This window comes from Raphanus sativus, chromosome 6 (assembly GCF_000801105.2).
Source record: "Raphanus sativus cultivar WK10039 chromosome 6, ASM80110v3, whole genome shotgun sequence".
Taxonomy (NCBI): Eukaryota; Viridiplantae; Streptophyta; class Magnoliopsida; order Brassicales; family Brassicaceae; genus Raphanus; species Raphanus sativus.
This window is the reverse complement of record NC_079516.1, coordinates 20,809,098-21,097,455: the sequence shown is the minus strand read 5'-3', so window position 1 is coordinate 21,097,455 and position 288,358 is coordinate 20,809,098. Positions and strand designations below refer to the sequence as shown.

The window sequence follows — 288,358 nt, the reverse complement described above, 5'->3', positions numbered from 1 at the left end:
CTATTCACACGGTGTGTCTTTGGGAAAGATGTTATAGATGAAGAACTTCGGAAGCTTTCGGTAAGTGAGATTGAACGTTGTGAGGGAAACCCGTCTACTATTCGCTCACATGCCGAGAAAATGAAGAGAAAAAGGATGAAAACAATAGACATAGAGTCGGCTTTGAGCAAACATAATGTCTCTATGACTCTGAAGCAGTCGTTTTCAACCGGGGCACACAAGTACCAAGCTGATCTTGAGAAGTTCTTGGGGTTCGATCTAGCCAACACCTTGGAGATTAGGCTGAGTCATGACCTAAGGGCTCACTACTTGTATCATGATTCTACGCAAAGGTTTTTCTTTTGTACCATATCATCCAAGTATCTATCTGACTTTAAGGATCGCTCGCTACTCAACCTTCGTAGCCATGCCGTTGAGTCGATGCCTATAGACCTAAAGATTCTCCATTTAGGTCAAAAATACAAACCTTGGGAAGAATATAAGGTCAGAAAGCTCTAGAAACTCATCATGTTCTTTACTTTTTCCCACCAAATTTCATCAGTAGAAGTGGAAGAGATATACTTTTAATTTTGCATTTTTTTTAAATCCCCTAAGAAAGCATTAAAACATTTTTTTTTTTTTTTTTTGATAAAAGATTTTCTATTAAGAACAACATATTTTTTGAGAACAACATTAAAACATATCCTTCTTCAAAATAGCACACAAGAGGAATAAAATCTCAAAATAATAGTATCAACAGTTAAAATAGATTTTTATTTATACATTTGAGTTTAGGATTTAGTAATTAGGATTTAGTACTTAGTATTTAGTATTTATGAAATATGAGTGGGATTATAGTTTAAAATTTAGAGTTTAGGTGTTTTTTCCCCCAAAATTTAGAGTTTAGGTCAAATGAGTTCTTTTTTGAGAATTTTTATCATTGAATACTATTTTAGAATACTTTAAAAAGTGTCATTTTAGATATTTACCCTAACAAAACTGAAAGAGAAGTATTAGGAAAATACTTAAAAAGATGACCTAATCAAAATAGTCACTTTCAAGAAGCTTAACAAATCTAATTTTTCTGGTTATCTTTTCCACTTTGCTTTCTCAGAGCTTCTCGATATTTAAAATAACCAAGCTTAGCCACTCCGAGAAGCTAGTTGAACTTGAAGAAATTTGGGAAGCACGGGACATTGAGCGAATCGATCTTCAAGATCGCACAAGCATGGAGAGCATAACAGTAGTAACTGATCAGCTAGAGCCTCTCCAACTTCTACATATCTCTAGTTGCCTTGAAAGCCAGATTCTTCAATGGGGCCTCCAAACAGATCCCCTATGCCTTCTCTACAACTCAGCAAACGAAACAAAATCTCATTTCTACTTTGATTGCACCTTCTGTAGGTCGATTTGGATCGCAATAAGCAGTAGGATACATCTTTCCCCTCTACAGATATGCGAGGATGTATTCTCTGCCATGGTAAACCTCAAAGAATCGAAAGCTAAGGAACTCCTATCCCGAATGGCTTGGCACTCAACTATCTACGCTCTCTTGTTTGAGAGAAGCAGTCGTCTTTACAGACGAAGTTACAGATCAAGGGATGCAATACTGGCGCAAATCGACAGAGAGTTCAGAAACCAAGTTTCACGTTTGAGAAAGAGGCACCCTAAAGTAGCTTCTAAAATCCTTGGAATCTGGCTTGGAACTTCTTCATCTCACTGAAGTCTTCCACCCTGCCTTGCATTCGACTACAAGAAGCGATAGACTCATTTCTTCCTTGTCTGCCACGTCTTCCTCGTTTAATTATCCCTGAACTGTTTGGTTTAGGTTAATTCAAAACCATCCCATATGTCTTCGACTTAACACATATCAAGACCTTCTGGGTACCCAAGAATTAACCCCTGCATCTCCTATAGACAATAATTAATCCAAAAAATCAAAACCTAAATAAAGTGAAATCTGATTTTTAGAATTCTTTTGTTGAAAGCTTCTACATATCAGACTGTGTGAAAAAAAAAAAAAACAAATTATGTTTTACAGATCGAACGCTTGATATGGACATGTGAATGTATTGTTGTGCCTCAGTGTTTATATATGAACTTGTTATTACTTTCTTTTTATCAAAAGAATATGCACACTTTAATTTTTTTTTTGTTCAAATGCACACTTTAATTATTACATCAAATGAAATTCAAAATGTTAACGTGTAATAACTAGACAGTCTTACCGAGTGGTCTAAGGTCCCAGATTTAGGCTCTAGCTTGGAGTTCTGACAAAGAGGTGAAAAACACTCTTTTTTTTAGCACTCAGATAGAGTTACAGACATTGTAAATTTAACGTTACTTAGCTATTTAACTAAATTTTAAAATACTGAAGATCTCAGTAAAAATGTTCGAGCATGCATATTTGTGACTGATTTTTGAAAGTTACATATTTTGGTTCTGTTTTTCTATTTTTGAAGTAAGATTTATATTTTCACGGAAGTTTCGGTGAACCGGAAATATTTTAGAAAAAAAAAAGTGTTTACTCAAAGGCCTCTAAAAGAATAATTGTGAATGGAAAAAGTGGTTCCAGTTGTTACTTAGCATACATGTCATGGGTGAAACCTTCACCTCTCGGCTTTGTGGAAGGCCGAAAGTTTCTAATTTCTAGTGGAGCCCTTATCTTAGGAGACAAGTAACAAAGAGTCAAGTGAGAAACGCTTAGTGGTCTTCGCGTATTCTTTCCTATGTTCTCTTAAGAGTCTAGTCCTGGAGGATATGTACCATCATGGCCCCCTTGATTCTCACAAAGAGACTGGTGAGATCTAAAAACCAATCAACTCGAGTTTGCTCTTGAAGAAGTTAACCTGTTGTTTATGTAGGGCTCATGCCTGAAGAAGCCTGATAAGAACGATGTCACTCTCTTATCAAGAACAGAGGAATTACAAGGAAAGTACAGAGAAAGTTATCTTGCTCTTCAAGAGAAGCAAGCCCAAGCCACAAGGCTCCGGCTAACCAACTGACTCTCAATTGCAATCCTCTCTTCTATTTATACTCTACACTTGAATGTAACTGCTTTCACTTCTTCTTATTGTGCAGGTGACAATCTGATTGTAGAATCGTAAGTAAAAAAACTCCTTTCGGTTCTGCAGAAAACCTTCTTTTTTTTTTTTTTTTTGTTAAACAAACCAGAGAAAGCTCGAGCAGCACCCTGGAGAATGTTTCAGCAGCTTGCGCCATGGAATGGATCATCAAGCTCGAGAAATCCCTTCGTTCAGGTGCTTAATTAAGTACAAATGTTTAGTATAAAGGAGGTTGCTTTTAACTTCGTTAAAGTTTTGTTCTTTTTGGGTTACTATTTCAGGTAGGGGGGCTGTTGAAGCCATCTTGGAGACTGGTGAGAAGCTTCAACAGTGGAGCAAAGAACCAGAGCCTGGAACTGCGGTTTACAGTTTGTTTGGTTTGGTTCCTGAAGAAGATACCCTCTTTTCCAATATTATCCTACTCAGGCTAGTTGATGCGTTTTGCTATGGGGATAGGCTTGTTAAGGTTGCTGTTGTTCGGGTGTTTATGTCTATGTTCAAGCTTAGACGAGGGAAGAAATGTGAAACTTGGTTTTTGTCAAAGGCTAACCACTTGGAAATACTTAAACGAGTGAAGAGTGTTTATGATAAGGGTGATTCTGAGGCTAAATCTTTGGCTTTGATTCTGTTTGGTTGTTGGAGAGATTTCGCTACCGACTTTGCTCCAGTACGGTACTTGGTTTTCACCACTATGGTTTCTTCACATGATCTGGAGGTAAAAATACATCAGTTTAGTTCTATTTGGTTATTATAATAATAAAAGAAATATCTTAGTTATAGGGACCTCCTATGCATTTGTGTGATCCATATCTAATTTATTCTCCCAGGCATGATAAGATTCTTTAAGTTTATTAGCTTTGCTTTGTTTAAGTCTCACAAAAAAAAAGGAAATTTTCAAATGGATTACCTATCTTGATGCCTTTCCACCTTGGTAGTTACTAGAATGGATTATCCCTTTTAGGTGAAAACGTAACTGGTCTAACCTGTGAATGTGCCTTTGCAGGTAAGATCATCTCTGTTTGCTGCAGGGTGCTTTTGTGAAGTAGCAGATGACTTTGCTGTAACAACCCGATTTCGGCCACAGAGTTCGTTAGCATGCTAACGCCCATGCATTCACCCAAAGGTCTAATATTTGCCTATAAATATCAGCTCATCTACTTTGTTTTCTCCACCAAGTTATCAAGAAAAGTTTGAGAGAGAGAGATAGTGAGTGGAGTTGTGATCCTTTTGCAAAGAGAGAGTCGCCTGAGGTCGTCGCCGGAGCCACCGTGTCCAGTGATCTCGTCCAGCCAGTCACCACCGTTAATCACCCTAGGTAACCACCGGAAACCCCTTGCATTTTAGGTTTAGTTTCGGCCGTTTTAGTAAATCAACCATAACTCCCTAACCGTTGCGAATTTCTTGCATGCAAGACCACCATCGCGTTCCTCTCGTCGAGACGAATCCGTAGACACCAGAATCGCCGCAATCGGAGCTCAGACGAAGCCGTACGCGCCTCCGGAAGTTGGGTCGTCGTCACGCGTGTCGTCCACGCGCCGCCGCCGGAAATCGCCTCCGCCGCCGGCCACCGCCGTTCTCCGCCGCCGGCCACCGTCGTCCTCCGCCGCCGCTCCGCCGTCCTCCGCCGGTAAGCCACCGCCGCCCTCCGCCGTCGCCGCCGTTTACCGCCACCGGTGACTCGCCGGCGACTCGGCCAACTCGGCTGAGTCGACCCGGTGAGTCAACTCGGTGACTCGGTTAACCGGTCGGTTTGATCGGTTTAATTGATTGCGATTTGGTTAGAGTAAACCGGGCGGTTAAAATCAATTGAAATTCGGTTAGGGTAAACCGTTGGTTAAAATCAATTTGAAATCGGTTAAGGAAAACCAATTGGTTAAATCAAATTGATTTCTGGTCAAAGGTTGACCGGGTTGACTTTTGACCAGCGGGTTGACTTTTCCTTAGGCGCCCGTTTTGAGTCGTTCGAAAGGCGTTTTGACTCGAATTTTCGTCCTGGTTTCAGATTTGGAGTCTATTTGAGCAGTTGGAGTTCATAGATACCACTTCTCTTCATTTGCTAAGGTGAGGGTCTATTCCGTAAATCCCGTACCAGTATAAAATTCTTCCTATCGTAGTGTAGTCTCGAAACATGATCTGTCTGTGTGAATTGAGTCTGTTTGATTGTCTTGTTTGTTTATTATTATTGATTGTTAAACCGGAAATAGGATAATAGAGGATTCAACGATTGAGTGAATTGATTGATGCTAAGAATTGTTATACATATGTAAATATATATATAAGCGAGTCCATGTGTGGAGATTGGCGGGGGTACAGAGACGTTTGTACTTACGACGCCTATGATTGAGGAGATTGGCGGGGGCACATGACGTCTGTGCTTACGACGCCTATGATTGTGGAGAGTTGCGGGGGTACAGAGACGTTTGTACTTACGACGCCATCAGGTTAGCGGGGTACAGCTTGGACCACTGTATTACGACGCAAATGGAGTGTATATATCTATATCCTTATGAGGAAATGCGGGGTGCAGAGAGTATATCTATGTGCTATCATCGCATTGTCTGTAGCATGTCTAAGTGCACTAGACATATATTGTTGTTCTATGTGGTGTAATAGGCGCCGTGTTTGTTTCATGTTAGAACTAGACTTCCATAGTGGGAGTTCTATTTACTCAAGTCTGTGCTTTGCGGTTTAGTTTCCCATACCTCACTGAGCGACTCCCCTGTTGCTCACCCCTCTTTCTTTCCTCTTTCAGGTGAGACCGATGAGCAGGAGTGATCATATCGGACTAGTGCTACTATTTGGGCTCGTGGGCTTTATCGTTTTATCTTTTATCGTTATTGGGCCTTTAGGCCTTCGGACTTCTATCGTTTACGCTACTTTCTATTTTCAGACCTTCGGGCTTTTGTTGTTATTTATATTTCGAATGTTTATTTTCGGATTTGACTTTATGGTATTGTATTTGACTTTATGATATGACGTGGATTTTATTATCCGTATTATTATTATTATTCCCGCTGCGCTATTATTTATTTTATTGTTATTTTATCTCGAATTATTTTATTATCATATTCGAAAGACGCGGTCGCGTCAGTTTTTGGTATCAGAGCCGTGTTCCGTCCCGGCTCCGACCCGGGATGGCGATCTTTGGAGACTCGGTTTTTATTCGGTTTTAATCGGTTTTCAAATGTTTATGGGGATATGGGGATTTTAAAAATAAAATAAAATAGCACCTTTCCGTTAGATATCACTCCTTTAATTGTTGGATTTAGTCAGAAGTTAACTCAATTGCCTTCATTTCAGATGCCGCCGAGGAGAGCTACCCGTGCTCAGATCGCTAGAGATGCTAGAGAGGCTCAGGACGAGCATGTTCAGCCCGCAGTTCCGCAGCCCGTTGCTCCGCAGATTGATCAGGATGCCATGAGACAGATGATTCAGGAGTCAGTTCAGCAGATTGCCCAAGAGGCAGCCAGGCAAGCCGCTCAGGAGGCTGCCCGGGTAGCTGCTCAAGAAGTTACTCGACAGATGGCTGCAGCTCAGCAGGTTCCGCAGGGTCCTCAGATTCATGTGCAGCAGGGTCCGCAGATTCATATGCAGCAGGTTCCGCCAGTTCAGGTTCAGCATGATCATCAGGTTCCAGCTCAGCAAGCCCCAGCGCCACAATATCCGCAGGTTCCTATTCAGCCAGTTCCAGGGGTCTTCCAGGTTCCACCGCCGCCGCCTGCTTTTCCAGTGCATGTACCTGAGGTTGATGAGACATTTATCAGGGTGTTGTCACAGATGAAGTATGTGAACTTGGAGCATTTCAGTGGTACCACGGACCCTACACTTGCTCACGATTGGAGGCACAGTTTGGATAAGTGTTTGAACACTATCTCATGCCCACCAAGGCACAAGCTTAGGATTGCTGAGTTGTATTTGCGCGGAGATGCAGCAGTATGGTGGGATGGAGTGCGAGTGATGCACCGTGGCGAGATGACTTATGATGATTTATTGTATGCATTCAACAAGAAGTATTTTCCAAGAGAAGCTTTGGATGAGAAGAAGAATGATTTTGAGAGTTTGAGGCAGGGTGGAAAGTCTGTGAGAGAGTATGAGCACGAGTTTCGCCAGCTTCACCGATTTGCGGGTAATGGTATGGATGAGGAGGATCTGATCAGGAGGTTCTTAAAGGGGATGCGAGTGGAACTTCGCGGTAGGTGCAGTATGGCCACCTATACCAGTTTGGAGGATCTGGTAGAGAAAACAGTTGTGCAGGAGAAATGTATGGCAGAGGAGCAGAAGTATTCCAGGGCAGTTCAGCCTAAGTCCGGAGGATCTTCTTCCTCTCAGAAGAGGACTTGGGAGCAGACCGGGACACCTCGTTGTGGGCGTTGTCGTCGCCATCATTTTGGAGAATGTTTCCAGTGTTCTAACTGTGGTCTGTTGGGACATCTTTTGAGGGATTGTAGGAGACCTCCGCGCGCTCAGGTTGGAGCGCCAACAGCACCAGTAGCCGCTAACAGGAACTGTTACGGGTGTAACCAGCCAGGTCACATATTCAGAGATTGTCCGAGGAGGGGCAATGCAGCACTTCCGCCGCCACCAAAGCGTTTAGCCATCGCTCCACGTGTGTTTACGGTTGGAGAAGCAGAGGGAGCCGAGCCGATAGCGGGTATGCATCCTTATCATACTTGTTATGTTTGTGTACTATTGGATTCATGAATATCATTTGTAGTTAGTAAAAAAATCTCGTGTAGGATTGGTTTCGGTTGGAGGTGAGCCCGCTCACACCTTATTTGACACGGGAGCTTCTCACAGTTTTGTGACTCCGCGCTTTGCTAAGTGTTGGTCTTTTCGAGGAGTCTTTGTGCAGAAGGCTAAACATATTCAGACTGCCGGTTCAGAGAAGTTGGGAGCAATCGGTATTCATCACGACGTACCAGTTACACTTGGAGGAGTTGAGTTTCTCGGAGACTTGACAGAGATGGAGCTGAGTTTCTACGATGTCATACTTGGGATGGATTGGCTATCACGACATAGAGTTGTATTGGATTGCCCGGATGCAAGAGTTAATATCCCTAGAGCTGAAGGGAAGATCGTTTTCCAAGGGACTCGGGCACACCGGGGAATTTCTATTGTCTCCATGTTGCGTGCAGAGGAATTATTGGAGAATGGAGCAGAGGGATTTTTGGCGACCATTTCGATGGACAAGGATGATGATCAGCTCGAGCTACAAGATATTCCAGTGGTTGCCGAGTATGCAGATGTTTTTGAGGCTTTAAAGGGGCCACCACCAGCTAGAAGTGACGTTCTTGCAATTGAGGTAGAACCAGGGGCAGCACCAGTTTCACGAGCTCCTTACCGTTTAGCTCCCGCAGAGATGGCTGAGTTGAAGAAGCAGTTGGAGGAGCTATCAGATAAGGGGTTTATCAGGCCGAGTACTTCACCGTGGGGAGCACCAGTTTTGTTTGTGAAGAAGAAAGATGGAAGTTTCAGACTTTGTATCGACTACCGAGGTTTGAACAAAGTCACCATCAAGAATAGGTATCCGCTTCCGCGTATCGACGAGTTGTTGGACCAGTTGCAAGGAGCTTCATGGTTTTCTAAGATTGATCTAGCATCAGGATACCATCAGATTGCCATAGCAGAGGGAGATGTACGGAAGACGGCCTTTCGTACACGCTACGGACATTATGAGTTCGTAGTGATGCCATTTGGGTTGACGAACGCACCAGCAGCATTCATGAAGCTAATGAATGACGTATTCCGCGAGCATTTGGATAAGTGTGTGATCGTTTTCATCGACGATATCTTGGTTTATTCTCGGAGTAGAGAAGAGCACGCTGAGCATTTACGGATTGTGTTGGAGAAGCTTAGAGAGCATCAGTTGTTTGCTAAGTTGAGTAAGTGCAGCTTCTGGCAGAGGAAGATTGGATTTCTTGGTCATGTAGTTTCAGAAGAAGGAGTTGCGGTAGATCCAGAAAAGATTAAAGCTATTTCAGAGTGGCCGACACCTAAGAGTGCGACGGAGATCCGCAGTTTTCTCGGTTTGGCAGGATACTACAGGAATTTCGTCAAGAGTTTTGCTAGCATTGCAAAGCCAATGACAAAGTTAACGGGCAAAGACGTCAAGTTCGATTGGACAGATGGGTGCTCGGAGAGCTTTGCTGAGTTGAAGCGACAACTGACTCAGACACCAGTTTTGGTACTTCCGAGGCCAGGGATACCATATGAGGTTTACACTGATGCATCATGCACTGGATTGGGATGTGTATTGATGCAGGAGGGCAAGGTCATCGCATATGCATCACGTCAGTTGAGGCCTCACGAGGCTAATTATCCTACGCACGATTTAGAGTTAGCGGCAGTTGTCTTTGCGTTGAAGATTTGGAGGTCGTATTTGTATGGAGAGAAGGTGAAGATCTTCACAGACCACAAGAGCCTGAAGTACATTTTTACTCAGACGGATTTGAATTTAAGGCAGCGTAGATGGGTGGAGTTGTTAGCAGATTACAACTTGGAGATCGCTTATCATCCGGGAAAAGCTAATCAGGTAGCAGATGCCTTGAGTAGGCGCAGGAGCGATGTTTCAGGAACCAAGGAAGTTCATGAGTGTATGGGAACACTTGCTAGTTTGAGATTATGCGCCACTACCGTAGATGGAGAATCAGTTGGCCTCGAGTCTGTAGAGCAGGCAGATTTGCTATGGAGGATACGCAAAGCTCAGGATGTCGATAAGGCTTTGTGTAAGCAGATTGAGATCGAGAGTATTGGATATCACACAGCGTCGAGCGGGATGTTCATGTACCGGAACCGAGTTTGTGTACCCAGTGATGAGCTGTTAAGAAAGGAAATCTTACAGCAAGCACATCACTCGCGTTTTTCTATTCATCCGGGGAACACCAAGATGTACCGGGATCTGAAGCGTTACTACCATTGGCCTGGTATGAAGAGGGATGTTGCTACATTTGTATCGCAGTGTCAGACCTGTCAGATGGTTAAGGCTGAGCACCAGGTTCCTAGTGGGTTATTGCAAAACCTGCCATTGCCGGAGTGGAAATGGGATATGGTGACTATGGATTTTGTATTGGGGTTACCGACTACTTCAGGAGGGAAGAATGCCATATGGGTAATTGTGGACAGACTTACCAAGTCAGCCCATTTCTTAGCGATTAAGACGACCGACGGAGCAAGTCAGTTGGCGCAGATTTACATCGATGAGATTGTGAGATTGCATGGAGTTCCCGTGAGCATTGTATCGGATCGAGACGTAAAGTTTTCATCTATATTTTGGAGAGCCTTTCAGAAGGCACTTGGGACAAAGGTCCATATGAGCACAGCTTATCATCCGCAGACCGACGGTCAGTCAGAGAGGACTATTCAGACCTTAGAGGATATGTTGAGAGCTTGCGTTTTGGATTGGAAAGGAAGTTGGGCAAAGTATTTGCCTTTAGCGGAGTTTGCCTACAACAACAGTTATCACTCGAGCATTAAGATGGCACCGTATGAGGCTCTTTACGGTAGGCCTTGCCGCACACCACTTTGTTGGACAGAAGTCGGGGAGCGACGTGAGATGGGACCAGCAATGGTTCAAGAGACAGTAGAGCAGGTAGAGATGCTCAAGAGTCGGCTTAAGGAAGCACACGACCGTCAGAAGAGTTACGCAGATAAGCGGCGTAAAGATTTGGAGTTCCAGGTTGGCGACCTGGTATACCTGAAAATGAGAACATTTCAGGGAGGATCTAAGACTCGGAAGCTGAAGAAGCTTAAACCGAGATACATGGGACCATATCCTATTTTGGAGCGGATTGGAGCAGTTGCTTACAAATTGGATTTATCGGCAGAGTTATCTGACTTCCACGATGTGTTTCATGTTTCCGTTTTGAGAAAAGTCGTTAGAGAGCCAGAGCTCATTTTGCAGCAGCCACCAAGTGATCTTGGCAAGAATTTGTGTGCGCCTTGTCAGCCAGTGGAGATTTTGGATCGCCAAGTGAAAGCAGTTAAGGGAATGATGACCATGTTGGTCAAGGTTCGTTGGGAGAGAGATGGGATTCGAGAAGAGACATGGGAGTCTGAGCCTCAGATGAGGATTGATTATCCAGAGTTGTTTCGGGATGGTGTTGGACAGTCAGCGGACGACTCGAATTCGAGGACGAATTCTTTATTAGTGGGGGAGAATTGTAACGACCCGATTTCGGCCACAGAGTTCGTTAGCATGCTAACGCCCATGCACTCACCCAAAGGTCTAATATTTGCCTATAAATACCAGCTCATCTACTTTGTTTTCTCCACCAAGTTATCAAGAAAAGTTTGAGAGAGAGAGATAGTGAGTGGAGTTGTGATCCTTTTGCAGAGAGAGAGTCGCCTGAGGTCGTCGCCGGAGCCACCGTGTCCAGTGATCTCGTCCAGCCAGTCACCACCGTTAATCCCCTAGGTAACCACCGGAAACCCCTTGCATTTTAGGTTTAGTTTCGGCCGTTTTAGTAAATCAACCATAACTCCCTAACCGTTGCGAATTTCTTGCATGCAAGACCACCATCGCGTTCCTCTCGTCGAGACGAATCCGTAGACACCAGAATCGCCGCAATCGGAGCTCAGACGAAGCCGTACGCGCCTCCGGAAGTTGGGTCGTCGTCACGCGTGTCGTCCACGCGCCGCCGCCGGAAATCGCCTCCGCCGCCGGCCACCGCCGTTCTCCGCCGCCGGCCACCGTCGTCCTCCGCCGCCGCTCCGCCGTCCTCCGCCGGTAAGCCACCGCCGCCCTCCGCCGTCGCCGCCGTTGACCGCCACGGTGACTCGCCGGCGACTCGGCCAACTCGGCTGAGTCGACCCGGTGAGTCAACTCGGTGACTCGGTTAACCGGTCGGTTTGATCGGTTTAATTGATTGCGATTTGGTTAGAGTAAACCGGGCGGTTAAAATCAATTGAAATTCGGTTAGGGTAAACCGTTGGTTAAAATCAATTTGAAATCGGTTAAGGAAAACCAATTGGTTAAATCAAATTGATTTCTGGTCAAAGGTTGACCGGGTTGACTTTTGACCAGCGGGTTGACTTTTCCTTAGGCGCCCGTTTTGAGTCGTTCGAAAGGCGTTTTGACTCGAATTTTCGTCCGTGGTTTCAGATTTGGAGTCTATTTGAGCAGTTGGAGTTCATAGATACCACTTCTCTTCATTTGCTAAGGTGAGGGTCTATTCCGTAAATCTCGTACCAGTATAGAATTCTTCCTATCGTAGTGTAGTCTCGAAACATGATCTGTCTGTGTGAATTGAGTCTGTTTGATTGTCTTGTTTGTTTATTATTATTGATTGTTAAACCGGAAATAGGATAATAGAGGATTCAACGATTGAGTGAATTGATTGATGCTAAGAATTGTTATACATATGTAAATATATATATAAGCGAGTCCATGTGTGGAGATTGGCGGGGGTACAGAGACGTTTGTACTTACGACGCCTATGATTGAGGAGATTGGCGGGGGCACATGACGTCTGTGCTTACGACGCCTATGATTGTGGAGAGTTGCGGGGGTACAGAGACGTTTGTACTTACGACGCCATCAGGTTAGCGGGGTACAGCTTGGACCACTGTATTACGACGCAAATGGAGTGTATATATCTATATCCTTATGAGGAAATGCGGGGTGCAGAGAGTATATCTATGTGCTATCATCGCATTGTTGTAGCATGTCTAAGTGCACTAGACATATATTGTTGTTCTATGTGGTGTAATAGGCGCCGTGTTTGTTTCATGTTAGAACTAGACTTCCATAGTGGGAGTTCTATTTACTCAAGTCTGTGCTTTGCGGTTTAGTTTCCCATACCTCACTGAGCGACTCCCCTGTTGCTCACCCCTCTTTCTTTCCTCTTTCAGGTGAGACCGATGAGCAGGAGTGATCATATCGGACTAGTGCTACTATTTGGGCTCGTGGGCTTTATCGTTTTATCGTTTTATCTTTTATCGTTATTGGGCCTTTAGGCCTTCGGACTTCTATCGTTTACGCTACTTTCTATTTTCAGACCTTCGGGCTTTTGTTGTTATTTATATTTCGAATGTTTATTTTCGGATTTGACTTTATGGTATTGTATTTGACTTTATGATATGACGTGGATTTTATTATCCGTATTATTATTATTATTCCCGCTGCGCTATTATTTATTTTATTGTTATTTTATCTCGAATTATTTTATTATCATATTCGAAAGACGCGGTCGCGTCATTTGCATTGGTTGTTTTGGAGATGATAAATGACATGGTGAAGTTTCCGGGATTAATGCCTCAGAAGAAGACAATTTGGTTCCATTCCTGGTTTCTTTGACTAAGCTTGCTTCAAAATCTACTCATCTTGCTTCTGAACCCGTCACTCTTTTTCCGAGAGTTTGAGTTCACTGGATAGTTGATGGAAAGTGAAACTAGTAAAGGAACCTGACCCTTTTGATTTTTTTTTTAGAGAAGTCTAACATTATCGAATGTGGATACAGGCAGAGGTTATCATGCCATTTCTGGGTGAAGATAAGAGCTCTCGTGTTCGAGCTGCTGTACTAAGATGTCTCCACTTTCTCATCTTAAGAGGGATGTGCTTCTCTCTTGTCCATGAAAAAACAACTGCAACTTTTTCCAGCTTACTAAAACAAGCAGAGTGCTCTCACCAGATATTCAGCTTAAATCTCTTCAAATTTTTCGAAAGGTGATTAATAAGCGAGATTATTTCATTTCTTTGGTCTTAAGTTGGAGATGCTCATTATCTTTGATGCGAATGCAGATACTTGTCTACAAACTATGTTCGAACTGATGCGTCTGAATTGCATCAGCTCATATCTATTGCTGAGAATGCATCTCAATCTCAGATCTTCTCAAGCAGCTTATTAGAGCTAGCTGGAGTTTACGCAGCAAGTTCGGGTGCATGGGTCACATCTGCCTTGATATTTGACAAGCTCAAGACCAACGTCCAGTCTGATGTTAACTCTTTTTGTTTAAAGTCATTAACCTATTTATCTCATGCTGAAGGGAAATTGCAACTGCTTCTCATGCCAAGTGATGGTTTCAAGTTAGTCAATTGGTTGAGAAGTAACAGTCATTTACCAGAACTCTCCAAAGATGCGTCTGGAGATTTTGCCCACTGCGTAGCTCTTCATGAAGCGTATATGAATTTTCAATCGTCTCTGGGAATGTTGGGGAATATTAAAGCAACGAGTGAAGTGTTCTGTTTCCAAACGTGGTTCTTGGTTCTAAAGACACGGCTATTGGAAATTGTGATTGATCTCGTTGAATGCCTGGGGCTGCTTAACCAAGATGTCTGCAACAAGAAGCAGGTGGAGGAGAATATCTTGAATTCTCTGCAACAGCTTCCTCGTATCTGTAATCAGCTTATCACACCTTGACTCAACACGGTGAAGCCAAAAGAAACCAGAAGTCTTATTCTCCTTGGAGAGATGAAGATCTGATAGAAATGAGTAACAAGCTGTTTCAAAGGCTGAAGGCTGAAGGTTGAAGGTAAGAAGGCTGGTAAGAAGGCTGAAGGTTCAGGTCGATTTGATTGGAGCAATGGGGTTTCTGCGGTTGTGCAGTTCGAACCAAATGAAGGAGGACAAGGGTTTTCAAGCTGCTTGCTAGATGTTTCACGTTTCCCAGTTGCTTCGTATCAAATAAAATGGTTAAGCAGTTGCATTGATCAGCACGGTTCTTACTGGAATCTTTTGCCTCTCAGTGGCAAACTTGTGTTTACCGTTAAGAAAGCTTCATGACTAGAATCTAAAACCAAGTGTTGTTTCAGAGATCCTAGTTTTGATATGGCGAAAGATAAAAGATCCAAGGAGGATATGGTTTGGGAGGAAGCAGGAAAAGAGATAGACATTGGTTTGGTGTAGATGCTCAAGACTAATCTCGAGATTTGCAGGTGCAGTATGGGTTTTGAGTAACCAATTGGCATCGATCTCAGGTCTGGTAAATGTACATCCCAAGGATTTTGGACATGGACCATGTTGTTAATAGTTTTGCTTCTGAGATATCATATATATTTAAAATAAAAAGAGATATCATTTATTATTTTTAAAATATACATAAATTAGAAGAAATATAAAAAATATTATTCTTATATTGTAAACTAAATCTGGGATATACTATAGTAAAAATTAACTTAATTATAGCAATACATTTGACATTTTCATACGCTTGGTTCGAAATGGTAATACATAATATATCTTCTAAATAAATTATATATTTTAAAACTAAAATAAGACGTCTTGATAAAAAAAATAAGAAATCATGGTAAATTTGTAAAATAAATAAAAATAGTCAAATGTGTAATTAAAACCAATGTAAAAAATCATATTCCTAAAGTAATCAAATAAAAATAAATAAAATCACCTATTATACTTTTAAAAAATCCTAATCAGTTTTGATGATGTAGTTTATTTGATAAATATTTTTAATGAGTATGGATATTTTAAATAGTAATCATCAATATTAAATTATTCTACAATCTAGCTAATTAAAAAAAAACAAAATTTACATCAGTTTACTTTTTCCGTTATCTAAATCAATATATTTAGAAAAAATGTATACAAAAATATAAAACTATCAATGGATTAGAAAACATGTATAAGAGAGAAAAATAATTCATTATATTTGTATTAACTTCAACTATTCTCTTAACATATTGCTTTAAAATATGTAGAAATCGGAATCTACAGCTAAAACATGTAGATCTCGAAATCTATATATTACTATAAATCTAAATATGTAAAAATCGAGTTCTACATATTTACTGTATTCTACGGATAAAAATAATCAGTTCCAAAAATTATGGGAAGAAAATATTTGGAAATATTCAGTTTTCATATATGAAAAATCAAATTTTAAGAAAAAAACTGTTACTAATTGTAGTTATAAATTTTAAATTGTTATTAACTGTAGTTACAAATTTAATATCGATTTTTCTGTTTTATTTTATTAGTTATTTTAATATAATAGTATAATTATATATAATATTGAATATTTCTAAATGCATTATAATGATTTATTAATTGTAGTTAAGAATTTGGCATATAGAATACTAAGGCTAATAGCTTAGCACGTTATGCTAGGAAACAAGCGTCTTTCGTTGTGCACATGGATGCAGAGTTACCAGTTTGGTTTACAGAATCTATATGAATCTGTACTAGTCGATGATAAAAAAAAAAAGTTAGGAGTTTAGTATTAAAATTTTGATTTATTATTTGTAGTTTTTAAATTAAACTTTAAAGATTTTATTGCCATTTGAAAATAATTAATCTAATGAAACATAAAGTATACGAGATTAGTCTAAATTGACAGAAATAGTTATCATTTTTGACCTAAAAGTAATTTTCCTCTTTTTCTTTTGCTGTCTAAATATTTTTTTGTCGGTACCCACTGTATTAGGCCTACAATTCTTAGTGTTTACTCTTTCAGCATATATTGTGATCATATACAAATAAAAACATCATGTGATGTCAAATTATTTAACGAGTCGTGACTCAAAAAGTCAAAAGTCAAAACTCCAAACCCATATGCTGTCTCTGTATTATCAAACGCGGTTTCGGGGTTTTCTAAAAAGAGAGAACAAAATTCTTTTTTCAAAATATTTGACTTTATAGAACTAAAAACTATTGGCAAATTGTGACCGCGATCTTCCGGGCCGCTTCCTTATTTTCAGTCATTAATCAGAGACCCTACTTGCTGACAAAAAGAAAAAAAAAATCAGAGACCCTACTTCTCTTCTTTTAGCAATTTTCCCAAAATTATTTAAGTTCTTTTTTTTTCAAAATTATTTAATTTCTCGTTAGACATTCTACATCAAAATTCATTTCTTTTTTTTGTAACTATCAAAATTCATTTCTTGAAAAATCTTTAATCTATTACTAGTTTATTAATAGACATCAGCTAATTTTATTCATTTCTTTCAGAACAGAACTTTTACATAAATAAATATATGATAAATGCGAATATATCCAAATATCTTTTTGGCGGCAGAATATATCTAAATATCCAATGACACATATCTATAAAATCAAGGAAAATTGCCAAAAATATTGTATATATAGTATCACTTTTCATACATATATACTAATCACTTTTATCATCATTTTTAATGAAAACTAAAAAACATTTATATTTTTAAGATTAACTTTGACAAAAAAATCTAAACTTAGCTAATATAAACTTAAAGCTTCAGCTATAAACCCTAAACCATCAATTCTAAACCATAAACCCTAAAACATCAATTATAAACCCTAAACTCTAAACTTCAATTCTAAACCTTAAACCCTCAAATCTAAACCCTAAATTCTAAATCCTATATTTTCAAAATTCAAACCTAGAACTCTAAACTTCAGGATTTAAAGTTGAGAGGTGGGATAAAATTTAGATTTAAGATTTAGAGTTGAACTATTTAGAGTCTGAGTGGTTTATCTTCTACCACCCGTAAATGCTATTTTTGTGGTTGCGCGGTTGACATCGTTTCGAAATAATCATATAAACTGTTACAAATTGTTTCAAACCGCTCCAAATCTCTTAAATTTAAAAATTGATTCAAACTATCGTTTTGCGGTTGTAAGCACTTGCGGATGCTTACGGATGTATAAATAAATATAAAATTAATTTTAAAAAATGTATACACATTTTATATATTAATCTATATTCACAAACAATATCATAATTTGTTTTATAAAAATTTTGAACTAACTATTCATTAAAATATTTAAAAATTAATATACACATATATAAAAATATACATATAGACGAAACAAAATATTCTTTTAAAAGTTTTAGTATAAATCTTCAAAAACAATTATTAAAATTAACTTTCACATAATTTAAAAATTAAATAAATAAAGACTATAATATTATTATATTAATAACTATTATTATTTTATGACAATAATATATTTTTATATTTTTATTATGTTATAATATGTTAATATTGATAATTTATTATGAAATCAATGTAATAAACACAATATTTTTCAAACAAACATTATGCAAGTCATACAAAACGCTTAATAATGTTTGAAACCGCAACCACTGTATCTGCAAACTTTCGCATCCGTAACCGCATCTGCTGCTTTTGAATCAGTTGGGTTTTTAGTTGTAATTACAACCAACTATTTAACGAGTTGACTTTTTTACTGGAATATTCAACATGCAAAATAAAATCAATTTTTATGTAATTATAAATCCATTTAGTCCCAGTTTACACTAAGTTATAAGGTAATTGACGTTGTGTATCCGGCTTTGACCTCGGTGTTTTCACGCTCCCTTAGGTGATTCATCCGACTTTAGTTTTCTAGACAATAGAGGTTCGGCGGCTTTACGTCGATCGCTTTGGTTTCGATGTGGATGGTGGGAAGCGAATGAGTTTAGCCCTGTCTTCAATTGGTTGATTCGGTTTGCTTGAAAGAGATCTCGACAGGCGATGATGCTCTCCAAGTTGATGCTTTGAAAAGAAGACGGAGGTGGTTGTGTTGGGATTTAATCTCGAGTGGGTGATTCGGTGAAACGGATGAGAGATCTCGACTCGCGCGATCGTTTGCTCTCCGTAGGAAATTCTCTGATAGTGGTGATGGTGGTGATGTGCCTGACTCCGGTGTGACGCCGTCTGCTTTCCGGTGCTTCGATCAGATCGGCGAAGTTGAAAGCGGTGGGACGGTTGACGCGTGTTCTTTCGCCTCTTGGTTGTGGGATCAACACGTGTCGTTCACATTTACCTTTCACTTGACGCGTGGTTAGTCGAGTGTCGGAGTCGGTTTCACGTGGGCTTTAGGCCCAATTTGCTTTGGGTTTGTGGTTTGTTGTTTTATTTTCGGTTGGGCTTTGGGCCTTAGTTTGTAAGATTTCTCGGGCTTTGCCTTTAATAATAACACTAGACGGAAAAAAAAAGTTATAAGGTAATTGAAATACAAGATGAAGATGAAGGAGAGAAAGTCAGACTTAATAATATTAGATAAACTACCATAAGCCTTAATGTCTTTTCTCTGGGACAAAGTCTTTTAACATTTGGTATTTCGCATTAACTCGATTCGGTGCACTGGAATCACCGACAGGCACATGTGGCAAATTATTTGAATTTCATAAATAATTTAATGTTATTTTGTCAAGAACAATAACTTAGATGCTATTGTTTCAAATTTAAAACCTTGAAGATAAAGCTGAACTCATATGGCGTTCCTACAAATAGTTTTAGTTAGATTCCGTCCAGACATATAGGTCATTACTAGAGTATTTACCTACTACTACTACGAAGAGAAATTTGTTTTTGTTTTAACTTTTAACCGTTATTCTTTGCCTCTTTGGTTTGGTTGGTAAAATGATACTGTAGAATGATAATAATAAGTTTTAGTTTTATTTTTCTTTGCTAATTAAATCTTGGTGCATAAGTCTTAAATTTTTTAAAAAGTTTACCAATTATTCACAGTTCTATTATTGCAGCTTTAAGATTTAACAAATTAGCCGTGATAATAAAACTCATTGATAATGTATAGCTTTTCACTTAAATCGTTTTTTACTTTCTTTTCAAAAAAAAAATTCGTTTTTACTATTATAAATTTATTCCCCATATACAGTATAACCTCTTTAAATTAATAATCTATAAATAATATCTCTATAAATTAATATAATTTCATAGTTCCAAATTGATTTTTTGGTTCAATTAGTATTTCGATAAATTAATAATTTCTATAAATTAATAAAAAATTATAGTTTTGGTGTAATCCCAACATTATTAATTTATAGAGGTTTCACTGTACTTGTTTTTACGTTCTGATATTATTCTTTCTATTGTGTCAACCCTAAAATTTTAGAAATAATGTTACAGCGTCCAAGAAATTCCTCATCGAGTTATTCTTATGCATGAGTTTGAATGACTAAAGTTGCAAGAACACACAAATATATAAAAACTAGCATTTCTTATTAGATTTAGAAACTCTCTCAAAACTAAATCAATGTGTTTCTCATAATAATGGATGCAACATTTCTGCAACTCCTTATATAAGGAGAAGCTACATCTCTTTCCTAATAATAATATGGAAACATTCATAACTTCGATATGTTTTCTTTTTTCGTTAACCTACTAAACTTCTTTAGAATAAGTTAACTTTCTCTTAACTAATTTGGAATTATCCAACATTCTCCCCCTTAATTCCAACTTGAATCTTGGGCTTATTGATCTCTTCAACTCCAATGAACTTGCGCATTTCGTTGAATTTGATTCTTGCAAATGGATTTGTGCATCCTATGGTGCTTCGATACGATGTTTCATCAATTTCAGACTCCTCCTCTACCCTCGATATTTTCAAACTCGTGTGCATTAGAACATGAGTATAGTTACATGACTTCATCTTCGTCTTGACAAGTATACCTTGCTCGTATCCTTCTTGTTTGATGTGAATGCCATCAACTTCTTGCATTACTTCTATCCTAAGATAGTATGTAAGCTTCTCAAGGTATGACATCTCAAATCTTCTTGACATATCATCTTTGAATTGTTTGATAACGTTGAGCGATGTCCCGGTTACAAACAAGTCATCGACATAGATGGCTACGATGAGAAGCTCCCCCTTCTCTCTCTTTTGATATACTGCAGGTTCCTTGGTGCACTTCCTGAACTCCATCTCCTTGAGGACACAATCAAGCTTTATGTTCCAAGCTCTCGGAGCTTGACGTAGACCATATTGTGTTTTGCTGAGTTTGTACACGTGATCCTCTTTGCCTTTCTCCATAAAGCCTTCTGGTTGAGTCATGTATACATCCTCGTTTAGTCTCCGTTCAGGAACGCAGTTTTCACATCTAAGTGATGGATCTCCCATCCATAAGTTGCTGCCAGAGCCAGAAGTAGACGTATGGTTTCTATTCGGGCCACTGGTGCAAATACTTCTTCGAAGTCTATGCCTTGTTGTTGCACATAACCTTTTGCAACTAACCTTACTTTGTATTTGATCACCGTTCCATCTGCATCCCTTTTTATCTTATAAACCCACTTTAAACCTATCGGTTTCACACCTTCTGGCTTCTTTACGAGCTTCCAAGTCTTATTTTTGATGAGAGATTCGATCTCTGCCATCATTGCATCGATCCAAGCTTGTATCGCTGCAGCTTAAATGTAACTTTCTGGTTCACCATCGATGGTGAGCAATAGTCTACCACCTTCAACTTCAGCGAGTAGGATGTAATCATCAAACTTCTTTGGCTTTTTGATGTTACGACCATATCTTGATGTTACATGCTGGTCTTGGTTTGCATCGTTGTTCTCTGCTACCTGCTCTTACTGTTGGTGATCATGATGCTTATCACCATCTCCTTCATCAGTAACATCGTGATGCTCTCCTTCTATAACATTGATATAAGGAAGCTTGAAAGTTCCTGCTTCATCGTTTGATGTTATTTTTGTTGTAGACCAATCCCAACTCTTCTTCTCATCAAAGATTATGTCTCTACTAACAACAATCTTCTTCGTGACAGGATCATAGAGTCTATAAGCTTTTGATCCAGGCTCTGTGCCGATATTGATCACCATCCTTGATCGACCATCGAGCTTTCTGAGATGTGGAGTATTAATCTTTGCAAAAGCAATGCAACTGAAGATCCTTAGATGATCAATGTTCGGTTTTTTAACAATAAGCCTTCGTATGGAGTTTTATTTTCCAATGCCTTTGTAGCAATGCGGTTGATGAGATATGTTGAATGATGTACTGCTTCACCCCATAGCTCACTAGGAATCTTCATTGCTTTCATCAAGCTCCTTGTCATCTCCATCAGTGTTCTGTTTCTTCTCTCGACCACACCGTTTTGTTGCAGTGTATATGGTGCGGTGAGATGTCTAGTTACACCGTTTTCTTCACAAAAACGAATGAACTCAGAAGATATGAACTCTCCTCCTTTATCGGTGCGAAAAGTCTTGAGTTTTAGCTTCGTTTGCTTCTCTACGTACTCCTTGAACTTTTTGAACCTATCGAACGCTTCACTCTTCTCTCGTAGTAGCATCGTCCACATATATCTTGAGTAATCATCAATTAGGACAAATACATATCTATTGTTTGATGGTGTTGATGGTGATATCGGACCGCACAAGTCACCATGTATCAACTCCAATGCATGTGATGCTCGATACTTCGCTTTAGGCGGGAAAGACTTCCGAGTTTGCTTTCCAACTAGGCAAGCGCTGCAAACATCATTCTTGTGTATCATCTGAGGCATCCCTACTACCATCTCCTTGTCTACCATATTCTTCATGACTCCAATGCTCACATGTCCGAGCCGTGCATGCCACGTCAATGTAACATCAGTTTCTTGTATTTGAAGATACTTCGGATATTCAATCTCTATCGGCGTCTTGTACAACAAGTTTGGTGATCTCGAAACTTGTACTAATAGCCTTCCACGGGAGTCACTTAGCATTAGCAAGTCTCCTTTCATGTTAACCTCACAACCCTTTTCGGTTGCTTGTCCAAGACTTATGATGTTGTGTTTTAGACTAGGAATGTAGTAGATGTCTTTGAGTGCTCTTCTCTCCCATGTTTTTCCGATGAACGTGATCGATCTTTTCCCAACAATCTCGACGTTTGATCCATGACCGAATTTGACTTTGCCTTTGATGCTCTCATCTAGGTTTGAAAAGAACTCTCTCTTGCATGTCATATGGTTACTTGCACCATTGTCAAGATACCATATACTCGTGTTTCCATCGCATTCATCAAATCTCTTATGAAACAACCTCTCTTCGTTGAGGAATACTACTTCGTGCATATATAATGCATCTGCTTCTTGTGTTTCTGTTAGAGCTCCAGGTTTCGAAAATATTTACAAGAAGAGTTGTAATTCGATCAAAACATGGGAGACGATGTCACTTCTCAAGCACGTGATAAAGGTCTTGAGATGAAGAAGGACATACGATGTCTGATGCTAACATCGACCAACTACACCGTATGGTCGATGCGCATGAAAGTGATGCTTTGTTTGTACGATTGATCCCGGGAGCGATGACGCAAAAAAGAACAATATGGCGATTGCTTTACTCTTTCAGTCAGTCCCGGAGGCGCTAATACTTCAGATTGGAGAGCATGATACATCGAAGAAGATTTGGGAAGCTATCAAATCATGTAACCTAGGTGCTGATCGCGTGAGAGAAGCGAGGTTACAGACTTTGATGTCTGAGTTCGACAAACTGAAGATGACGGATGCAGACACGGTGGATGACTACGAAGGAAGACTTTCAGGCTTAGCATCGCGAGCAGCCGCGTTAGGAGAGATAATGGAAGAACCAAAGATGGTAAAGAAGTTTCTGGAGGGACTTCAAAGAATGAAGTTCATTCACATCATAGTTTTGTTAGAACAAGTGTTGGATCTAAATTCAACAAGGTTCGAAGATATTGTTGGGAGATTAAAGGCTTTCGAAGAACGCATCAAAGAAGAAACCCAAGATGAAGATCAATCGAAGCTAATGCTTGTGAAGAACGATGCTGACGGTCATGGAAGCCATAACAACTCGCGAGGAAGAGGCAGAGGTCAAAGTTATGGTGGAAGAGGAGGAGGACGAGGAAGGTCTAATGGTTCTGATGGTCACAACAAAGGAGGAGAAGCTTCGGACAAGACCAAAAAGGACTACTCTAAAGTTAAGTGTTGGAGATGCGACAAGATGGGGCACTTCGTGTCACAGTGTCCTACACGACCAAGATAAGAAGCTAACCTGGCTCTGATACCAATTAAAGTTGCAAGAACACACAAATATATAAGAACTAGCACTTCTTATTAGATTTAGAAACTCTCTCAAAACTAAATCAATGTGTTTCTCATGATAAGGGATGCAATATCTTTGCAACTCCTTATATAGGAAGAAGCTACATCTCTTTTCTAATAATAATATGGAAACATTCCTAAGCTCGATATGTTTTCTTTTTTGTTAACCTACTAAACTTCTTTTTTAATAAGTTAACTTTTTTTAAACTAAATTGGAATTATCCAAAACAAATTATAGAATGCATTAACTTTCAAAATTTGTGCTTAGAATCTGTATTGCAATTTGAATGACAACATTTTGTAGTATTATAAAAGCTCTAACTTTTTACCAAAAAAAATAAAAGCTCTAACCACTATCACCAGAACATATCAACAACCCTTTTAAAAAAAAAAAATTCTTCTATTATCTCTTTTGATTTCGGTTTTATTAAAGATATTTACTCTAATCAAATAAATATTTTTTGTAAGATAAATTAACATCAGAGAGCTAAATAAAAAAGTATTATGAATTTAAATGTGACTTATTATCATACTACAAAGGTAGTTTTCATGACACTCTTTTGACGTTGAATGTCTCGTGACCTGGCAAATACATAAAAGAAACCAAAAAACTTTATGCTTATTTTAATAAACAAAGCAAAAAAAAAGATAAATGGAAAGACAAAAAAAAAGTTTTCTTTGAACGTGTGCTATTCTGTATCCATCTATATAACAGAGAACACGGCAATGGCTTTCTATGAACTTGTAAACCTTACTCTTGAAGACTCCTCTTTTACACATTTCTCTACGTGAATAAGAATCTGAAGAGCCATTTCTCAAGGTAAAGCTTATTTTTCTTCATACAATTAAGTTTCCTTTCCCTACAAATTTATTAGGTATTTCTTATTCCATCTTTTGGATAATAATTTCTTCCATCTTGCTCAACCAACGAACGATCTTCCCTTCCATATTGATCCATAGCTTATTCAACCATAGCTTCATAGATATGATTTCAAGTTCATTTGGTGCTTATTCAGGTTATTACTTATCAATGCTGCCTTGTAGTAATCTTGGAGTTTGACCTAGCTAGTAGTTACAGTCGTATAGTTTATGATGCAGAAATCTTGATTTTTTGGTTCAATCTTATCATTTCATTCAAGAAGTGATCTGATTTTTTGAAATAGCAGACGGTCCAATAAGTTGAATTCTTTTTTTTTTTGGTTAACCAATCACTATGTGTTGATTTCAAAGTTACCTCTAGCTTGAATTCTCATTATTTTCATGATTCTCATTTTGCCCCTCCCGACGCCGTGAATTCCGGTTGGTGTAAGTTTGGCCAAGAAGGGTATTTTCGGGTACACCGTATTTTATGCATTTACTTGTCAGTTGTCACCATCTCAATCGCATTTATCACAAATGCGATCTAACAACTAATATTACAAATTACTAAATAAAATTCCAACTTATTAGTAATAGTAATAGTAATAGTAATAGTAATAGATTCCTACTCTATATGTCGTTTATTACATATTTTGAACGTATAGTAATAATGCTGATAATATAAATTTATTTAGTTCGGTGGAGTACATCCATCGAGGTAATTTACTACATTCCAACTAAAACACACACATGGACTGGTCCTCTTGTTCCCAGACTTTTGAGTACATCAATGGACCAATAGTGATACTTTCTTAAATATATTCGCACAGTTCAATAAGTTATTACACAACCAAGTTTAGCATTATTTTAACACAATTCTGGTGACCTTTAAGCTTTTGTCAGATCATCTGCAACTCTATTTCACTTTTTTTTTTAAAATAAAATAGAATTGAGTTTAGAATAAAAAAAATATTTTAAATCTATTTTATTTTTTTCCATAACAAAGATTTATCTATAAATGAAATAATCTACTTTTTTGTTTATTATTCTATTATAGAATAAGATATTAAGTAACTTAATATTCTATTTTATATTTTAAAATTCGAAGGAAAAATTACATTTTATATTGGAGCTACTTTTAGAATCCATAGCTTTGAAACTTAGAATCATATATACAGTGTTTGGGAGAGAATTAACGTTCTAATTGGATTTTCTAACCATTGTAACCACAGTAAGGTATATCTACGGGCAAGTTTCTTAAATTAATCGTGCGTTTATTTTTAAATTACAGGATGGTGAGGCTGAAGCAAGTATGGTCAAGTCTCCTGGTCTTAGCCGTAGTTGTGCTCGGGGCTGGATCTGTGCCCATCACATATCTTGAATCTGCTGTGGCTAAAGGAGCTGGTACGCAAATTTCTTTCTATTTTTTGCTTCGATACTTAAACTAAGGTGTTAGTTAAGGTAAAGTTTGAGGATTCACCACGTAAATTGGCATACAAACTACACTGTCTGAACCGAACTAAATTTTCTTAACTGTCTTAAAAAAACTATATAAATGAACAAAATGTTTAGATATGATATTTTCGATTAAAAAAAATATTTAGACATGACATTTTATTAATTTATAGAATGTATTTCTATAAAAATATTTAGACTTCACATTGTTCCCTAAATAGAATGTATCTCTACATTAATTAAATTTTAGAAATTCAATTTTCATTATAGTATTTGGTGTATATTATAGAATTTAAATGTTATTTTAGATATAATTTTACTAGATATTATCAAAATATATTGAAGTGTTAGGAAAATATATAAGATAATTTCATTGTAAATATAAAACAAACAATACAATGTTTTGTTCATACTTATATAAAATGCTTGCATTTTATAAATTACTACTTTATGATTTTAATGAGATCACATATCTACATAATATTTTATAAAAAACTATTGTCTTATTATTTCATCGAGTTGTATTATAATTTGAGCCAGCCCATTTTGAGACGAAAAAACTTATTAAATTTATAATGTTTTTAATTCATTGACTATTAATTTATAGAGTTTCTAATGTAGTATGAACTTAAGTTGACTAAAATTTTATATTTTCAGCTACATATATATCCTGGATATTATTAGATTTTGAGAAAAACTTAGCTGTTTATAAATTATTGTATATTTTCAAATAAATCTTTTGTATTTTTTAACTTGTTTCGGATCGAACTCATTCCAATTTACTAGCCGATTGTTGTATAATTTAATTTATAGATAAAAAACCATTGGTATAATTGATCACAATAATTTTTTTAGTGTGCTTGGACGGTAGTGCGCCAGCGTACCATTTCGATAAAGGATCTGGCTCAGGAGCAAACAACTGGATCGTTCATATGGAGGTCAGTTGAAAATAAGTTTTAAAATTCTATCTTTATTAAAAGTTCTGATAACTAATTATAATCCAATTACATAACTAAGTTTACTAAGTATATATGTATTAGGGAGGAGGATGGTGCACGGATATAGCTACATGCGTAAAACGTCAAACTACGATGAAGGGTTCGTCTAAGTTTATGAACAAAGACTTTGGTTTCTCTGGTATCTTGGGGGGCAAGCAAAGCACCAATCCAGGTTCTTACATGTTCTTTTTTGTTTATCAATTTCATGAGTTTCTTTTTTGTTTTCAGTGAAATGAGATTGATTTGGATTTTGTGTCTTCTCAGACTTCTATAACTGGAATAGAATCAAAGTTCGATATTGTGATGGTTCATCTTTCACCGGTGATATAGAAGCCGTTGATCCGGTAATTATTCAGAGTGTCACCGCTAAATTTTAGTACTTGAAATCGTTAAATCATTTAAAAACCATATTAGGGAATAATCTAACTTTACTTGAAATTTTTCAGACAAACAAGCTCTTCTTCCGCGGTGCTAGGGTTTGGCGTGCGGTGATCGATGATCTTATGGCCAAGGGAATGAGCAACGCTCAAAACGTATGAACGTTGGAAACTTCAAATTTTAAATTTAAATATTGTTTTATTTTGATTTTTTTTTTGAAATTGAGCATGTTTTATTATATTAATTTTCAGGCGATACTCTCTGGTTGTTCAGCCGGAGCATTGGCTTCTATTCTACATTGCGACCAGTTCAAGTCCATTCTCCCTAAAACAGCTAAGGTCAAGTGTGTTTCCGACGCCGGTTTCTTCATCCACGGGTAACATTCATAACCTATAGAACATCACGCTAAAAACATAATCTAAACAACTAAACGAAGCAAGTAACTTCTTTTTATGTTTTAAACAGTAAGGATATCAGTGGAGGATCTTACATAGAATCATACTACAGCAAAGTTGTAGCGACCCACGTACGATCTATCTATCTCTTTTCCAACCACATTTCTTTTAGACATTAGATTCTTCTTTTGCGGCTAATCTTTATCACTATGTGTAGGGATCTGCAAAGAGTCTTCCTGCTTCATGTACCTCAAGTATGAAGCCAGAACTGGTAAATCTCTATTAAAGCATCGTTGATATACACTTCTTGCCCGTTTGTTACACTGTATAAACGCTATGTTGGATTTTTTTTGCAGTGTTTCTTCCCGCAATACGTTGTAAAGACCATGCAAACACCACTTTTCGTAATCAATGCCGCCTTCGATTCTTGGCAGGTACGGATTTTATCTCATTATTATGGTTTTTTATGCATTAGTATGTAACCATTAAGATTGAGATTTAATCGTATTTGTTTTAATACAGATCAAGAATGTTTTGGCTCCAACCTCTGTTGATAAACGCAAAGAGTGGAAGGATTGTACGCTTGATCTTAAGAAGTGTACAGCCGCTCAGCTTCAAACCGTTCAAGGTATATAATGATGAAGATTAACTAAATGGGCTATTGTTTGATATGTCTACTTGCTAAACCGATTTGTTTGAATCTCTCAGGGTATAGAGACCAAATGTTGGCTGCGTTAGCACCTGTTCGAGCAACGACGACTAGCGGATTATTCCTAGATTCATGCCACGCTCATTGCCAAGGTGGAAGTGCAGCCACTTGGTCCGGTGCTCAAGGCCCACAAGTCGGCAATACGGTAATCATTCACTCGATTTATATATATATAAATATTACAAACCAAGTTTTTAGTTTTTTTTTAGATCAGCAACCAAATTTTGTTTATACTGCTGATTGTAATTATAAATTTTGGGAAATATAAAATTTATTCTTTTTTCTTTAAAATTTTAAATTCATAATTAAGTTTTCTTTTAATGAAATTATGTTTTGGGATTATTTTCTTTACAGAAAATGGCAAAAGCAGTTGGAGACTGGTTTTATGAGCGGAGTACGTTTCAGAACATAGATTGCCCATCCTTGAATTGCAACCCTACTTGTCCTGCAGTATCTACTGAAGACTAAAATGTATTGATGTTTTAAAATTCCAAAAAAAAATTATTTCTTTGAATATGTTGTTTAAATTTTTAATATGATGCATAACTGATGCAATTATTTTAAAAACATGAATAATAAATAATCATTTCCACTTTATGGCCTTTCTTTTTTTAGAATTGGCATTCTATTAAAATAAAAGAAGAGCAAATTGTATAGCCCAATGGGTAGTTACATCTCCGGGTCACCAACCCAAACTACAAAACATAAGAGCCCAGCTTAAAAACACATAAGAAGGGAATAATTTTTCCGACGGAACAAACGATGATGGAAATATGCAGGTCTGTGAAAGAGACGAAGGGAACCATAATCGCAAAGAGAAAACTAGTGGTCATTCGCTCGCCAGAAAGAGTACATGCTTGCGGCATAAGCAGGTCGCATACTACGTATTGAAGAGATTCTGTCCCGAATGATAGAATCAATTAATCTTAAAATCCGATCTGGAGAACGAAAGATGTTTCTGTGAATCCTTCCATTCCGTTCTGCCCAGAGATGATAGATAGTGCTATGTCAAGCCAGTAAGATGACCGATCGTTGATGAGGCTGCTGGTCCAAATCGATTAGGGAAGATAGAGATACGTCCCAGTCCACGAATGGAGTGATACTGCATCTGGTGGCAACAAAGCTCCAGGACAGCCCAAGAGAACGGACAGTGGAAAAACAGATGGTCCCTCGACTCTGGGAAAGCGTTACAGAGAATACATCTCGGGTCAGTGTTGAGCCCCCAGTTTAAGAGCCGGTCTCTAGTGGGGCATCTATTGAGGATAGCAGCCCAACAGAGGAAACTATGACGAGGAATGCCATTAGGGATCCAGACAATCACACTCCAAGGAACCCGAGGGGTTTCCTCAAGTAAGTTCTGATAAATATCACCTGTTTTAGTTTCATGACTCGCTTACCATTTATGATCCACTCATACCAATCATCTTCTTCCGTGAGAGAGACAGTAGATAAATGAGCGTCTGATCGAGCAGTTCTGAGAATCCAATTTCCACAGCGGTTGAGGTCTGAGAGCTTTGTAGATTGGGGAATGCATGCCAAGGCGAGACTCATAACCTGAGAAGAAGTTCCTGAGATTCCCTAATGGCGACCAATTATAGTACCAGAATAAACAGGTATTTCCATTCCTAATCTTGAGGAGACGTCCATGATCCATCTAACAAGCATATATTACCCAAGCTTATGGCTTGGTATTCAATCTCGTTCCCTTGCACCACTGGTATCACCTTGTTTGCATCAAACCATGCTTGACATTCACTTTCCGCATATTTCACTAGCTCCAGTGGATTTCTATCTATTCCCTTAAAAAGTTTGTCATTTCGAGCCTTCCAGATATACCAGATTATCCAGGGATAATGATCCCTGTCTTGTTCTGGTTCAATTATGTTGTTCTTCCGCCAGAATAGATAGTCCATATTCGTGTAAATGCTTGGTGCTGGAAATATGTCTGGATCTGTTGGAACAGATGTTAATGACCAAACTTGTAGGGCAGGGGGACACTCGAAAATAGCATGGGTTACTGATTCTTCTGGTTCACCACACTGTGGGCAATAGTTATCACATCTCATGTTATGCCTAACTAGATTCCTCGTTACTGCCACGTGACCAGTTAAAATTTTCCATATAAGATGACAAATTTTCGTTGGCGCTCTTATCTTCCAGGCAAAGGCTTAGAGCGCAGTAATACTTGGTTGTGAGACATCCTTTTTTGGTCGTCTTTTAAAAGATTCTGAGCAACCCAATAACCAGATTTTACTTTATATTTTCCATTCCTTGTGTAGTTCCAGCAATAGGTGTCTTTCCGATGATACGAAGTGTTAATAAAAGAAAGATGTTAAATTATGTAAACCAATGTAGGAAATGGTCGATTACAAAAAAATATCATAAACCGGGGCACCGAGCCTTGCTGATCAGTCAACCTCGTGAAAATCTATCTTATTAAAACAGAAACATCACAACTTCTTCTAGGTAGATTTTTAATATGGACCTCATATTTTAATTAAACACATCATCCCTTATATATTAAGCGTACCATAACCGACCTAAAAATCTATCTTATTAAACGTATCATAATTGAATATGACATCTATCTATGTTTGACCATATTCCATATATTATTCTAGGTCGATTTATATATGAATACATTATCATACATACTATATCATATATTCTTAATAATGTAAATTTGGCCATTTCCATTATCCTACATCGGTCAATAGAATAATAATATTATCCTATGCTGTTTCATTTATAGTATATTATAATTGTCTAATAATATTTTAGACAATTGCCCTATAATATATTATACACACAAACTATTCATTTTCATTGGCTATATTCATTGTATTAGTACAAATAATATTAGATAGATTAATTATAGACACATACATGAGATAGATGAACCAACTAATATCGAGTAATTATTAATAAAATACAGTGAAACCTCTATAAATTAATAATGTTGGGACTATACCAAAATTACAAATTTTATTAATTTATAAAGATTATTAACTTATCGATATGCCAATTGAACCAAAAACTCAATTTGGAACAATAAAATTATATTAATTTATAGAGATTTTTAGTTTGTATTAATTTACCGAATATTAATTTAAAGAGGTTATACTATAGATTTAACATTTGAAATTTATTTAAACAGATGCCATAATAATATTTTGTCCAAAAAGGTCCACTTTTGAACATGGGTTCATATCACAAGTTCATCTCGGTTACATCCTTATTAGTATTTTTTTTTTCATTTCAAATTGATCCAGCACAATATTTCGATTTTAAAGTTCATATATTTCTGTTATTAATTGTTATCTATATATATACTTCCGGTAATTTACAAAACAAAAACCTTAACTTTTACTTAACAATAAAATATTTTATAGAAAAAACTCTTCTCCAAGTCATATCAATTATGCCTAATATCTCGATGACCATATTGCCTGATTTGGTATTTATTATAGATTAGGCAATTGGATTAGGGAATATTTTCGTAGTATATTCGTAAAATAAACATCGGGATTTAAATCTGAAGTAAAATAAATTATATAGAAAATTTTTCTATTCTTATAGAAATTTCAATGTATATTCTTATTTACATAACAAAAACCAAAAAAAAAATTACTTTGCAATAAAATCTTTTATGGAAAAACCCTTTCTCCAAGTCATTTCAATTATCCATAATATCTCGGTGAACATCTCGCGTGATTTGATATTTATTATAGATTACTTATATGTTTATCGAAATATTTGGGTAGTAAAGTTTGTTCCTTTGCATCTATCTTATTAAAACAGAAACATTCTGTTGAACCTAACATTTATTTTGTAAGTTTTTAAATTAAATACACATTTATACTTTATAGTTATACCTACATTAAATAATATACTTATTTCTTTATACTACTATCAATATTTCCAAACAATATATTTTATATACTACTATCAATGTTTTCAAACAATACAATAACTAATCTTAGTTATTTTATATACATCATTTTCTCTTTAAAGTTTTGTAAAAATGTCATAATTTCATAAATTGCAAATTTAATGAACTTTAAAATTTGGATTATAAGATTACAAATTATGAAACTGTTACAATTTAAATCAAATAAGATTACATATCGGTCATCCATCAGTTCAATCGGTTAGTCTCGAGTTTTAGTGATTTTTTAATATGAATATTCTAAAAACCTAAATTGAATTGTTAGATCTCCGGGTTAACCGGTATAATCACAATCGGGTTGAATTTAAAAACACTGATTTAAATGCAAAATATTTTAAATACAAACTCTTTAAAAGTTACCAAAATATTTGTTAAGTTATTAGTGAAATTTTTCATCGAAAAATATTCCGCGCTTCCAAAACGCGGATCAAGATCTAGTTAAAATTAAACTGTAATTACTGGTCTTCATAATCATCTTTCACATCCACGATCAGCTCCAAAAAACAACTATAAAGAAACAAAGCATTTTTCGATTACTAAATAGTGTCAAATCATTAAAAACATTTGGCTAATTCGCGTTAAAGTACTTCATTCATGGAAACAAAAGACCAGTTTTGGGAGCAATACAAAATTAACTTCGTAATATACAAAAAATAATCAAAACACAAGTTCTATAGCAAATTTTGTATTACCATAAACAAAACATAATCCGTGCTTACAATTGAATAAAAACCCGCCGGGCCGGGCGGGTCATAATATAATGATCTAGTTTTGTTTATTACCGCTGCTTTAGGTAATTAACCACATTTATGGACGCTCGTTTGTATATTCATAAACTTCAAAAAAAAGTCTCACATGTGGAGAAACAGCAGCAGAGACAGACCAAAAAGAAAAATGCACACGCTAAACACCACCACCACCGGTTCACAAGATCCGATCGACCCGAACCGAAACCTCGACCCGGATCAATACCCCCACCACCGAAACCCCAACCACCCACAGTCTCGACGGCTCCGCGGGTTCGCCGCGACTGCTGCGGCGGCGTCGATGGGTCAAGCCGACAGCGATGTAAACAACGGAAACATAGCCGGAGAGACGAGCAGCGGAGGAGGAGGAGGAGGAGGAGGAGGAGGGAAGGGGAAGAGAGAGAGGGAGAAGGAGAAAGAGAGGACGAAGCTTAGAGAAAGGCACAGACGAGCTATCACTAGTAGAATGCTCGCTGGGTTGAGACAGTACGGTAATTTCCCTTTACCGGCGCGTGCGGATATGAACGATGTAATCGCTGCTTTGGCGCGTGAAGCTGGATGGAGTGTTGACGCCGACGGTACTACCTACCGCCAATCACATCATCAAACTAACCATGTGGTTCGAACCCCTTTTCTCTCTCAAAGTTCGAAACTTTATTAGTTTTGTAGCTTTACTCTGTTCTGTAACCAAAAGGTGTTTCCTTTAATAGCCTATTTGCTTCTTCTGTTTCAAAGTTCGAAACTTTTCATCTAAAATTCAATACCCATTACGACATTTACCAGAAGGAATCAGTAGACGATCGTAGTTCGAACATTTCTCACTGTTCTGTTTTTTTTGGTGGTGAACATCTGAAATGAAATGTTAGCAAAGTTGTTTCTTTTAATAACCTATTTTGGGCTTGTGTTTTGTATTCTTTGAGTCTGTTTCTGAAGATAAGTTATAAACCAGTAACAGAGATATATATGGTTTTATGAACCATTTAGATGAATCATGGTTGTTTCATTTGTCCATTGGATAGGTTCAGTTTCCGACGAGATCTATTGAGAGTCCTCTTTCTTCTACTACTTTGAAGAAGGCTGCACTTGATTGTCCGCAGCATCCTTCTCTTAGGATCGACGAGAACCTTTCTCCTGTCTCTCTTGATTCCGTTGTTATCGCCGAAAGTGATCATCCAGGGAATGGAAGGTATACAGGTGCTAGCCCTATCCCCTCAGTGGGATGCGTGGATGCCAATCAGGTAAAGATTGAATACTATTGAATAGTTTGAGCTGGACTTCTTTTGATTTAACAGTTTTGTTGTTCTTTCAGCTTATACAAGATGTTCATTCCACAGAGCGTCGTAATGACTTTGCAGAGAATTTTTATGTCCCAGTGTACGCCATGCTTCCTGTGAGCTTCTGATAAGAGAACTACGTGTTATATACATAGTTTTCTTGTATTGAAGTTCTCTATACGTTTCTTTTCAGGTTGGCATTATAGATAACTGTGGACAGTTGGTTGATCCTCAAGGTGTAAGGCAAGAACTAAGCTACATGAAGTCATTAAACGTCGATGGCGTTGCAATAGATTGTTGGTGGGGGATAGTTGAAGGCTGGAATCCTCAGAAGTATGTTTGGTCTGGCTATAGAGAGCTCTTTAACCTTATCAGAGACTTCAAATTCAAACTACAGGTGTCAATCTCATTCTATAAACTATTTTTCAATAAAGAACCATCTTCTTGTGTAGTATCTTAGCAATAAGCATATGGTTAAATGTGAAGGTGGTGATGGCATTTCACGAGTATGGAGGGAATGCATCTGGAAATGTTATGATCTCGTTACCACAGTGGGTTTTGGAGATTGGAAAAAACAATCCAGACATATTCTTCACTGATCGTGAAGGAAGGAGGAGTTTTGAGTGTTTGAATTGGAGCATTGACAAGGAAAGGGTATTGCATGGACGAACCGGTATAGAGGTACTTAAACAAGAACACATCCATTTCTCTTGAACTTCTTAAGTTAACATATCATTTTCTTAGTTTTAAATTTTGATTTTTCAGGTCTATTTTGATTTCATGAGAAGCTTTCGGTCAGAGTTTGATGACTTGTTTGTGGAGGGGCTAATTGCTGCAATAGAGATTGGTCTTGGAGCTTCTGGTGAACTAAAGTATCCATCTTTCCCTGAAAGGATGGGTTGGATCTATCCTGGTATTGGTGAGTTTCAGGTATTTTTTCAGATCTCTGAACTCTAGTTCCTCCTTATGACTGATAAAGTCTGAGCATGGTTGCTTCCTGTTGCAGTGTTATGACAAATATTCACAGACGAGTCTGCTAAAGGAAGCAAAATCAAGAGGGTTCGCTTTCTGGGGTAAAGGACCAGAGAATGCTGGTCAATACAATTCACAACCTCATGAAACTGGTTTCTTCCAGGAAAGAGGTGAATATGACAGCTACTACGGTCGCTTCTTCTTGAACTGGTACTCTCAATTACTGATAGGACATGCAGAGAATGTTCTGTCTCTTGCTAATCTCGCATTTGAGGAAACAAAGATTATTGTCAAGGTATAAATCCTTTTGGGCAGTTTTTCTCCAAAACCAGTAATGACCATAACAATGAGACTCATAAATAATGCAGATACCGGCGATTTACTGGTCATACAAGACAGCTAGTCATGCTGCTGAACTAACTGCAGGGTACTATAACCCATCAAACCGTGATGGGTACTCTCCTGTTTTCGAATCTCTGAAGAAATATTCAGTGACTGTTAAATTTGTCTGCCCTGGGCCACAGATGTCATCTAATGAGCATGAAGAAGCACTGGCTGATCCAGAAGGTTTGAGTTGGCAGGTAATGGCAGTTTTTATTGATGACTTTGCTTTGCTTTCTTGTTTGTTTTTCTTTAACAAAGGCTTGGTTATTTTGTGGCAGGTGGTCAATGCAGCTTGGGATAAGGGACTTCTTATTGGTGGAGAGAATGCGATTACTTGTTTTGATAGAGAAGGTTGTATGAGATTAATAGAAATGGCTAAACCAAGAAACCATCCAGATAGCAATCACTTCTCCTTCTTCACTTATCACCAACCTTCTCCTCTAGTTCAAGGGTCTACTTGCTTTGCAGATTTGGACTACTTTATAAAACGCATGCACGGTGAGGTTTACTTGCGCATACAATCAATAGCGCATGTCTATATCGCTAAGCTGTTGTTCTTACGATTCTTTGTATGTTTTTGCAGGTGATTTACAGAGATAAAACAGTGGTTGGAACTTGGAAATCAAAACCGTGCAAATAGAGGTTGCAGGGGTTTTAGGGCTTTTTTCAAAGTAAGTATTTTGTTTAGCTTTGAAACTTCAAAACCAATTTGGCTCACAAAAGTAATTGCCTCTAAAGCCGGTTTGAACATAACCTTTAGGTAAAGAGTATCCATGACTTTAATGATTGGAACTCTGAGGATGAAACTCTTAGAAATATATAAATCCTCTCTCAGCTATTATGTTTGGTTTCTCAGCTCTTTTGTTTTTTTTTCTTTTTCTTTTGCAATGATAAACTGCGTAATAGTATCAAGATTTTGTATCGAAATCGTTTCTCAAGAAGAAAAAGACTACATATTGCATCGAATATTGATATTCGTGAGGAATGTAATGCAAAAAACGTATATTTCGCAAACAAAATGTCAAGATATGGTATGTTGTATTGTGTTGGTTAGGTATTTAGGTCTAGGCATTTTACCTGTGTCTGAATCTGACTAGAAGAATCCAAACTGTATATCTGACTAGAAAGAATCCAAACTGAAATTCAGATCGAAATAGCAAAATATTGAAATAGGTATTGAATTGGGATATCTGTACCCGAACGGAAGATAACCGAACATATATTCTCAAGTTTACTACTTTCGTTTTATTCAAAATATGTTTATTGATGTTGTCATGGCTCAAGATCAGATAATATATATAATTGAGACACACTTAAAACACGTCTTAATCTTTTTATTTCTATTTTCAAAAATTTATCGCTAAATTTTTTAATCGTCAAACTTATTAAAAATTAGAAAATAGTTAAGTTAATAGTAAGATTCTAAGTACAAGAAATTTGAGCACCAAAGAACTTGATTTTTTTCTTTCAAAATCAAATATCCAAACCTAATATGAAATAACCAAATATAATATGTAAAAATATCCAAACGGGTTTTTCATTCGAATATTAAAATATTCAAAAGTTTAAAATACCTGACTCGAATCCGAATAGATATCCAACACCTAGGTCCTGTTGGTCGACAGTTCCTTTAGGAATTTTTTTTTTCTTTTAGCACTAGAGTTTTATTCCATTTCACGAAATCGTTTACCATAAAATATCCACATCTACAATAGACAAGAAACTAAACAGTACGCCTACCAAGAAAAAATATTGTTAAACTACTGTTTTCTAAATATCAAAAAAAAAAATTTAAATTATTTAATAATTTTTGGAACAAGTTAAGAGTTATAACATCTAATAAAAATTTCAAAACTCAAAACACATAAGTATTTACATGTCTAATATGAATAATAAAATTACATTTTAAATTCAAAGTAAACTAACAGTAAAGCATCAAATTGTAATAGATTATTGATAACAAAATAAACTATTACTAAATCACATCATCTATTTTTGGTTCTTTGTATTACCATTCATTTCATGTTTATGGTGGTATAGTGAAATATTCATCAAAATCTGAAAATTACAAATAAAATAGTTAAATCGGCATGTATATCAAAATTTTAAAAATTACCATCAAAATTGCTAGGGTTGTCACTTTATCATCTTTAGGATATTCTTGAGCAACAATATTATTTAATTCATTATAATCAAGTTTGGTAGATTAGAATACAAATTAGATTATAATAACATAATTTAAAATAATCTAAAAATAATAAGTAAAAGTTACATATTGTTTCAACCAATAGTATAACCTTTAGCAGTTCCGGATTTTAATGATTTGTACAGGTTTTATTGGTTTTTAAATAATTAATTTTCGTAAAATCAAAACCAAATTATATATCGGATCACCGTATTTATCGGTTTAACTGTAGATCTGGATTGGATTTCAAAACACTGATTTTAGTTTATGGCAAGATATTATTTTTGTATGCCATAGAATTTAAGTAGGGTCGTTTTTTTTTAAATTTATGGGGTTTTTAACCATTAAGAAGGGCTAAACCATCTATATATCTTTTTTAATTTATTTTTGAGTTTCATGATACATAATTTAAGTTAATCAGAAGATGCATATTCGAAACTTCTGCTTCTGGTTGCTTCCACAAGATCTTTTTCTTCTAAATAATTACATACATAAATGGTTGATAAGTAGTGATTATGTCTTCCAAAGTTCGACGATAAAACGAAAGTTTCGACAAAAGCAACTTTCTGTTTTAGAATGAAAAATAACTTCCTTCGTGACATATTCGAAGAAATTCTAGTCAAATAGAAGAGAGAAAAAATAATAGAAGAAACACTTCTGAATATCTTGATTTTCTTTCATTTTCTCATTTGATAGTATTATGAATAATATGTACTAACTGATGCAATTATTGTAGAACAATTGAAAATCAACCCAAAAATAAAAAATATAAAACTAACCAAGTTAAAGAAAGAAAAATCAAATGAGAGACAAGATTACAAGAGCCTAATGCTGATGAGCAGAAGTGCAATGAGATTGTGGGATGTAATTATGATCAGAGGGTCTAAACCTAAGCTCACAGCTAAGGTTACATTCGAACTTAACCGATCCTATTGGCCCGACTCGCCATCGAGCCTTTGACCCACCTTTGAGCTCGAAAGTAATCACATCTTGTTTAACCGCATAGTCTGTGGCTTGAATCATGGTTGGAGTCAATGGTATCGGATACGACTGAACCACGTAATGAGAGGACAATGTTTTCTCTTTATCAACTTCAAACTCTCCCTGTTTTAGATACGCAATGGTTCTGCCTTCATAGCTTAGCCTGAAATTGGTTTCATCAAATAGGGCATGAGCCTTGCCATTATGATTCTCTGCACGTATCACAATCGTTAACTGCGTCTGCATGACTCCAAGTATATCATACCTGGTCCATACAAAATCATTAATTCAAGACTCAAGATCAATAAAAGGGGAAAGAGCCATGGTGGGAAACCATACTTCAAGAGGTCGAGGTGAGCATACTCGACGCTAAGGATGGGAACTCGAGGATGAATGACCATGTAACCAGCGAAGATTACAATGCCACCAACGATCACAGCAACAGAGATGATGGCACAGATGATGGCTAAACACCAGATGAAAGGACTTGTACTATGACGAGAGGAGAACCTGGTCATTATTATGTGGCTCTCGGGCTCGGGTTTTGGTTAGAGATTGATGCGACAGCATCCGGGCTGGGACACTAGTTCTTGTCTTTTTGGTGGGTGAAGTTTGAGAGAGAGGGATAATTGAATCCAAAGGATTAGGTACTTAACCCTCATTGGAGGGCAAAATCTTAGTATCTTTCTTTCCCTTGATGTAAAGGCAAAAATGGGTGTTGGCAAGTAACATACATAAATTGTATACAGTTTTATACAACTTCATAGATCTTTAAGGAACCTTTTACACACACATATATATATATATATATATAAAAGAAATTCTTAACTTGTAAGTGTTAAATAATAAAGCATATATAGCTAGTACATATTATATATTTAATGATTTGCAAATACCGAAAGGTTCAAATAGTACTTTTTGTTTGTTTTTTCTCTACATAGGAGAATCAACAACATTCTCTCCTCAGGCTTAAGCTCATCATGACAGAAAAAAGGGAACATGAACTTGCCAATATGATATGCCTACCAATCTTGAGATATGGGTTACCATTAAAACTGTTTTTTACCCTAAAAGCTAGAAATCAAAAACAGAAGTAAGAAAAGTAAGCGCTAGCTAGAGTGTGACCAAACAAAAGCCCTTTTTAAAGAAGACAGAAATTCACCAGTTTAGAACTGTGTGTTTCTGTCTCGGCCCCTCCCAGCACCAGAGTTGTAACCATAAACCGAGTTTGAGTAGTTGTTGTTATATCCGCCATGGTAATTGGTTTGTGCAGCTAGATATGCACCCTGACCCGGTTGTGGTTGAAGTGGCCTTTGGAAATGGTTACCAAAACCCTGAAATAACGATGAAGAGAACAAAAAGGTTCATAAACTAAACACCATTCCAACTTGAGGAAGAGAAGATTCACAAAATTTGGGTTGGTGAACCTAGAAAGGATGAAACAAACCTGAGGGTCTCGTCTCATGTGCTCCGGGAACTGGATGTTTTGCTGTTGTTGTCCGCTTCTTGCCGCTTGGTCAGGTCGATTGCACGAGATTGTATCGAAAAAGTCATCTTTTTTATAAGCAGGCTGCAACAATTAAGAAAAACGTTGACTGCTTCATATATATCTAGATAATGTCACGAGCTTGAGAATCAGATCGCTATTACACTTTGATAAAGATAGAAATGAATACCTTTGCCTTCCCTTCATCGCTTGGCTCAACTGCAGTCTCTTCCCTGTGATTAACTTGATTGTTTTTTCCGAGAAAGCCCCACAGCTCACTCTTATTGAACTTGTCATTCATTGCCTCAAAATCAAATTCTTCAGTGAACTCAGTGCTAGAACTAGGGATCCAAGACTGCAACACATTTAACCAGAAAAAAAAAACTAAATTAGAAACTATAGCATGTATTGCACAAAAGATAAAAAAGTCATGGCGCTTGATATATGAGATCATGAATCTAAGAACCAATATAATCATGAAGAAACTTCATCATAACTGTGATAAATCATGCATACGTGTGCGATAATTACGATAAAAACATCAGAAACAGGATTAAAAAATACCTGACGAGTTGAAACCGGAATTGGCAGCAAAGGCGCTTGATATGTAGTAGCAAGACTTCGAGTTGGCACACCCACTGATACCGGGTTAATTGCACCAAACATCTCTTGACCCCTGTTGACCATCTGCTGCCTAGATTGCATAATCGGCTCCTTGCCAAAGAATAACTCAGGCGAGTTCAATAAAGGACCAGGAGTCAAATCAGAAGTCACATCTGGTAAACTAGAAAGTATTGATTGGTTAGGATGGTTTATCTGAGAGTCATAGACACCTTTACCAACAGCCTGGGGTGCAATGGGGTAAGTGTTCTGAATAGTCGGAGCAGAAACTTGAGCTTCAGAAAGTTGAGAATGGCTGGAGGGTGAAGAGGCAAAGCCAAGTGGAGTACGGTGTAGTGCTTGACCAAGGGGAGAAGGGTTAGAAGAGTATGCTAGAGTAGAAGCAACGTCGGGTGTATGAGTAACAACCTTCGTTGTATCATCTACTAATCCCATAATTGGTGAAGCAAACATATCTACAATCTGCGCTTGATCATTGTGCTTCGAAGAGGATGATGAAACTGTCTGGTGCCTCGTACCAAGAGGGACTCCAGTAGAAGCTAGTTTGTTTCCTTGCACAAAAGAAGGCATAGGCACGGACAGACCAGCATTACTTTGAGTTGCCTGAAACGTATTTGTAAGGCTTACTGGAGATTCTGACAAGCTTCCTCCATCACCCAAAGGAACCGGTGAATGTTGTGTGGTAAGAATCGGTTTATTAGTCAAAGCAGGTGTATGGACCCATTGTCCTCCTCCTCTCCCCAAACCATAACCACTATCGTATCCAGTAGGCGGAGAGCTCACAGCTGGTCTAGGCTGAGAGGACCGAAAACAAACAAACAAAAATCTTAACACGCAAACTCATCATCTTAACCGACAGTTATCCTTATACATGTAATTTCTTTACCTGAATGATGTCCTTTTCACTTTGAATATCCTTTCTTGATGGAGAAGGGTTAACTTGCAGATCCTGAAAACACCAAACAAGTAAGTATATCATCACAGGTCATTCTAACTAATCTTCAAAGTTTTATAATGATATCACGTAACAGAGAGATCCTAACATAGTCAAAGAACATCAAACAGACAGTGTATAAGTGGGTAAGAGAATGAACACTAACCTTGATATCACTACCCCGGAAAAGAATGTAATCGTAAACAGCATCAGACGGTGGAACTTGCGGCCCATCTTTGTTCCTCCCCTCCGTTCCACAAGATCTTACTGCAAAAAAAGTAACATAAGAGCATTTATCATTCAACTACAAGGGCAAAAGGACGCCACATTAGAATAGAAACACCAAGCTAAGTATCTGCATATACACTCTCCACTAAATGTCAACACAAACTTGAAACTGAAACTACTCATAAACGAGAATGTTCAGAGCCTTCGTTTACGTCATCTTCTTAAATCTAAACACCACATCCAGAAAGCAAATTCACTAATCACTAATTAGTGTTCTAGGTCACGAATACACAAGCGTAAACATGTAAATCTGCGTTCCGAAAACCTAAATTCGAAAAAAAAAATAGGAATAGGTTTCTTCCGAGTCCGTACCGTTCTTGAGACCTAGCGTAGAGTCGTGAACGTTGAGATGGTATAGAATGCCTTCGTAGCGGATCTCGGACTTAGAAATTAGACTGATGGAGCTCCCTATGAACGTATCGCCCGGCGACGGAGATGGCGACGGAGACGGCGACGGCGACGAAGAACGAGAACTCTCACTCGTCATTTTAGAGATTATCGGTGGGAATCAGCGCGTGCAATCGATTAGGGTTTCTTGCTCTTTCTCTTGGGTTGCTTTTTTCGAAAAAACTCTCTTCTAGCTCTTTCTCTCTAAACCGTCATGGCTCAAGTTCGTCTCCGTCGTGGTTTTTAAAGGCATCATCTGTGTGCCGTTGATCCATCTTTGAGAATATTTTGGGCTTTTTCTAGGCCCATTTTCTTTAGATTTACAATAGTTTTTCATACATCATTTAAAACCTCACTAATATTCGTTTATGCAGTAAACCAAGAGGAGTAATTCTTGGGTTCACTCCCTAGGGTGAATCTAGAGGTTCACCCACCAATAGGAATTCATCATTTTGTATTCACTATCTTTTAAAAAAGGAAACAAAATATTGTCATATTTTTAAAATTAAAAGATAAGAATAAATAAAAAATAATATTCGTTGGAAACAAAAAAAACTTTAAAAAAGATAATTTTAACGCGATCGACAAAACACTAAACCCTAAATACTAAACCCTAAACTCTAAATGCTATATCCTGAACCCTTGGGTAAATCTTAAACTCTTGGATAAATCTTAAATTCTAGGGTTTATGATTTATCTAAGGGCTTAAAATTTACCCAAGGGTTTAGGGTATAATATTTAGGGTTTACGGTTTAGGGTTTAGTGTTTTGCTGACGGTACTAAAATTACTTTAAAAATCAAGAATTAGAATTTGTCCAAGGGTTTAGGATTTACCTAATGGTTTAGGGTTTAGGGTTTAGCATTTTGCTCATGGTATTAAATTTTTTTTTAAAATATTTTATTTTCAACTACTATTATTTTTTATTTTAATTCTTGAGCTTTTATTTTTGGGGAAATTTCATGTTTACACTTTCTCTCATACCACAATTCATTTATACCACTAGTACAAAGACATTTTTATAAATACATTTTTCATTAATGATTAAATTACATTACTACCCATCATCTGTTTCTCTTTTCTCGTGTGATTCCTCTTCACCTCCTCCGTCGAGTCCGGCATTTCTCTCACACACTACCGGCGACGACGACTCCGGCGACGAGATCGACGACTCCGGCGTGGAATCTGAAATAGAAAAGGAGAGATGGTGTTTCGGCCTTCTCTGCTTCTCTCTCTCTCGAATCCTTCTCGGCCTTCTCAGGCTTGTCTCCCTCGGTTGATCTCGTCGGTGATCTAGCTCTCGTCGGCGTTCTCCCTGTCTTGATTCCTCTCGCGGCTCACCCTTTGGCCTTCTCTCTCTCGATTCCTCTCGTCGGTGGCTCTGCTCTTTTCTGCGTCGTTTCAAATCAAAAGGTAAAGCGGTTGTTTTGTTGTTTACGCATGTCTCAGATTATGATTGATGTTTGTTGTATTAGGAGTAGTTCTTATTGTTATGTTTCATGTTCGCTTCTCTTAATATAAACGTGCTTGTTCTCTGCTTGTGTTTAATTAAAATTCTGCTTATGTTCATTGTTCTTCTTCTCTTGTGTCATTGTCTCAAAAATGTTCTTGTGTTAAAAATGTTATGCTCATTGTAATTGATGTTGAAGTGGTCTCTGTTTTGATATATCTGATGCTGGTTTTGTAGTTTGGTAGGGTCATTTATATCTGATGCTGGTTTTGTAGTTTGGCTACGTTGTTCTTGCACGACCTGAGTTACTGCCTTGAAACTGCTATGGTTAGTTCTAAGAATACCAGTGAATGATCTTATGTTTCATGTTTCCTATGAAACTCGGTACAGAGGTGCTGTGAAATAGTATTTGAATTTTATCATTAGGGAAATATGGATTTGAAGTCTCATCAGTTGATTTTAACTTCATTGATGTGTTTTCTATCCAGATGATTTTAAACTTTTATCATTTGATCTTTATTCTGTCTTGTAGTATTGAGCATGGATGCTATCGACATGTCTTGTTTATTTAGTATATATATCTGATGATGTTGTTCTTTGAATTTTAGTTTTTCAAGTATTGGTATTTAAGGGAAGCTGCTAGGATGGGTGTGAAACAGGCTCTAAGGAGCATCAATGTGTTCCCAAGGCATCTGTTGTATTAGCCTTGTACTACCATTCAAGTGCATATGTTATCTTTTTTTTGTAACACCAAAAAAAAAAAAAAAGACAACAGATGCACTTGAATGGTAGTATAAGGCTAATACAAGTGCATCTGTTGTCTAACCTGATATTTTAACTAACGTTCCTGTTATACTTTTTCTCTTTCATTCAGACAATCTTGAAGATCCCGGGTTTCACTGATAACGTTGTCACTCATATTCTATCCGGACTAGGAGCCGGATTCTTCACTGTCTGCATTGGTTCCCCTGCTGACGTGGTATGATATCTATCTACACATGACGTTAAACCCATGAGTTTGTTCCTCGATGCTTCCTAATTTTCTTCTTGAATCTTGTTGTGTGTCACAGGTTAAGTCAAGAATGATGAGAGATCACATTGTTAAATTATTTATAATGGTGTACAGATAATATATAAATATTTATAAAGTCACTATAAATGATTCTTAGTCTTTATAAGGCTTTATATATTACAAATGTTATTGTAAAAGATTTATAAAAACGTTATGAAAACTTATATTCAATTTATAAGGGATATTACAAGAGTTGTATAGGTTTATAAATCAACTAAAAGAGTCTATAACCATTTAGAAACCCTTATAAAACAATTTATAATGGTTTGTATAGTAATTTATAAGGGTTTATAAGGGTATGTAAATAATTTATAGGGGTTTATAAAAATAATTTATAAAGTTTATACACCATTATAAAGGATAATAAGACAATTTATAAGGCTCTGTAAAATTATTTGTAAGAGTCTATAAACTATTTATAATGGCATATAAAACAAGTTATAAAATCTATAAATGTTTATAAGAAAGTTATGAAAGTTTATAAATAATTTATAAGGGGATACTATTAATAAGGGTTTATATAGGTGTATAAACCAATTATTAGGTCTCTATATTATTTATAAGAATATATAACCAATTTGTAAGAATAACATTCAATTTTCAGGAGAGTTTCTCCATTCTATTATTAGAGTTATATAGGTTTAGAAATCAAGTAAAAAAAGTCAATAACCATTTAAAAAGACTTATAAAACAATTTATAATGATTTGTATAATACTTTGTAAGGGTTTATAAGGGTATGTAAATAATTTATAAGATTTCATAAAAATAATTATAAAGTTTATACACCATTATGAAAAATTATAAAACAATTTATAAGGGTGTGTAAAATTATTTGTAAGAGTATATAAACCATTTATAAAGGCATATAAAACAAGTTATAAAATCTATAAACCATTTATAAATGTTTATAAGAATATAAGGGGTATGTATACTATTAATAAGGGTTTATAAAAACGTTATGGAAGCTTATATTCAATTTATAAGGGATAATATTAGAGTTGTATATGTTAATAAATCAACTAAAAGAGTTTATAACCATTTAGAAAACCTTATAAAACAATTTATAATGGTTGTATAATAATTTATAAGAGTTTATAAGGGTATGTAAATAATTTATAAGAGTTTATAAAAATAATTTATAAAGTTTATACACCATTATAAAGGATTATAAAACAATTTATAAAGGTATGTAAAATTATTTGTAAGAGTCTATAAACTATTTATAAAGGCATATAAAACAAGTTATAAAATCTATAAAACATCTATAAATGTTTATAAGAAAGTTACGAAAGTATATAAATAATTTATAAGGGGTATGTATATTATTAATAACGGTTTATTTAGGTGTATAAACTTATAAGCTACATTTATTTATAAGTGTTTATAAATTAATTTACAAGGTTTATAAATCTATTTTTAAGAGTTTATAAATTTATTTATAAGGGTTTATTCCAAAGATTATAAGAATTTTATAACCCAGTTTATAAGAGTTTATAAATCAGTTAGAAGAGTTTATAGATCATTTATAAATTCTAATATCATTGTACGTAACATTTGGGGTTTGATAATATTATTAGAAACTCTTTCTCTTAGCTTATGGTAAAGATGACATCTTCATAAAGTAGGGAAACAAGTTTTGTATGATTACAAAATAAAGAAGCAATCTTATGAAAATCTTAACATTTTTTACACTCAATATAGAAAAGACCAATCCAATCATGGGACACTGATGTGTCTGGAAAGCAACAGAAATCAAATGTTGATGTTTCACCGAGACGATGACAACAAGACACAACAATTAAACTTCTCAACTCAAAGATAAAGTAGTATTCTTGAATTGAAGGGAAACTTCAGAGCTGGGACTTGTCAAGGCTGTCAAAATAAGGGTGACCGACTGCTGTTTTTGCTGCAATTCTCTCAGCAGGATTGTGCTTGAGAATTTTCTGCATTTGTTAAAATTTATTTATAAGAGTTTATAAATCTATTTATAAGGGTTTATTCAAAAGACTATAAGAATTTAATAATCTTCATAACACAATTTATAAGAGTTTATAAATCAATTAAGAAGTGTTTATAAATCAGTTAGAAGTGGTCAAGGCCAGAACACAAGAGGTGGGAACAAGGCAAAGTGTTGTGATTGGGCTTGTACTGACTATCACGAGGATGCAAGGGCAAGAGATAGCAATAGAGATTCAAGATATGGTATGACACACACTCATACTAAAAAAAAGCAAAGTCAAAAAGGTGTGACCTTAGTGCAACCGTTGCAGGGAGCATCACACGGATGGTTGCAGGGAGCATCACACGGAACCCAAGTGAGGTCACTGCCAGTGTCAATGTCCAAGTCAAAGAGCTTAGGTGGGTTTCCTATGTTCAGCAACACATAATAGTACCTGAGATGTGATAAGAAAAAAAAAATGAGTTCTTGAAAAAAAGACTTCAATGTCATCGTCTCCTGCTGATTCATCTGAGTAAGATTCCTCTGTTTTCTTCTTGCAAGCTTCTAGCTTCTTCTTACAATTTCCATTTAAAAAAACAACAAAACAAAACAAATCGAACACTAACCTTTAATAGAATCCTCATCGCAAGCGAAATGGAGAGCTTTTGAGTGATCCAAGCTTTGTGATACGACGCTGAATCCGTTCTTGGAGTTCAGTAAGTTAATCAAATCTCAGCTCTTTGTAGGTCATCTACACTCGCCACAAGTCCTATATTTAACCCCAAAATCACACTCTGCATCCCACACAACATCATAATCACAAAAGAGATTCTTCAAATTTTAATTGAATCAGCCTCACTCACCAGTAACTTGAGTTTCAGCGATTCAATTCCTTCGCTATCTCCCGATGTCTTCGGTTCGCGAAAGGAGACCTCCCCGACGGTTGATTTCACGACGAGGCTTCTCTTTTCAGGTGTAGTGAAGATTAAACGAGACGATCTCGGAGTGGCGATGAACACCAGATCTCGTCGGACGTTAGTATCGTCGATTCTCGTCGTCGGAATTGTCAATTCTCGTCGTCGGAGTCGCAAAGAAGAATAGAGATAGATGATGAGAATATGTTTGATTTAATAAATCAGGGATAGGGGTAGGATAGTACTTTGTCTTATAAAATTTTAATGGTAAAATTGATTAGTGTACTTTTGAAAAATGGTATCATGAAAATGGTATTAGTGGCAATTTCCCTTTATTTTTTAATTTTAAAAAAAACATAATATAACTTGACAATATTTTATTTCCTTTTTTAAAAGATATTAAATATAAAATAGTGAACTCCTATTGGTGGGTGAACCTAGAGGTACACCCTAGGGAGTGAACCCAAGAATTACTCAACCAAGAGATTACCTGCTATGAGTTTGACACAAAAAAAACCTGTTATGAGTAGTAAATATTTTTTTTAAATATATTATTTTAAAAAAGTAAAATTTTAAATTTTAATATATTCTTACACTTTCGTTTTACAGTATATATTTTTTTGACTTATCAATCTTTACTTTTGATGACAAAAAAATCTTTACTTTTGATATTAGATTTCATTAAACTAAAACTATAGAAATTAAAATTATTTATTTTATATGGTATTCATAATATGGTTATTAAATGTATAAATTTTGGTTTAGCTTTAAATAATTTAAATAAATATAAAAAGTAATAAGTTAAGAGAAATTCTCTTAGATAACCCTTATTAGTTTATTTTCACAAAATAGACTCACAAAGAGTAAAATAATTAAAAGAGGTTTTATTGAAAGTTTAAATATGCATTTATATTTCTAGAGTTAATTAATCTAGATTTAGAGTTTAGAGTTAAGGGGTGGGGTTTCGGGATGGGTTCAAATTTTTTTTTTAAACAAAATTTTAAAATATTCAAAATAAAAAGACTATTTTGGTCATTTTATTTTTGTATGGCTATTTTTGTGATAAAAACTTAAAAATAGTTATTTCAGAGAATTGCTTTTAAGTTAATTTATTAATTAACTTAACAAAAAAAATTATATTTACTGGTATAAAATAATTTTTTTAATTAACTTATGAATTGACTAGAAGTCGTTCAGAAAACATATCTTATGGTTATCATATATAAATAAATTTAATAATTTAATTAGTTATTTTCATCATAATTAATGAAGGGAATTTGTAAATATGACTTAATATTTGGTTTTAACTCTAAAAGTATACTCAAACTTGAATAAAATGAAAAAGTATTCCAAAAGCTAGTGAAATTACAACCTCTTATGACCAAACAAAAAATTGGAATTCGTTTTTACGAATATAACCTCGTAAACTATTCTGAGGTTTTGAAAGTCTTTTCCAGATATAGTAGATCTAAAAGAAAATTTCTAAATTTTATTTAAAATAATATTTTGATGAGGAAACAATTAAAATCATATAACTATAATCTTAAAAATTTGATACAAATTTTTTTTTGTAGAATATTATTTTTGCATGATATAAAAGATAATTTTTTTTTAAAAAGTAGTGAATTTACATTTTTTTTTAAAAAATAAACTTATTAAATAATTATAATAACATAAAACTTAAGAAAAAAATTATAATTGTCATAAATGTTTTTTTCCTTTTATGTAATACTGTTATATAAGTAATAATGTGAATAGAATATGTCAAATCATATGTTAGAATAATAATTATATAATTTTATACATTTAAAACTTTAAATTTAATCAAGATATATATGTATTTATATATTGACGGATCGGATCAGATATTCGCTTCCCAAAATTTTAATATTTGTGATTTGCTTCGATTTTAATGGATATTAAATTTTAATATTTGCTTTGCTTCGAAAGCTTATACGGATATTCAGATCGAATAATAATAAATAACGAATCAAATCAAATTTAACGGATAAAATGTCTAGCCCTATAGGCAAGCGATAACAACCACTGAAGAAGTTCAGAGTAGTCAGATCTGGACGAAATGAATTCTAGGATTTGACAGTTAGTCTTAAGAGAGTTTTTGGGTCGGGATGCGGGAACTAGAAACTGATTACTTCTTACTTGAAAATTCCATAAATGGTATTCATAACATTTTTTTTTTTTGGTATTCATAATATTGATAACAAAAGAATTTACAACTTGAGAGACATGACAAAAACAAATCCCAAAATTTAATTATCTGCAATTACTAAACCTGAACTAAAAATTATAATAATACATTTGGGATTTTTCTAACTATATGTACACTTGAGGGGTCCCATATTATTCTCTTTTATTTCTACATTCCTGTTTCTTGGCCGATGAAATCAAAGAGAATTGTTTCTCTTAAAATTTCTCACTTTCTAATTTCAGAAAGCTAGTGGGTATTTTCGTAACTGTTCATACGTCAGCCTCTGGTTTTCGTTCCAAGGCAATAGGCAATCCATTCTGAGGAAGAGCGAACGGTCCATACTGAATTCCATCGCTTGGTCCCACGATTGACCACCTGGAAATTACCAAAACACCATTTATAAGCAAAAATATTTTCAAAAAAGTTTAATTTTCAAGTCAACGTTAAAAAGACATAATTTTCATAGGTAACAAACCTGTATTTAGTGGTGAGATGATGAATTAGAATGGAGATTTCAAGTTTAGCTAACTCATTGCCTGGACATGAATGGATCCCACTTCCAAATGGCATGAATGTATTTGGTTTCGGCGCAACTTCAAATCTTGATGGATCAAACTTTCCGGGATCCGAAAAGAAATCAGCATTGTGATGAATGTTTCTGAATAGTGGCAATACTTTCCATCCCTTTGGTATCAAGTATCCTGTAAAAAAAATGATTCAAACTTTAGCATATTTTAAAATATGTAACATCTTGTTATAAATACGATCTCATATATGTGTGTACCTTCGTATTCAACATCTTCAACAGCTTCTCTAAATGTGAAAGATAAGATTGTAGCAACTCTCATTGTCTCTTGGACGACTCTAGAAGTTAGTGTCATCTTCTTTGTATCTTCCCAAGTGAGACTCTCTCCTTCTTTCTTCCCTTTCCTTATCGCCATTTGTTCTTCCTGTATTACCCAATAAAACCCCATTAATTCACCAAACTGCCACTCCTTTTTATGAGAGATCTTAACGTGTCCTTTTGACAAATAATGTACTTACAGTGACAGCTTCTAGGACAGTTGGATTATCTGCTAAGTACTTTAGGATCCACGTCATCACACTCGCGGTCGTGTCCCTTGCCGCGAAGATAACTCCGATGATGTTGTCTGCGATTTGCTCGTCGCTTAATCCTTCTTTGTCTTCCATGAACGATCCAAGAAGATCTTTGTGCGTTGATGGGTTCTGTCTTCTCTTCGTTAAGATCTTTGCGAGGATGTGAGCTAGTTCCTTGCGAGCTTTCATGGCTTTGTGGAATAGTGTTCCCGGGAGATTGATCGGCATCGAGTTGTAACCTTTCTCAAGAATGTAGTAGCATCTTTTCAGATCTTCTCTGTAAAAGACTTCGTCTTTCCCGAGTATTGAGAGTAACGCCACATTGAAAGTGTACTGTTGATACAAAAAAACAGGGGATGCTCTGTTTTAGAAACAGGGGATGCTCTGTTTTTAAAGAGTTTTGAAAAGTGTGGTGGGGCTTACTGTTTTCATTTCTTGGTAAGTGTTGAGTTGAGTTCCATCCCAAGAGTTGAGTGATTCTTGAGCGACTGATTCGATGTGTGGGACCATGTTTCTGATTGAATCAGGAGTGAAAGCTCTTAAAACAAGCTTTCTGAGTTTAGCATGGTAGTCTCCTTGGTGGAAGAAGATGGCTTGTTTTCCAAGCATCCTCTCTTTGCTCGCCGGAAAAGTTGGTTTAAACAAGTGAGATTTCGTGACCAGTACGAACTTCGCTGCTTCAGGGCTTGAGATCATCACACATGGACATCCCAATATATGAGTCTTGAATACCGATCCGTATCTGTTTTTTACCAAAAGAAATAAGATCAATAAAAAGTCAACCTTTTTGTTTGTCTTAAAGAACAAAATTCGATTTTTTTTTGTTTTGTTTTTGGTGCAAAATTAGACCTTCTCTGTTTTGAGGCGAAGAAGACATTTGGGTCTTGCGAGTAAAGCTGGAATGTTTCGCCGACGTAAGGATAACCCATTGTTCCTGGAGGAAGTGGGAGTTTCGAGGAGGAGTTATGGCGGAATCCGACGGTGGAGGCTATAAATCGGAGTAAACAGAGAAACAGAGCCGCGGCGAAGAGAATGATAAACATGCCGGAGAAATCCATTGTATTAAATTTTGAAGAAAACCCAATTTGTGTGTTAACCGTGTATGTGATTCTCTCTCTGGTGGGAGGTGTTTGTTTTGTGTTGTGTTGAGATGGAAACTCAAGTGGGAGAGATGATTTGGTTTTATAGGCAGTGGAGGAGAGAGAGAGACATTTGAGGGAGTTTCCTAAAAGGAGCCTTTTTGTTCTTGAGCCAGCTCATTTTTGAGAGAGTGACGAGAGCACGTGTTGAAGAGCATGCAAAAAAAAAAAATGCGTGTGAGATTTTGACCAAAGATTAGCCATCGCTGAGTTGTTTTAAATTGGAATTAAGTCAAGCAAAGGGGCAATTTTGGCTCTTAAGTAGAGACAAAGGAGGGGTTTTTAATTAAATGTTTGCCATGTTCATGGATGGCTGCATTACTAAAGTACTACTAACCTCTTGTGTTTATCTATTTTTAAGATATTTGTTTTAAAGAATAGTATTACCATCGAAAAGAAGAATAAAGAATAAACATGATTCATAATGTATTTATTAAATTTTGATTTAATAGTTGAGATTTTAGGATTGTTCACAAAATTGAGAAAACGTTTTTATATAAAATCACCATTAGTTATTTACAGTAAAACTTCTATAAATTAATATTGTTGAGACTACACCAAAACTATAATTTTTTTATTAATTTATAAAGATTATTAATTTATCAATATTATAACTGAACCAAAAACTGAATTTGAAACTATAAAATTATATTAATTTATAAAGACTTTTAGTTTATATTAATTTATCGAGTATTAATTTAAAGAAGTTATATTGTACCTAATCACAATTCTAAAATAATAAAATAAACTATAAAATATAAATATGATGTAACATGAAGATATAATAAATTTTATACTGCAAATTGTTAACATCATCCAATTTGCAACATTTTTTCTCTAAAACAGCGAATATTTAAAACAGATTATCATTTTAGATTATTATTAAAAGGTGTTGGTATATTTCTATTTAATTTTTCCTATAATTAATAAGTATTGAATGTATACTATCTGCAATAAACTTATGGTTTATTAAATGTGACCATAATTTTATATTAAAAGAGCAATCCACATGAAATTTATTAAATGATATTCTTTACAAAATAGAAAAGTTCTAATAAATTTTTGATAATATAAACTTCTGAAATAAACTAAACTGTCGAATCTTGATTGTGGTTAAAATAAATTATTTTTGAATGCAAAACAAAGAAACTAGCCCCGAAGAAATAAATTTATAAAGAAAATTCAACAAATGATATATTTGTTTATAATCAAATTCAAAATAAGACCCAACCTAAATCGTATTCAGTGTCTTTCATGTTAATTCATATTATTTCCCTACAAAAACCCCCCCAAAAAAATAAAAGCTGAATTGAACATATGAACTTTAGCATTTGGTGTAAACAATTATTTCCATCAAACAATACTATAGATGGTTGAAATTATTGCTCAACTTATTCTACTAATAAGTTTTATTTTGGTACTAATAGAAGTTTGAATCAGATAATTAGACGGTAATGGAAAAACCACGTGGTTGTGAAAACAATAGACACATAATACAAGTTTGCAGGATTAATAATTATTCGTGAGTATTATATAGGTCACTAAAGGTAAGCCCACTTGTTACAAACTTAATTATTCATAGATGCTAAATTCTCTCCCATGGTCCGTGTTTACAGCCATAGACTATTAGTTTATTAATAGCTTATACGAATTAATCAAAACCTACATGGCTGACATAAAAATAATTCAAAACCTATGTGATTAGAAATCTATTTTGAAATCATTTTTGACTTTTATCGTTACAAGTGATACAAGTAGGTTTAAATTATGATCAACTTCAGTGAGTACTACTTTTGAGAAATGTGTTTAATATACATTGACTTTTGTTTATACCCTTTTAATATCAATTGACTTTGTGCTTGTAAAAGAAAGACATAACTATTTTCTTGGAGGATCTATGACCAAAGACTTGAGTATTTATAATTTGTCTACTTCCTTATTAATTTTGGATATCAGAAAAGTCTAACTATCACCAAATATCTTGCAAAATTAATACATATACTATTATAACAACACTTGTAGCAAAAATAGTTTAAACACGTACGCTATGTTCGGGAGGAAAAGGCAGCGTCAACTACCGGCAATCAGAAATAAACGCAGACGAAGGCAAAACGAATCATGGATGTGAGAGAAACTGGCGTTTAAAAGTCGATCCGGATTTTAAAACGGTGACGTAATTATATTTCGGCGACCTGGAATCTGTTATATCTAAACTTTTGTACTATCATCGCGACTAAGTTCAACTAAGCTTTATTCAGTTTCACGTTCTGATTTGGATTGCTGATGCTGGAGTCTTCACAACGAACATGGCAGTATATGCCCCACTTGATTACTTCTATAAAAGCAAAATAAATGTGAAGAAGTTTGATATGCATATATTGTGTACATTTTGAGCTCTAATTTTTGTTTGTTTATTATAAAATTATAGATGTTATTAGTGTTTTCTGAAGTATAAAATAATATGTGACTGTATTTATTATAGTTCAAACAATAAACAATTTATTTATTTTCACTTAAAAGCAGCATCAAACGAAAACTACACAACTGCACACTTTTGACTGACCCCAAATAAAATTTGAATTTGAGAGGGTCAAAATTGGTCAGAGATTGACAAACTTATGATCAACACATATTAAGTGACATTTGTATTATCAAGGTTGAGGGTGGCCTCCGTATAATCGTTTAGAAGATAAGAAGAAGTGACTTTTCTTATGACATCCACATTTCGTTTGATCATTACAAAGTTCATAAATTCTAAAAGTCGAATACGAACTATATAGTTGGGGAAATTAATCACAGACGCATTGAACTGTTTTTTAGTTTACAAAAAAAAAAACAAGAGACATAAATACGCGGTCGAATAAATATGATGCGTTGTTACGCGACCGACGATCTTTCGCTGCTCGTTGGACGTGGTCGTGGTACGACTTCTTCAATTTAGTTTCTATTTTATGATTGTCTGACGGAATTCATTTATTAAACATGAAATATGGCGAGCAAACATGCTGTTGCTATTTTTTTTTTTTTTTTGAGAAAGGATATGCTGGTGTTATTACACCGTAAAATAGGATATTCAAAGTTTTTATAAACAAAATTAATATAAGTTGTCTACTACACGTAGATACGTTAACCATGTCGAAAGAACTCGGCAAAACGACCCCATATTGAAGACCATTTATTATCGTGGGCCACTTATAAGCTTTAAGTAGTAAAAGAACTCAAATATTTACATATAATTAGTTTGAGGTTCGTTTACTTGGACATGGAACATCCGTTTGGTTTGCAAAATCTTCATAAAACTTATACCTCGTCAAGGGGTTCGTATTGCTTTAAACCAAGTGTGTTCTAGGAACAACGGTTTCCCCTCCTAGGTATAGGTAAATTATCAAAATTTAAATACTAGGTTTTCAGATTAGAAATTATCTAAATATATATAGGAAGAAGTTTCGTGAATAAATTAATACTCCAAATAATGTAAACAATATATATATATATATAGGGAAATTCTTCTTTTAGTACATTATTGGTACTATTGATCATTATATTTACTAAATGAACACTTTCAAAAATATTTTTTTATTAAAAAGACAAAATATTTTTATATTCTTGCTTTACTTTTTCTTTTAAACACCAATTGATCATATTAAACAGAGTGTCTTACAACAAGAACAAAGATCAGTCATCAAAGCCGGAGGAAATAAAGGATTTCTCCAGAAACTAGGCCGGCAGAAACAAGTTCTCCGGAAATATAGCCATCACCAAGAAAAGCACATTAAAACATACTAGATAAAACATGCATGCTAATTAAGAGGTTTAAAGTAAAAACATGGAAAAAAACAAGCTAAAAAGAAGAGGAAGAAAACTCAAAATCAATAAACACCAAAATCCAATCGTATCTTTGAAGAAGAACAAGAAACCTCCAATAGTGAATAAGCATAATAAGTGAACCATATAACCTAAGATTCAACCGGAAAACAGAACACATCGTTCTTACTTTTATCCGGTAACGGCTGAGTCGAACTCACTAAAGGTGTGACAAGGAAATGCCTTTGAAAAAGCATGTGAGAGACGAGGACTCGATCGGACCTCTGAGGTGAAGACAGCGAGTGAATCACCAAAAACCATTCAAACATCAGATTGAGAAGCAAACGGATGAAGGATCGAAACGGAAAGCAGCCAAAGACATCAGCAAAGGAGATAAGGTGTATGCAACTTGAAGACAAACCACCACCGTTGAACTTGCAGATCCATGACCTTGAAGCATACTAACTTAAAACAGATCAAGAACAAATCAGAAAGTGGAGCCTATCACCATAAAAATCAAAATGCAAACCATCCGATGAAAACTAAAACATCCGATGAAAACTAAAAGCAAGACTGAACATAGAACAAAAAACGAAACCTGACTCCGGCTCTGTGGAAGCAGTTGGAGCCGGTGAACAAAGATGAAAGCTTTGAAGAACTTCTAGAGAGAATGCATAATGATTGAGAAGAGAGAGAATTGATAAGTGATGATACTCTTGCTTTATAAATACATAAATATAAATTATTATTTATAAATTATAGTATTCAAATTATAATTTTTCAAATTCAAACTTTTTCAAATTATAGCTTTTCAAATTCAAACATTTTAAGGTTTTTTAATTTTTTTTAAATGGTGTTTATTTATATATTTATTAAAATACTAAATCCCATATTCCAAAATCTCACTACTTAACTCTAAACCCTAAATACAGATTAGTTAATCATAAAGTTATAAGTGTATATTTGTCTCTTTAAAAATAATGATAAATATGCTTAAACGTAAAAATGGTATTTTTTGACAATTTCTCTTAAGTAATTTAAAATTTCTGCAGATGTTTGAGCAAAAACAATATGTTGGGCACGGACATAATGAAAGGAGTGGGCATTATATTTTGATGTCCCGTTACGTTTCAATGTTCTGTTCTACTCAAATGGGACCAACTTTAAATACACATAGTTTTTTGTTAATTTATAGGTCAGAATAGTTATATGAAACTCTTTCTAAAATTATCAAAATGTTTATGCAATGTTTAATAACCCTTACATCCGTTAAAATTTTTCTTATGGTCGTCTATCATCATTTGATATTTTACACGAATCATCAATACTTATACACTTACAAAATTTGTTTAGTACTACTTATACACGAACGAAACATTCATTATAATATTATGAAAATATTCACATCAGGAAGGTCACAAGCTAGATGATTGTTGTACTTAATCAAGTGACAATTTTTTGAAGTTTGGTACGTACTTATATCAGTTATGGATTTGGTTCCTCGTGTGAAGTATATTTTTACTATTTGGTTAGTTTCGATCTGAGTTTTGGCTCAAGTGGTTTACATAGTGGATCGTAACAGAAAATCGGTCACTTTCTAATATTAGTCAAAAGATATTCCAAATTCAGGTCAGACAGTGTGATAATCAATTCACTCTTTAACACTAAATGTGTTTTTTTTTTCATAACCGACGGATTAGCCAATATGGTTTATTAGAAAAGAAATAAAAATGATTGTTGTACGTTTGAGTTTTGACTGACGATCATCTTCGTAATGTGCAAACATGCCTCAATTTGCTTACGTAGACAGTGGACTACTTCCCAATGAGGAAATCTCAGTTTATCCTTTCACCTTTCTAAAAAGTTCCTTGCGAATATAATTATAAATTTAACTTATTTCTGTTAATTTATTTAAAATTAAAATAATAATAATAATGTATTTAAAATTTGTATGCCAAATTTCTCAGTTTATTTGTTTGTTTCTGCGCTGTGGAAATCTTCTCTTACCTTAATCTAGCTCAAGTTAATTATTTGGTATATATACTGAGTTTGTGGTGTATATAACTAAAACTCTTCTAACAAATAGCATGACATAACTAAGCAAATTAGTATTACATATAATTTATAACCACAGTGCTATAAATACAGTACTAGACTAGAGCCACTAGACTATAGCTTCTTTCAAAATTATGATTGTAATATTCAAGTGGCTTACATGAAATAACTTTATTTGGTAAATAAGTATTTGTACCTGCTTACATACACGTATATACATCATATATTGTACTTCTACATAAGTTAGAACAATTTTTTTTATGAAATGTTAAATTTATTAATCATCATGAAAATATTTATGTACCTAAGAGATCAAGAATAAACTATGACTACGTGTGTGTACGAAACCAGAGTTGCATCAAACCGCGAAGGCACGGCTTTGTCGAGTATTTCATTGACATGATATGGTTCCTGACTGTTTTCCCAATCACTTTCGCCAACTGATTGACTTGTCTAATTTTTTTGAGATGTCTTCTATCATTCCTCTCTCGCCATATCATGTAGACAGTAGTCTAAAACATTAATCTCAGCAATATGTAAATTAGACGATCAAAATTATGAGTGATAAGATGATCTATTGTGTCATCAAAATTATGAGTGATAAGATGATCTATTGTCCCAGAAGCTTTCCCAATACTTCCAGCCATAATGTGTAATTGTAGGGGCAGGCGAAGAACAGATGGTTTCTCGTTTCATTAATGACTATGTTAAAACAATTTCCGTCATGTATTATGTATATATTGTGTGTGTATAACTGAAGAAAATTTGCAATAAATTGAAAGATTAGAGGCTAACGCCTAAGAGCATCTCCAACCATTATACCAAATTTGGTGTTGAAAATTACACTAAATTTGGTGCTTTGGTGTCAATTTTTTTGTCATTTTCAACCATGACACCAAATATTACGTCAAAAGTAATACTATATATTATTTGATGTTTTCTGTTTTGATAATTTTTATATTTTTATTATTTGAAAATGATAAATAATTATTTTATCACACTTTTGATATTATGTTTATTAACTTTTCGTAATTATATGTTTATAAAATTTATTTACATTTATATTTATTGGTCTAAAAACATTATACATGTATTTATTTTATATAAAATACAATTTTAAAATTTTAAAAACTATAATTATGAAAATCACATAACAAAAAATATATTTAATTTAACTAAATTTGTATTAGTTAGTAATACATGTTTAACTATATTACAAAATAAAAAATATTTTAAATTTTTGGTGAATTTAATAGTATTAAATAGAACATAAATAAAAGTAATAATCAATATTTTAAAATAAAATAAAATATAAAAGTTTTATGATATTTTATGTTTTATAACATAAAAATGATGATAATAACTTATTGATTTCTTACTTGAAAAAAAAATATTTTAGTTATTTAAAATAATTTCAAAATATAAATAATACAATATATTTATGTTTATTTACTAATTTGAACTGATTAATAACAATAATTGAAACAAATTTGAACTGATTAATAATAATAATTGATTATAATATTCAATAAAACATAATAAAATATGTATATAAAATATTTCGTGTGATGAATAGTGTTAGACCAAATTTTGTGTAATACTATTCATTATACACCAAATTTAGTGGAATAATATTAAATTTAATATTTTATTAGATATAAAATTACATCAAATTTGGTATTTTAGTGTCTTGGTAGAATTGGCCTTGCTAACCGTAGCAGGCGCACATTTCAGCGTCGTGACATTATATTTGTAATAAGTGTCTGTTATCTTACACGTGCTAAACCCTTCCATTAGATACGTCTTTTAGACTTTAGAGCAGTTCCATTGAAAGGTTTTTTTTTTTTTTGTTTTTTTTCCATTGAAAGGTTTTAAAGCACTATCTCATCATTACTTTAATAGAGTAAATGGAAAACTTATGAGTGAGAAGGAGAACCGAATCACCTGCGAGATATTCTAACCAAGGTTTTAGATACCATTATCGACAGTTGTTCTTTATTAATTGGCTCAGTTTATCACATTTTCTTAAATAAATAAATTAAATAAAAAATAACTAGACCAATAATGATAAAATACCGAGAGAAGATATCTACCAATAAAAGCATGTTTATTGGAAATTCTTAGGATTGGATTCTTAGTGAAATATAAAAACCTGTTTTTTATATTTTAACTAGAAAACTAAAAACTGGGTTTAAATATATTATTTAAAAACTAATTTTTAATTTTCTAGGTAAAAGTTAAGTGACGGATTCTTATATTCCATTAAAATTTTACCATAAGAACCTCCAATAAACATGCTCTTGGATTTTAATAAACATGCTCCTGGATTTTACGTATAACCGAGTCTTATACATTTTTGGAGTAGCCAAATCGTGTGAATCTCTTTGTAACATCTATATAGGTCTGGACTTTACAATACAGAAAAGGATAAATTCCCATATATAAATAAATCTTATATGTTTCAGTGATATTTCATGTCATCGACTATACTGTGTTTTCGAGCACTCTTACTAGAATATTGCTGACAGTAAATCATAATTTTCAAAATCTCCAAATATTTTTCTGAGTTAAGCTTAATATCAAAAATAAAAAATTGACTTAAGCATAATTTCAAAATATTTGCGAACGATATTTGATTGGATCACACTTCTACGCTACATAATTGATTTATTTCAATTATTAACCTGTTATAGCAATTGAATACGTAGTGTATTTATTCAAAAAGTGTCTAGTTTATTATCCAATACAAATTTAAATACATCAATTATTAATAAAATTTGCCTGAACATCTCTTAGGAGTTAGGACCATTTATCAAAGAAGGAAAAACACATCTCTTTAGACCGTCAAAACATGTTTTTGACAGTAAAAAAAGTTAGTCTCTTCTAAAACGGAGATATTTCATACTCAGGCTAATCATTGTCATATTGTGTTTATTTCAGTTACTTAAAAACCCAACCGTGTAGGGTTCGTTTTTCTCGAGTTAATTTTAATTGACACCTCATACATATAGTTCAATTACGGTATATAATATCAAAATTTGAAGATGTACTTTCGCCACCAAAATTCAATTCACAGTGAAAAAGATAAATTTAAAATGTTTAGATTTTCGGTAAAAAGCTAAAATCACTTTTTATTTTACCAAAAAACTACAATTTACTATTCTAACACATGCAATTTACAATATTTGAGTCTTAGACAAAGAGACGAAACTATCAAAGAAACTACAATATACTATTCTGACACAAATATAAATTACATTTGTGTTGTGTACTTGTTGTGTGTACCAGCCATAATATTCTTATTGAGATCAACATTTGAGAGTAGTTACTTACTCTTTTACCCTAAAATGTTACTTGGTTTTAGTATCTTTTGTTTTTTGAACACAACTTGGTTTTAGTATGGGAATATAACTATATAACTACATCTTAACATTTTACCAAAAAAAAAAACTATATAACTACTGTTTTCAGTTAAATACACGACAAAACAGGCCAGTATCTACGTCATCATCATCGATGTAGATTTTCCCATGCTACCATGCTTTGGAATTGGACATTTTTCCAACAAATATCCTAACAATTTATTATATATATTAGCAGGACCGGCTTGACATTGTTTGGGGTCCTAGGGTAAATTTTTTTTTTACCCTTTAAAATTTATGTTTATTTAGTGTTTTCAATATTTTTTTTTGGTCTTATAATTTAGTCAGTAATATTTTTTTTTATTTTATGAAGAAAACAAACAATATATACACACATAAAATATTTTTGGACCCCTTTTCAATTTTGTTTATAACTGTTTTTGAAAATTTTATGTAAAAACATGTATTTATAAAAAACATTGAACCCCTTATTAGTATTTATGGGAGACTCAGATTTGGACCCGGGGCGATAGCACCGTTTGTCATCGCTAATTAGCCGGCACTGTATATTAGCTAGCTAGATCATATTTTTGAGTCAAGAACTGGGTCGACCCGATGCGTCGTATACATATCAAATATACATAAACCTATATCCAATTAACCCCAAATTTAATTTTAGTGAAATTTGCATGTAAAATGAGTTTAGTTATACTTCATTCATTGAAAATAAACTGTTCAAGCAGTATATGCTTTTATTTTATGTTTTTAGTCAATTTGAAAGCTAACTCATGACATTAACCATATATAAATAGATACGTATAACATATATGTATGTATATTTATTTATGTTGTTAGTCAGTTAAATTTAAAATATGATTAACATAAATTTTGATTTTTTTTCTTTATAGTTTATAGGTATTTTGAATCAGTTCATGTTCATATTTGAAACCAATTTTTTTATGTTTCACACAGGTAAAAAGTTGCTTGGGACCGCTACTGTGGGTAGCATTGCTACTTTGCTTAAGAAGACCATTAACAAATGTATCAGAAGTGGCTTAGCCGGATACGTTTTTTAACACTGAAAGATGATTATATTAAACAAACAACACTACATCGAGAGATACAAATCTGAAAACCAAAGCCGGACGAAACCGGAATTGAAACCGGCAGAAATAAATTCTCCGGAAACAGAGCCCAAACAAGGGAGTCATTAACATAACCTTAAACTAGTTTGCATGATGAAAAGAGGGAAAAACCAAAAAAACAAGATCAAAGTAAAGAGGGAGAGAAACTCCTAAACGACACAACACCAATACTCCATGCGGGTCTTTTAAGAAGAGACATACGGACCAGGAACCTCCCATAGTGAATAAGTGCAAGCAATTAGAACCCGAGCTTCAACACCGGAGAACAGAACACTTCGTTCTATAATATTCAACCGAAATGGAGAAGTCGAGACTACAGCAAGAACGACCAGGAAACACCAACTGAGAAGCCGTGAAAGATGAGGACTTGATCAAACCTTTGGAGAGAAGACAGAGAGCGAACCGCACCACTCCGACCAAAATCAAACTTGATAAACAAGCGTGACTACGGATCGAGACAAAGCAGAGCCAGAGACACCAGCAATAGAGAAAAGGAGCATGCAACCTAGAAGACACACCACCAAACCGTTAATCTTGCGGACTGGAAACTCCAATCACGAAACAAGCCAAATCAGAACAGATCTAAGATAGATCAAGATCTTCAGCTTTTCACTTCTAAAATCAAACATGCAAATGGTCGGATGAAACACTGGAGATGGAATAATCAAAAACTATCCGACTCCAGCCCTATGGAAGCGGCCAGAGTCGGTGAACGGAGGCCAATAGATGAAAAAGCTTTTTAAGAGAGAAGATGGAGAGTTTAGAAAGAGAGAAGGTCATAGCCGGATACGTTATTTCTCTTTTTTTGAGAAATTATTTCTCTAATTTGTTGATTATTATTTTAGGTATCTTGTTTGTTTTCTCTATCACATAAGGTTTTTTTTTTTTCAACCGATAGAATATAAATTGTAGTTTGATAAAAAAAATTTATAACCCAGGATTTAATCCTTCGGAGCTGGGGGTCCTATGTGAATACCTCAGTGACCACGCGCTGCAGTAATCTAAATGTAGATATATTCGAATTCAGGTCCTGTAGAATTCCTGGAACGCTATGTTGCACCCGACCACCAGTCAGCTCATGAGGGAAGATGGTCAGTGCGACCGCCCCGAAGCCCGTTCCAAATTCATTTATGTTGAGGACCTTGATTCTTTTCATTAGCATGTTTGGTTTAGATTTGGACAGTATTAAACGCATAATATTACATAATTTGTAGCTAAAACTCAAATAGAAATATTTCTCTGACGGGTGAGTTAAAAAGAACTAAAAAACATAATATTAACGAAAGTAACTAGTTATGGGGTTAAGAATTTTTATTTGTCGCCCTAGGGTCTCCGGTAGTGTTAAGCCGGCTATGCCGATCACTAACGTGTTTTTTTTTAACTTTTTTGTTCAAAGGTTATATGCATTAACACTAAAACTAAAAAGCCATTAGTGAATCAATATTACTATGATTATGCGTGTGATAACGTATTTAAAAATAACGTATTAAGATTTTAAGAAAAAGTAGATTAGGTGGTGCGATGGTATAACTGTTCATACAAGACATGAAAACTGATGATAGTTATTGTTAATATACGGTGATGATTGTTTTGTTGGTTTTTAAAAGGGGGGTCAAAAGTAAAGTCTAAGTGCATTAAAGATTGGGTACTGGTTAATGTAGATCGTGTTCGGCAGGAAGAAAATGAATCAACCAAGCCCAACCAAAAACTAAAAATCGGAAACCAAAATCTAAAAACCAACGAAACAATCGGAATCATTGTTAGAAATTTGTAAAAATTTAAAAAAACACAGATTTTGGTTTTTGTGTAGAATTAGGTAGTTATTTTAAAAACTAGTCTTACTAATTTTTAGGGAATCATCTTTAGCAAAATCTTGATTGACAAATAAAGTAGTTTTTCAAAAATAAAAACCAAAAACCATTTTAAAAACTACAAACAATCAAACTCTATTCCAGATAAGAACAACTTTTTAAAATCAGCGGTTTGCCAAAATTGCAATCGTGGCCGTGGTTTTCCGTCCAGTCAACATCACTCTCTTCGAATTCTTTATAAAAGTTTTCATTGATTAAACTGAAAGAATGCTTTACTACAATAAAAAATATCAAGTTAATACTATTAAAATGTTACGAGAACAAGTGGGCGGGAAATTACATATTAGTTTCCTTTGTCTTGCTTGTTTTCTGTATCTGCCCCCACACGGTATCAAATTACAGTCATTCTAAGTGGAAAATAGTATATGATGTGACAATGATCAGTTAGATTGTATGAACCCAGTGTTCAACTTGTAACTGTAAATATTTTTTAATATTCTTTTTTTCAACAAACATTGTTTATATATATATATATCAAAGGAATAGTAAAGTACATATAGTAATTAAAATTATACTCTCTTTAAGTAGGAACATTATATGCTTCACATTTATATCCAAATTTAGATATATTTTGTATTAAACATTTTTATAACTGGCTAATTATCGCTAAAAATTGTTTGATTTTATTAATTTTGCACTTTTACTCTTAAAAAGGAAGAATAATATTTTAGTTTACAATCTGTATACAACTAGGAATTAGATAAAATTTATTTATCTACTTATTAGCTGTGTTATTCAACTACTTTTTAATTTTTTTTTCTAAAACATATTCAAAGAAAAGTAAGTCCTAATTATTTATTTTTGAAATAATAAAGAGATATTGTGATATCCTCTAGAATTATTTTTTTGTCAACATATCCTCTAGAAATTTAATTGTTAATTTTTATACTTTTTATTTTACCATAAAAATATCTCAAATTTATGATGTTTTCCGTTGTTGTACTTAGGACTGAACTTTTATCTGTTAAATTTGTTTTGACTCATTATTCATTTCGTTTTGATATTAAAAATCAGGATATTCGTAAATATTTGAAGCAAAATAAATATTAAAATTATATTCATTACAAACATCGCAAATAACAAATTCTAAAAAATTGTAGGCAGATATCTACCCCACTTCAATTTTTATTAAAATAGATGGCTATCTACAATTAAACATATAGATTTTAGATGTATAATTATATATATATTATTTTAACATATAGATTTATTTACAATTACTCATAAAGGTATATAATTAAGAAATGAATATAAAATGTTAACTACAAATTTTCTAACCTTTTTTGTTTTATAAAACAATTATTGATTTAAAATTTATAAAATATAGTTTCACTAATTTTTAATTTTTATTTAAAATATTTTAAAATATATTTTTGAAAACTAACTTGCATAGGTTTTTCTAGATTTACTTGTACTGAACAAGTGCATGAGATATCTGTAAATATTTACAAATATCTGTAAAAAAAATTAATATCTAAAAATGAATACCCATATTTTTGAATTAGAAATTTAGATATCTATTAGATACAAAATAAATCATAAATACTAAAAATTATAGTATGTTTCCCTCCTTGCCCACCCCTGTAGCTGCAAGAATCTGATTATTAATGAGTGAGGATTGAGAAATTAAAGTAATTCACACATTTAAATGAAATCAATATTATTAATTTAGAATCACTCTTATTATTTTTTTCTATCACTACTTGGCATATTACTTCTTTTGCCATTTGATCCACTTTAAAATTTATAAACTGCCGAATAATGTATAACTACCACTTATTAATATATTTTGTAACTTCCTTTTTTATTCCAAAATTATATTTTGTAACTTCCCTTTCATTCCAAAATTTCCGGACCATTCCCCCATATGCATATAAATATTTGACAGTACATAATGTGTGTGAGAGTGTACTAAATATAAATGAAAAAATATTTTCTTTTTTTGACAGAATATAAATGACTAATATTTGTCTATTTAGTCGACTAATATATTTTTAGCAACTAACGCTAGGTAATCCTATTCCTGAATATCGATGTAAGAATATGATTGACAATTGGTTTCTTTATCATATTTTGTACAGTTCAAAATGTTTTAAAATGACTTAAACAATATTTTGAAATTTCTATTAAAATAGGTCGAAATGGATATGTAAAATGGATCAATAAAATACAAAATTAATGTGTGAAATTGTTATAGTACAAGTGTATAATTATGGAACATCGCAAATTCAATATAATTATTAAATTATTAAATTAATAATTTTTTAAAAATAGTTTACACAAAAAATACAAATATAATTACAAAAACATAAAAATATAAAATAATTTTCTAAAAAAATATAATAACAAAAAATATAGCCGCTTTTCAAAAGACGGATCAGTATCTAATTTACTTTAAATAGGTCAGGTACAAGAAGGTAGTGCGTGAAGAAGTACGGACGTGGTGCATATTGAAATCGAATATTGCTTCAAAAGGATAAGATAATACCCCAATCATATCTACTTCTCTGTACATGCATTCTCTCATCGGTTACACCCATGCATATTTTTTTGTTAATGATATTTTTTAGATAAACACAAGTTACACACAACCCACGTAGTTTCTCTGTTAATGATATTTTTTAGATAAACACAAGTTACACAACCCACGTAGTTTCTCTATGCATGTATACTATATGATTACAGAAAATTAATGGATATATATATATATTATAAACTTTTTTTTTTAATTAACCAGGGGGTGATTCAAAGGCTTTCTAAACCCAAGACTAATTCCTCTAAGGCCGACGGCAACCCACGTATTCTTTCGATTTAACGCTAGTCCCGGTGGTCAAGCGGAATCGAACCCAGGACGGAAGCTCCAGCCGGAGTACCTTTACCACTAGGCCAAGACAACTTGTGTGGTTTATATTATAAACTTTCTGTATACCAATTTCAGTCAACTATTATTTGAACCCCCAACCCTCGTTCTTGGGCTTGCTAAAAAGTCTACACTTGGATTGTTTTATTAAACGCTATTATTAAAATTAAATGTTGTACATAGGTTTCGAAGCATTATTTTAGGTTACGATAACGATTAATATATTTTCGGATATTTATGATGAAATGTTTATCACCAGGATTTTAACGAATGAAAATGAATTAAAAAGTAACCTTTGCTTGAAGTCATTCGAATATTGGCAAAGTACTAACGGATTGCTATTTTGCTAGTAAACAAGCCAACTAACTAGATAACAAGTCCACACTCTCGACTTTTCTTCTTTAATATTAACTTTAAAATTAATTATATTTATAAATACAAATAAGTTAATAAAATTAAGTTATAGTTTTATAAAAATTATCAAAATTAACATAATCAATTTACAAATTGAGGAAATTTTGTAACATAAGAAAATACTGAAGCTTATAATTACAAAAATTAAAAATTTAATTAAAATATGTATCAAAATATTGCAATAATTTGGAATTGTCGGCCCAGCTGATCTAACGATTGAAAAACTGGTATTTTATTTGTCAAATTATGTTTAAAATATTTGTCCAACTATATTAAAAATTAACATAACAATGGTAAAAAAAAAATGGTGTACAATTCAGTGTTTGCGGTCATGAAAAATAATTTGTAAACTTTTTTGAAAAATAACTAATAAATTTGCGTCTTACCATTACGAAAAATATAAATATTTCATAAAACATGTATTGTGTGTTAGTAAATATTTTTGGAACATAATTATGAAATTATGTGTAATAAATAAAAATCATGATAAATAGTTTTTCATATGAGAACCAGTAACTGATTTGCAAAAATAAAAAAAAATTAAACATATATATATATATATGACAGTAAATAAACAAAAGGTTGCTCTCTGTGAAAGGTGCTTAGCCGTAAACGGTGGTGGTGGGTACTTGGCGACTCCCAGCGATACGCCGATTCACTTTTCCGGCGTCGGGCATGGTTGGTTTAGAATGACGACACGTGTGTCTCGGTGTTGAGGTTTGTAACACGTGTTTAGACGCGTTGTCTGTTGGGGCGGTGCTCCCTTTCGGGCTCTGTTGGGTTTTGTTGTTTTTCGTTTTTAATTTCGATGTTGGACCTGTTTGGCCATAGTTGTATCGGTTTTTGGTTTTGGTCTCGTTTGGGCCTAGCCCTGTAATATAATAATACGATAGACGGAAAAAAAAAATAATAAGCAAAAGGTCAAATAAGCGGATATAGTGGCGTTAGACCTAACCAACAAAAAAAAAATCTTGCAAAAGGTTAAAATATGAGAAATTCTTGGGTTCACTCCTACAATGAACCTTTAGGTTCAACCAACCAATAGGATTTCGCTATTTCATATTCAGTATCTTTTAAAAAAGAAAACAAAATATTGTCAAATTATATTAATATTTTTAAACTAAAAAATATAAAAATTAATATTGATTGCAAACAAAAATACGTTTTAGAAAAATATATTTTTCATACCGTCAGCCGAACACTAAACCCTAAACCCCTGGGTAAATCCTAAACCCTTGGTAAATCCAAAATGCTTGGATAAATTCTAAATTCTACGGCTTAGGATTTATCCAAGGGTTTATGATTTACCCAAGGGTTTAGGGTTTAGTATTTAGGGTTTAGAGTTTAGTGTTTTGCTGATTGTGTTAAAAATATTTTTTTTAAATCCAAAGATTTAGGATTTATCCAAGAGTTTACTATGGATTTAAGGTTTATGATTTACGGTTTATAGTTTAGGGTTTAGTGTTTTGTTGACGGTATTTTAAATATAAAATCTTTTTTATGCGACTACTATTATTTTCTATTTATTTTTATTTTTAAAACATAATAAAACTTGACAATATTTTATTTCCTTTTTTAAAAGATACTGAATATGAAATAACGTAATCCTATTGGTTGCGTGAACCTAAAAGGTTCACTCTAGAGTGAACCCAAGTATTTCTCTTAAAATATACAATACAAAATCCTTAAACGAGTAATATCAATACACAACAATCAACAAATATGTTATTAATCTATATTATTAAAAGAGAAGTACCCATATAAAATACCTCTTAGTTTTCACTTTTAATTACAATGGTATGCCACTGACATTAAATAATACTTCCTATTTTAATGATGTTTTTTCCACTTAGATTAATGTGTTTTTCAAAATTATATTTAAATTAAATACACAATTGAATGATACTTCCTATTTTATTGTTTTGTCTTTTCCACTTAGATTAATGTGATTTCCAAAATTAAATTTGAATTTAATACACTTCATTAACTTCTCCATTAAATCAATGTCAAATTCAAAAAAAAAATATGTTTTTATTAGACAAACAATTCTGGAAATTATAATATCAATTTTTCATTTAAAAAATCTGAACGAAAAAAGTATTAGCAAATTTGAACCGAAACTAGATAATATCCAAACTTGGTATCTAGAGAACCATAACCAAACTTTATCCGAACGAAATATTTTGGATATTCGAATATATTTAAATCATATTTATATACTTCAATATGTTAGCTATTTTTCAAATTAATCTCTAAGATATAAGCTATTTTAAGTTGTTTAAAATATTTGAAATATAAAAAATAATCAAAAGTTAACATTTAAAGTAGATAGACAATAATCAAAACATCAAAAATACTTAAAATATATATTTATTCTTCATCCAAATATTCAAGTTAAACCTATTTTTTAATTTTTAACTTAGGTACTTTGGCTTTAGATTTAGAGAAATTTAAAGATATATAAATTTTGAAAATTTTAAAATATTTTAAACGGGTTATCAAATCCGCAAAGATCTGAATCAAACCGGAACCAAAGGTTATAAATACTCGAATAGAGTTAGAATCTTTAAACTAAAAAAAACTCAAATCCGAATAAATTTTAACCGAATTCGAATGGATACCCAAATATCTACCCCTACTTTAGTCAATATAAAACGATCAAATATTACAAATATACTATTTAATATAAATAAATAAAAACTAAAAATCAATATCCGTACGGTCGCACGGATCAAGATCTAGTTAATATATAAGAGAGATAGCCAGACGACAAAGAAACAAACGTTATAAAAAAAAAGAAGACAAAGAAACAAACAGAAATAACCACATCAATTGATTTACTATTTTAAGAGAAATTCTTGGGTTCACCCCTAGAATGAACATTTAAGTTCACCTAACCAATATAATTTCGTTATTTTAAATTCAGTATCTTTTAAAAAAGAAAACAAAATATTGTCAAATTATATTAATATTTTTAAACTAAAAAATAAAAATTAATATTAATTGCAAACAAAAATACGTTTTAGAAAAATATATTTTTAATACCGTCAGCCAAATACTAAAACCTAAACCCTAAACCCTAAACCCTTGGATAAATCCTAAACTCTTGGGTAAATCCTAAACCCTTGGGTAAACCCTAAACCCTCGGTAAGTCCAAATGTTGGATAAATTCTAAATCCTACGGTTTAGGATTTATCCAAGGGTTTATGATTTATCCAAGGGTTTAGGGTTTAGTATTTAGGGTTTAGGGTTTAGTGTTTGCTGATTGTGTTAAAAATATTTTTTTAAAAAAAATCCAAAGATTTAGGATTTATCCAAGGGTTTATCATGGATTTAAGGTTTATGATTTAGGGTTTAGAGTTTAGGGTTTAGTGTTTTGCTGACGGTATTTTAAATATAAAATCTTTTTTTGCAACTACTATTATTTTATATTTATTTTTTATTTTAAAAACATAATAAAACTTTACAATATTTTGTTTCCTTTTTTAAAAGATATTAAATATAAAATAACGAAAGCCTATTGGTTGAGTGAACCTAAATGTTCACTCTAGAGGTGAACCTAAAAGTTCACTCTAGAGGTGAACCTAAGTATTTCTCCTATTTAATAAGTCTATTAAATTGAAGTAAACGTAAAGGATTACTTTTTTGCATCAAACGTAGAGAATCGATGAGGGGAAATATAATGAATAAAGAAAACAGAACAGTGGGCTTTGTATAAGCGGTTTTTATCGAAACCAGGGACTTCCTCCGTAATCGTGGCTGGTAAGATGCCAGTTGTCGCACCAAATTATATATTTCAGGAAAGCAGTATATTATTTAAATATATCGCGTAGTAACATTCGTATGCTATTTTTAGGCTATGTCTGGTAGTTGTCGAGTTTTTATTTAATTTACAAATTACAAATTGCATTAGGACGCATACTTGAGATAAGATAAAGAATAAAAAATGTAAATAGCCTACGTTTTTGCTATATATAAGAGCGCCATTTCTATTTATTTTTAGTCGTCATGCATGCACACTATTGGTGTTCACGTATAACTTAAATAATTGATATTTAAATAATTAATTTTTTGATAAATAAAAATTAATAATTAATATTTCCACAAAACAACTAACAAAAATAATAATAATACACTCATGAGAACGGATTATAACTCAGTGGTTTTCAACTTATAGTAGAATATGAATAATTTTAGATTAATACTTTTTTTTTTAACCTAGAGGGACTTCCACCCCCAGGGGCCAACCCCTCGGTACGAGGTGGACCATTTGGTACTATGGGAAATTAGATACCCCAATTGCCTGGTCAGCGGTTCGAACCCGGGTGCGTATTGGGGCCAAAGTTCCCTCAACACCACCAGATCAATCCCGCTGGTTATTTTAGATTAATACTTGGAATCAATATAAATGGCTTAACCATAATACTTCTATTTGGATAAATAATAAATCCGACTCCCATCACTGAACCCTACTTGGGATTAACCTTAATACTTTGATATACAAATGTTTAGTTGAACTTAAACCTAAGCTGCATGGAGACTTGATGAAGGTTTGTTTCCTGTTTCGGAGAAGTTTTAGAATTTGAATCTCTTAGAAAGCGTGGAAACATGTTTTATAGTTTAATCTCATTTTAGAAATAGCAATGGAAACTTTTGTTTTTGTTTTGATTAATTGGGAGGTATTTCAGTTCATGAAAAAATCCAGACTAATTCTCAAAGAGATATAATCCACATATAGAATTTTTTTAGAGTATGTAAATAGTTTTTAAAACATGGATTCATATTCTTGTGATGTCCAGAAATATCATGAATTAATTTTTTCAGCAGAATTCGAATTCGTAACTTGGGTGCAAGAAAGGCCATGTCCTTACCATAGAGTCATGATACTCAGGACAATAGAAACTTTTGCTTTCACTGTAAAGGAATTATTATTTGTCATTTTAATATTTAATAATAGTATTTTAATATAATGTTTTCATATTTGTTGTAAATTCCATAAAACAGATACGACATAGAATAAATTTTCTTCAATGTTTTATCAAAGAATAATGTAATGTGTTTTCTGTTTCACAATAAAAAAACCATAATGTGTTTTCTATATTTTGATAAAAATATAGCTTTTTTTTTGATAAAAATATTATATAATCCACAAAGAGAAAAAATTTCTCATAACTCAGTTTCTCTCTTAAATAATCTAAACAAAAGAGAACAATTAAAATTACAGTTCATCAATCGTATATGTATATATATAGATTCTAAAATATTTCTTTCTCCAAATTATGTTTAAAATAACATTTTCCTGTTTCAAAAGTTATGTTTCACGTAATAGTTTCTGACTAACCTACGCAAATTTTTTTTTTTCTTTTTTGAAATTTTTTTTTTTTTCTAGATGAACCTAAAGATTCATTCCTGCGCTTAAATTCTCAATTTGAAAATCCAGGATTTGATTTGATCTCCAATTAGTTGATTACTACTATATTGCATTGATTTATGCTAAACATTTCATTTCAATTGGACTTTTTCAAAAAAAAGAACTACACTTTAATTTTACAAAAAAAAAAAACTAGGCTTGAACAAGTACTTAAATCACCATATCGTGGAAATTCCTTTGTGTGTGAGGTCCATGTTTTAGATACATGAAAGGATTAAAAAAGTAAAAAAAAAATTTAAATAGTAAAGAAAAGATGAAGTTCATGTTTAAAATTACGATTCGAAGATATTAGTTATAATGAGCTTTATTAGAAAATAAATGTGAAGTCCATGTTTAAACTAATTAAGATTTGAAGATGTCATATAAAATAATTTTCATGGTCATCACTATCTAACTTATTATTATTTTTTTTTATCAAACTTATTATTTCTATATACTCGACACATTTGTCTTAATCTAATCGATGTTACTTCAGTTTTGATATTATTCTTCCGTAGTCAATTTAAGTATATTGTCGATTACCCAAAAGAGAGAGTATATGAATTGTAAGTGCTGACGCAGCCAATCGTTTTATAAGTAGATATCCAGCTTAGCCATAGCATGTGATTGGCTGACTCATTCTAAAACCACATGTATTTTATCATTGATAGATTGAACTATTTTAGTTTAAATGAACTTCTAACTCTTTTATCTTCTTAAATAAATGGTGTTTTCCGCCACCACTCTATTTTATTTTGTCCAATCCAATTGCATTCTATTGGATATGAAAACGATCAGATATTTATATGCGAGACATAAAATAGATTTACAACATACAGTAGAAACTCTATAAATTAATATTTGATAAATTAATTAAATAAATTAGTTTAATTTAGATCAGTATAAAATATAACATAATTCGATAAGATAATAGAACAATAATAACTCCAATAAATCATAAATTAATAATTAACATATATTTAATTTTATAGAAACATACACAAAACTTTTTACTGTTATTATTTCTTCAAATAAATTTCATCTCTGATTTATTTATTATTTTATGGAACTACATATAAAAGTGAATTTGTATTTTATGATATGTAATCATCATACATAAAATACATCAATAATCTAATCAAAATAGTTAACTTTATCTTTTATAAAATTTAAGCAATATATAATATTCTAAATGAAGTATTCTTTTTAGATTTCTACACTAAAATATTTCTAAGAAATATAAATCATAAAACAAATTTCCTTTAAAATAAATTAATAAATTCCTAAAGTTTCAATATTATTAGTTTATAGAGATTTTACTGTATAAGATCTCTAAACCTTAAAACTAAAGCCTTTGATAGCCATTCAATGTTTAAATTTAAATTTTTGTTTGATCATTGTATATCCAAAATCAGTGGCGGAACCAGCTTACATTGAGGAGGGTTAATTGATCCATGTAATTTTTGGAAATTTTTGTTTTATGCTTATGTAATTGCAATTTATAGATAATCTAGCATTACATAAACAAAAGTGACCCTGATGATCCAAGTTTAGAGTTTCTTTCTGCATCTGTTCCATAAACTTTTTAAGTTTAGTCATCTGAATATATTTATATTGACCCTTGTGAAATAGAATTCTGCCTCCGCCACTACCCAAAATCCTAGAAAGTTGGAAAATTCCAAAAAGAAAAATCGAACTTATATACATTTTTTTCCTCCTATTATAATATTATTAAAGATCAAGACCCAAAAGAATGAGTCCAGCCCAAACTAAAAAACACAAGAGCCAAACCGGCCCGATTACAACAAGCGAATACCCGACAAGAAGGGCAACTAAACAACTTGGGCCTAGCCCAAAAACGAGAACTGAAACGGTGACTCAGCCACGCGTTGGAAGGCTTTACGTGATCACCCACGTGTTCACTCCACCCACCGCTCGAGACACGCATCCTCTTCTCAACAGATCGGGATTCAAACGCCGAAGAAAGCTTCCGGCCGCCGACCCCTGTATCGAACCACCTCCAAATCGGAGAACTAACATCTCCGCCATTTTTGCCGACGAAACCCACCTCCAACAACTGTATTGGAGGTATAGGGTCGCATCGGTGCTTGAACACGGAATGAAAAAACGCCGCAAGAGAAAACGACGCTTCATTGATCCCCTTCCCCGGCATGCGTCTGCAACGCATCCGTCTTCATCGTTACCACCCCTTCCATCGGAGAGCATCACTCGATAGGAATCGAGACAGACAGCCTCCATAGAGCAACACCTATCGCCGATCGTCATCACCAGAAGAGAAGCGACGACGCCAGAGTCAAAGCCGGACAGCTTCATCGGATAAGAACGCCGCCGGAGTCAAAACGGGTAAAAACCTCCAAGCCGATAATTAACAAAACAGAAACCGAAAGCGAAAAGATTTTAAAACGTAAGCCGGACCGACGGTGGCTGAAGAAGCCCACCCGTCGGCCGGAATCTTGATTCACGGTGAACTGGTTTTGATGAGAGAGGTCGGGGAGAAATTTTAGAGAGAGAAACCCTTTGCTATAACCCACGGAAAAGACTATTTTTTTTTAAATCGAACTTATATACATATATATATATAAAGATAATTATATTATCATACTTTTTGTGTCGAGCTCACCAAAATAATTACAACTGAAAAGATAAAGATATTCTTTTGTCAACGGATTAGTTTATATAGGACGCTACATATTGATATCTTTTGTGATGTGATTCATGTTTTGACTTTAGAACGAAAACATAATTAAATACAAAACAACGTGGAAGACACCTGGTTTATAGGTTTAAGAATATGATACTGCAAAGTACGTCATACGTACAACGAAAGGACGAATCAAAAATAACAAAGCCAACTCATTTGACGAAGGCAGATACATTGATCATATTTGTAATCAATAATTAATTAAGCAGTTAATTAAAACAAGCACTCCAAGTTCAAAGATTTTAAACACCAAATAAAAGTAGGTACACGTCAATATTCTTGCTATAAACCAGTGGGGTTAGCCTAGTGGTACTTGAGAGAGCTTCGGCCTCAATACGGTCCCGGGTTCGATTCCCACTGGCCACACGGATATGGGTCCATTGCTTTCGACTCATTTGAATGCCCAGGAGAGGGTCTATCCGTGGGCTGTACCTCCACCCGGGGGTTAAGCTTGTGTCATCATTGACCCGGGTTTAACCCTTTTTTTTTGTCAAAAAAAAAAATATTCTTGCTATACCGCTTAGCTTTCCCGAGAGCCATTTTTGGGGTAATTTTGTTTCATTCAATTTTTTTTTAATAAAGCAGAAATAATCGTATGCATTTCTCTGCTTCTTTCTTATAACAAAAGTAAGGGTTAATGATTATTTTAATTATGTCTTTAAAGAATACTAGATTTTTTGTCCGCGCTACGCGCGAAAAATGCTTTTACATATTATTTTTGTTAAATTAATAGACCAAAAATAGCTCTTCTATATTATTTATAAATCTTGTGTATTTTTAAAACAATTTAAGGGATTTAGAATTCATCAATCAGAAAATGTGTAAAACAGTAAAACTAATGTATATAGGTTGAGTTTTTTTCTAAGGTACATATTGTTGCTTTTTGAATATGACATTAGTTGTTGTCCCAAAAAAAGGAGAGAATAAGACATTAGTTTTCTATATAATAAATATATTTATTAGCTTTTTGACCAAAAAATAATGTCTTTATTAGCTTTTGAACGGATCAATGTGACTCATATAAAGTAAGAACCGATATTGAGGTAAATAATAATTTTTTGTACATTTTAAGAAGTCAATTATCAAAAATTATAAATAAATTTATTTTCCATTAACATTTATATATGTTGGATTAGTGATTGTTATCAAGATAATTTATTTTTAATCTTATATGCTTTGAAAATTTCTAAAATTATTGTTCGGGTACTTCTTATGAAGAAATGTACAAAAGTTATGTGTAAAATATCTATATTATTAAAATAGAAATACACTTATAAACTACCCCTTAGAATTTCAATTTATTTACATCTCAATGCCACTGACGTAATAAATGATCCTTACCTTAAGCATCAATTGTCTTTTCTTAATTTAGTACATAACTATCTAAACTCAATTCACAACAAATTCATATAAATCTTAAATTTAACTAATCTCACAATTCAAATTCCATATATTTAGGATCTCGTAATTGGTAAGTCTCAAGAATAAAAAATATTACAAAAAACTTTTAACATGTATAGTAATAAATCTGTTTTATAATCACATACTTTCCCAAAATTTTACTTTGTAACAAATTTTCGTAAAAATAAATTTCACTATATAATAAAAAATATGAATTGTTATAAACCATTATAATATATACTTCGATGACATAATAAAATAAATAAAATATGATATATATATAGAATATTTTAAACATAAAAGAATAATTTATTTAGATAAACGTATAATAACATGTAAAGGTCACCCAAATCAATTTAGCTATCCGTACGAAATTTTAAATATGATATTATTTTAAACTATATAACTATATTTTTTTTATTATTTATTAGTAATAACTATTGGAAATCTCCTACATGATGAGATTATGTAGTGTACATTTAAATATTGATCTAGATGTATAGAGGGCCTTTGAGCTACGTATAAGTTTTAGTTAAATTAAAAAAATACATAATATTTGAATATGTTTTGTTTATATATATTTTAATCAATTTTAAACTATTAAATTAGTAATAAATTTAAATTGTTTGTATTTTTATTCATTGGGTTGTGTCTAAATTTTTTCACATAACTTAACTCACAATTTGTTGTTTGTTATTAAAAGAAATCGAATGATGAGTAAGATTAGTAAAAGTTAATTAAACCTACCTATAGTTTAAAATGCATTTTGTCTTATTTATGTTGGTTTGGTATAAAACAATTGTAAATTTAAAGCCGATTTAAACTTTGTTTAAACATTATAATTATTGAGTTCTAATACCAAATTGAACAGTTCTATAATAGAAATTAAATTGAATAAAACTTGATCCGAACTAAAATAATATTATTCTCCAAACATGTTCATTCCAAATACATTATAAATTAAAAAAATAAATAACAGAGCAAACCGGTTTAGAGAACAATTTTTTAAAAAAACTATCCCGAAACTCTATATTTAAATCATATAAATCAAGAATGACTCTAAATTGAGAATTCCAGCCTCATCCCGAAGAGATTAGTCTTCACTTTTGTGTAGGTTTGTAGCTTTGATGACTTTTTTAAAGTTATAATCTGGTGTTTTAAAAAAGATTTATATGGTGAAGATTTAGTTTATTATTCACAAATTTTAAATTACATACGTAGATTGCTGCTGAATGAATATAATTTGAAGTAGTGGTCTAAGTCTAAGTCTTTAAACAAACTCCCATGGTGTGTCTGAGTCTCCATTTTCCACTCTTTTCACCGTAACTGTTACCAATGAAAAGTGTTTCAATCATCGTAGTTCTACCAATGTTCGTGTTTACATTTTAGACTAACTATGTATGTTGTTTTGACTCCAGAGATTGTTTCTTATCTGCTGGCTTTTGTCTCTGGGGGTTTGGTAAAGCTCGCTGGCTTGGTGTCTGTATTATGTAATCAATCTGTGCTCTGTACTTCAATGGTTCTATATAATCTTTCAGCGGAAAAGAAAAGAAGTAACTTTTGATAGAGAAACATTTAGTTGTTCTTAAGTGAACAATGGCTTTGGGAAGTACAGAAGAACAACTTTTAACTTTTTGATGGCTTTTGCTCATAGCATAAAATCTTATAATTTTTTCATCTCTAGCGTGTTCAGACTTAAGAGTACATACAAAAAATAAGATGAGAACTATATAACCTGCCAGATCTCTCAATATCAAGTACGGCAGGTTATCTTATTGAACTTCCCAACTTCAAAGCAGTTGATCAGTGGCTGCATCAATTTTCAGAAACCATATACAAAGGTATAGAGCAATCAATCAACCTTATAAAGGCAATGTAAAATGCCTCTGATCGTGGAAGCTTAAGCTCAGCTACTAATAGAGCAAGTATAGCTTCAATTGGAGGCATGTCATCATCTTTTTCTGCAGCATGGATCCTTCTTAAGGTGGATCCCGCAGCAAACTGAGCAACCACTGATGCTCCCCTCATTTATTTTCTTGATTTGTAGATTCCGCAACACAGTTATTATGTATAACCAAAAGGTACCGTCTACAAAGCTCTCAGAAATTAAAACATATAAGTGAAGAACACATGATGTAATAATTGATCCAGAAACTAAGTGGCAGTAAAATTCTTCAATCGATGGTTTGCCATTTCCAAATACATGTGTAACGGTCCCATTAGAAAACATCGGGAATTTGCACAATTTTGCTCGAGTACTTGACGTTTAAGTTATTAAAAGGGTCTACATGACCAAGGCAGGAAACAAATGGTAATCTTTCAGCCATGTCTCCCAGCTGCTTAATTTCGTTGATGTTTATAATCCAGTCATAAGAAATAACTCGTAATCGCATAAACCATATTACTATTTTTAGCTATGAAATTACCTGAGTAGTAAGTGATTGGATCACTTCTTTTTGCAATTGTACATCTTGTCGTTTGTTGGCTAGCGATTGGAAACACCTATTTGAGCTGCCTGGCTGTTCTTTCCAGCTCAACTTCTTGGAACTGGACCTTGCTTGTAAGAATAGTGTCCATAAGCTAACACCAGAGGAATATTTAACGACTTCTTCGCCAAGGGAGTCTTCTCACTCCACTGGACTCTGTAAATGTTAAGTCCCTTAGAGAGCATGAAAAAACTAAATGGGAGTGTGAATGGAGAATGCCAGAATTTTCATTACCTGTCTGTCAAGAAGGCTAACACACCAGTAGAATTTTTATGCAACCTTATTCACTTCCAAAAAAAACATAGACTTTACACCCTTCACCTACTTCATCCACGGTACATACTGATGAAAAAGCCGCCTGCCGAGTGTGCTGCGCTAGGATCTTCATAAGCCAGGCAGGCGTCACCTTTGTTCTTTCCCTTCTCGTCAGTGTAAATCTATATATTATAGGGCCACTGATCTTTGTAACCCTGCTTCTGCTTGATTTTTCAAACCTATTATAGATTGAAAAGGAAATGCACTCTCAATCAGCACAAACAAATAAACAATAATCTATACGGCAAGGTAAAAGCTTATTCTGAGATGTAAAGATATAACAGAAGTAAACAGACCAGAGTTATTACTTGGCCAATGCCACCAAGAGATCCTTGAGTTCATCGGTTGTCACATCTGGAGGTAAATTATTGATATATATGCTGGTATTATCACGAGTTTCATCGCAATTCTCGTCGCACTGCTTGACTTTTTCAGCAGGTGCATCTCCATAGCTAGGTTCCTGGCGTCGAGGAGCACTACCACCATCATAGCCACCACCTCTACCACCCCGACCACCAGTGCTCGGTGCATCACCGCCATAACCCCTTGTTGGACCACCATATGAAGGGGGACCACCAGCATAGCTTGAAGGCGGAGGAACAGCTTCCATTCCATACCCCATAGGTGGAGGGTAACTGCCAGAACCATCGTAGGATGGAATAGCCGCCAGAGGAGGTGGAGCACCCTGAGTCCCTGACCATAAGAACCATTACCCCTATGTTGACTATCACTACCATAAGAGCCACCACCACCCTGCTCCTACTACCACCATCATATCTACTACTCTCATTGCTCCTACCACTATCTAAAACAGCCAAGTGTAATTTTATTTTTTGAAACACTCGCAAATTCCATACCCTAAACAGCCAATAGAAATATATAAAGAAAGAAATGAAGCAATCAGTGATACTACAACTATGAAACGCTTTTTAGCTGGTCAATGAAATCTGCATTCGTAACTTTTCAAACTTTCTTTATATATGCTTTATGAACATCTTCAAATGAATTGCAATAGTCATGATCTTCCTGCAGTGAAGAAAAACATAGATCACATGAAAGCAAGATTAAAGATTTAAACCACACCATGACACCAAGCATCGACTATTCTGAAACGATAGGTTTATGTTAGATCAATCATCCTCTACGCCAACAACGACAATCGATAGACAACAAAATAAAGTCCCCGAATCAGCGACAAACAGATATATATATATATATTAACTGAAAACTAAATGAAGAGATCAGACAATACTCATACCTCGCTTGGATGATATTTGCTCTGCCTTGTAAAATTCGTCGCCATTAGGTTTTTTTGGTGGCTGAAAGAGGTGTTTTTCTTAAGAGAACTCGATGATTAGAAATATGAAACGAAATTTATGGAGATGGAGGACACACAAAACAAAAGTAGGAAAAGAGATGAAGAAACATTAGTTTTAAAGCCTGTAATCGTCTGTTTTGGAAGAGGAAGAGCAAAAGCTTGCCGAGTAATTGATAATTATTAATTGACTACAATGGAAAAGAAACTGCTCTATGTTCTAAGAAGTCCAACCATGAAACGCTATTGAAGTCCATCTGTTTTAAATGATGAATCTGACGTGGAGCAAAGCTCTTTTCCTATTGGTCGATTTAATTTGTCGACGTGGACAGGTTAAGAGTTGAAATTATTCTCCTTTTAGTATTGTATTGATTTAATCCTATTTTTTCTAAAATAAAATAACCCTATTATATAAGTAAGGTTAATGATTATTTTAATTGATGTCTTTAGAGAATTTCTTTGACCTAAGATCATTTTTAAAGGAAAGATAAAAAAAAGTTAGATTAGAGATGACCTTAGGTCAAAGAAATTTAGTGAGATGAGTTTAGAAATAAGTTTATATGGACACAACAACACGAGGCCAATTGTCATCTAAACTCAAATATCTTTTTGATTTCATGGTAATCTTAAAAAAAAAAAATTACAAAAAAAAAAATCTATACTATTAAAACATAATACTTTTTTCGAAGTGCTCTTCTGTTTTGAAAATATTTATAATATATTGCTACTGTTTTATTTAAAACATATGCTTTTCATTAATTATAATTTTCCATGATATCCTTTTTATTCCAATAATATATATATTGCCTTATTTATCTCTCAACCTTTCAGCTTACTTATCTGAGCCTAATTCTATAATTCTATCGTTCCAACTATCTATATATTACTAGGATAAAACATATGCCTTGTGTATGGTGAATATATATGAAAATTATTTAAAAAATATTGTATGAAAAAATAAATTTATATTCTTGATCGAATTAATATTTTTGGCGCTTAAACAATTTCTAAAAACTTTTTTTTGTTAATTACATAATTTGTTTACTGAAAAGCTCATCCTATTTTTATAATATTTTAGGTCAAAAAAATCACTTATCGCATAAGAACCTAACATTTAAGCCGAAGAATCTCATGTTTACTATTTGGTTACAATGAAACTATGTCAGCTCGGTTCTATATCATGATTTAGCAATTTAAAAGTTAATTTTGGTTATAAGAATTTTACGTTCACGTGCCAATCCTATCTATTTTCAATATTTTTTTCTTTTTATGTCATTTTTTCATGTTGGTTATTGCTCGATATAAATATTGATTTTGGAGTTTATTCTAGTTTTGTTCTTTTGTTTTGGTCTGAAATTTAGAAATGTTTAAGATTTAAAATTATTAAAGAGATACATACTTAGGTTAAGATATACGTCTTGTGTAGAATAAATATTTGTATTTATTACTTATTTTTTGCATATAATGAAATAATAAGATGATAATTATATATTAAATAACTAAGAAATCAGTTACTATTATGTAATAAATTGGCATGTGCATATAAATTAAACGATTACTCTTGTTTGTTCAAAAATCATTTTGGGGTAAATATATCAAAAAAATCAATCTTATCTATGTATATGATTTATAATTAAATTTTAATGATATTAACATAGATATATAGTACTTTCAATATGTATATTTATTAAATGAGGTTTCTACTCATATGATTTTATGATTATTTGCTTATTGTGTAACAAAATTTTACACCTAAACATTGTTTTTAATGTGGGATGTTTAGTTGTTTAAATAATTTATAATCATTTAAAAAACAATGATGATTTAAAAAACTAAAATATTAATTTTTCAATATATGTTCAATGCAAATATCAAAATATAAGTATGTATTTTTATATGATGTATAGTTTAATTTAAACGATATGAAATATATATATTTTAACATAAACACTTATTAAATAAAATTATTTAATTTTGGACCAACAAAATTCCCAGTTAATTCTCAAGCCACCACGTAGACAAAATTAACATTCCAATTACGTGACAACTCATCATGACATTTTTTTTAATTAATACAAATTACTTGTTATAACCTTTTATATGTTTCTCCTTTAATATATAAGAGATTTATACTAATGATACTACCATCAGACTTCAATAACTGAACCCACAAAACGTAAACATAAACTATCATGTAAAAAATATTTAACGAAAAGACTATAAATATTTATTCAAAAGAACAACAACAAACATAGTTCTATAATCAATCCATATCAATATAATTAAACTGTAAATCTTAAAAAATATATTATCAATACATATATCAACAAAGATGTTATATGTTGAAATCATCATATCACATCAAACATACTAGCTGTAAATCTTAAAATATATATTATTAATACATATATCATTGAACATGTTATATTTTAGCATGATTTTTCTAACAAAATAAGCGACAAAAATATGAAAAGTGAAAAACAAGATATTAATAAAAAAACAAGATATTATATTACTTTAATAGAAACTAGATCTCGACCCGCACAACCGTACAGATGTTTGTTTTCATTTATTTTTATATAAACATTTTATTTTTAATTCTAAATTTATATATATTATAATATATATGAGGTGTGTCTATCATTTTTTATAACATAATAGTTTTGCCGTTTATTTGGTTGAATATGTTGTTTCAAATTTTCACATGTAATTGTATCTTCTTCTATATAATATATTTTTGGATCATTATTTCCTTATTTAACTTACCAATATATATAAAGATTGAGTATGCATTCATAATTTTTAGTGACAACAACAATATAAATAGAGGTTTACTGGTTAATTTTAATTGAAATGGTCTGCCTACAAATGGTTTAATGGTTTGGTAGTTATTTCAACTATACTATATGATGGTCTATCTCAATCGTACACTCTCACATATATTATGGTTTTTCTCAAAATCTAATAACAGTTTTCATTTTTTTTCTTTTTAATCAATGTTTTGATATATTTATGTATTAATAAAGAAAAATAAATAAAAAATAACTATTATAATAAAATCAGATTTATTAAAAAGAATTTGCTTATATATATAATACAAAATTAATTTCTACTATGATTTTTAAAACAAAATTCAAATAACAAAAATTAAATATTTAAATTTAATTTTATGGTACATGTTTTGTTAATAATAAATTGGTATTATTTATTGAAATTTTGTGATATATTCTTTTAGTAATTTAAAGTTTTTTTTAAATCAATGATCAGTTAAAACTTCTTAATAATTAGATAATAAGTAAAAGAAAAAATTAATAATAAAAAATCTAAATAGTAAAAGATTTAGAATTTAGAAACAAAACTAATATAAAATCAAATATAAAATCCAACTTTTCTATTTTTGATGCTTAATAAAATTTAATTTTATTTTTAATACAAATAAAAAATTCATGATCCAACCTACGTAAGTATTTTTAACTAATCAAACACATATTAGTTGCTGATAATAAAAACCCCATGATCACATATAGCTAAGGCATTTTACATATAACTGATCAACCCTACATAAGAGTTTACATCCATGCAAATCAGAACAAAGTTTTGATGATATCATTTCATTTTTTTTTATTTTTTCGGAATAAACATTTTACTATTAATAATATTTTTCATTTTATTAATTTAAACACAAAAAACTAAAAAATTAAAACTAAAATCTAATAAACAACCATTAATGTTTTTCTTAAAGAAAACTAAAATATACTGCGAAATCAAAAACCAAAAACTAAAAGCTAAAATCTAAAAACTAAAAAAAAAAAAAACCAAAATCTAAAAACTAGCAAAACAGTCATCACCTTAGTTAGTCTTTCAAATTTGTAAGATCAACTGATTTGTTGGTATTTTTATCTGATGAGTTAGAGTTATTGTTCAGAAATCGAAGATGGATTTACAAAACCCAATACCAGATTCGGTTGTTTGTAAAGTGTACGTTCCATGTAACTCAACACCTTCTTTCTGCTGAAGATTTCCTCACACTTCCCACGCCCACCAAAATGTGTCGCCACCTCTGTAGCCAAGTTTCTTGTTGTTTCTTAAGCACTACTTGCTGCAGAAAGTTTGACAAGTAGATCATTGAATGTGTTATCTGATTCCCGATAGTTTATCTGACTGCTCAGCGGTTTCACAGAGTTGAGATTCTCAACCAAATAGAGAATGAAATACAACGCATCAAAAACCAAGGCCTTACCTGATGCACCCAAAATCCAGCACCGTCCTTCTTGGTTCATGGACACGGCCCAAGGTGGTGACCTTGTCGACCATCTAGACCTATCCGAGGTTTTCTCATCAGATTATGTAATCTTGGATGAGCTGAATACTCAAGTGAGCTGCACTAACACTATCATGGACGAGCTGAGCTGGACTAACACTCATCCGGACGAGCTGAGCAAGTTGGTTCGACCTTCCGAGCTGGATCGACCATCAAACCACCCGAGAAGCAACACAGATATATGTTCATTGTTCGAAGCATATCTTCTAAACCATGATGTTTCTTCACTTGAAACCACTTGGAGAATGTGCTCAACTCAATTATGGAACTCCTCGAAGAAGAATCAGATCAAACGGAGTTCAGATGAGGGAGTTATGCCATGTACAAATAAGGTGATGTTCAGTTCTCGCGAATTCAGACATGTGTGGATCGTCTCGCGTGTGTCCATATCCTTCCCAGCATGGTGTGCAAGACCTGATCAACACTGCATGAATCTGGACAGTCCAATGAATCTTTCCAAGTCTTCCTCATTTTCCGAACCTTGACCAGTCTTAGTCAAATTTCGAAATTCTGTGTCTTGTTTTCATTCATTTATATTTTCTATGTTGTCTTTTCCCACAAATGTCTTTATATTTCTTTGACTCACAAACCTTATAAATATGTGAGATCTCATGAATAAAAATTCACATCGATTTTTCCTTTCTTTTGAGATTTTCTCTCTTTGTTCTTGGTTGAACATTTCTTAGTTTCTTGGTGAGGTTATCTCCAAGTCTCGATCCTTCTTTTGTTGGACCGGTGCGTCACATCCGGCAACGATCGAAGTCTGGTAGTATCATTGGGCCTTTCCGCATCCCATTGTGTCACCATTCATCCCACCAGTTCTCTATCCTTTCGGATCAGAGTCCATATCAACCTTACCGAAAGAGTGATCCTGATTTTGGTTCTATCAAGTGGTATCAGAGCCACTCTTTTGGTAACTCTTTTTCAATCCATTTCTTCTCATCTTCCATATTCTTCATCTAAATTTTCTTTATCTATCTATCTTGAACCCGGGCCCCTCATTACCCACCATATTTGAAAAAAAAAATAAGATCTAAGTTTATGCAATAAAAAAAAAAGAAAAGAAAAGTTTATAAAAAAAAAAAAGAAATTCCAAAGTTTGTTTATTTTGTGGTGTGGTGGTGGAAGAGAAAGCCTGCTGGCCGAAGAGAAATCCGGCCTTTGAGGTGGTTAAGGCGGGTTCCCCTTTAAATCTCTTATCTTTCTATCCTAAACACTTTGATCGTGCTTGGATTTGCCCATTGGGATTCCTTGATCTGTTCTCTTAGAACACTGAGAAAAAACTTTGTGTGATCACCATAAATCTGAGAGAAACACTTGTGTGGGTGAGGATCAAACACTTGAGAGTGTGAGATTTTTTATCTAACTTTTGTGTTGAGATTTTCAGGTTAAGATGTTTGGTCTTCTAAGGCAAAGTAGCAAGGAGAAACCCCCACGACATTCTGCCTCTCAAACTCCATTTAAATATCCTTTGAATAATTTTGATGAGTTTGTTAGTGTGCAGGAAAAGCCAAACCAAAAATGTAAAGAGCATTCTAGACCATCTAGAGATGTGGCTGATCCAAAGAGGCGATTGCTCCAGTTTGATGTCCAAGAGTTTTGTGATAACTTTGAGAAGGGAATGATGAAAGCCCTCAAGGACATCAACCAGGTCCATAAAGAGAGCACATCTACATGTGCACCTTTAGCTGAGCCATCCTTGTTCATCAGTAAGAAAACTCAAGGTGAATCTGAAAACCATTTTGAAAAGCTTAAAGATTTTTCAGATTCTTTACCCATTTATGATGAATCTGATGAAGAGCTAATTGGAAGTTTGATCACTTGTGAGGATGAATGTGATCTTCCTTCTCCAAAATCTGATTTTATGATTGATGATGGACTAACCTGTTTTGAGCCGGAACTTCCGAGCAATCTTGTTCTTAATTCACAGGATTTTGAGGAAGAGCCATTCAACCATCCACATCATGGACGACTTCCTGGCACTAGGACACCTTTGGATGATGATCTAGGTCCTATCTTTGATGAGGAGGACGAACCTGGTCCAGTCTTTGATGAGGAAGCACCAAGCATCAACATGGACAGTCATCTTTACTTTGATCCCGGCGCAACTCCTCCCCTTTTATCCACTGACATTCAAGAGCACTGTGAGAAACTTGATTTGATTTATTCTCTGCCTGAATTGTTTGTTGGAATCAGTTCTCATAATGTCAAAAGTTTTGGTCTAGACAATGTGAAAGAATTTTGTGTTTCAAATTCCATTTTTGATAACTTGATTCATTCTTTTGAGAAACTTGAACCTGATAAACTCTTTGTCAAAAACGTTTTCTAAATGACAATGACATCTCTTCTGGTCTTGTTTTGAGTTTTGATCAGTTTCTGAAACATCACAAAGGTTTTGATCATCTTGAAAAATCATTTGAGCTTGTTTTGCAACAACCAGATTTTTGTTTCCGAAAACCTTGGGATTCCTTTGTTTGTTTCAAGGATAATGGTTTTGATCTGAGTTTCTCTAGTCATGGACTGATCACTGGTGATTTGTTTGCATTCCCTTGTGCCTTGGACAAATTTATGGTTAAGACTTTGCTAGAACAGAAATCACTTAGAACTGAAACCGATTTTTGTGATTCTGATTTGAAACCTGCCCCTTCTTATTTTGAATCTAATCTTGATCTAAAGCTTTTGTGTTATGATTATGATCAACCTAGGCTCGTCTTGAATATGTTCTATGGTGTTTCATGCCTTGAAAGCATTCTGATTTGCAACACCTTTTTTGAAAAACATATTGAGCCTTGGAAAAGTAATTCTCAGTTTGAGCTTGATCCTTTGTTTTCTAACTCTGAGAAACTTGTGCATGTTGTGAAATTGTTCTTTAGGAACTATGAAACCACGAGCCTTGAACCATTCGGGTCTGTAATGTTTACTTTGATGTGCATCTTGACAGGCTGAAATGTGTGCTACTTGTTCTTGGAAAAGATAGCTTGATTTCTGATTTTCACAAGTACATGTCTTGCACATATGATCCTGGTATTTTAATGTTTGTTTTGAGTGTCCAGGATAAACAGGTTCAGCCTCAGAGAAGAGAAAGCATTGACCATGCTTGTCAGCCTGAAATTTGGAGATGCATTGATATATACACTCAAACTGGCCACCTTGGAGATGCCAGCGACATAGATTCAGTCCAAAGCGAATATCTCGACGTACAGAAGGTCTTTCGTCTTGACTCCAATTTTCCTAGAAGACCAACTCCCTAAAGATTCACTGAAGCTTGGAATCACTTGAAAATCTTCACGGAGGAAGGAGTTATGAATTTTTCAAACAGGCGGTTTCCCAGTCCCTCTATCTGCGAGCACCCAGGTTTTGAAGTAGATTCAAGCCTTGTGAAGAAGTGGCCTGAGACAAAGCCGATCATAGGATTCAAGATGAGTCTCTCCTCTCTCCAGAAAGCTCAATATCAGGAAAAATGGCCACGGAATCATGAAATTATGATCCATTCTCCAAAACCGGCCAAACCTGTTCTACACTTGCTTCAATGAGAATCTAGCCAATCCAATCAGTTCATTTTGGTTTCATATTTGTCTCTATTCTCTGAGTGAGAGAGAGAGTTCTTTAGCTAGTTCATCGGTGTGAACCGGCTTGTTGATTTGGTGGTCAGCCAATCATCTGTGTGTGTTATTTGGTGGTTAGCCAACACATTCATCCGTTCTTTGGTGGTTAGCCTTAGATCGTTGGTATATCAAGAGTCATTCCGCACCTCTTGACGATCCATTCATTTCATCTCAGTTCCAGAAGTGCCATTGTCTTCTCGGTTCATATCCAACATCCGGCCAAAGCCATCCTTCCCAATTTTGGGTCTATCAGCCAGACCTTGGCGACCAGGAGATCAATCTACACAGTCAGGTCTGACACAAATCTTTCTCAGAAACTTCTTGGAAGCTAAGTGTTTACTTTATTCTTCTTATATGGTGATTGAAAATAAACAGTCTTGTGATGAAGTTAACCATCTTGAGCCGGTACAGCTGAGTAGTCTTGTTTCTTTGTCACATGAACTGAAACTGTTGGAGCAATCTTCCAGGACTGAGCCAAAGTTGTTTCCTCAGTCCACCCCATGCCCAAACCAAAAGCACTGTAAGGATCATGGGTTGATTGTTTCTGCTCTTCATGAAAATGTTTTGAAACCGAGAATTTCTAAGCGAAAACACATTTTGACTTGGTTGAAAAACGTTTTGCTTAAACCTTTTCATGAGCTATTTTCATTGAGCTGTGCTTTGAAAGAGATTTGGTTTAGGAGAAGGCATGAACCGGAATTGCTTAGGCCAAAGATCAATTTAATTTCGTTCATGATGAGATATTTTCAAATTTGGCATTATCTCATTCTTTTCCTAGCAGTTTCACACCTTGGCCTGAATTTGAATTTGATAAACCGATTTTTGGCATTCAGTTTACTTGCTTGATGCTTGTCCACGTGCTTGATGATTATCCTAAGAGCTTGGATCCTGTTTTTGATGTCTTAAGGATAGAGAAATTCTTTGATTATTTCTTTCGCAGATTTGATGTGGTTTCTCTAGTTGTTTTGGATGAACATGATAAGCATGATCAGATTCCAAGGAGATTAAGCACTGGTGAACGCCTAAATACTTATGTTCATGGAACATGGAACCATACATACTCGATGGAAATGGGTTCAGACCACCAAGGAAGTTTCTGTCTAAATTTTTCATTCCCTGAATTTTCCTTGAATTTTAATTCTTTTGAATCTGATTTATTTCCTTTTGATACATGTAAAATGGATTTGAGGACAAATCATTTTGAAGAGGGAGAGTATGATGCACCCAAAATCCAGCACCGTCCTTCTTGGTTCATGGACACGGTCCAAGGTGGTGACCTTGTCGACCAGCTAGACCTATCCGAGGTTTTATCATCAGATTATGCAAACTTGGATGAGCTGAATACTAAAGTGAGCTAGACTAACACAATCATGGACGAGCTGAGCTGGACTAACACTCATCCGGACGAGCTGAGCAAGTTGGTTCGACCTTCTGAACTGGATCGACCATCAAACCACCCGAGAAGCAACACAGATATATGTTCATTGTTCGAAGCATATCTTCTAAACCATGATGTTTCTTCACTTGAAACCACTTGGAGAATGTGCTCAACTCAATTATGGAACTCCTCGAAGAAGAATCAGATCAAACGGAGTTCAGATGAGGGAGTTATGCCATGTACAAATAAGGTGATGTTTAGTTCTCGCGAATTCAGACATGTGTGGATCGTCTCGCGTGTGTCCATATCCTTCCCAGCATGGTGTGCACGACCTGATCAACACTGCATGAATCTGGACATTTTCATGAACCTGGACAGTCCAATGAATCTCTCCAAGTCTTCCTCATTTTCCGAACCTTGACCAGTCTTAGTCAAATTTCGAAATTCTATGTCTTGTTTTCATTCATTTATATTTTCTATGTTGTCTTTTCCCACAAATGTATTTATGTTTCTTTGACTCACAAACCTTATAAATATGTGAGATCTCATGAATAAAAATTCACATCAATTTTTCCTTTCTTTTGAGATTTTCTCTCTTTGTTCTTTGTTGAACATTTCTTAGTTTCTTGGTGAGGTTATCTCCAAGTCTCGATCCTTCTTTTGTTGGACCGGTGCGTCACATCCGGCAACGATCGAAGTCTGGTAGTATCATTGGGCCTTTCCGCATCCCATTGTGTCACCGTTCATCCCACCAGTTCTCTATCCTTCCGGATCAGAGTCCATATCAACCTTACCGAAAGAGTGATCCCGATTTTGGTTCTATCATTACCTCTCTGAAAGATATCCGCCGGAAGTGATAAGTGCTCCCGGATTTTTGGAGCTTGATAGAGTATAAGGAGAAACGACGGCGACTTCCATCGTTTAAAGCACAGCACGTGTGCTACTCTCGGCGTTGTATCGCCACTCTCGGCGTTGTATCGCCACTCTCGGCGTTGTATCGCCTTGAGACGGCTAAAAAAATATAAGTAAATTTGCAGAATAATTCTGATACCATGTCGAATTAGATACCAAAACAACTTGTCTTGTTAATGATCAATGAGAAGCTTATTTTCTTTAAGCTTGTTTGATTATAATACTTATTCCTTGGATTCTAAATATTTAGTTGGAGTTTAGTGCTTAAAGGAAAATGAGATAAAAGGGATGATGGGTAAAAGGAATATGATGTTATAGATAAGTGACTTTAGGATATACGGATTTGATTTTCAGAGATTCAAATATAGTCCTGGTAAAAATTTTTGTCGTAACTCTAAAAATGTGCGTCTGGTAGATTCTTCTAACATTAAAAACGTTTTGTCGTAAAAGTGCCTGGTGTATTCAGCGTAAAAAATGCAGGCCTAGTAAATTTATTGTAAAATTATTTGGATTTTACAAGGAATGTTGTTTACTTATATAAACTCGAAACATTCACAAGGCATTCCTCATTCATTCCTCTCTACCCACTCATCCCCTCCTCCTATTAAGGTATGTTTTTCTTTAAAAAAAAGGTTTATGTAGTTTAGGTAATTAGTTTGGGTGGTTAATTTAGATAGAAGAACTAGATTCAATAAATAGGTTCTCCTCTTTAAACTGATTATAAATATTTTTTTTTAAAATTAGATGGATCTTAGGAAGCAACCACTACATTATTATGAGATGTTTGTCGACAGTGTTAGGATATCTTCTTCGGCCTCATCAACTACTTTAGATCCGGAGACAGTTCCTGACTCTCAAATGTCTTAGAGAGTTTCTCGAACCCCTTCTTCTCATGCACCTCAGATACCCCCTCCGATGCCTCTACCTCATGCCCCAGCAGCTCCACACGGTGCATCGCATGCCCGAGCAGCCAGAATTCACAGATTTGGTTGTGCCTCCATCTGCACCATACACTTCATATAAAATCGAGGATCTTCTTGCCCAACCTGGACTAGAAGGTTAGATATTTTGGACCCCGATCGACCGCCAATTACTTATTGGCAAGTGTTTTTGTTTTTATTAATTTTAAATTTTACATCATATTAATTTTCTAAAAATTGGTACTATTTTTAGGTTTAGACTCAACAATCGTGTCGGACGGAGCATTTTTAAAAAGATCAAATGATATTTCGTTGAGGCCCATCCAAACTGGACTATAACAGCTGAGCACGTTAGAACGACGTGGTTCAGTTTTTTTTGCGATAGGTTTTTCCAATTTTTAATTTATTTATTAATTATATATTTTAATATTTTAAATTTTGTTTGTTTCAGCAAAAGTGGCAATGGTCCATAGAAATCAACGTGAGGGTGAAGGCAAAATTTGTTGCAAAAGCAAAGACCCGCCTTACAAACACCATCACTGATTGGAAGGACAAATAGGAGTTCTAAGGTTACGAGGTGAAACTCACCGAGATCACGAAGGATGTATGGGATGGCCTTATCGCCTATTGGAAGCCATCCAACTTGATGCATAAAGTTAATCAGTGCTCTGTTTTCATAGGACGAATGATGCGGATGGTCATTTGCCCACACTACAGGAAATGTGGGTAGTAATAGCGCCCGAAAAGCGCTATGATTCATATTTAATAGCGCTTCCTTGGACGCTCTGACATCGCCCGTTATAAAAGGTCCGACCCTTTTAATAGCGGTTTTCCTTTGTGCTATTATTAAGTTTATAACAATAGCGCTTTTTTTAATGCAATTGTTAATATTTATAATAACGTTTGACAAATGTTATTATAACCTAATAATTTGATTTTCCCAATAGCAAAGATAGCAAATGTTTCGTGTTATTAATTAGTTTTTTAATTATCCGGAAATTAATTAATAATAATTAGTGAATTGATTTGTTTTAATAATGAATTTCGAAATATGAAATAAAAAAATTTAAATTATTGAAAAACCAAAAAATAGTATAATTATTTAAATTCCATAACACAACATTATCACAATTATACAAACCATCACACAAGTGCATACAACCTATTAATCTACCACTAATAAACCTTCACAATCATCCCTAACATAAACACTGTCATGTCCCTGATCATGGATATGATCCTTAGGATCGACCATGGTGCAAGGAGACGCACCAGTCAGGTCATGTGACCTAAACACAAGGGTATCATGGCCTGGAAGTAAGGTTAAGGGCATCAGGAAGCTAAGATATAGCTAAACCAAGAAGGAGACAAGTATAAAGGAGCTGTACAAAGTGTATGGCAGCTGGGCGATGCAGTGAGCAAGCTCGACCAGCTAGATGAAGTGTAGTGCAGCTCAGTGTAGCTCACTGAAGAGTGTGTCAGCTCCCTGAGCTGGATGAACTAGCTCACTCAGCTGGGTCAGCTGGGGATCAGCTCAACTCAGCTAGACTGAGTGTTCAAGTCTTGGGCAGTTGGGCCAGGTCCGGACAGTGGTCGGACCATGTGGACCACCCGGGTGTGCCGGTGAGCCGGTGGGCACTTGTGGTTGAACCAGGGGCTTGGGCAACCAGCTAAGGCTTGTGTGTGACATGTCTAGGAGCAGTTAGGCATGTCAAGGACGTCTGGTAACTGCCATAGGCGAACATGTGTGATCTGGACCATTGATTAAATCAATGGCCAGAAATGATACCGAAAGGGTGCAACCTTTGGAAAGGTGACCATTCCTTTTGTATAAATACAAGGGCAAGTCCGTGCCTTTGCAGGCACGTGAGGGCTTCATTCTTCTTCCTGAAACACAAAGAAAAACCAGAGAAAACAGAGAGAAAGTCGGATGGCAACATCCAACCCCAAGAGTGGGATGAAGGCAGCAAAGAGGCAGTTTTGATGGCAATCAAGAGGGGAGTTGTGAACGACCCTCTGGTGTGTTTTGATTGATGTTTGCCACGCCATGGGCTTCCTCTACATCCATACTACACATTCAAATAGCCAGGAGAGAAGATGGAGGGCCGGAATGCACTTCCAATGGTGGAGACAGCCTTGAAGGCAGTGGTGTGTAGAAAGGCAGTTTCATGGGAACTGAAGTGGGAAGTGATGCACGACCCTTGGGTGGTGTTTGATCATGGATGAACACACCCTAGGCTTCCTCTACATCATGGTAACACACGCAAATGGTTAGAATTGAATGGAGAAGGCCGGACTCTACTCCCAAAGGCATGTACAGCCTTGAAGGTGGATGCAGTGCAGAAACTGTTTTCATGGAAGTTCCATGGAAGGGATGATGGGTGCGACCCATGAATGTATCTTATCAATACTGGAGGTATGTGATAAGACCTGCTTAAGACAAGTGCAAGAGGCACAAGGCCGGACCTGATCAGGGAAGCCCAAGGTCTAGCAAGATCAAGTAAGAGGTAACATGTGTTGATTACTTATGTTTATGTTTATGTTTATGTCTGTGTGGTGTCTCTTGGGGTGGGATCAAGGCCAGGCATGGCACGCCCCTTGAGGAATGTATATTGTGATGTGTCTTAGGAATCCAAGACCCTGGACAAAGGGGCGGATCATAACTGATCTAACTCATCCATGTGGGGTGATGGTTAGATGCTGTTCATTGGATAGTGATCAAGGATGGATCATGGTTTGGTGTTGGGTTTGATCATGGTGTGAACCATGAGTCCGACCCATGAGTCCGACCCACTGATGAGACACATGGGAGTCCTAGAGACAGAGGAACCATGTGGAGTGTAAGGTCCACTTCGTTTGGATCCAACAGCAAGCAAAGGAGAGGAGTAAGGCTGGTACTTGTTGGTATGGACCACAAGTATTGTGCTGGTGTGTTTATACAAGGAAGGCTGTGTGTGATCTGATCATGGGCAAGGATGGACGACCTGATCCATGGATGATGGATCAAGGTGTCTGATCTGATTGATCAAAGGATGCACCAGTGGTAAGAGCAACACTAATCAGGTTCAGTGGGACATAGTTCCATGGCCGGTTAGGTATGTGTGAAGACTCATCAGTTCTGAGTCATGTGGGGTGGTTGGTTGATTGACTCAGGAACTGGTGGGCATTATTAATCCTATTATATGTTGATCAGACGTGGAGGTACTGAACCATGGAGTGGCCGGTTCAGAGAAATCTCTCCATGGCCTTGGTTGGACAGGTAAGTGGAGATCTGATAGTTCCTGAGGGAATTGTTAGGATCCGACTTCAAATATCTCTTAATGGGTATTTATCATGAATTATCATGGTGAGAGATTAGTTTTATCTCATTGATTTAGAGGTGGTCAGTTATGGCCATATGGGCTGTTCATGGGCGAGATCAGTATGATCGAGGCCAGTTCTGAGAAATCTGACTTGACCATTCTCTTAGTTATGAATTATCATGATTTATCATGAATTTTAATTAGTTTTTGGAGCATGTTTGCTTGAGGTTGATTTTGCAGCTGAAGACTTCCCAAAGGTACTTGGTTTGTGGGGATGGTTGGTTGAATGACTAAGTACCTAAGGGGAGAGTTTATACAGGTATAATGAGGAGTTGGACGAGTGGAGGGGAGCTAGGCAAAGCTACCTCGCAGCTCGATCAGCTGGAAGAGAGTTGGGAACCTCAAGTGAAGTGGTTCAGTTCAGCTAGCTGAATGAGCTAGCTAGACAGCTAAGGCAGCTGAGACAAAGAGCTATCAAGCTCCGTGGATGTGGCAAAGGTATGATCTAGCAATATTGCATAGATCTAGATAGAATGGTTAGGGGAATGGAACCTCGGATTGTATGACTTGGATTAGGTTCAGGATCAACCTTGGAGCTGGTAGTAGTTGTGTCTACTGATCATGGCTAAGGTGATTCGACCTGAAAGTGTTAGATTGGTTTTAGACCAATGGTTGATAGATAATATTCCGCTGTGCATAAGTTGAAAGGATCTAAGCTAGGGAATGACTAAGGTAGTCTTAAGCTAAGGTCTAAGATAGACTTCGCCCTTAGGCGAAAGTATAGATAAAGATCGAAAAATTGAGTGGTTCGGTCAGGGTATGGACCGAGCGACGTGAGGCATCGACCGCGGCCTAGCCGGCCGGGTTCGGGTCTTACAAGTTGGTATCAGAGCATGCTTGATTCTAGGATCATTGGGTTGTGGTTGTTCACCCATGCATCCGGACAAGTAGATGCTGATGTGATTAATGCACCAGTTTTATTGTTGACTCAGCTGGAGGAAGTTAACAATGAAGCTGGATTGACTGTAAGTCAGCTCAACCCTACTGAGGTTCTAGTGGGGGAGAGCTGAGCTGCAGCTGGAAGGGGAAGTTGAATCCTCTTGTGATGTGAACCGGGCTGATCCAAACAATTGTTGCAAACAATGAGAGGACTAACCGGTTGATTGGGCAGCTGTTTCAGCAGCTAATGATCAAGCTGGGCCAGTAGCTGAGGTGGTCTAGATTGATCTACCAGCTAGGACAGCTTGGTTAGTGGACTACCTGAGGGTGCTGGAGCACATAGCTCAGATGAGAACAAAGTATTTCTCAGGTAGTGTGGATCCTTTTGAGGCAGATGAGTGGAGGTTCTGATTGGGTTGTAACTTCAGCTCAACTCACTGCTCAAAGGTATTGTGTTCCAAACCGAAATTATTTCTGGAAACTGAGATGACCATGGAACCTTACTAGGTGAGCCAAGAGGGAGCTGAGGCAAGATAGGGGATCATGCTTGTGAACGGGAAAGTTCCAAGGTGAACCAGCTTGGCCAAGATGCACTCTCCAAGGGCAAGATCCTGAAACAGAAGGTTGGTTGATCTAGTTATCTGGAAATAATAGACGGGTTGGACGGATCGATGCAGTGCAAGATCTTGTATGGATGACTGGACCAGGGAAGTAACATGAACCTGAGAGTGGCTTAGGTCGAAAGAAACGTGCAGCACTCTTTGGGGGTAAGTGTATCCTTGGTGGCCGTTCAAAACAAGTGAGCATTTGCGAGGTTCAAGTTGGTTTAAGGGAGACACTACAGGGCTAGTATACTGGGACTCGGTATAAGCCAAGGTAGGATTCCTTAGATCAATTTGAATGGATTGGGTATATGATGTTAAGTGGCTTAGTATGATGGGGATTGAGGTATATTATAAACACTCTTGTGAATGGTATGGGACATTCACAGAAGTGTTACACTTTGGAGAATGGTATGGGACGTTTTCCAAATGTGTGATCAAACCGATGTCTTACTCATCTAGGTACTTAATGATCAGTGGTGTGGAATCAACGTACCTTTCGATACTGGAGCTACACACCGTTTGTGAGTCCAGATATGATCGGAAAGGGGTTGTTTGCATTGGTATAGGGGATGATCCCGGGATAGTGAGTGCGGCCGGAGGCCAAAGGATGCATTCACTAGGCCTTGTTAGGGACATCCCAGTGATGATCCAAGAAAGGGCGATGCCTGTGGATCTGATTGTGGTTAGCCTTAAGAATCATAAAGTGATCTTAGGGATGGATTGGTCTTGGAAAGAATCGGGCCACCTTAGACTGTCACCGGGGAAGGGTGCTGTTTGAGAGTGGGTGTGGACCCCCGATCAGATTCCAAGGATCCGACCAACCTCTGGATGCTTAGTGATCTCAGCGGTCCAGGTGGAAAATATGCTGAGAGGTGGTCATGAGGCCTGGTTGGCGACCATTAACACTAAGGAGGTTGTAGGGGGTGGTAGCCCGGACGAGGATTCAGTTGGTTCAAGAGTTCAAGGATGTGTTTCGGGCGCTGCAGGATGTGCCTTCTGCAGGGGCTGACCCGAGCATGATCGAACTAGAACCGGGAACGGTCCCAATGTCCAAAAGTCCGTATCGTTTGGCACCAGCCGAGATGGCTGAGATGAGGTCGACTAAGTCCAGTGAGGGACGAGGGTCGCAGCACAACCAAGTCGGAGATTGACCTATGGTTGGATTGAGACGGTGGAGTCCCGGAGTGGACAGGACTGGAATGTGATCGAGTTCTTTAAGACTTGACTGATACATTGAGTAGCTTAGAGATTGGGTAAATCTACTAAGACTCGAGTATGCAGTAAGTTCTTAAGGACTGAAAATGATCTAGTCATGGACTAGGCTCAGAGAATAATTGACTTGGTGTATACTAGACTGCAACTTGGAAAGTTGAGTTCAGTGACACAAGTCTGTTATGGTGTGATATGTAAAAAGAGAAGACCACTTGGTTCGGAATCAAGTGAGTTCCGTCCAAGTGGGGGAGACTTGTTCATACATTGATCAAAAAGGTGATCAGTGAAAATGAACAAGGATGATGATGCAAAGAGTTCAGTTGGAACCTTTGTCTTGTTATGGGATGTAAGCACCACTGGATTCGAGGACGAATCCATTCTAAGTGGGGGAGACTTGTCATGTCCCTGATCATGGATATGATCCTTAGGATCGACCATGGTGCAAGGAGACGCACCAGTCAGGTCATGTGACCTAAACACAAGGGTATCATGGCCTGGAAGTAAGGTTAAGGGCATCAGGAAGCTAAGATATAGCTAAACCAAGAAGGAGACAAGTATAAAGGAGCTGTACAAAGTGTATGGCAGCTGGGCGATGCAGTGAGCAAGCTCGACCAGCTAGATGAAGTGTAGTGCAGCTCAGTGTAGCTCACTGAAGAGTGTGTCAGCTCCCTGAGCTGGATGAACTAGCTCACTCAGCTGGGTCAGCTGGGGATCAGCTCAACTCAGCTAGACTGAGTGTTCAAGTCTTGGGCAGTTGGGCCAGGTCCGGACAGTGGTCGGACCATGTGGACCACCCGGGTGTGCCGGTGAGCCGGTGGGCACTTGTGGTTGAACCAGGGGCTTGGGCAACCAGCTAAGGCTTGTGTGTGACATGTCTAGGAGCAGTTAGGCATGTCAAGGACGTCTGGTAACTGCCATAGGCGAACAGGTGTGATCTGGACCATTGATTAAATCAATGGCCAGAAATGATACCGAAAGGGTGCAACCTTTGGAAAGGTGACCATTCCTTTTCTATAAATACAAGGGCAAGTCCGTGCCTTTGCAGGCACGTGAGGGCTTCATTCTTCTTCCTGAAACACAAAGAAAAACCAGAGAAAACAGAGAGAAAGTCGGATGGCAACATCCAACCCCAAGAGTGGGATGAAGGCAGCAAAGAGGCAGTTTTGATGGCAATCAAGAGGGGAGTTGTGAACGACCCTCTGGTGTGTTTTGATTGATGTTTGCCACGCCATGGGCTTCCTCTACATCCATACTACACATTCAAATAGCCAGGAGAGAAGATGGAGGGCCGGAATGCACTTCCAATGGTGGAGACAGCCTTGAAGGCAGTGGTGTGTAGAAAGGCAGTTTCATGGGAACTGAAGTGGGAAGTGATGCACGACCCTTGGGTGGTGTTTGATCATGGATGAACACACCCTAGGCTTCCTCTACATCATGGTAACACACGCAAATGGTTAGAATTGAATGGAGAAGGCCGGACTCTACTCCCAAAGGCATGTACAGCCTTGAAGGTGGATGCAGTGCAGAAACTGTTTTCATGGAAGTTCCATGGAAGGGATGATGGGTGCGACCCATGAATGTATCTTATCAATACTGGAGGTATGTGATAAGACCTGCTTAAGACAAGTGCAAGAGGCACAAGGCCGGACCTGATCAGGGAAGCCCAAGGTCTAGCAAGATCAAGTAAGAGGTAACATGTGTTGATTACTTATGTTTATGTTTATGTTTATGTCTGTGTGGTGTCTCTTGGGGTGGGATCAAGGCCAGGCATGGCACGCCCCTTGAGGAATGTATATTGTGATGTGTCTTAGGAATCCAAGACCCTGGACAAAGGGGCGGATCATAACTGATCTAACTCATCCATGTGGGTGATGGTTAGATGCTGTTCATTGGATAGTGATCAATGATGGATCATGGTTTGGTGTTGGGTTTGATCATGGTGTGAACCATGAGTCCGACCCACTGATGAGACACATGGGAGTCCTAGAGACAGAGGAACCATGTGGAGTGTAAGGTCCACTTCGTTTGGATCCAACAGCAAGCAAAGGAGAGGAGTAAGGCTGGTACTTGTTGGTATGGACCACAAGTATTGTGCTGGTGTGTTTATACAAGGAAGGCTGTGTGTGATCTGATCATGGGCAAGGATGGACGACCTGATCCATGGATGATGGATCAAGGTGTCTGATCTGATTGATCAAAGGATGCACCAGTGGTAAGAGCAACACTAATCAGGTTCAGTGGGACATAGTTCCATGGCCGGTTAGGTATGTGTGAAGACTCATCAGTTCTGAGTCATGTGGGGTGGTTGGTTGATTGACTCAGGAACTGGTGGGCATTATTAATCCTATTATATGTTGATCAGACGTGGAGGTACTGAACCATGGAGTGGCCGGTTCAGAGAAATCTCTCCATGGCCTTGGTTGGACAGGTAAGTGGAGATCTGATAGTTCCTGAGGGAATTGTTAGGATCCGACTTCAAATATCTCTTAATGGGTATTTATCATGAATTATCATGGTGAGAGATTAGTTTTATCTCATTGATTTAGAGGTGGTCAGTTATGGCCATATGGGCTGTTCATGGGCGAGATCAGTATGATCGAGGCCAGTTCTGAGAAATCTGACTTGACCATTCTCTTAGTTATGAATTATCATGATTTATCATGAATTTTAATTAGTTTTTGGAGCATGTTTGCTTGAGGTTGATTTTGCAGCTGAAGACTTCCCAAAGGTACTTGGTTTGTGGGGATGGTTGGTTGAATGACTAAGTACCTAAGGGGAGAGTTTATACAGGTATAATGAGGAGTTGGACGAGTGGAGGAGGAGCTAGGCAAAGCTACCTCGCAGCTCGATCAGCTGGAAGAGAGTTGGGAACCTCAAGTGAAGTGGTTCAGTTCAGCTAGCTGAATGAGCTAGCTAGACAGCTAAGGCAGCTGAGACAAAGAGCTATCAAGCTCCGTGGATGTGGCAAAGGTATGATCTAGCAATATTGCATAGATCTAGATAGAATGGATTAGGGGAATGGAACCTCGGACTTGTATGACTTGGATTAGGTTCAGGATCAACCTTGGAGCTGGTAGTAGTTGTGTCTACTGATCATGGCTAAGGTGATTCGACCTGAAGAGTGTTAGATTGGTTTTAGACCAATGGTTGATAGATAATATTCCGCTGTGCATAAGTTGAAAGGATCTAAGCTAGGGAATGACTAAGGTAGTCTTAAGCTAAGGTCTAAGATAGACTTCGCCCTTAGGCGAAAGTATAGATAAAGATCGAAAAATTGAGTGGTTCGGTCAGGGTATGGACCGAGCGACGTGAGGCATCGACCGCGGCCTAGCCGGCCGGGTTCGGGTCTTACAAACACTATCATCATCTGAAGCTTCATCACCCATATCATCAACTTCTTGGACAGGTAAAGGAGCACCACCTAAATCCTCTTCTGTTTCCAACTCATGATAACCTCTAGGTGGTGCTCTCATAACAACATACCAATTTGAAGCATCATCCTCCCTAGAGTAGAAAACCTGTTTTGCTTGAGAAGGTAGAATGAATGGATCTTTCAAATAGGCTGCTTGGTTCATATGAAGGTTAACAAGAGTGAAGCCATCTTCTTCCTTCACACCATTCGCTGTGTTTGCCCAGTTGCATCTAAAGAGTGGCACTTTGAACATGTGATAGTCGATGACCAAAATCTCCTTTATCACTCCATAGTATGTAATCATATCCGCGACCTGTCTCATATCTCGAGCACTTGATCTACACATGCTAAAGGCTTCATAAGTTACTCCACTGTTTTGTGTCTTCAGCTTGACCGCATCAGTATGAAACCGTTGGCCATTGATGATGAATCCTTTATGTGCTAAAGCAACATTTCTTGGCCCAAATGCCAACCACCTTATCTCCTTAGAATGACTATCTGTTGAGTCTGAATGAATCTGCGACAGGAAATCAGAGCATGATCATCAAGCCGAGGTACTTGAATTATAATCAAAACATGATAATATATACCAGAAAACCAATCATCAATCTACAAGCTAACCAGTCATCAAAATACTAAAAATCCAGACAGTTCATCAAGCTATAAGCTACTCAGACATCAATTCACTAAAATCTGGACATGTTCTTCAAGATACAAGCTAACCAGGCATCATGATACAAGCTAACCAGTCATCAAAATAATCAAGAAAAGAATATGGAGTTTGAAACCTTATTTTTAAGCCATTCTGCAAAGTGGTCAGTATGGTATTTCCATAACAAAGTTTCATTTCTAGCCAATCGAGCATCCTTTGCTTGCAACTCTTCCAAATGCCTGATTTTAAATTAAACAACAGTATATGAAAATGAACTTATGAGTAAAACTAGTAGAAGAAACATAGAGAATTACTTACTCAAGAAATGGATCCAAAGATGCCATGTTGATTAGCACATAGCGATGTGCAATGTCTCTATCTTTATCTGAAAGGGTAACCTCTATACCCTTCTGCAGAGGTCGGCCTTCAACCACCATTGTGTCAGTCTCGACATCTTCATTACGATTAACTGCTTCTTGAACTGGTACTGAATCTTTAAGGAACTCTAAACAGAATGCAACGCATTCTCCAGCCAAATACGCCTCAGCCATACATGCTTCTGGCCTTGCATAATTCTTCACAAAAGCCTTTAGTGTTTTCATGTACCTATAACTCAGGAAATATGAATATAAGTCAAACATCATTGCGGAAAGTGCATATATTAAAGCAAATGAGTTAATCAAACCTTTCAAAGGGATACATCCAGCGGAAGTGAACTGATCCTCCCAAGCGTGCCTCTTTTGATAGATGTATTGGTAGGTGAAACATGATATCAAAAAGGGCTGGAGGGAAGAAGCGCTCCAGCTGACACATTGTTTCCACAAACTCTGTTTCCATGGATATAAGTTTCTCTGGGTCAATGATGCGCTGACACAACCTATTGAAGTAACTGCATAATCTATTTATGGCTATCCTAGGACCCCTATGTAACAACCCTCTTAATGCAGCTGGTAACAAGTTCTGTACTAGGACATGATGATCATGCGACTTTAAACTACCAATATTTGGAGGGTTAACTGAAACACAATTCGCAATATTACCACAATAACCATCAGGACCTCTAAACTTAGCTAACCTTTGGCAAAAAATGGTCTTCTCTTTCTTCGATAACCAGTAGGCAGCAGGAGGTAAGTATGTTTTCTTTCCCCTCACCTCTGTGTGCAAGTGCTTTCTGATTCCAATATCTTCTAAGTCTTTTCTTGCTTTCAACCCATCTTTTGACTTCGCACTTTGCATCAACAGAGACAATATAGCATCAGACACATTCTTTTCTACGTGCATAACATCAATATTGTGACGAACAGGTAACTCCTAACACATTAAACAAGAAACTGTTAGGCATATTCATATACAACAATCACATAATATAAGTCAGTTACTATACTTTACCTTCCAGTAAGGTAGATCAAAGAATATTGATCTCTTCTTCCACCGCCATAGTTCATTTGATTCATCACACTCTTCTTCCACTACCCTCTCATCATCTTCCAACTCTAGTCTTTTCCTTTTTTTTTTCCTTCTCTAGAGGTCTACCAAAATCATTCGTAAAAGCTTGTAGTGTCTCATATATCTCAGCGCCTGTTTGTATCCTATTCGCATTCACTTCCTCCACAGTGTTGTCAAACCAAGCTTTTTTATATCTGTAACGATGGCCAGGCGGTAGTCTCCTTCTGTTACCCATGTAGACAAACTTGCGGCTAAACTTAAGCCACCTTGCAGGTGTATCCTTTCCGCATACATTGCAGGCTTGTTTCCCCTTTACTTTACATCCAGACAGTGTTCCTAAGGCTGGATAGTCACTGATACTCCAAAGCAGCAAGGCTCTGAGATTAAAATTCTCCTTCGCAAATGAGTCATACACTTCAATACCCTCAGCCCACAAATCTTTTAGATCGTCTATCAGTGGTGCTAGGTAAACATCTATGTTATTACCAGGAGCAGTAGGACCAGGGATCAACAAAGTCAACATTATATTCTCAGCCTTCATACACATGGTTGGAGGCGTGTTATAGTTCACTAACAACACTGGCCATGTGCTGTGATTGGTGCTTTGCATGGAGAAAGGGTTCATCCCATCTGTGGAAATCCCAAGTCGAAGATTCCGTGGATCAGCAGCAAAGTCTGGCCATTTAGCATTCACTTGTGCCCAAGAGATAGAATCAACGGGGTGCCGCATTGTACCGTCTTCAGTGGCATTGGTATAGTGCCAACGCAGATCTTCAGCCATCCTCTTTGATCTAAACATCCTCCTAAACCTGTCCTTGATTGGAAAATATCTTAGGACCTTTGCCGGAATCCCCACCTTTATCTCATTACTGTGCTTATCCATTTCCCATCTTGAAACTTTGCATCTTGGACAGCTTTGTAGGTTCTCGTACTCCTTCCTATACAGTATGCAATCATTCTTGCAAGCATGGATATTGTCGTAGCCGAACCCAAAGATCTTCAGAAATTTCTTGATTGCAGCTAAACTCTTGGGAAGAACATTGTCTTCAGGTAGCAAATCCTCAAGTAAAACCAACAGCTGATCAAAGTAGTTCTCCGACACACCACTTTTAACCTTGAATCTGTAAAGTCCCATGATAGCTGAAACCTTTGTGTGCTTGAGACAACCCGAGTATAATGGCGTTTGAGCATCTCTTAGCTTTTTTGTAAACTCAAGTTCCTCTGGTGCTTCATCATCTTCGTTGTCAGTTGTCGGGTTTGGACCACCTTCGTCCATGGAGAATGCTGTCTTAAACAAATCAAATGCCTCTGTTTCACATTGAAGTACACTGTCTTCTGCAGAATCTCTTTTTTCACCATGAATACTCCAACGAGAACTCTTATACTTCTTATCCATACCCCTAATCACCAAATGCTCCACAATTTTATCCAGTGACTGATGGCTCAGATTGCGGCAGTCTCTACAAGGGCATAGCATGTCAAGAAGACTTCCCAATCTTCTTGCTGACGAATTCACGAAATTAGTTGCTCCTTCTGAATACTCGTGGCTATTCCTACAAGAATCAGACAAAATAAGTTAGCTTTCTTTTAATCGGCGAGTACAAGTGAGATCGAGAGATTGTAGGTTATACCTTGGAAGCCAAATCCACGTCTTATCCATTTGCTTACTTTCAATCCGCGAATACAGGAACGGCTGGTTCGATCTTAGCTTTCTTTAGGGTTTGTTTAGGTCAAAGCTCGCGAGACAGAAACAGAAAGAGAGATGTTGTGTTCTGAAATTTTCCAACTGCAAACAGAGACAGAAAAAAATGAACGGCTGTGATCAAAGATTTGGAGAGCAATCTGACGGTCTATGATTAATCCGAGTGCAATCTTAGTAGTTGCTCCTTATTGGTTCAGAAAAGAACGGCTCAGATCAAAGTTACCAACACGAATCAATGGTATAGGATTAATCCGTGTGCAATTAAAAAGAATGGCTAAGATTGAATTTGGCGAAACACATCCATCGGCCTATGGTTTGCCACGTCTGCAATCTTGGAGGTTACTCCTCATTGGCTCAGTATATTAATTTCGTTTGAAATCTTAAAATTAATATATATATATAGGATTTCGAAGCAAAAAAAAATTAAATTAAATCTTAAAAATTAAAATATCAGTATTCTAATTTTTTTTTTTAAAAAATCGTATACATAAAAATATTTTATGTGAGCTTTTATAAAATTGATCAATCTAGCTCATATGTTCACAAACACTACTACTTATTTGTATGTACAAAGACTTTAGGGTATAGGGTTTGAACAAATGAGTGTTTATAAAATTTATAACTAACTAGTTTTATGAAATTAAGATTACAATATCCTTTTTATAAAGAACAAAATTGTGAAATCAAGAACAATTAGGGTATAGGGTATATGTTTGTACTTTAGGGTTTAGGGATTTCACTTTAGGGTATATGGTTTTAATTTTGGTCTTATCACCTGTGGTTTTAATTTTTAAAACTTATGGTTTAATGTAAAATTATGCACTTTAGGGTATAGGGTTTAACAAGCTAAACATTTTCACACACAACCATTAATCATAATATCACACATAATATTTGTTTTTGTCAGTTAACCATAACATAATATTACACATGATTTAACCGATCATAAAAGTACTTTAAAATTCTATCACACACTAGAAATACATTGCCGACATAACAACTTGAAAACTGTTTCAGACGACATGTTTAGACAAACTTGATTTTGTCATTTGGCCATGCCACAACCGAACCCATTGCATCAGATATGTATTCAATCTCTGAATTTGGCCTCCAGACTTTTGCATCATCGATCTTAGCCACATCAATCCACACCTTGCTTGCATTTGGACCTAGGAGTACAAAGTGGCACAACTCATTCGGATCCGTTGAAGCTACTCTTCCTTCAGCTACCTTACGTCCAGAGTTGTTGCAATCCAAGAGAATACACTTCTGCTTCGGACTTCTGGTCGAACTAGTGCTGCCTGGACTCTACAACTCAAACAAGACGACATAAGCAAGTTCCAACATCAATTAAGGACTCAACATCAATCATCATACAAATAAATAAATTAACTTCATGTTAACAACATACCACTGCTTTTTTCTTGGCTGGTTTCGAAGGTGATGCTATTTTCTTGCCTGCACATTTAGTAGGTGTTACTTCTGTAGCAGGTGTAGGCATGACTTCAACCTTCAGGACTGGCCATGCTATTTTCTCGCTAAGTGCATCACCAATCAAGAACATATCAGCGGTTGGCCTCCACAAATAAGCCTGATCATTGAACACCTTCACAACTTCGATACTAACAGCATTGGGACCTAGAGGTATATTGTTAAGCATCTCTTTGGGCTTAGAAGAGCACATGAGACCTTCAGCAATAACCTCATCCTCGTCGTTGGTCCAATCATAGATCTTGCATCTTCGAGATTCACCTTCCTTGCTTTGCTAAAATGCAAGAAGGTAATGACTAGAGATAACTCAATTGTTGTAAGAAGAAAACAAGGTACAAAAATTTACCATGGATACATCTTCAGAGCAGTTTGTATCCCTATCCAAGATCACTTTATCCATTGGCCAAGCTATCTTGTATCCCACAGCTTCATCAAGAGTTAACACGTCTGTTGTAGGCCTCCAAAGTGAAGCTACTGAGCTTAGTGCAGACTTAACTACGATAGCCACTGCATTAGGACCAATTGGTATACGACCAATTTTGTACTTCGGTTCATCAGAGCAGAATTCTCCTTCACCAACAACAACATCCTCTGATTCAATCCAATCGAGTATTTGTACTCTGACTCCTACTTTGAATCCACCACTACTCTCAGATGCTTCAGCATCATCATTATTTTTTCTGAAAGAAGGCAAAGGAAATCGTAAATGTCTTAAAACTAATTGACCAAATGTAATGAAAAGGATTACCTTCTTCCCAACTAAGTCTTGCACCATCCCCTTTAACTCTTGAATCTCAGTTTTCATTTCTGCAATCTTTGCGTCTCTAAAATGCAGATATGCTAGCTTAGTAGCCGTAATCCCTCTACCAAACCCCCTTACTCGTCCAGGTTTGTCTTTTCCCAAAACCTTGCTTACAGCATCTTCCCTTATGTTATCAGCAGCTGATGTTGAGTCCATCTGACTGTCAAGTGACTGTATTTGTTCCTGATACATTCATTTAAACACAAAATAATTCATTGACATAATCTATTAATTATACCCAATATATAACTTGCATAATTCTTACAATAGTCTCAGCAAACTGTGGCTTCACAGGTCTGCCATCAGCATGAGTGTGTCCCGCAATCCAAACCTTCGATCTACTCACCTTACTTGGGTCTTTACTCCTTTTTTTCTATATAAAAACAGACATATCTCAGTACCAGTTTAATCTAACAAGCTGAAGATGTTTGACTACTCTTTTACCATATCATCAGCTAAACGAAGCATCCCTTTGCGGCTAGTGGTGTGAGGAATCTGATTTCTTCTCATCGCTCTGTACTTGTTACTCGTTTCCTACAATATAAATATGACAGTGATTAAATCTATCAGATATGACCTTTAAGGATGAAACTTACTTAGTTGTAGATAACTCACCGTGAAAGATTTGGTAGTTTTACTCTTAACCCAAGAGTTCCACACTTGAATGGATGGGATGTTGCTCGGTTTTAAAGCTATTCTCTCAGCTGCAGTCTTCGCCACACGTACTTGTGACACCAGCCTCGACTTCCCAGCCCTCCACACATTTCCAAGCTGCTTGAAAATAACAGCTTTCTGCCAATCTTCTTGCAAGTTAAATCTCCCCTGCATCACAATAAGCAAGTTAAACATGTTATAATTTCATCTTGCGGTTCAACAAAACATACTAATGTATATATACAAACCTGAATTTCTTCCCACATTGTTGCTTTAGTCGCTGCATCAAGATTTCTCCAATCAGCGAGTGTAACCGGAACATGTTCCCTCACAAGAGGACCAAGAAAAGACGATAGTGTTACTGAACCAGGTCCAATATGCTCACCAATGTCATTGAATGTGACCATAATCTTATCATTGGGATTTTCACCACTCTGCGCAACTTTGTTGGTCCTCTTTTATTTTTTTTTTGAACTTCCTCCCCTCCTAGCTCAACTCCTTCAGTACTAGGAATCTCATCATCTTGCGCAGTGCCATCTTCTTCCATATCGCGAGCTTCTTCTTCATTCCCTTTCTCATTGAGAACTCCATCATCTTCCATATTGGCCTGTTCGTCTTCATTCTCTTTCCCATTGCCATCTCCATCTTCTTCAGCCTCTTTCCCATTGCCATCTCCATCTTCTTCAGCCTCTTTCCCATTGCCATCTTCATCTTCTTCAGCCTCTTTCCCATTGAGTACATCTTCTACCTCATCAACTCGGGGAATATATTCAGGTGTAACATCTTCTAGCTCATCATCATCATCATCAGGTGTAACATCTTCTAGCTCATCATCATCTTGAGCAGCCACTTTCTTGATTCTACTACTTCTTCTCGTTGGCGTTAGAACTAAACTCTTTTTAGGGGAAGCCGTTTTCTTTGCTGTAGCTTTCTTCACTTTTAGTTGCGGTCTCTTGTCCTCCAAGCCTTGATCTACTACCTCCAAGCCTTGATTACGTCTACTCCGACGAGAACCAACTTTTCCTCCTCCTCTTGTCTTTGCCATTTCTGAAACTAATAAAGAAATCCAAAATCAAATCGAAACCCACAATCATATTCAAAATCTAAACCGAACAAACCCATAATCGAATCATGTGTTAACGCGGACATGCATGTGAAAAGAGATTCGAATCGAAGAGATACGATCAAATAGAACCCCAAAATCAAAGAGATTCGATGAAAGTTTCTAATCTAAACCCACTATTGAAAGTTTCTAATCTAAACTCAGAATCAAATCGAAACTCATACCAATTGAAGCTTCCACTCGAGAGAACTCTGAAGAACTTTGATGAGTCTCGGTTTCGATTTCGAGGAATGTGAAGAGAGTGAAGTGAAGAGAAATGGGTTTCGATTTAAATACTTAGGGTTATTTTTAATATATTTTTCATATACGATAGCATTTATTTTTTTATTTGCAATGGTAAGGCGCCTCCACTTACCAAATTAACGCGGCTGGATTATTTTATTTTGCCGCGTCTACAGAGATAGCTTATACATTCCAAAAACGCTATTATAAAGGCCCGTGTTGAAATACAATAGCAGAGACGCAAAAACCGCTATGCTACGACGCTATTAATACCCACATTTCCTGTAGTGCCATGGTTCATACAAATGGGCAAAAGTCCCATGTTGGGGTCCGTCTAAGATTGTAAGTTCTGTTTAGTTTCATTTTTTAATCTTATTAGTTAATATTTATACTTTCTATCTGTTTGTAGGCTGAGATGACATGATTCTTACCAAATCTGTCTGATTTATTCAAGTTTACCACGGGACATCAGGCGAGACTTTTGCAGATCCTAGGTCGGAGAAGATCTACCACGACGTGGTTGCTCGGGTTGAAAAGGGCTAGACACAGCTAACCCAACAGTCTACCGATGGAATACATGTTGTCTAGAGGAGGTGTATAAGATCTTCAAAGAGGTAAAATTTTAAATTTTCTTTTTAATATTTTTTATTAAATTAATTAAACTAATATGTTTCTTTTTCAATATGGCTCCTAAAAAGAAGGGATGGGCGGTGGGAATAGGCTCTGAAGTCTCAAGCGCGACTTTCTCCTACTCTTCGAGACAGAATCCAGAGAATTCTCAGATATAGGCTCGAATGGATGTCCAGCATGCTCGCTTGGAGTCCCTTGAGGGTCATCTCGACATTATAGCGGCTGGAACCCCGCTTCTGCAGAGAGAATTGGACGAGAGACGACAGCATCTCGGGATGCAACAGCTTCCCCGATCCCACATATGAAGTACGAGACTTTTCCGGAAAGAGCCCCAACAACTACTCCGAAAACAATGTTTTTATTAGCTTTTTTTGTTTTGTATTATAAATTTAAATATTATTTTATGACATTTATATATAGGTTTTTATTTTAGAATTTTTTAATTTTATTTCCGTATTATAGTCTAACTTTTTAATTTTATAAATAAATAACATACATCAATTGAGATATTAATTCCTCATAATATACAAGGAGTTCAGAAGGAACTATTTGTAAACTTCTCTAACTTTTAAAAAGAATTTATAAGGAAGTAGTTGTAAATTCCTCATAATAAGTAAAAAGTTTTTCTTCATTTACAACCTATTCTTTAGAAACTCTTAATCTTTCTACTTGTTATAAATCATATGGTGGACGACCATAACCAGCCCAAACCGGCCCATCCGTTTATGTTATAGTCGGCTAGCTCTTTCCATTTATCTACTTGTGGCAGTTTTCCTTTTTACTTTGGATTATTTTTTGTATTATTTCCATATTTCTATGACGGTGTAATTCCCTATATAAGGAGACCTTATGTTTATGAATAAAGACACAACTATTATTTCTCTAGTTCACAACACGTTATCAGAACAGTAGCCTCTAAAACGCTAAGCTCTAAAATCCGACCAGAAACTCTAATTCTCTTATTCTCTCTCGTTTTGAAACTTCGACCATTAACACCCTAATTTTATTTTCAAAACTTCTCTATCATCGATCTAAGCCGAGGAAACAATCAAGACCGATTATCCGATCATCCGATCATCCGATAGCACGCTCGACCGTCCCGACCCGTGTCCGCGACCCGATACCAAGAAGCTCTCTTTCGCTACATGTTCCTGCTCGATTACTTATGTCGGTGGTCCATTTAACGCGTTAGAAGTTTAAGTAACAATCAAATCCCTAAAACTTAAAAACCCCAAATCGGATTTTTAATTCTAAAAATCCGAAACCAATATCCTAAAACCCTAATCATGTTCTTACATGATTAAAAACCTATATTATAAAAACTCTAATTATATATAAACCCTAATTACTAGATGTATCATATATAATTATCAAATCCCATATAAAGCTTGAATATTATTAAGAACCCTGCATGAATCGTTTTTGAAACCCTAATTTTATTTTGAAATTGATTGTTTGATTGAGTTAATTGAATTGTTTAAGCTGATTAGAATTGAAATTTGAATTGATCGATTGATAGCTTGATTAAACCCTAATGTCTGAAACTGTTTAAAATAATTAATCCGACTGTTCATCTTGTGAATTGAAACTATGTGATTGATTGTAATCGTTTGATTGAATCTGTTCTGAAAACAAAATTGTTTATAATCACATAGGATTGCTAGACTCATAATTGAACTTGAATTCGATTGAATCTGATCTCATAACCTGATGCTCAGTTGCTAGATTGATAAATCCGACTGCTAGGATTGCTAGATTAATTGTTCTCATCCTACTAAGAGTAATTGAAATCATCCTGCTATTATTCTCATCTGATCTAAGACTTGATTAAATCCGACCAGCCTGTTTTATTAAAGCATTGATCATGGATAGGTTGCTAGCTTGATTTGTTCATATGATTCGATAGGTTGATATTTTTATTGTGGTCTACATGTTTAGAATTCATATACTAGGTTTTCATCATATTAGTACTGACCGCGTGAACATGTATTAATTGTTTTGCATCATACCGGTATGAACTGATTGCATCATATCCTGACTCGTTTGCATTATAACCGCCTGATCATAGTATTTGTTAGGAATATTGTTGTCTGATCCGTGAATCATTTCTTGATAAAATAAATCTTTAAAAAATTTTATAAGTATAAAATATATATATTTCTGATGTCAAAAATCAACAACTTGGATTTTGCTGCCCTAAATCTCTCAGGAGATAATTACTTGCAATGGACACTTGATACTAAGATCACCCTAAAATCCAAGGGCCTCGGTGAATGTATTGTCGAGGACAATAATGCAAGTGAGAAAGATAGATACATGGCAATATTGATTATTCGCCATCATCTTATTGAGAGTCTCAAAGATCAGTATTTTGACAATTGAGAATCCTCTAGACCTTTGGAACGAGTTGAAACAAAGAAATGATCACCAAAGGACGGTGTTGTTACCAAAGGCTAGATATGATTGGAGGAATCTCATAATCCATGAATTCAAGTCCGTGGATGAGTATAACTCAGCCATGATGAGGATATGCTTGAAAAGACATTTTCCACATTCCACAAAAGTAATGTGTTGTTACAACAAAAATACCGTGAAAAAGGCTTCAAGACTTATGTAAATCTGATCTCATGTTTATTGCTAGCTGAGCAAAATAATGAATTGCTAATGAGAAACAGTGAATTGAGACCTCCTGGATCAACCCCATTACCGGAAGCCAATAAGGCCGCAGAATCCAAAGAAAGTAACCACATCCATCATGATAAACCACACGGCCATGGCCGTGGTGGATGGAGAGGACGTGTCTGTGGCCAATACAACTCATATGGCCGCGGGAATAGCTATGGCAGAGGCCGTGGATATCAATCCCATTCAGGCCGTGGTCGAGGCAGAAGCAGTTGTATTTCTAAGCTACAACAGTCGACCAAATCAGTGTGCCATTGGTGTGGAATGGATAACCATTGGGCTTAAGACATGTAGGACTCCCAGACATCTTTGTGACCTCTATCAAGAGAGTCAGAAAGGGAAGAATCCAGAAGCTCATTTGGTCCATCAAGATGGGGAAGATGATTTTGATCATGAAGAAGATGACCTTATGGAGTATGAAACATCTGATTGTCTAAAAGAATAATGTTGATTTCGACTTCTGTGTTTTGCTTTGCTTTATGAATTTATTTCTGTTGCTATTGCTCTGTCTGATTTATATACTTAATAAAACCAAATGCATGATTTTAAGATTTAAAGTCTACATCAATATAATTGCGTGTATAGTCAGTCCAATAAAGGGCTACGGCCAGGACAGTGTATTGTTACCTAAAGGGCACGCATCTAGAGATATCTGATGCATTATATTCACCCAAAAAGGTCTATTGAATTTAAAAATATAAGAATGAATGGTTTTCATATTGAAACAATGGGCAAAGGAAACAAAGGTTCCTTCAAATAATGAAATACGCCTAAGGTCATAAGAAAGTGGTCGAGACTATACCTGCATTCTCTACTAGTCTATACTATGCAAAGATCAGTATGATAAAGGCAAATGGCACGGTAAACAAAGTGTTTACCCACAATTTCACTAAATGGCACAATCGCTTCTTGGCCATCCCGGTTCAAACATGATGCGAAAATTGATATACAAATGGGCACACATTGAAAGAAAATAAATTATCCCAAATAATATCACGTGTGTACACAATAAAAACTCATTGATAGGCCATCACCAGTCTTTTTTTTTTTTTTTTGACAACAATGAATTACTCTAACGTGATTCCACCGGTTCAGAAAGCCAAACCGGAGGTATCGAATCGACATATAACATAGCTGATGGTGAACTCCTTGCCCCATGAGCAAGCTTGTCCGCCATTGTGTTTTGCGCCCTTGGAATATGTCTGATCTTGAAATTAGGGAAGAAAGTCTTACTTCGTTGAAATTCCTCCATATGCGTAGTAAATGCTGGCTATCACCAGTCAAAGTGACTAAGTAAATAATAAGCGGGTGAATTCATGTCCCAAGCATTTAATGTTAGTTGTATGTCCATGGGGGCAAGTGTGGAACATTGGCGCATGTCCATACATAAAACGGCTTTGGCCGAATCTTTTAAAACGCATACAACTGATTACTAGACCGTTACTTATGAGGTCAAAACCCCCAGTCTCAGCTTGGGATCACGAAATTTCACATGCATCTGGGTTAATACGCATAAGACCATCTAGTGAGCATAGATATTCCCCTTCAATTAAATCACGAGTCATGAGCCAGACATATTCCATCTTAAGACATTTGGATGTGCCGTCTATGTACAGACTGCTCCACCACAGAGAACTAAGATGGGACCTCAAAGGAGGATGGGGATATATGTTGGATATGATTCTCCCACGATTTTTAAGTACCTTGAGCCAAATATGGGTGATTTGTTCAAAGGCAAGGTATGCAGATTAGGGTGAGAAAATAATAAGCTGGTAAAAGAATGGTAAAAGAGATTACATGAAATCAACTATCATTGTCTTGGCAAGATCCTCGGACTAAAGAATGTGAATTAGACGTTCAAAAGATAATACATTTACAAAAGCTAGCTAATCAATTGCCAGACTCATTTGCTGACCTGAAAGAGAGTGACTAAGTCATATATACCAGCTTGTAATGCACCAAATTTGAATAAAAGTCTAAAAGGGACATAATCAAGTTGCTACAGAGTCTAGACAACGTATGAAACGTGGTAGACCAATAGGTTCCAAAGATAAGAATCGTCGGAAACAAAAGAAAGGTGCAGAGAATGAAAACAAATCCGAGGTCGAGGAAACCATAGACATGGACATAAGGCCGGCCGGCTCTAAGGTACCAAACACTGAGGCTTGGGACGCTAAGCTTCAGGGTACTAATGGTCCTGATAATAATGAGATTGTAATCGATTATATCATGTCTGGAACACATTGGAACAGAAAAGATGTCGACATAGATGATTTATTTGCATACAAGGTAGCACTTGAATTTATGGGTATAAATGAGGATCATGAACCCATGTCAATAAAAGAGTGCGCACTTGTAGATCAGATTGGATTAAATGAAAAGCGTGGAGTTAAATAGTCTAAAGAAAAGAGACATATTTGGCCATATGATTAGGATGACATATGATATTAATCCTGTGGAATATAAATGGATCTTTGTGAGGAAGAGAAATGAAAAGGAGAAATCGTGGGATATAAAAAACATAATCACGTGGTCTAGTTGTCTATGATCTTACTTACAGCATTCAAGCACGGCTTGTTGCACAAGGATTCTCACGTAGATCAGGAATAGATTATGAGGAGACATACTCCCCTGTGGTGGATGCTACTACATTTAGATTTTAATAAGTCTGGCTATAAGAGAGAAATTGGATTTGCATACTTATATGGTCCACTGGATAATGAGATATACATGAAAGTACCAGAGGGTACTGAGCTGAAAGATAATAGAAGTTCTTAAGAACAACATTGTATAAAGCTGAATAAATCTATTTATGGACTGAAACAAAGTGGCCACATGTGGTATAATGGACTAAGCGAATACTTAGTGAAAGAGGGCTATAAGAATGACCCAATCAGTTCGTGTATCTTCATAAAAGAAATTTGACAACTTATGTTTATTTTATACTGACCAGCCCAAAGAGGGGTTAATTGGTTTTGCTGATGCAGGTTATCTATCAGATCCGTACAATGCTCGATCACAGACAGGTTATGTCTTTACACATGGAGGTACGGCCATACCATGGCGTTCCATGAAGCAGACGATCGCAGCTACATCATCTAATCACTCGGAGATCTTAGCCATTCACAAGGCCAGCCGTGAGTGTGTGTGGTTACGGTTCATGACCAACCACATACGAGTTAATTGTGGGATGAGCGAGAGCAATGACCCACCGACCGTGATGTATGAGGACAATGCAGCATGCAGTGCGCAGCTCAAAGATGGCTTCATCAAAAGAGACAGGACGAAGCACATCTTGCCCAAGTCTTCTTCACTCAAGAGTTGCAGAAAGCCGGAGAGGTCCAAGTGGTTCAAGTAGTTCCAGTGACAACTCAGCTGACCTGTTCACCAAATTACTTCCGACTTGCACGTTCAGGAAGCTCACGCATCAGATTGGGATGCGTCGACTGAAAGACCTTCAATGATGTTCATATCAGGGGGAGTAATACGTGTTGTACCATTTTTCCTTATCTATGGTTTTGTCCCCGAAATGTTTTAATGAGGCAACATCCAAAACGTATTACAAACTCTGAATGGATATGTCGTCCAAGGGAGGTGTTATAAATCATATGGTGGACGACCATAATCATCCCAAACCGACCCATTCGTTTATGTTATAGTCGGCTAACTCTTTCCATTTTCTACTTGTGTCAGTTTACCTTTTTACTTTGGAATTATGTTTATGTACTATTTTTATATTTCTATGATGGTGTAATTCTCTATATAAGGAAACTTTATGTTTATGAATAAAGACACAACTATTATTTCTCTAGTTCACAACACTGCTTTTATTGTTCTTTGATGATTAAAATTTAGCATTTCATAAAATTTTATTATATTATAAAAATACCATGTTATAAAATGTTAAAACGGACACTTGAAATGGTTGACCAACATGATCTTCCACACAATGGCTTACTAATACGATCTCTTGTTACTTTACCACTAACTTTTTCATTCCCATCGAAACATTTGTTAAGAATCCTGAACCAAACATGACTGACATATCCTTAGCGAAAAACAATTTTCATTAAAAAAACATTTTCCTTGAAAATAATTAATATAAAAATGTTTTGTGAGGTTTTAAACTCTTGAATCAAAATTTGTTTATTTTATTTTGGCCGATTATATATTTGTCTTCAAGTTTTTGTTCTGGTTGGTTGGGATTTGTTTCTTGGTCCTTTGATCAGCATAGCGATTTCAGTAAAGAAAGCTATGTTCTGTTAGCAATACGCAACTGATTTGATTTGAGTTTGGATGATAATAAAATAATGATACCAATAGAAACTATTAGTGACGTGGTTTGGTATTTTTATTTTACTTTGTAGATTCACAACAATCTGAGATATTTTTTACTAATATAGACTATTTTTTTGGAGACTTCCGAATAAACCAGATTAAAGATATTTTTCATGAATAATGTGGTATATTTGGAAAAATTAGAATGAAAAAATTAAAATAAAATAAAATAAAAATCTTCAGAAATTCTTTGTATGACAGAAATTTAAGGGACAATGTGGTCATAAGCATAAATAAAGGTTTTCCAGTGGTAAGAGAAAATGCCATCTCCCATGGGAGTCAAAAACTTAGCAATATGAAGTAGTGCTATATTGATGGATCCTTGAAAGAAAAATGTGACCTATACAAGATAAAATAGTTTTGCAGGAAAACAAGAATAACTGAAACTATGATGGATGCCATAAATACTCACATGAGTCTATCACTTATACATGCAGAATATAAAATGTTGATTTGAATGATGGATTTCATGAAAACCCTTCAGATCCCAGCAATGGTGTTTGCAACATATTTTCTTCAAGTGAAGATGATGTCTACATCAACAGAATGGTCGGCTTTCATTACAGATGTGAATTTTTTTTTGTGGTGTAGGATGTTCTTTCGCATATAGTTTATATCGATTCAGTCAACTCCGTTTTAGTTAGTGAACTTAGATTTTTCTTAATTTAGAATAATCTTTTGTTGGAAAAAAATTCACAACAGTTTCTTATTAAAAAATATTTGAAGATAAGTTTCCCAATATAAATATATTTTGTATTGACATTTTAAGAAATATAAATAAAAATTGTGTTGGGTCAACTACTAAAATTTTTTTTTTTGAAATTTTGCAAAAGTTTAAAATTAAATAATTTTCAAATTATATAAATATAATTTTACTTAAAAATATAAGTTAAATTATTAAATATAAACATATCTTATTTGAATATTTTATTATACTTTTCCCCCGTTTTTGGTTATTGAAATTTTAATCGAGAAACTTACTATTGTCTTAAATCACTGAGAGTACATCTATGTTCTAGTTGAAACCATTAAATAGCAAACAGACAAAATCATTGACTCATTGGAGTATTGACTTACTTATATATCACTCAATAATGTGAGTGGTTTTTAAATAAAATATTTTTGTTTCAGACAATTTGTGTGGATAGCATTGCTACCGGCTTCCATCTTTTAGGAATGTTTTTCTTTCAAAATTTAGAATTTATATTATCCTAAAATTTTAAAGTTATACAATGTTTCTTTAAAAGTAAAAAAAGAGTTATGATACAATTCTTTAATTGAATTTTACGAAACATACATTATATCTTTCAACCAACTCATTCACTCCTTAGAAATTTAAGGAGAAACATATTTGCTTTTCCATTAACAACATAAAGTAAGAAGAAGAAGAAGAAGAAGAAGAAGAAACAGCAGAAGAAGAAGAACCCTTTAAAAGAAAAAGAGCTGAAGAAGAAATGGAGCCCAAGTGTCCTCCTTTTGACTTCCCGGAGAAATATTACCATGGTGGCGGAAGCGAATGCGAGAGGCAGAGACACTTCTTCGAAGATTCGACGACGCTTGATCAAGGTGTTGGCTACGCCGTTATTCTCGGTTTTGGTGCTTTCTTTGCCGTCTTCACATCTTTTCTGGTTAGTTTCCATTTCGCATTACTGAAAATTATCATGAAGAAACAAAACAATCATATCTCTCTTCTTCAGAATCGAAAACTTACGGTAGTAAATTAAGCTCACATATGGACATTAATAAGGAAATTTTAAATTATAAAAATTGACTTTTATATTAACGGATCATTTAGAAAACCATCTTTCGAAATCTCTCAATAGATCTTTTATAAATAAAAATAATATAATGAAAGTGTTTTAAAATATCTTTTTTTTTAAATGTTGAGAATTGTTTTTTTTTGGTAAAATGTTAAATAAAAATAGAGAATTGGTTTTTATTATGAGAGACTATGAGATTTAAGAAACTCTTATGTGGAACACATGTATTTTTATAATTATTTTTAGTAAATCACATACATCATAGTTAAATATCAATTAAATAATTTCCATGTTGATATTATTAGTTTTCTTATAAATCTATTAAGTGTCATTAGGTATAATTTTATAAGATATAATTTTATATGATATTAATATTATGTTACAATTAATATTAGTTAAAATTAATATATAAGTTTATAAGAAGTTTATGGCGGATATTTTATCAATGAACGTGAAAATAGATATTTCATTAAAATAAATATTATCCTATTAAACTGTAAATAAATATTTTGTATATATAAAATTTGATATAGCGGTTTTTCTGTCCAATATATATGAAATTGCGGCGACCGTGCATAATTTTAAAATGATATTTATGTATGCAGAATTTTCTCAAATTATAGGCTTTCTAAAGGTTTGTGTTGCCAAAAATGACAATCGAATCAACTTAAATTTGAATATACTATTTGCAAATGTTGAAAATGGGTTTGCCATATCCGGAAAAGAAATCTGGACAACAACAATGAATGGACACAAACAATTTATTCATTTGATACTTATCCGAAACCAAAAACAAGAGCCTAGTAATAAGGAAATTGAACAAGGTTTGCTGACTCGGCGAAGTGCGACAGTTCACTGATACTAAGCTAAAATTTATTTTAGAGCCATACATTTGACCAATCATACTTTTTTTTAGAAAAGAATAATGTTACAGCAAAAGGATGTAGAGAACTTAAATTCTAAAGCAAAAAAATAGTGCATTACAAAGTTACAGCAAAAATAATTACATCAAATAAATCTACAGCTACTATTCCAAAACTAAAAAAATAAAAACCACGGTCCACGGCACTTAACAATGATCCCCACAGTTTGGATCTTACTTAGGGGTTCACTAATTATAATTTCTGAAATAATGAATGAAGGTTTGGTTAGAAAAACGATATGTTGGGGCTCGACACACCTCTGAATGGTTCAATACAGCCGGAAGAAACGTCAAGACAGGACTTATTGCAAGTGTTATCGTATCACAGGTTCTATAAGATATTAAATTCAATATAAAAGATTATATATTTTGCACTTTAAATTAGGTTACAAATTATTGATTTATTTGTGCTGGTCGATGGGTGAAAACTGAAAAGTGGACATGGGCTGCGACGATACTGCAAAGTTCAAACGTTGCATGGCAGTATGGTGTTAGTGGACCATTCTGGTACGCTAGTGGAGCCTCCATACAGGTTAATACCAAAACAAAAACTATATGATACATTTATTCAGTTTTAATAATATGGTTTAGTTTCTATATGCATTGTAACTCTTGTGAATGATCGATTATGAGCAAAACAGGTACTCTTGTTCGGTGTGATGGCGATTGAGATAAAAAGAAAAGCTCCTAATGCTCACACAGTCTGCGAAATCGTGAAGGCTCGGTACATAACTAAGACTAAATCTGGTTTTATTTTATACTTTGTAAAATAGCCGGACAAGAGACTAGGGCCTAGGCACGGTTTATTTATGATTTAGAAATATACTTTTGAGGGATGTTTATAGTTTTTTTTTTTTTTGAAAAGAGGATGTTTATAGTTTATAGTTTGTTTTATATGTTTTTGATAAGATTAGTTGGGGAACCGCAACACATATAGTGTTCTTGGTATTTTGTCTGACGACAAACGTGGTAGTGACGGCAATGCTATTGCTTGGTGGCTCGGCCGTGGTGAATGCCCTCACTGGAGTAAATATTTACGCCGCAAGCTTCCTCATTCCTATAGGCGTCGTTGTCTATACTTTGGCAGGAGGACTTAAAGCTACTTTCCTCGCAAGCTATGTTCATTCTGTCATAGGTATCTAATTTATTTTTAAATAATATATATGATATATGTATTTTAAAAACTCAAAATAAAATTAATCACCAACCGGTTAACATATAAAAATATTTATTTTAAGTGTTTCAATATATTAAGACGATTTTTTGGAAAATAAATAGATTGAAAAATGAGTTCAATCCGATTAATAGGAAAACGTGCTATTTTCTACGAGATGTATCATGTCTTTCCACATGTCTTCCAAACTATGACTTCGTCCCAGATGTCTTCAAAATAAACGTTCAAAATCTATTTCTATATGAAACTATATCATAACTCTTATATCTCCCCAAAATAAAAGTTCAAAAGTCGTAAATCCATAAAATTAAATTATTCGGTTTACACTTATAAACTAAAACCATTTTGATTAATTAAACCAGTTTTAGATCAATAATGACCCAATTAAGATCGATTACAACAATCAAACCAGAAATTTAGGTGTGTGTGTGTGTTTATAATTTCTAGTTTGATTGTTGTAATCGTATCTTAATCATGTTGTTGTTGGTCTAAAACTGGTTTAATTAACCAAAACGGTTCTACTTTATAGGTCTAAACCGTGTTTTATAATTTTATGGGATTATGACTTTCGAATTTTTATTTTGGGAAGATATAAGAATTATGCTATAGTTTCATGGAGAAATAAGTTTTGAATTTTTATTTCGGGGACATCTGGATGAAGTTATAGTTTGGAAGACATATGGGAGAATACGGTACTTCGTGGAGAAATGGGACCTTTTCCCCCGATTAATCTAAGTTTTTATAAACGAAATCAAAATAAATAAAAAGATTCCAATTAACTTATATATATATATTGTAACTAATTATATATATATATATATATCTTATATATTAATTGAAGAGCATTACAATCTGTTTTCAGAATCTTTAGAAAAATATTTGATTCTTCTAATAATTAACTAAAAGTGTAGAATTACTATTTTTCTTTCTTTCCTTAATAAAAGGATACAAATTACCAAATATGACTAATATATAAATATATATATATATATGATAATTAATAATTTTAATAATCAAAATTTGATAACAATTTGTGTCTCCTCCATCATTTTTATATTTATATTATTAAAATAAATTAAACAATCAAACTAACTATAAAATTAAAATTTAGATTTTTATATGTTATATTTTGAATTTAAAAAACTATAAATTACTAAAACTGTGAAAATTCGTATGTTAAAAAATTATAATCAATGACTTAACATTTTGATTTAACAAGATACACATGATCTTAAAACCATATGAGTAAAAGTCTTATTTAAAATATTTAAAATTATATATGTATATATATATATTAATTATATACCATATAAGAATACATAAATATTTTAATTTCAAAATTTGCAATGAATTTTCAAGAACATTTATAAATTATAAATTATCAAAGTTCTCATATAACCATAATTATGAAGTCTTATTTAATAGATAGCCATATTAAAATATACTATATATCTATGTTAGTATCACTTAAATTTAATTATATAAAAGATAGATAAATATGATTATTTAGATTTACTTACCATAAAATGATAGTAAATAAACAAGAGTGATTTATCTAATTTATGTGTTTGCATTAATTTAATTTTATATTTAATAATTTATTTTTTCAATTATTCAATATATTTGTTGTTATACAATGTAAAAACGCGAAATAAATAATAGTATAGAAAATAATTTGTATATATATTCAGCATTTATATATTTGTTACTATCATTAAAATGCAAAACAATATATGGTAGAGTTTATGATTATTTTTATAAATTCATCCCGCACATGGTGCTGATTATTGTAGAGAGGAATATTTATTGTATTGATAGCGTAAAGATACAGAATATATACTGAGTACAATATACGATTAGGTCTAAGTATTCTAAAGTATTTACATAATAAGTCCTCATAGTCTATATCTCTTACACGCCCCCTCAAGATGGAGGCAGGTGCGTGACTCCAATCTTGGAAGTTAAATCAGTGAAGCTTGGACGCGATAGAGGCTTGGTTAAGGCGTCAGCAAGTTGGTCCTTTGTGGAGACGTGTGTGACGCGGAGCAGGCCGGACTGAACGTTGTCTCGAATGAAGTGGTAGTCAAGGGCTAAGTGCTTCATACGAGAGTGGAAAATGGGGTTGGCAGAGAGGTAAGTCGCTCCAACATTGTCACAGTAGACAACAGGAACCGTCGGCAGTGGTATACCAAGGTCAGTGAAGAGGGAGCAGATCCACCTGAGTTCAGATGCAGTGTTGGCAACGGCTCTGTATTCGGCTTCCGTCGAGGAGCGTGCAACGCCGGTTTGCTTCTTTGACGACCAGGAGATGGGATTCTTGCCAATGTAGACGATGTAGGCATTAGTGGAGACGTAGTCATCGGAGTCGCCTGCCCAATCGGCATCAGAGTAAGCATGGAGAGTCAATGGTGACCCTTTGCGGATAAGAATGCCATGCGACGTAGTGCCAGCCAGATACCGAAGAAGACGCTTGACTGCTTGCCAGTGAAGTTCAGTCGGTTGGTGCATGAACTGGGATAAGCGGTTAACAGCGAAAGCTATATCCGGTCTAGTGAGAGAGAGGTATTGCAAGCTTCCCACTACACGCCTGTACTCAGTCGGGTCAGAGAGGGGTGCGCCTGAGTTCAGAGACAGCTTAGGAGTTGGGGACATCGGCGTCGAGACAGGTTTTGCGTCCTGCATATTCGTCTTCTCAAGCAGCTCAGTGATATATCTTTTCTGCATAAGATGTAAGCCTGACTTTGTATGAGTAACCTCAATGCCAAGGAAGTAGCGGAGTTCGCCAAGATCCTTGATCGAGAAGCGAGCTGCGAGACTTGAGATGCAGGTCTGAATAAGCTGTTCTGAGCTTCCAGTGATAAGCATGTCATCTACATAGACAAGAACGTAAGCATAATCAGTTCCACTGCGCAGAGTAAAGAGCGACGTGTCCGCAGTGCTGTTGGTGAAACCAAGTGCAGTGAGATGTTTGCGGAGCTCCTGGTACCAAGCACGGGGAGCTTGGCGGAGGCCATATAACGCTTTCTTTAACTTGCAAACGTAGTGCGGCCTGTCCTGATCCACAAAGCCTTGAGGTTGAGCAACATAAACCTCATCATGAAGTGTGCCTTGCAAGAAGGCGTTGTTGACATCAAGTTGGCGTATCGACCATGATTTGTTGACAGCAACATTTAGGACAGACCGTATAGTCGTGGCCTTGATTACAGGACTGAAGGTCTCAATAAAGTCTTGACCTTGGCGTTGATGAAAACCTTTTGCAACGAACCTCGCTTTGTACCTGTCAATTTCACCATTAGGCAAGTATTTTATTGTGAAGACCCACTTTCCTCCGATGATATTTTTCCAAGCTTCTGGTGGAACAAGAACATAGGTGCCGTTTTTGATGATAGCATTTATCTCATCACACATAGCCTTTCTCCACCGAGGGTCGCGCAGAGCCTCTGCAACGGAAGTCGGGATTTTTGGTTTTGGTGTAGGGACAGTGGCGGTGAGAGTAAGCTTCCTGTTTGGTTTCTGGATTTGGTTCTTGGCACGGGTGCGCATGGGATGGATATTTTGTGGAGCTTGTGGTTGTGGAAGAGGAGCCGTCGTCTGTGCTGGAGGCTCGGGTGTGGGAGTTGGGTTCGGTGCTGGAGGTTCGGGTGTGGGAATTGGGTTCGGAGCTGGAGGTTCAGGAGTTGTAGTTGGTTGCGGTTGAGGGTTAGGCGCCGGGGAGGTTGCCGGAGTTGGAGTTGCAGAGGCCTGCAGAGAAGGTGAAACAGAGTGATTTGAAGAATTCATACCTGTCACTGGAGATGAAGAACCAGAGCACGTAGGCGACTTGGAAGGAGCTATACGAGATGACGCCGTCGGGATAGGTGTGGCTAGAGGGAAGGGTTGAACAGAGGGTGTTTCTGGGACATGGGTTTGGCTCGGGGGAGAAGGGTGAGAGTAGGGAAACTCTGTTTCGACGAACTGGACGTGTCTTGATGTGTAGATGCGACCAGTGTCTTTATGTAAGCAAAGATAGGCACTCTGAGTCTGTGAATAGCCAATGAATACGCAGGGTAGAGATGGTGATTGGAGTTTGTTTTTGGTGTACGGGCGGAGCCACGGATAGCAAAGGCAACCGTAGACTCGAAGTTTGGCATAGTTAGGCTGTTGGTGGAATAGTTTGTGGTAGGGAGAGTCACCGTTGAGAACTGGAGTGGGCATCCGATTGATAAGGTAGGTGGCAGTGGTGAGGGCGTAACTCCAGTAGGTTGTAGGCATGGAGGATTTGGTGAGGAGGGTAAGACCGGTCTCCACGAGATGACGGTGTTTGCGCTCGGAGATGCCATTAAGTTGGGGAGTGTGAGGCGGGGTGGTGTAGTGTGTGATGCCACGGCTGGTGAGGAAGGCGCGAAGGGCTATGTATTCGCCGCCATTATCAGAGTAAATGGTTCCAATCTTTTGTTTCAGCTTGTTTTCAACAAGGGAGGTAAAGGCGATGAAGGTTTCTTTGACCTGAGATTTTAGTTTTAATGGGTAGAGCCAAGTGTAGCGAGTGTAATGATCAATGATAACCAAGTAGTACTTGTAGTTATCGATTGATAAGATAGGAGAGGTCCAAACATCACTGTAAAGGTATTCAAGAGGGTAAGAGGAAGAGATAGTATTTGTATGAAAAGGAAGTTTGTGACTTTTATTGAGTAAACAATCGGTGCAAGAAATAGGCTCTTTGAGAGAGTTCGAAACAGGTAAAGAGAAATTTGCAACAATAGATTTTAAAATAGAGAAGGACGGATGGCCAAGTCTCGAATGCCAAGAGGTGAGGGTGGTTTTGGGAGTAGGTGAGGCGGAGAAGGTGGATGCAAACTGAGGTGTGACTGGCCATTCGTATAGCTCGTTCCTAGTCTTGCCTTGGAGCAACGGGGTTCCCGTGCTCAGGTCCTTCACCTGAAAATGAGCAGGAAAGAATTCAACAGACACTTTGTTAGTGTTGCAAAGCCGGTAAAAACGGAGATTAAGTTCTTCTTAACATCAGGAACACAAAGAACTTCATTAAGAGCTAAGCGACGCATATGAGTATCAAGTGTAGTAAAACCAGAACCATCAGCGATGGTGACAGCTTCACCTCCGTGATATGGCTGATGTAGGGCCAGATTATTGAGGTCTGATGTCAGGTGATGGGTCGCTCCGCTATCAAGGAGCCAGTTTGCCGCATTGTAGTGAGCTGGAGCGGCGACCATGTTCGCACGAGGCTGCCACGGTGGGTAGGCGGAGGACGACGAGGCAGCTGAGCTCTGGTAGTCTCGCGCCGGCTGTTGAAGCTGAGGACACTTGCGAGCACTGTGCCCAAAGACGCTGCAGATTTGGCACTTGCCTTGATAGCCACGGGAAGACTGCTGTGGGTACTGGTTAGGTCGCGGAGTGAATTGTTGTTGCTGCTGCCACGTTTGATTGCTGCGGTGGTTGTTCCTGCGATAGTTGTTGTGATTGTTGTTGCTCGGAGGACGGTAGTGAACCGCATTAGCAGTAACTGGAGCAGGGGAGACGACAGCAGCAGTGGCTTGGATCGTGGCCTCACGATTGCGAAGCTTCTCATGGATCTCGGAGAGGCTGGGAGGGATGTCGCGGCCCTCGATTTGATCAGCTACACTCTTGTACTCTTCGGGTAAACCAGCAAGGAGGAATTCGATCTGATCTTCCACGTCATAAGGCTTTCCCAACAGAGCAAGATGATCATACCGAGTGGTGAGTCCTTGAAAGTACTCATCAATGGACTTGCTGCCTTTTGTCCATTCTCGCACTTGTTGCTTGAGTTGCTTCACATGTCCGCGACTGGGTTTCGCGTACGTATCATTCAGGATGGTCCAAATCTCCATGGACGTTTGTGCAGTCGAGAGAAGAGGCTGGATCGTGTTCGTTATGGCGCCAAGGAGAGCACTGAAGATCAAGCTGTCTTGTCTCTTCCACAACGTGTACGCCGGATTCACAGTGGTGGTATTGTCTGTCGTGACGGTGGGGTCGGGGACAACCGTCGATCCATCCAAGTGACCCGCGAGGTCATAGCCGTTGAGCAGCGCAGTGACTTGACGACTCCACATTAGGAAGTTGGAGGAGGTGAGCTTAGACACATTTGTCATGTTCACGTTAAGGAGAGTAACGTTCTCAGAGACAGTGATGGTCTCGCTTGAGTTAGCCGGTGAGAGAGACATAGTTGTCGTGAGATTGGTTTGAACAGAGAGAGGGGCGGCTAAAGAAAATTTTTAGGTTTGGGTAACGTTAGCTCTGATACCATGTTAAGCTAGATGGGCTTCACACTTAAAACCAATTGGTGATAAGAGGAGTGACCCACCTATCTTATATATTGCTAAGGATCCTTTCCAATATCCGATGTGGGACAACTATGTGTCTAATACGCCCCATCGAGATGATGGCTCTCTGAACGCCAATCTCGGAATGCTCGGGCAAAGATCGATGGGCAAACTTTGGGCCAGATCGATGTAGATCGGGTTGGACTGCATGGATCGGGCTCTGATACCATGTAGAGAGGAATACTTATTGTATTTATAGCGTAAAGATACAGAATATATACTGAGTACAATATACGATTAGGTCTAAGTATTCTAAAGTATTTACATAATAAGTCCTCATAGTCTATATCACCCAGTGTATATATATTTATTTGACTCATTGTAGCAACCTATGAATATTTGGAATTTAGTTTTGTTGATTATTTAATTAAATATAAGGGTATCCGGTCATATACAGGTACGTAAAATAAATTGCAATATTTGGTATTTTGTTTCTAAAGTTTATTAGTGGTTTCTTTTGTCCATTTATTTGTAAGACTAATAATTAATGGTGTTCTATCCTAACGCAAAATCAGAGAGTCCCTTACGTTACCATCTTTACTTGGTTTGTTTGATTTCAGTTCACGTGGTTTTAGTCATCTTTGTGTATCTGGTCTACACTTTGAGTAGTGAGCTTGGGAGTCCATCTGTGGTCTATGACCGGTTAATACATATGTCCGCTAAGTCAAGGGTATGCGCGGAGCCACTCTCACACGACGGACAAGCTTGCGGTCCAGTCCACGGCAACTACAGAGGCTCTTATGTCACCATGTTGAGCTCTGGTGGTGCTGTCTTCGGTCTCATCAACATTGTAGGAAACTTTGGCACTGTCTTCGTCGACAATGTGAGATTATTTTCAGTGAAGTTTTGCCTTGTTTATAATTCGAATTATATTCCCGAGTTTGAATATGAGTTATGAGATCATATCAACACTATTCCAAACTAGTAGGTTACAAAGAAAGAACTAGTTTTATTCACCAAAACCTTTGAGAAAAATATGAATATATCTGTGAAATGACGAATTCGTAAAAAATAATCGAGATTTAATCATCTTTCTACTAATATACATTTGATAGATAATGAAAACAATAAATATACATTTGAATAGTAAAATTATAAACAAAACAAATAACTAATTATATGGGGAACTAATATTTTTTTTTTAACTTGAAATTCAACATTTTGAATAAATATATGGTGACACATGCGTTGTCATTTCATCATTTTGTTATTTGTTTTGTAGGGTTATTGGGTGAGTGCTATAGCTGCTAGACCTTCAGCAACTCACAAGGGGTATTTACTTGGTGGACTCGTGTGGTTCGCTGTGCCATTCTCTTTAGCAACCTCGTTAGGCCTTGGTGCACTTGCCCTCGATTTGCCTATAACCGCAGATGAGGCTAATCGAGGTCTAGTCCCGCCTGCTACTGCCATTGCTCTCATGGGTAAAACAGGATCCATGCTTCTTCTCACTATGGTTTTCATGTAAGTACAATAGTCAGACTATGCTTTTTACTATTATTACTCTTAGCAAAAAAATAAAAAATACAGCACTTTTTTTTTGGTCAAAAAAAATACAGCACTTTAATGAATCTACTGCAAGATTTACTTCAGTCTTTTTTCCTTTGTTCTCTTATTTTTATTAAATCAAACCTAACAATTTCTTCTTTCTGGCTCAACAATTAAACCTAACTAGGTGTTGTGCCACACATGAGGACATAATCATTTATAGATTTATATTATTAGTACCAGCATCATGAACTTAAAGACTAACTTAATAATTTATTCTTTATACTCTTAATCATTTTTTTCTATTTTTTTCTTTTTTTATATTTCTCTTTTAAAACCAATGAAACAAATAAGACTATGAAAATTGAATCACATAAAACAGAAAAAATTGAAAACACAAAACCAAAATTAAAATAAAGCAATAAACAGGTAAATAAAAACTAAAATCTATAATAATTTAGAAGGAAAACATAGTATAAAAATGAATTAAGATAAAGATAATATTTTCTTGTGTTACTTATTAATTATATGTACAGATTCATCTTACTATTTTATAAAATTTTAATGAAAATAGGTAATGATCATTATCGGGTATTCTTTTTTTTTAATTTTGTTTATTATTATTAATAAAATTATATGATAAATGAATATAATAATTCATTAAGAGCATTAACGATACTAAACAATTTAACTATTAAAGTGAGAACTGTAAAGTGAAAATTAATTTGCAAATAATAATATAGATTGATAGTTAGTAAAAATAAAATATATTTTCGGACTTACTATGCTTGATTGTTTGTTTAGTTTATTGTCCACAGAACCGATTAATTTGATCCGCTTTTGTTCGCTACAATAATAGTGTTGGTTCGACCTGTTCAAATAAGCACCACTATATTGTTTATGATGAGTTCCGATCTTGGTTTCTTCTTAGGCAAGAAACCTACCTCACTTACAAAAAATGCTCATCAGAATCATGATCGTTACGTTCTTTGTTTATATACAGGGCTGTAACATCTGCTGGTTCTTCTGAGCTAATCGCGGTCTCATCCCTTTTCACTTACGACATCTACCGAACATACATAAACCCTAAAGCAACCGGTAAACAGATATTGAGAGTCTCAAGATCCGGGGTTCTCGGATTCGGGTGTCTAATGGGGATTCTTGCAGTGATCTTGAACAAAGTTGGGGTTTCACTCGGATGGATGTATCTCGCAATGGGAGTCCTCATCGGCTCTGCCGTTATTCCCATCGCTTTCATGCTTTTGTGGAGTAAAGCTAATGCAATTGGTGCGATTCTTGGGTCGATCTCTGGCTGTCTTCTTGGGATCATTACTTGGTTATCAACCGCAAAGATACAATACGGACGCGTTGATCTGGTTACTACAGGGAAAAATGCTCCGATGTTAGCTGGTAACCTCGTTGCGATTCTAACAGGTTAGGATTATCTTAGTTTCTTTGATAGTCATTTAAGGATTATTGATAGCATTCTTTTTGGTTTGGTTTGGTCCGTATGTGTAAATATATAGGAGGATTGATCCATGCGGTGTGCAGTGTAGTCCAGCCACAGAATTATGATTGGTCGACGACAAGGGAGATCAAATTGGTGGAAGATGGGGCTTCAGGGGACGTAAATGATGTTCCTTTGGAGGAGTTAAGAGACGAGAAGCTGAAAAGAGCTAAAGCTTGGATTGTTAGATGGGGTCTTGTCTTCACTCTCCTCATTGTTATCATCTGGCCAGTTCTCTCTCTCCCAGCCCGTAAGCACTTGGCCATATAATTTTTTTTTCTTTTCGAAAAGGGCATATATAAATTAAAATTCATATGCGTATATTAATATATTTTAAAAGTTTAACATTAGCATAAAATAAATATATATTTAATATCAACATATTTCAAACCTTTGGAAGACTTTTTTCTTTAAATGAGTATTTTTAATATTAATCAAATTGAAGTACTCTTAATGTTCTTTAGAACAAATTATCTAATTTTTATCCCTTAAACATTTTGTTCGAAAGTATATAGTAATTATTAAATCATACTGCAGGTGTATTTAGCAGGGGATATTTCTGGTTCTGGTCAATTGTGGCTATAGCTTGGGGAACTATAGGATCAATTGTGATAGTTGGTTTGCCTTTGATCGAAAGCTGGGGAACGATCAAGAGCGTTTGTATGGGACTGTTCACTAACGATAGGTTAATGGACAGGCTTGATGACTTGAACCATAGGTTACGCGCTTTAACCTTGGCTGTACCGGAAGCTGAAAGGATTTATTTGCTCGAACTCGAGAAGATTAAGAAAACTGACGAAGAAAGATCAGTATGAGTAAGAAAAATTGATATTTTTTTCATTCTCCTTTTGTTTGTATGATTTTGCTTGCTCATCTTTCTTGTGTGTGTAAAATCATATTGGAGCTATTTCCTATTGTGTGTTGATCTTCTCTGACAAGTGTAGGCATATTAAATAAATTTAATTTTCTTCATTTGAAATTAATTGTTGATAACCAGTGGCGGAGCTAGAATACCACTTGACAGGGGTCATAATTATTTAGCAGGGTCATATCTGAGTTTTGAACTCAACACATGGGGGTCAAAAAGGATTTTCTAACCAGTTTACCACAGCAAATACATTGAACATTAGCCTAAATGTTTGATTTTAATTATTTCATAGGGGTCAATTGACCACCCTACTTACAATGTGGCTCCACCACTGTTGATAACATTATATGTTAAAGATTGTGAAAGCCCATGTACAATTCTTTATTTTCCGATTAATATGATATTGTCCAGTTTGGATTTAAGAGAAAACCCACGTGAATTTATTTTTGGATTTCTTCCAAAAAATCTCGTACTAATTAGAGTTAAACATTTTTTATATATTATACTATACTTTGTCTAACTTCCAATGTGAGATTTTGTTTGATATCTTACATCTTCCCATTCAAATTAAGGACCACACTCATCTCGAGTGTTTTTTTCTTTTGCGAAATTTCTTTGCACGTTATCTTGTCACATCTTGACATATGGTACCCAGTCGCATGCATTGAGAATTCTCTTCTCACAACATCACATGTTCTATGATCTTCTGACGTTTCTTCCACATACCTCGTCTTTCATTTTGGAGGATCTCATTCCTACTGAAAATGTATTTTGGTGTTCTTGCATATCTTCATCAAATCGCCCTAATACCAATTATTATGATTTCGAAAGTCCATGTTCAACTCTATTTTTTCTGGTTGGTACGATATTGTTCATTTTGGGATTGATATCGCATTATATATTAGAGGGAAACATAAAAGTTTATGTGATGGTAATATTAAGGAATCTTGAAGAGACAAACAAATATGAGAGTCTAGAGTTTTCTAAAGCGGTCACTCTCAACACTTTGTTATAATCAAAACTTGAACCTAAAAGAAAAAACCTTGGCTGTCTGTTTGCAATCTTTGCTATTGCCTCTGAACTAACGGCTGAATAACGCCTTAGGTTATCATTCAATTTCCGCAATAATGACTGCTTTTACATATCTTCACCACTTCATCCACTCCCTCACATTCAATAACCCTCCACTCATGTATGTAATGGAAGAACCCTTCTCTTATAAATAAAGTTTCGGTCCAGGATGAAACTCAGAACTCGAACCAAAATATAATACCAAATCATACCAAATCATTACTTACTAGATTTTGATCCGCGCGTCCGCGCCGGTGTATGTTTTACAAAATATATTGCTATTTCATGTTAATATTAGCGTTGGGCAAAAAATCCGAGTCCAAAAAATTGAATTGATCCCGACCAAAAAATAGTACCAAACCCGAACCAAAATTGATTAAATATCCAAATTCATAATATATATTAGATTTTGATCCGCGCGTCCGTGCCGGTGTATGTTTTACAAAATATATTGCTTTCATGTTAATATTAGCGCTAGACAAAAAACCCGAGTCCAAAAAATTGAACTGATCCCGATCAAAAAGTAGTACCAAACGCGAACCAAAATTGATTAAATATCTAAATTATTCAAAATTTTGGTATTTAGATAAATGAAACTGAATCCGATCCGAACTGAAGTATTTCAGATACTCGAATATACCCGATTTATATACTTATATATGTATTAGTTATTTTTAGATTTAATATATGTGAAAACATCCAGAATATATATGGTACTTTTAAGTTGATTTAAATACTTGAAAATATATACAAATATTCAAAAGTAAATATATAAATATTTAAAGTATACTCAAAACACCAAAAATACTAAAACTAATTATGATTCTCTATTCAAATATTTAAACCAAATCAAGTTATATGTTAAGTTTAGGTATTCTGACATATGTTATTCAAATTTATATGTGTATTTTTTTTATAGATTTTGAGGAATTTAAAGTATCTAATGAATTCTAAAAATAATTTAAATGAGTTATCCGAATCCGCAAAGATCTGAATCAAATCCAAAACAAAATTTAGAAATATTTGAATGGGACTAAAATCGTTGATCCGGAATCTGAATGGATACCCGAACGTCCATCCCTAGTCAATATTATATATCATATTTATATTATCATATAATTAATCTATTTTATACGTACCATCATATAGGTAATCATATAATTAATAGTATTTAATATATACTATCATATAAATAATCACATATATTATATTTTTAAAGTTTAATATGCTATAAAAACCATAATCTCAGTCGGTATATGAAATTGGGGTTGTATTGTATTTTTCTTATATATATTGAAAATATTTTTTAATAATGGTTATTGGAAAATATTTGAGTAAAAGTAATTTTTTGAATATATTTATATTTTTGAATCAATTTTCGATATAAATAAACTTCAAGTTATTGTTTTGATTTGAAATATGTATACAAAGTTTAAATTTTGTTTTATGATTATTTTAGACAAAAATTGTTTTTAGGTAATTAGATTAGCTCATTTTCATATATTTTAAAGCTGCTCCAAATAAATAGTTTTTCATAATATAATAAATTTTCAATTTTTTTATAATATAAATCTATTTTTTTAATATACTGTTATCTATGTTTTCAAACAATATTATATCTTTTTAATATTCTTATTCATGTTTCCAAACAATCTATTTTTAATTTACTGTCCATATTTCCAAACAAATCTTTCTCTTTTAGATCTGATATCCATAACCGAATACCCGAACCGGAACCGATCCGATTTTGACATAAATGAAATCAACTACAACTTTTTTCTTGTGGAAGACCCTCTTTTTATCCATAACCGAATACCCGAACCGGAACCGATCCGATTTTGACCGGTTTGGATCGGTTACGGTATAGTCAATTTTACCCGATGGATAATATTTTTAAAAACCATGGGTTGCGGGTCGGTATCGGGTTTTACCCGAGCCAAATCGGATACCCAATTAAACCCGACATTAATTACTCCCGACATAACCGTTAAGCGTGGCTTAGGCGTGTAATCAGACAGGAGACAATCCCCAATTTCCCAAAATATGAACCCTAGCTTTACTCTTTTCAATTCGTTTTCTCAATAGTCTTATAGCAATCGAGAATCGTAAAGGTCTCTTCTTCTCTATACAAATACATCAACCATTTTATCATAAAGCTTCAAAACTGGAACCATTAACAAGCAACGCTCTTCTCTTCTCTCCACCTTCTGCTTGTTCGATAATTCATTCGGAGGTAAGCAATTATTTCTTAATCTTTTGTGATAGTTTGATTTCTTTTTTTCTATTATATTGATAATGATTTCTTTTGTGATTGTTTGATTCCTTTTTTGTATTATATCGATTATGATTTTGTTGATTATTTACTTATGTATCAATGTATGTGTATGTAGATGGGTTCTTCTCCTACTGATCCACAAGCTGAAAGGAATCACGAATCAACCGATGCAGAATTATCTGCAGATGAAGAAGTACAAGCAACGCCAACTGGTGAAGGGTCAAGAAAGAGGACGAGGTCTGATGTTTGGGAGCATCTCAGCAGGCTACCAAACAACTACGACAGATGTAAATGCCGCTACTGTAGTAGAGAGATGAGTTGTCCAACCAAGTCAGGGACCACCAATCTGAGGAAGCATCTCACCAACTGTAGGTCATTCATAGCATGGAAGTCTGCAAATAAATCAAAAACCCAGTCCCACTTAGCTACGGATGAAGAAGGCAACATGAGTGTTGGTAAGGTGGATGAAAGAGTGTTCAAAGATGCTACCAACGAGATGATAGTCTTAGCAGAGTTACCTTTTTAACTTTGTGGAAAGCTTGGCGTGGAAACACTTCTGCAACAAAGTTAAGCTGCAGCCGCCAGTGTGTAGGAAAACATGCACAAAGGAGATTGCGGCAATGTATCAGAAGAGGAAAGAAGAAATGAAGAAAGTTCTTGGACAGAACAAGCAAAGACTCTCTCTCACAACAGATATATGGACTGCTCCTTACACTGGCGCTAGCTACATGGTAATCTGCTCATTTCATTGATTCAAGTTGGAAGCTGAGAACGATGATCATAGGGTTTAAGAATGTGGATGATCACAAAGGGTCTACAATTGCGAGAGTTCTTGTGGATTGTTTAGCAGAGTGGGATATCAAGAGGGTCTTCTGCATCACAGTTGATAATGCCACAGCCAACACATCAGCCATGAAGAAGTTCAAGGAAGAATTCATGAACCAAGGAGAAGATGCACTGGTTTTGAATGGTGAGTTCTTGCACATTAGGTGTGCGACACATATCATTAATCTGATTGTCAAGGAGGGGTTACATGAGGTGGATGATAGTGTGAATGCCATTCGGAATGGTATACAGTACGTGAGGTCTTCAACCAACAGGCAAAAGTCTTTTGAGTTTCGTGTTGATACGGGAAAGATGAGCAGAGGAAGCCTTCCTTTAGATGTCAAGACAAGATGGAACTCGACGTACCTGATGCTAGACCAAGCAATCAAATTCAAGGCAGCTTTCGAGAAGATGGAGGCTGAGGACAAACCGTATAATGACTACTTCTTGGAGATGGAAAATGGGAAAAAGAGGATTGGCCCGGCTTGTACAAGAGATTGGGAAGAAGCTGAGAGGTTGTTACACTTTCTTGTCATCTTCTACAATTCAACTTTGATGCTCTCGGCTACAAAAGGGATTACATCGCACAAGGTCTACAATGAGATTGTCACCATCACGAGTAATATCTCCAAGATAAGCTCTGCACCAGGTGCTGATCACACACTACAGTTGAAGGCTTTGACGATGATGGGGAAACTAAGGAAGTACTGGGATCCATTCACGGAAGTATCTGAGACCGAGAGCAGTAACCCTAAGAAGTGTAAGATGAATAAGATGTTGATTGTTGCCTCTGTTTTTGACCCTAGAAAGAAGATGAACTTTGCTAACCTCTGCTTTGAGAAGCTCTATGGAAAAGAAAGCATCGAGTTTACTCTGCTTTCTGAGTCAATTATGGATATCTTGAAGCGCTTATATGATGAGTACACTGCTGGATACAACACAAGTGGTGGGGGATCAGGTGGTTCACAGTCTCAAGGAGGATCATCTTCACAGTCGCAGTCGCAAGGCAGTGGTGCTGCTGCAGTTCTCCATAGTCAAGTCATAGGCAATGGGATCGGGTATGAACGAATGGATAATCTGTATGAGGAGCTTGTCGACGAAACAGGTACACAAGATTCTAGTAATGAGTTAGAAGTGTATTTGAGAGAGAAAGTAGAGGTTACAAAAGGTGGTAATGGACTTAGAACCGAGTTTGATGTTTTATCATGGTGGAGAAGAAACAGTGTGAAGTTCCCGATCTTGTCTCAGATAGCTGCTGATATTCTTGCGGTTCAAGCATCATCTGTAGCATCAGAAAGTGCATTTAGCACTAGTGGGAGAGTCTTAGACCCATACAGGAGCTGCTTGACACACTTTATGGTCGAGGTCTTGGTGTGCACGGAACAATGGTTGAAAGCTGAGATTCACATTAATGAGAAAGGTATTGTTACAATAGAACAGATACTCTCAGATGTGGAGCAACAAGATGATATTCTCAGAGGTATGATTCACCTCTTTTGAACTCTTTACAATATGATCTTGACACTTGAACACTTATATCTTATATGTTATGTTTTCTTTTTCTCTAGCGTTTGAAACTGGATGCAGTTTGGAATAAGGGGTGGACTGGACTGTTGAGTATGGACGAGTGAGAGTGACCATCTCATTTTCATTTTCAGTTTGGTGTTCTACTGTTCTTGTTTAAGTCTTCAAGTACTTGTCTTTCATTTTCAGTTTCAAACTATGTTCTATTTTCTGTTTTTCATTTTCAGTTTGGTGTTCTTGTTTCAAACTATGTTCTACTCTCTTTGACATTTAAGTTAATCAGTTTGGTTTGAAAATCGGATTTAGTTTGCCTCTGTCGGATGTATTTTGGGTACTATTATGATATCGGGTACTATGATAACCGAACCGAATTGCACCATTTTGTTTCGGTTGAGATTGTGGATATTATTTTATCCGAACCGTTTAGTAACCAACTTGTGCGGATTGAATATGAGTACTTTTATTGAAAAACCGATCCGACCCGATACCGGTCGGTACCGAACCGAAACCGAACCGTAAGTCCTACAAGTACCTATTGGATACAGATTTCATTTAACCGAAATACCCGTACCCGATTGGGTATTACCCGAAACCGAACCGAATACCCGAAATCCCAGGCCTAGTGGTGATTGGCTTTGCAAAATGGACGTTGATATTACCTGTCTTTGTATCTCATATTTTGCTTAATCTGAAAGATAATTGTTGTTAAAAATTCACTCTGGTTTGAGCATAATGACTGAAAAAAGTTGTAGTTGATTTCATTTATGTCAATGTCTCTTTAAGTATCCAAAGACGTATATACTTTCTTCTATGGATTAATACTTCGACAAAGACTTTTTTTCGTATTACAGGAAGCTACACTCTATTTCAGATTCCATAAAAGACGCAAACTTTGTATTTTTGTAATAAGAATACATATTCACTTTTTTGAAAAGATCTAAATGCTCTGTGGTTTTCAAATGAAAATCTCATTTTTGTAAAACCAGATAGATATAACCGATTTTATCGAAAGTGAGAAGTGACCTACTCTACCATATTAAAAGAAAACATTATTGAGAATTACCTTGGTGTAACCATTGCCACAATCTTCTTAACGAGGAGTGAAGTCGACAACCACCCATAAGCCCTCTCTATTTGTTTTTCTTTCTTTCAAATGTATAACTTTATTTTTCTTAAAAAGGAATATTTTCAAAACATTTTTTTTATCACAAATATCTTTTATTTATGAAAATTCAAAATTAATCCTACTTATTTTTTAAATTTTACAGATTAGGACTTATTTAAATTTGTTTTGAAATGTTATTATATAAATAGAAAGTATGATTCCATTTTTACAAAAATATAAAAATATATTGTCTAAAATATATTTATTTTAGCTAAAAATATAAAAGAACTAAGAGTTAAGGGACCCTTTATAAACAAAAAGTAGGACTCTATCATAAAAATGCTACTTTTGTATTTATATTTTGAAAATTAGAAAAAAATGGATTAAAACACAATTATTGTAGCTAGAAGTGAAAATAACTATAGACTGGAGATGTTTTAAAAAGGCTTGACTTCTCTCTCTTCGGTACCAATGGATAAATAACTTGAAATTATGCTGTAATCTTCCCAAATAATAGAATCGCTAACTTGAAACATATTAACGTTTTTTTTCTTTCTGGATTATCATCAAATATTAGACATGATTGAAAGACACAAATACCAGTGATCCACTGTTAGGTTCACCACTTTTTGTGTCGGTATCAGTTTAGTTTTCTTAGAGTTCGGATAAAATATCAATATCTAAAAGATATAGTTATGCAAGATTGTACATACAAATACAAGTTTTTTTCGTCAAAAAAAGATTGTACATACAAAATCTCAAATAAATTAAATCATAAATTATATTATTTTTTAAAAAAGTTATTTTTATAATATGATTCTGTAACATAGTAATACAAAACAATTTTAAAATACTAATTCATATGAAAATTTATCTATAATCCAAAAAAAATTCCCAAAATTTAGTTCTTTGATAAAACAAAATGAACGGAAATTCTTTTCAGTACTAATGGGTTCTTTGTTTATCATCTGAACTGAACCAAACGGCTCGATATGATAGTGGCCCAATGCGGAGGCCTAGTCGTAAACGTCATTTTAATCCAAGTTCAAGTATCGTGGCCCACTTCACGTTGAAACTTCCAAGACAAGCTTAATTTGGGTATTATACGTAATTCGTATAAACTCGAGGACTCAATATGCAAAACGTGTACTCTCACGAAAACGTTCTACTTTCCCTCTCAAAGGTCTCTCACACCTTTCCCACCACTTAGGGCTCCACATTCAATCCCCAATTCAATTAATCCCTCTCTAACTCAAATCGATTTCTGGGTTAAACCCATGGCGGGGAAGTTAACGGCGGGAGCGATTGGGAAGATGCTGAGCGGAGAAGTGTCGACGGACAAAGAAATGATGCCGATTCTGCAAGTGACGGAGCTGAAGCTGATTCAGCAACCAAGGAAGAACCAGGATAGCATGGAAAGGTACAAGCTTTCGTTATCAGATGGGATCCAATCGCAAGAAGGGATACTCAACACTACCCTCAACCTTCTCGTCAAACAAGGCAAGATTCAAGTCGGTTCCGTCTTGAGACTCACTCGTTTCTTCTCCAACAACGTTCAGTTTCGAAGGTAAATAATTAAAAAAAAAACAAAGCTAACATCTTTCTCTTACTTACTTCTCAGTTGATTAATCTCACTTGTTGTTGTGTGATGATGATGATGATAGGATTGCTATTGTGTTGGAATTAGAGATTATTGCTGAGCAATGCGATATCATTGGAAACCCTCTTCCTGTTAACCCGGGGAAGCTTAGAAACTCTGCCCAATCCTCCACTGATCACACACAACAACAACAACAACAACAACAACCTGGAGCTGGTTCTGTAAATACACAAAGCAATGGTGGCTTTGAGCATCAACTTGGTAAGAGTGAGCTGAATAATGGTACAGTGAGACATGGTGGCTTTGAGCAGCAACATGCTAAGAGTGAACTCAATAGTGCTGTGAGACATGGTTCAGCTCAACAACATCAAGTTAGTGAGAGGCGAGCGTTTGGTACTGCTTCTGAGTTTCCTGAAGAAAAACCTTCCACTAGACCATTTGGAAGTTCTAGGCAGGAGCAAACTCGGCCTCCTCCTCCAACGGCTTATTCTCGTCCACCAGTTCAGTCTGGTTATCAGGCTCAACCGCCGTCGATGTACGCTAACACGGGACCAGTGTCTAGGAACGAAGCTCCTCCCACGGCAGTTCCTATAGCTGCTCTGAATCCTTACCAGGGTCGGTGGACCATCAAGGTGAGAGTCACGAGTAAAGGAGAGCTTAGGCGTTTCAACGGTGCCCGTGGGGAAGGGAAGGTGTTCAGTTTTGATCTAGTTGATGCTGATGGTGGTGAGATTCGGGTGACTTGTTTTAATGATGTGGTTGATAGATTCTTTGACGTGATTGTTGTTGGTAATGTTTATCTGATCACAAAGGGAAACTTGAAGCCTGCTCGTAAAGAGTATAATCATCTTCCCAATGATTATGAAATACATTTAGACAATGCTTCAACGATACAGCAATGCTATGAGGATGATGCTACCATTCCGCGGAATCAGTTCCATTTCAAGGACATAGGTGCTATCGAAAGCATGGAGAGCAACAGCATCATTGATGTAATTGGCATTGTGTCGTCCATCAGTCCAACAGGGTCGATCATGCGGAAAAACGGAACCGAGGCACAGAAAAGAGCGCTTCAGTTGAAGGATATGTCAGGCAGAAGCGTGGAGGTAACCATGTGGGGTAACTTCTGCAATGCAGAAGGAGAGAGATTGCAGAGTCTTTGCGATTCTGGTCTGTTCCCTGTTCTCGCTGTGAAGGCAGGCAGGATCAGTGAGTTTAACGGGAAGCAAGTGAGCACCATTGGATCAAGCCAACTCGTCGTGGAGCCAGATTTACCTGAAGCCAGAGAGTTGAGGGCATGGTACGAGAGAGAAGGACGTAATGCTCCTTGTATCTCTATATCTAGAGAGTTCTCAGGTGCTGGCAGACAAGAGGTTCGCAAGGTAATCACTCAAATCAAGGACGAGAATCTAGGGACCTCAGAGAAGCCTGACTGGATCACAGTCAGTGCCACCATTTCGTTCATGAAGGTTGAGAATTTCTGCTACACAGCTTGTCCTATCATCAATGGAGACCGTCCCTGCAGCAAAAAGGTCACTAATAACGGAGACGGGACTTGGAGGTGTGAGAAGTGTGACAAATGCGTGGATGAGTGTGACTACAAGTATATATTGCAGCTGCAGTTACAGGACCATACAGGAGTAACCTGGGCCACAGCGTTTCAGGAAGCTGGTGAGGAGATAATGGGGATTCCTGCGAAAGATCTGTATTATATGAAGAATGAGGATCGTGATGAGGAGAAGTTTGAAGACATCGTCCGCAAGGCTGCTTTCACCAAGTACATTTTCAAGCTGAAGGTGAAGGAAGAGACCTTTAGCGACGAAAGCCGTGTGAAAGCAACAGTTGTGAAAGCGGAGAGGCTGGATTATTCTTCAGATACCAGGTCCCTTCTAGAGGCAATGAATAAACTCAGAACAGAAGATGCAAATCCTGTGACTACAAACCCAGAGAGTTCTAACTACAGGTCTGGTGCTTTTATCTCCGGTATTGGAACTTCAGGGACCAGAGAGACCTCATCACTTGACGTGCCACGCAGTGAGTTTGGATTACCTGCAGCAAACCAAGTGAATCAGTTCGGTAATCAACACAGTAACGAGTCAAGACCTCTTGGTGGTGCTACTTTGTGTGACGCATGTGGGAGCAATGCTCATGTTTTTGCCAACTGCCCAAGCTTTCTGAGTGAGCCACAAGGACAACACACTAGTAGCGTTTACGGGAACACAACGGGAAGAAACGCAGGTGGTAGCATGCCAAGGCAACATGTTGGCAGCTACTGAACTACTGAAACTATTTAACATCTCTTTACATTTATATAATCGGTCAGATGCTGTTCTGACTGTTTTAAGTTTACTACTCTTCATATTTTGAGTTTTCTTTTTCTGTTTTTAATCAAATTAAAGTACGTCTTTACTGAGGGAATTATTCACCTTTATTATTATTATGTCTTACACAATATTACTGAATTAACTTTCCCACACAGAACATTGCAATCCTTGCATAGTAATTTTGTAGTTTTAATAAGAACATATATCAATAGCAGAGTCCAGTTGATTTAGCTGGTTCACCAATATTCACATTGTAATAAACCTCCTTCACTCCTTCCCCTGCACCACAATGTCCTTTAGCAAAGCCTGCACCATCAGACACCTGGTCGTTGTGTCCATCACCAGCAGTAACAGTCGATGTTTCAGCAACTGTACTCGCAGCTAACGCTCTGAGACGGTAACGTTCAGCTCTCGACCCAATCACCTGTCCCAAGATGGACGCTCCGATAGTCAAAGCCATGGCTGCTTTAGGCATGAGCACAGATTTCCTGAGCATAGCTATGAAAGGCACAGCAGCATGAACGGCCACAAACCACGAAGGCGAAAACTTGACGGTGTGTTCCCTCCAAACACCGAGAGGCACGTTTGCAGCCATCCCCATGAGAGCGATGGCGAGCATCTTTTCAGGTAAAGGCTGAGGGCGAAGGCTTTTAACCAAAGGGGTCTTGGAAAGCGCAGCTCTTGCAGCTACTATAGGAGCTGGACACCTAAACTTCATACCAGGTGGTGGCTGTAATGCTTTCGCCACAAGAGGCATGACTTTGCTTGCCGCTCTGTATGATTTCGCGATCGGACAGTTGCCGGTTTTTAACCACTCGTCACCAACTGCCTCGTGCTTGGATGAGTCCCCAGACTGCGAAAAAAAAAAAGCAAAACTGAATAAGTTCCTGATCTCCATAGCAAGTCTTTTTGTACAATCTTTACCTCTTGTTTTTTGTTGTTCTTCTTTTGTTTCTTGAACTTGTCAGAGAAAGGACCAAACCCAAAAGGTCCTCCAGGACCAAAAGCTGACAGGCTAATGGTAGCAACCTTCCCCGCAAGAGGATTGAACAGTGGAGTCTCGTCTCCGAGATCATCTCTGAAACTGGAACGTCCAGATAACGGAACAATACCGTCTTTGCCATGGAAGAGCTTGAAAGCTGAATTAAAGGCAGGACCATCCTCAAAAATCGGGCCTTTGCTACCTTCTTGCACCTGAGAGACAAAAAAAAAAGTAAAAGTCCTTTAGCCACCACCACCACTGAATCAATCAATCAAGTAAAGCAGAGAGAATTAAAAGGTTTACAGGAACTGGAAAACTCAAGGAGGAGAGGGAGAAGCTGGTTGGCTTGTTGATGTTTCTGAGGAAAGGGCACTTTTGGATGATGCTTTCCGCAACGAAGGGACACTGAGATGATTCTTGATCCATTTTCTCTGAGAGAGAAGAAATAGCCTGAGAAATTGAAAATTCAATAGATTCAATGAGCTATTTTGGTTATAGATTTTAAGGAAATAACAAATCGATGGCAAAGAGATCTGATTCATATGCGAGCAAAACAAATATAACGAACGGATCGATGATAAAATCACGAACTCGAATCGGGAGAGAATCAATTACCTGAGAATTTTTTTTTGTTTCTTCACGCCGGCAGAGTTTTGCAGAGAGCTGATTTTTGATTAAATCGTGTGGCCAACACAGACGTGTATAAGAGTTTGTATGATTTGTTACCGGTTGGGTCGGTGAACCGTGAAGCTATTTCTTTTTTTTTGAGAACCGGAGATCGCCGGTCGATACGAGTTTTGTGGTTGACTTTGTATGAAGCACGTGGTTGTATTCGGTGAGAAATATAAGTAGCGTGATTATTTTGGTAATCCAGATTGATCCCACGCCGTTTTGTCTGTATGATAAATCTGATCCAACGATAGAGATTAGTGGAGTTGCTCGAGTGGTGGTTGTGGTAGACCTATGGTGGATAACACATTTAGATTTATTTAGATTATCAAATTGTATACTTTTCCTTTAATTTCTTATAATATCTTTTTTTTCTTAAAGTTGAAAAGGTATTTTATGGATAATCAGATTGCATAATACCAGATAATAAATTTTGTTTTATGCGGATAAGGAAGCTAGAAAGTATAATAAACTTTAGGTTAAATCTCAAATAGCTTTTTTTTTAAGTTTTTGTCACAAAAATAGCACAAAAAAAAAATCAAAATAGCTTTTTTTTGTTTTGAAAATTTTAATTTTTTTTTTGAAATATTTGAACACATTCTTAAAACTTCACCTCTTAACTCTAAACCCTAAGTCGTAAATTAATTAATCCAATGATTATTTACCTTTCAATAAAATTTCTTTTAATCATTTTCTTCCTTGTGATGCTATTTTTGTGACAAAAACTTAGTTTAGTGCTATCTTTATTTTTTTCTCTAAACTTTATATGAAATAAGGTAAAAACTCTTAAGATGTTAAGATTATTTGTCATAGGTAATACTATTGTAATAAATATAATTACCCTACCCCATTTTCCAATCAAATTATGCCCGATGGTGGAACAACACCTAAGATAAGAGGGGCAGCTGCCCCACATGAACTTTTTAAATCAATATATTTTTATAATGCTCTGGTTGATAATTCAAAATTATAGAAATATTAAACTGTATTTTATAGTTCTGCCCTAGATAACAAATATTTCTAGATTCATCACTGATTATCCCTAGTTACTGGTTTGGTTTTGTATTAAGAAATATATAAAGAAATAAATCTCTGTTATATTCTTTGGCTATTGATATATCTTTTTTTTTTCCTGTATGTCAATAAAGAAACTTGCCGTAGAAACTCTTGAGTACTCTCTAGGTCTTGTAGATATATAAACTCAAGAAGCAACAACAAAACTGTTCTTTCTCTCCCCATACTTACCCTAGTTAATCCCTGCATTAAGCGGTTCGTGCTAATAATGTATTCAAATTCAGAAACTTTATGACAGAAAAAGAGGTGAGATCGTGTAAATATTTATATAAATATTGTTGCATCTGTGTGTCTTAAATCTTTGTGTGTACCAGTAAAATGCCCAGTACTTTTCGGTTTAAGAAAGTTACTATTTCTATTGGGAAAAAGAAATCGGGTTTTTTTGAGGCTGTATAAATATGGGTCTAAGGGTTTGTAAATTATTATCACATCATTAATAAGAAACCCTAAACGGATATTTGCCTCAATACGTTTTCTTCTCTATTCTTCTTATAACCTAAACGACGGCTGTTCACAACAAATATATATAATATGCCTTGCTGCACGGTGAATATACGAAAATTATTTAGGAAATATTGTATAAAAAATAAATCGGGTTTTTTTTAGCTGTATAAATATGGGTCTAAGGGTTTATAAATTATTATCACATCATTAATAAAAAACCCTAAACGTGTATTTGCCTCAATACGTTTTCTTCTCTATTCTTCTTATAACCTAAACGACGGCTGTTCACAACAAATATATATAATATGCCTTGCTGCACGGTGAATATATGAAAATTATTTAGGAAATATTGTATGAAAAATAAAATTTATATTCTTGATCGAATTATATTTTTGGCCCTTAAATAATTAAAAATTTTTTTTTTGTTAATTACATGATTTGTTTACTAATGAACTGGTCCTATTTTTAAAAATATTTTAGGTTAAAAAATCATTTATCGCATAAGAACCTAACCTTTAGGCCGAAGAATCTCAGGCCTACTATTTTGTTAAATGAAACTATGTTAGCTCAGTTTTATATCATGATTTAGGAATTTAAAAGTTAATTATGATTATAAAAAATTTACGTTCACATGCCAATACTATTTATCTCCAATATTTTTCTCCTTTTTATGTCGTCTTTTTCATTATGGTTATTGCTTGATATAAATATTTATTTTGGAGTTTATTCTCATTTTGTTCTTTTGTTTTGGCCTGAAATTTTGAAATGTTTAAAATTTAAAATTACTAAAGATATACATACTTAGGTTAATATCTCCATCTTGTGCAGAACAAATATTTTATATTTATTACTTATTTTATCTTTTTCTGCATATTACGAAATAATAAAATAATAATTATATATTAAATAATTAAAAAATCAGTTACTATTATGTAATAAATTGGCGAGCTTATATAAATTAAACGATGTTTCGTAATCATTTTAGAATAAATATATCAAAACAATCAATCAATCTTATCTATGTATATGATGTATAATTAAATTTAAATGATATTAACATAGATATATAGTATACTTCTGATATGAATATTTATTAAAATGAAGTTTCTACTCATATGATTTTATGATTATTAGCATATTTGTGTAATAAAATTTTATACCAACGAATTCTTTTTAATGTGGGATGTTTAGTGGTTTCAATAATTTATAATCATTTAAAAAACAATGAAGATTCAAAAATTAAAATATGAACTTTTCAATATATGTTTAATGCAAATATCAAAATATAAATATATATGTTCATATGATGTATAGTTTAATTTAAAGGATATGAAATATATATATTAACATAAACACTTATTAAAATAAAAATTTTATTCATAAAAATCTATTACATAAAAATTAAACATTGATCACAAAAGTGTACGTAAGAATTTTAACATAAACACCTATTACATAAAAAAATTAAACATTGATCACAAAAGTGTACGTAAGAATTTTTAACAGTTGTAGTAACTGATACTCGTTTTGACAAATTCAAAATACAACATTTACAAAAAAATAAACTTTTATTATATGATTAATGTAATTGTGTAATTTATTTTAATAATAAATAATTAAACAAAAATGATACAAAGTATACAAATTGTTAGCAAATCTTAATTATTTAAAATCATTAATTGTCATATATATATTTTAATCACATTAAGTAATTCTGTAAGTTTTATTCAAAGAAATAATAGATAATAAATTTCAATTAGATAAATGAATGATCTATAATGGACATACTATATAATATAACATTCCTTAGAAATTTAATTTTAGACTAACAAAATTCTCACTTAATTCTCAAGCCCACATAAGCAAAATTAGTATTCTAATTACGTGACAACTCAGCATAACACTTTTTTAATTAGTATAAAATATATGTTATAACTTTTTAAATGTTTCTCTTATAATATGTAAAAGATGTCTTACTTTTAAGATGATTTTTATCCCATACTTATCAGATGTGTATTTTTGGGTAAATCTCAAAGGAATGCTACCAAAGTAAGACAGCTTGAGGATTTTAAAATTTTACTACAAGAGGTTTAAAGCAATTCTTCAGTCTAAGGACAGATTTCTACCAATTATATTGTGTACTTGGAATAGACATCCCAAAACGACATCCCAAAACCAGAAACAACTATGAACTGAACCAGTGGTCATGCCAAGTTCACAACCTTATTTATCTCATTAAACCCATTATATTATGCATTTTGCATTGTTCTGTTCAAACTTTAAAGCATTACATTCACAATTAAACTTGACCAGAAATTAGCAGATGTAACGGCATCTCTAACCCACTCGCTACAGAAAAATATGCTTATAACGAGGTAGAATAACGACGAATATTTCTTGTAAAATTACGAGTACATAACCACGACTAACTATAATTCATTGTAACATCGTCTTGAGGAAATGTCTTTGTCGCAATGTACATAAAAAAAAACAATTACTATACGAGGAAAGAAAAGATTCGTCGTAAAGTTCTTACAATTCTACAAGAACTTTATGACGAATCATGTTACTGTTATGTTAGGCAAAAACATTTTTTAAGTGTGGTTCACCTAACAATTTTTGTTTTAAAATACTTGTAAAGAATATGTTAAAGTGTTGTAAAGCCTTAGTAAAACACATCCTTGTAAATACGTGGTAACATTTCCATTCTCATTCAAAACAAACACATAAACGAAAAAAGAAGAGAGAAAAATCAAGAAAAACATGTCAGATGGTAGAAATATTAACGAGTTACATAGTTAGATGTATACGCACAAAGATTATTCTGGTAGAGTGACAGATGCATTTCTTAGCGGGCTAGAGACATTCATGTACCAGGCAGGGAGTACACCGATCATGCAGAAAAGCCGTAAGATATTCTGTCCTTGTCGGAAGTGCAATAATTGATATATGGTGTTTTTAGCACTATTGTATATATGTTTTCTAATCAGTTTTCAATCCTTTATCAAGTCATTCTAGTCCTTTTTGAGTCATTTCAGGCCTGGAGTAGGTTGAAGAGTTGAAGGAAGATGCATGAAGAAATGTGCCATAATTGGAGCATTTCCCCGCGGATCAATCAGGCGGAGCAGTCTGACGGTTGATCCCACCAGGAGCAGCCAGACGATTGCTCCCGATATTCATGGGAACTTCCTTATCTTTTGAAGATTTGCCCTAGTCACATATTCTCTCCTCTGATGTCGTCGACGCCTCCATATAAAAGTGCCCTTACCTTTATTTTATTTGTTACGCTAGTTTTGCAGTAAACCTAAGAACTTTTTTGGCGATTTCACATTGTAAGGGAGACGGCTCCTCTTCTCACTACAAGAAGATTATCCTGAACCCTATTTTTCCATTCGGTTTTACATGCAGTACTATTCAGAAAATATGTCTTATCTTGTCTAGGGTTCTAGGATGTTGATAATGTAAGACCCAATCCTGGTCTTTCGACCCAACTGGACCCGAAGGCTTACTTATTTTGGTCTTTGCTTGTTTGATTCATTTTAAGTATTTTATTTACTAATTCATATTCAGATATGAGGTTCATAAACAAAATGACCAGATAGCACAGCGGAATACATATTAAATTCATGTAGTTTACATTGTATTACTTAGAAACATGTGATCCAATATATAGTTTGTTAACAGTCTCATAAAAAATAAACTGTTCTTCCCTAGCCTTGTTTAACCACACACTACTTAGCCTCTCACTGATGGAGTCTTCACGGTTCCTTGGCTTGAACACAATCAGCCTTAGTTCCTGAAACCATAACCAGACAAGCATTAATCATAACCGAAGTGAAACAGATTGATCCTAATTAATTGCTGGTCGATATGGTCATCTCAGGTAAAATCTCTAAAATGCTCCAAAATCACCATCTTCTCTCCAATCACTCATGAACCTGTAAATATGCTATCTAGACTCCAAAACACTATTAATCTATCCTAAAAATCCTATATACCATGGCAAAATCAGGTACAATTATGGTATATCAAGTAATTCACTCATTAGGTAATTTGAGTGAGATCAGCTACACATGATCCTGCCCCAGCAGTTGGGGTTCATCCGAATTTGAATTTGAATGTGGCTCCATTTGCACCATACACTAGATACACCGTGAAGGATCTTCTTACCCAGTCTGGACGAGAGGGTTTACATATTCTGGACCCCGATCGACTGCGTGGTACTTATTGGTACGTTTTTTATTTATATTATTTTAATATTTTACATCATATTAATTTTCTATTAAGTTGATACTATTTGCATGTTTGGAGCCAACAACCGTGTCAGCCGGAGCATTTCAGACACGATCAATGGATATTTCGTCGAAGCCCATCCGAATGACTCCAGACCACATTAAGACGACGTGGTTTAAATGTTTTGCGGTAATTTTTTCCTAATTTTTATGTTTAATAATTAAACATATATTTATTTTAATATTTTAAATATTTTTTTTGTTTCAGAAAAAAATGGCACTGATCCTTAGCAATCAATGAGAGGGTGAATGCGGAATTTGTTTCACAATCAAAGAGCCGCCTTTAATTATATATTTAATTATAAGAATAACATTTTATTTATAGATTCACAAACAACATATTGCATTTTATTTAATATTCCATAAAAGCTTTAGATGAAACCATTTATTTTTGATCATATATGATAAATGGTAATGTTGTTCATATATTAGTTATTGGGTTTCTTATTGGTTAAGACAATGCCTACTGAGGTAAATAAGCAATCCGTCATCGAGCAAGCCTCCATCGCTTCAATAATCTTATCGTGATTTTCACACGAGCAATCCTCCATTGAGCAAGACTCCAACACTTCAATAAGATTATCGATCTCTTCAATACGATCATCTATGATCTTCCGCTGAGAGTCAAATAATTTATCTATATTTAAATGTCGGATTGCGTCAATTTGTTGTCTGCCCAGAATAATCTTGTTTTCATCAAGGTATTTGATTAAAGTTTTAACCAAGCCCTACATTTCACAAAATAATGTTTTTTTGGATGAACAAAAAAAAAATTTGTAGAAGAAAAAACAAACTTCATAAGAGTATGAATAGTGTAAATAAATACTTACCCTCACATGCTCTTCATCTTCTTTTGATTCTTCTTTCATAAGAATGAGTTCACCAATAATATCAAAAATTTCAAGATCTATGGAAGCCATTATTTTCTTTAATGAATCCAAATCCTGAAAGATCTTTAAAATTTTATCTTCAGTTTTTAATAATTCTGGCACATTTATATATTTTATGAATCAAGTCAGTCAACAACAATTAAAAAATGTCTATTTATATTGATTTTGTTGGTCAAATATCCTAAATTTGAACATATTTACCAATATATAATACCATAAATGTTCCAATTTGGAATATGAAATATCAATTTTGTTGAAAGTATATTATATTATCAAGTATGGTGTAATAAAAATAATTTCCATAATTAGTTGAGTTTTAATTTTTATGAGACGAATTGAAGTCACAAAGATTTTTGACATTTCGCTAACAATATTTTTAATAATTTTATTTTCTTGTTCTATTTTTTTTTGTAAAAATAGTATTCTAAAAAATTATTAACATTCTTTTGATTTCACATAAGTATTAACGTTATATAGGATAAATAGACAAAATATAACATTTCTAATTAACTATAAATAACTATGCAGACAACGAAAAAAGATTTACAGGAGATCTTCAACATGGTGCAAGTAAATTTTGTCAGGAATGAGTCTTTATAGACGGCTCAGATGATGCAGTTAGGCATAGATCCTTATAAGGAATATAGTATTTTCGGTTGTCAAATCGTTTATGTAATATTTCTCATAATTGTAATATCATAATAAATCAGCGTTAGAAAATTAACTATAAATATATCATGGAATTCTATAGATGTATAAATTCCATTATAAGTATGACATTCCAAATTTTTAGAAACGTGCTCTAAATATCAGTAGGATAAATTAAATGGGATAAACTAAATGCTATTTTTATATAAATTAACATATATTTGAATATATATATATATATATATATATATATATATATATATAAATATATATGAACAGAAACTTAAAATAAAATGTTCTTTTTAACACTGACTCATTCAATTATTAAACGGCATGAAATACAAAACTAAAATTAACCCCCGTAAAAACATTCACCAATAAGTGATCTAAGAGTGTGTTTAGAAGAGCAACAAAAACAACATATCATCTTAGAAGATGAAACCAAGCATAATTCTATTTTTATCAGGATCAAACTTCATGGTAGCTTAACTTCAGGTCATATCATTCAAATGATATTGTAACCATGGTGGGGTATGCCTAGAAATTTATATCTGGACCGGTGATTACGAGTAACTAACTACACAAAATCTCTGTAGCAGCATGAGTATGTGTCGCAATATATGGTTCAGCGACAAAATATTGGTTTTATTGTGGCATAGCTAAATGTCCTCCACTCGTTCCAAAATTGAGGGTACGCCAAAGACATATGCTCATGGTCTCTCATGTCTTTCATAGACGTATGTTGATGTCAGTGCAAACTTGACTTAAGATGAATCTCTTTGTGACAAAAAAAAAGATGAATCTCTTGTTTAATTCTTGTGCCAAGGTAATCAGAGAACCCATCGAAATCACAAGTGAAATTCATATAGCATACACCAATAATATTAAAAAAAAACGATCTCATATATTAACAATGGGGAAGGAAAAAAACTCCAAGAAGTGCACCAAAGTAACACAAAACATTGACCAAGCTTGAATAACGCAAAAAATGAAGCCAAAAATTGGCCAATAAAGGGAAGAATAAACCAACTATAGAGACACAAAGAAGATAACTCTACTCCACAAGTTTCAAGAGAAATACACGAGAAAAAGTTAGACCTACAAAGAGGAGGCGGAGTGGAACAACGCCAACCTGAACACCAAACAATCTTGCCCCGCCAATAAAAGCACAGGGGAGGCCTGAGACGAAGAAACAAATAAGAGCACAACCCGGATAGAACACATCAATGAGGACTAGCATCATCTCAATGAAACTGTCAAAAGGCTTGAACCAGTGAAAAGGCGAAAATAAACAAAACCATAAAATAATGCAAGATAAGGCTAAAAGCTCCCCCACAAAGCCATGTATCTGTTAAGTTAAATTAGTTTCCAACCTAAAAACCACTTGGTGATATATCGATTAGACCATTTATATTATATATTACTAAGGATCCCTTTCAACTACCGATATGTGAGACTGAGTCTCTAATACGTCCACTTGAGATGATGGCTCTTTGATCGTCAGAATGTTCAGGAAAGGATTGATGGCCAAACTTTGGGACTGATCGATCTAGATCGGGTTGGATCACGTGTATCAGGCTCTGATACCATATTAAACTAGATGTGCTTCTAATCTAAAAAAAAAATTGGTGATATATAGATTAGCCCAATTATCTCTTCCAACTACCAAAGTGGGAGACCTAATCTCTAATACACCCCATCCAAACGATGGCTTTTCGAGCGTCAATCTCGGAATATTAAAGCAAAGGGTTGATGGGCCAACTTTGGATTGGATCTGTGACAACCCGTCCCGTGGAACACCTGCCCATGGACCCCAGGTTCACAGCGCTGCAGCGCACCGACCCCAACCCCTCAATTATGAGTTCTCACTAACTCCATAATTAGGTTGTTGGTGAGGTTCGAACCCCCGACCTCACCCTTTAACAACTCTCCCACAGGACAAGCTGTCACCAATTGATCTGTAGTTATAAAAATCCAAATTCAAATTCCATTGTTTTAAATGAGATTTTAGAGTATTTTAACACAAATCAAACCAAATTTTCTAATTCTTGTGCAATCATCTACAAACTCATTAAAAATCAAATCACTTCAAATTTCAGATTCAATACCCCTCCCCTCCCCCTCCAAAGAAAGTCAAATATATAAAGAGAAATTCAATTCTAATTAGTACGAGGCTTTTTGGGAAGGAAACCAAAAGTAAATCCATGTGAGCTTACCTCTTAGGCCCAAAGTGGATAATGTCATACTAATCGGATAATAAAGAGTTGGACATGTGTTTTCACAATCCCAACAATTGGTATCATAGCGGTTAACGAGAAATCTGCAAGAAGACATAAATACTATTCGAGAAATAAACGGTATATCCTATGAGTTAGGAATGAGAGATGTATGTGTCAGATCAAGTCAAGATCCTGAAAATCAGTTTTTGGACACGAGATGAGTATGGTCCTTTGTTTTAGGGTGAGAATGTAAAATATCAAACTAAGTCCCATAGTGGAGAATTAGACAAAGTGTGTCTAATATATAAAGAGAAGTCCAATTATAATTAGTACGAGCCTTTTTGGGAAAGAAAACAAAAGTAAATCCATGCGGACTTACCTCTTAAACTCAAAGTAGATAATATTGTACTAATCGGATAATAAAGAGTTGTACATGTGTTTTCACAATCCCAACATAAGGGAGGCAGAACATCACCAAAAACAGCATCAAAGTAACACAAATCGATTGATGCAAAATAATAGGTAATGACATTTCGTGATGAGTAAGATTTTAAAAATGAATATGGCAAAACAAAATTCAATATAAGGGGTTAGTTTTGTGTTTATCAACAAATTTCAGGTCACTTAATTTCCTTACAAATCCATATAATCTTTGATTAACTAATTTGGTACTAGATAAGGGGAAACCACATGGATTAAGCTTAGCACAATGCCATAATTTAGATAAATTAGGTATTTTATTTTCTATATGTTTAAAATCATTGTACACAATTGCGTATTACATTTTGTAGAAAATAAAGATTTCACTTACTTTTAGGTTTTTTTTCTTTTAGTTATTAAACATTACTATTGGTAAAACAATTTATTAAACCAAATATAGTTAATTATGAGAATATCATTATATATATATATAGATATGCACAAACAACATCATTGCATTTCATTTATTATTCCATCAAAGTTTTAGATGTAGAAATAAACAACATTTGATCATATATGATACATGGTAATGATGTTAATATATTAATTATTGGTATTCTTATTGGTTAAGAGTTTGGCCATTGAGCTACACCAACAATCCTCCCTTGAGGAAGCCTCCATCTCTCATGTCTTCCATAGACGTATGCTCGTTGCAGCACAAATTTCACATAATCATTTATGTTATATAGGATAAAAACATAATATAATGTTTTGTTTAACTATAAACGAACTTGGAAGTTTGTAGTTGTATCAATTCCAGTGAGGCATTCCAATATTGTTAGAAAATACTATTTAAACTTCTATGCATAAATTATGATATAACTACATATCAGTAAACTAGAAACCTAAAATTATAAATTTATTTTTAACAATGATTCTTTAATTGTTAGGAAATTTCCCTAGATATCAATAGAATAAAAATCCTATTAAAATTTTATTTATAAATTATGATATATGAGTAAACTAGAAACCTAATAAAATTTATTTTTAATGCTGATTCGTTCAGTTTTCAAATGATATAATTCTGGAATACAAAAACGCAAACCTAACACCATTAAAACACTCACCTATAGGTGAAAACTGCTCAAAAGAGGAACAAAACAACACATTTTAGGAGAAGAATCCAACAATATTTCTAGTTTTTTTCTGGGATCAAACTCCATGGTAGCTTTACTTCAGGTCATAAAGTCTTAATTCAAATGATATCGTAACATGATGGGTCATTCCTAGAAATTTATAGCTGAACATGGTGATCGCGAGTAACTAACTACACAAAATCTCCAATGGAGCATGATTTTGTATCTGCAACATACGGTCCAGCGACCAAATAATGGTTTTATCGTGGCATATCCCAATGTCGTCCACTCGTTTCCAAAACTGAGGGTACACCTAGACGTATGTTCATGTTCTCTCATGTCTTCCATAGACGTATGCTCGTTTAGATGTTTAACATGTTTATCATGAACTCTGAAAATTGTTCGTTAATATTTTTGTTCCTCTTATGAATGTGTGTTATGAAAAAAATAATAGGAATAATATCTCAGTATAACACATAAATCCTTACACAATGTTCAAACATGACGTAAATTAACATTATAGCCTAGCCCCTTTGCCGATGCATAACCATTTAAACATATTTTTCTTACATCCAACCAGCACCCGTAGAAGATAACTAGGACCTTAAAAAATTGGAGCAATAGAAAATTATTATTTCCTCTGTCTGTACAATAATGTGTGTTCATGAAACTCAAATAACCCTATTAAATCATCATAATTCATTTATTATCTTGAAGCTCGAATCACCATTAATGATTGTTCCTATCACTAAGCTTGGTTACTATATAGGTTGACCCAGCTTCATTTCTCAGAGGCTTAGAAGTGACACATGTCAATCTCATTCATGAAACTGTGCGGTCTATCTTTTCCGCCGATGAATGCCATGTCCCTCCAGTACCATCCTGACCTCACGCCTCTGATAATGGTAACTTTCCTTTCTTTCTGTATATTTATTAGAAACTAAGTGGAAGACATTTTGGGTTACAGCTGTATTGAAGAGTCAGAAGATTAGTACATGTGTAATTTTAGTGTGTCTGCGTCTGCAGCATTTAGAGAGTGAAGAGGTCTAAACAGAGTTCCTGATCAATGGAAAGTAAACTATTTTCTGTTTTAACCATGTAGCACTTGGGTAATTATTTTTGTCCAAAAAAAACCATATCATAACCGTGATCGCGAGTAACTAACTACACAAAATATCCATATCAACATGATTTTGTGTCTGCAAGATATGGTCCAACGTCCAAAGAATTGTTTTATTGGGGCATATCTTATTTTCGTCCACTCTTTACCAAAATTGAGTGTATGCCATAGACGTATGTTCATGTTCTCTCATGTCATCCATGCTCATGTTAACACAAACCTAACTTGAGGAAAGGCAAAGATGAATCCCTTCTTTAATTCTCGTGCCAAGTAATGAAAGAACCAGGTGAAGCCACGAGTGCAATTCAGCTAATCTACATCAATAGCTATAAAAAATCTAATAACTTAACAATAAGGTGTGAAATATCAAACTAAGTCCCACACTGGAGAATTAGACAAAGGTGTGAAATATCATATCTTCTCCGTGAGGAGAAGAAGCATTGGGTCGGGCCTCTCAAGTTAATCTTAAGGAGTCCAATGTTTATGGGCTGTACAATGTAATATGGTTTTAGTTTTTGGTTCCCTTGGGTCTATGAGTAATGTCTCGTTTCGTCTAATTAGGAGGTTTAGAGGCTGCTTTTCTTGAGTTGTAAGGAAAGTATGTTCTCAGTGGGTTGAATTACATCTGAGTTTCATATCGGGTAGCGTTAAGATCCAAGTGTGTGATCTTAGGTGATACTAGGCTACTCAGTTTGTAAGTGTGGTTTAGTCACGAGTGGTGAAGATCATGTAATCCCATGTTGGCTAATGAAAAGTTTGAATTTGAGTTTTAAAAAAAAAAGACAAAGAGAGGTGTATTCAATTAGGAGTTTGAATTTATTTGTATTAAAATGACAAATCCACAGTTATTCAAATTAGATTTTAAAAAATATTTTAAAATTCAGTGTTATTGAACTTGACACTTTAAATAACATTTTGAGGAGAATTATCAAACTAAGTCCCACACTGGAGAATTAGACAAATGTGTGAAATATCATATCTTCTCCATGAGGAGAAGAAGCATTGGGTCGGGCCTCTCAAGTTAATCTTAAGGAGTCCAATGTTTATGGGCTGTACAATGTAATATGGTTTTAGTTTTTGGTTCCCTTGGGTCTATGAGTAATGTCTCGTTTCGTCTAATTAGGAGGTCTAGAGGCTGCTTTTCTTGAGTTGTAAGGAAAGTATGTTCTCAGTGGGTTGAATTACATCTGAGTTTCATATCGGGTAGCGTTAAGATCCAAGTGTGTGATCTTAGGTGATACTAGGCTACTCAGTTTGTAAGTGTGGTTTAGTCACGAGTGGTGAAGATCATGTAATCCATGTTGGCTAATGAAAAGTTTGAATTTGAGTTTTAAAAAAAAAAGACAAAGAGAGGTGTATTCAATTAGGAGTTTGAATTTATTTGTATTAAAATGACAAATCCACAGTTATTCAAATTAGATTTTAAAAAATATTTTAAAATTCAGTGTTATTGAACTTGACACTTTAAATAACATTTTGAAATCCACTGTTATTGAACAAAATTTAAGTTGGAGATTTTATAGTATGTTAAGTGTTTTTAGATTGTTTGAGGGGAGTTAATTAGTTATAAAAATAAAAATCTAAATTCCACTGTTTTAAATGAGATTTTAGAGTATTTTAACACAAATCAAACCAAATTCTCTAATTCTCGTGCAATCTTCTACAAACTCATTAAAAATCAAATCACTTCAAATTTCAGATTCAATACACTCCTCCTCCCCCCCCCCCCCAAAGAGTGTCAAACATATAAAGAGAAATCCAATTCTAATTAGTACGAGACTTTTTGGGAATCTAACCAAAAGTAAATCCATGTGGGCTTACCTCTTAGGCCCAAAGTTGACCATATCATACTGATCGGATAATAAAGAGTTGGACATATGTTTTCACATTTCCAATAATTGGTATCATAGCGGTTAATGAGAAATCTGAAAGAAGACATAAATACTATTCGAGAAAAGAATGGTATATCCTATGAGTTAGGAATGAGAGATGTATGTGGCAGATCAAGTCATAAGAGAATTAGACAAAGTAAAATATCAAACTAAGTCATAAGAGAATTGGACACGAGATGAGTATGGTCCTTAGTTTGAGGGGGAGAATGTAAAATATCAAAATAAGTCTCACATTGGAGAATTAGACAAAGTGTGTCTTATATAAAAAGAGAAGTCCAATTCTAATTAGTGAGAGGCTTTTGGAAAGGAAAACAAAAGTAAATCCATGTGGACTTACCTCTTAGACCCAAATTAGATAATATCGTACTAATCGGATAATAAAGAGTTGTACATGTGTTTTCACATTCCCAACATGAGGAAGGCAGAACAACACCAAAAACAGCATCAAAGTAACAAAAATTGATTGACACAAAATAATAGGTAATCGCACTTTCATGATTAGTAAAATTTTTAATAATGAATATGGCAAAAAAAAATCAATATAAGGGGTTATTTTTGTGTTTATCAACAGATTTAGGTCATTTAATTTCTTTACAAATCCATATAAACTTTGATTAACTAATTTGGTACTAGATCAGGGGAAACCACATGGATTAAGCTTAGTACAATGTCAATCCTTAATTTAGATAAATTATGTATTTTATTTTCGATATGTTTCGTTCTACACAATTGGGTATTACATTTTTGTAGAAAACAAATATTTCACTTACTTTTAGATTTTTTTCTTTTAGTTATTCAACATTACTATTGGTAAAACAATTTATTAAACCAAATATAGGTAATTATGAGAATACCATTTCATATATAGATGCACAAACAACATCATTGCATTTTATTTATTATTCCATTAAAGATTTAGATGTAGAAACAAACGACATTTGATCATATATGATACATGGTAATGATGCTCATATATTAATTATTGGTATTCTTATTGGTGAAGAGTTTGGCAATTGAGCTACACAAACAATCCTCCTTCGAGGAAGCCTCCATCGCTTTAATAAGCTTATTGTTCTCTTCAATATGATTTTCTATGATCTTCAGTTGAGAATAAATTAATTTATCTATATTTAAATGTCGGATTGCTTGAAAATGTTGTCTTCCCAAAATGATATTGTTTTCTTCAAGGTATTCGATTAAAGTTTTCTCCAAACCCTAAATTGCAAAAAAATATAATTAATATTTGTAGAAAAAAACAAAGCATATAAGACTACGAATGGTGTAAATAAATACTCACCCTTACATGTTCTTCATCTTCTTTTGATTCTTCCTTCATAAGAATAAGTTCACCAATAACATCGAAAATTTCAACGTTTTTGGAAGCCATTCTTTTCTTTAATGAATCTAAATCTTGAAAGATATTTAAAATTTTGCCTTCACTTCTTTATAATTTTTGGCACATTTATAGATCTGATGAATCAAGTCAGTCAACAACTTTAACTAAATGTCTATTATATTGATGTTATTCAGGGTCAAACATCCTAAATTTGAACATATTTACCAATATATGATACCAAAAATGTTCCAATTTAGAATATTAGATAAAACAAATTCTTGAAAATATAATATATTATCATATATGGTGTAACAAAAATAACATTCCTAAATTAATGGATTTTTAATTTCTATTGAACGAATTGAAGTCACAAAGACTTTTATATTTGGCTAGTAACTTTTTCAATATTTTTTCTTTTTCTCTTTAAATTCTGTAAAAACGTGACCAAAATATATTTCATTAATATTCTTTAAATTTCACATAATTATTTATGTTATATAGGATAAAAAAACAAAACATAATATTTTGTTTAACTATAAACGAACTTTGAAGTTTGTAATTGTATCAATTCCAGTGTGGAATTCCAATATTGTTAGATAATTTTATTTAAACTTTTATGTATAAATTATGATATAACTACATACCATAAACTAGAAACCTAAAATAAATTTATTTTTAACACTGATTCGTTCATTGTTAGGAAATTTCCCTAGATATCAATAGAATAAAAAATCCTATTAAAAATTATTTATAAATTATGATATATGAGTAAACTAGAAACCTAATAAAATTTATTTTTAACCCTGATTCGTTCATTTTTCAAAGGATACAATTCTGGAATACAAAAACGCCAACCTAACACCATTAAAACACTCACCTATAGGTGAAAACAGCTCAAAAGACGAATAAAACAACACATTTTAGGAGAAGAACCCAACAACATTTCTAGTTTTTTTCTGGGATCAAACTCCATGGTAGCTTTACTTCAGGTCATAAAGTCCTAATTCAAATAATATCGTAGCATGAGGGGTCATTCCTAGAAATTTATATCTGAACATGGTGATCTCGAGTAACTAACTACACAAAATCTCCAATGTAGCATGATTTTGTATCTGCAACATACGGTCAAGGGACCAAATAATGGTTTTATTGTGGCATATCCCAATGTCGTCCACTCGTTTCCAAAACTGAGGGTACACCATAGATGTATGTTCATGTTCATGTTCTCTCATGTCTTCCATAGACGTATGCTCGTTGCAGCACAAACCTGACTTGAGGAAAAGCAAAGATGAATCTCTTGTTTACCCTCAACCAAGGTAATCAGAGAACCCGGCGAAGCCACAAGTGGAATTAATCTAACATACAACGACAGCTATAAAAAACAATCCGATAACTTAACAAATGGGAGGTAGAAAAGCTCCAAGAACCGCACCTAACAAACACAAATCGATTGACACAAAACAACGAACGATCTCAAACAACACAAACGTAAAACAAAAAAAACAAAGGATCAATAAAGGGATGAATAAACCAACTATGGTGTCACAGAGAAGACAGCTCCACTCCAGAAGTTTCAAGTGATACAAACCCAAGAAGAAGCTGAACACACCAGCCTGACCACTAAACAGTCTTTCCCTGCCCATGAAAAAGGGGGGAGGGGAGGCCTGAGAAGATGAAACGGATAAGAGCACTACCCAGATGGAACATGTTAATGAAAACTAGTATCAGCTCAGTTAAACTGTCATAAGACTCAAACAAGCGAAAATAAGCAATACCATAAAAATAATAAAAATAAGTGTAAAATATCACAACGAAACCATGGATCAACAAAGAGTGGTCGAGAAAGGAAGGAAACCAATCAAAACAGATGATGAACCACCACACCCTGGACCTCCCATCGACAACTTGTAAAAAAACCTGTTTCAGGAATAAATTATAGTTACCCAAAAGATATTGTTGGTGCTAATCAAGTAATAGCAAAATGATTCTATAAAATATTGGAAAACAAAATAAAAAACAACTATATTTTATTTTATAGGATCTATGATAAATTAATTACAAATTTAAATTATGTAACTTTTAGAATAAATTATTTAGTAGCTAGAATTGTTTTTATAAAAATAAATATTGAATAAATAAAATATAATTTTCATTATTTTCTTCAAATGAAAATTTAAATAATTTTCGTTATATTCTAAAATAGTTAGTTAACATATGATTAGTTTAATAATTATTTATTCAAAAATTATAAAGAATAATTATGACAGTATTGTAACTATTCATAGAGTTTGGATTATGTTTCATAATTTTATTGTCAAAGTTGATGTTCTTTGGAAAAAATATAAATCAATTTTTTCCAAAAGATTAAATATTAAATATTGAAAATATATTTTTGATAAATATAACACTAATAATAAAAATTATTTATATAATTTGTCAAAAAAGATATCAACTTTGGCAATAAAATTATGAAACATAATCCAAACTTTACGAATAATTACAAAACTGACATAATTATTCTTTATAAACTTTTTAATAAATAACTATTAAAATAATGATATGTTAAATAACTATTTTAGAACATAATGAAAATTATTTAAATTTTCATTTGAAGAAAATAATAAAAATTATATTTTATTTATTAAATATTTATTTTTATAAAACAATTCTAGCTACTAAATCATTTATTCTAAAGTTAGATCATTTATATTTGAGCCAAAAAATCATCAACTTTAAAAGCTATTTTAGGTTTATTGTTAGTCAATTATAACTGTTGACAAAAGATAGAAGTAAAATGATATGGTCAATGAAAGTTTATGATTAAAATGACTTCTCAATGAAAGTTGGTGCTTTAAATGGTCCAAGTGAAAGTTCGTGTTTTTTCAACCAAATTTGAAAGTTCGTGATTTAAATGACCATTTTCTCAAAATGATTCTATAAAATATTGGAAAAGAAAATAAATAAACAACTATATTTTATTTTATACTAGGGGTTTACCGGCGCTACGCGCCGGATTTTTTACAATAATATATATTTTAATAGTTTCGAAATTATTTTTGTCTGTGTTTTTAGAAGAAAATATGGCAAATATAAAGACATTTAAATTTTGTTTTACTTTTTCCATCAGTTTTTAAACTTATTTTGTAAAATTAGCGAACGTTAAATATATGCATAAAATTATCAAAATATCACACAACCAATATTTGAGACTATACCAAAATTTCTAAGTATTATGTTCATAAAAATGAAGTTTTTTTCTTACTGTTATTCACCTAATTCTACAGCGAAAAGAAGTAGGTGAATATTATGTTCATAGGATGAGTTATTCACCTATTTTTCCAGTGAAAAAAACCCCAAGCCCTCCTCTTTTTCCGTTTATTTCTTCTATATGTCTACCCTTTTTGCGATCTCTATCAACTCTCTTTTCTCTTGGCTCCCGGATACTTCTAATGCATATCCATCTCTATATCGTGAACAGTGGTGCAATCTCAACGGCATAGATCATTGAAGATCCTCGTCTTCGTCTCTTCTATGCCTTGAGTTTCTAGGCTCTAGATGGTTTCAACATAATATTCATCTAAAAACCATGAAAAAGCTCACACAAAGAAGGAGATTGACTATAGTTTTAAGTGTTGCTTTGTTATTTTGACTTGATGAACTCTCTTTGTTGTAAACCGATGTGTTTAAGACAATTAAAAATGATAAATTATATTTTACAATTGTTTAATTAGTTTTTCCTATATTAAATAACACTTTAAGAAATATTTATTCTATTATTGTGGTGATTATGTAATCTAATGGTTTTAAAGAACGATTACAAACAGTACAATAAAAACTAAAATTTCCAGTCAATGCATTGCACCAAACCAAATATAACTTTTCATAAACTCTTCAACATGTTAGATTAAAGTAATAGAACCAAACTTTTATAAAGTTAACTAGTTACATGTATATGGTTAAATTTACAGAAACTCCAGATTTGAAGAACATATCACCCATTCAGAATTTTAATATACCCTTCTTATAACATCTAATGTTATATGCCATAAAATCGTAAACATGTAACTCTAACTTGTGTTTAGTTATACGCTCAATTAAAATTACAATCTTCGATTTTTTTAAACAAATAATATTTTGAATTTGTAAATCGTTGACTATTCTTCTCACAATCACATTTAATTTTTTTTCACATAATTGTTGTTTTGACAATGTGTTGACCCAACACGACAAAAACTATTGTTGTTCAAAACCAATTATTAAATACACTAAAAATGAAAAGTAAGACACAGACAAAGTGAAACAAACTTATACTTAAATCATATAAGTCGAACAATGTTTCTCCAAATTAATTTAAGAATCTAGACCTTGTATATTATAATTACAAATAAACTTTGTATATTATAATTTTTATTATTCTAATCTAGGACTAGGAGTACTGTTTGAGACACAGTCTCTCTCCCATGTTTAGCTAAAACTGACACTGTATTAGTTCTATAAACAAATACAGATTTGGGAAAAATTCTTGTTTCCATCTTCTCTTCTTGTGGATGTATTTTTTATGTGTCTTGAAAACCAAGACCAGGGCCGTCTTTTAGCACGTGCAAGTGGAGCGGTCGAACAGGGTCCAAAATTTTAGAGGGTCCATAATTTTTTTTTTTTTAGTAATAGTTATAAATTTAAAATCACATTTTTATAAAAAATCAGAATAACTATATTTGAATTTAGGTTTCGTATTTACAACCAATAAATGTAATTACAATTTTTATTTTGTTTATATAACCAACTAAAAATGCAATAAATTAGGAAGTAGTTAGTATTTATATCAATTATATATTTTGGAAAGTAAAAATAGTTATTAATGTGTGTTTGAATATTCAGTGGTGGTATGTAAAGTTAATATACTAAATTGGTTATGTTTAGGAAACAATTATCAATTAGTGATTATAAATATGGATATCAAAATATATTTTTCACCATTTTTTAATTAGAAATAGCAAAAAAAAAAATTAGCTTACAACTTCTGTTGATAAGGAAAAAAAAGTGATTTGTCTAATCAAGAGTATATATCTTACTGTCCAGATTTTGTAACTCTACTATATTTATAGATTATGATTTTTGATTATGCATATAATAAACGTAAAAAAAATAACTGAAAAAGTTAGAAGAATGATCAAATTTGATGATTTGATCGATGACTTTGCATTGAAAAATGCCAAATAATTATGTTCAACGATTTGACCAATGATTTTGCATTAAAACTAGAAAATGGTATTATTTAGATATTAAATAATTAAATTGATGTAATTATTTTATGTTATATTGATATTTTGTAAAAAAAAATCAAAGTAATTTCAGATTGTTAAAAAAAGACTTATTTTTTTATTTTGAACATGGTCCGTCTAAAGTTTGAGACGGCCCTGACCAAGACCATTACAAATGATGTTTACTTCTTAGTATGCAGCGCCGGTACAGCTATGAATTAAAGTTAAGTCAATGTTCATCCTCATATGTTTATACCATCTCGTTGCTGTTTGGGTTTTCCACAGTTCCACTGAGCTATAAATTATCCACCCACAACCGCTTCCATTAAATTTTGCACCGAGTCTTGCCACATAAATTTGTTACTAAAATAGTTACGAATGTAAACATAACCATTTTGTGGAAAAGGAAAACACAAAAATAAACGTGTCAAATTTGTGGCAAAAAAGACCATAAGATTTTCTTGACAATATCTTAAATATATTAGTCAAAAAATATCTTGACTATATTGCCACAGAAAAACATGACTAAAAATTTAGCAAAAAAAAAGAACATGACTAAAACATGTTTATACGGCCACGATTTGTCACGTTTTTTTTTGGTTACGGACGTATCATCACTATTTATTTTCACGACTTTTCATGGTTATTTTCTGATATAGCCCCAAAATATTTGTCGTAGTCACAATTTAAATCGTGGCTATACGCTATACGATAATCTACTGGCCAGTGCAGTGAAATGACTAGCAAGCTAGGATCAAAAAGTATTGGAAAATCAGAAGTTTGTTATATGCAATTTGGCTTTAGCTAATAGCAATACCATGTGAAACATATATCATGTGAGAAAGCATTCCAGTGAGAGTTATTTAGCAAAAGCTATACTACATGGAAACAGAAGCAAGACGTGTAAACGGAAGCGTATAGAAACGCTGAAGAGAAGTTTTTTAAAAAATTAGGAAGCGGATACGTGTTGCAAGCGAATATCCGTATATATATATATATATATATATATATATATATATATAAGAATCTTTTTATTATATTAGGACTAAAAATTATATGATTTAAATTTAAAATAAAGCACTTATTCATTTATAATAACTTTGAAATGATTTCATATTAAAACTCTGAAAATACACATATATTAAGTTTAAAAATTATTATATTAATTATTTTTAATGTTTCCTAAATTTATTGACACAATATATTTGAATATATGCTATATCTTAAATAAAAACTTCAAGGCATATTTCTTTAATAAAAAGATAGTTTATAGAATTAGTTTTAATATTTGTATTTTTCCATTCTCTCTATTTCATTACTATTAAAATTTGGATTTTACATAAACTAAAAACTATGATTTTGTATTTTTACTGATTTATGACATTGTGTATGAAAAAACGGAAGCGTAACTCTAAGATGGAATTGCAAGTTTCCAATGTGTTTTTAAAGATAATATTTTAGAAACGAAATTCCGTAAGCTTTCGTTAGGTTTCGATTCCAATTCTGGTTTCGAAAAAGTGGGAAGCGGACGTCCGATGAAGCTTCCGTGCAACATAAACAAAAAGTTACTGGACAAGAAAGGAAACCGTTACGTGTATGATGGGTTGCACTTGGTTCAGGAATTTTGACAAAAGAGTCCCTGGACGTAATATTATGTCTTGGTTTAAGATTTCTGGAGTTCCTGGTCAGCCTACTAACTTGAGACATTAGGCCATTATGGTGACGTGCAACTTTTTTTGTCGTGGATACAATGTAACTGACTGATGTTTTAAGTCATGAATCTGGTAGTAGAGGAGCTTGAATTTTTCTTTAAAAAGCTGGTCAATCATACCAGTAGGTTTGGGATCATTTGATATTTACTGTCACTAGGTTTGAGATTTTTTTTGTATTGATACCCCTGTTTCCATTTCTGTACAAAATTATGGATGCATCTTATGCTATTTCACCTCTTCCAAACCAACAAAATACATTACTATTTTGCAGGGAAAGAGGCAGTTAACGAAGAGGGGATCATCTGATTCCCACTACTTTTTAAAAAAATTGTTTTGTTTTTAAATAAAATTTGTATTGATCCCATTAAAAAAAATTGAGTCCACAAAAATAATTATTAAAGATAAAATTTAACTATACAACTAAAATATTTACATTTTTATCTTAAAAATTTGAATTTATATTAGTTTTAGTTTTATTTTCTATGGTTACAAAAAATATTAATTCCAATACAAAAATTAGACCCTAGTACAAAATTTTTTGGCTCTGCCACTGTTATTTTGCATATACTAGTATGGAGTATATGTGTTGGCAAGAGGTAAATGCAACCTTAAATCTTACTTAGCAATAATGGTTGATTGTGAGTCACTCTCATTTACCACCCATAAAGAGCACAATTAATAACAAACTAATTTAAAGTTAGAGAGCTATCTACCTCCTTTATTCCATTTTAATAAATTCACAAAGTAGATGAGAATTATGTATTTATTGTAAGTCTATATTGAATCTTATTCATGAAAAAATGTACAAGCAGAGGTTGTATACAGACACTGATACAGTGGCGAATCTAGAATATTTATTTACTGGGTGCATTATTGGTAATAAAAATTAAAAATGCATGAATGAGATTTGAACCTAGGTTATTATGGGTGCACTTGTTAACTTTTACCATCTGATCCACCAAAATCATAGGGTTCCTAGCTATAAAATTTTAACTTTTAGAATATTTATGGGTGCAAGTGCCACCACACCTGATAAGGTGGCTTCGCCCCTGCACTGATACTAGGGTAAATGATAGAAGTCAATGGCAATCTATTATGTATAATAAATGAGAATATACGAAGATCAATAATTGATATTAATTGATCACTAATACGCCCCCTCAAGATGGAGGGATTTGCACACTCCGATCTTGCTAGCTAATGAAATGAATGTTGGATGTGGTAGGGTTTGTTCATAGCATCTGCTAGCTGGTCCTTGGATGAGACGTGTACCACTCATAGTGTGTCTGACCTGACTTGGTTTTGAAAAAAATGTTAGTCTAACGCAACATGCTTCATTCTTGAAAGGAAGACGGGATTGGCCCATAAGTAGGTGGCTCCATTGTAAGCCTAGTGGAAGGAGAAGTTTTCAAGGTCCGACGTGATATGGTTAATTGTGCCACTGTCCAGTAGCTAGTTGGTAGTGTTGTAGGAACCAGCTACGGTGAGATTAGCTAAAGGATTCCAAGGCATGAATGGACTAACTTGCTGTTGACTAGAAAACTGATAGCTTTGGAGTTAGAGCATCGCTTGGCACTGTTTCCTTGTGTGCCACAGATCTGACAGCGTCCAAAGTATGGAATGTTCCTCTTGACTCATTGTGGTTTTGTTGTTGTGGAGATGACTGCCAGTTGGTTAAACTGATGTGACGTATTCCTATGCTTGTTTTGGCCTTTAATTTGTAGTTGTTGGTGTTGTTGCACTGTTGTGCCATATTGGCTGTGACAGGAGTTGGTGAGACAAGAGCATCACTGACGGAGAGGATTTTGGCCTCGTGGTTGAGTAGACGCTCATGCAGCTCCGTGATCGATGAGGGAACGTCTCTGCCTTCGATATGGTCCATGACATATTTGTAATCTTCTGGAAGTACTTCGAGGATAAGATCGATCTGATCTTCGTGGTCAACAACTTTCCCGAGAGTTGCTAGTGGATCCAAACGAGCTGTGATGCCTTGAAGGTAATCATCGATTTTCTTGTTCTCCTTTTTCGAGTTCTTGAGTTGTGTCTTTAGCTGTTTAATGTGACCTCTGCTTCATTTTGCATAGGTTGATGCAAGTGTGTTCCACACATCATACGAGGTGGTGCAACACTAGACAAGAGGCTGGAGATATTGATAGATTTCTCTTAGAATTGCGCTATAAAGGAGCTTGTCTTGATGTGACTACAAAGTGTAGTCCAAATTGACGGTGATTGGATCGTCATTGCTGAGGGTTGCGGAAGGGATAGTGAACGATCCCTCAAGATATCCAGCAAGCGCATATCCATCAAAGAGAGCATTAACCTGGAGACTCCACATGAGGTAATTGGTAGCAGTGAGTTTTGAGACATTATTCATGTTGATGTTGAGGAGAGGTTGAGTGATGGTGTTTATGTTTTCATGATGAGCGTTTGAGTGATGGTAGAACAAAAGAAAAAAATTTGGATCTTCAAGATCTTATGTCTCTTGATAACATGCAAGTCTATATTGAATCTTATTTGTGAACAATGTACAAGCAGAGGTTATATACAGACTGATACTAGGGTACAATAGAAGTTAATAACAATATATTATATACAATAAATGAAAACATACAAAAATCAATTAGGTCTGGGCATTTGGGATTCCAATCGGATTTCGGTTTTGTCCAATCGAGTTTCAGTTTTTGGGAGTTTATCAAAATCAGCCTTATACAGGTTATATGAAAGTTCCGTTCGTACTGGTTCTGGTTCTATCGGATTCGTATCGGGGTAAATCTTCAAAAAACATGTATAACCCGATGTACTTTCGGGTTCAGTCTCAATCGGTTCTTCGGTTTAGAAGTACCTGATTTGTACCTACTTTGTAATCAAAACATCAGCAAAACCCGGTTTTTCGGTTTTAGAATACCTTATTTGTATATATTTTGTAACCAAAACATAAGTAAAATTGATTCAATAATAAGATAGGAACATCAACCGTGATCATTCAAAATCAAACGAAAAGTAAACATATTTATTGATATAAATAAAACCAAATAAATGAAAGCATAAAACGAAAACTAAGTTCTCATGAAATGAGAAACATTGTTCAATGAAAACAAAACCAAAATCTAAAAACTTCAAGCTTCAACTGCTACCTTCATCCATCAACCATCAACCTTCATGTAATAGAACCAGCAGCCTTCATGTAATAGATAATTATTTTAGATGTTCAATATATCTTAGTGTATTTTTGATACATATTAGAACCTATGAACATGTTTGGCACAAGATTGTTTTGGAGTTTTGAATGTTTCGGGTTCTATTGGATATCCATTTAGGTTCGGGTTTGATTCGAATGATACTCATAATCCGAAATATCATAAAAAAAAAGATACATTCGATATTTATGTTGGATTCGGATTGGATTCGATTCATTTTTATCAGATCGGGTTCGGTTTGGGTTTTCAGATTTGGTTTATTTGCCCAACCCTAAAATCAATCATTGATATTGATTGATCTCTAATATTTATTTGGCCAAAGTTCCTCTAGTAAGTATTGTACGGTGTCAAAAGGAAGAAGATCACACACTTTAGACTAAACATAATTTGCTTTTCAATTTTATAATGAAGATGGGAGTCTGACCAGTGCTAACAAACTTGGGAACAACTTACTTATTTACAAAAATACAAAAAAAAAACTAAAATGAGAAAATCAAATTAAGTCGAAGACTCAGTAATCTCCAGATAGAGAGGATGATCCCATGTGCTTGCAACACTTCTAACAACAACATAGAGCTTTTCCTCTTGTGCTGCCTTTCTCAGACCAGATTCCTTCTTTGCTTCTTTCTCAGCACTGATAACGTTCTTGCATTAATTATAGTCTCTGCACGAGCGTTGTTGAACTGAAGTCAGGTAGATATTTAGTGCATCAGCAACTTCCTGCCGATATTGACAATCAAGCCTTCTTTCCACATGTTCTCTAGAGTCTCTGTACTTCTCAACCCGAGCTATTGCATAGCGAAGCATTGCACTCTCGTGTAGCATCTCTGCTTCAATGACCGATACTTGATTTGTAACATCTTCCTCTATTAGGGTTTTGTGGTCGTTGATCATCGGATACAGATCATCTTCATCATCGCAGTATGTACAGAATTGACAAGGTTCTTCTTCTTCTTCTTCGGTCTCGGCGTATTCAGACACGCGCATCACAAATCCTCTACCATTCTTTGAAAAGATATTGAGATTCTTTACGACAGAGTTCATCTCAGAGACCAAGCTATCAAGATCATAAGGGTTATTACTAATCTTATAGTAACTTGTGGGACAAGGAGATTCCAGAACGATTCTCATCGCGAAATCAAGAGATTAATCTCGCAAGAGATCGTCTCCCTTCTACCTTTGATTTTGATTCTAACTCTGTCGAATCGAAAATAATTTTCTGCCCTGTTAGAATCTCTACGCTTCTACACGAACATGCTTATATATAAAGGCCAAGGAGGAATTTTGACATGAATGAATAAAAAAGGAAACACTTTTAAAAGAATTCTAGAAGGAATGGAAAGATTGATTACAGATTACAAAAAGGAAATTAACGTAGAGATAAAAAAAAAAAAAACAAAAAAGAGGAAAAAGCTTGGAGTGGCGCTGAAGGAATCTTCCAAACATTGTGAAGCTGAAGAAAGTCATCCGGGAGAGTGATAACCTATACTTTGTGTTCGAGTACATGGTTTGATCTTTTTCATTAGTTTTTCCTTCTCCAGTGTTGAGTTATCTTTTACAAACTCAGTCAAGAATGCAACTAAGACATCTTTGGAAGGTGTCTGCTTCTGACGTATGGTCAGTCTCGAGCTCCGGAAGTTTCTGCGCAATGAATATGAAATATGTTCTGAGATGGGTGTTTCAAGGCAACGGGTTGAGATTCAAAAGTAGTCTGATTGAGCTGAAACTTGGTGACAATCTTCATTGTACTGCTGTCTTGCAATTCAACGGTGGGATTGTGATTGGTTAGTTTGTGTTTTATTTGAGGCGCTTCAACCTGGACTGGGAATAGTTCTATAGCTTCAAAATTGCAGTGTGAGAGCAGTTTCAGAAGAGTTGTTTTATATGAATGTGCATTCAAGTAGGGAGAGAACGTAATGATGCAGGGAGAGCTATTGCTATGTGATTACTGATGGATGAGCTTGAGTTGACACATTCAAATAAAAAGGGAGAGAATGAAGAAGATTGATCTTTTGAGCATCATGCTTGATGTAACGAGAAGCTGTTGGAGATTTCCCATGGATCCTTAAACTCAAACAACGGAGAGATTGTTGAGTTATGTTGACTGAGTTTGTATGAAGCTGTGAGACGCAACATGAGTAGCTGTGACAAGACGATGTCTAGAAGGTGCTGAACGTGAAAAACAAAGTTGCTGCAGCGGTGAAGCTTTGGTTCGTGCACATGTGTTACACATGGAGAGTGGTGTGTGACACACGCTTTGGAGAAGAAAAAGAAAATATCAAGATGCGATGATGTGGGATATTTTCTTATGCAATGGATGACTATTAAAGGAAAAGAGTCACGTGGGCTTCAAGACATTAGAAGATCTATGTGGACTTAGTTACAACAAAAAGCCTAACTAATAAGATGAGATTAGTGGGCTTGAGAAGATTAGGGTTTACTCGTTGGAGTATAAAGAGACGAAGGCGGTGACAGGAGCAGTCACGTGTCTAGGGTTTATTGAAGATGCACATGGATGTGTGTGACGTCGTCTTACCAGACAGTTGAGAGATCTGTTGGTAGTTTTGTTAGAGAGAATTATACTCGTCAAGAAGACAAGGAGTAGTAGTTGCTATCATCATTGTAATTCTAGATAAGAGTGGTCGGCACGGGTGTGTGCTAGTACCATATAACAATTGTAGTTGCTATCTTTTCTAGTGAATGAGTTCTGGACTTGGTCCGAACCTCGTTAACAAATTTCTATGTGTCTTTTCTTTATGCATTAACATACTTGCTATCTAAGATATTTGCATACTAATACATAAATTAGCCATGAATCTGTTCTTCCATCTAGTGCCCTAAATATTCTTATTGTTCTTACTCGGGCAGAAGTGCAGTCTTTACCAGCTTATGAAGGATCGCCCTAAGCTATTTGCAGAATCTGATATCCGAAATTGGTGCTTCCAAGCCTTTCAAGGCCTTTCTTACATGCATCAGCGTGGATACTTTCACCGTGATCTTAATTAAGCCAGGTAATTGATACCCTTGACTTACCTATAAATATCAGCACATGTGATGGAGTTCGGCTTGTTTTTTAAGTTTCAGTTTCCAAGTTTTTAACCGCTGTCATCGAGTTTCTTCTATCTTTGGATACTAGTAATGATCTATATGTTATCTTGCAGCTTCCGGGTGTACACCTTTCAAGCTTGATGACATATGCTAGTGCAGAGGCGGTTAACCTTGTTGAGCGCCTATATGCTCATGGGATCCCAGCAATAGGCCGACTGCTGCAGAGGCTTTACAGTCTTTCAGAGTTGTTATTATGTTCCACCATCTCTCTCGTACCAAAATCTATGTTGGACAAAGAGGGTCTCTCGAGGATCAGCAGCGGCAATCCGTCAAGAGGTTGCCTGCAACTTGGACCAATACTGCTAACAATAAGTCATTCAACAGTTATGCTGCGAATGCTCCTTTTGGCGCTAGTCAGGCCCAGTGGAAGCTGGAGATGCCTAAGAAGATTAACAAGGAGACAGCATGGAACAACAAACCTGCGGAAAGTTATCATGTCAGAGATGCTAAGTATATACCACCACCTGGAAGGAAGAGTCCTAGTAAAGTAAAAATCAAATATTCTCTCCCTCTTCTGTTCTCATAGTTTTTGATTATTTGTCTGAGGAAATCAAATGATGCGACTTCTTTAGCATCTATGAACAAGAACTGGGTCTTTCCTCGTGGGCCATCAGAGGCTGCATATAAAACAGGCAGATGCAGCGGTCGGAGGAGGAAGATGGAGTCAAAGGCAACAGAAACCGACGATGAAGGCTGGATGGGTGGGAGAAAGTGGTGTAACATGTTCCTCAGACCTACACAGCCTCCCAATCCCTACTCTAGAAGAATCGCCGGTTAAAGCCCAAATACACTCTTTCTTGTGACTCATAAGATAAGATATGAGCCATCATCGTCTACTACGGTAAAGGTCCAAAGTCATGTGAAGACTAAGATATGTTTGATTCAAAGTCCACAAAAGCATACAAATGTCCATATCTATGCAGAAAACAGTTCATGGTTTTGAGCAGAAAGTGGAAGAAAGAGTCAATGGTTGAGCAAACGGTGCAACAGACATCACAAGGTTCCAACATAAAACATAATGTCAACAACAACAACATTCCTATGCAGAAAAGAGTTCATAGTTGTGCAGAGAAAGTAGAAGAATTACAATGCTTGATTGAACAAGACACCAGGAGATGTGTTTTTTTAATCACTTGCCTATGATAAGTTTAGCTCTGGCATCTCCTTTGTTGATCTGGAACTGATCTGTTAATCCAAAATGAGCCATTAAAAGCCAAACAAAGTTGATCAGCTCACCACCTCTACTAAGCTGCTCCACATGAGCTGTGGAATCACAATGACACGCTGCATAACAGAGAAGTTCCACCCACACTTTGCTCAGTATCTCCCATTTGTCTTTCCCATACCTCTCCTCCAGCTGCCTCAGGTCTTTAGCTAGCCTGCTCGCATCAAACAACACAGACTTGCTTCTATCTCCCTTAACACCCATCGGATCAATATCACTACTGACGTCAAGGATGGTATTGCTGGCTACTTTCACATCTCTGACGTTCTCAATATGCCTCCTGTGGAAGAACTTGTCAGCTTCAGCCATTGTGTCTCTGAACCTGATCTTCCCAATTCCAGCAACTTCGGACATCAGACCAGGTTGCATGATAAGGAGATACATCACGTAGTCTGAAATGATTTTGCTGAACTCACGGTTGCTGTAGTGCTTACTTTCATCATAGCCCTTAGGGATAGTCTCTTCCTGTTGGTAACAGAGCTCTGTTGCAATGTGCCACATCAAAAGACTCTGATCGTAGTCAAAGTTTGTGACATAACCCACAAGCTTCTCCCGGTCTGCGTCCTCTGGAAGGTTGTCTCTCAAAGTCCATTGCCCTCGAGCCAGAGATATCCTTTTAGCATTCTCAGGACTGTCTCCAAACTTTGACTTGTACTTGAGCTCATTGAACATGAAAGCCCAGAGCTCTTTAGTCATAGGCTCTCCATGCACAAAGAGAGTCTTGTAAACCATATCAAGCATGTCCGAGATGTCGAAGAAGTCGCTGAACTTATCCCACACAAGCTTGATGAAGTGCGGAATGCGTGATAGGAACCCGAAATAGAAAGGGTAGATAGTACTACGAGCCCAAGGATGTTTTCTTGATGTCTCATTGACTTGGTGGCTGATCCTCTTGTGCACAGCGTTGATCAACTCAGCAACCTTTCCACCAATTGTTTGGATGACAAAGCTGAGATTCTCAAATGGGTAAATGAAGGCAGTCCACGCGTAGCGGCGGAGTTTACCTCTTGCGTCATGGATCCTCTCTACTTCAGCATTTGTGGCGTATGCTAGAAAGTTAAACACGTTAATGCTTCCACACCATCTCCTGAGGAAGAATCCAGTTGTAAGCACTTCATGCTTCGAACATTTATCATGACCTTCCTTGTCACACTTGTGCTCACCTTTCTTGTGGCACTCTTGCACCGTCCAACTAAGCTTTCTGAGACTAAGAAGCCAGTTGAAAAACCGATCTTTCGGTGATAGTTTTTCGTCCGGGTCATCCTTCAAGCTACTAAGTGCAGCACAAGTCCAGTCAGAAAACAGAAACAAGAGGATTGATATGAGATCCAAAGCTAAACCAACTCCAAACAGCGTGTAAGTAACCTTAACATCAGCATCATGAAACTCTGTGCCTTTGTTTGGTTTATTATGAAAGATGATGAAAGCTGCCACAAGGGTCCCTGAAGCAACGACCCGTGATATAGTTCCGATAACGGTGTGAAGAACAGCGACCTTTGTGAACAGAGCATCATAGAGGAATCCAAGCTCAACTTCAATGATCCTCAAAGCTTCCTCTGGATCAGTAAGATTCTCAAAGATCTCTAGGCTCTCGTCGCGCTCCCTGAAGCTGAAGATGAGGTTGACCACAAGACCCTTGAACGTGTTGAAGAACTTGTAAGCATACTGAGCAATCTCAAGATCAGTCAACTTACTATTTTCTTTTTCTTTTCTAATGTCCGAGGCTTGTGCTGGATGCACCAACTTCTTTGGCCTATTCTCCTTATCAGGCTCATCAATGAGAATGATCTTTGTTGGTAGTCTTGCCTCTTTCTTGGCTTTGTACTCCTCCATGAGCTTCGCGTAGTTTGGTCCTGGATCCGGCGCTTGAATCATAGAGTCTCTAAACTTATCCAAACTCGCACTATACAAAGCCGTTGTCCTCTCTAGATACTTTATAGTCCCGGAGATAAACACTAAGACTATTATCAACCAGAGGCTATTGGGGATAGACTGAAGAACAACATAAACACCAGCGATAGCCTGAAAGACGAGTCCAAAGACATGTCTGAGCCAAAGAGCGTTGTCTTCAAGGGCAAAGGCTGTGATTGTGTCTGGTCCACCAAGATGTAAGAGCAAGAACGGTGCCCATAAGGCCATGAGCTTCTTGTCCTGTGGAGGGTCACCTTTCTTGGGGTCTTTACCTTGGTTCTTGGAGATGAGACCAACAGCGAAATTAGCAGACCAATCTGCTAAGAGGTATGAGGACCAAACGAGCATGATCAAAAGTCTTCTTGGTGTGCGTTTCCTGAGAGGTGAGAAGCAGATGAGAATTGCTTGGAGGGTTAGACTCAGAATGATTGCTCCTCTTATGTTCCATCTGTCCCACACTTCTTTGATGTCTTTTGGTATCACTTCCACCATTGTTGTTGCTCTCTCTGGAGATAAGAAAAGAAAACAAAAGACAAAGCTTCTTATTTTTTTTCTCTTTTGATGTGTTTTGTTTTTTTCTTTTCTACTCTCTCTCTCTCCCTTCTTTCTTTTGGGAAGCCATTGATGCTCCTTTTTTTTACCAGACTTAACTCATAACTCGGGTAAGAGTCAACTCAGCGACTCACTCAGGTCTAGCTGTTCTGTTTTTTTTTTCTACGAATTAATAATAAACTATTTTGCATTTTTCGTACATTCATTGCAAATTTTATTTAAAGAACTAGTGGTTATTCGAATCGTAAAAACCTTCTTTGTTAAATAAAAATATTCTTTTGAATAAAAAATTCGTTTTTAAAAAAAATTTGCGGGAGACGACTTTTAGCTTATTGGTCTTTGTTTATAAATAATAAAAATCAAAAGTGACAGCTGTTGAGTAACAATAATTAAAAGCTCATGTATGCAGTACTGCATGTATGTATCATAAGTTGAGCTCGCGTCGTTTAAGGATTAATACATTAATCAACTAAAATCCAGTTTGAATCTTTAATACTATGATTAAAGGCCTAAGACTGATTATTTTTTGTTTATAATAAAATTATCAGTAGTATATTATTTTAAGACTGTCCCCTACCCCTGGTTAGTCTTATCTTTACTTTAGTCATGTCTGTTTTGTGAATTGTTTGCTCTCTGTTTGTGTCCATCATTTTAACGCATATTATCTTTAGGAGAGTTGTCTTTTGGATCGTATGAATCAATCAAGTCCACATAATGAATGTATCAGCAAAACATAAGATAAACAAGAAGGTCCATTAGCTACAATGCATATGATTCAGCCGCTGGTAATTGAGAACATTTTAGGACAAGATAGATTTGTGTGTTTATTGAAACATAAAATAGAAATAGCTCAATGAGCTTTATTGTGCAAGAAAGTAAAGAAAGGGAAAAACTTTAGTTGTCTGCAAGAGATTCAAGAGTTCTAATGATAATTCATAAGATGAGAAGAAGGCTGCCTTTTATGGCAGCAAGGTTAACCCATTACAACGTCATTACACACATTTATATATGAAATCTATCTTGCTAAAACCTTAGATACAATGAGCTAATGGGCTTGAATAACTTCTTGGGCTTGACTCTCTAATAGTAATGATACAATAGATGCAAAACAGTTCAAGACGCTATTACTCTTTAAAATGACAAAAGAACACAAGAAAAGCAAATGGAGGAAACTACTGTTGCTGCCGGCTATTTGAGGATCACTTGCCTATAACCAGTTTGGCTCTAGCATCTCCTTGGTTGATCTGGAACTGATCTCCTAGTCCAAAATGAGCCATCAACAGCCACACAAAGCTGATGAGTTCTCCACCTTTGCTTAGCTGAGCTGCGTGTTCTATAGCGCCACACTTAGTTGCTGCATAACAAAGCAACTCAACCCACACTTTGCTCACTACTTCCCACATGTATGCCTCTCCCTTGGCCTTCTTCAAGCCATCCTTTAATTCTGGAAGCTCTTTTAAACCCTTAAGCTCTTTGGCCAACATGCTCCCATCAAACAGCACTGACTTGCTTCTGTCACCTTTCACGTCAATAGGTTCAGCTTTTGCCGGAGCCGTCACTGATAAAATCGCCTCGCTAGCCTTCTTTATATTTCTGTATCCGATATGCCTCCTATCGAAGAACCTTTTCGCCTCCTCGCAAGTGTCCCTGAATCTTATCTTTCCAATACCCACAACAGCTGACATGAGAGTGGGTTGCATCATCATGAGGTACATCATGTAGTCTGAAAGGATTTTACTAAACTCACGGTCACTATGACTCTCTTCAGTGGCTTGTTCTGATTGGTATAAGAGCTCAGTTGCAATATGCCACACAAGAAGACTCTGATCATAATCCATTTCCATCACATACCGCAGAAGCTTCTCTCGCTTTTTCTCTGTTTCTCTGTCTTCACCTTGTATGTCTCGCAGACTCCAGTCACCTCTAGCTGAAGACACCCTCATGGCGCTTTCCGAGTCGTCGGCAAACCGAGATTTCTTCAAAACCTCTCCAAATATATGCTCCCACAGATCAAGAGTGACACGATCACTTGATGTGAAGATAATCTCATCTAGCTGAGCTTGTATCCCAAAGAAGTCCATGAACTTTCTTATCAGATATCCAAGAAGATGAACAATGAAGAACGTCCAGTAGATCCAACTCCTAATATAATCTTCTTTCAACCATTTTCTGTTCTTGCATAAAACACTTATCTTATTGTCAAACCACTTGTAAACACTATGACCTGCTTCCTTTATACCGTTGAAACAGAATGCAATTGCTTTTCCTATGGCTCGGAAGACAGCTCCAATGCGAAAAACATCGATAAACCAGCCAAAGACCATGTGTATGAAACCCTTTGTGTGATGGATCCTACTTGGAGTTATCCAAAGACAGTACTCTAGCAAGTTGTGTGCATGTACATACTCAGACCACCTGCGTACCATAAAGAAAGTGTCGAGCACTTCATGACACGTCTTGTTCGTTCCATCCTTCTCAACGTCTTCGTCCTCCTTTTTGAAGCATTTGTACTTCTCTGTTTTCAAACCCCCCCTGAATCCAAGAATCCGGTTAAGAAACTTGTCGAATTTAGTGTCGGGATCATCCACCTCGTCCTTCATCTTCCTCAGCCTGACAAAGGTCCAGTCGGACAGACAGAACATGATAAGAGCAATGAGATCCAGAGCTATCCCTCCTATCAGCAACGCATAAGTGAGGCCAACATCGAAATCTCCATAGTCTTTCTTGTCCGTGTATCGGAAGATGCGGAGAGCTGCTATAATGCATCCAAGAGCAATGAACCTGAAGATGACTCCTATCCAATTATGCAGAATCTCAGCTTTTGTGTAAAGAGCTTCGTAGATGAAGTTGAGCTCAACCTCCAAGATTCTTAGAGCTTCACCTGGTTTCAGCTCGCTAAAGAATCGCTTGCTCTCAGCTCGTTGTTGAAAGGTAAAGATGAGATCGACCACAAGACCTTTGAAGATGTTGAAGTACTTATAAGCATACTGGAGAATATTGAGCTCGGTTAGATCATCAGGCTTAACCTTAGCACTAGCTTTTGGATCTTTCTCAGGCTCTTCGATCTTGATAATCTGTGTAGGCATCTTCATAACCTTTTTAGCCGCGTATTCCTCCATGAGCTTCGCGTAGTTTGGTCCAGGATCAGGCCGCTGAATCATGGAATCTTTAAACTTGTCAAGACTCGCCAAGTATAAAGCTAACGTCCTCTCAACATACTTGATCACTCCTGTTGCAGAAACCAACAAAATGGGTCTCCATAGATCGTTTGGTAACGACTGTAGAAACACGTAGCCGGTTGCTATTGCTTGAAAGCCAAGACCCAGCAAGTGCCTGAGCCAGAGCTCGTTATCTTCAAGCGCAAGGGCAGTGATCGTGTCTGGACCACCGAGATGCAAGAGCAAGAAAGGAACCCAAAAAGCTAAGAGTTTATTGTTCTTTTTAGGCTCCCCGGGCTTTGGATCGTCTCCTTGACTATCAGAGATTTGTCCCGCGGCGAAGTTCGCAGCCCAGTCGGCAAGAAGATAAGCTGACCAGATGAGAGAGAGTAGTACCTTTTTGGATGTGCGTTTTCTTTGAGGTGCAAAGAAGATGAGAAACGTTTGGAGGCTGAGACTGAAGATTAAGGTAGTTCGGATACTCCATGCATCCCATATGTCTTTGATAGGCTCTGGGATTGGGTTAACCATCTTGAGACAGAGTTACTTCTTGAGTCGTTGGAACAGACAAGAAATTATGGCCTTTGAGACACAACACAGATGTGCATCTACAGAGGTTTTGGCTTGTTTCGTTGTCTCTTTTTTTTTTCTTTTCTTTTTGGTGTTGATGTTATTCTGTGCAGACAGCCATTGGAGGCCTCTCGGAGACCTGAGGTTAGTCAAAAACTGTTCACGGCTTTCAAGTCTTTCTTTTATGCTTTTTTTTTTACATTTTTGCAAAAACATTTATTTTGCATATTTTAAAAATTGTATGATTCTTGTTTTACCGTTAATTTGTTTCCGTTTTTATACTAATTTGTCATTTCAAAAAAGGTTAAAACATTGATTCAAACAAAACCCACTGGTTGGTGCCTTGGAGATGAAAGGTGGGTAAAGTTCAAAAAAGATGAAAGGTGGGGAAAGGGATGGATATATGCTATATTTTTAAAACTATATTTATTTAAAATACCTAGATATTTATATCAATATGTTTGGATCCTAATGTAAATTTTCTCTCTTGTTTTTGTTTCTATATATCGTTAAGGAATCTCTTAATCAGATAGATATCAAGAATGAGGTTCACTGAGCCTGCCTTAGAAATTGGAATGAGAACACTTGTTTCCTTCTCAGACAAAACAAAATCTGCCCATGTGCACTAGTTACTTCTCCAAGAACCCTTTAAAAGTACAGTCACCCTCTATATTTATAATTCTAACTAGATTCTACTATTTGATTTTAAAGCACGAAATTATACTTTTTACATAATTTAGTTAATCAATTTTAAATAAGTATTTTATATTTTAAACCTATTTGTAAACTGATTTTATTCTCTCTGTTAAAATATTTTTTATATAATTTAAAAACATGACTCCTGTTTATATTTTAAGACTAAATCTGAGTCAATATCTAGGTATATATATTTCAATAATTATTATAAATTTGATTAGTTATTTAAACAATAAGAATTAAAATATCTATAAAATTTGGTTATAATAAAATTAAGAAGTATTAAAATTAAAACTATACATTTAATGTTAAAATAATATTAAATGCGATGGTGATTTATTAGATAATGACTAAACTTGAATAAAATAAATTTAGAAATAAATTTATTTCTATGTTATGTTCCAATCTTAATTTTAATAATATATATTCAATAATATTTATTATCATCTCTTTTCTTTTATTTATATTTTTTTTAAAGGTGGTATACATGATTAAAGTTAAACGACAATGAAAAACAAAATATGTTAATAAGAAATTCAATTATTTCCAACGGACCCTACTTGGAAGCAATTATTACAATATCAGCCAGTAACTTTAAAATCCAAATAGGTAGGATATGCTTTTGTAGTTTAACAAGACTTTTCCCACGTCTTGTTGTCATGTGACGACAAAATTGCAGGAAACCATGTTGGAGTTTACCAGGACAGCTGGAGTATTATTGCTTGAGCTGGATGTATTACTTTAAAAAGTTCCATAAATAAATAAATAATGGTAAAGTTGGCCATTTCGTAGTTGAACATATTGAATGTATATTTATCTCGACGACTTTTTGTGCCAAAACTGTTTGACGACTAAATGTTGGTCTTTAATTAATTTACTTTCTTAAAACCATGGAAATAGATTCATATCTATATATCAACTTGGGGTGGGGACAACGTATGTGCTGTTTATGGTGATGATTGTTTTGTTGGTTTTTATATTTTAGTTTTAGTTTTTAGTTTTTGGTTTTTGATTTTGCAATAGATTTTAGTTTTTTGAAAAACTTGAATGGTGATTTTAGATTTAAAATTTTGGTTTTTAGATTTTAGTTTTTGATTTTAAAAAATAATAAAATAAAAAGTATTATTAATAGTAAAATGTTTATTCTGGAAAAATAAAAATATATATATTATTATCAAAACACTCTCCAAACTTATTAAAAAATATTTTTTAAAAAAATATCAAACAAAAAATAAAAAACTATCTTGAATCCCATAAACATGAAGAAATTAAATAACAAAAACTAATTTTATTGATAAGTTAAGATAATTTGTATGAGTTATTTTGAATACATCAAGTTATTATTAGATGAAAATAACATTCAAATATTTTATAATAGTTATTGTACAATAAAGCTTTGTTATGATTAGCATAGATGTAATTTACTATATTAAATAAAAAAATGTGACCATCAGTTTATTATTTGATAAATAGTATTTAAATATTGTTATAATTTTAGTACAACTAAGCTGTGTTATAACAAAAATAGATGAAATATGCCTTATGTGTCTTAGGTATTATATAGATGTGCTAAGTAATTGTTGTTGTTAGCAATCAAGAATGCTTATGATATCAAAATGTTGTACTATTACACAAAAACAAATGTTTATTGTAGGCACATGCACGTTTATTCAAAATAACTAGTTAATAAATGTAACAAAAATTCCAAGCAAAAACTAGAAAAAATTGGTTTTTGGTTTTTGTTTAAAAATTGACAGTTACTGTATAATTTATGATGCAATTATAACTTTTGAAAAATTGTAATGTCCAAATCTAGTTGGAGATTACAAGATCAAAGTTATAAACCAATAACCATATGTAGGGTTGGGCAAAAAATCCGAACCCGAAAAACCGAACCGAACCCGATCCGAAAAAGTAGCACCGAATCCGAACCGAAATTGATTAAATATCCAAATGGGTTCAAAATTTTGGTATTTAAAGAACCGAAACCGAACCCCATCCGAACCGAAATATTTTGGATACCCGAATGTATCCGAAATAAATTTATATACTTAAATATATACATTATTTTTATATATAATGTATATTAAAAATATTAAAAATATATAAGATACCTTTAAGTTTTTCAAAATACTCGGGAAAATATATGCAAATAGTCAAAAGTAAATGTTTAAAATAGCTAAAGTATACTGAAAACACCAAAATAGTTAAATATCTATTGATTCTTTATCCAAATATTCAAAGAAAACCAATTTATATGTTAAATTAAGGTATTTTGACATATATGTTATAAAAAATTATATGTAATATATTATCTTTCTTATAGATTTTGAAAATTTAAAGTATATAATGAATTTTGAAAATTTAAAAACATTTTAAATGGGTTATCCGAACCCGAACCGAACCCGCAAAGATCCGAACCGAACCCGAACCGAGAAATATCCGAATGGGGCTGAAATCTTTGACCCCGAAAACCCGAAACCCGAATGGACTGAACCGAAACCCAAATGGGTACCCGAACGCCCAGCCCTAACCATATGATTTAACAGTTCTAGACGTCTAGTTCTAACAAACCATTTAACTTCTATTTCTTAAGTAATTCTCACCCCTCTCCTCTCTCTCTCTCTCTCACTGTCTCTCTCTCACTCTCTCTCTTTCTTTTTTTTTTTTTTGACAAAAGGTTTTCAATTACTCTCTCTGTTTCTTTACTTGTTCATCTTCTTTCTTTTCATTTTGCTGTTTATACGCTATCTATCCCCTCTTGAATATGACTCCAGAAATTCCAAAGCAAGGAGAAGCCTTCATAACCCGCTTCACTCAAAAATATGAAGACTGGGTCAATAACCGCAACATAAACCATGAAGATGTTCCCAAAAGAAACTATCTCTCTGCAGGAGCTTTGAACAAGAGAAAGGGGGAGCCAGATGAAAATGATCGCGTGGAAACCAATTCTGAACTTCCAGGCCATAAAATCCATGGTTTCGACAACGAGATCAAGTCCTTGAAGAACTTCTTGCTGGACCACAAGGTCTACAATGAGTTCAAGAGTCTTGTGGTCGTAGGAGAATACGGTGTGGGGAAGACAGCTTTGTGCAAGACCATCTTCAATGATGAAGATGTGAAGAGTGTTTACGCTCCAAGAATCTGGGTGTCTATGCATAGCATTGAACGGTCTGAAGAGAGACTTGATGGGAAGATATCTGTTTTAAAGAAGATCTTGACGGTTCTTGGAGTTGAAGTTTCTATATTGGACAAGATCAAAAAAGATGCGGTAGATGAGTGTAAGAGCAATGATGGAGAGAGTGCCAAGGAGAAGGAGTTATCTGCTCTGCTCTATGCACTTCACTTGAACCTGAGGTGGAAGAAGTATCTGATAGTGTTTGATGATGTGCGAGAAGAGGACAACTGGAACGAGATGCTTCAAGACGATGTGGAGAAGCTCAAGAAGGATAAGAGATGGGGAAAGTATCTTTCAGATGGATTCCCTAAAGGGTCTGGTGGAAGAGTCATATACACGACCAGGGATGAGAACAAGAACCTGGCCAAGAAGCTAGTGGCAGAGGAACATGAGATACATCGTCTTTGGCCTCTGACTGATTCTCTGAGTGTCTGGAGGATATATGATGAAGCACGCATTGAGAACGGGGAAGATGATCCTCCTAGGAACGACAAGAAATGCATTGAAGAGCTTATGAACAAGTCTCGTGGTCTTCCTCTAGCTGTTAGACTATTGTCCACGCTACTTCCCGTGTTTCTTGACGATGAAAACACTGAGCAGAACGGTTCTATCCACGGCTCAGACAACACCACCACTGCAGAAGAGAATGGAACTACTCAACCTCCAACAGCCTGAGAAGATTGAAGAGCTTGCCTTTTTTTTTCTTTGTTTCTTGTTTCTGTTTCTTTGGTTTGATGTTGTCTGTATGTCTCTCAGTTGTATCAATAATCCAGAATCTCTAACTATGTTTCTGGAGCTTAGTGTCTGAGTGTGTTGAGCTTTTAACTGAAGAAGCAATAAGAGATTGTTCCTTCTTCTCTACCTTCTCAGTTTATCATATTACATTTCTTATTCCTTCATAGCTTCTTTAGAGCCAAAAAGGTAATCACAAGATAAGCAAAACAAACACTCCAAACTCTTTTATTCAATTGGTAACAAACAACAACACTTGAGGAAGACATCAATGGGAAATGAGGAAGCAAACACACAACAACAACAGAAACAGCAACAAAAAGAAAAGAAAACAAGTGGAAAACTGAGCAACTCTCAGCTCAGAGTTTTACATAAGACTTGTGGCGCCAGATTCCAATACCATCACAGGGGCAGAAACTAACATGAGGGCACTGATACTTATCCAAGAACTCCAGTTTTGGAAAGTAGAGTTCCCTCAGCTCCCTCCACTCCACTTTTAGCCTGGGAAGGAACTTTAGACGCAAAACCTTGACACTGCACTCCGTTGGCTCCTCAGGCACTGACTTCCCTAAGCCAGTAAGTTTGGTTCCTCCTTTAATGTAGAGTTTTTCCAGTGTCTTTAGCTTACCAGGCTCAAGCAATGATGGAAGTTCCGCATCAGGAAAACACTGTAGGTCCAGTTTCATCAACTTCTCTGGAAGGTGGCTTGGAACGGCTACTACCTTCTTTGGAGCCTTGTGAACCTTTGGCTCTGTAACTGAGCTATTAGGAAGGCGTGTCATCGACCTGAGGAACTCTTTTACTGCCCCAGCAGAAGGTTCGGCTTTGTTGTGTTCATTAATACCTCCCCACGCCACTTTCAACTTCTCAAGGTTTGAGAAATCTTGAATATCCACAAACAGTTGAGCAACAGTGAAGTCACCACCTTTGTTTATAGTAATGCTTAGCTTTCTCAGCTTCTTCAAGTGCTTCAGCTCAGACAGTAAACAGAACGTCTCCTCATCAGTAGCATCACTAACCACAAAGCCTTTGAGAACCTCCAAGTTATCCAGCCATGACAACCTCTTGGGCATGCGGTCTATCATGTAACAATCTGTGATGTCTAAGTATGTCAGTGCCTTGAGTGAGTCTATCTTGTCTGGAAGCTTCTCAATATTATAGCAAGCTCTCAGGTCCAAGATGATCAGATCATGAAGCTTACAGACAGCATCATCAAGTCTTTCAATTCTTGAGATCCCTTGAAAGCTCAGAAGCTTGAGTTTAGTCATATGCTTCAAGTACTTCATAAGGTCAGGATTCTCCACCTCGATGTGTCGGTTCGCCGTTCTCTCCCATCTGCCTAGATAAAACACCTTGAGCATTTTAAAAGAAGTTTTTGTTAGAGGGCTAAACTTCTTCTTCTTCCCTGATGATGACTGATCCTCTGAGAACCACTTGAATGCAAAATCAGGAAACCTCTCAGAGACATTGAACACTGTCTCAATGTCCCCTGCTGGCATCTTCTTAGCTTTTGCTTCTGGCTGGCTTGATGATTCTTCCACAAGGCAAACCTTCTTCAAATCTGAGTGTTTCATCCTTGGCTTCTTCCCTTTCTGATACATACTAAACAGTCCTATCTCCTCTGAGATAAGAACCACTGAAGAATGCACAAAGGGTGACATCTTATAGCAATTTGGCTCCACTTTGTGTTTGTTTTCAACAGGCTCTATCAACTTTTTCTCCATGAACTCCTTGAGAATCTCTTTCACAGCATCTTCAGGTTTGGCTCCATCAGAGAGAATCCCTTCTCCAATCCACCAATACATGAGCATTGTTCTGTTCACTTCTTGATTCTCCGGGAAGACAGCAAAGCTCAGCAGGCAGATCTTGCGGTCAGTACTAAGCTCCATGAACTTCTCTTTAACTTGTCTGAAAACCGCTAGTCTTTTGAGATCTTCTTCATTAGCATGGATGGCTGGCAAGCATTCGATACCTTTGCCGTTATTCTCCACTTCGCCGTCCTCAGAGTCTAACCCTCCAGGCTTCCTGCGTCTGTTGGGAAGCAAAGGGACCTGACACATCAAGTTAAAGATCTTCTTGTTGACATCCTCCAAGTCTTTCTTCATACCTTTGGTCAACTGAGTTTTGGTGGTTCCCTTTTCAACTTTTTGAAGTAGTTTGTCGAGTGGAACGATGTGTCTGCTCACCTCTTCTCCAACCACTTCGTTAAGCACTCGTAGCTTAGCAACATCTTCCTCCAGCAGACGGAGGTTACGTTTTAGCTTATGGATTGAATTCTCGGACTCGTCATGGTTCAAAGAAGAAGTTTCCACCGGGGCACTTGTTACTGTGGTTAGAGTCACCTTCTGATTATTAGACTTTGGAGGAGGAATGCTGCTCTTATACTTCCTTAGTTGCCCTGTCTGAGACTGAGATCTTGCTTGCACTGGCTGTGGTGGGAAAAGTGTATGCAAAGTTTCCACGATGGTACGGATCTTTTTGATTGATTTTGCTGGATCAAGATCATCTCCTGCCTCCTGTTCTTGATTCGGTTTCGGCTCTGGCTCCAACTTTGTCTCCATGTCTGGCTGCTCAGAGGACTTCTTGGGAGCCATGACAGAGTTTCTTCTCAACAAAATAAAACAAGGGAAAAATCAAAACGTCAAATCTGTCTATCTCTTTCTTCCAACTCAAGTCAGAATCAAGAATTCAAGAAATCAAGAAATACCGTGACTACGAAAAAAAGCTAGACTAAAAGAGTAATGAATCTTCAGAAAGTTATTGTCGATCAAAATTCTCGAAGCAACTCCTTAGCCATATGAGTTAATCCACCTAAGATAATCAACTACAAAAGGTTAATTTCATTTCTTTTTCCTCCAGAAAGCTTTAGCCCTATTCGAAAAAACACAAAAAGAAACATTCCTCAGAGAGGAAATAATTCTTACCTGTTCCTCAGAGAAGGAGCAACTCTGCTGCGTCTCCTTTCAACTTCTTCAGTCAGTTGCTAGATAGACAAAATATGAAGGAGACTTGAGAGAAGAGAAAACTCTGGCACCAGAACTTACGTTATTTTTCACAGTTAATTTTTTTCAATGCATTTTTATAATGACTATCAATTTATTTTTAACCAAAAAAATTATTTTATAAATGATAATCCTAGATAAATAAATAAATAGAACTCTGGCATCATAAGTAAAGAAATATTTTAAAATAATTTGGTTGAGATTTAATTTTAATTTATAAACTGTAACAGTAATTTTATTAAATGGAAACACATATTACAATCAAATTAAGTAACATTTTAGGAGCCCATATTATAAATTTTTGGTATTTATTTATTGAAATTATTTAAAAGTGCAATAAATTATAATTTTATTTCTTATTTTCGTAGTAATTAAAAATATATTGGTATTTTGTAATGGTGGTTTATTATACATATCAAATGAATTTAGTTGTTTGCAAATGAACCAATATCATTTGTAGCATGAAATATCTTTTTTTTTAAACTACAATGTTAACATCATATCAACTTTTTATAAAAAAATATATCCAACAAGAATGTATAATAAAACATCAAATAATTAGACAAAGAAACTAAACTACCATGAAAGTTTTACATTAAAACATTTAATATTAGTGTTGTCTTAAAATTTTCTGAATAATGTGATATTTAGACATTGTTTTGGTATTTTTACAGTTAAGCTAATTTTTTACGATACAGTGTTTGAAGGATACTGTTTTTATTTCAGAATTATATATGTTCTGGATTTTTTCTAAAAAAAATAAATATGTTTTATAATGTAAATGCAACTTGTTAAATAATAATGACGAATTTCGAACTTTAAAAAGGTATTTGTTAATTTGTTTTCTTTAAAATTATGAGAAAAGATAATTATAGGAAAATAATAAATTTTAATTAAAATTTAATGTATTATTCAGTATGTGTGGAACTAAAATATACATATGAATAATAAATAAGATATAACAAAAACAATCTCAATTCTAAGTGCCCCATTTTGTAATGGAGTTTGTGGTTTTCGCTTGCTAGGATTTCTCTATTGGTTCAAGTCATTGTCCTATACCTTTAACAATTATCGAATAACTCTCATTTTGTTATTTAATATTACATCGTATTCAAAAACTACTAAAGCTATTCGATGATTATATTCTTACTGAAACAAATTAGTGATTCAATATGACAAATATGAACATACTTTGTTAACTATTTAAACACAATAAATCCAAAATAAAATAATATATAAAATATAAATAGTCAAAAAATATAAAAGAAGTAACTGATTTTGAATTGAAAATATTTATTTGTATAAAGATATTACTTACTCCATCTGTTTCAAAAAAATACTCCCTCTATTTCTAAAAAATATCATTCTATCATTCTTTTGTTTATTTCTGAAAAATATCATTCTATCATTCTTTTGTTTAAAAAGGTGTTATCTACATTTGTAAATCATTTTTTCATTCATAATTTGTTCTTACCCTTTTAACTAATCAACACATGTATATTTAAACAATTGTACATTAAAAATGATATATTAAAAATGACATATTAGTATATTTTATCATTTTTAAATCCATGTAAAATATGTTAAAATGACATTTTTTGCAAAACAGAAAAGAGTACATTTTTGGTATTTCACATATATTAAAAAATATATTAAATTTTGATTTTCAATGTATTCTTTTTGGTAATCGAGTATTTTCAATAATCTTTAACTAACAGAATTCTGATAAGTGTAATTAATATTCTGAATTTTACGAGTTATCTCTAATTAATATATTAAAATGGAAGAAGTTATATAGTTTAAAATTTTTTTTTAAACGTTAAGTAATGCATGTTGAAGACAATTGTTGCATATAAAATAATTATTGAATTTTATTTTAAACGTTAAGTAATTGCAACTTGAAACGGAAGAGTATATTATGCAAAAAGTATTAAGTAATGCATGTTGAGGACAATTGTTGCATATAAAATAGTTATTGAATTAGTTACAAAAAAAAAAATAGTTATTGAATTTTTATATCAGGGAAGACTTGAACGAGTACAATAAAGAAAGACCAAATGAGCGAGGGTAAAAAAAGACTAATTGTAAATTATTTTCAGAACAAAAGCTTAAATGTGAGATCTTGACAAAAACAAAAGGAAATTATGAGATGAGCTGTCATAAAACTGGTAAAAAAATAACATTCCTTTCATTTAAAATTAGTTGATTATTAAAAAATTTGAACGCTTATTAAAATTGTTAATTCATTTATTTTGTTTTTTATAAATTGCATTACTTAAGTTAACGCAAATCCAATAAATTAAAGATTATATTATGTAATATAAATGGTCAAAAATACTAAATAACATTAAAATTTTGCATAATGTTTTGAAAATATTATTTAAATGAGATAGAAATTAAGTTTTAAAACATCCATTAAATAATCAGGACTCAGGTGTACTATAAACATGGGGGACCGCGAGACATGCAAATGCCAGCATGGTCCTACATTTTAATGATCAAAAATTACTAATCTATCTTATTAAAACAGAAACATTCTGTTGGACCTAACATTTATTTTGTAAGGTTTTAAATTAAATACACTTTTATACTTTATAATTAAACCTACATTAAATTATTAATGTTCATTTTTTTATACTATTATCCATGTTTCCAAACAATATATTTATTTCTTTATACTACTATCAATGCTTCCAAACAATATATTTTTTATATTAATATCAATGTTTCCAAACAATATAATAATTAATCTTAATTATTTTATATCTATCATTTTCTCTTTAAAATTTTGTAGAAACGTCATAATTTCATAAATTGCAAAATACTAAACTTTAAAATTTAAATTATAAGATTACAAATTATGAAACTATTATAATTTAAATCAAATTAGATTACATATCGGTCATCCAACAGTTCAATCGGTTAGTCTCGGATTTTAATGATTTTTTTTAATATGAATATTTTAAAAACTTAAATTGAATTGTTAGATCTCCGGATTAACCGGTATAATCACAATCAAGTTGAATTAAAAAACACTGATTTAAATGCAAAAATATTCTTAATACACTCTTTAAAATTACCAAAATATTTGTTATATTATTAGTGAAATTTTTCATCGTAAAATATTCGGCGCTTCCAAGCGCGGATCAAAATCTAGTAGTTATTTTAAGAGGAAGAAGTACTAATGGTTATACATGTTAACTAGCACTAAACATTTTATCCGTTAAATTTGATTTGATTCGTTATTCGTTACTATTTAATCCGAAAATTTTGGATATCCGTAAGTTTTCAAAATAAAACAAATACTAAAATTCAATATTCGTTAAAATCGAAGCAAATCACAAATATTAAAATTTTGGAAAGTGAATATTCGATCCGATCCGTCAATATATAAATACATGTATATTTTGATTATATTTAAAGTTTTAAATGTATAAAATTATATAATTATTATTCTAAGATATGATTTGACAGATTATATTCACATTATTATTTATATAAAAGTATTACATAAAAGAAGAGAAAACATTTATGACAATTATATTTTTTTTCTTAAGTTTTGTGTTATTGTAATTGTTAACTAAGTTTAAAAATTTACAAAATATGTAGATTCACTATTTATTTTAGTTTTTATATTTAATATCATGTAAAAAATATTTTACAAAACAAATTTGTATCGTATTTTTAAGATTATTTGTATAAATCAAATAATGAAATATTCGTAAGTATCAGTAAATATCCACAAATATCTATTTATTTTCCGGATATCCGTCTTTCCGAAAATCTGTATTTTTCCGAAGCAAAACAAATAAAAAAATTAGATATCTGTAACATTCGAATCAAATCATAAATACCTTTAAAACTCCGGATATCCGATCCGTGCTCAGACCTAGTGTCAACAACAAATCACGTATTGATGAGAAATATCCCACATCGGAAATATAAGAAATAATATACTACTATATAAAAGGTTAGGACCAATCCACTAATCACCAATTAGTTTTAAGTTGGAAACCCATAATTAACCCGAATCTAACATGATATCATAGCCCAGATCCTAAATACCCTAAACCCCTAATTAATATTAACCCTTCCCGACCGGGTTTATAGGTCGTAATTAACCCTTCCCGACCGGGTATATAGGTCGTAATTAACTCGCTCGACCGAATATAACTGTCTTAAAATTCCGAGATTTGTTCTTGATAAGAACCATCATCTCGAGGAGGGGTATTAGGGATATTACATTCCACATCGGGAATTCTACGTTAACTAATATACAAAGGGTTAGGGTCAATCCACTAATTGCCAATTGATTTTAAGTTGGAAGTCCATTATTAATCTGAATCTAACATGGTATCAGAGCGATAAGATCCTTTGACCTAATTTACTACTACTACTACTATGCCGATGTTATGCCCTCTGTGGATGTTATTCCCACATTGTCCACGCTTCAGACCTAGATGTCTGAGCATGAGGGAGGATATTGATGAGAAACATCCTATATCGGAAATATAAGAAATAATATACTACTATATAAAAGGTCAGAGCCAATCCACTAATCACTAATTAGTTTTAAGTTGGAAGCCCATAATTAACCCGAATCTAACATCACCATTTTTCAATCTCGTACGTGATATATAAAGCTGTAACCAGAAATTATTGTCCGTAATTGCAAATGAAAAACCTCAAATAATTGCTTTTAGAAAACTCAAAATATTATCTAGATAACGTTGACTCTATATGCACAAGTAAGGTCGTTAAGAAATAAATATCAGTATGGTCCTGAGCTATTCACACCAGTAATAATACTAACAAAAGCGTAGTCAGGTAGTTGTTGAGAAATAAACTTCAGCATCGTCCATAAGTACTGTTCACATCAGCAATATAAGTAAATCAATTTTTTTTTTGTAATAAAAGTCGTTTAATGGAAGATTAGTGAAATGGGAAGCGAACAAACTATTGGACCATAGGTAAACGATGGTTTGCTGTTTCGTTTGTTTGTAGAAGTATAATTTGGTAATTTGCTACTAACAAAAAGTGCTTCTTTTTGGTGAAAAATGTTAAGTAAACTGTTTTGGATAAACACTTTTTATTGTGATTAGTCTATACCGCAAGTGGTGTCCAAAATCCAAGAAAACTTTTTTTTAGAAAAACATAGTACTATTATGCAGATAGAGAATCGAACCTCGAGCTTTTTCTTGTAGTGTTCTTTGACTAGACTATTGAGATACAAGCTCCTTTTTTTTTAAGTAAAAAAAGTACAGTTTTTTTTTTTTACCAACTAAATTTTTATTTTATTAAAGGGCAAAGCCCAGAACCAAACACAACAAGAAGCCCAAAACAAACGGGCCTACAACTGAAAAATCAACAAAAGCCCAAAACCAATGGACTTAAAGACAATGGGACAAAGCCCAGCCCAGAAACTGATCGGCGCAATCCACCACGCGCCCAGACCACGCGTCCTAAAAAAATAAGGACGATCCACGCGTTAAACGATACGCTTCCCACCGCCACGCGTCATCCGCTCGCTGCTTCGATTCACAAACACCAAGACGTCGTCGGAGAAGACGAAACCACCTGTAGTTTCGCCGGAACTTCACCGGAGTCAAAGAATCTGACACCCTTTTTCCGCCTGTACTAAAAATGAGAGAAACATCGAGTCAATCTCGATATCTCATCCCAAGCCACCGGAAACACCACTACACCGGAACAAAACCCAATCTCCATCACAGTTGTCTATATCAGCTTCACTTCCTCCGAGAGCTTCACCGATCTAATCGGAATCTCAATCGAAGAAAAAAACCAACCAACCAAGATTTAGCCGCTACATCGCATCCAAAAGAGAGAGGGTCAGACAGCAAAGCCGGCGGCGCGAGGTTGAACAAACCACCACTCCCTGGAGTCGAAAAGCCAGCCACCCACCGTGAGAAAGGTGCGACGCCGGAGTCAGAGCCGGCCACACCACGTCGAGAAGACCGCCGTGTGCCAGAGTCATCACCACCGAGAGGAACCACCACGAAGACTCTTTCTCTCTCTTAAACTTAGAGAGAAGGCAGAGCTTCTACCATTCCTCTCGACCTTTTAGTTTATTCCTTTTAAGAAAGAAAAAAAGTACAGTATATACATAATTTGTTGAAGTGTAATTTTTAATTAAAATATAAAAATTAAATATGAAAAATGATTAAATAACATTAAACCAAGTTTTTGTCACAAAACAGCATCACAAGAAGGAAAATGACCAAAAAAGTTTTATTGAACGGCAAATACGCATTTATAACTTTTGGATTAATTAATTTAAGACTTCATGTTTAGAGTTAATGGGTAGACTTCTAGGAATATGTTCAAATGTTTATAAACAAAAAAAAATATTAAAATTTTCAAAACAAAAAATGTTATTTTGCTCATTTTATTTTTTTAATACTATTTTGTGACAAAAACTTAAAAAATACTATTTAAGAGAATTGCCCAATTAATATTATAATATTTTATTATTTTGAATTTTTTTATTACTGGTGAATTTATGTATGTAGAGGATAAATAATATTTTAGTTTTAAAATATGGTAACACATGGGGTTCCAGACAACAGTGTCGGTGTTTGTGCAATTGTCCGAGGGAAGACGAATATCTCGATATTTCCTATTTACTAATATACTATAGGATTAGAATAAAACTAAATTTCAAAAACTCGGTAGGCGCTAGTCGGGCGCTCGGGTTGGGCCTAGCGCCTACACAATAAATCGGAGATTAATCGGGGATTAATCGGCGCCTAGTTTTTGTGTGTTATTATATGAAAATATGTATATATATTAACAAATCCGTAATTTAACAACGAACTCACAGTCTCCTGGTGGTTCAGGCCCGTAATATTCCACCAGCCAACCCAACTTCGATTCCTCCTAAGTGCATTTTCTCTATTTTCGTATTATTAAATTTGATGGACAAAGTCCCACATCGGTTACGTGAGAAAAGAGATGCAAAATCCAACCCTATATATAGATCTACACCAAAGATCAATTTTCTAAAACAAGTTGAAAGATATTCGGGCTTCCAACAAAGCCCAACGAATATTTACAGTTTATAATTCAAATTTTCAAAATATTATCCGGGCCGATTAAATAATAAATGGGCCGATTAATCGGGTAATGGGCCGATTAATCGGTTTAGTGGGCCGAGTAATAGACTTCCGAGTTTTTCCTGCGATTATAGTAAAATCGCCTCGGTTGCCTTCCGCCCACCGCCTAGGCGCCCGATTATACGGCTAGGCGCCCGCGTTTTCGAACAGGGCCATATATACATGTTTCAAATATAAAATGTGCTTTCACTCGATATCTTGATTCATTGGTACCACGTATCAATGTTGAGCTTCTCGCATTATCTTTAAGCATAAAAATATGTACTTCTGAAATAGTTATACATTTTTAATAGATTTAAATACTTTTTGTCTATATTATAACAGTGGACAACTCGTATTTGGATAAATATTACTCCCTCTGCTTCATAATAAGTGTCACTCTGAGCTCATTTTCGTCACTTTACAATTCCAATGTAAATTATACTCCCTCTGTTTCATAATAAGTGTCACTTTGAGCTCATTTTCTTGTTACACAAAAAGTGTCACTTTACAATTCCAATGTAAATTATACTAACTTTCAGCTGAAAATTAATTGCAAACTGCATTGATTTTATAAATAATTTTATTTATCTAAAATACTATTGGTTAAAGAGGTATAATTAATTACAACTTACATATATTTCAACAACTTTCTTAATCTGTGTGAAAAATGTCACAACGACACTCTTTAAGAAACGGAGGGAGTATTAACTTTCAGCTGAAAATTAATTGCAAACTACATTGATTTTATAAATAATTTTATTTATCTAAAATACTATTGGTCAAAGAAGTATAATTAATTACAACTTACATATATTTCAACAACTTTCTTAATCTGTGTGAAAAATGTCACAACGACACTCTTTAAGAAACGGAGGGAGTATTTGTTAGTGCTCAAATAATTATGTTTCACTTTCATCACGTATTCCATGAGCTTAAAAATATGTGCTGTGATTAGTACGTAGTAATACCAGTATTTAACAGATAACAAATGATTAATTATTGCCATTTAACTATTTCATGTCTTGCACACACCCTCTATTAACAATGCCGATTCCGTGAATCTCAAATCGTTTTAATTAAGAAATATTCTTTTATAAGATCCTTGGTTTTAAGGAAGATAATTAGCTGTAATACTAAAATTTAGCGTAGTTGAGGTTACCTGTGTTCACGTCTTGCACACACCCTCGCTTAAATATACTACTCCCTCTGTTTCTTAATAAGTGTCGTTTTAGAGTTGTGCACACGAATTAAGAAATCATTAAATTTTGCATATTTTTCATACAAAAACATCATTACCCATACATCTCAACCAATAAAAAATAAAATGCAGAATAAAATTAATAAATTTTGCATTGAAATGCTAAAACGACACTTATTTTGCAACGAAAAAAATCTCTACAACGACACTTAATATGAAATTGGAGGGAGTACTATATTATTAGTCTACAATATTAGCCCTCTCAACCATGATCGAGGAGAAGCCCTTCATGTACCATGAAACACATGGAAACTTTGAATTGTTCAGATTACGGGTAGTTTAATTAATTAATACTATGCGGTACATAATTCAACTAATAACATGATATCTAGCTGCTAATTAGCTGTAAGACTAAAATTACTTAGATAAAGACCGATTAATCATTGACACTTAACTAAGGTTGCCTGTTTCCCGTCTTGCACGCACCCTCGCCTAAGTATCCTATAGTACTATAGTATTGACTCTTAACCATGATCGAGGAAAAGAACTTGTTGTACCACGAGGCACATGTAAACATTAATTGTTCAGATTACGGGTATTTCAATTAATTTATACTAGGTGATACATATTTCAACTTAAATAACATGATATGTAGCTGTTAATATGTGAATATTATTATTACTCCCTCTGTTTTTAAATAATACAAGTTTTGAGATTTTCACACTTTTTAATAAAACATATTAAAATTTACTTATTAATGCATAGTTTTTTATTATTTTATATTTCCTATATTTCTAAACCAATAAAATTTCAAAAAATGCAATTAATGTTTTTGAGATTCACAATTATTCATAATTAGTTGACAAAAATTACATTGAAAATATGAAAAATACATCTTTTTGAAACAAAAAAAATTCCTAAAACATACATCTTTAAAAAATAGAGGGAGTATTATTTTGTAAAAGAATGTGCGAATATTATTATAGATAACAATAATTGAATATCTAACCATATACATGTCAACACAAAAGAAAACCAAATACATACTTTTCTGGTAAGCTCATACACTCTTTCTATAAAGAAATATCTTACCAATTGGCATTGAATATGCCATGTGCAATTTACTAGCAAATATATTTACTTGTGTGGAAGATCAGGTCCAATAGGCACTAGGCAAGATAAAGCTTATTCAAAAATAGTGTTTGATCGACAGTGAATGCAACTTTTGTATCAACAGATGTAAAGTTTTTCAGAGTTATAGAAAAATTGTTTGCTTTTTCTGGGGGGTGGGGATAAAATCGTGGGAAATTGCATTATATAGCTAACAAAAAATATTATAATTCATATGAATTAAAAGCCCAAAAAATCTGAAAAACCCGAAAAATCCTATAATGTATTAAAACATTAGAAATGATAATGACAAATTATTTTTCGATAAGCCCAAAAAATCCGAAAATCCCTATAACCCTATAAGAACTGGGCCAGACTTTGAATTTTAGGCCCAAAATATTTTCGAACCAGGCTGGACCGGACTCAAATATTTACGGGCTTTGTGGATTTAGACCGGACCGGACCAGACCAATCTGAATTGACACCCTTACTAGAAACCCTACTTTCCATCGATACATCATATATTTTATGTATTATTCCCATTTTTTGCCTTTTATTCAATTTGGAAAACCTGCTGGTAAAAAAGTAAATTAATAATTACATATGGAAGAAAATGTTACATGTGGTCATTGAAGAGGAAAGAAGAGACTACTTTTCGTTGATACAGGTATGACGCCATGACTATTTTAGCCAGACATGTATTTCTCTATCAAATCCATTTTTTTCCCATTTCATATAGTATAGATATAGCTAATTGTACAAAATATTATATACTATTTTTATAATTAAATTTAATCTAAAATGTCTTACATTTGGATTTGGGTTTAGGAATCTGTAAGGTTTAGTATTTAAGTCTTGGAAGTGTGTTGGGTCTAGGGTTGGAGATGGGTTGGCGGCACAAATATATGAGTTCACAAAAATAGTTTCTTTTCTGTTTTATATAGCACTAGATTTTGACCCGCGCTTGGAAGCGCGGAATATTTTACGATGAAAAGTTTCACTAATAATATAACAAATATTTTGGTAAATTTAAAGAGTGTATTTAGAATATTTTTGCATTTAAATCAGTGTTTTTAATTCAACCCGATTGTGATTATACCGGTTAATCCGGAGATCTGACAATTCAATTTAGGTTTTTAAAATATTCATATTAAAAAAAATCATTAAAATCCGAGACTAACCGATTGAACTGTTGGATGACCGATATGTAATCTAGTTTGATTTAAATTATAATAGTTTCATAATTTGTAATCTTATAATCCAAATTTTAAAGTTTATTATTTTGCAATTTATGAAATTATGACGTTTCTACAAAATTTTAAAGAGAAAATGATAGATATAAAATAACTAAGATTAATTATTGTATTGTTTGAAAACATTGATAGTAGTATAAAAAATATATTGTTTGGAAACATTGATAGTAGTATAAAAAATAAGTATATTGTTTGGAAACATGAATAATAGTATAAAGAAATGAACATTAATGATTTAATGTAGTTTAACTATAAAGTATAAAAGTGTATTTAATTTAAAAGCTTACAAAATAAATGTTAAGTCCAAGAGAATGTTTCTGTTTTAATAAGATAGATAGAATAATAGCATTTATTGAAAACAGTAGCACCATATATGGGGAAAAAATGTTGTTACGTTGTTTCCTTCTCTTTCGTAAGTTATGAACATGATTCCAAAATCGTGGACCATTTATACTATTGTAAATAGAGTTTTTTTGGGTTCACCAATCAATCATATTGTCACATTTTATATACAATTTTTTTTAAAAAAGAAACAAGATATTTAGCATTTACTTTTAAAAATAAAAAGATAAAATAAACAAAAAATAGTAATAGTTCGAAAATAAGAAAATTAATATTATTAACACCGTCTACACTAAACCCTAAATCTTGAACTAAACCTTAAACGAAGGGTTGACTGCTTAAAACCCCCTGTAAACAAACCTACCCTATCTATTCCCCCCTATACTAATAACCTCTTTACAAAACCCCCCATGATAAAAATCTCTGCATATTTCTCCCTAATGTTATTCTCTCTGCCCAGATCCCCCTCAGTAATCCCAATTCAAAATCAAAATTAGAAGATGTAAATGGCGTTTCAAAAATAGTGATTGCCCGATTAAAAATTTGATACAACCCGACCCGATCCAACTGAAATTAAGAAAAAGAAAAGCAAAATCAATACAAAAAAGGTTTGTTCGTGTCTCTCTTCTTCACAGACACAGAGAGTCAGAGATGATGACGAAAATTGGAGAGGGAGAGAGTGAGACGAAGTAGAGATGGCGAGAGAGAGAAAGATAGTGACGAAGCAGAGATGGCTAGAGGGAGAGTGAGTCATGAAGCAGAGATGGCGAGAGGGAGAGACAGCACAAAGCAGAGACGACGTCGAGGGAGAGACAGAGTGACGAAGCAGAGATGGCTAGAGAGAGAGAGTAACGAATCTTGACTATAGAGTAGATAATGAATATATCTTCTCTACCACTTTAATTTTCAAAAAAGGTCGCTCATATATCTCAATTGTATTCATTCCTCTTATTATTCATATGGCATTAGTGTGTATGATCCACCAGAGAAGGTCAGACTACAATGGAAAGGGCCTGCTACGCTTGAGAAGAGCTCTGAGTTTCTCAATAACTATAATGAACAGCGAAAGGCATTGTTTTCTGGAAAGGCTGGGTCTGTCTCTCCTGTGAAAAAGGAAGAAAAACCAACTTTTTTGGCCAAATCGATACTAAACCGTGCTCAAACCACAAAGAGTTTTTCAGCTAAATGCAGAACTTGCACCGCAGTAAGAAAAACCAACATTTTTTTTGGTAAAAAGAAACCAACTTTATGAGTTAAAAGAGATCTTAGGCTGAGACTATATAGCCTTGGTAAAAATAGCAGGCAATTCGTGTAGCTTTCTTTGACTTCATCTCTTCTATGTTCTTCGTCACTCACTATCTTCCTCTTTTTTGTGGTCGTCTTCCCCTCTCTCTCTCTGTGTTCTTCTTCCTCGTCTCTCTCCCTCTCTCTGTTCCTTGCTGTCATCGTCTCTCTTTCTCTGTCTCTTTTTTTCTCTCTCTCTGTTCTTGGACGTCTCTCCCTCTCTCCTTCGTCTGTGTTTCTGTTTTTAGTCGTGCTGTAACTGAGATATAAACAAGCCAAAGCCTAATTTTAATTTACCCCCAAACTGATTTTTCAGTTTTTTTTTTCTTAAGTCAGGTTACATTAATGCGTCGGATCGGGTCAAAATCGTATTAGTGGGCAAACGCAATTGTAAAACGCAATTAGTTAACTTTTAATCTTGATTTCGCAATCAGATTAAATATGGGGATCTGGGCAGAGCAAATAACATTAGGCGGAAATATGCAGAGATTTTTATTATTGGGGGGTTTTGTAAAGAGGTTATTAGTATAGGGGGGAATAGATAGGGTAGGTTTGTTTACAGGGGGTTTTAGGCAGTCAACCCTAAACTCTTAGGTAATCCCTAAACCCTTGGATAAACCCTAAACTCTTGGATAAATCTTAAACTCATGTCCTAAACATTAAACACTAAATCATAAATCTTTGGGTAAATTCTAAACCCTTGGGTAAATCTAAAAGTTTAGGATTTACTGTTTATAGTTTAGTGCTTAGGACTTGGGTTTAAGATTTATCTAAGAGTTTAGGGTTTACCCAAAGGTTTAGGAGTTATTTAAAAGTTTAGGGTTTAGAGATTACCTAAGAGTTCGGGGTTTAGGGTTTAGTTTAGGATTTAGGGTTTAGTGTAGACGGCTTTAATAATATTAATTTCTTCTTTTCGACCTATTACTATTTTTTGTTTATTTTATCTTTTTAATTTTAAAAGTAAATGCTAAATATCTTCTTTCCCTTTTAAGAAAAACTGTATATAAAATGGAGAAATACTTGTGTTCACCCCTAGAGTGAACCTTTAGGTTCACCCAACCAATAGGATTTCGTTATTTCATATTCAGTATCTTTTAAAAAAGGAAACAAAATATTGTCAAGTTTTATTATGTTTTTAAAATAAAAAAATTAATAGAAAATAATAGTAGTCGCATAAAATGATTTTATATTTAAAATATCGTTAGTAAAACACTAAACCCTAAACTCTAAACCCTAAATCATAAACCTTAAATTCATGGTAAACCCTTGGATAAATCCTAAATCTTTGGATTTTTTTAAAAAATATTTTTAACACAATCAGCAAAACACTAAACCCTAAACCCTAAATACTAAACCCTAAACCCTTGGGTAAATCATAAACCCTTGGATAAATCCTAAACCGTAGGATTTAGAATTTATCCAAACATTTTGGATTTACCAAGAGTTTAGGGTTTATCCAAAGGTTTAGGGTTTACCCAAAGGTTTAGGATTTACCCAAAGGTTTAGGGTTTAGGATTTAGGGTTTAGGGTTTAGCGTTTGGTTGACGGTATTAAAAATATATTTTTCTAAAACGTATTTTTGTTTGCAATTAATATTAATTTTTATTTTTTAGTTTAAAAATATTAATATAGTTTGACAATATTTTGTTTCCTTTTTTAAAAGATACTGAATATGAAATAACGAAATCCTAAAAGATACTGAATATGAAATAACGAAATCCTATTGGTTGGGTTAACCTAAAGGTTCACTCTATGGGTGAACCCAAGAATTTCTCTATAAAATGAGACAATATAATTGGTTGGTGAACCTTTAAATTCACCTTAGAAGTCAACCCAAGAAAAACTCTTGTAAATAGAATAATCTGATATAATCTTATATAGTTTTCATAAATAGAATAGAATAATATTATGTTATGTACCTTGCTATTTTCATATTTTGATATTTCGGTTTAAGGTTTACATTTGAGTTTAGGGTTTAGTGATTAGGATTTAGGGTTTAGTATTTGGAAAGTGGGAGGTTAATGTTGAGAAGCATTAACTTCTTCTTCCATGTAATCATATACATTTCATATTTTCACCAATATGTACTATGCTATTTTTATTCCATTCTACTTGGGTTTTCGATTTATATTTGGATTTATGATTTATATTTTTGAATAGGGTTTATATTTAGGTTTGGTGTTTAGTGATTATGGTTTAGACTTTGGTATTTAGGGTTGGGATAAGGTTTATTTTTATTGGTTAAGAAAGAGTTGGTGTCTTGGTACTATTTTGGTGATATGAATAATGAATATGTTTGTGATAAATGAGTGGAAAGTGTTTTTCATGCACTCTATAGATAATACATCCAAAAATATTTAAATAACCGTTTTAATCTTAATATAATCTAATATCTTACGTATACAAAAAATCACAAATATACCTTTTGTATACCATACTATTTAGACATTTATTATCCTATGTAGTATGCTAATGTGGATTTTATTCAATCACGATTGTATCTATTTATCTATAATTCTCGTCCACATTTATAATCAAGATGTCATTCACTCTCTCCATCTTAACCGGTTACTTGCAAAAACTAAGGACATAATCGACCAAAAAGAGAACAAACGTTAGAAACTTAATTATGTCAACATCAGTGTCATTTACTTAATTTCCCTTATGAATTTGGTCATTTAGCAAATTAACTTCGTGCGATAGGCATTCCCGTATGTTTGTACACTGGATTCACACACATTTCTCTACTGCTGCTTTCTCTGTTTTGGTTAATGGTGAATTGGAAGGTTTCTTCGGCAGGAATGTGGTATGCGATAAGGATGTGTTCTATCTCCATATCTATTCGTCATTGCCATCAATGTGTTGTCAAGAATGCTCAATAAGACGGCTCAATTTCAGAATATCGGGTTCCACTCTTCGTGCAGCAAGGTAAACTTGACACACTTAAGCTTTGCGGACGATCTAATGATCTTTACTGATGGTGCAGGTGCTTCGCTGAGAGGTGTGTTTGAGGTTTTATCAGATTTCGCAAGTATCTCTGGCTTGCTGATCACCCAGCTAAATCTTCTATCTTCATGGTGGGCGGCATTAGTCAAGACTTTAAGGATGGGTTTCAACGTCTGGGCATACCAACATAATCTCTTCCTATGAGATATCTCGGTCTCCTACTGACCACGAAGACAATGACCAGAACCGATTATGTACCATTGTGATCAGATACGCACACATCTGGTGTCATGGTCTAGTTGCTCTCTCTTGTATGCGGGTCTTTTGTAGCTTCTAAAAATAGTTATTGGCAGTATAAGAAACTTCTGTTGCTCTGTGTTTCGTCTTCCAAAGAGCTGTCTAAATACTATTGAATGGATGTGTGCTTCATTCTTGTGGTCTTGATCGCCTAATACATGTTCAAAGGCAAATATTGCTTAGGATGATGTTTATAGACCTAAGGATGAGGGAGGTTCAGGCATTAGACTTCTCATGGACACTTCTCGAGTTTTTGCGCTTAGATTGATATGGCGGTTACTCACAAACTCTGGTTCCCTTTGGGTTGCTTGGACGAAGTTTTGTTTGTTGCGTTCTCACAGTTTTTGGGACATTAATGATAATTATGCATGCTCTTGGGCATGTCATAAAATGCTGAAACTTAGGGACCAAGCAACATCATTTCTTTGGTCTGAGATTGGTAATGGTAAGACCACCTTATTCTAGTTTGATAACTTGCTTAGTGTGAGAAGACTTTTAAATATCACATAGTTGACTTTTCAGGATAGACTGTCTACGGGAGAGAGAAGTAGAGCTTGGGGCTGCATTCAACCTTATCTCCTTTGCGGTGAACCGGATGAGACTCGCGACCACCTATTCTGCGCTGCCCTATGGTGTGGATCGATCTAGTAAGATTCATGCTGGGATCTTGCGTGAATCCTGATTGGGCTATCACCGTCACATCTCTTATTGCTCCTCGCAAAAAGGAGATACTTGCCTCCTTAAACTTGCTCTCGAAGCTAGTATTCATAGTATTTGGCGCAACAGAAACAGCATGCGTCACTATGGAAATCCCCGTAGCGGTGGCCAAATGGTCTGGTACATTGACAAGACCATTAGGAACATGATCTCCTCCCTCCGACACAGGAAACCAAACTTTTATAGCGACATGATGCAGCGATGGTTCGCTAGGACTACTTCTTAGTAATCTTAGTGTTTTTGTTCTTTTTATATGACTTGACTTGTGTTTTTTTTCCTGAAAGCATAAACCTTGTGATCTGTATTTTTTATTTTGTTGATAATCAATTTAAAACTTTAACAAATTTTTTTTAATAGAATTTGTTTTAAAATCATGTAATTATTTATTATATCTACTAACAATGTTATATATGTTAATGTACAAAAATATAATATATATATATATACTTTTAATAATCTAGGAAATATTTTTAAAAAGTATTTTATCACCCTATATTACAAATTTCTTTAACAAAAAGTTAAATTTGAATATCAGTTTTTTTTGGTGTTAAAAAAAAAAGAATATCAATTTTCTTGTCAACTATTTTTTGGCCAACTTCTGTCTGTTTTTTTTTTCTGAAGTAGAAAATGTCTGACTTTGTCCCAAATAATATTTTCAGATCTAGAACCAACCGACACTAATACCGATAACATGACCTAAAGCATTCTTCTTCCTAACAAAAAAATGAAAAATCTGCTCCAAATTATTTGGTTCTGTATTTGTCAATTATGTTACATGAATCTTTATTAAAATTATTTTGAAGCTATATTGTATTTTGTTGATGACAAAAAGGAAAAGAGAATGAATATATATGGTATTTTAATTTAACGGAAGTGCATACAAACGAAACAAATTGGTAAATCTATACAAAGCTATAGAAGAACATAGGAAAAGTATTTTGGGGATCCCACGGGGGTTAAGATTGGACAGCATTGTCCACGGATAAATCATCTACTCTTTGCGGATGATACGATGTTCTTCACCAAAGCTACTGCGGAAAGTTTCTCCTCCCTCGCTTCGATTCTCCAAGAATACGAGTTGGCTTCCGGTCAGCTCATAAATGCCTCCAAATCTTCTATCTCCTTTTCTTAGAAAACACCACAGGAGACCCGAGATCGGGTCAAATCCATCCTTGGTATAGAGAAGAAAGGTGGAGTAGGCAAATACCTTGGACTTCCAGAGTTATTCTCTCGGAAGAAGCGGGATGTTTTCTCTTCGATCGTTGATAGGATCAAGATCCGAGCAACTTCTTGGTCAGCCCGTCGACTCTCTACTGCGGGGAAACTGACTATGCTGAAATCAGTTTTGTCTGCTATCCCGACATATTCGATGTCTTGCTTCCCGTTACCTATTGGCTTATGTAACCAAATCCAATCCGCGCTCACGCGATTTTGGTGGGATCAAGACCTGAGGTCCGGAAGATATGTTGGATTGCATGGGATGCACTTGCTGAACACAAAGATCAAGGGGGCTTAGGCGTTAGAGATATTCAAGACTTCAATGTGGCCATGCTGGCCAAGAACTCATGGCGGATCTTGACGTCCCCAACAAGCCTCCTAGCGCGACTGCTCTTGGGAAAATACTGTCACAACACGGCCTTCTTGTCCGCTACCTGCCCATCGTCAGCTTCTCACGGGTGGAGAGGGATAATTGCAGGATGCCAAGTGATCAAACTACAATTGGGAAAAGCGATCGGCAATGGAAACACCACGAAGATTTGGTCGGAATCCTGGATATCTCCTACAAACCGACTCGTCCCTTTTGGCCCGCCTACGGAGATGAGCAGAGATCTACACGTCTCTGATCTTTTTATCAGAGGCACTGGCGACTGGAATCATCATCTCGTGGATTCAATATTCCCGGAGCTGGCTCAAGTAATCTATCTTATAAGACCAAGCTTATTTGAAGCAGAGGATAACTACTGCTGGCTTAAAACTAGAACCGGTGTTTACAGTGTGAAATCTGGGTATTATGCTTTGAGAGAGGAAGCCGGAGCTCACGTCAACCTCCATCCCCTGTACAAAACCTTCAACTGGAAGAAATTTGTGTGGAGAGAAGAAACTTCACCAAAGCTGGAACTATTTCTCTGGAAGCTCTGCCGTGGTGCTTTACCTTTAGGAGTTAACCTCCAACGTAGGGGAATCGAAACCAACGGACGCTGCCCACATTGCCTACTACCAGAAACGGAGCTTCACCTCTTCTTCCACTGTCCATACGCAAAGCAAGTATGGGATGCATCTCCCTTCACACTCCCACCGGACTTCTCATCTGCGATCTCAATCCATGATGCGTTTACTGCCATGTCGACTCTTCAATGTTTACCACCAACGGGACTCACCAGCAACCTATCATCTTGGATACTATGGGGACTTTGGACCTCTCGTAATCTCCTTCTCTTTGAAAACAGAGCTGTAGCTGCAAGAGAAACACTGGGAAAAGCCATCCCGAATGCAAGGGAATGGCTACAAGCCCAAGCAAGTTTGATCTCTAAATCCCAAGTGACTCAAGTAGATCCTGAGTTACCCACCCACGACGAAGATCGATATCTCTGTCACACAGATGCGCTTGGTCTGTTGCACAACGAGCAGGTTTAGGATGGTGGTTTGAGAACTATGCTGCAGGTTATACTCATATGGATTCAAGGGCGATCGATCATGTCTCATCCCCCCTCATGGCGGAAGCGCTGGCCATGAGGGACGCTATACACGATGCTAAGCGCAGGTCTCTTCTTAACGTCTGGTTCAAAACCGACTCGTAGGAGCTCGCCAGAGCTATCAACTCGAAGACCTATCCGGTGGAGCTTTTCGGGGTTCTCATGGTTATCGAGTTTCTATTCTCTTCTTTTTTCTTTTTCTTCGTGTCTTTTGTTAGCCGGGAGAACAACATGTTTGCTGACTCTCTTGCAAAGTCTGCTCTCTACAACTTCTCTACTACTATGTAATGACGTTTAAATTTATAAATCGATCAGTTGCCCAAAAAAAAAAGGAAAAGTATTTTATTCCAACACAGTTACAAAGTCACAAACAAATAAATAAAATATTTTTTTTTCTTGGACAAACATAAATAAAATACTTTATGTGAGGAAACAGAGATGAAGAGCCAAAGAAAAGGAAGGGAGAGAGATTGACTTGACTTTGTGGACAAGGCTACCAAACACAAAGCTCACGGCGAAGAAACCTCTCCTCCGATCATGGCGGAGACTCCTCCAAGTAACTATTCTCTTCCTTCCATCTTCGTTTTAGATGCTTTATTCTGCAAATCTCTTATTGAAATCATGGTCCCGTAGATCTGTAGGAATTGAATGATATGCGAACTTAGCTCAGAACTAGGTTGATTTGCTACTGTTACCAATTTGAACTAAGGATGAGGGAGGTTCAGGCATTAGACTTCTCATGGACACTTCTCGAGTTTTTGCGCTTAGATTGATATGGCGGTTACTCACAAACTCTGGTTCCCTTTGGGTTGCTTGGACGAAGTTTTGTTTGTTGCGTTCTCACAGTTTTTGGGACATTAATGATAATTATGCATGCTCTGGGCATGTCATAAAATGCTGAAACTTAGGGACCAAGCAACATCATTTCTTTGGTCTGAGATTGGTAATGGTAAGACCATCTTATTCTAGTTGATAACTTGCTTAGTGTGAGAAGACTTTTAAATATCACATAGTTGACTTTTCAGGATAGACCGTCTACGGGAGAGAGAAGTAGAGCTTGGGGCTGCATTCAACCTTATCTCCTTTGCGGTGAACCGGATGAGACTCGCGACCACTTGTTCTGCGCTGCCCTATGGTGTGGATCGATCTAGTAAGATTCATGTTGGGATCTTGCGTGAATCCTGATTGGGATATCACCGTCACATCTTTTATTGCTCCTCGCAAAAAGGAGATACTTGCTTCCTTAAACTTGCTCTCGAAGCTAGCATTCATAGTATTTGGCGCAACAGAAACAGCATGCGTCACTATGGAAATCCCTGTAGCGGTGGCCAAATGGTCTGGTACATTGACAAGACCATTAGGAACATGATCTCCTCCCTCCGACACAGGAAACCAAACTTTTATAGCGACATGATGCAGCGATGGTTTGCTAGGACTACTTCTTAGTAATCTTAGTGTTTTTGTTCTTTTTATATGACTTGACTTGTGTTTTTTTTCTTGAAAGCATAAACCTTGTGATCTGTATTTTTTTATTTTGTTGATAATCAATTTAAAATTTTAACAAATTTTTTTTAATAGAATTTGTTTTAAAATCATGTAATTATTTATTATATCTACTAACAATGCTATATATGTTAATGTACAAAAATATAATATATATATATATATATATATATAATATATATATATATATATCTCACTTTTAATAATCTAGGAAATATTTTTAAAAAGTATTTTATCACCCTATATTACAAATTTCTTTAACAAAAAGTTAAATTTGAATATCAGTTTTTTTTTGGTGTTAAAAAAAGAATATCAATTTTCTTGTCAACTATTTTTTTGCCAACTTCTGTCTGTTTTTTTTTTCTGAAGTAGAAAATGTCTGACTTTATCCCAAATAATATTTTCAGATCTAGAACCAACCCACACTAATACCGATAACATGACCTAAAGCATTCTTCTTCCTAACAAAAAAATGAAAAATCTGCTCCATTGTCAATTATGTTACATGAATCTTTATTAAAATTATTTTGAAGCTATATTGTATTTTGTTGATGACAAAAAGGAAAAGAGAATGAATATATATGGTATTTTAATTTAACGGAAGTGCATACAAACGAAACAAATGGGTAAATCTATACAAAGCTATAGAAGAAGAACATAGGAAAAGTATTTTATTCCAACACAGTTACAAAGTCCCTAACAAATAAATAAAATATTTTTTTTTCTTGGACAAACATAAATAAAATAGTTTATGTGAGGAAACAGAGAGGAAGAGCCAAAGAAAAGGAAGGGAGAGAGATTGACTTGACTTTGTGGACAAGGCTACCAAAACACTAAACTCACCGGCGAAGAAACCTCTCCTCCGATCATGGCGGAGTCTCCTCCAAGTAACTATTCTCTTCCTTTGTTTTAGATGCTTTATTCTGCAAAATCTCTTATGAAACCATGGTCCCGTAGATCTGTACGAATTGAATGATATGCGAACTTAGCTCAGAACTAGGTTGATTTGCTACTGTTACCAATTTGAGCTAGACTGATTGATAGAAACTCAAAAAGTTTTTGAGGTTCTAAGTTAAGAGAGAGTGAAAAGGGCTGTTAGATCTTTTGGAAGCTCAGCTCGGCTCTAATGCAGTTTTTATTTCACAGAAATGGAGGATGCAGGACAGCGTCAAGATGAAAAGGATGAGAAGTTGTATAAAGAGATAGTGGAAGTTCTGGGAAAAGATGGCCCTCAGAGAGTTTTGCTAGCCGGTGAAGCTGGGATCGGGAAGACTAGGCTGGCCAAGATGGTAGGGAAGCATGCCACTGTTACTGGCAGTTGTTTCCTGACCATCTTCTTGCATCTTGACAGAAAGTTCGATGATGAATTGTCGCTTTACGAGAACATAGCTTCCCAGTTGTGTCTCTACTCTGATTTTGAAGAGACTGAAGTGGATGACAGAGATGAAGATGAGGAGGAAGAGAAGAAGCCGGAAACTTTGTTGGCTGATTTGAAGAAGATGATAACTGAGGAAATACAAAGTAAGGCAAAAGAGGTAGCTGAGAAAAAAGCAAAACAGGTGGTGGAGAAAAAAGCAAAAGAGTTGGCTGAGAAAACAAAGGATAAGACTGCTAAAAATGTGAAGAAGCCACCAGCTGACGGTAAGGAGAAGACACCTGATGATGAAGGAGAGAAGAAACCTACCCCACCTCCGTATCTTCTATTGATTCTTGATGATGAAGGAAACAAGACCAGTGAAGACAAGGTGATGGAGGAACTGAAACTTGACCTGTTTCTTAGACAACAAAAGTTTCTTAAGGATGATAAGAATCGTCTCAAGATTCTTATTACAAAAAGAAAAGAAGAGGAGGAGGAGGAGGGTGTGAAAGAGGATACAAAGAGTGAGCAGGAGGACAGCGAACATAAGTCTGATGATGAAATCAAATCACAGGACAGCGAACATAAGTCTGATGATGAAATCAAATCACAGGACAGCGATAATGCGAGCAAAGCTGAGCCCCAAGACCCCAACAACGCACCGGTTTTAGAGCCTGATGTGAAAGGTGTGCCTTCTACTGGAGATGAGTTCCAGACCACGGATAAGTCAGAGTCTCTACTTAAGTCAATCAATGAGCCTAACCTGAAGGATCTATTTGCGTCTCTTATGAAGGATTGGAAAACTTACGAGAATTTTATAGATGACATAGTGGCAAAGAGCAAGAACTCGCCAGCTGCAGTCTTCGTGCTAGCCAAGTCCCTAAAGCGGATCACTCCTACTACTACTAATAAAGAAGAAGAAAAGAAACTAAAACTAAAGATAGAGAAAAAGATAGACGAGGTTCTCTCAGCTGCTCGTCCAGGTTCTTGTGAGAATCCACTCTTGCGTCTTGCATATGAGCTGTTGGAAATCGGTTATCCGATGAAGGAAGCCATCTTGGATTGCTTTTGGCATAGCTTGGACTTCTTCGAGCACTGCGGCAGTGTTTACTACCGTGACCTCATCACACAGTGGATACTCGAAGGCTACTTCGATCCCGTTAGGTCCGTCGAAAAAGCCTACCAAGACGGTCATTCAATCTTGATGGAGCTTATAAACCGAGGAATGCTGAAGATACAGGAGAACAACGTTGTGGTACCAGAGAGGGCCATGAGCACTTTAATCGATCCTCGACGCCGTGGGCTTATTGGAAGATCAAGACTTAGATTCTCTAGAGTCTATTGCGGTGACAAGAGAAAAGGTATAGGGAAAATCACTCAGATAGATGATATGATTAAAACTGTGCAAGCAAAGAAAGGTGACAAGGTCTCCACGGTGCTGGTTAGTGGAGACCGTCTGCGCCGTGAAACTCCCGTTAAGTATTTCAAGAAGCTGAGTGATCTTGAAGTACTTGGTCTGTTCGAACCCACACTGGAACCTTTTGTCACTGCTTTCGCTAATCTTCAAGGACTAAGGGTTCTTGTAGTCAGGGACTGTGATCTACTGACGGATATTGAGGAGCTCAAGGCTCTTCGTGAACTACATGCTCTTGAAGTCTCTGGCGCCAGCTCCTTGAAGAAAATATCCGATGGATTCTTCAAGGCATTGTCTAAACTTCAAAGTCTTCACCTCTCTGGACTTCAGATCACAACTTCCCCTTCCAGCATTTCTGAACTGACAGAACTTCACTGCCTCATCATCAAAGACTGTCCTTTACTGGAAGATTTGCCAGACATACAAGAACTCGTAAAGCTCGAGGTTGTTGATATATCCGGTGCTCATGGGCTGCAGACGTGTTTCGACAACACGAAAGGAGAGAAGAAGAACAAAAGCAAGAACAAAAACTTCTATCACCTCACAAGACTTCAGCTCCTTGACTTCTCCGGGAGCCAAATAGAGCGACTACCGATATTCCAGGACTCTGCCGTAGGGGACAAGCTTCACTCCGTTAAGCGGCTCTTGTTGCGTGATTGTAGCAAATTGAGAAGGTTGCCTAGTTTGAAGCCCTTGTCAGGTCTGCAGATTCTTGATCTTTCTGGCACTACCAGCTTAGTGGAGATGCTTGAAGTGTGCTTTGAAGATAAGAAGGAACTCTTATCTCTTAATCTCTCTGGCACTAATCTTAGCGAGTTGGCCGCCACCATCGAGGAGCTGACCAATCTTAACAAACTCCTCATGAAGGATTGCAAAAACATAGAAGTTATCCCGAACATCCAAAAACTCACAAACCTCGAGGTCATTGATGTTTCTGGATGTGAAAAGCTGCATACGATTGAGGGATCATTTGAGGACATGTCTTACCTATGTGAAGTTAATCTCTCTGGAACCAAAGTGGAGACACCAGAGTTGCCAAAGAAGACTGAGATCCATTGTCTAAAGCGTATTACTCTGGCAGATGGAAGTCGTTTTGAAGGTGAGGAATGGAGCAAAATAAAGGAAGAAATTGAAAGTAAGAGATCTGACGAGGCCATCTCCTCGGAAGCAGTTGTTGAACCTAAAGAAATCTCAGAAGAAATAGGAGAGGAGACTCAGCCAAAGGAAGCTCCAGCCAGTGATAGTGTTGAGAAGGAAGATGTCACCAAGGAACGTCTTTGCCATGTGCCCATTGAGAAGGATATATACAAGACCATACTATCAGGTTTTGATTCTGCAAGTAAGCAGGAAGTCATGAAGATCCATGAATCTAAAGGGGAAGCCTCAGCCAATACTGACTTTGTGTCACTTGTGGACATTGACTCAACAAGGCTCAAATCTTTCTTCAGCGAGAACAAATCAGTGAAGGATTGCTCGCTGCGGATGTGCAGGGATATAGACAACCTTTTCTATGAAGTGGATGGAGAAAGTTTGGGATCAGTGGAGACATTGTCGATTTCAAACTTTCCATTGTTGGAGACTATCTGCTGGGGTGAAAACTTCAAGAATCTGAAGAAGCTAAGCATAGATTGCTGCCCGAAAATCAAAACGCTTTTCCCGGAGGCATCACAGATGCCTAACAGCCTAAAAGAGCTGAACATAAAGTATTGTGAGAACATGGAGACAGTTGTTGAAGGAGTCGAGCTCTCAAGTCTCACTAATTTGAGATCGCAAGTAAAGAAATGCCCAAAGTTGGAGGAAACTCCAGAGGACTCGGTAAGCTGCAACTTTCTACTCTTATAATGAACATATAGCACCAATGACCATCAACGCCTGTCTTGTCCATTACCTTAGAAATTAACGTTTGTAGCTATCTTTTGCATGCCAAATGGTCTAGCCACATGTCAAAACTCATCAGGAAGGGAACTGTTCCGAATCCAAATAGTCAAAAATAAGTTGCATCATATTTATTTTTAATCTGTTTTGGCAGGTCGAAGGTCATTGAGTCGTCTTACACAAAATCTAGTCTCTTCTGAGGTTCATCTGAGCATTTTACACTGCGTGTATTTGCAGGACTGGGTTATGGTAGATCACCCTTGAAGTATCATTACAAGGTTGAAGATGGAGCAACAAGATCTACTTACTTTGCACTAAGCATCTGAATGGTTGCATGTAATGATTTACCTACCTTTTTTTTTCTGCGTGTGTTTCTCAACTGTTGCGTGTTAAATAACGACCGGCTTGAAACATCATATTTACCGGCTTGCTTTCTTCTGTTTATGTTGTAAGATATTTTCTGCAGTAAAACCCCATGCATGTGTGTTGTGTTCTTGTCTGGGTGAACAAGGACCTTTGCTTTGATTGTTTTCCTTTCTAAGAGATTATAATGATATTCCTGTTTGAAAGACAATTTACGGTAAACATTTTGACTACATATGCAGGAATGTTTATTTATTCAGATAAATATGCTTTTACATTTGAACCATCTGTGGGACAGAATGCAACTTGCAGACAGTTTCATGCTCACGTTGGCAAGTTATGCCAGACGTTAGTCCAAACCATACAAAATATATGGTTGATGTAGCGGAATATTTCCAAATATCTATCTACATCAATGGTGAAGTTATGCAAGACGTTAGTCCAAACAAAATACATGCACAAAATATTTTCTTCCGTCACAAATCCGTTGGCAATTTACCAAAAATGACAATTTTATTACTTTGTGCTAAGGTTAAAACTGAAACACAAAAACAAAAAAGAACTAAAGTTTGGTTAAACCCCTGGGTACCAGCTAAAAGACAATTATCTGGAAATTTGGAAGAGAGATTGAACAGTTTCATTCTCTATCTCTCAATTGCAGAAATTGAGTTTCTTCATGACTTTGGCATATGCTGGTGGTACTAGTCCAGGCTGTCTCAATCTACGTTTTGATTTCTTTGACTGCATACAAGCAACAGACAGATTACTCTCAACAATTATTCACCTGAATCCACATTATAAACGGCCAAACCCAGGAGAAAGTAGAACAGTTTGCAAATACAGCTTTCTCATTACCCATTTATCTATCTGGCTAAACAAAGAATCAACACTCACAGTTGAAACTAGTTCAATCACACTTTCCATGTTAAACTTACTTTCACTGTCACCATAAAGCAAGTTCTGACAATATCAACTGAGGAAAAAGATCTAGTTAGCTACCTTCAAGTGTGCGTTGTGGCGCTTGCCTTCTTTCCAGCGACGGATGGTACCATCATTCAGTGGTCTAAACCTGTCTTTGTATGACCTGAAAATTGTGATAAATTGAGGAAAAGACCACAAAACTTTATGATTAAATGATATCTAAATCTTGGAATCAGAACGGTTACGAGTAAAACTTGATCTTGACTTTCTTGACTTTGGATGTGATTGGAGTCCTAGGTCTCCACTTCTTCTTCCATTTCGCCATTTTATCCTTGGAAGTGATATTCCTTACTTGAACAAACTGAATCAGAGAGAATCAAACAATGGAACGGATCTTAGATTCATCCCTGCCTCGAATCGAAACGGTTAGCGAAGGATTCGAGTTACAGATGATTACATAATGAGGAACGGAGAGAGATCCGATGGAGGTAGGAGGATTCGACGGAGAAACGAAGCTCCATTTGGTCGTCGTTGCGAAACCTAAACCTAGGGTTGACCGAGGACTCGGAGAGTGGTGGATGAGACGGCGAGGAACACTGGTTAAAGAGAGGTTCAGATTTGGGTGGAGGGAAATCGAACGCAGCTTAGTGCAGAATCTCTGCATTGTCGTCGTCGTCGTCTCTTTGATAAACCTCCAGAGGGAAGGATTGAATGGGGAGCTGCTTGGGTTTTGTGAAATGGTTTGGCCACTGTTTGGGTATCAGGATAACTCTATTTTCCTACTCAAAATATTAAAATATTTTTTCTCTCTACTTTAATTTTATTTATTTTCAAATCATTAAATTTTATCATGATAACTTCACTTTTGAAAGTTAAAGCATACAATAAATTTATATTAAATTTTACCAATCATGTTTTAACTTTATTTTTAAAGCTAAAACAGAAAAAACTAAAGCAAATTTTTTTTTCTTATGTATTTTTTTAACAAAAAAAAAACCCTACATCTTTGTTTTATAAGATGTAAAAACTATAAATTGAAAATAACTATCTATAATATCAAGCAAATTAGATAATCATAGTAAAAACATCTATAAATATTTTAATTTAATTCTATGTATTTTAAAATTATTGAAAATATTTTAAATAACATAAATATTATTTACATATCACATCTTAAATAACAGTTTACTTTGATAATTTATAAAAATTATTAATATAAATTATTTTAGTTGATAAAATAATTATTTTATATATACATCGCATATTTTATTTTGAAATATCTACAGCATATAACTTACAGCAACAACAAATTTAATTACAACAAAAATCTCTACTGAAAAATCTACAGTAACAACTCTACCGCTACAATCAGCTTACATACGTCTAAATTTTTACAGCAACAGACGAATCAATCATCACCATTATTCCGATTTACTGTTTTTCTTTACCTTCTTCTTCTTTTGTTTTTTGTTTTGTTTTTGTTTTGGGCAATTTATTTTTATCTTTTATCACACTTTCTCGGACGTCTGGTTTTTGTTAAGGTTTCAATTCGGATTCTCAATTTTTTTCGAGTATAATTATTAATATATGAATGGTTCCAATAATTATGAAACTCAGTTCGGTTTAGTTTTGGTTATTAAAATTTTTGGTTTGATTCAGATAAAAAGATTAGAAATTAGCTAATAGTTTCCTATAAAATTTTGTGTTAATTCTGTTTCGACTTATTTCAGATTTTTGGGATACTTACATATCATTCTTGATTCTGATTAAATAAGTGGTAGTTCATGTTGTTTGAATAAAAATATCTGGTAGTTTATTTTCAAATATTGCAGATAAAATTATTTAATTTTTAAGATAATTCTGTTTATAATTAGTATTTTTGTTATTTAAAAAGAAATATGATCAAAATTTTCAGATATATAAACTGTGTTTAAATATTTACATATCCACTTAATTTTTTCTCGATTTCTATTTGTTTATAGTTTTGGATATAGAAAAAAGTAACATTCAGATAATTATATTTGGTTTCAGTTTTTTCAACTCGATTTTTGGTTATAGAAAACATAAACGGTCCAGATAATTGTATTCGGTTTCAGTTTTTCCGACTTGATTTTTGATTATTAGTTAAAACACCCAAACACAACTATTAATCCAAAAAAATATTGTATTAAGAAACTTCGTGTATAATGGTTACTGAAATGTATTTCATACTGTTTTGGGGGTATTATTTTGATGATTTATATATGTTTTAGTCCTGTATAATTATATGCCGGATAGATTCAAACTCATATTGCGGATCTCGGGCGACAAATTTTTTGCTAAAGGGACAAAATCAGACAATCAAAAGAAGGTAATTTGATCCATGAATCTGAATTTGTTGCCAGTTTCATTAAGTGTGTGAGATTAGCATTTTTTTTTCTAAAAGGTAAATATCATTGATATGAAAAAAGATTTACTCACTCATAAAGAGAGTTACGAGCAAGTTAGAAGTGTCCAGATTAGCTTTATTGTACCAATAATGTGTACCAATATTTCACAAGCACACTATAAGATTTCGCAATGAGTATACACTTTCATTCAACTCTGTTGATTTACGGAAGCTTAACAAACCGGTATCTGGTCTATAGTAACCGGTTTTTGGATCTGGTATCCATGATGAATTCTCTACTACATTCGTTTTCACAACTTTCTTATACGTAGTCTTCTTCAAATATTCACTACAAGAAAACACGCGATTCTGAGAGAAATACCGAGGGAAAATGAGTTCCTCGGAAATTTCTAACAAAATATCGAGGAAATACCGAGGAAACCAAGAAATGGGGTTTCCTCGAAATTTCCTCACTACTTTTTGAGGAAATTTCGAGGAAGACCAACTTCCTCGGTATTTCTCGAGGGAATACCGAGGAAACCAGGGTCGTCGGAAAAAACCGACGGGTTTTTCTAATATTTCGACGACATCTTGTAGCCGTTAGAGAGCCGTTGGGAGAGCCGTTGGGGGATTTAAACTATTTCGAGGAAATTTCGAGGAAATGTCTGTCTCCCTCGAAATTTCCTCAGTATGCCGGGAGGATTTCATCTATAAATACAGCCACCCCTCTTCCTCTTCATTCACTCCATTTCTTTTCTTCTTCTCTCCTAGTCTCACGAATTTGATTCCAAAAAAATATGTCTTCCTCTGGTTTGGCCAGAGGTGAAACATTTGACGATTGGATACGCGAGATGGTGGTTGGACCAAACTATGTTGTGAAGTCATATCCGAGATTTTGTACTCGAGGATATGCATTCACAACTGAAAAGACGAAACGTTCGCGTACGACCTATGATGCTGGCGTTTGTTCTGCATCGGAAGATGATGTATACTACAGACACATACATGAGATTTTGGAAATCAAGTATTTGGGCATGCTTGGATTGCGCTGTACTGTTTTCTATTGTGATTGGCACGACATCACTCCAGATCGAAGTGTGAGAACAGATGCATTTGGTGTTACATCAGTTAATTCGAGACGAAAGCTGCAATATTATGATCCTTTCATTCTTGCTTCTCAGGCCGATCAGGTAAGTAAATGTTAATTATTCAGAATGATTGGTCATCATGTGTAATAATTTAAACTTGTACTAAAAATTGTAAAATGTTACAGGTTTGTTATATCAAGTACCCCCGGATAAGGAACAGAGATGATCCATGGGTTACTGTTACCAGACTCAACCCGAGAGGTCGAGTTTAGGGGAGTTCTGAGCTGGAAGACCCACTACAACCAATCACATCCAGTAACTTAAGTGCAGCAGAAGATGTAGCAGGAGTTGGCCTTGTAGTAGATTTCACCGACTTCGCAGAAGAAGCCGTCGTTCACGCACAGGATGAACCAGTTATTGGAGAGTTTCACCAAGATCCAGATTCAGATTCATCTGCTGATGATGACTCGGAATCAGAGTAGATTTTTTCTTTTTTTTTTAAATGAATTTCGAGGAAATTTCGAGGGCAATTAGGGTTTCCTCGAAATTTCCTCGGAATGACCCTTAACGGTTTAGGGGTTTGATTCAAAACACCTAGTTCCTCGAAATTCCCTCGAAATATTTCGAGGAAATTTCGACGACCAAGATAATTTTAGGGGTTTGATTTAAAACACCTTGTTTCCTCGAAAATCCCTCGAAATATTTCGAGGAAGTTTCGAGGGAACACAAATTTTTTTGTGCTTCCTCGAAATTCCCTCGAAATATATCGAGGAAATTTCGAGGACCTCGAAAATTTTTGGTAGTTCCTCAAAATTCCCTCACAATATTTCGAGGGAATTTCGAGGAAACAGGGGGTTTTAAACCGAAAACAACGTTTTGCGGATTGAATAACACGTATATAACCTTCATTAAGTGTCTTAGCCAGATTATAAAGTCAAACTTTAGGGTTTTAACCCGAAAACAATGTTTTGCGGATTGAGACGAAAACCACACAACATAAGATAAACACTTATACATTTTAATAAACGTTAAAGGAAATACTTACAATAATTTTTGTAATTGTGTTATTTCATTGTTTATGATCATCTATACAAAGAAACCTCATTATTATGAATTACACTCGTATAAGAAATGACATAGGGGGAAAAAATCGATGTTTTCAAAACCCCAAACCCTCTTTCCTCGAAATTTCCTCACAATATTGTGAGGAAATTTCGAGGAAAGTTTTCCTCGGACTGTTTTTCATTAACCAGACAACCCTAGCCGCCAATAAGAGAATTTCGAGGAAATTTCGACGACCACATTAAAAATTGTGAGGAAATTTCGACGGACCCTGTCCGTCGGACCCCTCATAAATTAGGTTTTCATTCTTTTCTTCCCCATTTCTCTCCAATCAATCTTCCTCTCTTCCTCTCGCCGCTCCTCTCCTTCTCCTCTCCTCTCTCTTCCTCGCGGCTCCTCTCCTTCTCCTCTCCTCTCTTCTCTCTTCCTCCACGGATCTCCTCTCCTCTCCTCTCTTCCTCTCGGCCTCCTTCCTCTCCTCTCTTCCTCTCCTCTCTTCCCATGTAAGTTCATCTCTTCTCTTCCTCTCTTCATAGATCTCGAAATTTAGGTTGTTAGATAGAAAATTCTAGGATTGAATGGATAGTTTAGGATTTGCATGTTTGAATTGTTGTTTGGATTGTTGGTATATTTTTTTTTTATTTTGTGTTTTTGATTTTTTAAAACGTTTTTTTTATTTTTTAAAACGTTTTTTGATTTTTTAAAACGTTTTTTTGATTTTTTAAAACGTTTTTTGATTTTTTAAAACGTTTTTTTGATTTTTTAAAACGTTTTTTTGATTTTTAAAACGTTTTTTGATTTTTAAAACTATTTTTATATATTAAAACTATTTTTTTATTTATTAAACTATTTGTAATATATTAAAACTATTTTTGTAATTATTATACTATTTTTAATATATTAAAAAAATTTTTGTAATTATTAAACAATTTTTAATATATTAAAACTTTTTTGTAATTATTAAACAACTTTTAAATATTAAAAATATTTTTAATATATTTAAACTTTTTTGTAATCATTTAATAATTTATTAAAATATTTAAAATATTTTTTATATATTCAAACTTTTTTTTGTTATTATTAAACAATTTTAATATATTAACAAATTAAATAAATAATTGTATATATTAAATAAAATTTATTTATATAAAGGTCTCAAGAGGAACAGACCCGCTCTCGACAGCGTCGCGGTCGTGGTGGTTCGGGGAGCGGCTCCATTTCGGGTTCCGCATCGTCCTACAGCTCCTACCAGACATCTCCCTCTCCATTTCCCTCTCATTCTCCTCCCGCTCCCGGTGTGGCACCCACTCCTGCTCCTGCTCCTGCTCATCCGGCACTACTGAGAGTTGCGGAGTTTGTTCGACAGCCGGGTCGTGACCATCTTCCATATCTCACTCAGTATCCATGTGGACGGGGTCAGACATGGTAATTAAACCTATTTTTTTCATTAAAATTTGATTCATTTTAAATAATTAATTCTTTTTATTAGGTTCGACCGATCCGGGAACGGGATCAGCGGATGGATCAACAGTATGATGTACTCGTCCCTCGACAATGGACATCCGACTTTCACCGACTTCCCTCTCGAGAAGCAGCATATGTGGTTTCAACAGTTTGCGGTAAGTATTCTATTTTTTACTTATTTTTTTAATCTTTAATATTAATTTTCTACTAATTGTGTTTTATGTCAGCAACAATTCAACTGAAATGCCGATGATACGTTGTTTATCTATTACCACTTCGTCCATAAAGTTATGGACAACTATGGGAAGCAGATGCACTCGTGGAAGAAGAAGTGGGAAATAAACAAGGTTCGTTTTTATTTATGAAACAATTTTTTAATTTATTAAAATATTTTTTTATTTATTTAACAATTTTTTTAAAGGTTACAAAGGGGATGGACTCCGTCATCTGGCAGGAGTTGGGTGTGCATTGGAGTAAGAACGAAGTGAGAGCAATTTCTTCCACCAACTCCACCAACCGCAAGAGCGGCCGTAAGGGGAAGGGCATGTACATCCATAACTTGGGTGCTCAATCTTTAGCCAGTCTGGGGGATCGCTTGGTAAGCTTGTCGGTTTTTATTATATTATTTAAGATTCTAATATTTTTTGTGCATTTCTTTTAATTACTAATGTTTGTTTAATTTATGTTTTTTTCAAGGCGGAAGAAAATGAGGGGGAGCCGGTTGATCATCTCCGCCTAATAAAGACGGCGTATACCAACAAGAAGACCGGCGAGATTGATGATGGTGTTGTGAGGGATGTGGTCACCCTCATCGACAGTCAGATGGAACAGGAAGTGTCTCAGCTTCAAACCGAGGATGACGATTCGACGGGATCGACCGGCTTGCCTCGGGTTCGGATCAACCAAATCGTTGAAGCGGTAAGTTCATTTTTTAAAGTTCAATCCATTTTTTATATTATTTAAATTTGACACTTTCTTTTTCAGTCGGTTCCAAAGAAGAAGGGTCGTTTGTTCGATTTGGCTCGTCGGTCTCCCTCGGTTCCGTCTGCTTCTGCACCACCACCGTCCTATGTTGATCAAGAAGTCCTTCTGAGTCAAATGAGGGACAAGGATGCTCGCATATCTGCGCTGGAGTCCATGGTGGCGAGTCAAGAGGCGGGCTGGGAGGCACAGAGGAAGCTGAACGAGCAAATGATGGCGATGATGAGGAGCATGAACCCGAACGCCAACATGGACTTCCCGACCATGCCAGACCCGGACTTCCAAAACCCGTAGTTTAATTTCTTTCAAAAACTCGAAATATTTTCTTTTGATTTGTATGACTTTGAATTTTAAATAATATGTTTTCAATTTAAATTTTAATTTATATTTTCGAATTTAAATTTTAAAAATATTTTTTTTAAAAATAAATAATTTTTTTAAAAAAAAATTATTTTCAATATATTCCGAGGAACAGCTGTCCTCGGTATATACCGAGGGAAGTGTTCCTCGGAATATTCCGAGGGACAGTTTCCTCGAAATTTTTGAGGGCTGCCTTCCTCGAAAATTTTCGAGGAAACTGTCCCTCGAAAAATTTCGACGAACACTGGTCCTCGAAATTTTTCGAGGAAAACTTCCCTCGGAATTTTCCGACGAACATGTTTCCTCGAAAATATTCGTAGGTCTTTTCCCTCGGTATAATCATCGGTATATACCGAAGGAATTGTTCCTCAATATATACCGAAGACCTCTTCGACGAAGGACTGTCCTCTAAATATTTCGGAATTATGTTTCCTCGAAATTCCGTCACAAATTTTCGAAGACATTTCAAGGGAAAATGAAATTTCGAAGAGTTTTTTTCCGACGAAATACCGAGGAAAAAGTTCTTCAGTATCAGCGTGTTTTCTTGTAATGATTCTCCTTTTATGACCTTAGCTCCTTCTTAAATTTAGCTGAGAATTCTCTACGACGATCATAACAAAAACACCATCATAAGTAAACTAACCCGTTAAATAATAAACACAACATCATCATGAAATGGTTTGACATCAGTGAGAATCCTTATTATATAACTAGTATATAATAATGTACAAAATATGATATATATCTTATGAATCTCTTAATGATAAAAACACGGTTTGATCTATTAAAAGCATTACAAATATTGAAAATAAAGAAAAAAGAGAGATGTCCAGAAATCGATAGAGATTGAGCCGTTTTTGAAATCAACTTTTTGATAATGTTAGTAGAGAAGAAACTTAATAAATGATGGATGAATCATATATATAATGCCTGAGTTTTCTCTCTTCTAAAAGCAGCCACGGCAGATTATTTTTATGGCTGTGGGACCCACGTTTTCTTTTCTGTTCGGTTTGATCATTAATTTTTCGCGCTTGGTTTGACGATTTAGGCGTCTGATTTTGGTATATAGGCGTTGGTTCGATTATTTACACGGTTTGGTTATATAGGGAAGTTTGGTTACTTAACAAAACTCTGCGTTTTGTGGTTTCATTGTTATCTGTTCGACCCCTCAGCCTCGCCGTCTCCGTTAATCTTTCCCTGCAACACAATATTTTTCCTTGTGAACTCTTAAGCTTCTATTCCATTCAACGTATTCCTCTTACTTTCGGCAATCAATGTTTTCTCATTAAACCCAATAACTATGTCGACCTCTCCGTTTCCTTCACGTTAAACTATTAATCGGAGAGGGTTGTGAGTCGGATGAACCTTCACAATCATTCTCTGTTCAACTTCTTAATCAAGCGTAGAAAGATTCTGGGATAATGTCTTCTTCCGATGCTATGACTGAGACTCTTTTGCTCACCATGGAAGTCTAAACATCAACCGTTTCTTTAACCGACAAGTTATTTGGATTACTTATCATATTTCATATAATATCCCGGCTCTCATTACTTCTGTAATCTGTGTGTGTAGTGCGGAGATGCTTGTGAACTTGGACATCCTTGGTCACTCCTGAATCAAATGAGGTTTGGTGACCTCTCATGATAATAATAATAAAATCTGCTGTATATATTTGTATTTGAAAGTTATGGTTAATGATCTTTAACCTCTGGTGTTCAGAAAAAAAAATATTAAACCTATATTCTACATTTGTAGTATGTCAGAGACAAGGTTGCGTATGCACTTGGTCACGGTTTGAAAGTAATTGCCTGTGTTGGCAAAACTCTTGAGCAGCGAGAGGATGGGCTGACCATGGATGTTGTCGCTGCTCAGACTAAAGCTATTACTGGTATGTATATCCATCACATTTTCAAACACTTTTTTAATCTCTTTTAGATATTTAATTTCGTCTGATTTGAGATTAGGTCCTTTTATGATGATATCATGTGGGGATGACTATTTCGGATGAGACAGGCGAAGCTGCATTTGTTGGTTTCAATGGCGAGATGACAAAGCTAACCAACATCTAGGCCTCTCAGGCTGGTCCTCTGATGGTACCTCTCTCTCTCTTATATCTTCTCAGTCATCCGAGCCTCTCAAGCTACTCTTATGTTTCATACTCTCGATTAAAAACATTGGTCTTATAGACTGAAGATGGAGAGAACCCAGAGATAGTTAGCTCCCTCAGTTTACACATCCCAGGTCAAAGTTATGGACTACATTTCAAAGTTATGTATTCGTGTCCCTTTTTAAAGTTTTGATTTCTTTATTAGCTTTGTCTTTCGTGTTAGGGATTTGGCTAACACACACGTGAAATTTGTGCATAGGTTCGTAATGAGAAGGAATCTCTGGTGAGCAATTTGGAGGGTCAAGCGAAATTAATTAACAGCAAAGTGACGCAGCAAAATATGCTCTTCTCTTCTAAAGAATATGCTGAGCAGCTTGAAAAGGCATTGCCTTTTGCACTTTTATTTTTGGTGCATTTGTGGTGGTGGCAGATTGTTATTTTACTGATTCTCGGTGGATATATTGGTTTTGCAGGAAAACATGACACTGATGAAAGCTCTAGCACACAGAAAGTAACCATCTTTCTCTTTTATGAGTTTGATGAGCGTTGTTTTTGGTGGTGAATGTTTGTTTTTTGTTTTGTTTTTGGGTTGCAGTAAAATTATTGAGCTTAGCGGGGTTGAGTTTCAGAAACTAAGGATCAACTTACGGAATGTGCAGGAAAAGAATTTGCAGCTTGCGCGGTGTGTTCTCCATCTTTCTATGGTTCAGTTTTGAGATGATTAAGAGATTATATACTTCATTGTCTTTTTTTTTCCTGGCAGGAGCTTAATACAAACAGAGACAGAGTATGCTTTTCTGGAATTGAAGTTCGTATTTTATTTTTCCTTGCAGGAGCTAAAATCAAACAGAGACAGGGTATGCTTTTTCTGGAATTGAAGTTGCTCAAAACGAGGCTTTCCTATTTCATTATATTGCAACTTCCTTGACCAACTGACATAGTGTACGTTTTTAGCTCAAACTACTTCAGCATGAACTTGGCTGCAAGAATGTATTACTCGAAGCCAAGAAAATGCATATTTAAGGCAATAGATATCAAATCCTTCGTTGATAAATTCTGATCTTCAACTCTGTGTATGTCCATCTTGCGAATTATAATAAACATATGTTTTCGTAACTATTTGTAGGGGTTTTATCATTAAATCCATGTGTTCGTGAATCTGGACAAGTAACAGAATCTGCCAGGAACATGCAAGTCTGTCAGGTCATGCAGCCAACGAGAACAAACGCAAATGCCCCGTGAGTGATTCTCGCAAGGCCATCTAACCGTCAATCTTCTCTACTTCGTACTTTATTGTCTCTTTGATATGCTGTAAACTATTTCTTATTGGTGTAAGAATTACAATGACTTCTTTACTTATTTACCAATGTCCCCAACTTTATAAATCAGTAAAGTTTAACTTCACCAATGCATAATCGTCGGTCATGTAAACATGATTTGTATTACTCTTTGACTTAAAAATGAAGATTACAGCCTAAAAAAATACACTTAAATCTATTCTATTTTAAGATTTTATAATAGTTGCAAATTCAGTTACAAACTCTGCAATATTAAAATAACTTTCACTGAAGTGGCACCCAAAAACACCACCAAAACAATAAAGTACTAATGGTAACACATAAAACCACAAACAATTATTTTTAACAAATTCAGAAAAACAGCAAACATATGATCGTACTTTCGGGATAATCCATATGAACACTAAAAATAACAGATTCATAAACTCACCAGTCACCACAGCATAACCAGCTCTAGCCACAGAAAGCGACCAACCCACGAACCACATAATATACAATTCTACTCACACCTACTGCACAGTTTCAAATTCAATAACTTCGCAAGCTACAGCAACTCCTTGACAACTTACGATTAAAACGAAAGTCAATATCTCCGCGCTTGCGCGGGGTTCGGCCCCTAGTTAGTATTACAAGAGTAGAGTTTTATTTTATAGCCAAAACAAGCGAGATGTTAGGTATAAAAGTTATATTTAATTAAGAAACTAGGATACTACCCACATTAAAATACGGGTTATATTTTTATTTACTTTAGTTTACATATCATACAGACAAACTGTTACAGTGTTGTTATATTTGATGTTTGGTTATTTGGGTTGTATATTATAAATGCTGGTTCTAAATTTTATTGTCGACAACAGTGGTACATGTTGATAATTTGGGTCGGAAACCCTGTGTTGTCAATTGTTTAATTATAAGTCCATTATACATCTTTTGTATAGAATTAAGGGTTAATTTTTGTAATAGTCAATTTTGAGAGGAAAATTAATAATATAGCATTGATGTTGACATTATTAGATTTCTTAGAATTTTCTTCCTTTTCTTCTAGTTTTGTCTTTTTTTAAGCCGGTTGACGGTAAGAGCATATGTCACTGAAAAACAAAAATTGTTGGTAAAGTGGTGATGTTGGTATTATATACATAAAATAGAATATTCTAAATGATAGAGTTCATATTAATTAAAATATAAAATAGTATATATATTATACTATGTTTTGATCAGAAAAAATATTATACTATGCATGTCCAAAATTAACAAATAGCATAAAAACATAACTTTTATGGCAGAAAATTTAGCAATATAGTACATAATCATTAAACTCTAACATGAAATATAAATCATAAACCAAATATAAAAATATGCAAATAAAATAGTAACAAACAAATAATGTAATATATATTGTTCAAATTTGAAATGTCTATAATTGCAGGGAATGATGTAATGCTTACTCCAACGTCAATCTAAACATTCCATAAACTAAACCTAAAACACAATCAGTAAACTCTAAAAGGAAATATAAACTCTAACCCAAATATCAAAATATGAAAATAGTACATAATATGAAGTATTATCAAAATAGAATAGTAACAAACGAAATAGCATAGTACATATTGTTTAAATTTTTTAAATGTCTATGATTGCAGGGAAGAAAGTAATCTTCATCCCGACGTCAATCCAAACCTTACATAAACTAAACCCAAAACACTAATCACTAAATTTTAAAAGGAAATATAAATCATAACTCAAAAATCAAAATATAACACATAGTACATAATATAAAGCATTATCAAAATAGAATAGTAAAAAACGAAATAGCATAGTATATATTGTTCAAATAGAATAGTACAACCGGAAACTTAATATACAAACGAGGACGCCTCAACAATAACACCGTCGTGGTCTGTAGATTTCAGACGGCGTATGTAGCGGTAATAACGATATATGTAGCAAAGATTATATATTTAGAGGTGGATGTGGTGGCTATAATGCTGGTGGCTCAATGATAAATGTAAATGAAAATGAGGTGATATAATTATGAAAAAGGGTTATTGATCATAGAAAAATAAGTGGTGTCTAAGAAACGATAAATAAAAAATATAGTGTTGAGTTAGTGATGATCATATTGTAACTGTGATGGAGGGTAAGGTGTTGGGGATGGAAGAAAAATGGTGGTAGTTAATAATTGAAAAAGAAGAAAATATTTTGATTTTACATTAACCGGATACTAGGGGTAACATATATTACAAAGATATATTACAAAATAATGGAAATACTTCTTTTTGATAGATATTTAATTATGAATTGTTTTGTAGATATCCAACCCAATTTCCATAGAATTAAGTAACATTTCAACTACTTTATTTTTCTCTTATATATATGTATGTATGTATGTATATATATATCATATTATAGTATGCAACTCATATTCTGTATAATGACGTAGCCATAAAAGAAAAATATAAGAATTTTGGAAAATATTCCTAAACTTTTTTATTTTAAAATCTTGTTATGATTAGATCTAATAGTCAAAATACATCGTCTTATACTAAGGTACTTTCTCTAAAAAATAGGATATTGAAATACCCTTCGTATATAATCTTTTTATATACTATGAAAAATAATAGAATTTTATTATATTTCCATTAATGATGTTGGTATAATCTTGTTTGTTATTAAATATAATTAATATATAATGTGTATCAATACTATTAAAAGAGAAGTAATTTTAATCTACGTATAAATAGTCAGGTTGGACAATAATATTTAACTACCTATTTTTTTATTTTTATTTATTCTAACTTAATTATTATTAACTATACATCATACCTAAAACTAAGGAACTAAATAACTAATCTATTATTTTTCGAAACTAATGAAATCAATTTATGTTAATATTAAATTTAAGTAACTAATCAATTATATTATATTTATTAGTATAATAAATAATGATCTATGTCTACTATTCATATATATACAATTGTAAATAATCCAAATAAAAAAATTATTTAAACCCTCACCATATACATAAAAATATTATTCTTATGGTTAAAGTATTAAAATTAGATATAGGTATTGGTTTTGATTTATGTGTTACTATAATGCATATACTTTTATGTATACAAATTATTTTTTAAATATATGGTTTATAATATGTTATTTGATCCTCAGAATCCAAAAAAATACACTTCTTCAAATTGAAATGATTTTTTAATTTTGGAAGCATTATATATATATATATATATATATATATATATATATATATATATATATATTCAAATCGAAGTGATTTCAGTTTGATCCAATCCTAACATGTAGATTTTCTTCAAAAAAAAATGATTTTAGCTATGTTTCTAGAGTGGAATTATTTTTTACAGATATCTATCTTTTTAGATTGATACTTATATAATTCACCGAATTCACATCAATACTATTAAACAGAAGGCCCTTTTTGAGGCAACCTTCTGTTTCAACCATATTTACCATTTTGTGCCACTGAGTTATTTTTAGTCTATTGTATTTATTTAATGCTCAATTTTTTTTTGGAAAAAATCGATGATTTAGTTGATAAAGATTTCCTTTGTGTTTAGTTGCATTAATATATTAACCGTTTGTTATTAATCGTGTCTTTTAAATTGTTTTATTATACTAAGCATGTTTTATATATTAACCATTTTTACTATCTTCAACATATTAACGTTATATTAAAAACAAAGTTCTTATTATTGTTAGATATTTCATTATGATAACCATGTTCTTATGTCCGGGTCAAAAACATATTTGAAAACCAGGTTATCATATTTTAAAACAAAGTCATGGTACTTTACTGTCTCTTTTCTTTAATTCAAAGATTATAAACCCATATTATTATTATCGAAATTGATCATATCTTCACAGAAACACAAAGATCCTAATTGTTAATATATTTTCAGCAGCAATCCTAATTGATTATTCTGATAAACATTCCTTTAATATCCGAATTACCTTCTGGTATAAAATCTAAACTTAAACAAAAATAATCAGGAAAAACAACAATAATATATTTTTCTAACTTAAATGATTTCGAATAATTTATATCCATAGAATATTCCATAGTATAACAAGTATTTTGTATTTAAATCAATTAAAATCTAATAAATCTCCTATAAGATCCAAACAAAAATGAGTAAATCAATCAATATTCAACTTACATATTAGATTATACGCAGATGATAAAATCGAGACAGCTATCTAATGTACCATCTAAGCATAACAACTTTATAAATTCAAAAATACAGAGTAATTATAGAATATTCCGAAGTATAAACCTTTAAATATATATATCCGATTAAACAAGTATATATAACACAATCCAAAACATCAAAACCATAACATTCCTCACGCTGTTTTGGTTTTTATATCTCCACTTATGGATTCCATAATCAAAATGAGCAATTTAAGTGAGGTTAAGCCTTATAAATCTGGATGGAGAGTTGCCGTGAAAGTTATTCATACATGGGTTTCATTCAGTCACCAGTATGGTGCATCTCTTGAGATGGTCTTAGCTGACAAAAATGTAAGAAACTCATACCCTCTGTCGTGACTTTTATATATTTACTGTAACATATAATTCTGTTTTTATCATTTTATAGGGTATCAAGATCCATGCCATTTGCAAACAGTCTCTAATGGAACGATTTGAGAGGCAATGTGGTGTGGAGAGTGGAAAGTAATTACAACTTTGCATTGAGTTCAGCATCTGGTATGAATCGACCCACTAACCATGTATACAAAATGGAGTTCATGGTTCACACATCAATAACCGACTGTGAGTTCACATGCTGCGACAACATGTTCATTGATCTAAAAGATTTTGCCACCATTATAGATGGTTCACTTAACAGTTGTTTTCTTATTGGTAACTTCTATTTTCTAATCTATTTTTTTCTTATTTTATATATATTTCGAATTTATTTAACTAATATTTTGATGAATAACAGATGTGATTGGAGTAATCATAGACTTTGAGATAACAGTATTATTCAATCTGCAAGGAAAGAAGTGTCCAATTTGGTGTTTACTCTCCGTGATAGCAAGTGAGGCTTTAACGGTATTGATTTTTAAAGCATTATTCTGATCCTAAAAATGCTTTGCTATTTTATCATCTCAGTGACCATCGCCTACAGTGCTGCATTTCTGGTAGATTAGCTGATCTACTTAACCAAGAGGGCAAACCAAAAAGTGGAGATATTTGTCTCATTCGATTTGCTAAAATTGTCAAATGCAATGGTATATTATACTTTTAAAATAATGAAATATTTTACGTTTCTTATATTTATTTAATTGATATCTTTGTTCATTTTATTTTTTTCAGATCAATGGAGAATTGTCAATGCATTTCATTATACTTTGGTGTTTATAAACCCAGATATCAAGGAAGCAGAATCACTTAAACAAAAGTAAGAATCTCATATAGGCTTATTTTAAAATATTATATAGGAATACAGTTTATGATTTATTATGTTTTTTATTTATTTTTTCTTAGGTTACATGGTGATGCAACAACTTTTGAAAAGAACCAAAACATCTGTGCCAAGTTACAGATCCAGGAAAAGCGCCAGAGATGGTCCCAAAATCCTTTCATAACCATTCAAGAGATGAAACACTTTGAAAAGGTTTTGTTCTAATGACATCCTATAAACCCCTGTTTTCTGTTTTGGATTTATTATTAGAATATTTGATTTATATAATGCTTAATTTCGTTTTGGATAAATCGTTGATTTAAATGTATCATATTACCTTTTGTTTAATCGCATTAAAATATTAACCAAGTTGAGTTATTAATCGTGGATTATAAATTGTTAAAAATTAAGCCTGATTTATATATTAACCATTTTGAATCTCTTCAACATGTTAACGTTATATTTAATACCAAGGTTCTTATTATTGTTCATACCATGACTTATATGTATATATAAGATGAACAACTAATTTTTTTTTGAACTCCCTATATTTTTATGTGTTTGTAGGGTGGAAATTGCAGAGTGATCTGTTCAGTTTATGCTATCGATACCTTGAATGGATGGTGGTTTTGTGCTTGTGTGGTCTGTCAAAATAAGGTAGTCAAATCGCCTGTATGTTTTGCTGAATCAGATGTCCAGATGTGGTGGTGTGAGTTTTGTCATAGTAATGTTACCCATGTGTATCCAAGGTAATATTTGACTACCTTATTCTGATGATACATATATTTATTTTAAAAAAAAAATAGCTTATCATTTTATTTGTGCTGTTTTATTAGGTACAAGTTAGATTGTCTGGTGCAGGATCAGACAGGTGAATCAAAAATCACACTTCTAGACTCGGTTGCAACATATATTGTGAAAAAATCAGCAAAGAAATTGGTTAATGTTTTGTTTGATGAGGTGATATATTTTTGCTTTATCATCTACTAATATTATCACAAGTTGTCTAATATTAATATTTTAATATTACTGATTTGTATAATAACAGATTGAAGTTCAAGATATGTTACCACCTGAGATTGTGGACATCGTTGGCAAATCTTATGGTTTTGGAATTTCAATTGATGGAAACAATTCTTCTGTACTGGTCACATTCAATGCAATGAAAGTTTGGAGTTTGACTGATGCTATATGGAAAAGAACCAAGTTTCTGCATCAGAACTCTATTGCTTCAAGGAAGAAGCAATGCAAAGTGTTGAAAATTGTGGATGAGAGTGGCTGATATTATTTTCGTATTCTTAGATGTTTTTTTTTTAGGTTTGCCTTATTATTTCTGTTTGCTTCTTTTATGGGTTTTTATTTTACGGGATGCTTTTTGTCCTGGGTTTTTATCTTTATTCTATGATTCTAATAAAATTGGTTTTATTATATAAGAATGAACAAAATAATTTCCAAAAAAAGTTAATATCAATCAACAATTATTCCCCAATATCCTAACTATCCAGAATCAGTTCCATACCTAATTCATTTCTAATAGTATAGATTTATCATTACATACCTTAATTGCATTACTAACATGTAACTCCCGTTCTCCTTATATAAATGTCTTCTTCCACACATCCTGAATGTAAAATAACAAACAACAGTATCAATGCAAGTATAGGACTTTATTAACCATTATATCATCCATTTTGGTGAAAATTTGGATTACAATACGGTATATACATTAACCAAATTTCACAATACCTAAGAAAACAAAAAATACGACCATCTATTTTTCCCGCAACAGTATTGTAAATAGTCTTATACACAGGATTAGAAAAATAGTTATTTTCGCATTAAAAAGTCCTGGAAACTGAATATAATACTGTTGCAATTGACGATGATATATACATGAAATCTACAATGTACTTGAGCATTTGAGAATATTCTAATTTTGAAATATCTTTCAAAGTCGATTTTCACAGAAATCATAACAGCACACCAACAATATTGTTAACTAAAATATCTATTAACTACTCGGTATCAGAATATCCAATAATTTATAGATTTTGTTCTCTAAGATTGATGATATTTTTTAACACATCGCTTTTTAATCTAACTACAATATCTAACTAAAATATATTCCTAACTGTATCGAATAGTTATTTGCGGAGCTGAACACCTTAGCTTTTCTTTATATATAGATGTTGCATTTTATCCTCCAAGCAACACACATCGCTTTCATTTTTTACATTTCTCAAAATATGTCTTCCAAGCTAAAAAAAGTTTACCTTGATGAGATTCGACCATGGAAGACAGCTTGGTTGATCGAAGCCAAAGTGCTCCATACCTGGAAACCAACAAATCCTAATTTTGGTGAAAGTTTGGAGATCGTGTTATCAGACAAAAAGGTATTGAAAATGTTCTGTTATCTTTCTCATACATTACTACTACATACAAATGACTCATCTTTAATTTTTTTGTCTGATAATCAGGGATGCAAGATCCATGCTACATGTAAGAAAAACTATCTGAGATCTTTGGGAGAACAATGCAATGTTGGTGAGTGGAAGACGTTCTATAACTTTCAAGTGAGTCCTGTTGGCAAAAATTACAGACAAACGCAGCACATGTTCAAGATCACTTTCATCAACCAGACGGTTATTAAACCCTCTGATTTTGAAAACGATGATCTGTTTCTTTCATTAGCAACATTTGATTCTGTCATGAGTGGAAAGTTGGATGACAATATCTTAATTGGTATGTCTCTGCGTAACTTATATATATTATCTGTATTCATTTTAGAGTGTGTGTTTTAAATATGTTTATGTTTTGAAATAGAAATTCTTGGACAAGCTATTGAAGTGTCAGAGATTCAGACACTCAATTGTGGTGGAAAGGAAAAGAAAAAAATAGAATTTCAACTGAGAGACATCAGGTGAACATATCCCTTATGTATATGCTTATAAATATTAATCTGTCTAAATAATTGATTGAAATTTTACAGTAATTACTTTTCTTTTTAGGGATGAACGCATACCATGTTGTTTGTGGGGGAAGTTTGCTGAGGAGATGGAATCTCACAGAGAGGAAGCACAGTTTGGAGTGGTTGTTTGTCTCATCCGTTTTGCAAAAATCGGAGCTTTTAGAGGTGAATTTTGACATCAGTATTTATTTATAACAAAAATTGGTGATTAACATTAAAATATCTCTTAGGTAAACTCCAAATCTCAAATGGTTATGATTCTTCACAATTGGTGTTCAATCCTAACATAAAAGAAACCGAGGAACTAAAAGCAGCGTATGATTTACAAAACCTATTAACTACGATTCTAAAATTATAACTGTTTATATCTATTTTTGATTATCTCTTATATTTTTAAATGCACTGTAGTTACAAGTTCAATGATGATTCTATGAGCATTGTTGAAACAAGTGAAGAAGGCAAAGATATTGTAGCTCAAGCCACCAATGGAAATGGACAGAAACTAGAAAGTTGGATTTCAGTTGAAGATAAAACCATATCTGAGCTATTTTGTTGCACAGAGGTCGATGTTTAAATTATTACTAAGATAAATTTTTTGTTGCCTTCTCATTTTAGTTTTCATATAATTTGAGATACTAATCATGTTATTTATTTTATAGGTTGATAAGTGCAAGGTTGTTGCTACAATTTATGCTATAGATACTAATTACGCATGGTATTATTTTGGATGTGCATTATGTCAAACCAGGACTTTTAAAGTCCTTGAGGAAGATGTTGATCCTTCCATCATAACACAACCTTTGTTTTGGTGTGAAAAATGCAAAACAAATGTGAAGAATGTTAAACCAAGGTAATAAATTCGTTGTACTAATTATTCTCATATTATATAATTAATGTTTGCTTACTTATAATTTAATACCTTAAAACAACACTATATATCGTGTTAATTAGTTTGATTTATTATCCCCTCTCACAACTTTAAACCGTGGTTTGCTTACACATATTATATCATTACGGTTTATCCAATATATTTTATTCTTAATGTCTGTAAAATTAGGTACAAGCTCTATGTGAAAGTTAAGGATGATACAGCTGAAGCCAAATTTGTACTTCTTGATTGGATTGCCTGGCCAGTTATTGGAATAAAAGCTGAAAAAGTTCTTAATGGTTCTTTGGATGAGGTATTTTACTGTCATGTTTTTTACTTCCATATAGTATTTATGTGTTCCTAAATACTATACCAACGATTTGGGAGATATTAAAATTCTAATTATTATCCTAAATTGTTTTAGATTGAAGATCCAGAGTTATTGCCAGACTGTATTACTGACCTTGTGGGGAAAACTTATAAGTTTGGGGTTTCAATTGAAAAAGGATCTGAGATATTTACAGTTCTTAAGGTCTGGTCAGTTTACAACACCAGCATGGTTGATTCCCAGTCTGAAACTATGTCTGGAAAGGGCACACTGTCAATCTCAGGTTCAGAGGTATTAATCTATTTTGTTTATCTGTTGCTTACTTATTAATTTGATTGCATAATGATAATTTCAACCTATTTATATTTTTGATTTAAACATATTTACTAAACATGCTGGATATACTCTAGGTGTCTCAACTAACTTACAGTGATGAAAGCTCTGTCAAGATGGCCACTCCTTCTAAGCGATCAGGAGAAGAGATTATTGAGGTTCCAGATACCACTTCTGCTACGAAGCTACGCCCTGTCAAAAGTATCAAGATAGAGAAAGATTAGCAGTGATGTGCCAGGCTTAAAGAAGAACTAAATCTGCGAATAGTTATTTTTAATAAGTGTTTAACAACACACTTTGCTTTTTGTTTATTTAGATTTTTTTAATAAGTGTTTTCAAACACACATTGTTTTATGCTTTGGATATTTATGATGGTTGTTTTCAAGATCATTTTTGTTTTAGTTCTTCGTTTTATAACAAATTATTTTATATTAGTTGCAATATCGGTATAAAAAGAAATTATCATCCTATCTAAAACTGAAAGTAATACCAATACAGCGAAAAGTAATACCAATGGATTCTATAATAATTTTAAAATTTATATTCAAGTTCAAAGTATGATTTATTTTCTACTGTGATAAGTAAAACCAACACTAATTATAATTTATAAATAAAGTAAAACCAATACTGCTGAAACAGAAAATATTATATATTGGTTGCAATATCGTTATAATTAAAATTTATAAATAATAATTTTGAAAATTCGAAAGATTTTATACATGGATAATAAGTTTGATTGATCATCATTATAATATCTGATATCATTATAGTTAAGGATATCATAACTATAATCATTTTAAATATATGATTTTTAAATTTTATAGTATTTTTTACAATCCTAACTATATTTGGAATAAAGATTCAGATGATTTGTTTTCTAACTGATTTTACTTCAAAACCAAATCACACCGAATTTATTAAAAACAATATAATTTACAAAAACAAATTACTTAGCTCACGTAAGGGTTTTGCGGGACTATGCAGTAGTAGATCAATCATCGATGAAAAATCCAAAGAAACCAGTGTTATCCCATGATCAACCATCTCAGAAGAGAAAACAGAGACCAGTTAATGATGAGAACGATAATCATCAGGCGCAGACTCAGAAATCAAATAGCAGAAGAGGGGTGGTTTTAGAAGATGTCACAAACATACCTCATCTGAAGAGTAATTGATTTTTCTTATTGTGTTTTTTTGTACACCTCACATCTCGCATCTATATGTACCTGCAAGGAAGAGAGTGTTGACATATTTTAAGATTTATAATGATAGATTTCTTTATTGCAGACAACCAACGAGAAAAACATATTCCTCCAACGAAGGTCACCAGACTACAAAAAGACGAGCGTTGTGAGTGAACAACTAAAGTACATATGCAACAATGTATATCTCGATCTTACTATGCATCTATATATGTGTATTTTTTTAGACATAGGACTCCGGATGCTTAAGAGTATAATTAGGAGCACACCAAAAAACGAAATAAGCAGCGTTATTCAAGGAACCATTGCTTCACAACTCAGCATATCAAATCAGCCTCTCTCAGCAAATATCTCTTCTAATGAGTTCTATGCATCATCAGGTAACATATAATACACTTCAAGTGTTACTATAATTATTAAAGATCATGAATGTAAATGCTTAATAAAATTTAAACAGCTAAACTTCGGATCCTATCATCAAATTCAGAGTGGGAGAGACCACAACAGCGACCTTTGGATGATTTAAAGAAAGCTCCGGATATGCAAGATAATTATACTACTCCTAACTCAATATTCAAGAAAACACTCAACAATCAGACTATACCTTTGACTGGTGCTTTTGGCAGGATATTAAAAGATATATCAAACTTACCTCAAAGTGGTGGTATTGGTTCGCAAATTGTTCAGAGTCCACCTATATCTTCTTCCAGATTTGGCACGCTTTCACAAACACCATATGTAGCTTCCACAAGTATGGGCTACTGCAGAAGTAAGATAAATATATGTTGTGTGATGATTTTTTTGAGGGACCCTTTTTATGCTTGATTGATCATTATTTGACTCTTCTAATTTGTTCAAATTTGAATACAGGTCATGGTCTAAAAGGCTTACAGGGTCCAAGTCCAACAACTAATAACTATGGGTGTATGTATACATAGTAAAGCTTATTAGTTTGTATGATATACATATTTACAAATACTAATGTATAAACTGTGATGTTTTAGCAAATGAATTTCGGGGAGATATGTCATCATCTAGCCGAAATACCCTGAGATCAAAGTTTGACTCTACAGTTATCGAGCCTAAACAGTTATTTGAAACTGATGATGTCAATTCCCAGGAAGGTATTTTGTTTTTTTTAATTTCTATATTTTAATTCAGATCATGATGAACACTTATTTAACTTAATAAATTTATCAAAAAAATGCAGAAGTTGCTGAAAGACATTATAACCAGGAATATGATTTAAGCAGTGAAGACAGTGGTTCATCTTCTGCTCTTTCAACTTATTCAGAATATTTGTTCAGGGACGTCGATTCAGAAAAGTTCGACTTTCAGTCTATTGTTAACAAAATAAAAGCTCGTGATGCCAAAAGAGAGGCAAATAAACTAAATCGCCCATTGGATGCATCTCTGAAAACAATTCGTAAGTTACATTACACAACCTATTAAATATGTGTTTTCATATATATTTTGTTTGAAAACTCATACATTTCTGTGTCTATTACAGCATATATTGATGAGGGTAATCCTACTTTCAAATGTGAGTATTGTAAAGCCAAAATGTGGTATGGTGAACGGATAGACCGAAAGACAAGAACAAAGAAAAATCCTATTTTTTCTCTATGTTGTGGACAAGGACAAGTTAAGCTGCCTATGTTGAGAGAGAGTCCTTTGGTTATAAAGGAACTCCTTTATGGAAAAGATGAGAAAAGTAGATACTACCAGAAAAATTTAAGAGCATTGAACATGTTGTTTTCGTTTACTTCTCTCGGTGGAAAAGTTGATCGCTCTTCTCCTAATGGTGTTGGTCCAAAAACCTTTACACTTCAAGGTGAAAACTACCATTTGATGGGCAGTATGAAACCAGATGAGGGTGATTCGGCAAAGTTTTCTCAGCTATACATCGTTGACATTGAAACCGAGGTTGATGATAGAGACTCGATTATGAGGTATGTACGAGGATTTTAAAGCGATGATCTATACTTTATATGAAACTGGCGTGTTTAATGATCTACTGGCGTGTTTAATAATATTTTTGACCCGTTTTTCCTTTCAGCAAGTACAACACGGAATCAGATAAATCAAAGAAGCAGGCATTGAGAAAACATATTATTGAAGATATTATCAAAGTTCTGGATGATGTTAATCCTTATGTGAAGAAGTTTCGTCAGGCACGTGAGAGATTGAGCATGGAACCTAATGAAAAGTTTCATATGAGGATAGTGAGCAATCGTGAAAAGGATGGACGGACGTATGATACTCCAATCTCATCTGAAGTTGCTGCTTTGATTCCCGGAGACTTCAATATGGAAATGGACAGGCGTGACATCGTTTTACAAGAGAAACAGACAGGATGGTTAAAAAGGATTAGTGAGATACATCCTTCTTATCTTGCACTTCAGTATCCGCTTATTTTTACATATGGAGAAGATGGATTCAGGCTTGGAATTAAAAAGAGAGATTCTCCTGCTACTGATAAGCTAAAGAGAAAGGATATAAGTATGCGGCAATGGTTTGCTTTTCGTCTATTTGAGAGGGATGGTGAATGTCAAACTCTTCTTCACTCAAGAAAATTATTTCAGCAGTTCTTAGTTGATGCTTTCACAACTATTGAGACTAACCGTCTATGTTTTCTAAAGCTTAATCAGAAATGTCTAAGGTCTGACAGCTACGACTCGATTAAACAGGCTGAAAACAATGGGCAAGTTGATATGAATGATCAAGGTGCTCGATTTTTTTTGCCAGCTTCTTTCACCGGTTCACCAAGATACATGAAGAATAACTATCTAGACGCAATGGCCGTTTGCAGGCATTTTGGTTTCCCTGATCTGTTCATCACATTTACGTGCAACCCTAAATGGCCAGAAATTACAAGGTATCTCACACAGAAAAATCTGAATACAGAGGATAGGCCAGAAATCATTTCTCGAGTTTTCAAGATGAAGTTGGATTCACTTATGACAGATTTAACTGATAATGAGATACTGGGAAAAACAGTGGCATGTAAGTTAGTTTCATTCTATTCATAATTATTAAAAAAAATCGATGTTATATTTAAATGCTTTTATTGATATTTTTTTTTTAATGCAGCAATGTATACAGTTGAATTCCAGAAACGTGGCTTGCCGCATGCTCACATTTTGTTATTCATGCATCCCAGTTCTAAGTTGTCTACAACTGACCATATTGACCAGACCATTTCAGCAGAAATTCCAGACAAATCTGAGGATCCAGAACTCTATGAAGTGGTTAAAGACATGATGATTCATGGGCCTTGTGGAGTTGTCAATACGAAATCACCATGTATGGAAAATGGAAAATGTTCAAAGCTATATCCGAAGGCGTTTTCAAGCAGGACAACTGTTAATAAAGAGGGATTCCCGGTTTACAGGAGACGTGATAATGATCATTTCGTTGAGAAAAAAGGTTTCAAGTGCGACAACAGATATGTTATACCGTATAATAGAACTTTGTCTCTTATGTACAGAGCTCATATTAATGTGGAGTGGTGTAATCAATCCGGTTCTATCAAATACTTATTCAAGTATATCAACAAGGGCCAGGATCGGATCACTGTTGCAGTTGAAGGACCCAAAGAGGGAGGTTCTTCGGATAATACTGATGTGAACCAGAAAGGAAAACAGGAGAAAAATGAAATAAAAAAATTTTTCGATGGCAGGTACTTATGTTTTATATATCTGGTAATTAAATGGCGTATGGATTTTGAACAACTAATTTTTTAAACTTCATTTCATTATTTTTGTTATACTAAACCGTTTATTTTTGTGTTTCAGATACGTCTCGGCATGTGAATCTTCATGGAGAACTCTAAAGTTTCCTATTCACTACAGATCAGTGGCAGTTGAAAAAATTCAGTTTCATTTACCAGGAAAGCAGATAATCATCTTTAAAGATGATGACACTTATGAGGAAGTAACAAGTCGTATGCTAATTCAGAATACCTATCTCCTGGCCTGGTTTGAGTTGAACAAGGTCAGTGAAGTTTCTAGGAAGCTAACATTAGCTGAGATTCCAACAAGGTTTATATGGAACAAAAAAGAGAGAAAACTGCAAGAGAGAAAACGAGGTTTCAGCATTGGGAGAATTAATTATGCCCCAAAGAAGTTCGAGGAAGCATATTATCAACGTGTGTTGCTGAATATTGTTCGTGGACCAACATGCTTTGAAGACATAAGGACCTACAACGATGTGCTATACCCTTCGTTCAAAGAAACATGTTTTGCTCGTGGTCTTTTAGAAGATGATCAAGAATACATTGACGATATAATCAGGTCAAGCTATACGAGCAGTGCATCTGTTCTACGACATGCCTTTGCGGTAATGCTCATGTCCATGACTTTGTCAATGCCAGAAAAAGTTTGGGAAAACACATGGGAGTTTCTTTCAGAAGACATACAATATAGGCAGAGGAAAAATCTTAACCGACCAGGTTGTTTTTGTTACCTCTGTTTCGTCAATTTATAAGCTTTTGTTAAATAACAAAAAATTATTTTGCTAACAATCAGACTTTTATTTTACAGAATTATGCCTAACCGATGCTGAGAAAAAAGAAGGAGCTTTATTGGAGATAGAGAAAATATTGAAAAGCAATGGATCTTCACTGTCAAATTGGAACAAAATGCCAAAGCCTTTCTGTGATGCAGATGATAGTCAGAATGTTCTGATTCTTGATGAGCTGAACTACAACCGTGAAGATTTAAGAGAAGAACACGATAGGGACATCGTAAAGATGACAGATGAGCAGAGAAAGATTTACGAGGAGATTATGGAGGCAGTTATAGAAAAAAAAGGAGGTATTTTCTTTGTTTATGGATTTGGTGGGACTGGAAAGACGTTTTTGTGGAGATTATTATCTGCTGCGATTAGATCCAGGGGTGAGATTGTTTTGAATGTTGCATCAAGTGGTATTGCTTCGCTTCTGTTGCAAGGAGGGAGGACTGCACATTCTAGATTTGGAATACCAATCGATCCTGATGAATTTTCCCTATGTAATTTGACACCAGGCACCGATTCTGCTAATTTGGTTAAAGAAGCCTCACTGATAATTTGGGATGAAGCACCGATGATGAGCAAACATTGCTTCGAGTCACTGGACAGAAGCTTGGTAGACATTATGAAGATAAAAGAGAAGATGCCATTTGCTGGGAAAGTTGTTGTATTAGGTGGTGATTTCAGGCAAGTACTGCCTGTTATTAATGGTGGTTCAAGGGCTGAAATAGTGATGAATTCTCTGAATCGGAGCCATCTGTGGAAACATTGCAAAGTCCTCAAACTAACAAAGAATATGAGATTGTTGTCGACTGATATGACTGCTGAAGAGTTGAAGGACCTAGAGGAATTTTCTAAATGGATATTGGATGTTGGCGATGGAGTCGCTGGTGAGCCTAATGATGGTGATGCACTAATCACTATTCCTGATGAGTTTCTGATTATGGATGCACATGATCCGATAGAATCGATCAGCATAGAAGTATATGGAGATTCATCAGCTTTACAGCAGCAAAGAGATCCTATTTTTTTCCAAGAGAGAGCTATTCTCTGTCCAACTAATGAGGATGTGAACAATATAAATCAACATATGTTGGATAAACTAGATGGTAAGTACATTTTAATCAATTCATATATTTTTTTCTTTGCAAAATTAAAAACGTGTCTAATAACTCAAAACTTTAAAATAATTTCAGGTGAGGAGAGAATCTATCTAAGCTCTGACAGTATCGACCCATCTGATACACGTTCCGTTAATGATCAAGCTCTCACACCAGATTTTCTTAACAGTATCAAGACTTCAGGTTTACCAAATCACAATCTTAGGTTGAAAGTTGGATGTCCTGTTATGTTGCTGAGGAATATTGATCATGTTGGAGGATTAATGAATGGAACTAGATTGCAGATTATAGATATGTCAGATTTCTGTGTCAAGGCGAGAATCATTACTGGAAAGAAAGTTGGGGAAGTTGTTTTGATTCCTAGACTGACTATTACTCCATCAGACAAGAAGTTACCATTCAAGATGAGGAGAAGACAGCTTCCAATTTCTGTGGCATTTGCTATCACTATTAATAAAAGTCAGGGGCAATCTCTCTCACATGTTGGAATATTCCTACCGCGACCAGTATTTTCTCATGGACAACTCTATGTTGCTATCTCTAGGGTCACATCCAAGAAAGGTTTGAAGATTTTGATCGTTGATGAGGATGGAAAGCCTCAGAAACAAACAAGAAATGTTGTTTTCAAAGAGGTGTTTCAAAATCTCTGAGTATGTTTTAAATTTGATTCGACATTTATTTTTATTTCACATATTTCTATATGGTTCACAGATAAGCGTGTGTGATTACGCTCAGACAATGTGGGATTTAGGAAAATTTCAGTATAATATTTTCTTTTTTATATTACTCCTCAGTTACATTCTTAATGCAATACTAATATGTCAGTTCATTCCTAATATACCACAAATATGAGTGGAGTAGTATATTACCTTTTAATTTACGTAATAGATGTTCCATAGTGATTCCTCATCTCAGAACCGTTATGCTCCTTATCTCCATTTTGTTGTCTATCCCATATACAAACCTCACAATTTATAAAATATAAAGTCAATAAGAAGAACAAGGGAGAAATCTGTATAGACTATTAGTTATATTCCTAATGTAATATATACAAATAATTTCGCATTGTTATATTACCCATGTGTGCTTCTTTTTATAATTTCAAAGCTATTCCATTATCTTCATAAACTCGGTATCATCTTCATAACCACTGTAAAAGAATATAACTAATTTTAACCATCTGATATATATAATATATAAATTAATAAAGATTGGAACCATGAAGTTTTTAAAAATTGAAACTATATTAACAATGATATTGAGCAAGTAAACTTATCTTTTGTTGTTTAGGTGCTATTGCACTTCCTGAATAACAACTCTTGGTCTTTCCTGATCTCAAACAAAATATAACAAAAATCAAACTGTTTCTTAGACACTACATAATATAACCCAAGCGTAAGTTCTAACAATTAGTACCTTTGAAGTTGTGATATACACGTTTTACATATCTCTGGAGGCATCCCCACACTTTTCAATCACATAGCAATAATATAAAACACAGAAAAAAACAAAATAAATTAGATCTATTTTATGAGTGGTTTCATTGTAATTATTACAATGAAACGAAGAAAAAAATATATTATTTTAATTTCAATTACCCTTGCAGATCTGATTTTCATCTTCTGTCACATTTCACGCCATCTTCATCTGCTCTCCAAAACGGCCGAGTACAGCAAGATCTGTGTTTTCATGTATCCAATACTCTTCTCTTTCATCGGATCCATACTATTAAATCTTTGGTACAATAACTTCGTCTCAGATTCTGATGTGAAACAAAAATTTGAATAAGAAAAGTTTAAAAATCATCGATTTATAAACGAGGAAAAGAAAGGGAATCGAGTTCACCTGGAAAGCAGCAGAGTCGATACAGTCGATGAACGATTCAATTGTTGTCTTTTTATTTTTTTTTGTCTGAAATTTAGAATTAGAAGATGTTTTTAAAAAATTGATTGTCGGTATAGATATATAATAATTATGACAATAAGTGATATAAGAAAGGAATCTATTATATGGGCTAAGCTTTCTTTTTGGAGTCATTTTCGGTCCATCTTGATAATATCCTGCATCATTAGAGAATTCTTTTATACAGTGGCCCATGTTATTTTTGTAAACATAACAAACAATTTGAGATACAAGACATTAACATTATTTTCCTTTTTCTTTAATAATATTGATAAATAACTATATATATATATAAATGTCTGATAAATTTTAATATTATGATAAAATTATTTGTTCTTATAATGTAAAAATAATTACAATTTATTTAGTTTTTACAATTAACAACATAAAAATTATATTTGTACTATATAATTTAGCTCTAAATAATAAATGATCTTAGTGTTTTAGTTAACTTATATCAAAGTAATCAATACTATTTAACATGACAAAACTATTTTCATTAACTCAAAACATAATATAGTTTATCAAATATATTGCTCGAAATTGTATTACACATCTTAATATTAATTTTATATAATATATACATCTGAAGTATACATGTCAGAATTATTTATTTTTAATAAGAAGCAATACCCGCCCTCCCAGAGGGCGGGTTGTTATCTAGTAATAAGTTAAAAAGGAAACAAAACTCTTATTAGTGAAACATAGACGATAATGAAAGCACAATTTTATAGATATAGAAAATAAATCACAATTTTATAGATATTGAAAATGAAATCACATATAAAGAGTCAATAATAAACAAATCGAGAGCTAAAAACCTAATTCAATTTCATTATTTTACAATCGATATTACCTATATACTTTTTGGTGATTTGTGTCAACCGTAAAACTCATTTTTTTCTAATATGAAATCTTTAAAATAATTAAAATGAATTGTAATATATTAATTCTTCAACAACGATGATATATTTAACGACCAATATTTATATTCATCATTTTATAATTTACAAAGGTTGTAGTGTTACAAAATATTAAAACCATTTAATAAACAAAGATTGATATAAAATTTTCGTCTGTATCATCTTGTTATTTTCTTATTTGGTCATAGGTATTAATATAGAGTTTTCCAACGGTAATACTGTAATAGTACAACGCCCAAAGTAAACTTGAGACACTGCTCTTCCGAATCTAGCTTCGGATCCAAGCCTAGAAAAAAGACATGACCGTTACACCAAGCCTAATTTAAACACCACCATCACTCTCTCCTCTCTCTCACTCACAAACTCATCTCTCTCTATCTATTTCTTCGATGGCCACGAAACTCATCATAAAGAAGTCAGCAAAATCAATCAGTAGAAACTACATCCGCTGTCACCGGAAGACTCAGATCGGATGCTCACCATCACCAGCGGCTACCACCGTCATCGCCTCCATCAACAAATCTATTTACAGATGTCACCGAACCATCCTCTGTTTATTCTCTCGTCGACAACGAACCAAAGGATTCAAAATCCTCAAACCAAATCTCCAAACTCCGTATCCACTGATTCACAACAGATCTATTAAACCATTCGACGAGACGAAGAAGACAATCGTGTTGGATCTAGACGAGACGCTCATTCACTCATCCATGGAGAAACCCCAAGTCCCTTACGACTTTGTAGTGAAGCCCAAGATCGACGGTCAGATCTTAACCTTTTACGTGATCAAACGGCCGGGAGTAGACGATTTCTTGAAGAAGATCGGCGAGAAGTACCAGGTCGTCGTCTTCACTGCGGGTTTGAGAGAGTACGCCACGCTCGTGCTCGACGAGCTGGATCCGGAGAGGCGCGTGATCTCACGGAGCTTTTATAGAGACGCGTGCAGCGAGATCGATGGGAGGTTGGTGAAGGATTTGGGGTTTGTGATGAGAGACTTGAGGCGCGTGGTGATCGTTGATGATAATCCAAACGCTTACGCGCTTCAACCGGAGAACGCGGTTCCGATTAAACAGTTTTGCGATGATTTGGAGGATGATGAGCTGGAGAAACTCGGTGAGTTTCTGTGTGGTGGTGATTGTGTCAAGTGTGAAGATATGAGAGTTGCGTTGAAGGAGTTTGTTGTCGGAAGGGGTGAATGATTTTTTTTTATTAGTTAATTTGATTATTAGAGGATTTAATTATGAAGACAGTGAGTGAACAATAGCTTTGTTTGTTCCAACTGTCTTGTGTTTGTGTAAACCTCCTCGTGGAAAGATATTTGTTTATCTTTTTATTGTTTTCTTAGTGTTTTTTTCTGTGGTTGAAATAAAAGGTTTTAATGAACTAATTTTGCATTTTAATTTTTGGGGGTAATGGATAGTTTTATAAGAGGACAAGAACATCAAATCAGTTGGTGTTCCACTTTTAAATGGCCTGGGTCTTCATAGTTCATATTGGAGTTTCGTAATGGAAGCATGCGATAAGAGTGGTGGTGTGTGTCGTCCACCTTGATGCAAATAAGTCGGTTAAATGTGCGGAGGGTCCAAGTATTGTCAATATCTGACCTAAGCCAACAAAGATTGATATGAACTCAGATTTTGTCACTGCGCCTGCTCCAAAAATAGGGGTTAACGATGTCCTTTAGGAGCAGTGTTTGACAGAGAATCTGGGATTGATGGAGCAGCACGAAGTTCAGTCATAGAGAAGAGATGCAAGAAATGAATATAATGATAATAGTAATAAGATTGGAGATAGAGGACGTTTTGGTGGAATGTAAATAACATTACAGAGAGAATTTGATATCAAGCTTTTTCAAAATAGAATGTGTTTTTCTCTGAGACCATTATTGTCTCTGCTGTTCCTTATTTTACAGTTTTACTCTGTTTCTATAAGCTATTGCTTTTAGACAAGAGTAATATGGATGCATATTAGCTCTGAATTGATTTTTGCCTTCACAACCGTACCAGATATCCTAACCGCTGTCCGCTGGACGACAATGAATTTGATGCTAGATAAAGTGATGAGTGGATAAAACTGTATATAACAACGTCTAACATTTCAGATGCTGGATAAATTCAGATACAAAACTCATAAGATAAAAACAATAGCTAAAACAATACCTTCGAATCTACTAATCATTCAATTTATTAAAAATAAAAAGTCAGTTAATCGAAAGCTAAATTTTTAGTTACAAGAAACTTAAAAAATGAATTTTTTAAAAATCTAAATATCCAAATCCGATCCGAAATAACTGAATTCGAACTAAAAATACTCGAATCCAACTTGAAATCCAGAAATGTCCGAACGGGTTCTACACCCCTATACCGAAATACCCAAAAATCCAAAATTTCCAATGCAACCCAAACGCCCACCCTATCCCCTAGACTATATTTGCGAAGTGATTTTGCCACATGTCGTCTACACAATCAATTTCAAAAAAAAAATGATGACATGGTTACTAAAATTGATGACATGGCTTATACTTAAATATGACATGGACAATAAGATTTATTGCTGATATATATTTTTGGTAAACTTTATAAAATATGGCAATAATTCATACATTACAATTAATGCCGATTTATATTTTTGGTAAAATTTTTAAAATATGGTAATAACTCATAAATCATCCCTAAAATAAATATATTCAAATTTGAATTATAAATTTCGAAATTTTATTTAATTTTACTTTTATAATTATAAAATTTTTATTACTAAAATTTCAAACTTTTCTACATTTTTTAAAAAAGTAAATAAAATTTTAATTGTAATATCATTAGTTTCTTTTAGATATCTAAATTTTTTAAAAATATTGTTTAGTTTTAATCTCTATAATATTATTTGAGAAGTCAGTTTCCTATGTGTCGCGCTCACGTTAATTCTTATAATGGTTAATTACAATAGTACTCTTAGTGAATCAAATATATCTATTTGTCATTATTAAAAAAAAATCCTTTTTATTTTGGTTTCCTTCTCTAAATAACCTATATAATGAAAAAAAATTGTAAATTTTAAAAAAGAAAGATATCTTATATATATAATGCGATTCATTAAAAGGAAACTTAACAAAATAATTTTGATTTTAGAGTAAATAAATAATTATCCCTTTAAAAGATAATCTTAAACAACATAATATATATTTTAATATAATTATTTTATTTTAATTAATCTATTTCTCAAATTTATTACAAAAAATAAATAACATAACACAAGATATTTTAATGAATAAAAATGCATTTTTTATTTTCTAATTAAGTATCCTTTTATATTTTTCCAAATCAAATATATAATAAAGAAAGTATTTAGAAAATTTATGATGAAAACATTTTTATATGTGATGTAATTTATAAAAAAAAAAGAAAGTTCAGAAAATAATCTTGACTTTATAAGTTTATAAGTTATTTTTATGCAACTTCGTACCGATCATGACTTTACTTTCTAATTTTTTTTTTGTAAATTAACATATACCAAACTATAAAAGATAGTAACATACTTACATATCTATGATGAAGAACCAAAGGAATACAATTAATTCAATTTGGTTGAGTTAAACTAGAAATAATAAATTTTAGTTTGAAGGAATATATGTAACACAATATATCCACAAACTGAGTAATTGGACTAATCTAAATTTTTAATACAAAATCAAACACTTAACTAAATATAATGTATTATTGTTAATATTTTTATAAATATAAACTATAGAACAATGTAACATACTATTAACTAATATGAGATCTCAATTAATATTATGAATATATATTAACCAACTATTGCAACTAAGTTATTTTTTTATAATTTATATATATGCATGAGGTTTCATAATACTATAGTTGTTATATTAATATCAGTAACTTTGAGTCAATTAAAACTTTAATTTATTTTTACTATTTAATTTTAAAAATAAATTATATTAAATTATACATAATCTTTCTAAAATATATTTACAAATCTAAGGCAATATCAAATTAAATGTAAACAACAAAACTAATCAATATTTTAATCTATAGAATAAACAAATTATGGTTGAATCGGAAAATTAGATATTATCTTATATATCCAAAATTATACCTATGATTAAAATAAAATAATATTATTTGAAAAAATAGCATACTGATTATAATATAAATTACATAGTAATTTAAAAATAAAAAATTATAGTAAACTATTTAATATATTAATTTTATAAATATTTATATCCGTGCATGCGCACGGGAAAATCACCTAGTTCATATACATAAAGATCTTAAAAAATTCGATTTTAACAAGATCAAAAGCAGTAGGAGGCAGTATAGAAGAATAAAATCTTGCTTATTGTCATAGAACAACGTCTAACATTTCAGTCCCACCATGATAACAACTTTCTCTGCTCGCAGCCCTGTCTGCTAGGGGTGGGCATTTCGGTTTAGTTTCGGGTTCGGTTTGGTTTGGATAATTTGGGTTTTATAAAACTTAAACCAATTAAAACCAAAATAGCTTTGGTTTGGGGTTCGGTTTGGGTTTAATTCGGTTCGGTTCAGTTCGATTTAGTTTAGATTTAGTTCGGTTTACATTATTATGGTCTAGTTTGGTTATAAATTATGAAGGCATCAGTTTTATACTTTTATTAAAAAATAATCAACTCATAAACGATAGAATGAGAATATAAAAACTTATGCTACATGATTTTATATATAATAGTATTATTTGAATCGTATTTATAATTTCTTTTTTAAGATATAGAAGTTATGAAAAAATGAAAAACAAAACTTTAACTAAAATTTACAATATGTTAATATATTTACTATATACTCTCTCTGTCCCATTTTAGGTGGTGTTTTAGGATTTTTATTTTGTCTCATTTAAGTGATGTTCTCACTAATCTAGATAGAATTTAATATGATTTGAATTTTATGACCAATTATAAAATACTTTACTTTTTTATTATTGGTTAAACTAGTTTTATTTAATGTATTTTTATGTTACCAAGATAAACTACATAAAAATATGTGTTTTCTTAATCTATGTGCAATAACCTAAACATCACATAAACTTGGACAAAGGGAGTATATTATTGGATTATCGGTTTGGTTCGGTTTGAACTCAAACCAAACCAAACCGTTCGGGTTGAGTAAAACATGAACCAGTTAGGTTAATAAAAATATGTGTTTTCTTAATCTATGTGCAATAACCTAAACATCACATAAACTTGGACAAAGGGAGTATATTATTGGATTATCGGTTTGGTTCGGTTTGAACTCAAACCAAACCAAACCGTTCGGGTTGAGTAAAACATGAACCAGTTAGGTTACATAAAGAGTAGGTTTGGTTTGGTTTGGTTTAATTTCGGTTTGGTTGGTTCGGTTCGGTTCGGGTTTTTTTCCACCCCTACTGTCTGCTAGTATTCCATGCATCATAACGCCAAAACAATTTCAACTGCCTTTATAAATATGGTTTCCGGAAAACGAAACAAAAGTGTTTTTTGTCTAACGGTTATGATAATTGCCTTCCAACCAATAGGCCCGGGTTCGATATCCGGCAGACGCATTAACTTTATTCTTTTTTCCTTTTGATCAAACTTTTATTCTTTTTACAATTGCAAAGTTACAAAAAAAAAAAAGATAAGATAACCTGAAATGGCGAAGTAACGAGAGGCCTTAGAGGGTGTTAAAGTAATTTAAACTACACAAAATCTGATAAAGACAGAACGACACGACACGAGTCCTTTTCTCGTTCTCCGCCTGATATTTTCCAATTCCGCGTTCCTCTCTCTCTGTACAAGTCGAAAAGATCTAGAGAACAAAATCCTGGCGTAAATCTCGTTAGGGTTTTTCAGCTTTTTTTTTTTAAAAAAAGCACAAAAAACATTTTGATCTCTCTCTCTCTCTCTCTCTCTCTCTCTCTCTCTCTCAATGGCGGGTTACAAAGCAGACGATGAATACGATTACCTTTTCAAGGTTGTTCTCATCGGTGACTCTGGTGTTGGAAAGTCCAATCTGCTTTCACGATTCACCAAGAACGAGTTCAGCCTCGAGTCCAAATCAACCATCGGAGTCGAGTTCGCGACTAGGAGCTTGAATGTTGACGATAAAGTCATCAAAGCCCAGATTTGGGATACTGCTGGTCAAGAAAGGTCTCTTCTTTTTCTCTCATTTCATCTCTCATTTTGCTTTATCTCTTCCAAAATAATAGATCTAGATTTGCAGCTAGAGAAACCAAACATTAGTTATTTGTACAGAGGTAGATCAGTTTCAGTAATTTCATTCCAATGATTCTTGACTCTTGTTCTCACTGGAGATTTATAATATCACATTCTATGTTTTTTTTTAATTTAAAAAAAATAAAGCTTTTAGCTTTCTAGTTTTGGTCTTTTCCCTCTGTGTTTGGTTATAATGGCTTCATTTTCCATAGGTACCGAGCCATCACTAGCGCATACTACCGAGGAGCCGTGGGAGCGCTTCTAGTCTACGATGTAACCCGACACTCCACGTTTGAAAACGTGGAGACGTGGCTCAAAGAGCTCAGAAACCACACCGATCCAAACATCGTAGTGATGCTCGTGGGGAACAAATCCGATCTCCGCCACCTCGTGGCTGTTCAGACGGACGATGCGAAGTCATTCGCTGAGAAAGAGTCTCTTTACTTCATGGAAACCTCGGCTCTCGATTCCACTAATGTCGAGAACGCTTTCGCGGAAGTCCTCACTCAGATTCACTGCGTTGTGAGCAGAAAGGCCATGGAAGCTGCGAGCGAATCCGCTAATGTTCCGTCCAAAGGAGACAAGATCGATCTTGGTAAAGATGTTTCTGCTGTGAAGAAAGGTGGATGCTGCTCAAACTAATAATAAATGAGTGGAACCACTTGGTTTAGTGGTAACGACCGGGTTTATGTGTTCAAAAGTGGTTCGAATATGAGAGATTGCTTTAGGTTGATTGGTTAAATGCTCTTGTGATGTATTTCTGTTGGTTCTATAAATTAATCGATGTTCTTGCCTGAGAAAATGATTTTGAATTTTGATGTTTTTTCAATTTCCCAAAACTACGTTATCTAAGAAAGATTAAGATACTGCTCCCTCCGTGTTGTAAAGATTTTTTTTAAAAACAAGTGTCATTTTAGTATTTTTATGCAAATTTATTAATTTTATTTTTTGGTATATTTTTCTATTGGTTCAAATATGAATAAGTGTATAAATAATAATATTTTTAACATAGAAAATATGCAAAATTAAATTACTTTTAATACATGTGTATAAATCTAAAATGACACTAAAAAAAATGACATTTAAGGAGTGTATTCAACTAATAGTTTTAGGTGTATTCAAACACAAATTTTAAAAACTCATTTAAAATCTATTGTTATTTAACTTAACATTTTGTAAAGTAATCTGAAATTTATGTTATTGAAAATATTTTAAATTGTGGAGTTTATGAAGATATATTCAATATAAAATTTGAGGTGATTTGGTTTTTAATAAAGTTTTAGATAATTTCAATAAATTGCAGATATTTAAGTGATTTTTATTAAAACACTCTAAAATATCACCTATAAACATAAGATCTAAGTTTTTATTTTTTAACTAAAAAAATTCCACACAAACACTCTAAAATCACTTGAAAAGTTGTAAACTCCACAACATAACATATTTTTAATAACACTAGATTTTAGAATACTTTATAAAATGTCAGTTCAATAACACTGAATTTTAAATAAAATTTTAAATTCATGTTTGAATACCATTAAATTTATCATTTTGATACAAATCAACTACTCTCAATTATATATTTTTTCAAAGTTTTCAGGTGATTTTAGGGTGTTTGGGTAGATATTCTTTGTTTAAAAAATTTAAACTCAAATCCCATAATTTTAGGTGATAGTCTAGAGTAATTTAACAAAAGTCACATAAATCTATGCAATCATCTAAAACCCCATTAAAAATCAAATTACATCAAATATTAAATTGAATACATCCCCTTTGAAAATCACCGGTGTGATCAACGAACCATGATTGTATATGCTCTGATACCGTTAAATAATATAAAAGTGTTGTCTGTATTTACATAACTACAAAAATATATATACAAGGTATGAAGTCCTAATCATCGGGGACTTTGTAATATGGATAATCACAATATACAAGTTATCCTTATCTCTAAATAATGGCCTTATTATCTCTATAATTAAGTTTCTGTGAAATGATATCATTTCAATTTCTTGATTGGTTAAGGTGGTATGCAACGGATGATCATCTTTTCTTGCTTCTACTATGATTCTGGTCACTTTAAGATGGGAATGATAAAACAGTTAAGAACTGGAACTGCTTTAGATGTCTTGATTCAGACAACAACAACAATAACGGAGATTTCCTCCGTTTGAATACTGACCTGAGCAAGAAAGTCATTAAACTATCATTGATCTTTAGCTTCCACTGTCTCTCTAATAAGTTTAAGAAAAAAAAATTGGTGAATTGGCTGTGCATAAATCAATTTGGGAATCTTATGGTCATAAATCAGTTTGGGAATCTTATGGTCTGTGATACATCAAGAGTAGTTAGGCTTCGAATGTTACAATGTTACCATTAGACTTCGACTGAATGTTACCATTCAGACCCTTGACGTCTACTAAATCTCTTGATTGTATAGTGTGTACTGTCTCTTCTCTTCACTTAGTTACTAGGAAATTCGTGTCACAGCCCAATGTTTCTTAGTGGAATTTTTTTCTGCGCGGTTGCTTGGTCCCAGGGTTTTGATGAGTGTAAAAAAGATGGAAAATTCGAGAAAAAACAAAAAAAACATAAATGACATGTCGATTAAGAAGGTTCTTGGAAAATTAAACGACATAGATGGTAAACATAAAAGAAGGTTCTGGAAATTAATTTCTACCCCACTGACGTCAAAAAGAGGTTTTACTAGAACAAGCGATTCTTAAATATCCAGAAATCGTAAAGATGACAACTTAAAAAAAACAAAAGCTAGAATCAACAAAAAATCTATGAAGATTCAAGTTTTAGTTTAGCCAGTGATGTTCTGAGACTTGTTGAGGATAACTCCTTCATACTTAACTTGGAACCATTTCATTGCATCATCCTTAGTCACTCTGTGTTGGATGCCAACACGAGCCTTGCACCTGCGTCGACGAGCCACACGGTATCCTGGACGTTCAAGAACTACATAGAAGTCCATTCCGTAGATACCCGTAGAAGGATCATACCTAAATGCACAGAACAAAGATACATGAAAATCAAAAATACAATACTATTCAAACAATTAGTGACATATCTTTATAGATAGGTCTATCTATATATGCAAACAATATAATGTAAAAGAACCAATCATCAACGAAGTTCAGACTAAACACAAAAGACTTACTTGATACCAAGATCAATGTGCTCTTGGATACCGAATCCAAAGCAACCAGTGTCACTGAAGTTCCTCCTGAGAAGCTCATACTCCTTAACTTTCAAACCACTCTCAAGAAGCTGCATTGCCTTGTCACCTCTCACAGTAACATAGCACGCAATCTTTTCGTTACGCCTGATACCAAAAGACCTCACAGTGTACCTTGCTGTTATTACCAAAATCAGTAAAGACATTATTACAAAATTATAAAATGAAAACTAAAATCTAATATACCAAATACAGTCACATACCCTTTGAGAAAACAGGGGTTTGTCCACTGAGCTGTTCCAAAACCTAATAATGACCAAACACAACGGTTCAGACACACACTGTCCTAAAACTTCATGACGGAGAATCGTAAAGTAACGATTTTATAAATGAAAAACAAAGGGACCTTGGAGGCACGAGTGAGACGATCACCACTCTCACCAACGGAGATGTTAAGAACAAGTTTTTGGACCTTAATGTCCCTCATGGGGTTCGATAGCTTCTTCTCCGACGCCTACAATTATTACAGATAAAGGGACAAACAAAAACATGAATCAGTTGAACAGACAAGATAACCATTGACTCGAGCTACAAGAGAGGGAAGTACCATTTGAAGTAGATCAACAATCGAACTAACAGAGAGTTGTGGAAACGAAGCTGCGTCGGGTATGAAGAGAAATGAGTTATATTGGACGGAACTAGGGTTTCTTAAACTATAATGGGCCAAAGTTGCAAAGCCCTTGGGCTATCGCATAAAAATAGATTTGTATTTGGACAATTAGATATCATATACTTTTTTCCCCTTTAATACAAAACTCAATTTTACCAACATACTTTTCTAAAGGAATTTTAACTCTCATTATTGCCAAAAAAAAATTTCACTAATGTCATTTTAGTGTTTTGGTCTTGGGCCTGCTGTAACTACAATGCAGTTCAAATATTATGAATTTAAGTTATAACTAGATTTTTTAATCCGTTTGTTTGCTTAAGCATTAGTTTGGTTTTCGATTCAATTCCAATTTTTCCGCTTTGGTTCCGATTCAGTTGTAGTTTATGTTTTTTCAGTCCAAGAATATAAGAACCGTTCGATTATTTATAAATTTAGTTTTGGTTTCATTTTGACTATTTAGTTTTTTTCCTTGATTTAGAAAACAAAATTTGGAGTTCAATTTGGTTTAGGTTCGGTTCATATTTCTGGATAATTTTGAATAATTTGGAAAATCACATTTTTAGGATTTTGATAAAATACCGGATATTTTTAGGATTTTGATAAAATACCGGACACTTCGAATAAATTTAAATATTTTGAATAAAAAAATATTTGGATGATTTTCTTTATAGGAGTTATGATAACTAAAAATATTTTGGATAAAAACTAATAGAATAATCTGGTTTTTGATGAGCACGAATTATAAGTAGTATTTCTAAAATATTTGATAATTTAAAAACTATATATAGATATAGTTAATAGTTTAGATATATATAATGTATTTCAGATAGTTAGGCTTTCGGTTTGGTTTTGATTTTTACATTTTTTGTTCTAAAAGTATAGGAACAGTTCAAATATTTGTTGACCTATGCTATGGCTTTTAATTTGTGTATGCAAAATAAAATATAAAATAAAAAAATGTATAGAAACCATTTTCTCAAAAAAAAACCTAATCTATTAAAACAGAAGTAAATTTAGTATTTAACCCTTATCTTTTCTTTATATTTACAAGAGAGTGCCACAAGTTTGAATGAGTATTTGTTTTCTTCACTACATCTATTATATTAAAATAGAAGTCACAACTTATTTCATGTGTGATCTTTTTTAAATGCACCTTTTACAAAACCATGCTTCATTTATTATGCTTCATTGATTTTTTATTAATATTTTCTAGCTTATTACATGACCTTATATATTAGTTACTATAATAACTACTCCTATAATATAAGTTCTGTTAACAAACAAATTTTTGGCAGTATATTTGTTTTCACAAATATATTATATTTACGTTTTGTCTATTACTAATGGAAAAAATGTTTATACAAATATTAAATGAAAATAAACATCCGCATGGTTGTGCGGGTCGAAATCTAGTTCATTTAATTACAATTCATTATGAGACTCTACTTAGCAAAGACACGTTTTGGATTTGTTTCAATTACTCCCTCCGTTTCGAATTACTTGTCGTTTTAGAAGTAGTATTTTCGTTTCAATGCAAAATTTATTGACAACATTCTCTACACTATTTTTCTATTGGTTGATATATGGTTAGGTGTATTGGTAATAATGTTTTTATTTTGTAAATATGTAAAATTAAATGTTTTCTTAATCCGTATGCATAAACCTAGAACGACAAGTAATATGAAACGGAGGGAATATTAATTAATTTTATTTTTCAAATGTAAACCGCCAATATAGCTAACATTACCAATACCGAAAATCAATTTATTAGTAATTAATTGAAAATAAATGAACATTAATTATCTTACCAAAAGATTCTTAAATAGTTGACAATCACTTATTAAGGTAAAATATCTTTCTTTGAAAATAATGTAACATTCTATTTTCAAATAAACCCTACCAAAGACTATAAATCAATTTATTGGTAATTATTTGAAAATATAATGTAACACTAGATTTTGATCAGCGCTTTAAAAGCGCGGATATTTTTTGTTGATTTTTTTGATAAAATATATATGAATTTCTAAATTTTTTATTATAAAATAATAATTTTAATTGTTTTTTGTTTGCTTAATTTTTTTTTAAGTTTTTCTATTATAATACTTGAGTTTCAATCAATATTTTTATATTTGACCCAAACTTGTGGTTGAATAGATAGACCTGACATTTGATATATAAACCGTATTATTATGTGTTGACATAAATAATTTGTTAATATTATTAATTTCTTGAATTTATTTAAATTTCTATATAAATATACATATATGAGAATTAAAATTGTATAATTTGTCTATTTACAATCCTTCTCTATTATATTAACTGATGGATATAATTTAGTTGATAAAATTGTATTTGATAATATTTTGTTCAATAATATATTTTTTTAGACAAAATTGTTATTATTAAAAAGATTTTATACACATTAGTAGATTGTTTGTTAAAATATTTGTTTATATATTCTGGTATTTCTGCATATTATAATATCAAATTTGCGTACTGAATTTTCATTTTCAAAAAATTTAAACATAATAAATTTTTCATTATTATTTGATAAAAATACTGATAGTTTTTAGTTTAGTGTTTGTAAGAAAATTCTAAACTGTAAAAAAATAACATTAAAAATCATTATATAAAAAGTTATAGTGGATATATTTTTAGAATAATAAATATAGTAGCACATTTTTGAAATGAAAATGATAAAAGAGATTTTAAATTTTGTATTCACATTATTATATAATGGTCGACGTTTTTAACTGAATATATATGTTTCCAAACTTGACTAAACTATTAGCATCAATTCAACCAAAAAAGGAAAAGAGAGAATAATGAAGAAAATAATTAAAACAACATCTAATAAAGAAATATCATATTATTGTAAATAACTTAAAAAGCAAGGATATAATCCAAATTTTTAACAATAGGATCTTACTTTAATAGTCTAGATTGACAATCACTGATAGTATTTGGTAGGATTTATTTAAAAAATGATTAGTAATCTTTTCAAATATAATGTAACATTCTGTTTTTAATTAAACCCTATCAAATAGGCAAATAATATATATTAATATTTGGTAATTTTTTGAAAATAAATGAACATTAATTATTTTACCAAGAGATTCCTAAAAAAAATCGACAATCACTTATTAAGATAAAAATCGAGTATATAGTAAAATCTGTTTATATCATATACTCCATCTGTATATAAAGTTGATGTTTTAACATATTCACACATATTAATAATAATAATATATTTTATTTATCATTTTTTTATTTTACACTTTTACCAATAAAGTTTCACCATTCATATTTTTAAATTTTATTTATTGTTTTAATTTCAAAAGCAAATTTATTTTAGTTAAAATATTAATAATTCGGATATGGAAGGAGTATATAATAATTCAATTCATAATTTAATAGTTTTCTACATGAATAACATATATCAAATTTTCTATACAAAAATATATAGTCCATTTATATTATGTATATAACTTATTTCAAAACTCAAAATAAACCTTAAAACAAAAAGTATTAAAAACTTATTATAACGGTATTATTTCTATTTCCTAAAAAAATACATTCAATATAAAACAAAAGTTAATAATGATATAATAAGAAACAAAACAACATTTAAGGCTATATGAGACAATATTTATTGTTTAATATATTACTAAATTAGTTTGATCAAATCTGCTATAAAATTATTGTGTTTGAAATACATATTAAACAGATATTTAATATTGGTAATTTAAAATAAAAAACATATATTAAATCACATTAAAAATTAAATAATATAAAATCTAAATAGAACATCCGTACAAACGCACGGATCGAAATCTCGTAATAACTATAGAACCAATCAGCGCCGGACTAACCTCTTATAATGCCCCAATCCAAAAATTTAAATTATGCCTTCATACAAATTTTATCAAAATCACAAAACAGTTTTAAAAACAACTTAAATTTTTATTGAAAAAAATCAAAGTCCATAGTCTATTTATAAAAAAATGGTGATATTAAGAACATGTATCGTTGAAATATAGATTTTCTTACATTTTTTTTTACAAACCATTTTTATAAATCACCATTTTTGAGTTTATATAATCAAGTCTTTCAACCATTTTTGTTTCAATTGATATTATAACCAACATTGTATGTACATTTCTTGTGGCATGATAGACAACAAATATATTTTTACCAACTCCAACTTCGAAATACTTTATTCAGTTATGGTGATCGTTACCGAAATGTTCAACAATATGCGTTAAGAAATTTCTATGTTTTGATAACAGTCCTCCTTTTTCCAAAAAAAAAAAATCGAAAATTTCAATAGGTTTTCAAACTTTTTTGGGTATTGATTTTCGAAAAATCTTTACTTCCATAAAAAAAAACCATCACAGCTATGTCTGAATACGTACCACTCCTTAAAAAAAGTTCTAAATTCAAGCATAATACCATCAATGTATCCTCACTTGCATTTGTTACCTTTTTAAAAGCAAAAAAAAAAAATCCAAAAGATTTTTTCGTATCTTTGGAATTAATCAAATTTGGATTCAAAGGAATTAGAACTTGATTGATGAGTGTATTGAGGTAATCGATCTTGAAAATCTCTCTACAAAAAATATTCGTCTATAAATACTAACATGTTTTTTTTTCAAAAAATATGTCACATTAGTTTGGATGCCTAAACCATGGCTTGGGTGGCTTGGATTACCTAAACCGTGGATTATGACATCCAAACTAATGAGGCGGCTTGCTCTCTGGACCGGCTCTGGAACTAATCAGTATGATGACATCAGCCCCAACGGTCGAGTCTATTATTTTGCGATTAAGCTTATAGCACGGACGACCCTCTTATTTAACCATAAACGATTTAGGGCCTGACTGGTGTAATCGCAGCTGTTGCGGTTGCGGTTGCGGGAGTTTGCGGGTGCGGGTGGTTGCGATTTTAAACGTTTTCTAGAGATTTGTACGACTCGTATCGCTGTTAGAAATTGTTGCGTTTGCGGGACTCTTATGACTGGTAAACTATCAAACGCAACATCTGTTAAATAATAATTTAACAATATTTACATTTTATATAATTATAAAAATATTAAAAATCATAATAATATGATAAATATAAAATTTATATTTATAAAATCATATTATTCAATTTTAAAAATTTATAGAAAATATTTTAGTTTTGAATTTTTATAATATAAATTGAAATATAATATGAATACATTTTACAATTTCTATTATTTCAATTTAAAAAATTTATTGGATATTTTTAGTATTATTTTTATTTATTCTGTTTTTAAAGAAAAAAAATTTACCCTCCCGCAACCGCCCGCAACCGCAAACGCTAGCTGGAACCAGCTTTTGATTTTAAGAGGTTCGGAGCGGTTTGAAGCGATTTGTAGCGTTTTCTGTGATTGTTTCGAAACGCCAACAACCGCTATGAACCGCAAAAGCTGCGTTTGCGGGTGGTAGCGGGAAAACCAGTCAGCCCCTTAGACCACCAAAAAACTATTTTTGTTTTACTTGTCTTCTATTACATTCTTATATGTTCGAGCTTTGTGTATATCGAACAAACAAAAAATATAGATACTGTTATGTGATAACTACTGCAGCGAATCCATTACATAAATCTCAGAGATATTACACACAAATATCAAAAGACTCAAATAAAAGGAAATCGAATAGGAAAAAAACACATTTTATCACATTAGGAAATATTCTCGTTGGTATTTTTGCTGTTTCCTTGCCACTTCCAAACAATATCTTTCAAGGAAGGTTTAAGCTCACCATCGCAAAACTCTTTATACTCCATTGTATCACCTTTACTTTTCTTAAACTCAACCATATGAAAACCTTTTGTCACTTCAAATATTTCAACATCAATCGCGAGTTGTCCTTTTCTTCCTTCTCTTCTATCTTCCATCTTCACTCCTACATTGCTCTTCTTCAATTCGAATCTCTCACTACTCGTAGCTATCTCTTCAAATTTCGACACTATCTCTCTCGCTTCCTTCTTTGTCGTAAACATCGATTCAGATCTCTCTTCTTTCTCAAACAACCCCGAGAGATCAAATCCTTGAGACAACGAAGAGATCAGGTCAAATGCATTATAACACATTGGCTGCACAGCAAAGGCTGCATGCACATCGCTGATTAGTGATTCGATCTGATGACTATCAGGCGATTTGGGTGCCTCTATCTTCTTGAAACCCTTTTGAAACCAAGAATTCTCCATGATTTTGTCAATCTTGATTCTTGAATTAGGGTTAGGATCAAGAATTCGAGATAATAGCTTCTTGACCTCAGGTGGAAACCAGTTTGGACATTTGAATTCGCCATTCTTGATCTTCCGATACATTTCGACAAGATTCTGTTGATGAAACGGAAGAAAACCAGCCAACAGCACATACAACACAACTCCACAAGACCAAACATCAGCTTTGTCTCCATCATAACCTTTCTTGCAGATCACTTCAGGCGCCACGTAAGCAGGTGTTCCGCATGTCGTGTGAAGCAAGCCATCTTGTTTCCTCGACTCTCTCAACGCGCTGAGCCCGAAATCAGATATCTTCAAATCACCATTTTCGTCTAGAAGCAGATTCTCTGGCTTGAGATCACGGTGGTAAACTCCGCGGCTATGGCAATAATCGATTGCTCCAATCAGTTGCTGGAAATATTTTCTAGCAATGTCTTCTTTGAGCTTTCCTTTAGAGACTTTGTTGAAAAGCTCACCGCCTTTAACGTACTCCATCACAAAATAGATCTTTGTTTTGCTCGCCATGACTTCGTGGAGGAACACGACGTTTGGGTGACGGACGAGACGCATCACCGAGATTTCACGTTTGATTTGATCGATTAATCCGACTTTTGTGACTTTCGCCTTATCGATTACCTTGATCGCTACGCTTTCTCCTGTTTTTAGATTACGTGCGTGGTACACTTTCGCGAAAGTGCCCTTACCTAGAAGACGGCCTAATTCGTACCTTTTCATCAGCACGATGCCGTTTTTATCCATTGGTTCGAGTTTTGTTTCTTGGAGAACAATCTAAATTGAAGAAAAACAGAGGAAGAGCTGTTGAATAACTTTTTTTGGTTATGCTTCTTCCAATAGAAGAGAGAGAGCTCAGATTCTGGAAATGTTCACGAGAGGAGAAGAACACATTAAATTCCAAATTCCAATTGTTCTTTTCCTTGTGTCTCGAAATCTTCATATATAAAAATAGTATTTCTAAAAAAATCAAGAGCAAAAATCTAGATTTGTGTGGCTCAGGTGATTGCTTGAAGTAGGTGTTCCTAAAAACATGTGATCGTTATGATCTACTAATTATAGTGGAGGAAAATTTGATAATATTCCGTATATATTAAATATTCCAAAAGTTAATTTTGGGGGCTATATAATAGATTCACGAGATTGATAAATATGAAATTTCCAAAATATAACTTTTTGTCATCTCCAAACTTTTTTTTGCTTAGCAAAACATAATTATTAGGTACTATTAATTTATATTTCAAATTAGATGTCATTTAAATTCTTAATTATTGCGATGTATTTAGAATACTAAAATACGGTCAATTCCGACATATATGCGTCATATTTGCGTTGAACAGCTAGAATTTTTTATTAATCATTTTTAAAAAATATTATACAAAGAAAAACATAAATATAAAAACTAAATTTCTAAAAGATAAAAAAAAATATGAGTGCTTCCTTTATTAAAATTTTGTTGAACTTCACGTTTCCACGTAAACCGAAGTGGGATACACACATAGCTCATATCTTTTTTGATAAACCCTATTGGCTGATCCGGTCGGCCCCGGTAACAACGCACCGAAGTGCTACATTGTGGATTAACTCCCGCGGTTCAACGGTTCAACGGACACCATGAGCTCCGAGCGGACTCGGGTCGAACGGACCATGAGATCCATGAAATCTAAGTTGGGCCACCATACTGCCTGTCCCAAATTTGAAATGCCTTCCGACTAATGCCAGGGGGTAGACAGGCCGCCTGTATTTCTGCCTACCAGGTAAACCAATTGGGCCAAAGCCCAATTGACAGATTTCCCAACAAAGTGTTGTTAACAGCAAGGGAGGAGAATCGAACCCATGACGTGGGAGTTGCACCCTTAGCCAAGAGACGTCCTACCACTAGCCCACCACTTTGAGGGCAATAGCTCATATCTTTCATGAATTCTATAACTAATCAGCAGAAAATATATATACATGAGGAAAATTATTTTAATATACAACCAAGTAAGAATTATAAATTTCTTAACTTGGTGTTCATTACTTTATATCATATATAATTTAATATGTATAAGTTTTTCAAAAGAGAATATTTACCGTATTAAAAACTTATATAAATATATATGTTATGTAGTGACCAGTGTTCTAAAATATGCTATTCGTTGGTCGGACGGTTAACAATTGTGTATGGGCCAAGGAACAGGAAAGTTTGTTAAACTGCATCCTAATATAGAAAGATGCACTAGGCTTGATATGGCTCGTGTCTTAGTGGAGTGTAATGTTTGCAAGGCTTGGCGGCGTAAGGGAACTAATTGTAAATCCAAAAACATAAGTGTATTACAGAAAAAGCAAGGAAAAGAGGTTCAAAAAGAAGTTTCAGATGTTATCATCAATGGAGATGGTACTTTGCGCTATGAGCTAAACACAAACCGTAACATTGTCAACGAATTTCTCCAGGAGCTCGAGAGTTTCCATGTTGTGGCTGGAGATATATCGAACAAAGGCTTTTGAGTCTGGAAATACCTCAAATCCAGCAAGTGACTTAGGAAAGTTTTAGTGGGAAGGCAGTCTCATAGTCCACGTCCCTCAGAAAATTGGAGGATTGCAGAGGATCTAAATGGTTTTCAGGATGGGGATAATGTTATAATCTCACATTCCAGATTCAGTGCTTCTGATAAGTTAGAGGAGACTGAGGAAAACAAAGAAAGAGAAATCGAGGAAGGTGAGGTGGTTCTAGATATGCAGTTTATTGGTACGAAATCGAAGGATTCACCTAAGGGAGTAAAGCTTAGCCCTGCTACGAGTATCAAGCTCCGTAAGCAACTTCCTGCTTGTTCCAAGAACTTTAGAAATGATCCAAGCGACATAAAAAACTTCCACTTGGAAGTTATGACGTTTTTTCACATGGAATATACGTGGATTTAATATGTCACAGAGATATAGAGACTTTAGCAGATGGTTACAAGAAGAGAAGTTTTTATTTGGGTGTTTGTTGGAGACACAAGTTTAACAGGAAAATTATGGTAAGTGTTTGGAAGAAAGCTCTACTGGGTTGGACTTCTATAGTGAATTATGAACTCAATTGGTTGGGAATTATTTGGTTTTGCTCGTCTGATAAGGTTGTTTTCACTAAGCTTCACATCAGCTCACAGGTCATCATCACGTGTGAATTTCAGATTCTAGAGACAAATGAGCAGTTCATCTGCTCGGAAGTTTATGCATCTAATTATGAAGTGTAAAGAAGAAGATTATGGATGGAGTTAATGGGAACAGAGGAAGCATATATGAATCTTGATATGCCGTGGATAGTAATAGGTGATTTTAATGTAATCATCTCTTTAGGTGAACACTCTCGAGCTGGCGCATCTCGGTACAATCAGGTAGGAATTAGGAAATTTCAAGAGGATGTGAATGACTGAAATCTTATTGATCTGGCTTAGTTGGAGGCGTTTTTTTCTTAGTGGAATAAAAGAGATGAAGATCTTATTGGAAAGAAGCTTTGATAGAGCTCTAGTTAATGGTCAATGGCTTCAGGCATTTCCTCAATCCTCTGGCCGATTTAAAGAAGTAGAAATATTGGATCATGCTTGATATGTGATTAATCTCTCACTTAATTAAAATGAGGAAGGAGAACTTTCAGTTTTGTTTTAACTATCTCACAGAGCATCATGATTTTCTCTTAACTGTTCAAAGAATGTGGGAAACTACTTCAGTGCTTCACCACTCTCGATCTGCACTGATTATGTTCCATGCTAAGTTGAAGCTTTTAAAATATGACTTGAGAGTGTTGAACAAGACACACATAATGAAGACCTAGCTAATAGAACAAAGCAAGCATTTGAGGAGATGTGTCATTGTCAAAATATGGTTTTATTGGACCCTACTCCGGCTACCTTTGCGGCAGCGGCTGAAGCCTCAGATAAGTGGAACAAATTAGCCAGCATTGAAGAAAAGTTCTTTCATCAGAAATCATGTGTAAGGTGGCTGGAGGCTGGCGATTTAAAACACCATCTTTTCATCGTTCTTTGCAAACTAGAACCTCTCGGAACACCATTAAACTCCTGAACAATGACGCCGGAGAAAATCCTAACAAGCTCCCAGATATCAAAAGGAGGCAGTCATGCATTATAAGAGATTTCTTCAAACTCAAAATCATGGCTATTGATGAAGATATGCTCCCTTTTCTGCAGAAGCTATTAACATACCAATGCTCAGCAAATTTTGCTGCTGGAGTCAACAAAGTAAATATTTTATTGCTTGTTGTCATATGCAATTAACCTAGAAAGGATTTTATCTAACTTCAAGGGTTGTGTGAGATTCGAAAAAATTGGTTGGTGAAAAACCTAGCCGTCAAGAGAGAAAAAGAGAGACTTTCTATAGTTTCAAGTCGATGACCGGAGGCTTCCGTAGCTTGGACATCCGCTTGCATGATTTTTTTTGCTTCTCTTTCTTTGATTTGTTTTACTTCCGCTCACTTAGTTTGTCTGATTGTCACTTTATTTTGAATCTGGTAAAGTTTTTGATAGTACTTTTGTATGGTTCTTACAATAGATTTGGAAAGACAAAAACTTTGGTTCAATTAAACCAGTTTAGAAAAGGTAATTGATATCTACTGTGGATGGTGGCGACAGGTTTTACTGGATTCAATCGTTGATGGTTCTTCATTTGATGGTGATAAAGATCTTGTTAGAAATTATGGTTACTCTGAAAAGCAGTATGAAATTATATGGAATGGTATATTGTCTCGGTAGCTCCTACTGAAGTACTAAAAAGTACAAATCATTCTTAATTCAGTCTGAAGCGTGGTGTGTTTGTATTAGTACGAAAATTATCTCCATTAAGATTTAACTATTCCAGAAACAAATATGATGCTCTTATATGAAAAATTATTAGCATACATAAGCAAAATAGATGTGTGTTAATTTAGTTTGGAACCCTACTGATTGTATCACTTTTCTACATTCATTTTACTAGTTCTCGTTGTTTAGAATTCTTTGCTTCGAAAAATTAATAATACAATCAAATATTTAAAAAAAATCATTTCAACAAAAAATTGTTTTCCCCATTTGCATGTAGTTTGTGAGACAAAATTGGTTTTCCAAGACCTGAAGCAATGTGACTATAATAAGCAATGATAACCGCTATTTGGAATATTTTGAAGTTAATGTTCAAATCTCTTGGCTTAGGAGACTTGTAACAGGAAACCAAAGTGCTACAAACAATAATGTCATATACCTCTATCAATAAAAAAACACTTCACATACAAATGAAAAGTATCACAGAAGGGCAGAGTTCAGAAGACCGAAGTTAATACTTAAATAGTTAACAACAACATTTCACCATAAAATACGTATACGTAATAGGTATATGTATGGTAGAATACAATTATACAGACACATCGTTGTATTATCTGGATCCAAATACACTATCAAAACCAAACAAGAAAGAAATTCAATATGAAGAATAAAAAAAAAGAAAGAATACAACTTTTAACATACGACGATGTTTACTGTAAGCAGAGCGAAAGAGACAGAGAAAGAGCGTGTAAACCTGAACCTCTTTTTTTTGACAATCGAAGAGAGAGAGAGGAGGAGGAGGTGGAGGAGGAGGAGAGAGAGAATGGTTCTTCTGGTTAAGTAGCTTCAGAGGATAAGATCTCAAGCTCTGCCCACCAAAGAGGAGAGAGTCTCGGTGTGGCTTGTTCCGGAGAAATGTTGATTACTTCTTTCAGTTGCTCAATCACATCTTTCATTGTTGGTCGTTGAATCTGGTCAGTTCTTAGACAATGCCTTGCCACGTCACAAATAACTTCAAGATCCTCTTCTTTAAACGTTGTTAATGTAGGATCTATCATATCTTTCAACTTATCACTCTCCAGATACTTTGATGCCTGTTCAAAAAATAAAAATCATGGAAGTGTTACACTAGTCATGTCAATTTCAAATGGGAAAAATGTGATCTTATTTTTGAGTTTAAGTACCCATTTTGTAATTGATCCTTCCTCATCTGAATCTGTGGGTTTTCCAGAGATCATCTCAAGCATTAATACTCCAAAGTTATAGACATTAGTCTCTGGTTCAGCTGGTAATGGCAATACAGATTTGTCTAAATCACCACTTGTCGGTTTTCTCAATCTAAGTCCAGTTTGTGAGCCGAAAGGAACCTCTCCGACCTGAAAAAAATAGAATAAATCATTTAGTGGTTTATTACACAAGCAATCAAGAACCATTGAAACAGTTTTCTTGTTAAGCAAGAAAGCAAGAACCTTTGCTGCATAATCATCGGTTAAGTAGATTGCTGTTGAAGTAAGTTTAGAGAGTGCCATTGGCGGATTAAGCTCGTGCATATGTTGCAGACAGTAAGCGGTTCCCATAATAATCCTCATCCTCGCGCTCCAATCAAGGTGCTCCATTTCCTTATCTGAACAAGAAAAGATGAACATGGTTGATGATAATTATAATAACTAATAAGCAACCAAGATGAACATTTAGATGTTTACCATGTAAATGTTCGAAAAGAGTTCCATTTGGGGCATATTCGAAAACCATCATCCTATTAAATGGTTCATCTTCTTCACAGTAACCAATTAGGTTTATAAAGTTCTTATGATTGACTCTTGACATTGTATCAATCTGCACATTTGAGCTCTCCCAATATCAATCAAGATTCTTCGAAAAAGGCGAAAGATATGATCCTTAGAGTGTTACCTTTCTGCGGTAAGTCATTTCCATGGATCTTGACCATTCTCTCCTTTCCAAAATCGCGGTTGAAGCAACCCCAATCTCAACACCACTTGATAAAGTTCCTTTATAGACAGTGTAACCATCATATGTTTCAATGATGTTACTGAAATCTTCACAAGCTGTTTCTAATTCAGACCGGTTTAGCTTCGGTACACCTGAAAAACATTTCTCACATTATGTCAAACCTAAAAGAGAACCAAAAATAAAATAAATAAAAAGTTGTAACACCATTTTTTTCTTACCAGTTACAAAAGCTTTCTGCAACTGTCCACTTAAACCAGTCTTCCATGGACCTATACTCTTCACTGCTCTTTTCGGGAAGAAGAATATAACAGCTATTACTATCAACACCACTACGAGAGCAGCAACGCCGATAACAACATATAACCAAACATTCTTAGACCCTTCTGTGAATTCTTCTTCAAATTGCCTCGGGGGATCAGAGCTTATGTTGTTGTTCTCATCTGTTGGAGGAAGAGGAGGGACCAATGGAGGTATTCTCTTCTTTGCAGTAGCTAAAGCAGGAAAAGACCCGCTGCTTCGAGGAAACACGTTTGTTATGATCTGAGGAGAAGGACTAGGGGCATCAGGCGCAGGCATAGCTTCTAAGTTACTTTTTCCCTCTAGTAACTCACGCCTTTTGAACATACTAGTTCCGTTCTCTATAGAACCTGCCAACAAGGGAAATAAAATTAAAGCATGAGTTACATTTCAGCGTATGGGTTTCAAAAGGAGAAGTTTCAGTTGTTGTTTTTTTTTTTTTGCTTACTTGGGTGATAAGTCACGACTTTATTCTTCCCGTGAGGCTCCCTTAGCAGCCTGAACAGACAGAGACATGGACATAGAAAATCAGTAAGAAAATAATACAAAATCAAACAAAAATGATTGAGATATTGAATTTTATATTTTGAAAAAGGAAAATGCTTTCGTGTACTGTCTTGTAGTTGCTTTAATCCGCAATACAAATGCTTTTGCTTTGTTAAGTCTTAACAATCTTCTCCTTGAAACACTGTCAAATAGATAAAGTTCTATTAAAACATTGAAACATTTGTGTAAAGATTTCTCCAAATCAACATCTATAATGCAGAAAGTTCATTTACCAGTATCCAAGTTTTCTATTTACACAGTCGAAGACAGCATTGGAAGCAGAAGACAGCTCTCGATGCTTGTTCAAGTGGACTTTATATATCGATTGAAGTCTAAGGAACTTTATCTTCATATAACCAGCAAATTTGTTACCAGAAAGCAACCTGAATCCACCAAAAAAAACAAAAACAAACGTTAGTCTCTTGTCCATACATTGATTTGGTTTAATTCAGAAAAAAGAAGCATCACAAGCCTTTTGACTCACAAGTTCTCTGGTGACAACATCTTGGTTAGCTCAAGTGGAACTGCTCCGTTTAACTTATTATCTCGTAAATCCAACAACTTCAATCTCGGGAACGTGCCAAATTCATTTGGAATTTCACCAAAGAGATTGTTCTTGTTTAGTATCCTACACAGAAAAACAAAAACAAGAATTGGTTTTGAGTTCTTGTTCTTTCAAGAAACAGAGCAAGAATATTCCCCTTACAGAGATGTTAGTTCACTCAGTTGACTTAGCTCAGGAGCTAAAGTTCCTCCCAAAGAACATCCACTAAGATTCCTACAGAACCAAACCAAAAATATTTCATCATAAATTGCGACAAGAATCACAAAGACATAATTAAAAAAAAAAACAGGAACTTACAGCATCTGGACTTTATTGTCGACACACGTTACACCAAACCAAGAACACAGATGATCATCAGATACATTCCAATTCGCAAGAGTTCCATGAGGATCAGAATCAACTCTTTCCCGGAATTTCAACAACACAAATCCTACAACATTCAAGAACAATTCAATCAAAGACATTCCAAAGAAGACAAGATTGAGAAAAGGTTGTTGATATGTTTTACCTTCAGAATTGTGGGATAATGAGGAACAAGATGGAAGGATAATGACCAAGAACATAAAGGAAGAGTATTGAAATCCAGTAGGATTCCATCGACAACCCATTTCAGGTAATGGCTATACAAAATCTCCAGAATTTTTTTTCTAATAAACAAATAAAGAAATAAAATGAAAAAAGTTGTTGCGAACTTTACAGAATCCTCAGCAAGAAGAGAAGGACGAGGTTGATGATTGAATAATAATAAGGGTCTCTCATTGTTTGCAAAATTTATTGCACAACACCCTAATCATCAAAAAAAATTGAATTTTCAAGAGTCAACAACTCGTGAAATTCTCTCCTTCTTGTTAATCTTTTAATACCTAAAAGCCAACATGAAACAAACAAAAAAAGAAATATCAAAAATTAGTATTTTAAAATAATAATAAAAAAATAAGAATAACCCCTTGAAGAAGCAACGTGAAGAAAATATGAACCCACAAAAAATTCCAAAAAGAAAAGAAAATCATTCTCCCTCATAAATGAAGAACATTTGGAAACAATGTATAAAAATCAAACATATAATCAGAAGAAAGCAAATTTACCTTAAAGAATATTAACAAACAAATCGGGAATCGTTTACCAAAAAAAAGGGAATCAACAACTAAAATATTTCCCAGGAAGCGAAAATGATTTTATAAAGAGAATTATAATGAGTATTGAAATATATTTTCTGATTTCTTGTTGAACTTGCCCTTGTTTTTGCAGGATGTTGATGATGATGATCTCAGAGTTTTTTCTCTTCGACCATCTTTGGTCTCTCCAGGGCCAAAGGGTGGTGGGTTCTCTCTCCTTTCTCTCCTTTTTCTTTCTCTACTTCTCTCTTTCTGCGAATCTTTTTTCCTATTTTTTAATTCTTTCTAACAATTTTCCCCCACAAAACTCTCTCTATTTTTTATTCTCGAAACTCCCAATTCAATGAGTAAGTCGCTATTAACTTGCTTTAAGTTTTCCATAATTATAGAAATGTGTATACGCATACATGTAAGTATTAAATAAATCTACAATTTTTACTATAAATTCATAATTTTCATTAAATAGAAAATAAAAAAGAAATAATTCATTTTGCGCTAGTTCCTTCCAATGTCCCTGGACATATATTTATATATGGCGGGAAAGATTAGCAGAAATATATCCCACTATTTTAGTATTTTTCCAAGCACTTGTCCGGTTAAACTTTGATCATAGATTCATAAGATTATTATGGTAAACAAATTGTGTCGGTGTGTCCATGCTATAAAACGTATTTTCCCTGCAATGGTTGAAGATAGGGCTGGGCAAATAAACCGAATTTGATCAGATATAAGTGAATCCGAAGCGATGCGAACCCGACATAAATATCAAATGGATCTTGTTTTATGATATTTCGGGTTATGGGTATTATCCGAACCGAACCGAATCTAAATAGATATCCGATAGAATCTGAAATATTTAAATCTCAAAAGAACTTGTATTAAACATGATCTAAACTCCTAATATGTATTCAAAATATATTAAGATATATTAAACATCTAAAATACTTATCTATTATATGAAGGTTGGTAGTTTTACTACATGAATGTTGATGGTGGCTCTTGAATCTTGAAATATTTGGATTTTTATTTTATTTTTATTCTACAATGTTTCTCATTTCATGAGAACTTGGTTTTCGTTTTATGCTTTCATTTATTTGGTTTTTTTATCAATAAATATGTTTCACTTTCGTTGATTTTTAATGATCGCGGTTGATGTTCATTTATTATTTTTCAATCGATTTTACTTATATTTTGGTTACAAAAAAGTCCAAAGTAGGTATTTTAAACCCGAATAACCGATTTTACTTATGTTTTGGTTACAAAGTAGATATAAATCATGTATTTTAAAACCGAAAAACTAATTGGGATCCAAACCCGAAAGTACATTGGGTTATACCGGTTATTTGAAGATTTAATAACCCCGATTCGAATCCGATAGAACCCGAACCAGTCCTGAACGAACTTCCAAATAATCTGAATGAGGCTGATTTTGATAAACCCGAAAAACTAAAATCCGATTGGATAAAACCGAAACCCGACTGGGACCCCGAATGCCCATGACTAGTTGAAGAAAAGAGGAAATGGGCTCTTAGAAAATATTTGAAAGAAGTTCTATAACTTTAATTATAGGGGTTTTTGATCTCCAAAAAGAAACTTTAAATTTTTAAATTTACATTTTTGAAGAGTAAAACTTTATATTTGAAGTTTCACTACTTAAAATTTCAAATTTGAAGCTTCATCTTTTTATTTACATTTTGGTCTATACAATTAATTATACATAACATTTATGATTCTTATTTATCGTTTTAATCTTTAATTTTTTCTATCTCATAATTATTTCAAATTTATTTTTATAAATTCAAAATTTACACATAAAATTAAGTAAAATTTTACAATAAATTTTATATTTAAAAAAAAAATAGAATTAGAAAAATAATATTACAAAATAAAAACTTAATAAAAAAAACCTTAGAAAAGGTACATGAAGAAAAATGAGTATACACATTTAAATATTACAAAAACACTAATGGTCTTGTAAATTTTCTCTGGAACCTCTAAAATCTCGAAAATATTGTCCAAATAAATTTTGTTTAACCGAAGATGGAGCATTATGGAAATAGTTTTAGGAAATAATTTAATATTTTTTTTATTTAAATATTTAATTATGCATTTCTATTTATGATTTTATACTGCAGTGTAAAATTTTATTAATTAATATTGTTGAAATATGTTTATGTATGTTCAAGTTATTTGTAGAAATTTTATGGATCTACATTAATTATGACAAATATAAGGACTATTGAATAACTTACAAATAATTTTGAAATCTATATTATTAAAACTGAAGTACTTTTTGATACTGTTTGGAAACAAGGATATCAAGATAAATGAGAATTTTTTGTAAACATGGATAGCAGATTAAATACTTCTTTTATTTACATATTAGTCATCACATTTACAATAAATTAAATACTTCATTTCATATTTTTTTTTATTTACAGATTTTAAAATCAATTAAAATTATCAATTACTCCAATGGTTGTTGTTTCTTTGTGGTGACAAAAACACAAACCGAAATATATAGTATATATTATACAATTTTTTTAAATATAGTATTACTTTATTTAGTGTAGTCAAAACAACTCAAAAAAACCAAAATATCATAAAATTAATAATAACTCATATAAAACTAATGCAAACAAATAAAAAATCTAGTATGTTGTTTCATTTCAAAATAAATTAACAAAAAACAACATGTTAATATGTTAATATGAATAGTATAATTACATCAGACTGCATCAAGTTATAAAATTTTTAATATAATATTATGTACAAATATAAAATTATTATCAAACATTTATATTATAAAATAATATATTCTACTCTATATGTAAATTACAAAACATAGAAATATATATGGTTTTTTTCTAAAACAAACGGTTTATGATTTTACGTTGAATATATGTTAAATCAAACACCCACACAGAAGTGTGGGTCAAATTTTAGTTAAGTTTAAAGTTTTATTTTGAGGAAAAATACTTTAAAACTTTAAATATAAAGTTTTTGCAAATTCTAAAATAGAGAATCTTTTGGAAATGCTCTTGATTAGTTATATTGAGTTGATCCAATTAAAGAAACATGTAAATTAGTTTTTTTATGTTTTTCTAAATTAAAATTGAAGTCTTATGTTCTAAATTAGAGCTTTTTGACATAAAACAAAAAAAATAACTTGTAATATGGTAAAATAATGAAAATAAAAAATGTCGCCATAAAAAGTTAGTAAAATCGCAGCAAAAAAAGTTGAAGACACAGATATACCGCATTTATTAAACTAAAACTAAATATTGACAAAGTGCTCTGTGTTGAACTTGTGAGCTGTGGACGCCTACTATCAACATGTACATTATATATAAATATCTGGTTTACAGATAAAATACCAAAAAATCCAATTAATCATGTATTGTTTTTATTAGTTGTTAATGTGGTGATTAACAGTTATAAGTCTAGTGACGTGGCATATATAGTGAGCGCAGTTACATGACTGACGTACTCTATTTTTTTTTGTCAACATAGTACATGACATCCACTACTTTCTTTTAAAATTGTTTTTGACTAAAAAATATATGTTCAAGTCAACCTTAATTTTTTTTGTGAGTCAACACTAATTGTTTTTTTTCCCGATAATCATTTGCTTTTTATTGCAAAATTAATTTTTGGGGTTATTAGTTGGAATCGTCAAGTGATTGTGATACTTCATCTATATGATTAGCTTCTTTTTTATTACTATAGAAGTTCTGGACTTCTGGGCATTAAACACATAATCTCTCACATGCCCAAAATTAATATTTGAAATTAAAACATTTCATACTAAAAATAGTTTAAACTTTAAATTCAGTGTACAAGAGAATGAACCTACTCCTTGCATTCCCATTAAACCACCCATACTTTGGTATTATATTTTTTTTCTTCTTTTTATGAAAATTGTTGGGTTTAATTTTATTTTATGTATTCTTAGCTGAACCTAAAAATAGGTTCAAATCGCTTATAGTTCCTATTCAGTGAGCTCATCCGTTTACCATAGGCAATACGCATGCTCTATGCTAGTTCAAGCATCTGAAATGATTTGAGTACTGAATTATTGATGAGCATTACAAAATGTTAATGATTTTGGGTGTAGTCAGAAAATTATATGTAGGTCTTATTTATTTTTGTTTTCAAAATACCAATTAAAACTAGGGTAATTTAATATATATATATATATATATATATATTTCAGTTTAGGCCATTCAATTTTTTTTTAAATAGTTGTCAAACTAAAACTGATATTGTGTTCATAAGTTTGATACAGTTACGGTATTAGATCAGGTTTAGGATTTAGTCACATAAATCCTTTTTAAAAAAACAAATATGTAGTGTTTTAAAATTATATCTTAAATTTACTAGAATTATCGGTTATACAACTTAATTCAGTTTTTGGTCTGATTCATAACAAATCACAATTAAGACCATGAATTTGAATCTTTTGTATTTGTAAAACATTTTGGACTAAAATTATAAAAGAAGATTATACCTAAATGATTGATACAACTTGCCAAAGATGTGGAGACCATGCATCCAGAAACTGTAAACCATATCCTCTTCTAGTGTAGAGTCAGCAAGGAAATATGGAATTGGCACCCATTCACAATGTAACAAAAATCCATATTAGCCATAATTAATGAGACCAGAGACAATGTTGCATCCTTGCTGAGCATTACCAAAAGCCAAAGAGAGGATGTAAATTATTTCTCTCTCATTGGTTGGAGAATTTGGAAGATGAAAAGGAAAAAATGATCTATACCAGAAGCAATAAATAAATCATTGGTGGATTTTAATGTCTGGAAAGATGCATTGCTAAATGAGAAAGAACAAACAGAGAATAGCCATATCTCCTAGAGAATTAATGACATTTCCTCTGGAAATGATAAATATTGAATGATGGTTCAGATGTAATCTATCAAACTAACAGTTTATCTTTGTTTTGTAGATGCTTCATGGACATCCTCATATCAAAAAGCAGGCTTTGGATGGGCACTATCCAATAGGGAGTGTAATCTCCTTGTTCAAGGAAGGGCTGGAATTGATTCTATAAACTCAGCCATAGAAGCAGAAGCTGAAGCACTTCGCATGGCTGTAATTCAAATGTAGAGACTGGGATTCAACAATATAATATTCTGTGGAGACTCTTCAATGCTGTACAACTGTCTATCTGATAGCAAGCAAAAGAAGGTGAGCAGAGGGATCAACTCAATCATCAGGAGACATACATTGAAGACATCATGAACCTTGTTAAAAAACCTCAGTACAATTTTCATTTTCTTAAAATTCTAAGGATTGCAAATGATGTGCTGATATTTTAGCCAAATAGGAAAGAGTGGAAACTCAAACTATGTAATATCATGGAACGTTTGTATATACTAATCTATCTAACGAAATGATTAAAATGTTTTGACAAAAAAGCAGGTTATACCTAAAAAATCAATAACAAAAGACTTTTGGTGTTTTTGTATCATTAGTTGAGTAAATCTAGGATGCTAAAAAGACATTTGCAAAACTAGATACAGATCCGCGCTGTGCACGGATATCATTTAAACAAATTTTTCTAATAGTTGTTGAGATTAATTATGTGATTTTTTTGGTTTATAATATAACTTCTTCCTTATATTTTACTTTTGTCTTGGTTTTTGGACTTGTATAGAATATATCCCAGCTTTTTTTAACTTATCTGGATAAAAATTTAACAACTTTATTTTTTTCATCTTCTCTTTTGGTGGTTTGAATTAAATCGCCTTTCCCGATATTCATCAAAAGAAATCTCTTAAAGCTACATCTAAATCTATTTAGGGCTGGACAAAAAATCCAAATCCAAAGAACCGAAGCGAACCCGATCTAAACGGATTCAAAATTTTGCTATTTAAAGAAATGAAACCAAACCCGACACGAACCGAAATTTTTTGGGTACCAATTCAAAATAGATTTATATACCTAAATATATTAATTATTTTGGATTTAATATATATTAAAAAAAATCAAAAATATATAAGCTACTTTAAGTTGTCCAAAATACTTGAAAATATATATATACAAATAGTTAAATGTAAATGTATAAAATAGCTAAAGTATAGTCAAACACCAAAAATACTTCAAATATTAATTGAATCTCTATCCAAATATTCAAACCAAACAAATTTATATGTTAAGTTTAAGTATTTTGACATGTGTTATATAAATATATATGTAAAATATTATCTTGTTTATAGATTTTGAGAAATTTTAGGTATATAATGAATTTTCAGATTTTAAAAATAATTTAAATTAGTTATCTGAAACAGAACCGAATCCGCAAAAATCCGAATAGAACCCAAATTAAATTTATAATTACCCGGGCTGAAATCTTTGACCCCAAAAACTCGAAACCCAAATAGACCCGAACCGAACCCGATTGAGTACCTGAACATCCACCCCTAACTCTATCACCAATGTCAATCGATTTTAAGATTATATTCTTTAGTTTTTGTTTGTTTGTAAACCATCATATAAAACGATCAGGGTTATATCAAACCTAAAAATTCGTTCCGATATCTTTCTCATTTTGATAGATCTCTTACTTCTAATATTATATTTGATATATTTCTTTGTTTCTATTACTTTAGTGTCCTAATTTTTATCTACCGTTGGAAGTTGTCATTTAAATTTTAAAATGTCCAACAAAACATGTAACAGCAATGTAAAGCATTATAAATAAAGTAAAATTCTCTCAAAAATACTATTTTTAAGTTTTGCCACAAAATAGCTTTCAAGGAGAAATTATCAAAATATTTCATTAAATAGACAAAATACCCTAATACTCTAAATATATAAATATAAATATTTTTTTAAATAAAAATAATATAAAAATAAAAAAATATTTTATTATAGTTTCGATTTATAGGTTTTCAAGTTCGAACATTTTATTGAATTTTTTTCTTCAAAACTTTTCTTTCAAATTTATTGTTTTTCATATTTTTGACATTTGAAAATATTTTTCTGAAAATATTTTAATTTTTTTTTTTTTTTTAAATTTTAAACTCTATCCCAAACTCAAGGATTAACTTTAAACCCTAAGTCTATATTAGTTAACCCTAAAAATATAAATGTATATTTACCTTTTTAATGAAATATTTTAGTCATTTTAATCCTTAGATGATATAATTGTGATAAAGAAAAATTTATGGTTATCCTAGATTATTTCTCATAAATAAATGAAAACTTTTGTATCATCATTGTAACTGACCCAAATCGTGAACATGATATTAAATATTTTTGACTGCTCTTGAAATATTTAAAATACCATTATAACTTATTTGAAAATCTTGATAAGATGCTTTTTTAGATACTTATCTATGATTTTTGGGAAACAAACTTGATATATCTATTTACAACAAAAACCCTAAATATATGTAATGAAACTATTGAAACTATTCTATTAGTTATTGAGATATTTGAGGTTAAACTCATTATTAAAATCATTTTCTTATTCCAACTACTTTGTTTCACAATATGTCTATCTATTTAGCAAAATGGATGTCAAAGAGAAAAAGAGAACCATATGGTATTGCTTCCGGTCGGCAAAGATGAAAACGTATGAAGAATACTCAAAAATTAATATATCACAATAAATTTGTTAGTCAGTTTTGTAAATAAAGTAAAAATAAGAAACATCTAATCTATTAAAATAGAGTTCTATTTTTATCCACCTAAGAAAGTTGATTTTAAATTTTGGACTCCTTCAAGTTTGTTACTAGGATACCTTATATATTGGACCTTTATACGATTGTTATCTATTTTGGATGGTTTTAGTAGATTAGATTTTGATTTAGTCAAAGTAATCCAGTTATATTATTTAGTTAGCATCTAAATTTATTATGATAACAATCTTATAAAGGTCCAATATATAAGGTATCCTAGTAACAAACTTGAAAGAATCCAAAATTTAAAATCAACTTTCTTAGGTAGATAAAAATAGAACTCTATTTTAATAGATTAGATACTATAATTAAACATTTTCCAGAAGAATATTCATAATTAAGACCATGAATTTGGATATTTTTTAGACATTTGTAAAAATACTATAATCAATATTAGATTTAAACTTTATAATAATATTTTAAAATAAAAAAGATTCGTCTAGATAAAATTCATTTCAAATGTTTGAATCAATACACATACACACACCCTTAGATACTACTCCCTCTGTTTCATAATAAGTGTCACTCTGAGCTTATTTTCTTGTTACACAAAGATTGTCACTTTACAATTCCAATGTAAATTATATTAATTTTCAGCTGAAAATTAATTGTAAACTGCATTGATTTTATAAATAATTTTATTTATTTAAAATACTATTGGTCAAAGAGGTATAATTAATTACAACTTACATATATTTCAACAACTTTCTTAATATGTGTGAAAAATATCACAACGACACTCTTTAAGAAACAGACGGAGTAATAATGATAATAATAATTTGCTAGGTGGCTATATATTTCCGACCTAACCCAATCCGGTCTGGCACGAGGTTCGGATTGATCCGACATTATTATCTCTTGTACAGATTCTTTTTCTTCTTTAACACACAATCGACCCTAATAATAACATTAATTTCACTGTACCGGAAAAGAAGATTCCGGTTTATGGTTTGTGTTGGCGAGAGGGACGAACAACAGTGAGCTCCTGCAATAATCCGAAAGAATCACACTAAAAATCAAAATAATATACGTAGACAAAAAAAAACATATATATATAAATTTTTTTTTCTTTTTTTTTTTGAACATTCAAAATAAAGATATCCTAAGAATATCATTCATACCTCTGAGTAGCGTACATTGTGATGGTGTTTATACGATGTTTTTACAATCGTCTCCCATTTGATAGACTTTTGATCCATCTTCCTCCTCGAACCAGTGTCTTGACCGGATAGAAGGACGGATAGTTGACCTGGGACGACGGTGTTGACTGTAGAACTTCTCGGAAGTGTCCGGCAAAGCCAGGACTCTGAAGGAGTTTTAGGCAACGGAGGTTGAGAAACAGAGTTATTCTCTGGCCTGTTTTTGTTTCTGTTCCTCATTCTCTTTACCCCCTCTGCAAGAAACCTCGTATCTTGTCTCTTAATCTGAGTACTCGATGTCCTTTGCAACCTCGAAGTTGTGGATAGTTTTCCTGAAAATCTTGGTATTTGATAGATTTCTTCAGACTTATTTATAACCTTGTTTGGTCTCAAGATTCTTGGTGATGATTCTGAATTGGTTTTATAAACGGAATCTTGAGATTTAGGTTTTGTGATCTTGCTAGGTTTTACCGCAATATTCTGACAAGTCTTGACCCGAGAAAGAACCGGATTAAGAACATCCAGTGAGTTCTTGAAACATAACTGTGGCAAGAACCCAAACGTAGCTTTCTTTAGATCACTTGAGTAATCTGCTTCATCAACATGGTTGTGATCATAATCACCATTGTTTAAATCTTGATTTATGGCCATGGAGACTCTCTGTAGAGCAATGATCCGCTTCTTTTTCTTCTTCTTCATTATCTTTTCTTCTTGGTCTGTAGAAGATCCTTTCTTCTGTTTCAAAGCAATCGCTTTAGCGGCTGGTAAAAATCTCTCCATGATGAGGTCACGATATTCAAGAATGACGTCATCTTTTGATACACCGCTTGGCCTGCCTCCATTGTTCCCGAACTCATCACTTACTCCGTTTGTACTACAGTTAACAGAGAAGCTTGGGGTTGAAGAAACCATCTCCATAGCTTTGATTAGGTCTGATTCTTGGAGCGGTGTATGATGATCCTTTGGCTTTCCAGGTGTTTGTTCCCATAGAAATGGAACTAAAGATGGTTCCATTACATTATCGAAGCTCTTGTCATCTTGTAATAACCGGACTATAGTTCCATGCGCAGTTTCTAGACATGAATCTTTGACTTTTCTTCTCCTAGTCGTCGTCTTCTTCTTGGTGTTCTCTGAGTCGCTTGGATTCTCTAGTTTCGTGGGAATTCGTCTCACGGATAGAAACGGAGCATCTAAGTTCAGTTTCTTCTCCTCCATTGTTGCTTCAGATAAAAAAAAGTCTTTACAGAACTCTTAAGCATTAAAAATGTGTAATATAAAAGAAAAAGAAGCAAGAGAGTTATTGATGTCTTCTGCTCTACTATTTATTGTCATTTATATAAACTTGAAGTTACATGGGCCTTACAAAGGGCGATAATGAAGGACTCAAGAGTAGTCAAATTCATAAATCATATGTGACTACTAGATGGCGACACTTTGTTTAGAAGTAAACAGATATCGGTATAATTATATGTAACAAGAAATAGTAGCAAAGGATGATACTACCTTTAATCAAAATTTTGGCTGAGGAAATAATAAAAAGGTAAACAAAATTTTAGCTACATATACTTTAATGAATGTTTTGAAACAAAAAAACAAAATAATGGATTATATATCCTTTTAGTTTCTTTACCTTTCCAAGCTGATGATGATGGTATACAAGCAAATCTAGCAAAACAAAAAATGGCGGACAAATTTTCTTTTTCCCGATTTCATTAAATTTGTTACCTGGATTGATAATGATATTTTGTATCGTCAAACTCTATCATATTGGTAACTATTGTTAATTTAAGTCGCAGAGATTAGATACGAAATTGACCATTGTAAAACCCATAGAACGATTATATTTCTTACATTAAATTTAATTCTTAGGTCATTAAATTTCAGTTATTCAAAAATAAAAACTAATAGTACTTCTTTGGAAAAAGTAGTGACATTCTTCCATAGGATGAATTTGAATTTTGTTGTTGGGTTATTATGTGGCTATGATTTTCTTGAACAGCTCCATTGACGAATATCAATGCTATCTTTTTTTCTGAACTTAATATCAATGCTATCTTTACCGAATGTTTAGAATAAAACACTACTGAGTCTACTGTATTAGTGTTAGTTAACTCTTATTAATCGAAGTTTGAAACCATTGGAAATGAAGTTCCGTTTTATATAAAAACTAAAAAAGACACCATATTCCAAAAAAAACAAATCATTTTGTCGTTTTTATCCGTAACGGGAGTGTGTTAGTTTGGAGAGTTGCATGCGTTACCTGCATACTTGTTCAAGTTTCGATAGGTTCACAAATGCAATAACATAGTGTCTTGTTGACTAAAAGACTCTTTGCTCATACAAATTATTTTCAGATAACCATAGTTCAAACCCACCGGTGTCACCTTAAATGTTTTTTTTTGACCCTAGACATATTTATTTTTAGGTCCGTCCCTATAAATACCATGTTAAGAGCATCTCCAAGAGCAACCTTATATTTGAAGTTTGAAAATGCTCTTCTCAAATGGTAAACTTTAAAATAAACCTTAAAAATTTTAGATATTTACATTATAGTCTTTAACATTAGACAAAAATCAAATAAAAAGACAAAACTTTTATAACAACTAAAACGTTTAATAAAATGTTATAAACAATATTTATTAATAAAGGATTACACTGTAATAGCAAATTACAGATATATACGAGATTATTACAAACGAAATCATTTTTCTAAGAAAATATAATTATTCATCATTATTATTTATGTAATAAACTATTCCACTTTAATAGCAATTTTTGTTTCGTTTTTTTCATTTAAAACTTATTTATTTATTTAAATTTATATCCAAAAGTTGGATTTATAAAAACATATATAAAATATATAAAAGAAATAAAATTATATGGACTAAAATGATAAACAAAAAAGTTATCAAAACTATTTAAAAGACATAAAAATACAAAAACCAAAAATATGAAACCACTAATATAAAGTTTTGTACAGTGAAACCTCAAATATAAGGTTTTACTGTACAAAACCTTATAATTTGAGGTTTTGAAGTTGCTTTTGGAATACATAAAACCTTATATTTGAAGTTTTAAGGTTGTTATTGAAAATGCTTTAAATACTATAAAGCATATCAGTAGTATACTTGTTTTATCTTTTCTAGCTTAATGTATTTTAGCTTTCGTTTACAGGTTTCTAATATAGATACCATTTCTATTGTGACATCAAATTAATGTTGATATCACACCAAATTTAATATTTTAGTGTTAAACTTTAATTTTTATCTCTAATTATAATATAAATTTTTACACCAAAAATAATAATATATATCATAAGTATTTGAGTTATAATAATTTAATACATTAATTTATGAAACTGGTTAACTATATTTTATAATATAAATTGTACTCCATTTTTTTCTAAATAAGAATTACTTTGACATCTTTCACATATATTAGAAAATAGCTGAAATATTTGTAATTGTTATTAATTACACTTCTCTGACCAATAGTATTTGAGATAAATAAAATTATTTATAATTCAATACAATTTGCAATTAATTTTCGGCCGAAAGAAAATATAATTTTCATTAGAATTGTAAAGTGACACTTATGTGTAAAAAAAGTTAAAATGACACTTATTATGAAACAAATGAAGTAGATTTTAATGGTACTATTATGTTTTTACTGTTTAGTTATTTTTACTTGTTATATTATATAAAAACTTTATTGAAATTCAAAATTTCTATATTTTAAATTAAAAGTACATAATAAATGAATTTTATTTTGGTACAATTTAATATAACTGATAATATTCATTAGTTATATTATTAAATATAAAAAAATGTTCAGTAATTTAAAAATAAAAGTAGCATCATATGTTCTTTAACTATATAGTAAAACTATCAATAATAATAATCTTCTTATAATCTGGTTACAAATCACCAAATTTAATAAAATGATGTCATTAGTGTCTTATTTAAGATGAAGTTACACTAACTTTAATATTTAAGTATCTCACTAGAGTTGGCACTATAGATGAGAAACATATCAGAAACAAAGAGAGTATGTCAAATGGTAATGAAAAACTCAAACTCAAACACATCTACTTTAATCGGTTGAAGAGGACTGTATTAACTTTGTCGGACTCAAAACTACAGTACAATAATGTAATGTTTGGGCGACGACTGAAAATGCTAATAAATGGTACTTCACCTTCTATCCTCACCCGTTATGTACATACAACATAACAGCTGTTGGACTATACTGTGAACAATGTTGATTGTAAAACAACCAAACAACAACATTGTTTGATTTAGAGAATTTAGAAACACATATGCGATATTTTTCTATTATTTTAAAATAATGTGAATATGGTATGACAAACCATCTAATGTCATCTGTATGCTTCAATGTACGTGGACATCTGACTTTAATTTCAAACTAGATGATAATCCGCGCCATGCGCGGGGTGAGTTTTTTAAAATATGTTGTATTGAAATATTACAATTAGAATGCATCTTGTTATCAAGATTTTTTTTTACATTTGATTTGGGGTGAACATTCGGATACCATTTGGTTTGGTTCGGTTTGGTTCAGTTATGTTTCGATTTTTTGTGAGTTCGATCCGGTTCGGATCTGCGGATTCGGTTTGGGTTTGGACTCAGATAACTCATTTTATTTTAAAAAAAAAATAAAATTTGTATATACTTTAAATTTCTCAAAATATAAAAATAAAAAATTATTTATAACATATAAATGTGTATAATGCAAGCTAAAATACTTAAACTTAACATAAAATTTGGTTAGTTTCAATATTCGGATAAGAAATCAATAGATATTTGAAGTATTGGTATTTTGAATATCATTTAACTATTTTAATCATGTATTTTTAACTATTTGTAAATATTTTCAAGTATTTTGGACAACTTAATAACATTTTATATATTTTGTATATTCTTTTAGATATTAAATTCTAAAAATAATTAATATATTTAAGTATATAAATCTGGTTTCAATATATTCGATATCCGAAATATTTCGTTTCGGATCGGGTTCCGTTCTAAAAAATATCATCTTAATAACATCTTACAATTTTTGGTAATTTATAGACGTTTTTAAAAATTTAAAATATAACATATATGAAAAATCTATTTTTTAAAAATATGTTTAAGTGATTTTTTTCGATAATATTAATTAAAATAAAATGTAGAGGATACAAATTTTTTTATCAAATATTTTGATTTGTAATCATTAATTATCATATATACGTTAATCATATTAGGTAATTTCGTAGCTTTTATTTAAGTAAATAAACTTACGTAGCTTTTATTTAAGGAAATAATTTAAGACACTAATTAATATGATAATTAGTTTAATAAAAAGTATAATATATATTTATATGGACCAACATATTTTTCTAAGGATTTCTGAAAATCATCCTAGTGATGACACGTGACTACAAAATATGTTGTAATGTTCCAGGATTAATATATAGGGGATTTGTAATATATATTTGGACAGTACTTACTTTGCTGCAGTTTTTAATTGGCTAAGCGGCCTAAGCCTGACACGAAAGTCAGGGAAAAGATAAAATTATATTCATGAATTTTGGCAAAAGAAATAATTTTCTTTGTAAAAATATTCATCCATAGTTTATGCCTTTCTCAAACAATTTCCAATAATGTGGACCATATATGCATCGAAAGAGGTGAAGAAATTGATAACAAATATTAATATTCTCCATTATTAGAATTTAATAACTACCAAACTCTTTGAAAGTGTATAAATGTTCATTGAATTCACCAGCGGTGTTTTTGTTTCTTGTGACGAAAAGGACGAACATTTTAATAGTTTTATCTATATTATTAAAACTGAATTACATTTTAATATACGGTTTAGAAACGTAAATAACAATATAAATGAAAATGATTTGAAAACATAAATAATTATATTAATTGTATTGCCATATTTCACTTAGTTTACAAATTTTATTAATCAAATTAATTACCTTAGCAACAATTCACATAATTAATTATATTATCATAATAATAATGCAAATTTTTATTTATTAGTTAATCAATATTAACTTTGTGCCCACTATAAAATCAAAAACGTAAAATAATTAGGTTTTGCATATGGTTAAACATTCAGTTTAGCTTCTTTTACTGAAATATTTCTTATTTAGCTTCAATAGGTGATAAATTATGTAAGCAAAAACATAATTCAAAGACCTGTTTTTCCGAATAAAATAATAATCTAAATCAAAATAATAAAAATCTATATTATTAAATTGAAGTACATTTTAGTACTGTTTAGAAATATAGATAGCACTATAAATGAGAATTGTTTGAAAATATAAATAGTAGTATTACATTAATTGTATTAAATTACCTTAACAATAATTTACATAATTAATTATATTAACATAATAATAATAGTGCAGATTTTTCTTTATTAGTTAATCAATATTAACTTTGTGCCCACTATAAAATCAAAAATGTAAAATAACTAGGTTTTGCATATGGTTTAAACGTCCAATTTAGCTTGTTTTACTAAAATATTTCTTATTTAGTTTCAACAGGTGAAAAATGATGTAGTCAAAAACATAATTCAAAAATATGTTTTACCGAATAAAATAATAAATTAAATTAAAATAATAAAAATATGTTGCATTTATTTTCACTCTATATAATTATTTTACTAAATAAAAAACTCTTTTTATTTCACTTAATTTAACCAAACACATACAAATAGTCTTTTTATTACTTTATAAATTCAGTTAGATATGAACATTAGCTATGCACTTATGTACATGTTGTTCTTTTCGGATATCGTTTTTTCGTTTAGTTGGGTCCTTATAGGTCTAGATGATTTCGGTTCAATGTATACGAAGTTAAAAATATCTAAATAACCAATGTATTTAAAAAGGGATAGAATATTTGTACAAAAAAAACCGTAGTACCCGATTCGGTCCAGATTTTTTGAATCTAATTAACTATTTTATGATACATCTAAAATCTATAACACTAATTGTTATAAAAAATAAATATCGATGTATAAAAATGTAAGAACTAATATCGGCGCAAGCGCGCAAATCAATCTCTAGTTTATCCGAAAATGGAATTGATAGTATGATTTCAAAACTAAATTAATAGCTTTTTCCCAACTACACATTCAATTAAAAAAACAAGAAATTTAAAAAGCAAGCAAAAACTAAAAAACTCTAAACAAATAATTTCAACTAAACCGGGCCTCGTGGTTTGGTGGTAAAGGAACTTCGGCTGAGGTGTCCGCTATCACGAGTTCGAATCCCGGCCACAGCGGATTTAACATGGTTTCTGTTTGGCCTCCAGGACCTTCTTCGTCAGTTCCGATTGGACGCGGTTAGACAGTCGGACTAAGTGAGAGGTCTGGATACCTGGATTATTAAAAAAAAAATTCAACTAAGAAATTAAAAATGCAGAAGTCATGGCACGGTGGGTGTAGGGGTTGCTGTCGGTGGGGTCGGCATTTTAGGGATTTTAAACAGTGTCTTAAGCCGATTGGAGAGCCGATGGTTCGTGGATGATTGTGGTTGGTTGATTTTGTTTTTTGATCAAATTGTGGTTGGTTGATTCTATTTTAGTTTTCTTGACACAGCTGTTTTTCTCCGCTAAGGTTTTCCTGGAGGTTTCACTAAACTCGAAAGGGGTTTAGTCATCAGCGATAGTGTGGGATGCTTGTACTGTCGCGGTGTTGATGACATTGTTTACTCATTTTTTTGGTAAACTCTAATTTTTATTTCATCATTGTGAACATATTTTGTTAAACAGTTAAAACATAAACAAAAATAGAAATACATTTTACGTAGAACACCGTAAAACCATAAGGGGTGCTACTGCTAGTAATAGTAGTATCAGTAATGAGTTGAAAATTTTAAGTTATATTGTTATTAGTTTATAGATTCTATGATTTAATTCATAAAACATAACTTTTAAAATACTGCATGTAAACCAGCAGATGCCACACGGTCACACGGATATGGACTCATTGTTTTCGACTTATTTGAATGTCTAGAAGAAGATCTATCCGTGGGTTCTCTACCCGGGGGTTAGGCATGTGTCATCATTGATCTGGATTTAACCCTTTTCAGTTAAAAAAAAATACTGCATGTATCATTACCAAATTGTTTAAATAAAATCTTAAATATGCAAAAAATTACAATTCTTTACAATTTTTTTAAAATAAATTCTTAGGGTCCGAATGGTAATTGCTGATTTGCGGAATTTAAGTGTCAGACAGTTCAACTGCAATTCATGCGTTTTGTGGGGTAAGTGCGGTTTTAGTAAAACTACCGGTGCGGGCTCGTTTTGATTGATGAACATATAATTTTCGGAATTGAAAAACTAAAAGTAAATTAAAAAAATAGTATATCAAAACAATTATTATACTTAAAAATTAATTGAGAGAACCATTTAATACCCAAAGCCTAATCTATATTAGAAATGAGAACCACCTAATAACCAAAAAAATTGGATTGAATAAAGTGTGGTCTTCAAAAATAAATGGCAATGAATAAGGTTTGATCCGTAAAAAGATATTTTTTCACATAAATATATTAATATTAAATTTTAAGTTTTAATAATATATATTTTTGAATAATAATATTATATAAAAATCACATTTTTACGTATTTTAGTATTTATTTTTTCTTATTCTGGTTAATAATCTAGGTATAACTATTTGAAAACTGTTATTATATTTTATGATTGTTCAGTGCAAATCATTCTTTTTTTTTGTATTTGGTTGGGTTCTTCTTTATAGAAAAAGTATATAGATGGGTTATTTGTTTTTGAAACATAATTAATGTGCAATGTGTTTTATTATAAATCTAAATATTTTAAATTAAGTCTTTTTACTTCTCCATCTTCTTTTTGGA

General features: G+C 34.1%; 25 protein-coding genes and 2 pseudogenes across 37 annotated transcripts in view; 12 read left to right on the top strand and 15 right to left on the bottom strand.

Moving 5' to 3' along the window:
• LOC130495638 (probable disease resistance protein At4g19520) overlaps positions 1-1,702 on the top strand; it is a 10,416-nt gene extending 8,714 nt beyond the window's left edge. Inside the window, exons 2-3 of the mRNA XM_056987063.1 lie at positions 1-483; positions 1,094-1,702. The exon at positions 1-483 is cut by the window's left edge and continues 529 nt beyond it. Coding sequence (XP_056843043.1) covers positions 1-483; positions 1,094-1,702 — 1,092 coding nt within the window. The remainder of the gene's footprint in view (positions 484-1,093) is intronic.
• A 10,802-nt stretch (positions 1,703-12,504) lies between these two features.
• LOC130495637 (uncharacterized) lies at positions 12,505-15,019 on the top strand (annotated as a pseudogene).
• Positions 15,020-24,430: 9,411 nt separating this feature from the next.
• LOC108806537 (pectin acetylesterase 11) lies at positions 24,431-29,156 on the top strand. Its single transcript, XM_018578680.2, has 13 exons — positions 24,431-24,588; positions 25,918-26,030; positions 26,937-27,019; positions 27,122-27,251; positions 27,344-27,423; positions 27,526-27,612; positions 27,709-27,833; positions 27,923-27,983; positions 28,070-28,123; positions 28,209-28,286; positions 28,375-28,480; positions 28,561-28,706; positions 28,916-29,156. Exons 2-13 carry the CDS (start codon positions 25,919-25,921, stop codon positions 29,027-29,029), a joined length of 1,176 nt encoding a protein of 391 aa, XP_018434182.1. The 5' UTR covers positions 24,431-24,588; position 25,918; the 3' UTR covers positions 29,030-29,156.
• Positions 29,157-33,329: 4,173 nt separating this feature from the next.
• On the top strand, positions 33,330-36,854 carry LOC108813858 (beta-amylase 8). Of its 2 annotated transcripts, none has more exons than XM_056989536.1 (10): positions 33,330-33,875; positions 34,282-34,494; positions 34,566-34,646; positions 34,724-34,927; positions 35,017-35,211; positions 35,296-35,460; positions 35,537-35,797; positions 35,871-36,083; positions 36,165-36,384; positions 36,470-36,854. In XM_056989536.1, the coding sequence occupies exons 1-10, from the start codon at positions 33,366-33,368 to the stop codon at positions 36,484-36,486; spliced, it is 2,079 nt and encodes a 692-aa protein (XP_056845516.1). In that variant the 5' UTR covers positions 33,330-33,365; the 3' UTR covers positions 36,487-36,854. The 2 variants fall into 2 exon arrangements, with proteins under 2 accessions (XP_056845516.1, XP_018442032.1); XM_018586530.2 differs by having other exon boundaries at positions 33,331-33,875; positions 34,276-34,494.
• A 1,863-nt stretch (positions 36,855-38,717) lies between these two features.
• Positions 38,718-39,771, bottom strand: LOC108809882 (uncharacterized). Its single transcript, XM_018582019.2, has 2 exons — positions 39,392-39,771; positions 38,718-39,317 (listed from the first exon to the last, which is right to left on the bottom strand). The coding sequence occupies exons 1-2, from the start codon at positions 39,568-39,570 to the stop codon at positions 38,897-38,899; spliced, it is 600 nt and encodes a 199-aa protein (XP_018437521.1). The 5' UTR covers positions 39,571-39,771; the 3' UTR covers positions 38,718-38,896.
• Positions 39,772-39,920: 149 nt separating this feature from the next.
• LOC108806769 (decapping 5-like protein) lies at positions 39,921-42,995 on the bottom strand. Of its 2 annotated transcripts, XM_018578960.2 has the most exons (8): positions 42,694-42,995; positions 42,260-42,360; positions 42,046-42,108; positions 41,103-41,954; positions 40,729-40,893; positions 40,500-40,622; positions 40,215-40,386; positions 39,921-40,126 (listed from the first exon to the last, which is right to left on the bottom strand). In XM_018578960.2, the coding sequence occupies exons 1-7, from the start codon at positions 42,866-42,868 to the stop codon at positions 40,219-40,221; spliced, it is 1,647 nt and encodes a 548-aa protein (XP_018434462.1). In that variant the 5' UTR covers positions 42,869-42,995; the 3' UTR covers positions 39,921-40,126; positions 40,215-40,218. The 2 variants fall into 2 exon arrangements, with proteins under 2 accessions (XP_018434462.1, XP_018434460.1); XM_018578958.2 differs by having other exon boundaries at positions 39,921-40,386.
• Positions 42,996-50,318: 7,323 nt separating this feature from the next.
• Positions 50,319-52,614, bottom strand: LOC108813882 (abscisic acid 8'-hydroxylase 3). Its single transcript, XM_018586565.2, has 6 exons — positions 52,299-52,614; positions 51,873-52,191; positions 51,396-51,782; positions 51,136-51,301; positions 50,827-51,052; positions 50,319-50,726 (listed from the first exon to the last, which is right to left on the bottom strand). The coding sequence occupies exons 1-6, from the start codon at positions 52,505-52,507 to the stop codon at positions 50,621-50,623; spliced, it is 1,413 nt and encodes a 470-aa protein (XP_018442067.1). The 5' UTR covers positions 52,508-52,614; the 3' UTR covers positions 50,319-50,620.
• A 27,177-nt stretch (positions 52,615-79,791) lies between these two features.
• On the bottom strand, positions 79,792-81,970 carry LOC108807135 (transcription initiation factor TFIID subunit 15b-like). Of its 4 annotated transcripts, none has more exons than XR_008935236.1 (4): positions 81,692-81,970; positions 80,730-81,459; positions 80,353-80,612; positions 79,792-80,274 (listed from the first exon to the last, which is right to left on the bottom strand). XR_008935236.1 is itself a non-coding variant. In XM_056988019.1 (4 exons), the coding sequence occupies exons 2-3, from the start codon at positions 81,053-81,055 to the stop codon at positions 80,399-80,401; spliced, it is 528 nt and encodes a 175-aa protein (XP_056843999.1). In that variant the 5' UTR covers positions 81,056-81,459; positions 81,692-81,970; the 3' UTR covers positions 79,792-80,274; positions 80,353-80,398. The 4 variants fall into 4 exon arrangements, 3 of the variants coding, with proteins under 3 accessions (XP_056843999.1, XP_056844001.1, XP_056844000.1); XM_056988019.1 differs by having other exon boundaries at positions 80,742-81,459; XM_056988021.1 differs by having other exon boundaries at positions 80,742-81,126.
• Positions 81,971-91,973: 10,003 nt separating this feature from the next.
• On the bottom strand, positions 91,974-106,112 carry LOC130495636 (uncharacterized). Its single transcript, XM_056987062.1, has 8 exons — positions 106,084-106,112; positions 104,610-106,005; positions 104,396-104,527; positions 103,692-104,317; positions 103,325-103,612; positions 103,143-103,245; positions 102,299-102,871; positions 91,974-92,063 (listed from the first exon to the last, which is right to left on the bottom strand). Exons 1-8 carry the CDS (start codon positions 106,110-106,112, stop codon positions 91,974-91,976), a joined length of 3,237 nt encoding a protein of 1,078 aa, XP_056843042.1.
• A 13,186-nt stretch (positions 106,113-119,298) lies between these two features.
• On the top strand, positions 119,299-132,261 carry LOC108813472 (urea-proton symporter DUR3). Its single transcript, XM_018586041.2, has 10 exons — positions 119,299-119,724; positions 120,999-121,106; positions 121,215-121,310; positions 121,420-121,502; positions 121,693-121,913; positions 128,851-129,113; positions 129,513-129,751; positions 130,779-131,209; positions 131,302-131,532; positions 131,820-132,261. Exons 1-10 carry the CDS (start codon positions 119,551-119,553, stop codon positions 132,095-132,097), a joined length of 2,124 nt encoding a protein of 707 aa, XP_018441543.1. The 5' UTR covers positions 119,299-119,550; the 3' UTR covers positions 132,098-132,261.
• Positions 132,262-140,123: 7,862 nt separating this feature from the next.
• Positions 140,124-142,968, top strand: LOC108806871 (replication protein A 70 kDa DNA-binding subunit C). 2 transcript variants are annotated; one of them, XM_056988986.1, is made up of 3 exons: positions 140,125-140,517; positions 140,615-140,681; positions 141,069-142,968. In XM_056988986.1, exons 1-3 carry the CDS (start codon positions 140,228-140,230, stop codon positions 142,824-142,826), a joined length of 2,115 nt encoding a protein of 704 aa, XP_056844966.1. In that variant the 5' UTR covers positions 140,125-140,227; the 3' UTR covers positions 142,827-142,968. The 2 variants fall into 2 exon arrangements, with proteins under 2 accessions (XP_018434579.2, XP_056844966.1); XM_018579077.2 differs by having other exon boundaries at positions 140,124-140,517; positions 140,615-142,968.
• Positions 142,956-144,628, bottom strand: LOC130496685 (uncharacterized). The gene is made up of 4 exons (XM_056988987.1): positions 144,472-144,628; positions 144,160-144,306; positions 143,799-144,068; positions 142,956-143,727 (listed from the first exon to the last, which is right to left on the bottom strand). The coding sequence occupies exons 2-4, from the start codon at positions 144,280-144,282 to the stop codon at positions 143,080-143,082; spliced, it is 1,041 nt and encodes a 346-aa protein (XP_056844967.1). The 5' UTR covers positions 144,283-144,306; positions 144,472-144,628; the 3' UTR covers positions 142,956-143,079.
• Positions 144,629-171,814: 27,186 nt separating this feature from the next.
• On the top strand, positions 171,815-174,093 carry LOC108808064 (uncharacterized; annotated as a pseudogene).
• Positions 174,094-174,225: 132 nt separating this feature from the next.
• On the bottom strand, positions 174,226-177,129 carry LOC108812704 (uncharacterized). The gene has a single exon (XM_018585036.2). The coding sequence runs from the start codon at positions 176,900-176,902 to the stop codon at positions 174,404-174,406; it is 2,499 nt and encodes an 832-aa protein (XP_018440538.2). The 5' UTR covers positions 176,903-177,129; the 3' UTR covers positions 174,226-174,403.
• A 751-nt stretch (positions 177,130-177,880) lies between these two features.
• LOC108813089 (uncharacterized) lies at positions 177,881-180,870 on the bottom strand. Its single transcript, XM_056989064.1, has one exon. It carries the CDS (start codon positions 180,649-180,651, stop codon positions 178,162-178,164), a length of 2,490 nt encoding a protein of 829 aa, XP_056845044.1. The 5' UTR covers positions 180,652-180,870; the 3' UTR covers positions 177,881-178,161.
• Positions 180,871-183,994: 3,124 nt separating this feature from the next.
• LOC108813093 (probable disease resistance protein At5g45490) lies at positions 183,995-185,425 on the top strand. Its single transcript, XM_018585529.2, has one exon. The coding sequence runs from the start codon at positions 184,154-184,156 to the stop codon at positions 185,237-185,239; it is 1,086 nt and encodes a 361-aa protein (XP_018441031.1). The 5' UTR covers positions 183,995-184,153; the 3' UTR covers positions 185,240-185,425.
• Positions 185,426-185,497: 72 nt separating this feature from the next.
• LOC108813091 (disease resistance RPP13-like protein 4) lies at positions 185,498-188,341 on the bottom strand. Of its 2 annotated transcripts, XM_018585527.2 has the most exons (3): positions 188,221-188,328; positions 188,004-188,107; positions 185,498-187,900 (listed from the first exon to the last, which is right to left on the bottom strand). In XM_018585527.2, the coding sequence occupies exon 3, from the start codon at positions 187,888-187,890 to the stop codon at positions 185,656-185,658; it is 2,235 nt and encodes a 744-aa protein (XP_018441029.1). In that variant the 5' UTR covers positions 187,891-187,900; positions 188,004-188,107; positions 188,221-188,328; the 3' UTR covers positions 185,498-185,655. The 2 variants fall into 2 exon arrangements, with proteins under 2 accessions (XP_018441029.1, XP_018441030.1); XM_018585528.2 differs by lacking the exon at positions 188,004-188,107 and having other exon boundaries at positions 188,221-188,341.
• Positions 188,342-209,483: 21,142 nt separating this feature from the next.
• LOC108811931 (probable disease resistance protein At5g45510) lies at positions 209,484-213,976 on the top strand. Of its 2 annotated transcripts, none has more exons than XM_018584044.2 (3): positions 209,484-209,643; positions 209,903-213,342; positions 213,640-213,976. In XM_018584044.2, exons 1-3 carry the CDS (start codon positions 209,625-209,627, stop codon positions 213,664-213,666), a joined length of 3,486 nt encoding a protein of 1,161 aa, XP_018439546.2. In that variant the 5' UTR covers positions 209,484-209,624; the 3' UTR covers positions 213,667-213,976. The 2 variants fall into 2 exon arrangements, with proteins under 2 accessions (XP_018439546.2, XP_018439547.2); XM_018584045.2 differs by having other exon boundaries at positions 213,557-213,976.
• Positions 213,977-213,990: 14 nt separating this feature from the next.
• Positions 213,991-252,054, top strand: LOC130496242 (ras-related protein RABA1c). Its single transcript, XM_056988166.1, has 3 exons — positions 213,991-213,995; positions 250,918-251,157; positions 251,436-252,054. Exons 2-3 carry the CDS (start codon positions 250,937-250,939, stop codon positions 251,863-251,865), a joined length of 651 nt encoding a protein of 216 aa, XP_056844146.1. The 5' UTR covers positions 213,991-213,995; positions 250,918-250,936; the 3' UTR covers positions 251,866-252,054.
• LOC108809135 (uncharacterized) lies at positions 214,264-215,428 on the bottom strand. Its single transcript, XM_018581268.2, has 4 exons — positions 215,144-215,428; positions 214,932-215,047; positions 214,765-214,849; positions 214,264-214,506 (listed from the first exon to the last, which is right to left on the bottom strand). Exons 1-4 carry the CDS (start codon positions 215,348-215,350, stop codon positions 214,417-214,419), a joined length of 498 nt encoding a protein of 165 aa, XP_018436770.1. The 5' UTR covers positions 215,351-215,428; the 3' UTR covers positions 214,264-214,416.
• Positions 229,835-232,185, top strand: LOC108836063 (uncharacterized). Its single transcript, XM_056987060.1, has 9 exons — positions 229,835-229,963; positions 230,040-230,116; positions 230,424-230,483; positions 230,558-230,676; positions 230,762-230,846; positions 230,933-231,062; positions 231,417-231,598; positions 231,686-231,809; positions 231,898-232,185. The coding sequence occupies exons 1-9, from the start codon at positions 229,835-229,837 to the stop codon at positions 232,129-232,131; spliced, it is 1,140 nt and encodes a 379-aa protein (XP_056843040.1). The 3' UTR covers positions 232,132-232,185.
• LOC130496243 (uncharacterized) lies at positions 232,187-244,137 on the bottom strand. 3 transcript variants are annotated; one of them, XM_056988168.1, is made up of 9 exons: positions 244,027-244,137; positions 243,780-243,943; positions 243,598-243,648; positions 243,259-243,510; positions 243,051-243,145; positions 235,442-235,538; positions 233,872-233,973; positions 233,123-233,181; positions 232,187-232,470 (listed from the first exon to the last, which is right to left on the bottom strand). In XM_056988168.1, the coding sequence occupies exons 5-9, from the start codon at positions 243,076-243,078 to the stop codon at positions 232,421-232,423; spliced, it is 336 nt and encodes a 111-aa protein (XP_056844148.1). In that variant the 5' UTR covers positions 243,079-243,145; positions 243,259-243,510; positions 243,598-243,648; positions 243,780-243,943; positions 244,027-244,137; the 3' UTR covers positions 232,187-232,420. The 3 variants fall into 3 exon arrangements, with proteins under 3 accessions (XP_056844148.1, XP_056844149.1, XP_056844147.1); XM_056988169.1 differs by having other exon boundaries at positions 243,051-243,128; XM_056988167.1 differs by lacking the exons at positions 243,259-243,510; positions 243,598-243,648; positions 243,780-243,943; positions 244,027-244,137 and adding exons at positions 236,297-236,390; positions 236,502-236,572; positions 237,201-237,309 and having other exon boundaries at positions 232,208-232,470; positions 243,051-243,252.
• Positions 245,338-246,389, top strand: LOC130496241 (uncharacterized). The gene has a single exon (XM_056988165.1). It carries the CDS (start codon positions 245,396-245,398, stop codon positions 246,203-246,205), a length of 810 nt encoding a protein of 269 aa, XP_056844145.1. The 5' UTR covers positions 245,338-245,395; the 3' UTR covers positions 246,206-246,389.
• Positions 252,055-253,810: 1,756 nt separating the features above from the next.
• LOC108807064 (60S ribosomal protein L11-1) lies at positions 253,811-255,152 on the bottom strand. The gene is made up of 5 exons (XM_018579302.2): positions 255,015-255,152; positions 254,814-254,921; positions 254,671-254,713; positions 254,390-254,585; positions 253,811-254,231 (listed from the first exon to the last, which is right to left on the bottom strand). The coding sequence occupies exons 1-5, from the start codon at positions 255,015-255,017 to the stop codon at positions 254,033-254,035; spliced, it is 549 nt and encodes a 182-aa protein (XP_018434804.1). The 5' UTR covers positions 255,018-255,152; the 3' UTR covers positions 253,811-254,032.
• Positions 255,153-260,658: 5,506 nt separating this feature from the next.
• On the bottom strand, positions 260,659-262,281 carry LOC108806030 (CBL-interacting serine/threonine-protein kinase 20). The gene has a single exon (XM_018578047.2). It carries the CDS (start codon positions 262,090-262,092, stop codon positions 260,785-260,787), a length of 1,308 nt encoding a protein of 435 aa, XP_018433549.1. The 5' UTR covers positions 262,093-262,281; the 3' UTR covers positions 260,659-260,784.
• Positions 262,282-266,640: 4,359 nt separating this feature from the next.
• Positions 266,641-270,909, bottom strand: LOC108806029 (protein MALE DISCOVERER 1). Of its 2 annotated transcripts, none has more exons than XM_018578045.2 (14): positions 270,582-270,909; positions 270,005-270,359; positions 269,794-269,926; positions 269,638-269,709; positions 269,416-269,559; positions 269,165-269,314; positions 268,993-269,073; positions 268,834-268,883; positions 268,307-268,735; positions 268,029-268,219; positions 267,821-267,953; positions 267,587-267,741; positions 267,302-267,493; positions 266,641-267,211 (listed from the first exon to the last, which is right to left on the bottom strand). In XM_018578045.2, the coding sequence occupies exons 2-14, from the start codon at positions 270,102-270,104 to the stop codon at positions 266,954-266,956; spliced, it is 2,088 nt and encodes a 695-aa protein (XP_018433547.1). In that variant the 5' UTR covers positions 270,105-270,359; positions 270,582-270,909; the 3' UTR covers positions 266,641-266,953. The 2 variants fall into 2 exon arrangements, with proteins under 2 accessions (XP_018433547.1, XP_018433548.1); XM_018578046.2 differs by having other exon boundaries at positions 268,999-269,073.
• A 4,518-nt stretch (positions 270,910-275,427) lies between these two features.
• LOC108809759 (uncharacterized) lies at positions 275,428-280,769 on the bottom strand. 2 transcript variants are annotated; one of them, XM_056988470.1, is made up of 3 exons: positions 279,439-280,769; positions 279,242-279,302; positions 275,428-275,799 (listed from the first exon to the last, which is right to left on the bottom strand). In XM_056988470.1, exons 1-2 carry the CDS (start codon positions 280,669-280,671, stop codon positions 279,261-279,263), a joined length of 1,275 nt encoding a protein of 424 aa, XP_056844450.1. In that variant the 5' UTR covers positions 280,672-280,769; the 3' UTR covers positions 275,428-275,799; positions 279,242-279,260. The 2 variants fall into 2 exon arrangements, with proteins under 2 accessions (XP_056844450.1, XP_018437410.1); XM_018581908.2 differs by lacking the exon at positions 275,428-275,799 and having other exon boundaries at positions 278,990-279,302; positions 279,439-280,767.
• Between the last annotated feature and the right edge of the window lie 7,589 nt (positions 280,770-288,358).

Bases quoted from the DNA above. Each gene is read 5' to 3' on its own strand.
- LOC108807064 (XM_018579302.2), bottom strand. The intron at 254,586-254,670 runs GTATGTGACTGT...TGGTAATAACAG, and splicing joins AACCCCTGTTTTCTCAAAGG to CAAGGTACACTGTGAGGTCT. The intron at 254,232-254,389 runs GTAAGTCTTTTG...CTGTGCATTTAG, and splicing joins CACATTGATCTTGGTATCAA to GTATGATCCTTCTACGGGTA.
- LOC130496241 (XM_056988165.1), top strand. From the start codon at position 245,396: ATGGCCACGAAACTCATCATAAAGAAGTCAGCAAAATCAATCAGTAGA.
- LOC108806871 (XM_018579077.2), top strand. From the start codon at position 140,228: ATGGCGGGGAAGTTAACGGCGGGAGCGATTGGGAAGATGCTGAGCGGA. The intron at 140,518-140,614 runs GTAAATAATTAA...TGATGATGATAG, and splicing joins AACAACGTTCAGTTTCGAAG to GATTGCTATTGTGTTGGAAT.
- LOC130496243 (XM_056988167.1), bottom strand. From the start codon at position 236,390: ATGGTTGATCATGGGATAACACTGGTTTCTTTGGATTTTTCATCGATG. The intron at 235,539-236,296 runs GTAATTTGTTTT...TACTTTTGACAG, and splicing joins AAAACCCTTACGTGAGCTAA to GGCGTAGCTTCGTAGCAGAA. The intron at 233,974-235,441 runs GTAAGTTAGTTG...CACCTCTAAAAG, and splicing joins TTGACAGAGCTTTCATCACT to CTCCGATTTTTGCAAAACGG.
- LOC108813882 (XM_018586565.2), bottom strand. From the start codon at position 52,507: ATGGATTTCTCCGGCATGTTTATCATTCTCTTCGCCGCGGCTCTGTTT. The intron at 51,302-51,395 runs GTAAGTACATTA...TGGGTAATACAG, and splicing joins CTGTCCTAGAAGCTGTCACT to GAAGAACAAATGGCGATAAG. The intron at 51,053-51,135 runs GTACACACATAT...TTTTTTTTACAG, and splicing joins TGAAGATGTTGAATACGAAG to GATACTTGATACCAAAGGGA.
- LOC130496242 (XM_056988166.1), top strand. From the start codon at position 250,937: ATGGCGGGTTACAAAGCAGACGATGAATACGATTACCTTTTCAAGGTT. The intron at 251,158-251,435 runs GTCTCTTCTTTT...CATTTTCCATAG, and splicing joins GATACTGCTGGTCAAGAAAG to GTACCGAGCCATCACTAGCG.
- LOC130495636 (XM_056987062.1), bottom strand. From the start codon at position 106,112: ATGGATAAGACGTGGATTTGGCTTCCAAG. The intron at 104,318-104,395 runs GTAAAGTATAGT...TTAATGTGTTAG, and splicing joins TTGATCTACCTTACTGGAAG to GAGTTACCTGTTCGTCACAA. The intron at 103,613-103,691 runs GTTTGATTAACT...CCTGAGTTATAG, and splicing joins TGGATGTATCCCTTTGAAAG to GTACATGAAAACACTAAAGG.
- LOC108812704 (XM_018585036.2), bottom strand. From the start codon at position 176,902: ATGGTGGAAGTGATACCAAAAGACATCAAAGAAGTGTGGGACAGATGG.
- LOC108806029 (XM_018578045.2), bottom strand. From the start codon at position 270,104: ATGGGTTGTCGATGGAATCCTACTGGATTTCAATACTCTTCCTTTATG. The intron at 269,074-269,164 runs GTAAATGAACTT...TCTATTTGACAG, and splicing joins AATAGAAAACTTGGATACTG to TGTTTCAAGGAGAAGATTGT. The intron at 268,736-268,833 runs GTAAGCAAAAAA...CCTTGTTGGCAG, and splicing joins AGTCGTGACTTATCACCCAA to GTTCTATAGAGAACGGAACT.
- LOC130496685 (XM_056988987.1), bottom strand. From the start codon at position 144,282: ATGGATCAAGAATCATCTCAGTGTCCCTTCGTTGCGGAAAGCATCATC. The intron at 144,069-144,159 runs GTAAACCTTTTA...TTTGTCTCTCAG, and splicing joins CCTTGAGTTTTCCAGTTCCT to GTGCAAGAAGGTAGCAAAGG. The intron at 143,728-143,798 runs GTAAAGATTGTA...TTTTTTTCGCAG, and splicing joins AGAACAACAAAAAACAAGAG to TCTGGGGACTCATCCAAGCA.
- LOC108809759 (XM_056988470.1), bottom strand. From the start codon at position 280,671: ATGGAGGAGAAGAAACTGAACTTAGATGCTCCGTTTCTATCCGTGAGA. The intron at 279,303-279,438 runs GTATGAATGATA...GGATTATTGCAG, and splicing joins ACAATGTACGCTACTCAGAG to GAGCTCACTGTTGTTCGTCC.
- LOC108813093 (XM_018585529.2), top strand. From the start codon at position 184,154: ATGACTCCAGAAATTCCAAAGCAAGGAGAAGCCTTCATAACCCGCTTC.
- LOC108813858 (XM_018586530.2), top strand. From the start codon at position 33,366: ATGTGGAGAAACAGCAGCAGAGACAGACCAAAAAGAAAAATGCACACG. The intron at 34,928-35,016 runs GTGTCAATCTCA...TTAAATGTGAAG, and splicing joins ACTTCAAATTCAAACTACAG to GTGGTGATGGCATTTCACGA. The intron at 35,461-35,536 runs GTATTTTTTCAG...TTCCTGTTGCAG, and splicing joins CTGGTATTGGTGAGTTTCAG to TGTTATGACAAATATTCACA.
- LOC108813091 (XM_018585528.2), bottom strand. From the start codon at position 187,890: ATGGCTCCCAAGAAGTCCTCTGAGCAGCCAGACATGGAGACAAAGTTG.
- LOC108806030 (XM_018578047.2), bottom strand. From the start codon at position 262,092: ATGGATAAAAACGGCATCGTGCTGATGAAAAGGTACGAATTAGGCCGT.
- LOC108811931 (XM_018584044.2), top strand. The intron at 213,343-213,639 runs GTAAGCTGCAAC...GTGTATTTGCAG, and splicing joins AGGAAACTCCAGAGGACTCG to GACTGGGTTATGGTAGATCA.
- LOC108813089 (XM_056989064.1), bottom strand. From the start codon at position 180,651: ATGGTTAACCCAATCCCAGAGCCTATCAAAGACATATGGGATGCATGG.
- LOC108807135 (XM_056988019.1), bottom strand. From the start codon at position 81,055: ATGGGGTATGGAATGGAAGCTGTTCCTCCGCCTTCAAGCTATGCTGGT. The intron at 80,613-80,741 runs GTAATAACTCTG...AATCTATAATAG, and splicing joins CTCTTGGTGGCATTGGCCAA to GTTTGAAAAATCAAGCAGAA.
- LOC108836063 (XM_056987060.1), top strand. From the start codon at position 229,835: ATGAGCAATTTAAGTGAGGTTAAGCCTTATAAATCTGGATGGAGAGTT. The intron at 231,599-231,685 runs GTAATATTTGAC...CTGTTTTATTAG, and splicing joins GTTACCCATGTGTATCCAAG to GTACAAGTTAGATTGTCTGG. The intron at 231,810-231,897 runs GTGATATATTTT...GTATAATAACAG, and splicing joins TTAATGTTTTGTTTGATGAG to ATTGAAGTTCAAGATATGTT.
- LOC108806769 (XM_018578958.2), bottom strand. From the start codon at position 42,868: ATGACGAGTGAGAGTTCTCGTTCTTCGTCGCCGTCGCCGTCTCCGTCG. The intron at 42,361-42,693 runs GTACGGACTCGG...CTTTTTTTGCAG, and splicing joins TACGCTAGGTCTCAAGAACG to TAAGATCTTGTGGAACGGAG. The intron at 40,387-40,499 runs GTTTGTTTCATC...TCGTTATTTCAG, and splicing joins ACATGAGACGAGACCCTCAG to GGTTTTGGTAACCATTTCCA.
- LOC108813472 (XM_018586041.2), top strand. From the start codon at position 119,551: ATGGAGCCCAAGTGTCCTCCTTTTGACTTCCCGGAGAAATATTACCAT. The intron at 121,311-121,419 runs GTTAATACCAAA...TGAGCAAAACAG, and splicing joins CTAGTGGAGCCTCCATACAG to GTACTCTTGTTCGGTGTGAT. The intron at 131,210-131,301 runs GTTAGGATTATC...GTAAATATATAG, and splicing joins CCTCGTTGCGATTCTAACAG to GAGGATTGATCCATGCGGTG.
- LOC108809882 (XM_018582019.2), bottom strand. From the start codon at position 39,570: ATGACCAGGTTCTCCTCTCGTCATAGTACAAGTCCTTTCATCTGGTGT. The intron at 39,318-39,391 runs GTATGGTTTCCC...TGTATGGACCAG, and splicing joins GCTCACCTCGACCTCTTGAA to GTATGATATACTTGGAGTCA.
- LOC108806537 (XM_018578680.2), top strand. From the start codon at position 25,919: ATGGTGAGGCTGAAGCAAGTATGGTCAAGTCTCCTGGTCTTAGCCGTA. The intron at 27,984-28,069 runs GTACGATCTATC...CACTATGTGTAG, and splicing joins GCAAAGTTGTAGCGACCCAC to GGATCTGCAAAGAGTCTTCC. The intron at 28,287-28,374 runs GTACGGATTTTA...GTTTTAATACAG, and splicing joins CCGCCTTCGATTCTTGGCAG to ATCAAGAATGTTTTGGCTCC.
- LOC108809135 (XM_018581268.2), bottom strand. From the start codon at position 215,350: ATGCAGAGATTCTGCACTAAGCTGCGTTCGATTTCCCTCCACCCAAAT. The intron at 215,048-215,143 runs GTAATCATCTGT...TCTCTGATTCAG, and splicing joins CTCTCTCCGTTCCTCATTAT to TTTGTTCAAGTAAGGAATAT. The intron at 214,850-214,931 runs GTAACCGTTCTG...CACAATTTTCAG, and splicing joins GTCAAGATCAAGTTTTACTC to GTCATACAAAGACAGGTTTA.